This window comes from Apiospora aurea (genome assembly GCF_038362705.1).
Source record: "Apiospora aurea strain CBS 24483 chromosome Unknown utg000008l_segment0_segment0, whole genome shotgun sequence".
Lineage (NCBI taxonomy): Eukaryota > Fungi > Ascomycota > Sordariomycetes > Amphisphaeriales > Apiosporaceae > Apiospora > Apiospora aurea.
Genome location: NW_027117395.1, coordinates 273,218 through 510,036, shown reverse-complemented (window position 1 = coordinate 510,036; position 236,819 = coordinate 273,218). Strand labels below are relative to the sequence as shown.

The 236,819-nt window shown below is 52.8% G+C and overlaps 84 protein-coding genes across 84 annotated transcripts; 44 read left to right on the top strand and 40 right to left on the bottom strand.

Moving 5' to 3' along the window:
- Positions 1-9,452: 9,452 nt before the first annotated feature.
- On the bottom strand, positions 9,453-10,276 carry PG986_011647 (ankyrin repeat-containing protein; the record flags this gene model as incomplete). Its single annotated transcript, XM_066847869.1, has 2 exons — positions 9,453-9,485; positions 9,752-10,276. The coding sequence occupies 2 exons, from the start codon at positions 10,274-10,276 to the stop codon at positions 9,453-9,455; spliced, it is 558 nt and encodes a 185-aa protein (XP_066694565.1).
- A 1,470-nt stretch (positions 10,277-11,746) lies between these two features.
- Positions 11,747-12,094, top strand: PG986_011646 (uncharacterized protein; the record flags this gene model as incomplete). The annotated part of the gene is made up of 1 exon (XM_066847868.1): positions 11,747-12,094. The coding sequence occupies one exon, from the start codon at positions 11,747-11,749 to the stop codon at positions 12,092-12,094; it is 348 nt and encodes a 115-aa protein (XP_066694564.1).
- A 904-nt stretch (positions 12,095-12,998) lies between these two features.
- On the top strand, positions 12,999-13,547 carry PG986_011645 (uncharacterized protein; the record flags this gene model as incomplete). The annotated part of the gene is made up of 1 exon (XM_066847867.1): positions 12,999-13,547. The coding sequence occupies one exon, from the start codon at positions 12,999-13,001 to the stop codon at positions 13,545-13,547; it is 549 nt and encodes a 182-aa protein (XP_066694563.1).
- A 2,312-nt stretch (positions 13,548-15,859) lies between these two features.
- On the bottom strand, positions 15,860-17,537 carry PG986_011644 (uncharacterized protein; the record flags this gene model as incomplete). The annotated part of the gene is made up of 4 exons (XM_066847866.1): positions 15,860-16,050; positions 16,096-16,250; positions 16,865-17,205; positions 17,277-17,537. 4 exons carry the CDS (start codon positions 17,535-17,537, stop codon positions 15,860-15,862), a joined length of 948 nt encoding a protein of 315 aa, XP_066694562.1.
- A 291-nt stretch (positions 17,538-17,828) lies between these two features.
- PG986_011643 (uncharacterized protein) lies at positions 17,829-19,906 on the top strand (the record flags this gene model as incomplete). The annotated part of the gene is made up of 3 exons (XM_066847865.1): positions 17,829-17,989; positions 18,146-18,496; positions 18,550-19,906. The coding sequence occupies 3 exons, from the start codon at positions 17,829-17,831 to the stop codon at positions 19,904-19,906; spliced, it is 1,869 nt and encodes a 622-aa protein (XP_066694561.1).
- Positions 19,907-20,569: 663 nt separating this feature from the next.
- Positions 20,570-21,676, top strand: PG986_011642 (uncharacterized protein; the record flags this gene model as incomplete). The annotated part of the gene is made up of 3 exons (XM_066847864.1): positions 20,570-21,038; positions 21,082-21,186; positions 21,249-21,676. The coding sequence occupies 3 exons, from the start codon at positions 20,570-20,572 to the stop codon at positions 21,674-21,676; spliced, it is 1,002 nt and encodes a 333-aa protein (XP_066694560.1).
- Positions 21,677-22,108: 432 nt separating this feature from the next.
- Positions 22,109-23,561, bottom strand: PG986_011641 (uncharacterized protein; the record flags this gene model as incomplete). The annotated part of the gene is made up of 4 exons (XM_066847863.1): positions 22,109-22,976; positions 23,038-23,101; positions 23,139-23,358; positions 23,406-23,561. The coding sequence occupies 4 exons, from the start codon at positions 23,559-23,561 to the stop codon at positions 22,109-22,111; spliced, it is 1,308 nt and encodes a 435-aa protein (XP_066694559.1).
- A 1,260-nt stretch (positions 23,562-24,821) lies between these two features.
- On the bottom strand, positions 24,822-25,190 carry PG986_011640 (uncharacterized protein; the record flags this gene model as incomplete). Its single annotated transcript, XM_066847862.1, has 1 exon — positions 24,822-25,190. One exon carries the CDS (start codon positions 25,188-25,190, stop codon positions 24,822-24,824), a length of 369 nt encoding a protein of 122 aa, XP_066694558.1.
- A 1,244-nt stretch (positions 25,191-26,434) lies between these two features.
- PG986_011639 (pyruvate decarboxylase) lies at positions 26,435-27,785 on the top strand (the record flags this gene model as incomplete). The annotated part of the gene is made up of 2 exons (XM_066847861.1): positions 26,435-26,837; positions 27,775-27,785. The coding sequence occupies 2 exons, from the start codon at positions 26,435-26,437 to the stop codon at positions 27,783-27,785; spliced, it is 414 nt and encodes a 137-aa protein (XP_066694557.1).
- A 1,040-nt stretch (positions 27,786-28,825) lies between these two features.
- On the top strand, positions 28,826-29,875 carry PG986_011638 (uncharacterized protein; the record flags this gene model as incomplete). Its single annotated transcript, XM_066847860.1, has 2 exons — positions 28,826-29,258; positions 29,430-29,875. 2 exons carry the CDS (start codon positions 28,826-28,828, stop codon positions 29,873-29,875), a joined length of 879 nt encoding a protein of 292 aa, XP_066694556.1.
- A 587-nt stretch (positions 29,876-30,462) lies between these two features.
- Positions 30,463-32,937, bottom strand: PG986_011637 (uncharacterized protein; the record flags this gene model as incomplete). Its single annotated transcript, XM_066847859.1, has 7 exons — positions 30,463-31,160; positions 31,209-31,613; positions 31,669-31,711; positions 31,773-31,833; positions 31,883-32,003; positions 32,054-32,663; positions 32,752-32,937. The coding sequence occupies 7 exons, from the start codon at positions 32,935-32,937 to the stop codon at positions 30,463-30,465; spliced, it is 2,124 nt and encodes a 707-aa protein (XP_066694555.1).
- A 2,175-nt stretch (positions 32,938-35,112) lies between these two features.
- Positions 35,113-36,021, top strand: PG986_011636 (uncharacterized protein; the record flags this gene model as incomplete). The annotated part of the gene is given in 2 exon segments (XM_066847858.1): positions 35,113-35,403; positions 35,419-36,021. 2 exon segments carry the CDS (start codon positions 35,113-35,115, stop codon positions 36,019-36,021), a joined length of 894 nt encoding a protein of 297 aa, XP_066694554.1.
- Positions 36,022-36,145: 124 nt separating this feature from the next.
- PG986_011635 (uncharacterized protein) lies at positions 36,146-37,072 on the bottom strand (the record flags this gene model as incomplete). The annotated part of the gene is made up of 1 exon (XM_066847857.1): positions 36,146-37,072. One exon carries the CDS (start codon positions 37,070-37,072, stop codon positions 36,146-36,148), a length of 927 nt encoding a protein of 308 aa, XP_066694553.1.
- A 258-nt stretch (positions 37,073-37,330) lies between these two features.
- Positions 37,331-39,207, bottom strand: PG986_011634 (HET-domain-containing protein; the record flags this gene model as incomplete). The annotated part of the gene is made up of 2 exons (XM_066847856.1): positions 37,331-38,019; positions 38,091-39,207. The coding sequence occupies 2 exons, from the start codon at positions 39,205-39,207 to the stop codon at positions 37,331-37,333; spliced, it is 1,806 nt and encodes a 601-aa protein (XP_066694552.1).
- Positions 39,208-40,026: 819 nt separating this feature from the next.
- On the top strand, positions 40,027-40,686 carry PG986_011633 (uncharacterized protein; the record flags this gene model as incomplete). The annotated part of the gene is made up of 1 exon (XM_066847855.1): positions 40,027-40,686. One exon carries the CDS (start codon positions 40,027-40,029, stop codon positions 40,684-40,686), a length of 660 nt encoding a protein of 219 aa, XP_066694551.1.
- Positions 40,687-41,479: 793 nt separating this feature from the next.
- On the bottom strand, positions 41,480-43,593 carry PG986_011632 (uncharacterized protein; the record flags this gene model as incomplete). Its single annotated transcript, XM_066847854.1, has 3 exons — positions 41,480-42,420; positions 42,646-43,128; positions 43,320-43,593. 3 exons carry the CDS (start codon positions 43,591-43,593, stop codon positions 41,480-41,482), a joined length of 1,698 nt encoding a protein of 565 aa, XP_066694550.1.
- Positions 43,594-43,982: 389 nt separating this feature from the next.
- On the bottom strand, positions 43,983-45,473 carry PG986_011631 (glycosyltransferase family 31; the record flags this gene model as incomplete). Its single annotated transcript, XM_066847853.1, has 2 exons — positions 43,983-44,825; positions 44,892-45,473. 2 exons carry the CDS (start codon positions 45,471-45,473, stop codon positions 43,983-43,985), a joined length of 1,425 nt encoding a protein of 474 aa, XP_066694549.1.
- Positions 45,474-47,627: 2,154 nt separating this feature from the next.
- On the top strand, positions 47,628-49,528 carry PG986_011630 (cytochrome P450; the record flags this gene model as incomplete). Its single annotated transcript, XM_066847852.1, has 4 exons — positions 47,628-47,783; positions 47,870-48,375; positions 48,429-48,460; positions 48,582-49,528. The coding sequence occupies 4 exons, from the start codon at positions 47,628-47,630 to the stop codon at positions 49,526-49,528; spliced, it is 1,641 nt and encodes a 546-aa protein (XP_066694548.1).
- Positions 49,529-50,054: 526 nt separating this feature from the next.
- On the top strand, positions 50,055-51,104 carry PG986_011629 (zinc-binding dehydrogenase; the record flags this gene model as incomplete). Its single annotated transcript, XM_066847851.1, has 1 exon — positions 50,055-51,104. The coding sequence occupies one exon, from the start codon at positions 50,055-50,057 to the stop codon at positions 51,102-51,104; it is 1,050 nt and encodes a 349-aa protein (XP_066694547.1).
- Positions 51,105-52,037: 933 nt separating this feature from the next.
- On the top strand, positions 52,038-53,436 carry PG986_011628 (uncharacterized protein; the record flags this gene model as incomplete). The annotated part of the gene is made up of 3 exons (XM_066847850.1): positions 52,038-52,730; positions 52,792-52,893; positions 52,957-53,436. 3 exons carry the CDS (start codon positions 52,038-52,040, stop codon positions 53,434-53,436), a joined length of 1,275 nt encoding a protein of 424 aa, XP_066694546.1.
- Positions 53,437-54,724: 1,288 nt separating this feature from the next.
- On the top strand, positions 54,725-57,076 carry PG986_011627 (alpha-L-arabinofuranosidase; the record flags this gene model as incomplete). Its single annotated transcript, XM_066847849.1, has 6 exons — positions 54,725-54,853; positions 54,916-55,404; positions 55,471-55,777; positions 55,847-56,427; positions 56,498-56,605; positions 56,675-57,076. 6 exons carry the CDS (start codon positions 54,725-54,727, stop codon positions 57,074-57,076), a joined length of 2,016 nt encoding a protein of 671 aa, XP_066694545.1.
- A 319-nt stretch (positions 57,077-57,395) lies between these two features.
- On the bottom strand, positions 57,396-62,863 carry PG986_011626 (uncharacterized protein; the record flags this gene model as incomplete). Its single annotated transcript, XM_066847848.1, has 12 exons — positions 57,396-57,799; positions 57,861-58,712; positions 58,790-59,243; positions 59,311-59,667; positions 60,183-60,473; positions 60,678-60,794; positions 60,898-60,949; positions 61,072-61,118; positions 61,193-61,359; positions 61,489-61,713; positions 61,805-62,261; positions 62,375-62,863. The coding sequence occupies 12 exons, from the start codon at positions 62,861-62,863 to the stop codon at positions 57,396-57,398; spliced, it is 3,912 nt and encodes a 1,303-aa protein (XP_066694544.1).
- A 354-nt stretch (positions 62,864-63,217) lies between these two features.
- PG986_011625 (alcohol oxidase) lies at positions 63,218-65,152 on the bottom strand (the record flags this gene model as incomplete). The annotated part of the gene is made up of 1 exon (XM_066847847.1): positions 63,218-65,152. One exon carries the CDS (start codon positions 65,150-65,152, stop codon positions 63,218-63,220), a length of 1,935 nt encoding a protein of 644 aa, XP_066694543.1.
- A 1,636-nt stretch (positions 65,153-66,788) lies between these two features.
- On the bottom strand, positions 66,789-68,109 carry PG986_011624 (uncharacterized protein; the record flags this gene model as incomplete). Its single annotated transcript, XM_066847846.1, has 2 exons — positions 66,789-67,170; positions 67,316-68,109. 2 exons carry the CDS (start codon positions 68,107-68,109, stop codon positions 66,789-66,791), a joined length of 1,176 nt encoding a protein of 391 aa, XP_066694542.1.
- A 584-nt stretch (positions 68,110-68,693) lies between these two features.
- PG986_011623 (uncharacterized protein) lies at positions 68,694-70,101 on the bottom strand (the record flags this gene model as incomplete). The annotated part of the gene is made up of 3 exons (XM_066847845.1): positions 68,694-69,061; positions 69,103-69,676; positions 69,766-70,101. The coding sequence occupies 3 exons, from the start codon at positions 70,099-70,101 to the stop codon at positions 68,694-68,696; spliced, it is 1,278 nt and encodes a 425-aa protein (XP_066694541.1).
- Positions 70,102-70,702: 601 nt separating this feature from the next.
- PG986_011622 (uncharacterized protein) lies at positions 70,703-72,942 on the bottom strand (the record flags this gene model as incomplete). The annotated part of the gene is made up of 10 exons (XM_066847844.1): positions 70,703-70,842; positions 71,040-71,210; positions 71,273-71,400; positions 71,462-71,573; positions 71,659-71,888; positions 71,982-72,062; positions 72,119-72,189; positions 72,241-72,314; positions 72,376-72,452; positions 72,509-72,942. 10 exons carry the CDS (start codon positions 72,940-72,942, stop codon positions 70,703-70,705), a joined length of 1,518 nt encoding a protein of 505 aa, XP_066694540.1.
- Positions 72,943-74,189: 1,247 nt separating this feature from the next.
- On the top strand, positions 74,190-74,777 carry PG986_011621 (uncharacterized protein; the record flags this gene model as incomplete). Its single annotated transcript, XM_066847843.1, has 1 exon — positions 74,190-74,777. One exon carries the CDS (start codon positions 74,190-74,192, stop codon positions 74,775-74,777), a length of 588 nt encoding a protein of 195 aa, XP_066694539.1.
- Positions 74,778-75,741: 964 nt separating this feature from the next.
- Positions 75,742-76,273, bottom strand: PG986_011620 (uncharacterized protein; the record flags this gene model as incomplete). The annotated part of the gene is made up of 3 exons (XM_066847842.1): positions 75,742-75,881; positions 75,946-76,041; positions 76,207-76,273. The coding sequence occupies 3 exons, from the start codon at positions 76,271-76,273 to the stop codon at positions 75,742-75,744; spliced, it is 303 nt and encodes a 100-aa protein (XP_066694538.1).
- Positions 76,274-81,342: 5,069 nt separating this feature from the next.
- PG986_011619 (centromere protein H (CENP-H)-domain-containing protein) lies at positions 81,343-82,189 on the bottom strand (the record flags this gene model as incomplete). Its single annotated transcript, XM_066847841.1, has 3 exons — positions 81,343-81,724; positions 81,794-81,950; positions 82,012-82,189. 3 exons carry the CDS (start codon positions 82,187-82,189, stop codon positions 81,343-81,345), a joined length of 717 nt encoding a protein of 238 aa, XP_066694537.1.
- Positions 82,190-83,165: 976 nt separating this feature from the next.
- PG986_011618 (uncharacterized protein) lies at positions 83,166-87,860 on the top strand (the record flags this gene model as incomplete). The annotated part of the gene is made up of 3 exons (XM_066847840.1): positions 83,166-83,239; positions 83,355-87,358; positions 87,571-87,860. 3 exons carry the CDS (start codon positions 83,166-83,168, stop codon positions 87,858-87,860), a joined length of 4,368 nt encoding a protein of 1,455 aa, XP_066694536.1.
- Positions 87,861-88,768: 908 nt separating this feature from the next.
- Positions 88,769-89,813, bottom strand: PG986_011617 (uncharacterized protein; the record flags this gene model as incomplete). Its single annotated transcript, XM_066847839.1, has 2 exons — positions 88,769-89,200; positions 89,247-89,813. 2 exons carry the CDS (start codon positions 89,811-89,813, stop codon positions 88,769-88,771), a joined length of 999 nt encoding a protein of 332 aa, XP_066694535.1.
- Positions 89,814-93,654: 3,841 nt separating this feature from the next.
- Positions 93,655-94,187, top strand: PG986_011616 (uncharacterized protein; the record flags this gene model as incomplete). Its single annotated transcript, XM_066847838.1, has 2 exons — positions 93,655-93,744; positions 93,825-94,187. 2 exons carry the CDS (start codon positions 93,655-93,657, stop codon positions 94,185-94,187), a joined length of 453 nt encoding a protein of 150 aa, XP_066694534.1.
- Positions 94,188-94,527: 340 nt separating this feature from the next.
- On the bottom strand, positions 94,528-95,049 carry PG986_011615 (uncharacterized protein; the record flags this gene model as incomplete). Its single annotated transcript, XM_066847837.1, has 3 exons — positions 94,528-94,674; positions 94,733-94,868; positions 95,036-95,049. The coding sequence occupies 3 exons, from the start codon at positions 95,047-95,049 to the stop codon at positions 94,528-94,530; spliced, it is 297 nt and encodes a 98-aa protein (XP_066694533.1).
- A 38-nt stretch (positions 95,050-95,087) lies between these two features.
- On the bottom strand, positions 95,088-95,553 carry PG986_011614 (Clavaminate synthase-like protein; the record flags this gene model as incomplete). The annotated part of the gene is made up of 2 exons (XM_066847836.1): positions 95,088-95,422; positions 95,466-95,553. The coding sequence occupies 2 exons, from the start codon at positions 95,551-95,553 to the stop codon at positions 95,088-95,090; spliced, it is 423 nt and encodes a 140-aa protein (XP_066694532.1).
- A 565-nt stretch (positions 95,554-96,118) lies between these two features.
- PG986_011613 (oxidoreductase YjmC) lies at positions 96,119-97,756 on the bottom strand (the record flags this gene model as incomplete). The annotated part of the gene is made up of 1 exon (XM_066847835.1): positions 96,119-97,756. The coding sequence occupies one exon, from the start codon at positions 97,754-97,756 to the stop codon at positions 96,119-96,121; it is 1,638 nt and encodes a 545-aa protein (XP_066694531.1).
- A 427-nt stretch (positions 97,757-98,183) lies between these two features.
- PG986_011612 (carbohydrate esterase family 1 protein) lies at positions 98,184-98,856 on the top strand (the record flags this gene model as incomplete). Its single annotated transcript, XM_066847834.1, has 2 exons — positions 98,184-98,206; positions 98,259-98,856. 2 exons carry the CDS (start codon positions 98,184-98,186, stop codon positions 98,854-98,856), a joined length of 621 nt encoding a protein of 206 aa, XP_066694530.1.
- A 555-nt stretch (positions 98,857-99,411) lies between these two features.
- On the top strand, positions 99,412-99,901 carry PG986_011611 (uncharacterized protein; the record flags this gene model as incomplete). The annotated part of the gene is made up of 2 exons (XM_066847833.1): positions 99,412-99,473; positions 99,559-99,901. 2 exons carry the CDS (start codon positions 99,412-99,414, stop codon positions 99,899-99,901), a joined length of 405 nt encoding a protein of 134 aa, XP_066694529.1.
- An 855-nt stretch (positions 99,902-100,756) lies between these two features.
- On the bottom strand, positions 100,757-101,629 carry PG986_011610 (uncharacterized protein; the record flags this gene model as incomplete). The annotated part of the gene is made up of 1 exon (XM_066847832.1): positions 100,757-101,629. The coding sequence occupies one exon, from the start codon at positions 101,627-101,629 to the stop codon at positions 100,757-100,759; it is 873 nt and encodes a 290-aa protein (XP_066694528.1).
- Positions 101,630-102,475: 846 nt separating this feature from the next.
- PG986_011609 (uncharacterized protein) lies at positions 102,476-104,858 on the bottom strand (the record flags this gene model as incomplete). The annotated part of the gene is made up of 4 exons (XM_066847831.1): positions 102,476-102,490; positions 102,519-103,992; positions 104,044-104,793; positions 104,845-104,858. 4 exons carry the CDS (start codon positions 104,856-104,858, stop codon positions 102,476-102,478), a joined length of 2,253 nt encoding a protein of 750 aa, XP_066694527.1.
- A 1,025-nt stretch (positions 104,859-105,883) lies between these two features.
- PG986_011608 (uncharacterized protein) lies at positions 105,884-106,300 on the bottom strand (the record flags this gene model as incomplete). The annotated part of the gene is made up of 1 exon (XM_066847830.1): positions 105,884-106,300. One exon carries the CDS (start codon positions 106,298-106,300, stop codon positions 105,884-105,886), a length of 417 nt encoding a protein of 138 aa, XP_066694526.1.
- A 2,824-nt stretch (positions 106,301-109,124) lies between these two features.
- On the bottom strand, positions 109,125-110,756 carry PG986_011607 (uncharacterized protein; the record flags this gene model as incomplete). Its single annotated transcript, XM_066847829.1, has 1 exon — positions 109,125-110,756. One exon carries the CDS (start codon positions 110,754-110,756, stop codon positions 109,125-109,127), a length of 1,632 nt encoding a protein of 543 aa, XP_066694525.1.
- A 2,243-nt stretch (positions 110,757-112,999) lies between these two features.
- On the top strand, positions 113,000-113,651 carry PG986_011606 (uncharacterized protein; the record flags this gene model as incomplete). The annotated part of the gene is made up of 2 exons (XM_066847828.1): positions 113,000-113,044; positions 113,124-113,651. The coding sequence occupies 2 exons, from the start codon at positions 113,000-113,002 to the stop codon at positions 113,649-113,651; spliced, it is 573 nt and encodes a 190-aa protein (XP_066694524.1).
- Positions 113,652-114,317: 666 nt separating this feature from the next.
- PG986_011605 (endoglucanase) lies at positions 114,318-115,691 on the bottom strand (the record flags this gene model as incomplete). Its single annotated transcript, XM_066847827.1, has 2 exons — positions 114,318-115,560; positions 115,618-115,691. The coding sequence occupies 2 exons, from the start codon at positions 115,689-115,691 to the stop codon at positions 114,318-114,320; spliced, it is 1,317 nt and encodes a 438-aa protein (XP_066694523.1).
- A 1,881-nt stretch (positions 115,692-117,572) lies between these two features.
- Positions 117,573-118,553, top strand: PG986_011604 (replication factor c subunit 1; the record flags this gene model as incomplete). Its single annotated transcript, XM_066847826.1, has 1 exon — positions 117,573-118,553. One exon carries the CDS (start codon positions 117,573-117,575, stop codon positions 118,551-118,553), a length of 981 nt encoding a protein of 326 aa, XP_066694522.1.
- Positions 118,554-120,122: 1,569 nt separating this feature from the next.
- PG986_011603 (uncharacterized protein) lies at positions 120,123-120,946 on the top strand (the record flags this gene model as incomplete). The annotated part of the gene is made up of 2 exons (XM_066847825.1): positions 120,123-120,435; positions 120,540-120,946. The coding sequence occupies 2 exons, from the start codon at positions 120,123-120,125 to the stop codon at positions 120,944-120,946; spliced, it is 720 nt and encodes a 239-aa protein (XP_066694521.1).
- A 452-nt stretch (positions 120,947-121,398) lies between these two features.
- Positions 121,399-123,201, bottom strand: PG986_011602 (uncharacterized protein; the record flags this gene model as incomplete). The annotated part of the gene is made up of 5 exons (XM_066847824.1): positions 121,399-121,538; positions 121,604-121,708; positions 121,798-122,444; positions 122,519-122,902; positions 122,951-123,201. 5 exons carry the CDS (start codon positions 123,199-123,201, stop codon positions 121,399-121,401), a joined length of 1,527 nt encoding a protein of 508 aa, XP_066694520.1.
- Positions 123,202-124,434: 1,233 nt separating this feature from the next.
- On the top strand, positions 124,435-125,814 carry PG986_011601 (mitochondrial chaperone BCS1; the record flags this gene model as incomplete). Its single annotated transcript, XM_066847823.1, has 1 exon — positions 124,435-125,814. One exon carries the CDS (start codon positions 124,435-124,437, stop codon positions 125,812-125,814), a length of 1,380 nt encoding a protein of 459 aa, XP_066694519.1.
- A 174-nt stretch (positions 125,815-125,988) lies between these two features.
- On the bottom strand, positions 125,989-126,840 carry PG986_011600 (uncharacterized protein; the record flags this gene model as incomplete). Its single annotated transcript, XM_066847822.1, has 2 exons — positions 125,989-126,215; positions 126,267-126,840. The coding sequence occupies 2 exons, from the start codon at positions 126,838-126,840 to the stop codon at positions 125,989-125,991; spliced, it is 801 nt and encodes a 266-aa protein (XP_066694518.1).
- A 334-nt stretch (positions 126,841-127,174) lies between these two features.
- On the top strand, positions 127,175-128,075 carry PG986_011599 (uncharacterized protein; the record flags this gene model as incomplete). Its single annotated transcript, XM_066847821.1, has 2 exons — positions 127,175-127,306; positions 127,446-128,075. The coding sequence occupies 2 exons, from the start codon at positions 127,175-127,177 to the stop codon at positions 128,073-128,075; spliced, it is 762 nt and encodes a 253-aa protein (XP_066694517.1).
- An 84-nt stretch (positions 128,076-128,159) lies between these two features.
- On the bottom strand, positions 128,160-129,373 carry PG986_011598 (zinc-binding dehydrogenase; the record flags this gene model as incomplete). The annotated part of the gene is made up of 3 exons (XM_066847820.1): positions 128,160-128,475; positions 128,535-129,108; positions 129,178-129,373. 3 exons carry the CDS (start codon positions 129,371-129,373, stop codon positions 128,160-128,162), a joined length of 1,086 nt encoding a protein of 361 aa, XP_066694516.1.
- A 764-nt stretch (positions 129,374-130,137) lies between these two features.
- Positions 130,138-130,626, top strand: PG986_011597 (uncharacterized protein; the record flags this gene model as incomplete). The annotated part of the gene is made up of 1 exon (XM_066847819.1): positions 130,138-130,626. One exon carries the CDS (start codon positions 130,138-130,140, stop codon positions 130,624-130,626), a length of 489 nt encoding a protein of 162 aa, XP_066694515.1.
- Positions 130,627-131,516: 890 nt separating this feature from the next.
- Positions 131,517-131,840, top strand: PG986_011596 (uncharacterized protein; the record flags this gene model as incomplete). The annotated part of the gene is made up of 1 exon (XM_066847818.1): positions 131,517-131,840. One exon carries the CDS (start codon positions 131,517-131,519, stop codon positions 131,838-131,840), a length of 324 nt encoding a protein of 107 aa, XP_066694514.1.
- A 57-nt stretch (positions 131,841-131,897) lies between these two features.
- Positions 131,898-133,398, top strand: PG986_011595 (uncharacterized protein; the record flags this gene model as incomplete). Its single annotated transcript, XM_066847817.1, has 3 exons — positions 131,898-132,156; positions 132,231-132,998; positions 133,064-133,398. The coding sequence occupies 3 exons, from the start codon at positions 131,898-131,900 to the stop codon at positions 133,396-133,398; spliced, it is 1,362 nt and encodes a 453-aa protein (XP_066694513.1).
- A 556-nt stretch (positions 133,399-133,954) lies between these two features.
- PG986_011594 (uncharacterized protein) lies at positions 133,955-134,791 on the top strand (the record flags this gene model as incomplete). The annotated part of the gene is made up of 1 exon (XM_066847816.1): positions 133,955-134,791. The coding sequence occupies one exon, from the start codon at positions 133,955-133,957 to the stop codon at positions 134,789-134,791; it is 837 nt and encodes a 278-aa protein (XP_066694512.1).
- A 155-nt stretch (positions 134,792-134,946) lies between these two features.
- Positions 134,947-136,185, bottom strand: PG986_011593 (uncharacterized protein; the record flags this gene model as incomplete). Its single annotated transcript, XM_066847815.1, has 6 exons — positions 134,947-135,114; positions 135,145-135,152; positions 135,235-135,299; positions 135,366-135,483; positions 135,567-135,930; positions 136,036-136,185. 6 exons carry the CDS (start codon positions 136,183-136,185, stop codon positions 134,947-134,949), a joined length of 873 nt encoding a protein of 290 aa, XP_066694511.1.
- Positions 136,186-137,344: 1,159 nt separating this feature from the next.
- Positions 137,345-139,191, top strand: PG986_011592 (Cytochrome P450 monooxygenase vrtE; the record flags this gene model as incomplete). Its single annotated transcript, XM_066847814.1, has 5 exons — positions 137,345-137,498; positions 137,568-137,740; positions 137,798-138,044; positions 138,110-138,218; positions 138,294-139,191. 5 exons carry the CDS (start codon positions 137,345-137,347, stop codon positions 139,189-139,191), a joined length of 1,581 nt encoding a protein of 526 aa, XP_066694510.1.
- A 974-nt stretch (positions 139,192-140,165) lies between these two features.
- On the top strand, positions 140,166-141,939 carry PG986_011591 (uncharacterized protein; the record flags this gene model as incomplete). Its single annotated transcript, XM_066847813.1, has 2 exons — positions 140,166-140,797; positions 140,826-141,939. The coding sequence occupies 2 exons, from the start codon at positions 140,166-140,168 to the stop codon at positions 141,937-141,939; spliced, it is 1,746 nt and encodes a 581-aa protein (XP_066694509.1).
- A 1,230-nt stretch (positions 141,940-143,169) lies between these two features.
- PG986_011590 (uncharacterized protein) lies at positions 143,170-144,640 on the top strand (the record flags this gene model as incomplete). The annotated part of the gene is made up of 5 exons (XM_066847812.1): positions 143,170-143,346; positions 143,435-143,564; positions 143,624-143,747; positions 143,818-144,257; positions 144,327-144,640. 5 exons carry the CDS (start codon positions 143,170-143,172, stop codon positions 144,638-144,640), a joined length of 1,185 nt encoding a protein of 394 aa, XP_066694508.1.
- A 3,079-nt stretch (positions 144,641-147,719) lies between these two features.
- PG986_011589 (polyketide synthase) lies at positions 147,720-148,154 on the top strand (the record flags this gene model as incomplete). The annotated part of the gene is made up of 1 exon (XM_066847811.1): positions 147,720-148,154. One exon carries the CDS (start codon positions 147,720-147,722, stop codon positions 148,152-148,154), a length of 435 nt encoding a protein of 144 aa, XP_066694507.1.
- Positions 148,155-148,168: 14 nt separating this feature from the next.
- Positions 148,169-154,991, top strand: PG986_011588 (polyketide synthase; the record flags this gene model as incomplete). The annotated part of the gene is made up of 8 exons (XM_066847810.1): positions 148,169-149,320; positions 149,428-150,727; positions 150,798-151,213; positions 151,268-151,304; positions 151,342-151,691; positions 151,764-153,215; positions 153,362-154,861; positions 154,950-154,991. 8 exons carry the CDS (start codon positions 148,169-148,171, stop codon positions 154,989-154,991), a joined length of 6,249 nt encoding a protein of 2,082 aa, XP_066694506.1.
- A 264-nt stretch (positions 154,992-155,255) lies between these two features.
- PG986_011587 (uncharacterized protein) lies at positions 155,256-156,521 on the bottom strand (the record flags this gene model as incomplete). Its single annotated transcript, XM_066847809.1, has 5 exons — positions 155,256-155,739; positions 155,803-156,009; positions 156,102-156,165; positions 156,236-156,388; positions 156,491-156,521. 5 exons carry the CDS (start codon positions 156,519-156,521, stop codon positions 155,256-155,258), a joined length of 939 nt encoding a protein of 312 aa, XP_066694505.1.
- A 1,175-nt stretch (positions 156,522-157,696) lies between these two features.
- PG986_011586 (uncharacterized protein) lies at positions 157,697-158,002 on the bottom strand (the record flags this gene model as incomplete). Its single annotated transcript, XM_066847808.1, has 1 exon — positions 157,697-158,002. One exon carries the CDS (start codon positions 158,000-158,002, stop codon positions 157,697-157,699), a length of 306 nt encoding a protein of 101 aa, XP_066694504.1.
- A 2,513-nt stretch (positions 158,003-160,515) lies between these two features.
- On the bottom strand, positions 160,516-163,232 carry PG986_011585 (uncharacterized protein; the record flags this gene model as incomplete). The annotated part of the gene is made up of 4 exons (XM_066847807.1): positions 160,516-161,120; positions 161,165-161,449; positions 161,506-161,716; positions 161,784-163,232. 4 exons carry the CDS (start codon positions 163,230-163,232, stop codon positions 160,516-160,518), a joined length of 2,550 nt encoding a protein of 849 aa, XP_066694503.1.
- A 3,435-nt stretch (positions 163,233-166,667) lies between these two features.
- Positions 166,668-167,669, top strand: PG986_011584 (sterol desaturase family protein; the record flags this gene model as incomplete). The annotated part of the gene is made up of 1 exon (XM_066847806.1): positions 166,668-167,669. One exon carries the CDS (start codon positions 166,668-166,670, stop codon positions 167,667-167,669), a length of 1,002 nt encoding a protein of 333 aa, XP_066694502.1.
- A 1,442-nt stretch (positions 167,670-169,111) lies between these two features.
- Positions 169,112-170,897, top strand: PG986_011583 (molybdopterin binding oxidoreductase; the record flags this gene model as incomplete). The annotated part of the gene is made up of 4 exons (XM_066847805.1): positions 169,112-169,273; positions 169,328-169,543; positions 169,602-170,593; positions 170,684-170,897. 4 exons carry the CDS (start codon positions 169,112-169,114, stop codon positions 170,895-170,897), a joined length of 1,584 nt encoding a protein of 527 aa, XP_066694501.1.
- A 425-nt stretch (positions 170,898-171,322) lies between these two features.
- Positions 171,323-172,462, top strand: PG986_011582 (uncharacterized protein; the record flags this gene model as incomplete). The annotated part of the gene is made up of 1 exon (XM_066847804.1): positions 171,323-172,462. One exon carries the CDS (start codon positions 171,323-171,325, stop codon positions 172,460-172,462), a length of 1,140 nt encoding a protein of 379 aa, XP_066694500.1.
- Positions 172,463-173,258: 796 nt separating this feature from the next.
- PG986_011581 (uncharacterized protein) lies at positions 173,259-175,079 on the top strand (the record flags this gene model as incomplete). The annotated part of the gene is made up of 4 exons (XM_066847803.1): positions 173,259-173,807; positions 173,866-174,719; positions 174,760-174,925; positions 174,984-175,079. The coding sequence occupies 4 exons, from the start codon at positions 173,259-173,261 to the stop codon at positions 175,077-175,079; spliced, it is 1,665 nt and encodes a 554-aa protein (XP_066694499.1).
- Positions 175,080-176,495: 1,416 nt separating this feature from the next.
- On the top strand, positions 176,496-176,960 carry PG986_011580 (uncharacterized protein; the record flags this gene model as incomplete). Its single annotated transcript, XM_066847802.1, has 1 exon — positions 176,496-176,960. One exon carries the CDS (start codon positions 176,496-176,498, stop codon positions 176,958-176,960), a length of 465 nt encoding a protein of 154 aa, XP_066694498.1.
- Positions 176,961-178,074: 1,114 nt separating this feature from the next.
- Positions 178,075-178,473, top strand: PG986_011579 (uncharacterized protein; the record flags this gene model as incomplete). Its single annotated transcript, XM_066847801.1, has 1 exon — positions 178,075-178,473. The coding sequence occupies one exon, from the start codon at positions 178,075-178,077 to the stop codon at positions 178,471-178,473; it is 399 nt and encodes a 132-aa protein (XP_066694497.1).
- A 3,799-nt stretch (positions 178,474-182,272) lies between these two features.
- Positions 182,273-183,327, bottom strand: PG986_011578 (uncharacterized protein; the record flags this gene model as incomplete). The annotated part of the gene is made up of 2 exons (XM_066847800.1): positions 182,273-183,006; positions 183,066-183,327. The coding sequence occupies 2 exons, from the start codon at positions 183,325-183,327 to the stop codon at positions 182,273-182,275; spliced, it is 996 nt and encodes a 331-aa protein (XP_066694496.1).
- Positions 183,328-185,162: 1,835 nt separating this feature from the next.
- Positions 185,163-186,890, bottom strand: PG986_011577 (zinc/iron transporter protein; the record flags this gene model as incomplete). The annotated part of the gene is made up of 3 exons (XM_066847799.1): positions 185,163-185,863; positions 185,919-186,544; positions 186,658-186,890. The coding sequence occupies 3 exons, from the start codon at positions 186,888-186,890 to the stop codon at positions 185,163-185,165; spliced, it is 1,560 nt and encodes a 519-aa protein (XP_066694495.1).
- Positions 186,891-187,589: 699 nt separating this feature from the next.
- PG986_011576 (carnosine N-methyltransferase) lies at positions 187,590-189,347 on the top strand (the record flags this gene model as incomplete). Its single annotated transcript, XM_066847798.1, has 4 exons — positions 187,590-187,701; positions 187,776-188,083; positions 188,217-188,610; positions 188,710-189,347. The coding sequence occupies 4 exons, from the start codon at positions 187,590-187,592 to the stop codon at positions 189,345-189,347; spliced, it is 1,452 nt and encodes a 483-aa protein (XP_066694494.1).
- A 946-nt stretch (positions 189,348-190,293) lies between these two features.
- Positions 190,294-191,547, bottom strand: PG986_011575 (uncharacterized protein; the record flags this gene model as incomplete). The annotated part of the gene is made up of 3 exons (XM_066847797.1): positions 190,294-190,416; positions 190,556-191,455; positions 191,545-191,547. The coding sequence occupies 3 exons, from the start codon at positions 191,545-191,547 to the stop codon at positions 190,294-190,296; spliced, it is 1,026 nt and encodes a 341-aa protein (XP_066694493.1).
- Positions 191,548-192,961: 1,414 nt separating this feature from the next.
- Positions 192,962-194,048, bottom strand: PG986_011574 (histone-lysine N-methyltransferase; the record flags this gene model as incomplete). Its single annotated transcript, XM_066847796.1, has 2 exons — positions 192,962-193,918; positions 194,004-194,048. 2 exons carry the CDS (start codon positions 194,046-194,048, stop codon positions 192,962-192,964), a joined length of 1,002 nt encoding a protein of 333 aa, XP_066694492.1.
- Positions 194,049-195,465: 1,417 nt separating this feature from the next.
- PG986_011573 (uncharacterized protein) lies at positions 195,466-198,008 on the top strand (the record flags this gene model as incomplete). The annotated part of the gene is made up of 3 exons (XM_066847795.1): positions 195,466-196,037; positions 196,103-196,676; positions 196,737-198,008. 3 exons carry the CDS (start codon positions 195,466-195,468, stop codon positions 198,006-198,008), a joined length of 2,418 nt encoding a protein of 805 aa, XP_066694491.1.
- A 919-nt stretch (positions 198,009-198,927) lies between these two features.
- Positions 198,928-199,980, top strand: PG986_011572 (NAD/NADP octopine/nopaline dehydrogenase; the record flags this gene model as incomplete). Its single annotated transcript, XM_066847794.1, has 1 exon — positions 198,928-199,980. The coding sequence occupies one exon, from the start codon at positions 198,928-198,930 to the stop codon at positions 199,978-199,980; it is 1,053 nt and encodes a 350-aa protein (XP_066694490.1).
- Positions 199,981-200,147: 167 nt separating this feature from the next.
- On the bottom strand, positions 200,148-201,671 carry PG986_011571 (uncharacterized protein; the record flags this gene model as incomplete). The annotated part of the gene is made up of 2 exons (XM_066847793.1): positions 200,148-201,423; positions 201,493-201,671. 2 exons carry the CDS (start codon positions 201,669-201,671, stop codon positions 200,148-200,150), a joined length of 1,455 nt encoding a protein of 484 aa, XP_066694489.1.
- Positions 201,672-202,692: 1,021 nt separating this feature from the next.
- On the bottom strand, positions 202,693-203,481 carry PG986_011570 (uncharacterized protein; the record flags this gene model as incomplete). Its single annotated transcript, XM_066847792.1, has 1 exon — positions 202,693-203,481. One exon carries the CDS (start codon positions 203,479-203,481, stop codon positions 202,693-202,695), a length of 789 nt encoding a protein of 262 aa, XP_066694488.1.
- Positions 203,482-204,328: 847 nt separating this feature from the next.
- On the top strand, positions 204,329-206,060 carry PG986_011569 (Bcaba2; the record flags this gene model as incomplete). The annotated part of the gene is made up of 4 exons (XM_066847791.1): positions 204,329-204,379; positions 204,453-204,692; positions 204,758-205,004; positions 205,060-206,060. The coding sequence occupies 4 exons, from the start codon at positions 204,329-204,331 to the stop codon at positions 206,058-206,060; spliced, it is 1,539 nt and encodes a 512-aa protein (XP_066694487.1).
- A 50-nt stretch (positions 206,061-206,110) lies between these two features.
- On the bottom strand, positions 206,111-207,577 carry PG986_011568 (uncharacterized protein; the record flags this gene model as incomplete). The annotated part of the gene is made up of 5 exons (XM_066847790.1): positions 206,111-206,559; positions 206,627-206,691; positions 206,767-206,993; positions 207,062-207,322; positions 207,416-207,577. The coding sequence occupies 5 exons, from the start codon at positions 207,575-207,577 to the stop codon at positions 206,111-206,113; spliced, it is 1,164 nt and encodes a 387-aa protein (XP_066694486.1).
- A 1,385-nt stretch (positions 207,578-208,962) lies between these two features.
- Positions 208,963-209,775, bottom strand: PG986_011567 (uncharacterized protein; the record flags this gene model as incomplete). Its single annotated transcript, XM_066847789.1, has 1 exon — positions 208,963-209,775. The coding sequence occupies one exon, from the start codon at positions 209,773-209,775 to the stop codon at positions 208,963-208,965; it is 813 nt and encodes a 270-aa protein (XP_066694485.1).
- Positions 209,776-209,913: 138 nt separating this feature from the next.
- PG986_011566 (uncharacterized protein) lies at positions 209,914-211,621 on the top strand (the record flags this gene model as incomplete). The annotated part of the gene is made up of 4 exons (XM_066847788.1): positions 209,914-209,932; positions 209,992-210,124; positions 210,233-210,815; positions 210,869-211,621. 4 exons carry the CDS (start codon positions 209,914-209,916, stop codon positions 211,619-211,621), a joined length of 1,488 nt encoding a protein of 495 aa, XP_066694484.1.
- A 9,245-nt stretch (positions 211,622-220,866) lies between these two features.
- On the top strand, positions 220,867-222,804 carry PG986_011565 (uncharacterized protein; the record flags this gene model as incomplete). The annotated part of the gene is made up of 3 exons (XM_066847787.1): positions 220,867-221,345; positions 221,407-221,704; positions 221,758-222,804. 3 exons carry the CDS (start codon positions 220,867-220,869, stop codon positions 222,802-222,804), a joined length of 1,824 nt encoding a protein of 607 aa, XP_066694483.1.
- A 1,536-nt stretch (positions 222,805-224,340) lies between these two features.
- On the top strand, positions 224,341-224,817 carry PG986_011564 (uncharacterized protein; the record flags this gene model as incomplete). Its single annotated transcript, XM_066847786.1, has 2 exons — positions 224,341-224,464; positions 224,510-224,817. 2 exons carry the CDS (start codon positions 224,341-224,343, stop codon positions 224,815-224,817), a joined length of 432 nt encoding a protein of 143 aa, XP_066694482.1.
- Between the last annotated feature and the right edge of the window lie 12,002 nt (positions 224,818-236,819).

Here is a 236,819-nt window from a genome sequence, read left to right as displayed (position 1 = left end):
TACTATATAAAACCTAGTATATTTTAAAGCTTATTAAGGGCAGCGAATCGCAGCTAAAGAACTTTATATAAAAGCTTACGACGGACTCGAACTACTTTTTAATTTATAAAATATCGTTATTTAATACTTTTATAATACTATATTTTATTTAAAGAGATCGAATAATAAGTTAAGTAATTACTCCTATACTTTTAAAACTTTAATATATTAATTTTTAGAAATAAATTTAATCTTACCGTTTACGTATAATTAAAATAAGTAAGATAAGTATAAGTTACGTTAGTTTAATTTAAAGCGATTTATTATAAAGCTTCGAAAATAGCTATTAAAAAGTAATAGATAGAAATATATCGATTACTAGCTGAATTTTTACGATTAGGCGAGCCTAAGGGGAGTTATAACGAATATATTATAAATAAACAGTAAAAATAAGCGAGAACGAAAAATCGAAGCGTTAGTTTAAAAGAGATACGTTCCGGGGCTTAAGAGTAAAATTAACGTATCCGCGTATTCTTATTTATCGCGGGTTTTAAGTTAACTTAATATAAACTTTTATATAAGTAACGTCCTAATTTAAATAGCCTCTTTTTAATCCCCTATTAACTTAGTATATTATATTATAAATTATTCTACCGAAGTTTTAAATTTAAACTATATATCGTAGATAATTTATATATAATTTCGAAAGTAGTTAAGATTATTTAGCTTAACACTTTTTTCTACGTATATAAAATACTCGTAAAAAATAAGTTTATTATACTTAAGGTTTCTAATCTCCTTAATATATACGCGCTTAAAATAATCGTTTATTACCGTTAGTCGACTATATTTAAAGGTTCGCTTTTAATATAAAAGGCGACTATTTTTAATACACCGTAAATATTATATTTTTAATATAAATAATAGGAAAATATAAGATCGAGAGGAGTTATATTAGTTATATTCGGTTAAACCTATACTCGTTTATATATACGAGTATATTTAAGCATTTCCCGTTTTTAGTAGAGTCGGAATATAATATCGATAACGTAAATATATAATTCTAGTATATCCTTAAAAATAAGCACTTCCGATTAAAAAAAGAACGCCTTAGCTAGCTCTATACGTTCGGGGATTTAAAAGTCGATTTTTTAGCTGCTAGGCTTCCTTTAATTCTATTAATTTTTCTTTTTTTACGGCCTACTTCTCGATATCCCACGTAAGCTTATTATAAAAGAAATATTACCGGTATTACTTCTCGACGTTATTTACGCGTTAAACTTATTTCGTTTTAATGCTCCTTAACAGGACTCGGATTTCCTCTTTATTTTCTTATTCTTTATATCGATACCGGCTATCTTTAAAAATTTCTCGTCGTTATTTTAATGCTTTAATTTCGAGATCCGGCGGTAAAGACTTTTAAACTTATTTAAGGACTATTTTTTTTTCGAGTCCGTGGGTTACGCGTTATTTCGATATAAATAAATAAATTAATTAAAGCGTTTTTTATTAGCTCGTTTAAAAAGGCGTTTTATATATTAAATTCGATATTCTCGTTAATATATATACTATTAAACGTAGCCTATTTAAGATTATAGTATAGCGCTTAATCTCGTATAGCGTTAAGGGCTTTTTTTATTTAATTTTAGTATAAATAGTAAATAAATATTAAATTAAGACTTACTATTTATAACGTTAATATTACTTCTTCGGAAAGCCTTTAATATAATAGGTTTTTTATTCCCTATATTAAAACTTTATCGTTTTAAGTTATTACGAAGCTTATAATACCGAATAACATTATTTCTTACACGAAAAACCGGCCGCTTTAGCCACTTTTTTTATATTAAAAGGCTATATATTTAACCGAGCCCGTGTTTTTAACTTAAAAGACCCGCCGGATAGTCGTTAAGTTTAAGGCACTAAAAGCGTTATTATAAAGGGCTAAGTAAATAATTATTATAATAAAATTAAATATTAATTTACGCGTTATAATAAACTAAACAATCGTATTAAATAAAACAGTAAATTTAATTCCGAAATTATCGTAATAATTAATACTCACGGCTTCGGGTTATTATTTATTCTTTTATAGTATATAAATTTTTTAGTTATAAAGAATATATCTTAGCCGATCTTTAAATAGCGTATTATTATAAATCGAATATTTTTATAGTATAACGCTTTTAAGCGACCACGATTAATAGTTTTACGGGTTAAAATATTATCGAGTAGTTAAAACTCGTTTAATGTATAATTATTATCTTTATTCGAGCTAGTTAAGTATTTAAAGATAAATAAGTCTTTTAAGATCTATTCGATAGCTTAGGTATCTCGTTATTTACGAGCTTATTAGGTCGTGCTCTTATACATATTAAAGTTTAATATATATTAAAGAAATTAATATATTAACGCTTATTTACGAAAGTATTATTATTGTAAGCGATATTAAAGATTAGAAAAGCGAAAACATTATTAAAATTCATAATTAATTTACTATTAATATTTAAAAAACGGAGCTTAAAAAAGGGTACTAGGGTAACGTTATATTATTACGAAATTATTAATAATTAAAAGTATTTATTTATAATTTATATATTTTAAAAATTTCTTTATTATTATTTATATTAATATAGCGGCTATTAACGTTAATATAAAACTATTTATACTAACGATAATACTCTTAAGATATACCCTATAATTTAATCCGGTAAGTCTTATATATATATAATAGAAAGTTTATTACGATTATTTAATTAATTTATTTAAAAACGGCTTTTTATAGCTTATTTACGATAGCGCGATAAAAACTATTTTATTAATTAACGCTATATAGTTAATTAAGGTAAAAGACGAGTTTTATATTTTTTATTTCCGTAAAATTTTTGCTATATTAATTTTAATTTTATTAATCTATACCGGCTTTAAAAAACGGACCTTTTATAATTACTTTCGAAATACTATATACTGCGTTACTGTTAAAGATTTTAAGCTTTTCGAAACTCGATTCTATTATTTTTAATAAATAAATTCATTTATAAAACCTTAGTAAAAGCTTTATAAAACGAGTCGAGAACGAGTTAACGCTATTTTTAAACGTAATAATTTATTAGTAAATAATTAGCTTAGGCTTAATAGCTTAAAATATATACTCTCGGCTCGTTTTTATAATTTAATTAAGAGAAAGTAAATAATAAAAATAGGATTACTCGAATTTATTAATAAAGTAAGTAGGGTATAAATTAAACGGCTACGCTTATTTAATTAGCCTAGGCTTTATAAAGTAGGGCTATATACTTAATATATAAAAGTAACCACTAATTATTTATTACCTCGCTATTATACTATTATAAAATAAAATCCTACGCTTATTAAATTAAGGCCTTAAAATAGCGCTTTCTCTTTTTAACGTATATATAATATATAATTACTTTTTAATATCTACTGTATAATTTAATGGCCCGAGTTAATTACTAAGGCTTAAACTAGCCGTTCTTTATACTACGTCTCTAGGTATATTTAAAAATACCCCACGTTTACTCGAAGTACCTTTTAACGTTAAGATAAGACTAAGCTAGTTTTTAAAGGAGACCTTACCCTGAAAAAGCGAAACTATTTCGAATTCTATTATATTTTTTTAAAGTACGCGTATATTTATAATGTATATTAAATTAAGTTAATTAAAAAAAATTAAAATAGTTTCTAATTTTATAATAATAATTTTTAGATCCCGATTCCTAATTTTAAATTATAAATCGTAGTTTTTAAATTATAGTTCTTAGATTATAATAGTAATAAACTTATAATAGTAGCAAAGCCCCTTACTTATAAAACCCGACTCTTAATAATAGATATTAGAGAATGCCGAGATACCGTTACTACGAAGCTATACTATAAAAATATTAACTTTTATATAAAAAGGATAAGTAGAAGTCTTTACTACCTATTATAGCTATAAATAGAGGAATTTAAGCTTATATTATAAGGATAAATAGCTTATACTTTTATTATAATATAAGGCGCTAATAGTGTAGCGATAAGAAAAAGGAGATATTTTATATAGCGTTAAGTGTGTAAAGGAAAGAAATTAAATAATATTTTAAACAATTAAGATTTAAATAATAAATCTTTCGCCTTATTAAACTACTCTTTATATTTACGTAGTAACCGTTTATTAATTAATTTCTTAGCTACCTATCCTTTTTCCTTAGAAGGACGATCTTTTTAATATAGCTTATATTGTTTCTTCGTTCTCTTTCTACGTACTTTTAAAATATTTACGCCTTTATAAATATCATTATAGCCTGCTTTAAATTCACGGACTATTCTTTTTATTAATATTCGCACGGAAGACTTAATCGCGGGTATTATTTATTCATTTAAAAAGGAATACGGCGTAACGGCCTAAACGTTAGCGTGCGATTAAATAATTAACTTTATTAATAATAACGGATTTAGCTTTTCGAAATTAATCGATATTCCCGAGGAGATATTTTATAGGATTAATATATACTTTTATTAGTTTTATTAAGCGAATATTATAATTTTTACGACTTTTTAATCTAATAATATTACCTAATTAAAGCTTTATAATTAGGAATATATTAAGAATAATATATTATACCCTAAAGTTTATCCGTAATAAACTAGATTTAATATATTTATTATCCGTTTATTATTATATATTTTAAAATACTATTAAAGATTAATATTTCCTTATAAAACGTAGCGTTTAAAAAAGAGATAATATTCGAAAATACCGGATAAAATACCGGTAACGCTTCAGCTAATCGTTTAATAGGGTTGTCGCGGTAAAGGGGCTGATTTATTAGTAAATTTAATCGTTAAACCTAATCGAACCTCTTTTAACGCTTATAAATAAGCAATACTTTTACCGTTATTACTTAGTCTTAAGAACTCGTTTAGTTATTACTTATATTATTATAAAAATCAAAGAGGTTACCGTTATTTAATATAAATAATTTTTCCCGGCTTTTATATTTTATATCGATAATTATCGAGTTTCGCGAGTCGGTGTTACTAGTAAAATTTAATTAGGTTTTCGAGGTAAAATTAATCGTGTTTTTATTAAGGACTTTAAAAAACTCGGCGTTTTTTTATTTATTAATTAAGCGCTACTAGTAATAATAATAAAACCCTTTAAAGGTTAATTATCCTTATTTTAAGATAAACGAGGAATGCTTTATATTAACACTTCCCGCGCTTTACGGCGTTGCGTAACCGCTTTTATTTAAGGTAAATTTTTAAAGTCTTTCCTTATTATCTCGAGGAATAAAGAATCCACGGGTTTAAAGGTTTTAATAGTAAAGAGGGACCTCGATTTTACCTTTAATGGCTATATTTCGAAGGTAATCGAGTGGTTTAATTTAATTAGGGGCTTATTAATAAAAGAAACGCTCTCCGGACCTTAAAGCTTAGTAATAAGTTAATTAAAAGTAAAAATAGCAGGCGAAAAACTTAGAGTCGCGGTTTATTTAAAGCTAGTAGGCATTTTTCTTTAATAGTTATTGCCGCTTCTTTAAGGCGGAATCGGCGTAGGGTTTCGAAATTCGTTATTTTTAATAAACGAGATCGAATTTTAAAAATAGGTTCCTTTTCCGTTATTAAATAATGCTTTTAGCTTTATTAGAAATTTTATAACGAAGGTGAGTATAAGATTTACCTTATAATTATTAATTATATAAGCATTATTACCGCTTAGCTTTTCTCCGTAGGGAATTATATTAAGCTTAAATAACGGTATATTAAAGGTTAAAAGATATAATATAGCCTCTTATAAAAAATATAGTGTAATTATAGCTATTTAAATAAATTATAAAAGGGATATTAAACTCAAAGTTTAATATATTAAATATATTCTATAAAAAGAGGGATTTAGCTCGATTAATAAATATTTATATATAAAGTAATCGGCGTATTATATTCTTAGGAATTTTCCCTTAATTTTTATTAATTATTTTCTATTACCACCTTAAATTTATAGCTTATTAAGATTTCGTATAATTTATATTATACTTAACGTATTCGGGCGTTAACTTTAATAATTAAGAGTGTAATATAGCGATTAATAAACTAATAAAGTATATACTAAAGACGTTAATTATATATACTATTCTTAGTTTCGGTTAATCCCTCCCGATAAATATACTCGGAGAAATTAATAAAATCGAATTAACCGTAAATTAATTATAATATTATATATAACGTGGTTTACTACTACGCGACGTATATTACTTAGCGACGCACTTTAATTTAATTCTAATACAATTAAACTTTAATGCGTAATACCTTTATAACTATAATACCTAATTAATCTTAAAAAATCGGATAGTTTTAATAATTTAAACGATACGAAACGGACCGAATTAAATAAGCTAAAAAGTAGTAATAAAAGCTTATAATATATCCGAATTAATTTTATATTATCGAATTTACGGCCGAACTTTAAAACGCGAAATTTAACCGAAACGATGTAAAATAAATCTAATTAAAAAAGAGGTACTTTGTAAATATATAATTAATCTAGATATTCGAAGGATACCTCCCGATTTCGTTAATGTAAAAAATATAGCTAATTTTTTTATCGCGTCGCGCGGCGGCGACCGCGTTAATAAATACTAGGTTAAGTATTTTATTAACCGTAATCTAGATTTAAAGACTAAAATAAATTGTCGGTATAATTATTAAAAGGCTCTTTACGAAAATTTTAAAGTTATTTCTACTTAGTTTAGGTTAATCGTAAATATAAAGGCGAAATATAGGATTATCGACGAAAATATTTAGAATTTCAACGAAACCGGCTTTATAATAAGTATAATCGGGTTACTACTCGTTATAATACGCGCCGAGCGGCGTAAAAAAGCGAAGTCGGTTTAGTTTAATAATTAAAAATAAATAACAGCGATTAAATATATTAATTCGTAAAATTAATATATTCCACCGTTTTTAATCGTTTAAAACTAATATTACCTTGCGAATTAATCCCGTAAAACCGATTTACTAAGCGATTAAGTAATTAAGCCGACTTTTAATAATTAAACTAATAACGAAATAAACCTAAATTAAATTAAACATTTCGATAAATATATTAAATCGTAAACGAAAGGTCGTTACCGCCTTTTAATTCTCGACGGCTACGAAAGTTATATTTCGGCCGAATTCGAGGTATATTGCTAAAATAACGATATTATTATTATTAATATATCTCCTTATTTATTATATTTACTTTAACTTTTCGATATAGCACTTTATTCGCTTTTAAAGCGTACTTATTCGAAAAAATCGAGTTATTTATTAAAGCTTTTATAAACTATATTATTAAGCTCGAGTTTTTTATCGCTTTTAAAGCCGCGTATTTTACTATTTTTACGGAAATCAATATTAAATTTAAATTCAGCGTATTTAGTTTAATACCTTATAATTTTAACGAGGTAATTAATAAACTAAATATACGTTTCTAGACGCTTATACTTAATTTATCCCGTTTAGGGACGGCTAGTATTTACGACCTTTAAACGCCGTTTAACCCTTAATAAATAATTAAGCACTTTATTTATATTAAAAAGAGGGTGTTTACTTATTAAGGAAGCTCTTCGACGCCGATTTTAAATGCGGTAAACTAAATAACGAAAAGTATAACTAAAATAGCTTATAAAATAACCCTTATACGCGATAAAATATATATATTAAAAAAGGCTAATTTAATACTTTTTAAGCGCCGGAGAGCTAAAAAATCGCGAGTCCAGCTTAAAAAAGCTCTTATTATTAAAAAACTTTAACAGCTATAGAACAAAAAAGTAAAAAGGAAGCGTTTAACGCCTAATAAAAGTAAAAATAGGGGTTCGTCGAAGCGGAGGGCGACCGGTAAAAAGCGTTATAATATTTACGGCGAAACAGGTTATAATACGCGAATATATAAAAAAAGATATAGAATTAAGCGAGGAATCGAATAACGAGTAGTTTTAATTAATTTTAAGCGTTATAATTAAATTAATTTATATAAATAAATCGAGAAGTGAAAAAGGTGCGTCGCTAAGTAATATACGTCGCGTAGTAGTAAACTACGTTAACCTATTAATATTTAATAATTAATTAATAAAGTTTAAAACGAAGCGCCTTTTATTTAAAACTAAAGTAATTAATTAGTCCTTTAAAAATAATATAAAAATATAACTTTTTTAGTTTAAAATAAAAGTTAATAATATAATTATAATATTAACGTAGTTTCGTTATTATATATAAATAATTAAAAGAGACGAGTCTCGGAACGTTTTATATTCGAAATTAAAGCAGCTATATAGCCGCGATAACGCGATAATAGTAATTTTTTTTAGAAATAAAACGATAATAAAGCGTTTTATTATTCGAGGCCGTATAATTAAAAGTAATATTAATATAGCCTCGCCGAAAAAGGGGAGATAAATAAAAGAGGCGAGTCGCGAAACGTTTTATATTCGAAATTAAGGTAGCTTAGTAGTCTTTTAAAAATAAAGCGAGAATAGGACTTTCTTTATTTAAAACGAAAACTAATAATATAGCTTAAATATTAACGTAATCTCGTTATTATATATAAATAATTAAAAAAAATAATCCCGGAACGTTATATATTTAAAATAAAGGTAATAACGCAGTAACGATATTAATATAGCTTCGAATAGGCGAACGCTATTAGAATAAGAGTAGCCCTTAAGAAATAAAGGAAGCTTTTATAACTATAAAAGGTTTATTAATAGCTAATCTTTAGAAAAAACTTAGAATAATAATAAAGTAAATATTATTTTTAGCGTGATTTATATAAAAATTAATGTATAGTATAAAAAGTAGGTAGTAGCAGTAATAATAAAAAAGTTTAATTAAGTCGAAACGTAAATAAAATTAAAAATATTAAATTAAACTCGTAATTATAAATAGATATAATAAACGCCGTGGTCGATTTTATAGTAAAAAAAAAGAAAAAAAAAAGTTAAGTATATATCGAGGAAACTTTATAAAAAGGCAGTTTTATATATATATTTAAGTAAAGATAGGGGTATATAACCGCGCAATACCGAATCGGGAAAGGAGGTTAAACCTGGAAGGTGCGACAGCGCTTTCTCGACTACAAAAGCTCTTGTAAAATCGACCCGTCGTCGTCGTCAATGCACAGCGCGGCTTCTAAAAGGCACGTTCGCTCCCTAGGAAGCAGTGCGTTAGACCGGCAGTTGACATTTGCTCCTGACTCGATCAAGAATACCACCAGCTGCCTCAATTCTTCTATCAACTTGGCATCTATCCAATATCTTGGCAGGCAAGTTACTAGTAGCGCCGTTGCTTGGCTTTCCCTGTCATCATTGGGGGCTGGACGGCTGAGGTCAACACGCATGGATGGGTCCTGGATCATCTCCATAACCTCAATATCACCGAAGTGAGATTCTATGAAGTTTTCTATGCCAATGAAAATGTCTTCCCCCATCTCAGCCAAACAACGAAGTGATGTCCTGCTTGATCTGGAATTTGCAGCATGTCGGATAGTGGAATCCGTCGGACCGGCATAACCGCTCTGGACGAGATGTTTGATGACGTCCACGTGGCCATAAGTCACAGCGACGTCAAGGATTGCTTGTTTGTACTGCCTGGATGGGCCATCAAAGGCACTGGGCTCGGCAGCCAATAGGCGGCGGCTTGTCTCGAGATGGCCTGCACATACAGCTATCCATAATGGGGTGCATGGTCCACGCCTCGGCTCGACTGTTCTCAGCAAGGTTGGTCTGACCTTAAGGTAAGGCGTGAACTTGTCTTCTTTTGATGCACCATGAATCTTGCACAGCGCTCCCCTGGTGATGAGCCATTGCACCGCATCCGAATGTCCTCCAGCGGCAGCCCAGTGGAGCGGGGCGAAAGCGTTTCCCAGTTTGAAGGGCGATGAGCCTGAGTTAGACGGTGAGCCTTTCGTGAATCTTTGATCCGTGCGTGATGTGAACTCCACTCGGTTCAGTGCTGGTAAGCCTTCCTTCATGGTCTTGGCCACGCGCTCGAGATGCTCAAAGGCTGCCACTTCACCATTGCGCGCAATCTTGAACAAAGCACTGCCTTCGTCGTGGCGGATGTTGCGCTCGTACAAGAGGACTCGGTAGACTCCATAAAGCACCTTGAAAGTTCTCAACAAGGCAAAGATTACTTCATCGGAGTCGCATTCCATTGCAATGGCAACATGCATCTCGGGAGGTAGCCGGACCAATGGGGATGCCGTTTGCGGGTGGATGCCCTTGTCTGGGTCGAAAGAGATGATGTTCTGCATCTTCCCAGTTCTCCGTCGTCAGGTAGGTGAGGTTTAGTTGTGTTGGTTGCATCAGTTTGGGGGTGCTCAATCTGTGAAGAGGAAATCAACAAACAGTAAGTCTGATGAGAGTGAGGTAACAGTTAAGTTTGCCAAACATGGGCTCGCCATCCATAGGAAGAGCATCCATGAGAGTGCTTAGCGGAATGCGGGAGGTAATGGAAGATTGTGGATGAATTGCTTACCAACTTCCTGTTTCGTGGGGTTTGGAGTGGCAATTGGGCTGTGGTGATGTCCCAAGAGGTGATGGGTTGTTGGTCGAAAGGAAGGGGCACTCCAGTTCATTGGGAAGAAGGCAAGCACGGAACCAAATGTTTTCCGAAGTCCAGAGCTCATGCCTAAAAATGGAATTTTTGCCAGTCAAGCAGCAAAGCTCAAATAAAGTGGACGTTTGCCAGGTAGAAAGGACAAATAAAATGCAGGAGAGGAGCCCCCAGTTGCCAGCTCGCCGAGCAAATCACCTCCAGGCAACCCAGTCAGTCCGAACAACCTTTCAGTCTCAATCAGGCAATGAATGTTTATCAGCCGAATGCTATAAATTACCCACTTAACAGGCTGGACATTGATGACTCTCCTACCTTCACTTGGTGACATGCAACCCTGTCCGGCCAGATGCCACTTTACTATGCACTATCGTGGGAATTCCAAGAAGCAACATCAAAGAGAGCATCTACGATGGCCTCAAAGCGAAGCGGGAAGCCTAACATCTTGCAAAGGAATTATCTATATCTGCTGAAGATACTGAAGCGCCAACAGTCGTAGAGGCAACTCCTTGAGTTTAATTAGCAAGGCTGTGAGCCCTCTAGATGTGTCATTAGCTGAAGTATGACATAGGTGCATAGCATAAGCATCCCTAGAAGAGAGGTTACAGTATAAATATTCTTTAAATCACAAAAAATCTGTGGCAGCATGTCCTGTCTCATCCGAAGGCTCCCTTGTCCATCCCGGTTCTTCTATTATCAATCTACCGGGGCTATCCTTTGGGCTTTAAATAACATTAGGGCTGATCTTTAACGTGGAAGGGTCGACGCCAACCATCACAACGCGAGCTCAGGGGGTGCGCCGAGGACCAGGAGGATGGGATGATATCAAGCCTGGTACAGCCGCTCGGTGTCATGATCAAAGCGCTGGTATCAGGGTGGTGTCCATGGAGGGAGTCGCTTTGATGTGCAAGTTATTCCGATCCGGAAATTCTACTGTGTACCTACCATTCTTGCCGCTAGGAAGATTCTCTAGGCGAGTACCTGCAAAGCTCTAGGTGTTCATGCACAGCAGCATCCTCTGCAACACATTGGACGTGCTGGCCTCTTTGTTACAACGCGCCCCAGACAAGCATCTTCGTCCACACATCATTTTCCTTCGTCACCAGCAATAACTGCAACCACACATCGCTTAAAGTCCAAGCTACCACTCTACGCGTTTCCCCCGCCCATGGTGCTCACAACCGAATCGGCCAAAGCCAGACGCCGAGAGATCTCGAAGATTGCCATGAAAGAATGCCATGGGCAAGGCGAGACCGCAGGCTGTATCAAGCGCACAGTGCTGCCTTTGGTAATCGAGATGTTCCCGGAGCCTGAGAAATACCAACGCCCATGGACCAACTGGTTTCGCGAGGCTGCGGAAGCTGCGCAGAGAGCTCCGGCCGAATCGCTGGAGAGCCTCAAGGCTGAGTCGGACCGTCTCGAGGACGAGCTTTACGTCAAACAGGCTGAGATCGATCAGCTGAAGACCGAGATGGAGAAGGAATTGGTCGTCCAATTTGGTGACTACTCGGAATAATCATCCATTGGACCTCTTGTCATTGGCCGGGACAGTTGCAGTTCGTTATGGGTGGATGGTACACTGGCTAAAGGTCAGATGCGTGGATGGACCCGTGGATAGGTCAATGAGAACCCATTAAGTAGAAACGATATATCTACTAGGCAATTCTCCCACGCTGCCTTAATGGAAATTACTCAATTCTACATTTTCTATGATCACATAGGTAACATCTGTGAAGAAAAGGGAATACTGCTAGTACACCAGTGTGACTTGGCCATATGAATCCTGGTATGGCTGACTGCTCCAGTAGCCTTTCATCCTTGGTTGGCTACGGCTACCAAGTAGTTGAGGGGAGGCAGTCCATGGATGCAGCGAGATTTGCATAATAGTGCTTAAGTAGGTTAGGTACCTAGGCGAATGAAAATTCAAGCGGTTGCCATTGTCCTCCCAAGAAATCCCTTTTTCTGAAGTGGGAGACATAAAGCCCCTCCACCATTTTGTTTCTCAATCTGTTTGGTTTCAACCCTCCCTCTATCCTACCACATCTCTCTCGACTCCCTCGACTTTTTTCTTCCTCTACTTATTCCACCAACAACATCTTCGGCTTCTCTTTTGGACTTCGTTGCAAGGTAAGTGCTCATCTCACGTTCTTCCACTCATGCCGCCGCTTTAGAAGCAAAGCACCATCGCAAGTTGCCTCATGCAGTCATGCTCTGCATCCGGATCAACTTCTTCGTGTTTTCCCATCACACTTTGCGTCAGCGTTGTCATTGTGTGACATCCCAATCTTCACAAAACATTTATCTCATTTCGTCAACCAGTACTTCTAGCCTCTTCAACACCCACCAACCATATTGCACCACGTGATTGTAGATCGCAGCTGACTGATGAACCGTCGAAACAGACCAAAATAAAATACAAGATGGCACCTCCAATGATCCTCACATTAGATTCGGCTAAGGCCAGGCGGCAGGATACCCTCGATGCCGCCAAGCAGGAATATACTCGCCGCGGCATAGCCGCTGAGTGGACTGCTCAAGTCGGGCTCAAAGATCTCGTCACCAGGGCCGAGGCAGATGTTTTCGCCTGGCTGCTGAACTTAGCTGATACTGACGATCGTCGTGCCTTGGCACTGACTGGCTGCATTTTAAAAGATTATGTTGCCTGGCAGGTCGATGCTCTCATATGGGACATGCTTCACTTCGGCCAGGGCTTCGACATGGGCAATGTCCGTGCCGAATTCACTAAGAAACACCCCGTGCCCAATCAAGAGAAAAACATTTTCAAACCGACGACCAGCTGGGCCAGCGACGTCGTGAAGGCTACGCAGGCTGCCAAGGAAACCGCCATTGAAGCCCTGAAGGCGGATGAAGCCCGCCTCGAAGCGGATCTACGTGCAAAGCAAGCCGAGATCGCCCAGGCGAAGGAAGAGTTGGAGAAGGGGCCAGCAAGCTGGTTTTCTTCTCTATAATTCTTCCAGGCTTACTTATAGTGGGCTGAATGGCTGCTCTGCAGCCACCAATGTCTGGACAAGCAGGATCTAAATTTGGTTCTGAGACATGGAGACCAATGCGTCTCGCCCACTAGACCCCAGTCAGTTTGGCTGGTGGTCCGTTTTTCTGTGCATCGGGTCTTCAAATGAAGAGCCTCTTGCCAACAGCGGCTCCAGCAGCCTTACCGTCAATTGCAATGCATGTGGCGATGTACATCAACAACTTTGAGTTTTTCAGACACAATATCTAGTACATAATAGATCATCGTGTTTGTTTCTCACTTTCCTGTCGCGACCTGTCTCTTGTGTGAAATTTCGTGTGATGCTCTGTGTAGAAACTTCAATTTCTCACGATACCAATTAAACCCTGCAGCCCAAACCAAATGACCTCCAAATGAATATGTCCTTTTGAAACTGTGACTGCTTAACCTGGGTGTTGGACTCGGATCCTGGTAGGCTTGTCGTCAATTTAGGATCCAGAGACTTGGAGACTATGCAACGCACGACCGGGGTCCGGGGTCAAGAGTTAGCCAATTACACCACAAGGTAGCTAGCTGGGTGGCCTCCACTCGTCGGATGTCGATCGCCCAGTAACTGACGAGCGCCACGCATTGGGATTACTGGTACATGTTGTTTGGCAGACGGATCAATTCATGCATCACCATATGTGGCATCCCTTGAGAAGAATGTCAACTGTGAAATCTGCATGGTATTATTCGGGTTGGCTAGTAAGGGAGCCTTGGTGGGATGATAAGCTTGCGTTGCGGACGGTTAAACTCTGCAGAATACCTAGCTACGCTGAGTTCTACAACTTGAACCTTGCAGCGTTTTGGGGGATGATAGTGCCCGTTTGGTAGCCCCCTCGGTTTACGTGCCTGCGCCAAACAGAGCTCGTAACTGTCAATCAGAGCGGAAAACAGGCCCCGCCTTGCATTTCCACGCAACCTTTCCCATTGTTCTCGATTTGCCAAAGCAAACCTGCCCTGCCTCTTTCTACATTTGTCCACTCCAGCATTTGGTTTGTCAACAACAGAGCATTTCCGTTCTGCGCAGTCGCATTTGTTTTTTATCTTCACCAGGAAATATTTGACCACAACGAAAGATTCTACAAGTGTACCATACCATCTTAGGACTTTGCAGTGGAACGTATCGCACGGCAGAGAGCGTCCGATGGTATATTGAGTGCTAAAGTGCTGTCTAAAGGAAAGAAAGAAAGGACAAAAGAGAAAGGTGCTACCGTGCTAATAAATACACAAATGAAATGTCTAGCGTAGCGCGCTAGGCGCGTCAAGGGGCGACCCCCTGTCTCCATCCTACTGCGACAGAACGCAAACGAAATTCACGCGTCAGCACGCGCCGAAGACTTTACAGGCAGCGCAGATGGCGCAGACGCGCCGGAGCTAGGCAATTAGTCTCGTACAGCAATGCTGGCACGAGCGCTTCGCGACGGACTCAGCAACGCAGAAGTCCGACGCTGGAAATTCGGCAGCCACCCTCGACGGTATCTTCTATCGCCCGCGAGAACCGACTCGCACTTGAGCGGGCGCTGGCACCTGTGTCTCTTCCACGGCCAAACCCTTCTCCTTCTAGGGAATTTCTTTCAGTAAAGACTCCTAGGCGTCTTCCAAGACAGGACCTCACTTCTCCGGATAAGGCGTCAGACTCAGAGTTCCGCAGACGGATTGGAGGGCGCAGGCTTTCAATAGATCTCGACAATGTTCATGGATGGGAGCATTTCTACTCGCACATGGATGAACGAGGAAATTATGTATTCCAACCCATCGAGAGATGGAATAGAGTTGGGCCTTCTATTATGCCCAAGGGTAGAACGCACCTTCCACCACGCAGTCTTTCACTAGAGAGTCCTTCTCCAGAGTCCGTCACCAGAGAGAAGGAATAGCCAGACTGCCAGACAAACTGTACCTCCACCTGAGAGGGATGTCTGCCGGATTTGCGAGATTGAGCGGCATTCGCCGCTGCGATGTATGCTAACCGATGGGGAGACGGGTATGACCAAGGTCTGTCCCATTCACCCAAATCAAGCAGATCATGGCTTGGATGATTGCTATGAGCTCCTGGTGTACCTCACTAGCCGTGACCTGCGTGAGACGCTTTTTCACCGGATGGGGCCTGACCGCAGGGGGATGCCGCCCATATACACGAAACTCATTGATGTCAATGAGTTGGCGCACTACCATGCAGCAAACTTTGACTTGATGCCATGGAGTGTTGAACATTCTGTCGCCTAGTGGTGTGACAAGGGGCAAATGCTCATGGAGCATTTACAGTATTCATACAGGCCAGATCTCCCAGAGACCTGCACGGAGAAGGACCGACAAAATGTCAATAGCTTCCAGACCGTAGGCGGTCAGCGTCCGACGCACGGCGATCTCGACTCCCTCGTGGCTCAACTGAAGACCGCAGGGAGCCTCCTCGACTCCGTCGAGGCCTTCATGAAAGCTCAGAGGAATCTGCTCCAGAGCTGACTACTGGGTTCGTCCCAGCTGTTACACTGCGGACGAGCAACGGGCATCCACATAGAGCTCGTCTTGCCCGTTGGCTGGCACCTTATGACCATTGAAATCAGACTCAAACGAGGCTGCGAAACATCTCCCGCAAGGCCCCAGTGAAACCACTAGCGGCCCATGTGCCTGAGCATCACGTCTTCTAATGAACGCATTGCTGCCAGAAAGGAGTCGAGCAACCTAACAGCCCACATGCAAAGCTGCGCGACGTATTCCTTTAATAGTCTGAGCTGCATCGACACCTTACGTATAGAATATCAATACTGATTTCTCTCATATCTTGCTTTTCTTTGATTATTCTTAGCTTTTCTTCGTCCTTAATCCTCGTGCCTAAGACTGACTAAACCTTGCCGTGTGTAGCTGATTTTCCTAGTGAATGAGACCATTTGAAACTTTAGTTACTCGTGCTGGAGGCCTTGTGTCTTTCGCCCTTTTCCTCGGACTGGTACTCGCCTAGCTGCCAACCTAGAAAGCATTATGAATAACCCTGCTGGCCACCCCCCCCAAGCTCCCAAGTGATCGAGGCATCAATTCATCTTTTTCGCAGATTATTCATTACTGGCTCCCGGACCGAAGGAAAAGACTCATTGCATCGCTATGCGTTCCGTCGAGCAACATCGTCATACATCTGCTGACGGTTTTTTAGGACTTCTATTGCGCGCACCGACACCAGGGCCAACGCATAGAGCAACGCGACAAAAAACAAAAAAACCCCAAACCAAAGCCCGCCCTGCTTGAGACCCCAATCGAATGCAACGACAATCAGCGAACCAGCAAGCACCGCCCCGACGGACGCTCTCGGATTCATAGCAGACAGCAACGTCTCCTCCATCTCCGCCGAGCCAAGCGTCATCAGCAAGCTTTTGCCGACCGCGACGAGCCCGTTCCCAAGCGCGGAGACGACGAGTGACGATACGATGAGCCCGATCCGATTCGCAACAAACAGAAGCAGCATGCCCGCTGTGATCATGTCGGCGCTCGTGCTCAAAAGAAGGAGGTCCTAACGGTTTGTCGCGACCCTGAACCTCTAGAGCAAGATCTTTGTTACTAATGGGACGATGACCAAGATCACGGCGAGGGTAACGGACGGTCGGGCCGTCAGTATGTGGTGCCTACGGTTGAGGCAAAGAAGCTGAACATGAGGGGAGCGACATTCGTGATCCCGAAGAGACGAATGACTGACTGCCAAAAGACCGTCAACAGGTGATGCTATCCGTTTTTGCAAGCCTCCAAGATCCCAAAGACCAGACGCGGATGCATGCTGGGTGTCGTCAGGTGCACCTTCAATGGCTTGTTGTTCGGGTAGGGTTTCCGGTATGAATGCCAGAGTGCCGTCGTACCGGCTAGGGAGATTGCGAAGCCTAGCAGGATTGGTATCCAGGAGCTCTTCAACACGAGAGGTCGACCCAAGAAGAAGTGCGAAGATTTCGCAGATGATGACCATCGACGATCTTCTTTGGCTGTGTGATTCACCGCGAAATATGTGAGGGGAGGACATTTATGAATGCAATCGAGAAATAGTTGCTCGATATGAACCAACTGGTTACCGTTTGCTTCGTCAGAGGTAATAGATCACTGCCAAGGACGTGGCAGGGGTACTATATAAGGAGGACTTTCATTTTGATTGCCAACACGAAATCGATTTCAAAAACCTATTAAATCCAAAGGCAGTTTTGGTGATACGCAAGGGAGAGATACATTGTTACAAAATAACCAAAGACGCTCGAATCCAACCATGCCAATAATTTACTTCACATACGAGGGTAAAAGCTTCACCTGCCTTTGGGACTGGTCGCCGAAAAACAAGCCTGATGCTGATTTTCAGTTGATGGACCTGGTAGTCCGAGAGGGCATTCCTGACGACGATCAAGAGAGTGGCAGCACGAATAAGAAACGGTATCCCTCCAGTGACGACTACATGTGGACTTTCTATATACTTGCCGACGCCGCACAAGACGTCGGCAAGGAAGGCCAACCTAGCAACATCATTGGCACGGCGGTTGTCGTCACTTGACCTGGCTTCGTCATCCGCAGAAACCTTCTACACTACAGGTTCCGCGCGTCTCCCCCTCTTCGCTCAGAGTTCGGAGCTTTATCGACTCGAGAACCTCTCCAGGGGCTATCCTCCGCCAAGTGTGATGAGCATCTGAAAGATAGCTTCTACACAGACTGTGGGGACTGTTTTCTTAGGATCATGAAGAATGTGTCCCATGTCATTCTACCCCGACCTGAAGACCTGCCCGGGCATGGGACTGTTGCTGCCAAGAAGCAGCGTTTTGACGAAAATCTTGTCAGCAGACTATGCGTGCCCATGGCACTGCCCTCTGAGATCAAAAACACCCGGCTCGCGGTTGTAGGTCGTTTCTCTCCCACGGAATGCGCAGAGATGACCCCAGTACTCCGGTCCGCTTACTTTCTCGGTATCCGTGTCACGGTCTTTGCGACCCATCAGAGAGATCCGGAAGATCAACTAGACAAGTCGCGGCGCGCGATTACCAAGGGCTGGTTCCGCCTCCCCCCCAGCTTCCGGGGGTATCGCGCGCCCAAAGCATCGTGACGGCACTTTCTGCAAAAGGGCCCTTTGATGGCATCATCACCCTGGAGGAGCACTGGCTGGACGACACGGCCAAGGCCGCGGCCGAACTGGGCCTCCGTTCCATGTCGCACAACCTGATCGAGAGAATCTCCGACAGGTATACCGTTCGGCTCCTGTCCGACCCCTCTCAGAAGCTCGTGCGCGTGGCCCCGGGAGAATACGACCAGGACGCGCTGAAGCGTTTCGAGGCGTTCTGCGAGACGTCGGGCCGCCTGCCCGAGTTCCCCGTCACGCTCACGCCCTGCACCAGGCACGAAGAGGCCTCGTATGGCTACCGCGCTGCGGCCAACACCCAAGAGCTGGTACAGGCCTTTGCCGAAGCGTGCACCCACGGAGCTGGAGGGCCTGGTACCACCCTGCTCATCGGCCACCACGAGGACGGACCCAAGGTCGACACCAATCCCGTGATGCAGGACGGGGAGATTCTCTTCTTCGAGCTCGTCGACAGCTTCCCCACCTCGGGTGACCGGTTCGTAAAGAGAAATGAAAGGGAGGAGGACGGTTCTGGTGTGGCACAGGCCAGCTTTCTCGAAACAAACTTGGTGTGGCCGTCCCAGCATCCGCAAAAGGAGCAGGATCTCGTTCGCGACGCGGTGCACAAGGTCCTCCTGGAGTTGGGGGCCCGCGATGGCGTTTTCCACGCCGAGGCGCGGATCCGCAACTCGGCCGTCCACTACGCGTCGGTCCAAGAAGAAGTAGAGGGTGGCAAGAAGCGCGGCCGGCAGCTAATAGACCTGGTCCCCCGACCGGCACCGCCAGCGGAGGAGCCGTCAGTCGCACTGCTCGAGATCAAGCCAATGCCTCCGTCGTACGGGGGTCTATGGGGCACCCGGCTTACTTATGGCGCAGACTATAGCGCTCTATATATGATGTGTGCCCTAGGGGAGCGGGAAAGGTTCAGGGCACTGTCCCAGCCGTTCCCAGCCGCCAGTAACATGGAGCGTGACTGGGTGAACTGCGTGTACTTCAATCTTGAAGCGGGCCGTGCTGATATGGGTTTCAACATCATGGCCTACGTGGACGAAAAGCTGCCGCATTTAAAAAGCCGTCTCTACTTTGGTAAGTTTAGTTACGGGTTTGGGAACATGTACTGGGAAGAAAGACTAGCAGTACTCGGGGTGGTTTCGACCGAGTCCAGAGGAAGGGCATTGGAGATGGCAAATCAGATACGTGACGCTGTCGAGTCCAAAATAGCAGAGCTCAACTCCCAACGTTGAAACAGTCGCGATAGGGGCATTGGGTAAGTAAGTAGTCGATTCATTTTGGAATGAAAGCAACGATATTCTATGTCATGTACACACTTACAGTATTACTATCTTGGTGTGATGTCCCTTTGAGTCACTGTCCAAATGCTCTATAGGTAGTAAAATACTGATGGTTAGCAACTATGCGGTACCGCCATTGTGTGGAGTTTAATTATCGTGAGATTCTCAGGCAGTGGTTTAGGGAGGCTTCCAAAACCATAGGGCTTCACAGGGCTGTATGAAATTGCAATAATCGCCTTCTGGCCAAATCTTGCCTTCAGGCAACTCGCTCCAGGTGCCGAGAAGTCCCTAAAGCTCAGGAGTAGCCTCGATACAGCCTACCTGCCTGCTTCCAAGCTGAGCTGCATTGCTTCCAATTGCTTCCGGTCGCCCTGGGCGATAAACACGACAGCTTCACTTGCTAGTGACTGACGACGACTGTTGTAACATGCATCCCACCATCGCAATACGTTCTCGCTCGCACCTCTCTTCCATCACAACAGTTCAATAGAGCTGGTCTTTCATCATCGCACTGAACGCACCTTGTGCGCATGCCTACCACCACAACATCAACAAACCACCCATCGTGATTCACCTTGTCTCTCATCGTTCGGTCTGAACACTACCACCACCACCATGTCTTCCGCCACCCCCAACTCCCACCCCGCCCCCCCAGCCTGGAACCGCCCCCGCCGCGCCCGCGTCGTCGCCGAAATCCGCACCCACCTCGTCTCCCAACCCGGCCGCGACCGCGACGACAACGACCCCGCCGCCCTCGACCGCGAAATTGCCGCCCGCCTCGCGGACGCCTACAACACCATGGCCTACACCTTCGTCCTCAGCCCCGCCGCCGACGCGCTCCGGCGGCGCGTCCTCGACGAGGGCCGCGTCTCCGCCAACTACGTCGCCTGGGGCGTCGAGATGATCGCCTGGGCCGCCGCGTTCGCCGAGGAGGGGGACGGGCCCGTCGAGACGCGGCTGCGCCGCCTCGGGTTCCGGACGCGGTTCGAGCAGCCCGCGCCGGACCGGGCCCCGTGGGACGGGGATTTTCCCGCGGCGGCGCGGGCTTGCTTGAGGAGGGAGGAGGCTGCGCGGTCTCAGGCTGGTAAGGTTTCCTCTTTCCTATGGAGATTTGAACGATGGTAAAGCTGACAAGAACACACCAGCAACTCGGGAATCCGAGGAGGCAATGGAGTCAGCGTCTCCTGCTCCCGTCTTAGCCCAGAACGGAAACCCAGCCGATAGTGATCAAGGTACCCCAGCCACCCAGGAGACAGCATTGATGGCATCAGTCTATCCAACACCGGCCATCCAGAAGACACCATCAATATCAACATCCCATCCCCTACCAGCCCCACGAGCGCCGGGCCCAGCACCTGCCCCGCGCCCGATCAGAAAGAGAAAGCTTCTCGAGGAGGAAACCGCACCGACATTCCCTCCCCCAAGGCAGCGAAGACGGGATTCGACAACGCACATACGAAGCAGCAGCAGCTCCCAGAGGACGAGACCAAAGCCGAGGCCGAGGCCAAGGCCAAGGTCAGAGCCGAGCAGGCCAGGGCGAGGTCCGAAGCCGAGGCCGACGCGAAGGACTCCGCGCTCGCCGTCCTCACGGAACTCGAAAACGTCATCGGCCTGTGCCGCATGTATGGCAAGTCGTGGCAGGAGATCGGCGAGTGGACTGCATCCATCGACAGCATGCTCGAAGAGAAACGGGCCGAGCTCCTCAAAATCCGTCTACACTAGAAAGGAGCGTCTGAGCTGCAAGGGGCCAGAAAACACACGTTGGAAACGTCCATTGCCTTGCTATGGATACTCGGATGAGACATCGATGCGACCAGCTGCTCCTGATGCAGCGCTTCAACAGTCAGGCGATGGTACTGTTTAAGGTGGAGCGTGCTGCAGTCCTGTATATTAGGTTGTATAAGTAGATAGGTCGTACGATACATGACTTCAGATGTATGTATGCCAGGTCAATCAAGTCGTTGCCCCTGTCACGTCTTGTCAGCAGCGGTCGACTAGAGAGTTTCATATGTAAGGGATCTTTCGCACACAAGAAGCCAAAGATTAGTCAATTAAAACAATGCCAACTAGTCTGTCTGTCCTGCTTGTATGGCGTCCGCGTTACCTCCTCGGTGGTGGGGCCAAAACATGCTCATTCCCAGCCACATAAATCCATTATTTCTCCTGTCCCAGCAGCTCGGATGCGACCTTATCCTTGTCGGCCTGGGTCAGGTCCTGCTTGTTCGCCTTGTCGGCCATGGTCTGGTCGAACCTCCAGAGTCCTCCGGTCTTGTCCGAGTCACCGTTGGGTGTGAGGCCGACGTTCTTGGCGAGGCTTTGCAGAGCCGCGTCATTCTCGACAGCCTTGAAGTAGCGCCTCTCCCATTCGCGGCCTTCGGACTGCTCCTTCTTGCGCATGTTTCGCTGCGCGTTCTCGATCTTGGACTTCTCCTTTCCAACGGAATCCATGTCTCCGCGCTGGATGCCTTCGGCGACCTTGGACCAGGCGCGGCGGGACTCGAGAGGATGTTGTTGCTCGATGGGGGCGACGACTAGCTTGGTCAAGGGGTTGGAAGAAGGGTCCCACGACTCGATCAGGTTACTGCTCGAGTTGTGCTTGGCGGCACCGGTGTGGATCTCGAAAGCCTTGGTCCACTGGCCCGAGATGTTGTAGAGCACCTCCTTTTCCTTGCCCGTGGGGTGAAGAACCGCGGTGAACGAGTTCTTCTTCCCGCTGAGCCAGCCCTTGCCGCTGTAGTCAACCTTGGCGGTGAAGCCGGTTGATGAGGTGATGTATGACGCGCCATCGAGCTCGATGAAAGGCGATCCGAACAGCAGGCCTTCGACGTGGAGGGAGGGCAGGGTGATAACGTAGGTGTCCTTTTGCGCCGGGTTGGTCGGGTCGGGGACGGTCAGCACGGCGTGGCCGATCTGCTTGATGTTGATCGTCTTCGAGAAGGAGGCCTTCTGGGCGTTGTAGCCCTCGAGATGGACGTTGGACTGCTTGTTGGTGATGCTATACGCGGTCGCGGGAGGGTGGTGGCTGCGCAAGGATTAGTCATCGCGCCGCCGCTGACGGGAAGAGGGGTAGGAAGATGGCGTACTTGACCTGCTCGCTAATCAACTCGGTGGTGCCGGCGGCGTCCTCCCACTTGCCGAGGAAGAGCTCTCCCAGGAAGGGGGTTCAGCGGCTTCTTCTCGTTGCCATACTGCTCGCTCCGGCTGGCGTACTGCTGCTTCAGTGTCGTCAAGAACCACTTGAGCACGAGGAGCGCTCTTTTGGCGGGATCCTTCTCGTTGGCCGGGGCGGCGAAAACGGTCGGGTGTTCGCACCAGTAGGAGCTGAACTCGGTAAGACTCGTGGAGGAGAGGATGAAGGGCGGTGCGGTCAAGGACGAGAGGTCTCCGTTGAAGGACGCAATAGACTACAAGCAGACCCAGAAGTTAGAAAGACAGCTTTACCCAAACTGACCCATTCCACAGCGACCGTCATACGACCGTCACTGGCACACAGGTGCCGTGCCGCTGCCTGCATGGTGTCGGTGAAGTGCACACATACCTTGATAAACGACGTCCAACTGGCACCGTTGGCCTGGGGATTTTGAACGGGGGTCTCGCCGTCTGCCATATTTCGTGAAGGGCCTGGAGGTAACTTGGGAACTGTTTGCGACGGAAGCTGGTGACTTGTCGAGGTGAATTATTTTATGGTCGTAGGGGAGGATGCGTTGCAAAGATCCCCACTGAAATAGTGGGCTGGGGGGGAATGAGCCGTTGATATCGGGTTTGGTTGATAGCTGGCTGGCTGGATAGGGTAGCTGAACTGCACAGGGATACGTCTTCTTTACGGAAGAGTTGGAGAAGGAGACGGGCGGTTCCACAGTGGGAAACTAGGAAAATGGAAGCAGGGAAGAGGTCCCAGATATTTCAAAGGGTTTTTAGGCCGGGATCTGGAGAAGGGGGGATCAAACCAATTTGCGGCGAGGACCAGCAGAGGACCCTGACGACTTGGGCGGCTTGGACAAAAAGCAGGGCCAAGTGAACCTACTGTAGAGGATGCACCCCCTATCTCGACTATTTACTTCCCGATCGAGGCCGTCGCGGCGCGTGGCGCAGAGATCAGACGAGGAATCTGACGTACCATCTCATGACGTAAAGATCTTGCCCGGGTAGCTGCCCAGCTGCACGCGACTGCGGGGCATTCAGACCAGACGCATTCCTCCGTGAGACCTCAGTGTGCAAATTGCCCACCAGCCACAACACCAAACAAGCACAGCCCGGTGTGGCTGGGACGGGCGACGGGGCCGTCGGGACGGACTTGGCTGGGGTCTTCTGTTAGCGCTCGCCTCACTGTCAGACTGGGGGGCTAGCTCAGGGGCATCGTCATCCCAGTCTCACTGATCAATTGCACAAGTAAGTGCACATGATGCGACACGACAACAGAGCACGTTCGTACGATGGCCACGCCCGAGATCAACGAAAACACCATGTTACAAGGTGCCTCTTCGACGTTATCCATCTGGTGGTATTTCGGCAAGGGGAGTTCGGTGTTTACGGGGTTGCACAGACCGCACCAGACAACCGGGATTTGCAGGATCACGGGTAAATGACATGCATGTAGTGGTGGTCTTTCTTGACATTATGGATCCGCAGCTGACCCATCAACCAATTTATCCTCCCATTCTTCTGACCTTATCGCCAAGATCATCCGAGTATGCCGAATGCGACACTATTGAGATTCTGTTGAGACATCGTTAGACAACGGCGATATTAGGTGCCTGGACAGAAGACTTACCAGCTGTATTGCGACTCGTCACTTGTAAGGTTCCAGATGACCCGGGTCTTGTTGCGCGAGGCAGGCAATAGCCCGTAGAGTATCGGCTGGCGACGACTACTTCTTGGATGCAACATCAGCAAACGAGGCGGGAGGCGATGACGGCGACTTTTGCTGCTCCTTCTCGTTGCCCTTAGCCGCCCGCTGCTGCTTCTCCTTCTCCTTTGCAGAGCGCTCCTGCATGATGCCCTCGTACTTCTCCCAGACGCCGCTGGGCTTCTCGACCTTGTAGTTGACCCGCATGGAAGGCATCGGGCCCAGGATCTCAGCGAGCACGGCCATCGAGACGTTGGGCTGGGGGCGGGCCTCGGCGTAGCGGAACAAGACCTGGTCCACGAGCCAGCAGAAGCGATCTTCGGGCATCTTGCCGCGATGGTGCAACTCCCACAGGAAACGGCACACGTGGTGCTCGGCGATGACGAGCATCTTGATCTTGCCCTCTCAGTCACGGATCTTGGCGCATTGTCGTAGCATTTCCTCGCGGCGGCGGCGGGCCTTGGTTGACGAGATGGGCAGCGAGAGATCCCATTTCTCGACGTAGGTGATGGGATCCATCCTGGCTGGTTCTGTAGCTGTATTTTCAGGGCAATGGGGAGGGTAGCTGGGTTCTCTTGGTGATGCGAAGCCGTAAGCAGTTGGTCTGGGTGGCTTTGGAGGTTGCGCGTTGTTAGATACTTGGTTGCACCAGTAGTAGTGGGAAATTCAACCCACAGTCAGAACGTCTCAACTAAAAATTCATTTGTTTGCCAGATAGAAGCTGTGCATATAGCAGTGGCAGATAATGCGTGCCTTGATAGCAGAAGAAACTTTTGACCTTGTAAGTACACAGTCGATTTTAAGATCCCTAAGGCATCCTAGGCGACTTGTATGACACAAAACGTTCACTTATGGATAGTGGGAGACTGACTTGCACTTCCCAAATCCAGCCCCTTTGGTATGTAGAAAGTGAAATGGAAGATGCAAAACTGACACCTCCAACCCGTTTGCCTATCTACCGTGATTTCCAACGAGCCCTTTAGCAAAGAAACGACTTTGTTTGTTGTGTGTTGCCTTGTTGTGTGATTATAGCTCACTTTCTTTTCCCTGCCTTTCGCTTTTCGACTCATCACTGGTGAGCTATCCCATCTGTAACCAGCTGAGCTGTTGCCGGTTCTTATGTTGTCGGCTATCTCTTTCTTGGTGTTCCCACGAATGGCCCAGCAGCAAGCCAATGGACTTTGGGGCTTCCTCTACTAGCACTGCATCTTATTAATCATTTGGAAATTTATACCTCTGTTGGTTGGGCCTCTCTTGGCTAAACTCCAGTTCAATTCCATCTTGATCTGCACATTTTTTGAATCAATTACCCTCTCACTGGTTTTGCTTCGGATTCCCTTGTGCTGGCTCCAGGTTGACAAAAAAGCCGTACTTCGCTTTTTTCCGAGCATTGGTGGTAGTGTCGTTTATACAGCCTCGATGCCAAACCAATCGAATGTCCAGGCTCCATATGTACGTCTGTAGGCTTTCATGCAGGCTGACCAGGTTGGGCGTTGGTCAGGCTGTGCGCCCGCCACCTTACCCCGCGAGCTTTCATCCGTTTCTCGAGGTTCAAAAGGAACTCCACAATCTTCACTCTCAGGCCTACGTTAGGCGACTGTTGCGAAGTCCACCATCGTCACTCCCATCCTGCCATGGCAGAGCCCCTTTCCTTGGCTGCTTCGATGGCTGGCCTCATCTCGCTCGGCCTCCAGGTCACAGGCGGCATTGCCAAGTATCTTGACGCCGTGAAGTGTCGCAACGAGGAACTCAGCGCAGTCAGGCAACAGAACGCCCTTCTCACAGACACACTTGCCACTATCGAGAAGACGACCGGAAAGCTGATCCACTTATCTCCTGAGGTAGCAGATGTAACAAAACGAAACTTCGATTCCTTCAAAGACAGCGTGAATGCCTTGGAAGGCTTCGCCGCCCAGCTGGCAAGCTGCAACGTCGTCACCTGGAGGTCCCGGCTCCAAGACAAAACTGCGAAACTACGTTATGCCTTCGATCGCCCCAAGCTCGAGCAGCTATGTGCGCGTGTGAAACAAGCACAATGTACGTTGCAGCTCGCGGTTGATGGAATCGGATTATCCATTACGGCGGCTACTCATGAATCAATGACCGAGGTTCAACAGCGCATTCCTGAAATGCAATCAAGAATAGGGTCGGTACACAGTCGACTCGACACCCACTTGCAAGCCCTTATGAGTCAAGGACTGCCAGGCACCCAAATTCTATCTGAAAAGATCGACCATGCCGGGGAGAAGTCCCAGATATCGTTCGATATCCAGCAAGAATACCTTGAACGGATTCAGGGACAGGGCTCAGACATTGTCGGCAGAGTGGCTGGCATTGAACAGACTCTTCAAACACTTCTCATAACAACCCGTTCGGTAAAAGACCGACCAGATGACAACGTATGCGTGCCAATCCTTGATTCAAGCTCATAGCTTCGCTAACCATAATTGGCTCTAGGTATCTCTAGCAATCACTCGTCTAGCTGCGAAACCAGCAGTCTGCCCATTGCTGTCTTCTCGCTGAATTATATCAGCCGCTTTTGCAGCTTTCAGAAGGAACGGCAAACATGGCAATAGATTAAGTGATGCAGCAAAATGCAACGGGGTAAGTCCAAAGGAATCAACCTCCTCTATTGAGGTCGGGCTCCTCTCTAGGAGTGACTGAGCAAGATGTGCGTCTTTTGCCAATATTGCCATGATGAGCGGGCCACAGCCGCATGCTATTGGTGATCAGTTGAGTTGCAATGACAACACGCCGGCTTCACGTACCCTCTGCCAAGAAAGGTGACTGTGCCAGCTCTTTGTGATAGGTTGAACCATGAGATACTCTGGATAGCTCAGAACTCAATGTCATTGGCATTATTCCGCCTTCAGCTTCGGCGATAAGTGCGAGACTCTCCTCCAACTTGGCGGATAATGGAAAGTCTCCGATGTGACGAATTGCGTAGAATCCCGGTGCCCTATCCATTGATCAGTCGGGGAATAGTGGCCCCAGCCACGTTTCACGGCTTTACCTACTCTCCCCAGATATCATATGATAAAGGTGACACCCCATAAAGCATCAAGGTCTGCACGATGTCCGGCATAATAGCGGTCGCCTTCAGACTAGTGCTTTGAAGTTAGCTTGGAGTAGTAGATGACGAGACCATCGACAACAAGATAAGGAAAGCACTCACTCGTAGAAACGTAACGCTCGGTGCATAAGAGATTGGTTGTAGTCATTTACTGCAAGTGGTGACGTCTTTCCGCGAGCAAATAGCGGGGCTATTTTGGCTAACGCTTTCTCTTGGAAGATACTGAAAGTCCCTTTACCATTGACGAAATGACAGGCATCGAATACCAGCCTGATAACCCGAAAAACCGGATCTCTTTCCCCATCGACTGTTGGATAGTAAGTGAAGTTCGGGCCCAGGCTCCATCCTCCTGCTCCCGAGCTCATTGCGAACGAGAGCCCAACTGCCCTGTTGATGACTCGTGCCAGGCCAGTGTACCTGAAACCATACTGCCGCTTGACATTGGAAGAGACTGTCCTCGACATGGGACAGTATGGCAAATGGCCCTCGGTATCCATATCGCTGTATAAGTACCAGGGACCGAATTGGAAGTATTTGCGGCGCATCTTCCTTCGACGACCGCATACACACGGGTTTCTGAGTTTGGATGTCACGTCGCAGCATTCTCGTAAGACTCCCCTATACACAGCCTTGATATTCTCCACAGAATTATGCGGAACCGCCGACCGCACATCGGAGTGTAGCCAATGCAGTTGTTGCAACTCGTTGGTGATGCTTCTGGAGGCTGGGGCGATTGTACGCGGTTCAGATCTGGACCGACTCATGATATCTTGCACTTCACCATCTTTGCGGGGATGGAGGCATTTCATCGGCCAATTGAAAGTGCAACGCGAAAAGCTCAAAGCAGTCGCCCTCCGCAACACTTGGGCAGTCGAGAAGTACATGGGCATACTGCAGTCAGACCATGTTCTGGATTTGCATGCTAAGGCTGTGTACATGAGCCTCCGAGAACATGGAATTAAAGTCCCAAGAGGGTCGGACCCTACCCAACATTCGAGAGAAGGGTTTTGTCAGGTGGCGTACGGTTTTCGATCGTATCTCTCCAGAAAGTCTCTCGATGCGCAATTTAGCCTTTCAGCTGGGGTTCCGAGACATTGATTTTGACCCTCATTGCGGATGCTTCCCTCCATTGTGTTCAAGCGGCAACCTCGATTACGTCAATTGGCTCCTTCAACATGGTGCCGATCTGAAGCGGCTGATCTGGTCTTCAGGCGACAGACAGTCACAAGCCAATGGACTCACGAGCGCACATTACTTGCTATACCGCATTTTTCGGTACCCTATCGATTTTCTACAGCCTTCAAGACACCAGACTCCAGACTACGTCTTCTGTCAGATGCTTCAGATCACGACCGAGGCTCTGTCTGTTGGCTTGGCTGACGTCTGTAGGTGTGCATGCTCTATGGAAGGATGTACGCCATTTGTGTACTTTCTGAAGGGTTATCATATAAAGCAAAAAGAAAAGCTCATGGCTAATTTGCGTCTCGCTGAGATCCTGAACGGCTTCCCAGTTGAGACTATGAGATCTTTTTACCTAGCTGCTATGAGGTTTTTAGGTTTTGACGCTCTTGGCCTAACCCATACTTGTTGCGATGCGAGGAGAATTGTCGAATATCAGCACTGTTATCAAACTAAGGATCGAGATGAAGTCGACGAGATTCAACAGGAAGAATCAGTATTCATCGAGGTGCTGGACGACATGGTGGCCGAGTTCGAGGACGTGACTTCGCACATTTCCGACGACACGACGCAGTCACAGTTTCAAGAATGCTGGGAGGGTTACTGGGTCAATCGCGTACCTGAGATTCTGCAAGAGCTGGAAGATAGCCGAATGACGGAGGCTGAGCGACAAGGGGCAGAGATGATTGGTGTGGTGTGGGAAAGCGAGAGCGAAAGCGATGATCCAACAGAACAGGCAGAAGTCATCACGGGCAACCCATATTATTTCGGGGATATCAACTACTGGTATTACGTATTGGACTCGATTGCGGGAGACATCTAGACTAAATCTTTATATGGCCATTTCTTTTTCATCTACCAGAGGAGGCCACGAGTTGAAGGATCATAGCCATACGCACCCTCCTGGATCAAGAGATTAACCCGTTTTTATTTTTTGCTATAAATATTTAGTTAATCGCAGTCGAATTGTGAAAAGAGTTCCCTCGTAGCGCTTTGTTTTTGTTTTCATTCTACTTGTTTTTACCCGATCAACGGCATCTTGTTCTGATCAAGCGTTTTCACTCAGTGCAAACCCGTACTGTTGCAGTAAGGGGCAGCCCAGTCAGTCTGATATGCCGATGGATCACCAAACTTCATATCTTGACTTGACTAGGGGTATACCAGAACCCATCCTGTCAAGATCTCTAAGGATACAAAAGTGTATATTCAGAATGAAATCGCTCATCAAAAGACATGCAAGGAGTGAAAGAAAATCAATTACATTAAATAGTCTCACTACCAGGATATCATAAACAAGACTATCTATCCGAAAGAACACGACCCAAACACCCAATATGTAGCGAATCCCATCCCATGACTCCTGAAATGAGCAGACCAACCAGAAAACCACTTACTCAGAAAAAAGACCCCTCAACACAACCGCATCAGAGCCGGCACAGTCTCCCACCCACTCGGCCGCATACTCCCCACGAAATGATTCGACGACGACACGCTCTCCGCCGCATGCACCAGAAACGCCCCGCCGCTCGACACGTCGGGCCACTGCGACGGCGTCGCCGGGATCCCGATCTTGGCCAGGTCCCACTGGAACAGGTTCCGGCTGCCCGGGTTCCACTCCATCCGCTCTTCCGGCGGCGCCGCGGCGAAATCAACACCGACAACACCGCTCGGGTGGGCGTGCCAGGGTTGGCTTCCCAGGTTGTTGTTATAGTCGGGTCTTTCGTCCGACTGCGAATCGGCAAAGGGCCGGCACAGCAGGTCGAGGAGTTTGTAGGCGTGGCGGTGGAAGCTGAGATCGCCCAATGGTGGGATCGAGAAGTACTTGGCTATCGAGTCGGAACTCGGGGAGGTTGCCGTAGTAGTTTGTGTTGCACCCGGGTAGAATGGCGAGGCGCCCCTGGGGTTCTCTTGTGTGGGCGTCGTCATACCCGCGGTAATCAGGGCCTCGTAGCAGCTGCTCAGTGTCTGATGGAACTGGCGGGCCACGTGGTCCAGTGAACCGCACCAGTCCAGTATTTCGAGGCATTGCCTGGCCTTCTCCAGGTCCGCGTGCTGCGTATCCTCCTGCGCACCATCAACGTGATGCTGTACCGCGGAGAATAAGAGGACTAGGCATGTGGTGTATGCTTGGTGGATAACCAGCCAACATCTCTTACAAAATGCTCCCTCGACGTAACACATGTATAGGAGGGTGGCCGAATTCCTTGCGGCATCGCGGCCCTCCGCGATGTACCTCAGCAGTTCCTCTTGTTGCTGTTGAAGTGGTATGGACTGTTCGTCGCGACTGAGACGCACGATGTGAGATGCCACACGTCGGTAGAGAAGCATCAAGGCACATAGATGGAGCAGATGTACATTGTATATCATCTTTCGGGCGTAGTCAGGTAAGCCGTCCTGAGAAAGTCGCGCGAGTGACATCATCTCCGGCAGGTCGCTATACCAGGAATTCAAGTCCGCCCTCGTGGAGGCTACTGATAGTACAGAATGCTCGCCGAAGGCTTCCTGCATGCGAATGATTCGGAGTTCCAAAAGCGAGATTTTGACCAGTTCATTCTGGACGACTTTGAGGGTTGTTAGATGGCTGAAAGATCGGGGTTGGGAGACATGCTGACTGACCTTGGGTAATATCCGAGGGATTCTCTAGCTCGAACTCTGACAGCTTGTAGCTAGTTAGCACCGAGTAAGGAATAGGGGATGGGGATGAGATTGAGTATACTTACCGGTATGGCGCGAACTAGGGTGTCATCCCCTGACACATAACCTAGTGAAGAAGCAAGCCAACTGAGGAAGGGTTAGCTCCGATGACGCAGGTTTATCATTGCAGACATACCCCGAAAAGAAAAGGAGCGTTCGCCATGTTCTTCTGTATTCGGACCATTGCTCGTGTTCTCCTTGATACGAGCTCGCTGGCTTGTCGATGCCGAATTGGTGGCAGAGGCTCAAGCCAACCTCTATATCTCGGTTAGAGTGTCCTGGCAAGCAGCCGGCGATGACCACTAACCGATATAGGCCAGAGCCACGGTGGCTCTGGCAAAGATGTTGTAAAGTACAAAAAGTGCGCAAACTTTCATCGCTTCCAAGGGGTTGAACTCCAAAAGGAAGTCGTAATAATGCCGAGCGATGGCGTATAGAGATTGCTCGGCCAATGCGTTCGTGTCGTCCGGCAGATATTGTAGACCCACCGCGGCCACCGCCGAAACGACGCAGGTCGCATAGTTCCTAGACTTCTCCGTCGTCCCCGAGAGCCGTTGGTAGTGGTAATCGGAAATCTGCTCCTCCGTGAAGACGTGGAAGAGCTTGCCGCTGTGGCGGAAAAAGCTCTCGATCCCTTTCTCCACTGCATCAGGGCCCGGCGAGCCGGCAGCAAGGGCCGTAAAAGTGGATGTTGTGGTAGTTATTGACGCTACCGGCTCGGCACGTTGGCCATGGAGCAGTTCCCGGATATCACTTATACCGGTCAGCTCATGGAATCCTCTGGGGGCCGCAATCTGGAGCGTGCTGACATGAGACTCTAGCCCGCCCAAACATGGTTGAACGGATTCTTGCCTAGCAGTGTAGGCATGCCCGACTACTTGGACGTTCGAGTATGGTGCTGGCGGGGGCGATCCGGCCTTGATGACATGAATGTAGGTGTCAGCAAGGCGTAGGGGTAGCAGCAGAGGAGCACCAAGCTTGACTCGATGCAATTGGCTTGCTTACCATGGAAGCCCATTGAACATGTGTCGCCTGTATCAGGACCTGCTGTTCCTTGGATGCCGTGCGAAAACGCTGGCCCATGCTGCGTAGCCCCGCCAGGGCGAGCTGGACGGCTTCTTCCGAGCCTGCCACAGTGGGTTGTGCAAATTGAGCAGCCCTCTGGGTCACGTCGGGTTTACGAGAAGCCATGGTCGGTGGTGAAGGAACAGCCTCTTAGCGATCGTACTAGGCAACAAGTCGCAGGCAGTCACAGTTGAAGGATAAGGAAGACATGACGACTCCTCCCCACGAGAAGTACCCAAGCCGGACGGAGGAACTTATATCTTTTTCCCTTGGGGGAATGCGAGCACTTCGGCGGAGATAACTCCGGGGACGGTCTAGCCTTTTAGACTTTGCACCCTCAATTGTGACACGAGGGTCGGAGGGGGAGAGACATGCATGGAGTGGGGCCCAGAACTTTGGCTGGAACCGTAACTGCAGGCTGGAAAGCCCTGCATTTGGGCGCTGGAGCGCTGGGGGTGCAAAAGGTCCGGATGAGCGGGGCCGACTTTAGGGAGACCCTGCCACCTGCCCCCAGTGATTAGGTCCCTTGGTCCCCTAACTTCCAAGACATGTTGGTACTACTTCGTACTAGTATGCCTTACCTCCTGGGGGTGAGGAGGGTAGTAGTACTGAGGAGGGGGCCTCGGCAGGGCTTAGCCGCTGCAATTGGTGCTCGATGTGCAGTGTAGTTCAACAAACAAGCGATCGAAAGGAATTTGCCGTCGCTCGCATGCAGCGCTACCCTTGCTGCTTGCCTGCACACCCCAAGAAGCAACTCAATATCGTACGTGTGGGTGGGTAAATGTATGCAACTTAGCCCAGCGGTTCACTGCAGAGCCGATGATCCCAATATCGGGCCTTCGATTGCGGTACAGATGGAAACCATGGCCATGGGCCATTATAAGAAACCGGTCTTTCAGTCGAGCGTTTGCATGCTGCATGGTGTCGGGATTCTGGGTTGGTGATTTCAGGGACCTAGGGTCCTTTCCAGAAACCCGACTCCGACCCGACAGCCAAGCTGCGCCCGCACGTGGGGATTGGTTTTGCTGGCTGGTGGGCCCGTCCCGACGACCGCAAAACCGCCAATACAGTACCACTCTCTCCAAGATTCCTGGTTGCTGCTCACCCACTTTCTAATCGCCGACGCATGGAAGAAAGCGGTAATGATCTTCTCCTCTTTGCCAGAGAGCATTCAGCGTCCGGGTTGGTTGGTGTTCTAGAAGACCTCGTCCATCGAAGCACCTGAGTAAGTAGTAAGATGTACACATACTGTATACATGTACCTACTAACCTAACCTACATGTGTCATGTGCTCGAATTCACACCCCCAAGCGTCAGCACTACCGAGCCAACCCCCAACACGCCGGACGCTTCTTTCCGCTCACGTTACACGCGATGTTCTGGATCGGGGCCTTCGTAGCTTGTTGCGGTCAATATATGTCCGCAGTTGGCTCTGCCAGAACCTCCACTCCATCCAAACATGAAACTGGTTGCCAAGAATGCATAGTCTGCTTAGCTACAGGTAGTCTTACAACGGAGGTGAAATTCCCGCCGAGCTACGAGCTACGAGCTATCGGGGCACAATCACCGGCGTGGCGTGTAAAGCGCAGCCGACTGTCGACAGCCTCCCAATCCAGGACCAACCATGGCCAAATGGTCGCGTGCAGTAGACAGCGACGGTGCCATTTGGACGCCGGGAAAACTGATGGTGTCTCTTTGGTGTTTATTAATCGCTGCTCGATGAATCATCAAGACTGCGAATGGGGAAATGGCATGGGCCCCGTTTTCCAGTCTAACGGCAGCACGAACCCACCCCTTCTCGATTCTCGTATTGGAGATCTGATAGGAGAAGGCGGCATACAGTCTGGGGGCGTTGGCGAGTTGCGACAGGCGAATGCTTGCCGCGGCTGGCAGCTTGGGTGTTGATAAATGGCTGGCTGAAGTGCCACCAGACCCGTGCTCAATGCATCACCATCACATACCCGAACCAAGCACCACATACCAGAATCAAGCATCACTTACTAGAACCAGCACTTACATGAATGAAACGGAAGCTCGGCATCATATAGCAACCCACCGCCGACAAGAGCAAGCGCCTAAGCAGCGTTGGTAGGCGCTGGCTGGCAATGTATTACATGCAATTGGTCGCATCGTCCAATGTTACGGGGCGGCCGCACGTGATGTTTACGCCGGCTGCCTGCTAGATCCCTAAGTTGACTAACGTAGGCCCGTCCCTCGGATAACCTAGGTACCCAAGCCCGGAAGATCTCACTTCGTAAATCCGAACATGAGAAAGCGTCAACCATCGCCAAGGAAGTCGAAATGAGTTCTTCGGCACCGCGCCTAACTAGGTCGCGAGTCAAAGCACTGGCGGCACAAATCGTACCACTCGGCCAGGTTACTGCCACCCCGAGTGAGACACCGCAGCCCACAACGACGGAACCAGGCACGGGGTCGATCACACAGCTGCCCCAGGATCTGACAAGAAGCCACACGGGGCTCGGCAAGCCCGACCACGCCCTGCTGCTCAAGAAGCAGGCCTGGCTGGCCCGGAACGCCGTCTCCGTCCCGCAAGGCTTCGCGCGGCACAGCGCCGCGGTGGAGGCGACGCTAGTCTTCGGGCAATAGGAAGCGGGCACGGCCGTGTGTCTCGCGAGCGACGGGCTCTTGTTGACGTGCTCCCACTGCTGCGTGGACGAGGAGGGCAACCGACCCGGCCGATCCAAGGTCCACTGGTTGATCTTCTCCACCGGGACGGTCGTCGGCGCCAAGTGCATTGCCTGGGATGGCAAACGTGATCTGGCACTTCTTCGCATCGCGAAGGCCCAACCGCACGACGACGATGTTGGCCGGTTCCCCTCCGTGAAAGCTGCGACAGGGCCCATTACAGTGGGCTCGAGAATGATGTGCATCGGACACCCAGGCAGCGAAGATCTCGAGACGGAGGAAGCTGGTGTGAAAACGGACTACGACGTCCTGCACGCAAGCACAGGTCGCTTCCGCGGCCATGCCGAGGGCCAGGATGTCCAGGACAACTCCGAGATAGGGACGTTGATGCACGACTGCTGGACGTACTGGGGGCATAGCGGCGCCCCCTTACTGGCTTGGTCCACAGGCCAACTGGTCGGGCTGCATTCGTCGTGGGACGACGAGACGGCCATGAGGCGGGGTGTGGCATTGGAGGCTATAGGGGAGTTTCTCCAGGAACACGGGTTTGCACATTTGATCTAAAAACGCCATGTCATTTCGCTGAATACAGTACTTACCAATCCATGCATGTTCGCTTTATTCTTGCTATACCTACTATGGGAACTGATGGTGTTAGTTCGAACACGCACTTATTGCTGAGGAGCGCTTAGGCAAGGTCGTCGATGGCAAGCTTGGCCTGCATCAGAGCGAGCTCCGTCACATCCACTACTCTGTCATTCTGAGCGTCCTCATCCCCATCCAACATATTGATCACCAAGGTATTCAAGGTACACACAAGCACCTCGAATAACCGTTCCAAGACATCGAGCGCTTCCCCTATCCTCGGGATATCGGCCGTGCGCCGCCGCAGCTTCTCCGGCACCTCAACCCGTCGTTCAAAGGCTCTGTTGCAGATCGCCCCTTTCACGCGGGCCTGGAAAGTCTCGAGCTCTCGGTCGTGGAGGGCCCAAGAGTCGAGGGCCTCTTTCAATGGAGCTATTAGGGCACCAGATACGTCCCCGATGGACTCGGAATGATGATGATGATGCGGACCAGAGCTGGAACCTTCTTCCCCGCCGAGTTTGGTCTCGGGCACATCTATTGCTTTCATAAGCTTCACGAATCTCAACCACGTGGAGAAGGCTTCCCGGGAACGCGACAACAGAGTCTCGGTCTCAGTTCTGGCGGCCTCCAGTCGACGGTATAGTTGCGCCAGCTCCTCCTCGCCCGTCCATGCCTGCGACTCGCCGCCGCCCGGCTTGCTCAATTGGAACGTCGCGCAACGCTTATATTCCTTCTGCTTGGCGCATCGACGCCTGTAACCCGTGACCTTGCATCTTTTCTGAGAGTTCTGGAAGTCTCCGCGAGCTGTTGAAGCGTCGGTGCCTTTGCTGGAGTGGCCGTGGTTACCGTCGTCGTCGTCGTCAATCAGCTTGCGCTTTCTGCTGCGCGGGAGAGGATGCCGCTGCTTCTCAGCCTCGGGAGGCTGTCTCTTACCTTGATCTTCTAGATGTTCTTGGTCCGCGCCATTGTCGGGAGCTTCTTCCTCGTTGGCATTGCTAAAGATCGCGGGATCGGAGTCTGGAATAGTCATGTTGGGCAATATTTTCAGATCACGCGTGTCTGGCTTGAGTTCCTATGATGGCTGCGCAACCAACGAAACGAGAAAAGGGTAAAAGACCCTTCCATCCTTATACTCGCTATGTACTCAATGACATCTGTTTTCCAAGTTAAAGCGACAATGCATTGTTCATTACGCTGTTAGCCCCAAGTCGGCAGATAGAACGAATAAGCAAGGTCCCGACTTGGTCTTTGTCCCAGTAAGAAAGCCAACACGCTTCTCCTAAACCCCTCACCGAATCACTCGCTCTTCGTAGCTTATTGTGTGATACAGGTCCACTCGTCCTGCTTCGGTCTTTGTTCCTCGCTCTACGTAGCAGGTTCCCAATAACAGTACCGCCTCAGGCCCGTCACTACTCGCAAACTCCGGCCTGACAACAAAGGGCGCATCCAAGCCCTTAATGATCATGACTTGATCTCCAATACGGGCCGCCTCGGGCGCAAGTCCCAGGCACCCTGCGTCCGTCACGAAGAGCCTCTGCCGATGGCAGGCATGAAATAGGCGCTCCGCCTGCCGCTGGAAGCTGGGCAGCGCCGATTGGAATATATCCATTAGCGCAGTCTCTTGTGCGGTGCCCTTGAAGATCCAGTCCAAAGAATGGGATGATGGCTTAGGTGAAGGGTCCCCGGACTTGTCATGGTTGTACCTCTTGACCGCCGCGACGGCCTGAATTGCAGCACTCTCGTTGAAGGTATCACCCTTGAACAAGACGTCAATGAATCGCGAGAGATCCCTTTGGTCAAGCTCACATTCTAGATGGGCCGGCTCGCAGAGAGCTTCCCACTGCTCTAGAGGCAAGTAGTCAGTATGCATGTCGCACACGTCTCCGAGTTTCGCAATCGTGCCCCCGCTTGCGGCTTCGACGCGTAGCTGGGTCCCAGTTTCTCCTGCGAGGCCGTATAGTCTGAGAAATGCCACGTCTGGGGCGTTTCAGTAGCGTGATTGAAGGAAAAGTGATTGACTGGTGAAAGATCGACTTCGGGCCTGTCACGATATACCTGGGGGTTGTTATAGCTCCAGTCCGGGGCCCAGGAAGGCAGCCCTGGTATAGCTGCAGGCGTCGCGGCGCAGTAGAGGACGCGAAGGCCAATACCGTTGATGAGCTCTCGAGCAAGGTCCGTAAAGATCTCGGCTGGCGAAAGTCCGTAGTAGTCAAACTCCGTAGTCTCGCAGTCTGCCCGACCACTCTCCTTGGGAGCAGCAGCCGGGTAGGCCTCGCGATACCGCCAGATCTCCCATTCCAACAAAGGTATAACAGCGAACAGCTTATCCCTCGGATCCGTGGCGCCCAGATCTCGTGTATGCACCAACTTATGCAGAAGTTGCGCATGGTATGAAGGCAGCCAGGAGAGGACCGAAACTGGGCCATCCGACACCAGAGACTGGACAGTGTACGGTAGATCCCAGAACCGATGCCGTCCCTCGTACACCCTACGGTTCGCCACCCAGTCCCTTAGTTCCCGGAACGCGTCCCAGGAGACTTCCCTATCTCCACACACCACGATCGCCTCTCGAGCCAGCCGAACCTCTTGCAGGACCCATACGCGCGTGAACCAGCGTCGACCCAAGAATTCACGGATCACGTTCAGGTCTGGCGGAGGTAGGTGGCCTGAGGAGTCGGACGGCTCATGGATCTCACGCAGCCAGTCCATCACGGCGTCGCTACTGTCGGCGCCGTTACTCTCTCCCAGGTATATGACGACGCGGGAGGCGCCGCTGTATATGCGCGGCATGAGCAGCAGCTGGTGATTTCGTTCCGGCACGCGGGTTTGGTTGATGCAGATGGCGTCGACCCATAAACTCCGAGGCGCCTTGCGACAGCGCAGGCGACGTAAGGCATCCGCACAGCTAATTGTCACAGAAAGAGGGGCGCTCGGGTTATCGCCGTTGTCTAAGGTAGTCGTGACGACTTCGATCGACTCGGTTTGCGTTAGGTCACCCCAGGCATACGAGAGAGCTTCGTAGGGCGCGCAGTCTTGTAAGTTTGTAGTAACAAGGCGGACATTGATGGGCGCGTTCCGTTCTCCTGGCTGTATCTCGATGACCCGGAATGAATCCTCCTGGTTCAGCTGTCCTCCTGGGTAGCTTTCGGCAGCTGTGGCCTCCATACTACGAAAGCCGTTTGGCCACTTTTGTAACGATGCAGGCGAGCACCTACTAATTAAGCGACATATTGAAGGTATCCCATGAATTGAACCAAATCAACAGGTTTTGCGCATGCCTACGTTCCGTCCACGAGGCAATCATCTAGGCAATTGCTTTTTCGTGGCAGGGTTGATTTGGTTCGCCTCTGCTGACTGCAGACAGCTGGCTAGTCGACGCCTTGCAGAACATCTGAAGGATTTGGGGTTGTACAGTCCCGTCCATTCTTGAGGAGACAGGGCAACCGCGGCGAAACACAGCATAGCCGCAAGGAAGAATATAGGTCTTGATATGAGCCAATAATTCGTGCTATTTGGGCCGGTTCACGACAATATGTGTGGCGGGTTGCCCGACTTTGTCAATGGACGCCCACGGGACGAGGTGGTTAAAAGTACCCCGCCAATTCCTTTGATAAAGATCACAGTGTTACCAAACCCACCTAGGGGCATCTTCAGGGCCAACCTGAGGGATAAAAAGACATTGTAGACAGATAATAGAAATCCTGGTATTCACATCTGTAATGGATTTGTGAAGCAGGCTTTCAATGTGTTGGTTGAGTTGTTGATTGCAGAGAAGATCCGCTCGATTTGTTCATCCAAAGAGGTTCCTGGGACCAAGGCAGTAAAGTCCACTGAAACAAAGGGCTGTTTTTAGCGCCTTACGCACTGGAATTGACAGGCTGTCCGCTTTTTTCTGACCTGCATCTCGACACTCTGTATATCAAGTAACCTTAGCACTCTCACAAGTTAACCAGCAGCACCCTGACTCAACAAGCAACAAGCACCATGGACCATCATCACTTAATGGGCGGCGACAGCGCCGGCGATTGCCACGGCGGCGCCGGCATGCACCAAGGCCATCACCACGCCGCCGCACCCATGGACCCCCACTCCCACCACGGCCACAGCCATCATCATCACCACCATGATCACGGGTCCTCCTCTATGGGCATGTGCAGCATGAACATGTACCTCAACGCCGACGTCACCGACGTCTGCATCCTCCACGAGCGCTGGCACGCCACCGACGCCCGCTCCTTCGCCGGCTCCCTGCTCCTCTGCGCCCTGCTCGTGGGCCTATACGAGCGCTTCGCGGCCTGGCGGCGCCGGTACGCCGGGCGGGCCGCCAGACAAGCTAAAGCTGCAGCCCGCAAGAAGGAGCTGCCTTCATCGTCCTTGTCCTCGGAGAAGGATACGGCACCTGCGTGTTGCACAGCAGAATCCGCCACGGACCGGTCCCGCCGCCGCCGCGCCGCCGCCATCAACGCGGCCCTGTACGGCGTCGGCTACCTCTGGGGCATGACCAACATGCTGATCTTCATGACCTTCAACGTCTGGGTCATGCTTGCCTGCGGTGTCGGGGCCGCGGTGGGCAAGTTCCTATCCGATGATGACGACAATGAGGGAGTGTCTGGGGAGGAAGAGAAGGAAGCCTCGTGTCACTAATCCCCAGCCCAACCTCCTTACTTGGAGCTGGACCAAAGACAGCCTTATAATAAAGTGAACGCAGAAAAGCAGAGTCACGCTCGTCTACCGACGGTGGTATATAACTAACTAATAGCCTACGTCTTTTCGTCGTAATAGCTATTGCTCTGCATGGCCTCCCCATGTGACGTTACCCGCTCTCCAGACTGTCCAGCAAGACCGTGCGCCGACCCCTGGTGTTTGGTTCCCATTAACCGGCATATGCCCATCTGGTCGCGTTTCCGAACTTCTGGTGCCATCTGATCAAAATGCTCAGACTTTCCTCATAATACGCCCGGCTTCTACAATGTCCAGCGATATGATGTATCAATGCCAATAGCGCAAGATTCTCGAGCCTCAGTTCCGCCCCTTCCATCGCGTGTGCCTCTCGCGGGGCCCTATGAATACTCATCCGCCTCTCGAACGCCTCTTCGGACCTCCAGTCTGCTTCGCGAGATTCCTTGCCTTTCGGAGGGACGTGCATCAAGACCGAGCCAGATGATGCAGAATACGTCGGGCCCTCAAAAGAAGAAAAAGAAGAAGAAGAAGACTACGATTCCTCTTCCTCGTCTGGGCTGTGAGGCGGATCCGCATCCATCCATTTCTATCGACGGCATTGGCACGTCTTCGGGGTGCGACGCCATCCATTCCTCCAAAATCTCAGGCAAATCCACTAGCACACTTCCCTCCTCCATGGTATCGGCCGCAAGGCTCGGTATACCATCATCTTGCAAAACGGGGTGGTCGTCGGAGGCACCGGCGCTGTCCTACATATTCATCGCCCCCTCCGCTCCCCCGAGCGTCGGCGGCACCGGCGCGTGAGGAAGAAGGATCTGGACCGACGGGTTCTGCAGGTACGTAGCCTCGCGCGCGGCGGCGGCGGCGCTGTTGGTGTTGGCGTCCCCGAGACGGTGCACTCGTCGATGCCGAAGCCATCGCACGTCGTGCACCGCGGCCGGACGGGGTGCGTGTCGGTGTGCGCCGTCACGTCCCGGCCGCCGTTGCCGTTGCCGTCCAGCCGGGACCGGAAGCTCGGGTGGCACTGCCCGCCCTTGCCCGTCTGGGCCTTCAGCCAGACGCAGAAGTCGCACGGCTGGTAGAACCTGGGGATGGTGTTCTGCCCGCCCGGGCGGGTCAGCCAGGTCGTGTCGGGCGGCGGTGCCGTGCCGCCCATGACCGTGTCCTCGCTTGCGAGAAATTCGCTGGGGAAGTAATCGTTGTCCATTTCCGGAAACCAAAATTCGGCAACTTCGGCGTTGGCAGCGTCTCTGTCGTGCTGGCCGGTGCCATCGATGGGAGGCGGTCCAGCTGTTTGATGGACGGCGAGCTGCGTCGGTTGCTGCTGTTGCTGCTGTAGCTGATGCTGGTGATGCTTCTGAGACTCATTATGATACTGCAGTTGAGCATGCTGCTGCGGCTGCATCGATGGCTTGCGCTGCTGCAGCGGCGGTGGATTAGAGACTGGACAACCCGGTCCTGGAACCCGTGGTGCCGCTCGACCCTTAGTTTGCTGTGGCGGTGGCGGATTAGAGGCTGGGCGAGCCGGCCCCGGGACCTGTGGTGCCGCTGGACCCTGAGGTGGCCGTTGAGAGAGGAGATCAGAAGGGTTAATCGTTCCTGGTGGCGCGACCGCCGGAGAGCGGCGTTGTTGGGGAGGTGGTCGAAATGGGGGCGGAGTCTGTGTAGACTGTGGCCGTTTGCTCGGTAGGCTGCTCGCTGGTGCATAATGATACAGCGGCGGCGGCCGTTGCTGCTGCTGCTGCTGTCGCTGTCGCTGATGCTGCTGATGTTGAGGATGCTGGGGATGATGATGGTGCTGATGCTGATGCTGTTGTTGCGGGAGCGCCGGAGGGTACGCCCCTGGGCACTGTTGTTGTTGATGCGGAGGACCGTTAGGCATCGTCGAGTCCGGACGACCTGGTACCGGCGGCGGTGGCATACCTGGTGGTGGAGGACCCCTGACGACCGCCGACGTCTGCGGGAAACGACGCGGCTCGAACTGGACCGGCGGGTGAGGATAAGGAGGAGGCTGCGGTGGCGACGATGAACGCGACGGAGGCATCGTTGCTACGAAAGGGCCGCTGCCGCTGTAGTGGCCAAAGGGCGTGCTATGTCGGATGGTCTGCGGCGGCTGGCTATGTGGCCTAGTAAGAGGAGGAGGCGGAGGATATCCGGTCGTCGCGATCAGCTGTTGCTTAGGCGGCGGTAGCTCTTGTTGAGAAAAAAGTCCAGGTGCGGGAGGAGGAAGGCCATGGGCGGCGGGCGCTTTTGATTGTTCGCGCGAGTGCGAGTTTTCCTCCATGCTTCGTGCTCCTTTTGGTTCGATGGGGGTTTCCTTCTCAACTCTCTCAACCTTAACCTCCCTCTCCACCCCTCTATCTGCCTCTCTTCCGTCTTCCTCGAGACTATTGGATGCTATGTCGCCTGTGAGTGGAGAGCGATGTTCTCTGGAACTGCCTCGTGAGTTGAGAATGGGCTGCCTCTGTCCTAATCAGTAGTCTCGCTCTGCCTTGGCGGTGGTGTCTGGTCCATAGGGGTGAGCGAAGGCAATTCCAGACAGACCTGCGGATGATGTTTGCTGGGAGGCGCAGATCAGGAAAACAACAGCAACATACAGCAATCCGCAAACTCGAGATGGGCTCCGTCCGTCTGCTGCGGTCGCAGGCCGCATACAATAATGGAAATTATATACGGGTATCGATGTCGTCGGTGCGAATACCTGAAGAGATAGCGAATGCTGTTCGTAGTTTGAAAGAGAACGGTTCTGAAGCAGACAGCGCAGCCCCAGCCTTTGTACTGGTAGTCTGCCTGAAGCCATGTGATGCTCCCCGGTGCGGCTTCTCCTTTGTCCCCTGGTGCGCTGGTCGCGATGGAAGGAACAATGGGCATTTGCTACAGCAACACTCCACAGCGTAGGGAGTTCCTTCCATGTCATGTTTACCATGCGAGCACTGGCTCACCACGAAACCGAATGTTACCGCGCTTTACACACAACTCACCCAGGTAAGTAAATCGCAATGGATTAGATTTTTCATAAGTAGATCCAGCAGAACCTCCCCCATTAGGATGATTACAGTACAGACCTCTCCTAGGGTATCATTCCATTACTTCATGAGTCCATTTCCACCTCGAGATCTCAGCAGGTCGAGACAAACCAATTGCCTGCATCCTGCGCCACGGTCGTGTGCGCCAAGAGCTTTTCTAGGCGTGTCGCTGTAGACGTATATATAATAGCAAATTCGAGTAAACAAGAAAAAACAAAACCGCAATCCAACCAACTATGCTGTTGCTTTGGATCCTTTCCCAGGCGCTGGCGGGGAGTGGCAGTGACTTGCTAGCTTCGTGGCCACGGGTCCATTGACACCCGAGAACACACCATCCTGGAAATTTCCGATGATGGTCCAGGGCGCAACGTAGCACTCCTTCCGGCCCTGGTCCCAAGTCCATGCCAGGCACTCGCCCCCTCGAGATAGACAATGGTGGAGGCAGTCCTCGACCGTGTTGGTGTTCTTGATCGTCGTCGTGTGCTCGTCCAGACGGCCGACAAAGTTTTGGCTGACCCGGATGGGCTCCTTCAAGAAGGTATCCCATTCTGCCGCTCCGTAGATCTTGGCCAGCTGGCGCCAGAAAACGGGCTCTTTGATCTTCTTGAAGGTATTGCCAACCCTCTCCATGGCATCGCCCGAGCCCAGGCCGTGGAAAGAGACCAGAGGCACACAGAATCGGTCTCCCCAGATGCGCGTCGAGTGAGGCTCCTCGCCATTGAAGAGCCGGTTGTAGGCTTCGTCGAGGTAGATGCCCAATTTCATAAGGGTCGTGCTCAAAAGCTTATCTCCGTAAATGGCAGTCGGCGACTCGAGATGGGCCTCGGCAGCAACCTTGGGGTTGTCCTCGAACAGCTTCTTCATCGCAGCTCCCGATATGATGGCGGACGAGCCTCCGTGGGCAAATCGACCCTTGTAATCTCCGACGGCGTTTCCAAGGTAGTGGGGCTTCGCGTAGTCGAGGTGGCCGAGTAGGAGGTTCATGGATTCCTTGAGCACGTAGGTGTCGTCGTCAACCATGAGATACCACTTCTTCTTCGGCATGGTCTGCCAGGCGTATTGGAGTCCAGAAATAAACTAGAGAGATAAGATCAGCATAGTTCGGTCTCGTCACCTCCCATCCTTACACGCAGCAGCACCTACTTTCATAGCATCCAATTCCCATCCAATGTCTTTGCTCAGCTCCTCGGAAAGGAACAATTCCTCACCCTCGATGGCTTCGGCCAAATGCTTGTACTTGCTGACGCGTTCGAAGTTCTCCTTACCAGCCAGCATCTTGTTCTCCAGCATCCAGCCGATAATATCCAGGTTGGGGACGCTCTTCCCGTTCGGCAGGGTGTAGTTCTGTTTGTTGTCCACGGGGTAGTCCTGCACAATAACCATGTCGCCAGTGAACTTTTCCTTGAAATAGGCGGCGAGCACATTGGGCACACGCCGCCTCGTGCCGTAGCCGGTCTTGATCACAATGCCTACATCCTGGATAGGATCAATGGGGTATTTCGGGGGCCCTAGTAGCCATTTGTCGCTGGGGTATTTGTGCTGGATGTAGTCGGCTACTATCGTGTGCTGGAACCGAAGTGCCGATCGAACGGGGCTGTCGTAGGGTGTGAGAAGGTAGAAGACGAATAGGATAGCGAAGGCCGCGAGAATGTGAAGACGCGACTTGGAGAGTCGGGTGGTGACGAAGTTCCGCATGTTGGCACCCCCTTCGGTCCGGAGCCCCATATTGTTTCGATTTTCGTTGTCAAATGCCAAGCGATCGAAACGCGGATGATCGCCCAAAGGTCAGACAAGGGCGGAACGGTCGGTCGGTTCGTATTTCAACGCGCAGACTCTTTCTTCGAGCTGGTACAGGGTTTGAGAAGCAAAATTTCGGTTGCAACTTGGACCCAGCAAGAAGCGAGAGAAGTGACGAGAGAGAAGTGATGACGATGGCCGCCGAGGACTAGTGCGTCGTGGTTCGAGTGACGGATAGGTACTAAAATTAGCGAATGGGTAGAAATGCCGATACCAGGGAGATGGTAGGTTAGGTATGTAACGGCAAAAAGTAATCGAGGGTGGATTTGAAACCAGGGGAAAACGAGTGACAATTGCAAAAATCCCGCCCGGCGCAAAGCAGACTCTGGGTCGAAGGGGGTGAGAAGTGGTTTGTAAACCCAGATATGTCTCGGGAGTTGGTGTAAAAGGCTGGAAAGGAGCTGAGGAGATGGGCATCGATTTCAAGGCGGCGTTGAACCATGCATGTGCACTGCTACCGAGATTCCTCCTCGACACCCCCCGGCCGCTTTGCCAATTGCTGACCTCCCTCCCCTACAGGATACATCCCTTCCCTGATTTACCCGCCGCTGCCCGCTGACGCGCGTGTTTATGTGTCGGTCGCCAAGGAACGGCTACCACTCGCTATGGCGCAGGACCACTAACCTCCCGCTGCATGCTAACCCCCTGGACGCCCACGTCCTCCAAGGCGCCCAAGCATCAACACGCCACGCTATGCGCTGACGTCCACGAAGAAAGCAAAACAATACCTAGCCAGCGTAAAGCAGTTTAAGGGCCCTGGACCATCGATTGCGCGAGGCCCACCAAGTGGGATGCTTGGCTGCACAGCCTATCGGACCACTAAACTGACGAATGCCGACTCGGTGGGGCATGACAGTAGCCTGGGCTTGCCTGGGCTTTTGCTGGGATTGTCATGGAGAAATACCTGCCAGCCTGCACCCCTATTTTCTTATTAGCTGCCAAGGTCTGCTATCTTGGAGACTTGGACGTCTGGGTGCTTGCAAGTCCAGCACTGGTCCAGCAAGAGCACCGTCTGTCTGTACGAATCTAGAATCCCACCCCTGCGATGCAGCTTAATCTACCGAAATTGCGAAGAAAATTTCAATCCTGCTGCGCATGTCAGGTACGCTGCACACATCTGCAACCGACAGGCTGACAAGACGCGACTTTGAGGACGGAAACAGACACGCACACAGAACGCAGGAAGCAAGGAGGCATTAACTCAGGTGGTGGTCACCTAACCGAACCTAGGCTCCTATGTAGGCTGTACTGTACCCGTCGCGCCCGTCAAAATGTCAGAGTCCCCGTTCCATATCGGAGCTACCAGCTGACAAGCTCCACCGGGCGCGATCTGAAGCTTTGGGTTGCGCGAACGATCACGATGATCTTCAAACGACTACTCCGTAGAGTCCCTGATTTGCATGAACCTCTCCCCGAGGCCCCATTGCCAAGCACTTTGTCCTTCAATGGGCGCGGGTGATATAAGCGGCGCATGGGGCTACAGGCGCCCGCATTCGTAACGAAACGGCCGACTCTGCCTGTGAAGGACGCCGTCAATGCATCGCTAACCGTAGTAGGCCACTCGCTGCGAGATCGCAAAAAAAAAAAAAAAAAAAGAGAGAGAGATTGACTGCTATATCGTATTGCTTATTATGGCCTATAGGCAGGTAGGTAGACATTATGGCTGCTTACCACCGCCGGCAAACAAGACCATTCCGCTCACCTCACCGTTGGCCATGACCCCTCCTTGCTTGCCACATCTCCACTGATCCGCAGGTCCCCCACACCCACCACCCGTTGGATCTTCCCAAGCCCGTGATGTGATGGCTGTGGCCGATCCCCTGGATCCTATTTGACCAGTTCCTGCTGCCTGCTGCCAATAGCCGAACAGCAATCAATGATGACCCATAGATTGGATATGACCAGTCTAGTCTCCCTCACGTTGCAAGGGCCAACCAGAGAAAGCAGTCATCATGGCTACTGTACCTATATAGTCGATTGAGCACTTGCACATCAAATCAACGTCGCACACACCTTTTTGAATTCATGTGTGCTTTTGCCGTCCCCATTGACCACCTCTTGTATCGCCAAAGTCGCATCGGTATGGCAGAGGACTCAGGCTTACGGGGCTACCAGGCCTACTATGCCTTTGCTATCAAAACTGTCGGCTACCTCGCGCTGTTCGGCCTCGCTTGGTTTTTCTACTGCCTCTATCAAGTCAGGACGAAGGTGCGACAGGCAGCGAAGGTACCCGGAGTCGTAAGTTAAATACCACCCTCCTCGGCAGGGTAACAGTAGACTTGTCTGCGAGGAAACGTTGGAAGATTATGCTGAGGCCAATCCAGTTTTTCATGCCTCACTCGTTCTTGCTCGGCCACTTGGGTGTCATTACCAAGCTCGCCATCAAGCTTAAATCGCCTCCGACGCTACACGGGCAGATGATGCCCTTGCTGCTAGCTCGCGAATACCCCGAGGTGATGGAGGCCGGCGCGGTGTACATGGACATCTGGCCCGTCTCGCCGCCCTTGCTCGCCGTGTTTCGTCCCGATATGATGGCGCAGTTCACGCAGGACCAGAGTCAGCCGAAGCATCCCTTCGTGGTCCGCGAGATGATGCCGTTCACAGGGGCCATGGATCTGGCCTCTGCCGAAGGCCAGGAGTGGAAGGTTGGCAGGTCCATGTTCAATCCTGGTTTCTCGGTGAAGAATCTGCTGTCTCTCGTGCCGGCTTTTGTTGAGGAGGCGATGGTGTTTCGCAAACGGCTGGGGGAGCTCGCGGATAAGAAAGAGACGTTCAAAATGGAGAACTACACGACTGATTTGACCGTCGACATCATCGGCAGAGCGGTCTTGTAAGTCTCAGATATCCAGATTCACACATAGTTTTGGCTAACATCAAGCTCAGGGGTGCACGTATAGAGGCACAGAAGAAGCCAGGTAAGCCAATCCATCAGGTCTACGTTCTTCTCAATTATATACTGCGTCATCTACCTCTGCGGGACTCAATGCTATGTCCGATCCTCTTACGCCTATTGGTCGTACTGACATCTGATCACAGTCAAATTCATGGATGCGATGGTCGGCCAAGTAGCCATGCTTTACTTCAACAACGACCTCCACAAGATGCTAAACCCACTCATCCCCATCCGGCACTGGTTCTACAACCGGACCTTCCATAACGAGATGATGCCCTACATCCAGGACACCGCCCGAAACTACGAGAAAATGGAGGGGCCCAAAACCATCCTCGCCCTGGCGCTCAAGTCCTACGTGACCGAAGTCGACGCCTCGGCCCGCGGGAACATCCCGCCCGCCTTCCTGAACCGCGTCGTCAACCACATCAAGATGTTCCTGTTCGCGGGCCACGACACCACCGCGACCACGCTCGCCTACGCCTACTACGAGCTCTCGCGCAACCCGGCCCAGCTCGCGCTCCTGCGCGCCGAGCTCGACGACGTCCTCGGCACAGATCCCGAGCAGGCGGCGAGCCGCATCGCGGCCGACCCCGCGCTCCTGAACCAGCTGCCGTACACGCTCGGCGTGGTCAAGGAGACGCTCCGGCTCTGGCCCGTGGTCGGCACCGTGCGCAACGGGTCGGCCGGGTTCACGCTGCTGCAGCCCGAGACGGGCGCGCGGTACCTCACCGACGGCTGGGTCCTGTTCGGCTGCTCCAAGGCGGCGCACGCGAACCCCCACTTTTGGCCCGAGCCCGACGCGTTCCGGCCCGAGCGGTTCACGACGCGCGACGAGGGCGACCCGCTGCACCCCGTCAAGAACGCGTTCCGGCCCTGGGAGATGGGGCCGCGGAACTGCATCGGGCAGGAGCTCGCCAGCCTGGAGCTGCGGCTGGTGCTCGCGTTGACGGTCCGCGAGTTCGATATGGAACCTGCGTACTCGGAATCTTCGGAAGATTTCCAGGGCGAGAAGGCGTTTCAGGTTCAGCTGAAGGAGATGATAACAGCGCATCCCAACGAGGGCATGCCGATGACCATTAGGCGGACTTGAATTGTATATAAGCGGCGATTGCCGCCATACTCGTAGTACATAAACAAGGGCTTACGGTGGCAGGGGTCGTCCATTGGATATTCGGGATATTTCCAGATGCAACAACGAATCTGGATTACCAATCTCCCATCTTACATGTCTCACATCAAGTCAATTCGGCTACAGCCTCAGATTCTTTGAGTACCCCTTTGACACCCGTAACGTCAAGGTTCGCTCACATGCAATGTTCCTTCGCCAGGGCTATTATTGTGCCGGCCCCACATGCCTCCTCTTTATTACCTAAGTACATGGATTAGCTGTGGTGGTATGTAAACGTCACTGAAGACAGGTCAACAACCCCATTGCAAGAGCAGTATTTGTAATCCGGATATACAAAGAACCAGACAGTATTTAATCATCTCTACGTCAAGCATCTCGGCATAACACTGTCTACCAAGTCTCAACAGAAACCACGAGAACACAGTACTTACTATTATCTCCAACCCAACTCACTCTAGCAAAGGACCCCCACTCCCCGATTCACACGATGACGAACATGAAAGCGCTCGTGACGGCCGAGGGCGGCAAGGTCGCCGTCCAGGAGATCCCCGTCCCCACGCCCGGCGAGGGCGAGATCCTGGTCAAGGTGCACTACGCCGCCCAGAACCCCACGGACTGGAAGTCGGCCGGCGCCGCCAAGGAGCCGGGCCGCGTGGTCGGCTGCGACTTCGCCGGCACCGTCGCCGCGAGCAACGGCTCCTCCTGGCGCGACGGCCAGCGCGTCGCCGGCTGGGTCCACGGCTGCTCCCCCAGCCCCCCGCGCGGCGCCTTCGCCGAGTACCTCGTGACGGAAGCCTCGCTCGTCTACCCGATCCCGGAGTCGGTCTCGTTCCAGGACGCCGCCGTGGTGCCCCTCGCGTTCGCGACCGCCGTGCAGGCCCTGTTCCAGCGCCTCCAGCTGCCCGAGCCCAGCAAGCCGGCCAAGTCGGCCTTCCCCATCCTCATCAACGGCGGCACGTCTTCTGTCGGCAAGTACGCCGTGCAGCTCGCCAAGATGGCCGGGCTTTTCGTCGTGGCCACGGCCTCGAAGCGCAACCACGACCTCCTAAAGGAGTACGGCGCCGACGCCACCGTCGACTACCGGGACGCCGACTGGGTGGACCAGGTGCGCAAGGTGACGCACGACAACCTCGAGTACGCCTTCGACTGCATCTCGGAGAAGGAGACGACGCCCGCGGTGGCGCAGTGCATGTCGCCGACCAAGGGCGGCCACATCATGTGCATCCTGCCGCGCAAGACGGCCGAGCTGCCCGAGGCGCTCCAGGCCAAGGTCCGCGTCGAGTCGACCATCGCGTACAGCGTCTTCGGGCGCCCGCTCAAGTACGGCGACTTCGACAACTACGGCGGCGAGACGCCCGCGGACAAGGCGTTCTGGGAGAAGTACCTCGCCCTGCTGCCCGGGTACCTCGAGTCCGGCCGGGTCCAGCCGAACAAGGTCAAGGAGTTTGGCGGGCTCGAGGATATCCCCAAGGGCTTCGAGATCCACGCCGAGGGCAAGGTGAGCGCCGAGAAGCTCGTGTACAAGATTGCCTCCTAGGTCCGCGGTCCTTGGCTCATCGTCAACATTGCGGAGTGTGTGGGAAGTTTGCGAGGCCCATGGCTGTAGCTTCGCATCTTCACATTAATAGAGGATTATGGGTGTCAAGTTGAGGTTAAATAGACAGGCAGATGCCGGTATAAGTAATAGGAACCGAATAATGAACCTGACTAAGTGGCTATGCAATGTTATATGATGACCCATTCGGTTGATGCACCTGGCGATAGAGACCATTTCGTTCCGTATTGTTTCATTGTCGGATATATCCACGTGCGCTTCTAGCTTCGGGCAGATGTCTCACTGTTGCTAGCTGGTCATGGCACAAGTGTAGCGTATAGAAACTCAAAACTCGGGCGCGATACCGGTTCGAGGTCGATCCGCAGCCAGTGCACGACCTGACACCCCACGGGCATCGGGATTATTGCACCGCTGGCGACCGCCGTCTGGAAAGGCCAATTTCGGATCAATATTTTATGGCTGTGCAAACGCCAAATGCAAGAGGGACGACCAAATCAGATTGCAGATTGGAGATGAGCACCTCCTTCGAGTTGGTGTGCCAGTGCAACCAACGCCCTTCCTCGTCACGTTGCAGCCGGGAGAAATGGTTTCGGCCGCCCGCGCATCCCGGCTCATTTCATCTTAGGGTAACCCGCCCACAAACATCCCACCTCGTTCAGCGAGATTAGGAGAGACGGCTCAATTTTCCGGGCGGCCGTCGTGTTTCTTTCATGTTTTGGCCGCATTGTCGCGTTATCTTCAGACGATTGAACCTGTTCAAACAACTCTCAAGACTCTTTCTTCCGCTTTCAATCTTGACCGGAGGCTTTCGTTGTTGGGTGCAAGCAGCAGTAGCAGCAGCAGCTAGCAGCAGCATCACATAACTGCAGATAGACAGACGGGCAGCAAAAGAAAAGCCACCACTATCTCGTGGAGATGGACTTCTCTAATTCGTCCGGCGCCATACAAGATGGCCTGGTCATCAAGACATTCCGGCAGGGCCGGCAGCGCAAGACCTCAAAGAACAGCAAGCGGCTGCATCTGGCCAAGTCGGGCCACCGGTTCATTCGCAAGCACACCTGGGCGCTGCCGCTAATGATGCTCATCGGCATCGCTGCCCTGTACGCCATCAACCCCACCGAGTCCAACCTCATCCACCACTTCATCTTCCTCTCGTACCCGCTGCCGCCCTCGTCCGAGCACGGCGGGCATGCGCGGGCGCCGACGCAGTACGGCAAGGGCCTCTGGGACGTCGCCTTCGTGGCCTTCTACACCGTCGTCCTGACCTTCACGCGCGAGTTCATCATGCAGGAGCTCCTGCGCCCGCTGTCGCGGTCCCGCTTCTGCGGCATCGCGTCCCGCGGCAAGCAGCTGCGCTTCATGGAGCAGATGTACACGGCCGTCTACTTTGGCGTCATGGGGCCCTTCGGCCTCTACGTCATGCGCCAGACGCCCGTCTGGTACTTCGACACCCGGGCCATGTACGAGACGTACCCCAACCGAACGCACGAGGCCGCGTTCAAGTTCTACTACCTCTTCGAGGCGGCGTACTGGGCGCAGCAGGCCCTGGTCATGCTCCTGGGGCTGGAGAAGAGGCGCAAGGACTTCAAGGAGCTGGTCGGACACCATGTCAGTCTTTTGGTTCTGAACATACGTTGCGATGCACACGGGCCTGGCTGACCATTTGCAGATCGTGACTCTATCCTTGATATCTTTGAGCTATCGTTATCATTTTACCTACGCTGGCATCGCGGTTTATATAACCCATGACATCAGCGACTTTTTCCTCGCAGTAAGTCGCATCCTGCACGTCGCCAAATTCCACATGGAATATCGTTACTGACTTCACTTCCAGGTTTCCAAGTCCCTTCATTACATCGACAGCGCCATCGTGGGGCCATTCTTTGCCACCAATGTCGGCGTCTGGATCTACATGCGACACTACCTGAACATCCGCATCTTGATATCTATCCTCACCGAGTTCAAGACCGTCGGGCCCTACGAGCTCGACTGGCAGGCGGAGCAGTACAAGTGCTGGATCTCCAACGTCATTGTGCTGGTGCTCCTGTCGTTCCTGCAGTCGCTCAACCTCTTCTGGCTCTGGTGCCTGCTCCGCAGCGGGTTCCGTTACGTTGTCTATAACATCAAGAAGGACGACAGATCCGAAGGGGAGGAGTCTGCGAACGAAGGGGACGAGAAATCCAACAACCCTGCCAGAAAAGGGTCGCCTGAGCCTCCGATAATCATCATCAGCGCTGCGGACGATGAAGAGGAAACGGCGGCCATGGCTACCGGTTTGGCCACGGACTCCGGCTCTGCCAGGATGAGAGGATGAAGGCGTTATTGACTTTACGACCGGGAAAATGACTAAGGAAGACCACCGACGATTGGTAGATTCTCAAAGCAACATACAACAGTTCCCAGGCTGGACTCAAGGAGCTAGAAAGATACCCTTAACGATTGCAAATTCTTTCAAAGGATTCTGCACCTAATATCTAATCTTAGTAATTAATGTTAATACCTGCGCATCGCAATACGAAAGTTGGTGGTGACTCGTCGCCAGTCATGCAGTCGGGGGCATTGTTGGGCAATTTCGGTTAGCTCTCACTGCCGGTTGTTACCAATGAGCAGCTCATACACGCCCATTGCGACTGACCAGCAAGAAGGGACCAGCGAACGAGCGAGCGACATTTGATAATATAATGATAGATTGACCATGTTTCCCTTAGACCATTGGCAATGTCAAATACCCTTTACATTATCACTCATTGTTCAGCAAGCACTTCGACAACGACAACGACTTTAGCGCAAGCATTTGAGCGATTGCGCGCTGGGCAGCTTCACAGAGGGTTCCATCTCCGTGGCCAAGACGGACTTACTCCCCGCACGCCAAGCTGATTCCCCCGCAACCAGGGGTATGGACCGTACAGTATGCTTACCCAACACCGCCATGCGAGACTGCGGGGAAACTACCCTGCTACCCATTCGCGAGAGGACCTAATCCTGCAAATGGCTCTCTAGCGCTGCCACAACGTTGCAGTCGGCAGCAAAGCAGTTCACAATCCCGAGAAGTGGCTCGTAATCCGGGGCTGGGCTGCTGGGCTGTCGTCAACGTAGCACACACATGGGACGATGGTCCAGTGACCACGAACCCGTCTTCCCGGGTCGCTATTTGCCCTTCCTCTCTTCTCCCCACTGACGAGCAGGCCTGGCAGACTGGTCAGTCCTCCTATAGGAGCGCCTAGGGGACGGGGACTTGCAGGTGATGCGCGCCCGAGTCAAAAAACCCGCTCTTTCCAAGGCTGTGGACTTTAGCCGGAATGCTCTCAATCGAGAACCAGGTCCTCTTGGCTGGGCTGGGGGCCATGGCACCATGACATTCAGTTGTCTACTGCGTCTTTGGTTGCTTTTCCCCAAAACTTGCGATCCCCAATTTCTCCGCATGGCTCGGCGGTGTATTCTTTTTTCACGATGCCCTTGCCGTAGGGAAGGTATATAAAGCCGAGCCGCCGGCTGCTCGGGGATGTCGTTCCTTTCCAGAACGAGACACCGATTCACCGGCGGCTCGTGTTGTGCTCTATAACGGGTCACTCTCTGTCTTTCTCTGTGTATTCTGAGTTACTATGGTTCGCGTCAGTCTGGCCGCTCTGGCCACTGCGGCAGCCATTCCTCTGGTCTCTGCTGTGGTCATCTCCGTCAAGGCCACTGGGGGTAACGCTACGAGCCCTCATCAGTATGGCTTCCTGCACGAGGTAAATACGCATGTTGACTTATTTCCCATGGGAGCGTCTGGCTAACGCGCCGTTGGGCATAGGATATCAACAACTCCGGCGACGGCGGTCTGTACGCCGAACTGATCCGCAACCGCGCCTTCCAGTCAAGCAGCATTTTCAACTCGACTTTGGAGGGCTGGACACCAATCAACGGCGCCGCCCTGTCCCTCAAGGACCTCGACGAACCTCTGTCCAAAGCCCTGAAGACGTCCATGAACGTCGCCGTGAGCTCTTCATCTGTATCGAAGCGCAACGGCAGCAGCAGCCAGGTCGTCGGCTTCGCCAACGACGGCTACTGGGGCATGGACGTCAAGATCCAGCCCTACACCGGCTCGTTCTGGGTGAGAGGCGAGTACGAGGGCAGCTTCACCGCGTCGCTGCAGTCCAACTTGACCAGCGAGGTGTTTGGCAGTACCGAGATCGAGGCGAAGACGTCGAGCTCCGAGTGGGTCGAGCACGAGTTCGAATTGACGCCCACCAAGGATGCGCCGAATTCCAATAACACCTTCTCTCTGACCTTTGACGCTGCTGTAAGTGATCCCGGGCGCTGGCAAGGACCGGACGTGACGGTTGATTAACTGATGATGGTACCACAGGGCGTGAAAGACGGCTCGCTCGACTTCAACTTGATCAGTCTCTTCCCGCCTACCTACAAGGGCCGCAAGAATGGTCTGCGCATCGACCTCGCCGAGGCCATCGAGGGCTTCTACCCCACCCTGCTCCGCATCCCCGGCGGCAACATGCTCGAGGGCAACAACAGTAACGCCTGGTGGGACTGGAAGGACACTCTCGGTCCCCTGAAGGACCGCCCCGGCTTCTCGGGTGTGTGGGGATACCAGCAGAGCAACGGCCTCGGGCTGATGGAGTACCTCTGGCTTGCTGAAGATATGGACCTCGAGATTGGTAAGACTTGTCCAGATCTGTCTAACCTAAGTGCCAAGCTCTCATCACTAACTATATCTTTCCCCACAGTCCTCGGAGTCTACAACGGCCTCTCCCTCAACGGCGACATCATCCCCAAAGACCAGCTCCAGTCCTTCGTCGACGACGCCCTCGACCAGATCGAGTTCGTCAGCGGCGACGCCGCGACGACCAAATGGGGCGCTGTCCGCGCCGAGCTGGGCCACCCGGCGCCCTTCAAGCTGCAGTACGTCGAGGTCGGCAACGAGGACTGGCTGGCGGGCGGGGACGAGGGCTGGGAGACCTTCAAGGAGTACCGGTTCCCCATGTTCCTCGAGGCCATCAACGCGAAGTACCCGCACATCACCGTCATCTCGTCCGGGTCCGTGTTTGACGGGTACGAGATCCCCGCGCCGGGGGCCGGGGATTATCATATCTATGGCACGCCTGATAGCTTGGTCGATCAGTTCGATCTGTTTGACAATGTCACGATCCCTCATATCATCGGTGAGGCTGCTGCCGTTCATCCTAATGGCGGCCTCGGCTGGGATGCGGGGCTGCTCGAGTACCCCTGGTGGAGCGGCACGATCGGCGAGGCCGTGTCCATGATCGGCTATGAGAGGAATGCCGACCGAATCATCGGTGCAGCTTACGTATGTTTTACCAGAGGCCCTTGTGACTTCTTACAACTTGTGGATGAACCCGCTAACTTGACCCTCGTAGGCTCCCATCATCCGAAGCTTAGACCGCTGGCAGTGGGCTGCCGTCATGATCCAGTTCGCCGCTGATCCCGCGAAGACCACGCTCTCCACCAGTTGGTACCTGTGGGAGGTGAGTTGAAACCCCTTATCAGCACTTTACTCATGTATCGCATCAACTGACTCCTCCCGCCCTACATAGCTCTTCGCCGGCCACCTCATGACCCACACCCTCCCCGCCTCGTCGGACTTCAACCCCCTGTACTACGTCACCGGCAAGAACGAGGACAAGGGCACCTACCTCTTCAAGGGCGCCGTCTTCAACGCCACCACGGACGAGGTCCCCGTCTCCCTAGCCTTCGAGGGCTTGCGGCCGGGCACTGAGGCCGAGCTGACGATCCTGACGGGGCCCGAGGACCCCTACGGCTTCAACGACCCCTTCACCGGCGTCAACGTCGTCAAGACGGTCAAGGAGAAGGTCGTCTCGGACGAGGAGGGCAGGTTCGCGTTCAGCATGCCGGACCTGAGCATCGCGGTGCTGGAGACGAAGTCCGCAAAGTGCGGCAAGAAGCAGAGGGATATGGAGCAGGGGCTCCGTCACTGACGAAGGCAAAGGGGGCAGGTAGAATACCATTAGAAAGTAGGCATCGTGCGCTGATGGCATAATACAAGTACCTACCATTACTACTACATTATCCTACTACTCTGGTCCTATTTCTCCATCGTCTAAACGGTGCTCCTACTAGAACATTTGACCATCCACCGTATTTATGCTATTAGTAAGCCAACAAAGCGCCATACAGCAGACACCATTTTTCAACTGACTCCGCATTCCCCAAACGAAGACACTTACTCCGGAAACAGTAAATGTGGTCTACGTCTACGCCGACACGCACCCTTTAGCATATTCTCAGCTGGCGCTGTCAAGGGGTAGATGCCGAACCGCTGCTCTCCGACCGCAGCGCCCGGTACCCATGCAACTCCAAATCATCCCACACCATCTGATCCTGATCATCGTCGTCCGCCCCGCTATGCACGCAAGGCTGCCAATCGTCGTCGTCCTCGGGCCATTCGTGCTCCCCCGGGTACGCCTCCCGCGCCGCCGCGTCGCGCTCGTCCCATTTGCCCCGCGGAGGCAAGGGCGGCAGCCGATCCAGCTTGCGCAGCGCGTACTTGCGCGCCGTCTCGTGGTTGGTTCCCACGATGAAGAACCGGGGGCCCGCGAAGTCGGTCACGAGGTGCTCGAGGCCGCTGCCGCGGATTAGGGCGACGGAGCCGGATTGGTAGGGGAGTTTGAGATTGAGTTGGGGGAGGCAAAGGTTGCCGCCTAGGTATGACCGTATTAGCCCATCATTTACGGATTAGGAAAGGAAGAAAAGGGTGCTTACCAGAGTAGTCCCCAACCGTCAACAGTCCCGCCAATCCGCCCTTGATATCTCCCTGGTCCATGTGTCGCTGCGTGTGGCCGTTAATGCCCAGCGCAAACATACTACAAAAGTCCTTCTCCTCCTCTTCTCCCTCTTCTCTAGTCCGGACCTTGACGTCATTGTCGGGCAGCTGCTCAAAGATCTCGACACAATGCGCATAATAATCCGGATCAAGCTTCTGCATGAGGAACCGGAAGACGTCCGAAGCCTTTCCGAACACGGCCTTGTAGAACTGCAGCGGCAAGTCATATGCCACGTCGTTGCGCGCGGTGGCGCGGGCATTGCGTGTGTCGGCGGTTCGGCGTATCTTCCTCCCGTGAGGGTCGCCCTTGAACGCCCAGCAGCCGTAGTGGCCGACACACATCTTGGCGTTGGGCAGCCGGTCCACCGTTGCCAGGGAAGGCTCGAGCTCGCGGTGTATGTCGCGGATGTAGCTGTCGACGACGTGGCGCACGGACTCGGGCTTCGGGATGCCCACGAAGAAGGAGAAGAGGTCGATGGCGCGGATCAGCCGGTCCTCGACGTGGACGGACTGCTTCTTGTCGGTGGGCTCGCCGTACAGGGTCTGCACCAGTTTCTCGAAGTGGACGAATACGAGCTGCCGGTTCTTGTCGGTGACGAGGACGATGTCTTCGTGCACCATCTCCCACGCGGATTCGGCGGCGAGAGTGTCGACGAGGTAGTTTCGGTAGTAGTCCGGGTCCCGCGCCCCATTATTCCAGCGCTTTTGCCAGTTGGTCTTGATGATACCGAAGCCAGGCTCGAACTCGGGATCTATCTCTCCCTTTTCACGATATTGCGCATGGCCTCCCGCTGTGCCGCGTTCATGTGGAGCCAGAAGTGCTCGCGTGCGATGTTGCGCAAGGTGGTGAGGAGCTCGAGCGTCTGACGGTCCTGGGAATTGGTCGAAGTGTCGCTTTGAGGATCGCGGCTTAACGGCAAGAGGGGGATTCTAGGAAGCTCTAATCTCTTTTCGATCCGGAGTTTCGCCATCAGGTATTGTTGTTCCATGGCCGACATGGCGGGCTCCGTGAACAGCTGTCTGGTTCTCTCGGCGGATGACCGCGCTCTTTTGGTTTTGGCGTAGGACTTGTCATCGTCCTTGTCAATGTCCTTTGCCCACATGAATCGACAGGTTCTCTTGTCGATAGAAAAGGTAACGACTAGCTCTTCTGGAGTATTCTGGAGGATCTTATATTGCCGGCCATCCGCAAATTCCTCAACTAGGGCAAGGGCGTCCGTGGTTGTGACTTTGGAGAGGAAAGATGCGAGGCGCGTCAGGTCGTCGTTTTCGGCGAAGGCAGCAGCATTGAGCTCATCGAAGATAGGTCCCAGGATGTCGTACTGTGCGGCTCGCCCGTTAGTATGAGTACGGAAAGCAGAAACGGCCTTCGCCTGCTTGTACACTTACCATACGCTCATCCCGGGGATGAGAAATGTTGCCCGCCCAAGAGGACCAGAAGCCATATGGATCTCCCTGGATCCGCTCCGTCCATGTGCCCAGCTGAACCAGGTTCTTTCTTGCTCGTTCCTCTTCACTCAGCTCTTGGAAGGTTTTGGTCTTGCGCACACGCTTATTGTGATCGCTGTATTTCTGGCCCAGCAGCGACTCGATTGTCTCGTTGTCCGGGATGTGAGGCGGGGCCTCAACCCGTAGATAGGGCATCCCGTTCTTTCGAGCAAAAGAATGACTGGTTGGTTGCTTGCAGCAAGGGTAGAACCGGGCCGTGAGCAAAGCTGCCTCGTAGCAATTTGTGATGATGGTGGGCTGAAGGAAAAGTAAATCGCATAGGCTACATCTGCGTTGCAAAAAGTACGTTTAGCAGAAAAGCGAAGGCGAGATGTGGCGTGGTTTGGTACTTTTGTCGTCTACGGGAAGTATGAGAAGGTGAAAAGGTAAGGTCGGTTTGGAGGTGAAGAATTGAGTGCAAACAGAAATCGGTTTGCAGGCACACTTCCACCCTCGTTTCCTGAGCAAGGCACAGCTTGACACATTAAACCTAGCAACTGAAATCAGAGCCATCTTAGGTACATGTAGTAGGTAGCTACCTACTTCTGAGTAAAAGATTCCAGTCCTCTCTTTATGACCACAAAATTCTTGTAATTTGGCAACAATAGCCGTTCGTTTTATTAGAGCTTATTCCCCCTCAACTCAGGGACCCGCGAGTATTTAGTCCAAGTACGAAGCCTCCCATCAAGTAGATTCACCACTACTCCTGTGGAATCACCACCCCCCGCTACTGCCCACCCAGCCCCCTATCTACCTACGCATCATAAACAAACTTCTGCACCCAGGCCCGGACCTGCTGTTCGGAAAGGTCGTTGCGCCGCCGCCTGTTCATCGCTCTTAGCGCCTGGTCCAGGAGCTCGTCCAGCCCGGGCCGCTCTCGGGGGTCGTGCTTCAAGCACCGGCAGACGGTCCGCCTCAGCTCCAGGTCCACGTTGTTGAGCGAGGGGTTGTCGAGCAGAATGCCGTACGAGTCGTCGATGGCCCGGCCCCCCCCTTTGTTGGAACATGTTGCCCAGCCTTGGCGGGGATGGTGTGTTGAGACGAGTGATGAGCTGCCACATGGACTACAAGTTCCGTCCTGTCAGCCATCGTATATCATATCGCCTTCACGTTGGATTGAGAGACTGGTCAAGAATTGGCTTTCTCCTGTCCTCAATCCCACCGTCGCCTCCGAGCAGAAACCCCCACCACCTAAAACAAAGAAAAAAGGAAAAAAAAAAAAAAGACCGCTGGTTAAAAATAAAGATCAGCTACAGAGCAGAACTTACAAGACCCATTTGCCAGACATTGGTGTGCCAGTCAAAGCTGCCCGCCACGGGCTCCTGGCTGATCTCCTTTCCGTCTCGAGTCAATGGCACGAAGTCCCAGTCCGGACTGAATTGCTCCTACCACGACATCATGTTAGATGTTGTCTGTGGTTTGAACAGGAGGCGGCAACGCACTCCTGGCCGGTTGCGGGAGGGAGGAGTGTCGATGGATTGGACTTACTGGTGTGTAGAAACCCCATTTGCCGCTTGCCCGCTGTTCCAGGTAATATGCACTTGAAACAGTACGTTAGCTACAAGTAAACAGCCATTTACCTGATTGCATTGCTCTCGGCTCGGTTGATATACTGTTGATGGCCTTTTGGGCCAAAATGGATAGATAGGGGCCGGCACTTACTTCCTTTTTCCCGTCTTCAGGATGTGTGATAAGCCAAAGTCGCCAAGCTAGGTGCATACGTTATTGTCAGAAAAGAGTCTCCGTGCATCAGCCTCTATGTATTGGTGGTATGAATTCTCACCTTGAGTATGGGGATCTGGTCATGTTCGTTGGAATCGTCGGGAAGTGGGTTAATAGTTTCCATCTGGATGTCGATTGGCGGCGGGATCTGGTTATTTATGGCAGCATTGTTAACATTGACTGCCGGATTTCTCCGCTGGTATGGGTGTAAAGCTGGCCCCAAAAACACTGCTCCATGGTTAGCCATCACCGGTGGGAGCACACGAAGTGAAAAAGAAAAGAAGAAAAAAAGACTACCCCTTCCCGCATCCCCCACTGGAAAGGGGAAAAAAAAAAGTAATCGGCCATACTACTCACTGTTACTCGGGTCGATGTCGAAGTGGACCATCCGCTTTCTCTGCTCTCTTCTTCTGTTCGTAGTAGGTATCTCTTCGAGCAGCAGCCTGTTCGGATCGAAGGTCGAAGTGACATCGATTGCGTTTCGAGCTCGATCCATCCCGACACGCTTCCCTCCCGCCTGTCTCATCCTGTCTGGATGGAACTTGCGAGGGGGGTAGGCCATGCCGATGCACGCGCGGACCACTAAATTTCGAAGGGGAAAAGGAACCTCGGTTAGCTCAGGCGGTATGCTTTGCTTTTGTGCCAAACTCGCAACACGGGTTTGGGAACTTACTGCAGAGCCAGAATGACCAGAGTACTACATTCGGGATCGTTTGGTCGTCGTTATCATCCGCAAACCGGAACAGCACCTCCTCCAGAGTGCCGAGCTCCATGTACTCCATGAAGATGAAATCGTGCCGGTCGGGCTGGAGCACGGCGTCGGGGTATTCGAGATTCTGACTGGGTCTCGGCCGCCCGGCGCCGGCGGCGGCGGCGATAGTCCTCATGCGAAAGTTCCGCGCCTGCCGATGACGCTGGACTCGGGCCCGCCTCTGAGCGTGAGCCCTGACCTTTGCCAGTGGGGTCACGACCGGCCGCGGCGGCCGCGGCTGATAGGCCGGATCCTCTTCGTCTCCGCTGCTGGGCTCGTCCGGGTCGTCGCTCGAGTCGTACGGGTCCGGGTCCTCGAAGTTGCTGAATTTCCCCGACGAGTGGAGGATCTGGACGCAGTGGGCGGAGCGCTGGACTTTCTGCTCGGGAATAAAATCAGTACAAGTGCGTAAAGGCACGGTGGCAGAATATCAAGAAAATGAAAACAAAAATCAGAAAAAGAGAGAAAAGAGTGCAGAGGGCGCCATCTTACCTCCATCATCCGGGCTTCATGTCGGATTGCGTCATGCACCTCGTCCGCGCCAGCAGTCTTGAGGACAAAATTGATTTCCTCGTTATTGACTGGGCTGCGGTATGTCATCTTGAAGGCGGTTCCCTGGCCTCCCCGACCGAGCACCCGACGGTAGAGGTAGCGAGGGGCCCTCTCGAAGTAGGCTCTTGTCGAGCCTTCTACCTGAGCTCGTCTTGCTACTTCCTGAGCATCGGGATTGCTCGGCGCATATCTTCCCATAACATCAGTACCAAAACCGTCGGTGCCTCGGGTAATGCCTTGCGTCACGGGTGCTTGCGTGCTTGGGGTCCTAGCAAAGGGCGTTCCGTAAGCCCGAACCCTAGCCTCTCTCCCGGTTGTAGGTCGCAGCCCGCCCCCTGTGTCCCGATAGCGGGACCACCTATAGTTTTCATTTCTTGCTAACGCTGCGTAGTCTCGTATCTGGTTTGCTGACTGTGGAAGCAGAGACATGGCGAGTTCGATATTGGATATCACGCCGCTTCGAGGGGAAAGAGAGCCTGGCTCCTGTAACGGATAGATGAATTACGGAAAAAGGGAAACGCAGCGACCATTCAAATAGGTGGACAGCTTGGGGTGGATTGGCATGCGATGGCGAACAAAGCGCTCTTCTGTTTTCGCTCGTTATGCTATTTGAGACATAAGTGGGTGTAACAAAGAAAAGGGGTCTCTGTCAGACTAGTAACGGATCGGAAAGAAGAATTCATCCGATTGACTCAAATTCTATTGTGCAGCAACAAGATGCAATACAAGTTGCAAAACAAGATTAAATAATTTAGAGAGAAACTCATTTAGGAACGCAAATTACTACTCCAACCCCCTGATGATGGCGTCCGAAATCTTCTCGGCGAGGGCGTACACCACACTCTGCGGGTGCCCCGGCGGCAGCAGCGCAAACGCGCTGGCGTCGACGACGCGCACGCCGCTAACGCCAATCACGCGGGCGAGGCTGTCGACGACGGCAGTGGGGTCGTCGCGGCGGCCCATACGGTTCGTGCACGACGCGTGGTAGACGGCCATGAGCGTCTTGTGCACGTGGGCGAGGATCTGCTCGTCCGTCTGCACCTCGTCCAGGCCGGGCCAGTACTCGATGGCGTTGGCGCGGACCGACTTGATGGCCTCGGTCTCGTAGAGGCCGCGGATGCGCCGGTAGATGGTCACGGCGAGCTCCTGGTCGGCCTTGTGCGTCATCCAGTTGGGGTTGACCTTGGGCGCGTCGTTGGGGCTCGAGCTGGCCAGCGACACGTTGCCGCGGGACAAGGGCGCGACGAGGGCGCCGAGGACGGAGCTGTACATCTTGCCGTCCTTGGGCTGGTCCATCCACGGGATGTTGAAAGGGCCAATGAAGCCGGCGGCGGAGAAGTACTCAATGTGTGGCCAACCGGGCGCTATGCTGTTTAGCGCATCTTGGGTGGCTCGAGACATGTTGGCCGACACGAACTCAGGTAGCCGCTCCCACGCAAGGAACTCGGCCACGTTGGTTGTCAAAGGGCCCGTCTGCGACAAGGCGTACTCGGCAATGGCAGCTGCGAGGACGACGGGGTTTCCGATGACCTTGTTCAGTGTATCGATCTTCACCTGGTAGGAGGGACCGAAGAGAACGTGGTCAGTGAAGTTCTGGCCGACACCAGGACGGTCGGCAATGACCTTGATGCCATGCTGCGTAAGGTGTTCAGCCGGTCCGATACCCGACAGCATGAGCAGCTGCGGGGAGTGGATAGCCCCGGCCGACACGATGACCTCCTTTTTGGCCTTAATGACGTAGGAGGGCAGCAAGTCCATGCCCACCTCGACTCCAGTAGCCTTCTTGTTAGCATCGAAGATGATCTTCTTGCCGCGGGTGGCCAGGTAGACGCTCAGCTTTCCCTTGGTGCCCTTTTCTTTGGCGTGGTAGAGGAAGTCGGCAGAAGTCGATCGAACCTGGTCCTTTGGCTTGGTGGTAAGTTGAGAGTAGTGGTATCCCGAAAGAGTACCCTGGTTGAAGGCGCCGGTGAGCTTGATGCCAAGGGCCTCGAAACCCTTGGCAGCCCAACTCGACCAAGAAGGCGACCAGTTGGCGTACGAGACTTGCAGCGGCGCGTTCTCTTGCTTCGCAGTGAAGTCGGACTCGTAGTAGACGGGCGTGGCATTAGCCGGGCGGACGTTGTTGTTGGGAGGCGTGAAGGTGATACTCTTCTCGAAGTAGGGCAATAGCGCGTCAAACTCGTAGCTTTCGTCGCCTACAGCAACGGCCCAGGTCTTCATCGACCCCTTGTCTGGCCTGTGATAGATGAGGAAGTTGAGTGCAGACGAGCCACCGAGACATTTGCCCTGGGTGTAGTGGATTTTCCGGCCGTCGCCTCCAGCTTGCGGCTCCGTGACCAGGCCATAGTCGACAGTGGGGATGGAGTCGAGAGGGTTGCTGCCGACACCGATAATGTCTCCAAGGGGCGCTGCGCCAACGATAGGCTTGCCGACCTCATAAGACAGGCCGCGCTCGATGACGGCGACGGAGAAGCCGGCTTCGGCCAGGCGGTAAGCGATGGTGTTGCCGCCCGTTCCACCTCCTACCACGACATAGTCGAAGGATTCCTGCTCGCCCAGTGTTCCTTTCAGTTCACCGATCGTCGCCTCAATCAAGCCGCTGGTGGCCGTCTCCAGAGATCCCGTGAGCGGGTTGAGGAGCGATCCTAGCAGAGGAGAGGCCGAGACACAGCCCAAAGACAGGGCGTTGAGGATCAACAGCCGCGTGGAGGCGTACATTTTTGCTTGATAGGCTGCACTCGGATGTTCGCATACGAAGAGATCAGCGAGCAACCCACAAAGCCGGGAACAGCGGTTTAAAGGCAATATATGATGTGGATTGGCCAGGCTTCTTAATTCTGCTGCCGCAAGACCCGGCAAACCGATCCCCAGTCGTCTCCATCGACAGACAGTATGGTATGTGCCGTAAAGTTAGATTGCGCAAAAAGAAATCACGACCCTCCAGAAGCGTCCTAGGTACTCCGTTTTTCCATCCGCGATAGCCCAGGGATCTGGCGGCAGGGTAGGGCTGTCCGATTTAGTCGACCAAGATGTGCCCCCATACCCGAATCGTCAGTTCTCGATACGGCCCGCATCGGATTGTAACCCGCTTTGAGCGTTGGGTGTTCATTGTGATCAACACTGCGATGGGTGACCCTGCAGGTTGCAGGGCGGTGGCATCAGTGGAACCCGCGTTCGATTTGGCTGACTCGTCAATCGGGCGACCCTACCCTAGCAGCCTAGAAGACTTGCTCCGTTCTCGATCTCGCGGGTGGCACGTGGGAATGATTGGTTGACGGGCTGTCTGTGCCTTGCAGCTGAAAACGAAAGATTCGGCCTTCCGTCTAGAAAACTGTCGGCAATACACCGTAGTAAGGCGTCCCTGCCCGCTTTTGGCACCTGGAGTTGAGACGAGTCTGCCGTGAAGCCGTACATCGATCGTGTGGCAATTGATCGGAGTCGTGCGTTCAGTTCAGTTCAGCTGTATGCAAGGGAAAAGTACTTAAGATTAGGGAGGTTGGAGAGAAATGAAACGCGCCAACTGGAAACCAATTGCCCAAATCCACCCTGGTCTCCCTTGCATGGGCAACTGCGAGCTGCATGCTGCATGCTGTAACAATCACGGCAAATCCCACCACTTCACGATAAGACGGGCTCTTGGCGCTCCTTGGCTGTAAATGGGCAGGCACCTCGGCATTGGCTATGAACGGCCGATGTTCTTTTCGGCAAATTGGCAGTTGTTGGACGCGATAAACTCTCAAGTATATCAGAAATTTGGAAGTATTGTCGGAAGCCCATGGTCGTCACTGTTGGCCGCCCATGCAAGTGCGGTCCGATAAGGCTGATAACACTTTTAGTTATGCTGCACCAACACCCTCGCCCACTTTCTCAATTGACTGATGCAATTCAGATCTTGTGACGGAGAAAAGGATAAGAGTCGGAGACTTAGCAAGCCGCACCCAAGATAAGCTCAACTGAGCTTGACCCCGAAAAGGAAGAAAAAGCGCTGGCTGGCTGGCTGGCCAAGCTGACTCTTGCTTGACCCCCGCACATGGCCTCTTCCCCATGGGCCCCTGGCAACATCTGCGGCCCCTGCTCTGGCCCCGCGATATCGCGATTACCTCTCTAGGATTTTTTTTCTTCTTCTTCTTTTCCTCCCCGCGGCTTATCTCATAGGGGGAGCCCGGAAGTCTGTACTCAGTCCTGTACTACTTCGTAAGATTGGTTTGATAGATGCGTTCGATCACAGGGTCGTGTCGATAACTCGCGATGATACGTCGACGCCAAGGATGCATGAAAACACCATGCGCATTAGGCTAATTACTTAACTGTTATTGAGTCTCTTTATAATGCTATGTGCTCGTGATAATGATTACTACTCTTCCCGCCCGAGACCCTGCAGTAAACTGCGAAGGCCCGACTTGGATTTCTCGTCCAGGCGGATCTTCGGCTTCTGCGGGTCCGGGAATGACTTCTTGTCCTCCTCCTCCTCATCCGACTGCTGAGGGCAAACACCCTTCTTCTTCCTTCTCGGCCGGCTCGGAAGCGCAGCGGTGGCCTCCTCCTCCTCGCTTTCCGCCGTCTTCTCCACCCGGATCAGGGTCACCAACGGGCTTGCCGGAAGACAGTACCAGACGCTTGCCCGGAGGGTGATGACACGGGTTCCATCCACGTCCTCGCCAGTCTGCGAAGACGGTCTGATGCGAGGAGGCCCCCCTTCCCCTATTCCCCTGACGCCGAGCGAAGGCGTCTGCGAGCTGGCCGCCGCGAGACACGGAGAAGGTGACTTCCACACCGACCCCCGGCCCATCCGCGTCCATAGCCTGCCACCGCCTCTCGAGCTTCGGGTCCCGTTGGGACCGCCTCCGCGCATCGATCGGCGCCAGGGAAATCGGCTCGTACCTGGTGCCGCCGCCAACGGCAGCACCAATCCTTCTAATGGGAGGCGAGGAGAGCGTGCTGGCCAGTCGGGCGAAGAGGAGCGGCGTGTTCAGGACCCGCCGGTCCCGCGCGGCGCGTCGGATGTGGTGCACCAGGTGCGTGGTGAACTCGAACGCGGGCGTCCACAGGGCGGAGCCGGCGGCGATGAGTTCCTTGTTGGCGCTCGTTGCGGAGGCGGATGGGCCGTCGTAGGGGCAACCCAGGAGGGCGAGGACCTGGGATTCGCCCATGTCTGTCGTGGCGCGCGAGACGCTGGAGTAGTTTACCGAGGGCAGACTCGCGGGATCTTGGTCAGGCTGGCCCACTGGGCGTAAGAGGCATGATCCGTCGCTCGCCGTCTCGGCGAACCCGAGATAGATAAAAATGAACAGGTTGACCTCTTCGGGCTTGTGCAGGTATCTATGCATGCCCTCCAAGCACCGGCAGGGCATCATGGGGTCAGGAGACGTGTCGTAGAGGAGCGGCAAGAACCGCGACATGAGAGTAAGCTGGTTCTTGGAGCTCGACTTCGCCTGTTCGAGTTCGTGGACCTCGGTTGAGAAACCATACTGGTGCTCAAATGTCTTTTGAAGGGCATGGATGCCTGAGTCGATCTCGGGGTAGGTCTCAGCATCAGAATCCCAGTGGCAGAGAAAAACAGAGATGGTTCGGCTTGGGGACTCGATCTTTGGTTGCAGTTGAGATGCTAGTGCAGTATCTAGCAAATCTTCGACTGCATGGCCAAGAGCGTCCTGCCGATGTTCGTAAGGTTCCATACTCGATAGGTTTTAATTAACGAGGAGGGGTTTGATATTGGTCGTGTGCAAGGTGCTTCTGATATCGTGAAAAGGTGTGCTTTTTGGTTACTTATGCTGTAATACGACGAATGGATCTGCGCAAGTACATTGATGTATTTATAAGGATGATAGCAGAATGATACTGAGGTATCTCCGAACACGTCTGCTGCTTGTCTGCCTGTTGGATGAGACAAATAAAGGGGAGGGGAAGCGTCGAAGCAACCAGGTGGGATCAAAACCTAAAATTTACCTGGGCTGAGCTCAGGTTCCCACATGAAGCTTAATATTACCCAGATTAATAACGTCCATCGGCCAACTTAGGCTGTCTCGCTGAATCGGGATCACCTTCTCGCTGGTTAACGTAAGTAATGGCCGGGAGCTGCCTAGACTTCAGACTCCATTAATACCTATACCCCCTAGGATAAAAGCATTCTAATTACTTTATTTACTAGTATTCTGGCGACCGTGGTCTAGTGTTTATCCGAATAAATCTAAAGAATAGAAACCAATGCTTATTTTATTATTTATTCTACAACATGTAATTATTCCACTTGAATAGTAACCTAAGGTCGAATATTCTCCAAACCTCCCAAACTATGACGTTTCTCAGCAGGCCATTGTGGGATATTGACGTTGCTCCCTAGCACACGGGGAGGAATGATGATGTCTTTGACAGCTCCAAGTATCGCAATTGTCTTGAGGCCGGGGTGGTCACAAAGATTGGCCCATACGCTGACGGGGATTGTGAAGGTAACCAATGCTGAGCCAGAAGGCTCGACACTCTCGATCTTGATACGTTTGACGCAAGGTGGGCGAGACTTCGTAGCCCAAGTCTTGAGTGAGTCCATGGTTTTGGAGGAACCATCTGAGATATAGGCAACCATGCGAACCTTGATGCAATCCGGGTCATCGGTCAGCTCGTCTGGCCTGGCTGATTGCCAGGGTCTCTTAAGTTTCTGCTCCATGGTGTACAGGGTCGGCAAGTAGATCGGCATTCTGGGGCATCGGAAGGAAGGATGTGGATGGGAACACGTCGCAGCATTCTGTAGCCTCCAGGGTTCCACCGAGTCATCCCCACGAGTCGAGCATAAAGCTGAGATGTGGTCATGATCTGATGGCAGTCTGCAAAATGTTGCAGTTGTTGTATGAGACATGAAGTGAAAGAGTAATAGCAGGCGCCTGGGGTTTCTTCGTCGATGTTGTATGCCGCCAATAGCTCTTTTCCACTACCGACGGATGCAGAGCCTGAGTAGCAACAGTCCAGAATCATGAAGACGTCTGGCTTCACATTGTCAATATGACCTCTGCGTGCTGCCTCAAAGTCCACTGCGGGTGGTACTTCAGTTTCTGGACATGTCGGGAGCCAGTAGCGGCAGGAATTCTTGTCGTTTGCACCGTGACCTCCATAGTAGACGATGAACAGTTCGTCAGCTGGGGCTCTCTTCAGCAACTTGTCAAGGGCGTTCTGAAGGATAGATTGGTTGTGCTTGGCCCTCTTTTTGCTTCCAACATTAGAGGAGGCGCAATGGTGTACCCATACGTTGCGCTGAACACGTTTCTCAGGCGGTCGAACTCAGAACGAAGTCGCAGTCCCTTGTGCATGTCGTAATCCCACCCAATGAGTTGCACCGTTACCTTCTTATAGACCTTGAAGTCGGAGTTTGGGGATTGGGAGTAGAAGCCTCTCATCGCTCTCTCGAGTACCGTCTGGAACTCAGCTTCTGTCATCCTTGAAGGTGTCCATATGTCGTGGGGTCTGGAGTTCCCATGGACATTGGTTCGGGGTTGTTGAACGGGAACTGGCCCATCTGGGCCTCCACCTGCTCTAGCGAAGGTACTGGGACCGAGCGGTTCATGATACAGCCTGTTAGTGGAAGGAGGCGGGTCGAACTTGAAGGCGATTGTCTGAGTACTGGTACCCGAGAATGTGATGATTTGGGGCAAGCTGCTGCCAGGATTTTGTGCCTCCATATTGGGCGAGTGGTGTGAAAGGTTTAGAATCGTGAGCTATCAGAGGATGCTGGGAAGGGTTTATATACCCAGAGGATTTACAACTGGCAACGACGACCCTCGCGACTTCCTCTTTATACAACACGTCTTTATGACAAAAATGCAAGATGTTACGGATATTACCACCCACTTGGTATGTAGTCCACGCAATCTTCTCTGCATTCAATTGACGAACGGACCAGTCTCACCGGCTGCTTCTATTCGATGGTATCCCCTTAATGGCGACAACGCTGCCCCCACCATATCGTGTCGTCCTGTTCGGACTAGGGAATAATCAATGCCGTGGTATAATGTTTATCCAAATCTATTTAGTGGTATAAGCATTGGTTTTTACTCTTTAGATCCATTCGGATAAACACTAGACCACGGTCGCCAGAATACCAGTAAATAAAGTAATCAGAATGCTTTTGTCCTGGGGGGTATCATGCAGTCTGCCTCGTCGTAAAATAAACGTAACTTCGTACAATGTGTCGTGCAACTTCGTGTGTGCCAATAGCATAAGGGGTCATCAGGATCGTGAGTTCGTAGTCTCGTGAAGAAGAAAAGCGCTGTCTAAGTAAAATCAAGTGGGGATGGGTGGTGTCGGGTTGTTGAGTCGAGCGTGCGTTGATACCAAGTAAGCAGGTGGTAAGTGAGAAGCGAGAAAGATGAAGCCGAAGGCAATAGGTGCAAAAAGGTGCAAAAGGCCCAGATGACCCTTAACTTCAATCGAGGAGAGAAAAGGGACACCGAATATCAAGGCGCGTGATCAAGATTCGCCGGACGATTTAGTATCATGGTCCGATGATGTGGCCGAGGGTGGTGCTTGTTCCTCGAACAGTTCTTTGAATCGTTTGGCCCCTTTTCGAAGAGAATGTCAACATGGTCTACTACCTCTGACGCTCCAATCATGGACCTACCTGTAGTCTGTGTAAACTCCAGCTCGAGTGCGTGGAATTTACTCTGGCGCGGGTCCGTGGTATTGGCCCGGTAGTTGTTGCAGAAGACATAGGGGCTGACATCCCGAACCGCGACGACATGAGATGTCTTTCGTAGCAGCCAGCTCCGTAGAGGTCCCTTCTTTTCGGGAACTAGTCGTTTCGTCAGGACCTTTGAGGTAGTGATCAAGTTCATGGGATTCACTTGTACTTACGGAATGCAGTCCAGACGGGACAGCCCTTCAGGTCACCTTCCCAGACAGAGGCATGGAGACGACGCCGCTTGGTCAGTATGTCTTCATACACCTTGAGGCAGTGGTAGAAACCGTCATCGAAGATTTGCCTAATGTGCTCTTCTTAGCATGCGGCGAACCTACAAGAAGATAGACGCAATGTTGACTTACGCTTGAAAGAGCTTGGTCTCTTTGCGAATCTCGTACTCCTCCTCGCGGATGTTGATGAACATCGGGCTGCGCACCTTGAGGCAGACAAACGTACAGTAGAATAGAACCATTTCTGTGACGGGGTCAGAACGCTGACTGCATGGATCAGGCAGTTCTAGCTTGGATCCCGCCGCGTTGCTTGGCAGACAGATACTTACCTTCCCACGTGATGAAGGTGAGTTGCGCCCATGGCTTGATCCGGCGCTCGGTGACGCTCCATCGGGTGAACGTCAGTCTCGAGTCGAAGTCGCGCTTGATGCACAGCTCGTGGGCACCTTTGATGGCAGCCCAGGGCTCGCCACTGTGGATTTGCCGAACCATGAGGGTGGGGATCTCTTCCAGGCCCTGAAGGAAGAAAGTGACGGAGACGGTGTCGTCGTCGAACGTTCTGAGATCAAATGTCAGCTGGATCGGATGTCGTAGAAGGTAGGAAGTATGCACGACAGGGGAGTAGAGGATGGACCAAGTTTCCCATCATTACCTTTTGGCGAGGGTCTTGACGTCGGACAGCATGTCGATAGCACCCAAGCGGCGGAATGGACCGTAGGCTCGAGAGAAGAAGCTGGGGGGTGTGAGCTCATCTGGTATCTATTGCGGGTGGACTACGGCAGAACTTACCGATTGCTCCTCTTGAACTCCGTGCGAGAAGGGAGTGGCCGAGTGAAGATATCCTCGGCCCAATGCGTGTTCTGGCATATAACTTAGTACTAAATCACCAGCCGGGGTGCATGTGCACCTACCGTCTCTTGTTCCCAGAATGCCATTGCTTTCTGTTGGCGAACGATTTGGTCCTGGTGGATGGGACTCGGAGGTGCTAGGCCCAGAGGTCAATTAGTCAGGCAGGCAGTCCGTTCGGCATCAGAATGGGCACTCACGTATGCCTCTGGCTTCGCGAAGCTGGAAGATGCGTAAACGGAGAACCTCGAGCCCGTTCAAATCGAACTCGGGTGACCTATCTCCAAGTGAGCAAGGGGGCACATCGAATGCAAGCCAAGTGGAGTATCGTACTTGGTCAGGAGGTGCTTCAACATATCTAGGAATGCATAGTACAGGGCGAATCGGGCCGGCAGCGGTGTGCCGGGGAGCTCTTCGCCCATGGCATGGTACATCTTCCGCCATCGGTGCTCCTTATCGAGTGAGCGGTTGTTCACGTAGTCCGTGATGTCCCTTAGGCTCCTGGAGAAGCATGGGAGTATGACGTTGAGGTAATCGGTGACCACAGGGACGCGTGTAATGTGAAGCTGGGACAGATCTGCTATCGTGAGCAGCATCTGGCTGCACAATTGGATTTGTTGGATCAGGCCCCTCAGATGCGCATGGAACTTCTCTGGCAGGGTGAGGCAAAGCCCGTCGAGGGATAGCCCCACGAGCCGGGCCCGTTCGGCTTCGTGGCAGCATCCATTGAGCAAAGAGGACCCGACGTCTCTCGTAATCATATCCATGGTCGTCAGGTCGTCAGCGATCGGTTTTCCGGCAGGGCTTCGGAGGCGTGGGATGTGCTCAAAAGGGTCCCATGGTGCGGCTCCGCGATGATCGTATTCATTATCTATGTCTTGGACCGGACAAATCGGGGTAGGTGTTTGCGTATGCCGCAAACAAGAAATCAGAAGCCGGTAGGGAAAACAAAGGAAAGAGGGGGATCACAGCCTGAGACCTATACGCACGGGAGAATGCGAGTGAAGAAATAAATAAATAAGAAGCTACAATTCGGGCAATGGCAAGGTAGGTAAGCAGCAGCGGCAGGCTCTCTCCCTGTTCCGCAGTAGGCCGGCCAAGTGGCCGTGTGGGGAAATTGGAAAGCCGGCTTCAGTGATACGCGCGCGAAAGTGCATGGGAATGACCGCTCTGTCTTGGATGTGAGATAGACGAGGGGGAAGACGATAGGGTGTTCCCAGGATGAGCAACAATGCAACCAATGGTACCCAACGCTGCTGGGTTCCGGGTGCCGACGGCAAGAAGTCTATCTATCGTACGAGAAGCACCAGGTGCTTGGTTGTGCTGAGCGAAGGCGTGGATGAATGCATTGTATCAGCGTTTAATGACGGAAAGGAAACAGAGAAAATGAAAGACACAAAGTTGATGATGCCCAAAACTGACACTTTGGGCTGGAACACCCGAGGCACCTGGGCCTGATGATGGCAGGCGGCATAACAACATTGGCAATCGCTACCAATCGACTTGGACGAAGGCCAACATCGAGCGCACCCGGGCCTGTATCGGTATGCCATTGACTTCGAATTGCTGCCGGAGGCGGAGAGGCGTGGGCAGCAGAGTTTAACAGCATGTCGAGCATGTTCAGTCAGCGACTGCCACGAATTCCCACGCCCACCCTCGTAAAGTACGATGCAATGCGGATTGGTCGAGCCGGTTGCAAGCCGTGTCATGCGTAGGGTGGTTCGCTACTCCGACGCGAGCAACCTGCATAAGCCGCCTGCGGAGAGGGGGATTTGGACCAGTCCCGGCCGACTCTGTGGCATATCGCAATATCACCGCGGCGACTCACATCAGAGCGACATCAAACCCCCTCTGCCACCCAGAGCCAGCTTTGGCCTGGAGGCTTGCCATAGCCGGTGCTACGTGTCTCCGATCGTTGACATGGCACTCCCTGAATTTCAACAACAGAGCAACAGCAAGCATATATGCCAATTGACTGAATGAATGACTGACTCATTGACAACGAGGAAATCAAATGTCTCGGCAGTCGAAGCAAACAACAAACCGCATTGTTTTCGGAAGGGGCTCCTTTCCTCGATCGATCGGTGGCTGGATGCTCGAGGTGGTGCTGAGCGAGGATTTCGTGCCACATGGTTTCGGTATGCTGCAGCTGGCGATAAGCAACTTGAGCGGGAGCTACCCCGGAAAGCCAAGGTTCAATCAATATCGAAGCTTGCCAGAAGAAGTACATGGCATGGTACATTCCGGATACCGGACCCATCGGCGGTCTGGCACCCCGGCTTCTGCACAGGATGCTGCTGTAACCGTAGTAGCTGTGTTCTGTGTGCATGCTGACAGTGCTCGAAAGGACCAGACGTGCTGCAGCATCATCCGCAACCCAACATGTGTTTTCGAGTCTTCCATCAAGCTTGACCAGGCTGGAAATCTGTTCGTGTCCAAATACCGAGATGCGAGCGAAATTGCCATGACCGTCAGTATTGTCCCGATCGCACGACCGAAAGAAGCCGGGGTGTCTGGAGTTTTGCCGCCGCAATCTGCGGGATGTCGTCCCTCAGAACGGACCCGAGATCTTCCAGGACGAGGAAGCGACCGCGGTAGCTGAAAGATCAGAGATCGGGGCGGAGTCACCCCGGGTCGACCTGCTGCCAAAAGCAATTGAGGCTCAAGCTGTCAGATCCTCGGATCCTGGGGATTTAGGCAACCATCAACGAGGCTTTTGTAACGTAAAGCCTCCCCTTTCGAACACACCTGGCCATCCAGGAGCCAACCAGGTCGTGGCTCCTTCACACTGCCCACCACCATACCACACCACCGCTGCAGCCGGAAGGAGTCAGCCCTAGGAGTGGACCATGGCGATGAGCTAGATGGATGGGATGCAGAATCTCGTTACACGGACCCCTTATGTTAGGCCCTTAAGCTGAGCACCCAAGTTATGGGGATCAGATAGATAGAATCAACATCAACCCGGTCGGTACTCGACTTGTAGCAAGAAGCAGACTTGTACTCGATATCGTGGGACATCTACTTCAAGAGGATGCGAACTTCATTTCTTTCAAAGTATACGAAGCATGCTACCGCACCTGCGTAATCTCCAAGCACTTCTCATGTAACTGATGGTCCATCAAATGATACGTCAAGGTGCGGGGGCAATGCCCACGGTTCATGATGGGAATAGTGTACAATTGTTTCCGATGGCTATGGTATCTGAGAACGTTTACGACAACTTCATCGCCCTTAAAACTTATCATCAAGAGTGGTCAAACTCAAATCATTATTGACTGAAAAGCAAAGCAAAACCTAAGGCGCGACGGCCTGTTCCTGTGCGACAACACCGTTCCGAGATCCATATTACAGTCAGAAAATAGAAAAAACCTGGGCCATGCACATTGTGCCCAAGATTTCCCAGCAGAAGACGACCAAGCGTGAAGTCATCTCTCATGAGGTTAGGCTCTCGTGGACGGAAGCGTGAAAACGAGAAAAAGCAGGGACATGAAGCAGTTTACTCCTCGTCGTCATCATCGCCGGCCTAATCTCTATCAGACGAACGTCTTTGGAGTGATTATTCATCATGTCGAGAGACCTACTTGGTAAGCTTGCTTCTCGTCTTCGTATCGCTTCTTGTCTGTAGCAGCCTTGGCCTCGTAGGGACCACGCTGCTTATCGTTCAGAGCCTTCCAGCGCTCACCAAGGATCTTGCCAACCTGGCCTGTGGGGAAGGGAGGTGGTTAGTCAAAGGGGGATCGGGACGATCTGCAGCAGGAGGTGCTTACCGAAAGAGATACCAGGGTTCTCCTCACGGACGTTCTCGCGCTGCTCATTGGCAAAGAACATGTATGCAGAGAGACCACGCTTGGGTGCGTTGGGGTCTGATGGAGAGCTAGTTAGCAAGGTGTTTTCGGATACAGTCATGGGGTGCGGCTGGTCTGTTGGGGGCTGGCCGAGGCAATTGTCGACAGAGAAAAGACCGCACCGTAAGGGGCGGTCTTGATCTGGTGAATGTGCAGTGCAGTATGGGGGAGATTTCGACTTACCCTTCTTGCCCTTTCTCTTCTCGACCTTGCCGGTCTTACCGCGCTTGGTAGTAGCTTCCTTAGGCATCTTTGCGTAATGTTAGTCTGACCGTTCTTCAAGTGTATGCCAGAGGTGTGCTGGGCGTGTTGAATTGAGGGTTTGCGTAGTGCATGGAGATGTGCGGATCGAGGAGCGACAGCGCCAGTAAGACGCGTCGCGGGGCAGAGTGGGCGACAACGCGTGGCATGAGCGTAGGCGTAGGTGATGGTGCACTTGGGTCGCAAATGCAATTGCACATCCCAACGCGCGGCAATTGGGAATTGAAGCTTGGAATCGGATCGTGTAGGGTATGCCACATACCTTGAAGTGTTTGTGCTAGGCGACAAATGTGTGTGTGGTTGTTGTTGAAGCTGTGATGCGAAACCGTTGTTAGCGAATTGATCGCACTTAGACACGAAAGGTGGTGGTGATGTGGTGATGCGTGCGCTGGCTGTTGGCTCGAGAGTCCCGGGCCAAACCAAACCAAACGAACGGTTGAGTGAAATGCGATGGCAAAGCTTGGATGGGTCGAGAGAAAACAGCTCGCGCGTTTGGTGACGGATGCACAGCAACCAGAAGTCGAAAAACCCGGCCAATGGCGATTGTGAGAGCCAGAGCAGATTTGCGAACGATTGACTTGGGAATAGAGTGGATGGTCGCGAGTGACTTGTGTTTGGGAGGGAAGTGTCATAGAAGGGGAAGTACTCACTGGTTGATGCTCGCCTTGAGTGAGTTGGCAAGCGGTTGTAGGTGAAGACACGATTTTGGGTGGGAGATTTTGTATGAGAGGAAATGGGTGAGAGAAGAAGGGGGAATTTGTATGGGGGAAAGTGGTAGACAGCCTTTTTTACTATGGGCTGGGTCTGGCTGGGTGATTGCGCGGGCAGAGGGGGTGAGAGACCAGAGGGACCAGACCAGCCAGGCTTGAACTTGGACTTGACTGCAAAGTGTCTGGTGTGAGTGAATGGTGTGTGCGCAGGCGCAGGAGGGGAAAAAAGAGGGAGGGGGGCCCGGCTTCTGAGGGGGGAGTCCAACAGGAACCCAGCCCAGACAGACATGGACCCAGACAGACATCACACACAATAACACACTACTACACTACCTTCGCTGCTGCTGCTAGCAGGCCAGGCAGCCAGGCCTACTGTACAGGACAGTATGTACATCCACACCGGCACTCACTCGCACACTCACGTACACGCACTATCACTCACCCATCGACTCGCCCGCCCTGTCGCTTCGTCTCGCTGCACCCGCGCCGTTCATTGGCCTTCCCTGCACTCACCTCACTCACACGACTGTAACCCGCCCGCACCGCACCACTTCTGCCTGCCTGCCTGCCTGCCCTCCTGCCCTGCCCTGCCTCGTTCCCAGTCGTTGCTTTAGGGAGACGGCAGTTCTGGTTCACTGAGACTGGGCATAATTCTGGGAACGGAGCCTGGCACGCCTGTTCACTTGCATACTTGCACACTTGCAACGATCCGGGTGGGTTCCTCGCTCTTGTTTTTTTCTTTCCTTCTTTCCTTCCATGCTCCTGATTGTCGTGTCGCGTGTCTGGCTGAACTTGTGCTAGCCTGCCTCCTCCTGCCTGTCCACTGCAGAGGCGAGAAAGCGAAAGCGTCAATCCATACTCGCGCTGCTTTATGCACGTGTGTGCGAATTGCGTTCAGTACCACCTAACCACTCATTGAATTTATCCAATCCAATCCAGGCCGATAGGCAGGCCGACAGGCAAGCAGGCTACCAGTTTCTGTTTGTCTGGACGAGGCTTTGAGGTCTCTGTGCCTGTCTGGTTCAGTTGCAGAGCCTGCATTTTTCTTTTCTTTCTTCTCTTTTGTCTTGATCACAATCGCCACCAAACATTTGCACCGCACTCGACAGGATCACCCAAATCACACCTTTGATTACCAGTGGTTGCATGCATTAAAACAAAATCAAAAGTGGCATAGCAGTAGGGGCATGAGTGAGAGTGATGCAGACGCCAGACGCTTGCCTTGTCGGACCAGTTGGGGCATGTTTATCAATCAATCAGAGAAATTGGCTGCTTCTGCCTGCCTCCCTGCTCATGTCACTCACCTGCAAGCGATGTACTGCAACTGCGCGGCCTTGTAGCGCGTCCGGCACGGGTCCAGCTACAGTACTGTGTACTTGGAGCGCGAGCCATGGGTGCTGCTGGTCTCATCTGGGCGTCGTTGGCGAGGGCCCTTCCAAACCATCCGGCCGTCTTGTTCAATTGACACACATCACTCTCCGTCGCCTACCCCCATCCATTATTGAGCATAAACCCTCCCATGCCCACGTTTCCTTCAATCAGCGCGCGCCCTGCACCCACTGACTTTGCCTACGCCTTTACCTGCACCCTCCCAGGGCCATCGGTTTGTCACACACCTACGGCTGAGCGAACCTCGCCGCCCGGTAGCAGGCCATGTACCTCGCGGTCCCTTGTTAGCGTGCGTGGTACATTGGCCTATCTACTGTTCCATGACGAACAAAGTGGGTGCGATGCTTTTGGGAAGCTGGTGCTTTTTGTCGCGCAGCAGCTGATTTCCGTGACACACCATTTCGCTGGGAGTTTCGACGGCCCCCCAATTTGCTGCCTGCGCACTTTTCCCTCTCTTCTTGCCTTTCCTTGCTGCTCCTTGGACACGGACGACACAGTTTTCTTGGAGTCGCCTTTGCTTGGCCAACCAATGGCCTCTGCCTCTGCTTCCTCCTCCTTTCTTCCTGCCTCCCCTTTCCCTTCCCTCCTCCCAAACCAAGCTGACACAACACACTCTCGCCAACATGCCATAGGCCCTCTCACTAGTCTTTTATTAGTCAACCTATCAGCGCTCCGTCTCAATCCCAATCCCGTGCTCATGGGTTAGGGATCATGTCGGTAGCATGTCTGCATGCCGGGCTGAAGCAATACCCTCATGCCTATCAGTATTGCTTATTGACTGATTTTGATTTCGACTGACACTTACCATCATCTATCACCATGAACATGTCCATCTAGCTAGTTCCCGAGCCACCGAGATTCCTCACTGTAGGTAGCTTGCAGCACTATGTAACCAATGCCCAACATATGGATATCATCACTTCAGAGGCGAGAGCTCAAGGCGCATAGTTCCTTAGGTTAACACTGCATAGCCAAGTATGTTGCAACGGCCAGCGGCGCAGATACTTGATCTGGTTCTTCTCATAAGACACGAGATTGGTTTCTATTCAGTGCGTAACCTCGTGGCACCAAACCTCTGCAGTGAGCCTCCTTCCCATAGGCAAAAGGAATTGCGTTCCTTGATATTGGCTCACCTGCCTGCCCGGTCAATGGGTCGCACGTATTCTGAAGAAGTGCGACCATACTCGATTCCACTGCAAGTCAGCCTTTGCTTTCGGGTAGCAGGAAAGCTACTGATGGCAACTGCAACGATCGATACATAGACATATTGACGCGAGGCTTGTCCTCCAAGATTGATAGTGAACCTGTCATGCCAGTCCAAGACAACCTCAGCTATCTATCATGAGTGGGTACCACGCACCTCGTCTTCTCGGGAGTTGCCAACCACCCAAGTCTACCACTATCTCGCTCGTAGTGCTAAATGGGAGAATGGCTAATCCGACTACACTCCAACCAGACCCAAGTCATCTATTAGCCCAGACCAGACTGACCCGGAACAAGGGGCAACGACGCGATGTCATGTCTTATTGCCTTGAACGCATCCCAACGCTAGCAACCAACGTCCAAAGCAACGGACAATGGCAAGCATTGGATGTCTCGCTAGCCCTAATGCAGAGGCAAAATCAGTGCTGAGAACAATGTACCCGGTCTCCAAAGGAGTACACTGTACAGGCTATGCCAGGTTTTCTCGCGGGCTTCCAGGCGTGCGCCGCACCAATCCGCACTGTCGATATTCCGACGGTCCTCCACTACGACGCCTACTCCAAGCCCAGGCCGGAAAGGCCAGTCCACTCGGCAAAGCATAATCGCCCATAATAAGAACAAAGCAATCACCTGGGACAGTTCGGAGACCAGACAGGAATAGGAACAATAAGCAAACCATCCACACGCCCAGGTCTGCCTGCCTGCCTGTTTGGCTGGGAAGGAAAGTGACGGGCGGCTGATTTCACACCATTGTAACCTTGACATCACGTGGATGTCCTATGCAATCCATTCCCACATGCGGTAGCTGAAGCCATCCTGCTCCAGTATTGTCAATAATTCCATCATCGCCAGCTTGGGCCCGAGGGCGCTGATGTGCTTTGCTGATCAGCGGACGACCGACCTCAAGTCGAAAAGAGACGATAGAGACGGGGTTTTCCTTTCTTCTCCCAAACCAAACCAAACAATCAAATGGACTTGAAACGAGCAGACGACATGGACCCCAGACAAACCAATGCGACCTTGACTGCAACCACGCTAATCCTCTTTCTTCCATTCAGGCACAGCTGCTCCCAGATTGGCCCGCCGCCCAGCTTTTTTATTTCCCTGAGAGTCCGGGCAGACCAGTCCAGCCAGCGTGCCAGCGCACGCGGCCAGCCTGTGGTGATCGCGAATGGCGCATGCATATGCCCGTTCCGCGTCCCCCTTCTTTTTAAACCCAGATCTCTCGCCCAAATCCACTATCCCCCCGCCATCTAGGAGGACCCTACTTACTTACATATGCACTCCACGAGCTCTCTGCGATACCCGCAAAGTCTCGACCGCCGCATGCTTGTCCGAACATGGCGGTGTTGCTTCGGCAAGCGCTGCAAATCTGGCTCTATTCCCAGGCATTTTTGGGATGGATGTACCTGGTAGATTGACTGACGCGAGTGAGAGCAAAAGTCCAACAACAGCTGAATCGCGAGTTCGTTTGCGGGCCGCTCCCGGCTGGGTGCAGTAGACTACACGACCCATGTAGGCATGCCTGGCCACTTGATTACTTGATGGGAACTTGGATATTCATCCTCTTAAGTTTACATACCAGGAAGCACTCCACGTAGAGAAGATGCCAAATCGCTGGGGGCTTCATTGAGTTATGCTTTGTTTGACGACACAAGAGTCCGTTTACAGGCTGATATCCCAAGTATATTAGGGCTTTCATAACAGAAGCAGTGAACAAGACCCTACCCAACTGGACCACTTCCTGTCGAATCTCCTAGACTCCATCCTCATCCTCATCCAGTACCATTTTCCTCAGACCCTCGTCCTGCGCCCAGTCGACTCCGCTTCCAGCCACGATGGCACTCGCCGTGCCCTTCATTACCCGCCAGCGCCGGTGACTAGCTCGGATCTCCGCCTCGAGCCGGGCAATCTCCTCGCGGTGGGCCGGATCCGAAATGAGCGCCTCGTCGCGCTGGCGCTTCTCCTGCGCGGCCAGCTCCAGCACCTGCGTCGCGAGATCCGCGTTCTCTCGGCTCAGGCGGAGCACCTTGGCTTCCGTCTCGGTGAGGTCGTCCAGAGTGGTGCGGAGCTCGGTAGATTGCTGGGCCAGGGTCGTGGAGGCTGCATCTCTTTCTTGCACGACGGGGAGCAGATCACTGGTACGAACCCGTCAGTTACGTGTAGAAAATGCTTAGTCAGATATATGTCCATTCCCAGGTACCTACCGTTCGATAGGAGATGCCCTGCTTCCCGCATGGACTGCTTGCAAGACGGGCTTCACGGACAACACGCTCTCTGCGACATCGTTGCGCAGGACGTATCTCGCTCTCGTTTCAAGCAGATCCTCCTGCGCGGCTTCCAAAGACTGCGGTTCCTGTTGACCTAAAGTGCAGTGTCAACAACAGCTGTCCAACATGGTCAGTCATGACAAGCGGCCACTCACCCGGGACATGGCTGTTATGTGCATTGATCAACGCTATCTCGAGTTGCAGTTGCTGCAGCTGGTCATAGAGCTCCAGGACACGCTTCTCTTGGTCTGACAGCAGCAGCTCGCTTGACTCATGATTTTCACCTGCGTTGGCAGCTGAGGCAGCGGTCGGTTTTCGTGGCAAGCGGTCCATCCTCAATCGTTGTCATGGTGTGCCCGCTTGAAAAAAGAAGGGGACTGTATTATCCGACCGAGCGTCCAACAGCTTGGATCGCTCGCCTCCTGTAGATACCACCCGTACCCTTGCTTCCAACCAAACGCGTTCTTGTGGTGTTTAGTGTGGCTGGTGCCCGCTCTTGGTGGGGCTGACAATTGTGGCGGTGTATCCCAGTGTTGATGCTTTGATGGTACCGTCCACCAAGGTCCGGCCGAACTTTGAGGAGGAAATATCTGCAATCGGCAGCTAAAATCCCAAATTGTTGGATGATCTTCGTATTCCATCCGACTCCCTCGATATGCCTACGTAATTATTCCCCATATACGCACCTCCAACCACCTATACTTTTGGAACATCGGCCTACCTACACGATAAGAGACCTCTCATCCAGCAGGTCGCCAGATCAGCAGGCGGACATCACCATACCCCACTAGCCACAACGATAACGCCTAGCACGGGTCAGGTTGCCAGGGTCTCCGCCAGGGTCTCTCTAGCGGCACCGGTCGGGCAACTACACACTCTGTGACCGCGAGTGACGATTCCTGATTCGATGCGCGCGGCCCAGGGAAGCCTTATGCCATTGTTTGCGTGTGCTGCTTGGTCGGACTTTAGCATCGTTGCCTCCCAATAAGCACCAATTTAGAGAGTGTGAGAGAAAGATACGATACTGGTGCCTGGTAATTAATAAAAATCAACTGCCTATCCTCACCTTGGCTTATCAAACATTCTGGTCAACAGGGAAACAAAGGGAAAAAAAGGAAGAACCGCCTAAACCACCCATGCGACAGCCAAAGACAAGGCGGATGACTCGATAAGGCACCCGCCCTCTCCCGTCCTAAGAATATCTACATACCTAAACCCCGATTCCCTGAACTTCCGAGGTTTCGGTTTCACTTCCTCTCCCTCATCCCGTTTGCTCCTGTTGCCTTGCCAGGGAGGAAATGCATGCGCCATGGCGACCAGGACGCAGGTGTTGATAGCCCATACGGGCCAGCGCCTGCAGGTTGACATCTCGCAGTTCGCGACGTACGTTCCCGTCCCTTCCTGATTGCACCTGGCCCCTGCAGGGCGACCCTGTTGGTCCGGCATTCGGTGTTTGTTGCGGTGATGATGATGGTAGCTGACTCAATAATTGCTGCAGCCTCGATGACTTCAAGTCCTGGGTGGCTCGACAGAGCGCCATTCCGGTCCAAAACATCGTCACTCTTTCGCCCCAGGGCAAGACAGCCAAACTCCAAACAATACAAACGCAGAACGAGGTCTATATCTACGACATCCGCATAATACAGGCATCGACGTCAGGCACGCCGGCATCGCTCGTATCGCAAGAACCGCTCCCGAAACGCTACAGCATCTCCGCCGCTCCCAATTCCCTAACCGACACTCGCTCCCTGCAATCATGGCAAGAACTGTTCAAGAGTCGGCGCGACTGGGCGCTGACGGTCGTCAAGGACTGCGCCGTCATGGCCGAAGCCGCCCAAGCACGCCACAGTGAGATGGACGTCATGGTCAAGTGTCTTGATGCTGCCGTCGCCAACTTGGACACCGCCGTCCGCCCGGTCGAGCCCAAGTACAAAGAGCTGAAGGACTGGGTGACGCCCACGCAGGAGGACTACAACTCGCTCGCCGACAACTGGGAACGTCTGCTGGAGGTCGCACGCAGTGTCACCATCTCGCCCGCCATGGTGCGCTTCATGACGGGCAGGGAAACGCGGAAGTCCCGGCAGTCGACGCTGGAGGATCTGATCGACCTCGATACGACCCGCAAGGCTGGAAAGCTGGCAAACACGTCGTTGCGAAAGTTCAACAGCAAGGTTTCGGAACTGGACAAGACAGCCGCCAAGATGTTTGATGGGTGTGACGACCTCTTCCAGGAATTCGAGAAGCTCATGTCTCGCTCGGCACTGCAACGCGGCAACGAAAGTGTGCAGCTGCTGGAGGACATTGAGGCGGTGGCCAAGAAGATCGATACCGACTACGAGACCACCCTTGGTTACTCTTCGTCTACGAGAGATTTGCTCCAGGCCTCCAAGACCGCAGCGAACCATACCGAACGCCTTTTGCCCAGCATACGTACGCGGGCCCAAGAGATGGACGAGATGCTTCGCTATGCCACCGAAGCTCGCAACGATATGGCATCGGGTTCGCTGGTCTTCATGCGTACTATCGCTGAAATAACCACATTACACTCCAACGTCAAGACCCAGATGACTTTGCTCAACCAAGGAGAGGAGGAGATGACTACCTTTGATTATCTTCGATTAATACAACAGTTACCCTTCATGTACGCATCGTTTGTGGCCGAGGCTGTCCGAAGACGTGAGTGGCAGGACAAGGTCAAAACAGATTCGTCCACCCTGGCCAACGAGATGGCGCTGTTCCAGGACGAGGAGCTCAAGCGCCGGCGGAAGTTCCAGAAAGTCGTCGGCAACACATATGGCCCCGATAAGAATGATGCTGTGCTAGGTCTCGAAGTGAACCTTCTAGGCGACGAAGATACCTGGCCAGCCGTGACGAAGCGCGACCTCGAGGACTTCATGATCGAAGTCCAGCAGCAAGGAGTCGACGATAACATGGTCGAAGAGGTGGCCAAGATTGTCAAGGAGCTGAGTTCCCCGACGAAGCAGCAAACCAAACGAATGAAGGCGTTCAAGAACGGAAGCGTTCACGAGGCGGCGCTTGGTCGTAGTGGGCTCATGATCCGCGGCGATGACGATTTGTTCCGAACCCTGCAGGAAGACAAGGTGAAGGTAGAGAACAAACTCAAGACGGCGGAGAGTCGTGTTCGTCGCCTTGAAGGGTTGCTGCACCGGCAGAGCACCGAGTCTAGGCCGGGTATGGGCAGTCTTTTCCAGCCAGGCGGCCAGAACGAGCGCAACGACTCTGCTGTTTCTCTCAAATCGCCAGGAGCGTCCGGAAGTCGAAGGGGCTCAGCCGCCTCGGAAGCGAATGGGGCTCTGCTTAATCGCATAGCCCAATTAGAAAACGAACTCAAGGCGGAGCAGGGGCAGTCAGCTATGTTCAAAGAAGCCGCTGCCCGCGCCAAGGAGATCGAGGGGCAGATGGATGAGGTCAACTCGACCAAGAAGGATCTCCTGGGCAATATGGAAGCCTTGAAGCGAGAGTTCATGGAAGAGCGAAAGTCTTTGGAGGATGAGATCAAGACGCTCAAAGCCCGCCTCGAAGAAACCGAAGACGAGATCGAACACTTTGGTGAATCTAGGGAGAATGAAAAGGTCACCTACGACGACAAACTGCGATCACTCGAGAATGAGGTGGAACGTTTGAACCAGGAGAAGCAGGATGAGGCTCTGAAAACACAAGGTCAGATCGAATACTTGCGCAACGAGGCTCGGATACAGATCCAGCGCAACGAGGACCTCGAGAGGCAGCTACAGGAAGCCAGGGAGAGTGTCAAGAGCCTGACAGGCCGCGCGGAAACATCTGAGCAGAGCTCTCAGCTTCACGCTCGCACACTTAGGGATCTGCACGGGCAGATGTCGCCACGAGAACGAGTGCCCGAGGATGTCAATGATCTGATGGAGGCAGTCACCAGTAAATCCAGCGAAGTTCTTACCAAGTTCAAGTCACTGGAAGAGGACATGTCCATCCTGAAGTCGGAGTTGGAGGTGGCACAGCATACCATCCATAACACCAAGGCCGAGCTCTCGACTACCAAGGGCACCTTGTCCACAGAGGAGAACACTCGGATGAAGCTACGCGAAGCTTTAGACGAGGAGAAGGCCAAGAGCACTGCTTTGGAAGGAGAGCTGAAGCAGACTCGAGAGGAGCTCAGCGATCTTCGGAAGAAGATGACAGATGGCGAATCTGGGTCAGAGACGCTACGAACAGAGCTGGAAAACGCAGAGAAGCGAGTCGCCGAGTTGACAGAAACATTAGCAGCAAGACAGTCGCAGGTGGGCAGCCTCGAGGAAGAAGCTCGGATGTACCAAGAAAGGCTCAAGGCTTCCGAGGCCCGGCTTACTGGCCTCAACCAGCGCTTCGAAGGCCGCACTGACCGGACCAAGGACATCACGCAGCGACTGTACACCAACAACGAACGACTTTGCCGACTCCTTGAGAGGTTGGGCTTCTCCGTGACGCGGAAGGACGAGGAGTTTACCATCCAGAAGATCCCGCGCTCTGAGCGTACCGCTCGAGATCCCAACGATTCGTCCGACCCCAGCAGTTCGATCCGTCGCTCGGTGTCTTGGGCTGCAGCACCGATGGCCAGTAGTACTGACCTGAAGCTTCTGTTCTGGATGAACGCCGATGACGGTGATATGGAGGCTACGCAATACCAGTCGTTTGTCAAGGGACCAGGCTTCTTCGACATTGATGTCTTTGCGAATACACTCTACCGACGTGTGAAGGAGGCCGAACATACCGCCCGCAAGATGACTCGAGACGCCCGCTCTTACAAGGAACGAGCCCATGCTGCAGTCAAAGACGCGCACGATAAGATTGCCTTCAGGCACTTTAAGGAGGGCGACTTGGCGTTGTTCTTGCCCACTCGCAACCAGACCACCGGCGCTTGGGCGGCTTTCAACGTTGGCTGCCCACACTTCTTCCTGCGGGAACAAGAGAGCCACCGTTTACGCCAGCGAGAATGGCTAGTAGCGCGGATCACGCGGATCCAGGAACGTGTTGTTGATTTGTCTAAGAGTCTCTCCTCAACGGCGGCCCAGCTTCCGCCTTCGGAGACCGACTCCGTTAATACCGGAGACGAGTTTGACAACCCGTTCGATCTGTCGGATGGTCTGCGCTGGTGGCTTATTGATGCCATCGAGGACAAGGCCGGCGCTCCTTCTACTCCAGGCCTGGGCAAGAGCACGGTAGCTACGAATAACGTCGAGGCTCGGGCCGACATGCACAGCCATCAGTCGCGCTCGGGTGCTAGCAAACTTCTGTCGGCTGGCGGCGACAATGCCAAGATGAAGGCCGTGAGCAAGACTCTTAGCGAGAGCTTGAAGACTCGACGCAGCAGCTCCGGCAGTTCGACTAGGAAGAACCTGCCCTTCGCGGGAGGCGCTGGTGCCGGTGCCGCCAAGAGCATCGCCCTGGCTTCGGAGACGAACAGCCTGCGGGCAGTCCCCATTGCTGGAGGACAGAGTTCCGAAGGAGGTCAAGCCGCACCCGTGGGAAGTCCCTCCAAGGCGCGCCACGATGGCGGATCGAGCAAGACGTCGTTGTTGTCCAATGCGCAAGCACCGGAGGCGGAGGCGAGCAATGCTGCTGACGGTCAAGGAGGCACAGGCACTGGAAACGAGGTACGACATCACGATGTGGATGCCCTGCTCGGTCCTTGAACACATAAGTGAAATGAATTGGTTGGGGGGTTAATACGTCTATTAGAGGTGTTCTACTCACTAATCATTTCGAGGACCAGCAGCGATTGTCGTTGTCTCCGCGACGCCGCCATCGTCAACAGCCTCCTGCTCCTGCCGCTGCTCCTGCTGTCCGCAATGCTTACTTCCGCCCGCATTATCCCTGGGAACGCAGTAGCAACCCGCAGAAGGCGACGGAACCGCCGCCGCAGTTTCGCCGCGACATGAGCAATGCTAGCAGCACCAATGTTGATGGCCACGATCAGAGCGTTGTCTGGGATGAGCTTTGGAGTCTGGATGTCAGCTATCCTGGCCAGTGATCTTTCTGTCATTAGAGCGTATCGATACTTGAGTACAGGATTTGATAGTGTGGAATTGGAAACATTCATGGCATACATCAATTTGGGGAGTTCTCGGTGGCCTGACTTGTTCGCTTCTTGTTTCTTTTGTGCCCTCCTTTGTCTTTTGGGGGGATACATTCGTCATTGGGTTTGGATGGGCTTCGGTTCGGTATGAGAAGTGCGAAGGAGGGCGTTTTTCTTTTCTGCATTCTTGTTCTGGTTGGCCACACTCGCACCTAGGCCTAAATGGATTCGTCTTCTGCTGCTTTCACACTGCCCTCTCTCTTGGAAGGCAATGGCGCTTGGCATAGAGTATGTTTTGTCTTGCTTATCTTAGAAAGAAGATTGTATGTTTGGTTTTTTGCACACTTTGTCCATGATACGAAACAAGCGAAGGAGGGGGGAACGGTTGTTGAGTTTGTAGTATACCCAAATATCATTATAGACGGCATCCCTCAAGAGACAAGCGTTTGGTGACCAGCTAGTTCTATCCCGAGTAGCGAGATAGGGGGGCTTTCCAATGTATGTACAGATACATATCAAGTTCTATGCGGTTTATTTTCACATCCGAGTCCCCGCTGTCGGCTCGTACATGGACGGCAGCTTGTCCATGGTAAATGTGTATGGTACATGTGCATATACCACATCGGCACTTCTGTCGAACTAGTGTACAGTCAACGCCTCCCATGCCCTTCCTATCTGCGCGACGCTGCATGGTACAAACAAGTAAAAGTAGGCCAGCCTAGATGGCGGGTTCTCCGCCTCTTTCCTTCTCTCCCCCGAGGCAGGCTTTCGTGCGGCTGAGTTACACCTGTTCCCCTTGGAGGGGAGGAGAACTGGGAGGGGGTTTCAAACTTGGGGAGGGGCGCGTCTCTTCTTGATTTCATTTATGCCTCGCCTTCGGGCACGACCTCGATCACCCTCCGCAGAGGCGGGACCCCGTCGCCGCCCGCGCGGATTTCGACCTCGAAGCGGCCGAGGCGCTTGATGCGGTCCTCGCCGGCCTCGAGGCCGAGGATGACGATGTCGCGGGCCTGGAGGGCGCCGCTGGAGACGGCGCCGGGCCGGACGGACTGGGCGCCCGCGATGGCGATCTCGAGGATGTCGTGCGCGGTCACGGAGCCGAAGATGGCGGTCACGGCCGCTGCCGTTGTCGAGGGCTCGGGCTGGCCCGAGGAGGCCGAGGTCACGGCGTTGGCGGCCAGGGCGGGGGAGCGGGGGATGGCGGGCTCGGCGGGCTCGGGGGTCGAGATGGGTTTGCGGGCGAAGGTGAGGACTTCGGGGATGATTTGGTCGAAGATGGCGCGGGTTTCCTCGGGCTGTTTTGGTTCCACGTTAGCAATTATGATAGATTCGAAGAAATACCGGCTGGAAAGGAGTTAGGTGTGCGGGCTGCCTTACCGATTGGGTCCTGGTGCCCTCAAGCATGGCATTGTTCCTCTTGCTCTGGCTGCTGCCGCTACCGCTGCCAGGCTTGGAGGCAGCAGCAGTCTCGGCCGACTCGTCTTCGATGAGCATCTGGGTGCCAAAGGTGCGGTCGCGGACGCCGATGGCGGCCTCGGTGACGCCGAGCTCCTGGAAGCGCTGCTTGGTCATGTACTCGGCGAGGCCCTTGTGGTGCCAGACGTTGCGCATGCGGCCGGGCTTGACGCGGATGATGGCGTGCCGGCGGCCGAAGCCGACAATGTCGCGCAGCAGGCGCACGGGGATGCCCTGCAGGTCCTCCTCCTCGGCCTTGGTCATGGTGCGCGCGTACCGGACCTGCTGCTGGTGCTGGTGCAGCAGCTGCTGCTGCGACTGAAAGAGGGAAGAGAGTAGTGGGCTGCGGCATGTCGCTGCTGTCGATGTGGAGGTGGAGGAGCTGCTGCAGCCCGCGGCGAAGGCGGTCGCCCTCGCGGCCGGTCGGGCCAGAGGTTGTATTCGGAAGGCCATTGCGTCCGTGTGCCTGTGTGATCGGTCGGTCGTGGGCGGGCCAATTGGTCGTCGTCGTCGTCGTCGTCGTCGTGGGGTGAATTGGAGGGGGGTGACGTTTGACCACCTTCGCGAACTTTTTGATGGAGCTTCTTCGTGCGAGGGTTGAGAAGGCTTGCTCTTGCTGGAGCTTGGGCGGAAAACGGCTAGACAGCTTTCCGGCGTAGTGGGGCCGATGTTGTCCCATGAATGGCCACTACCTACACATGACCCGGGAACAGAACATCTTTAGATGCAGCGACTTACACCAAAGAGGGATAATTTGTTGTTCTGATGATCTAATCCTTCCTCTTACCTTCGGGATTTCGAAGCGGCAATGCCAGCTTGACTTCAACTAAGTAGAACTGTTGTGTCAATTGAGGCTCTGGCGTGAGGCTGGCTGGACGCAGCTGCTTACAGTTACAGCATCCTGTCCCTGTCCCAAGCAGCGTGAGTACTGGCGACTTGTGCTATTCATACAAACACCACGGGATGCCGCTCAACCGATTGAGTGTTGGGCGATTTCTACGATGGGCGCTCGCCTAACGACCATGTCCATCATTGCATACATGCAGGCTTTGCGTAGCACCGCGCTGGTATATGAGCAGCCGACAGTGGTGGTTGGACCGAGGTGGAGCTGGCGGACGGGCATGATACGGACTGTATGGGTTTTCCTCATAGCTTGCTGTAGCACCCTGAGGCCTGCTTTTTCTCGCCGGCTTGCTATTGCTCTTACTCGCTTGCAGCCTGCGTACGGCTAACCTGACTTCCCCTGACATGTTTGACCTCTTATTGCGCTCTTCTCAACGACCGCAGGCTAATCGCCAAAGGGTTCAGCGACGATAGACCAACACCCAACCCAGCTCCAAGTCCGACCTGAAGATTGGCTTGCTGCACACATCGCTATAGTTGATAGTCGACGACAATGCCGGTTCTTTTCTCCTTGTAGTATTGGCGTTGGTATGCATGACGTTGCTGACATCGGTCGACCGGTGGCAGCCAACGAATCTCGGACTAAAAAAAAGAAATAAGGGACCAAGCAGTTCGTCACATCCAAGTTGTCGGCATAGGTCAATTCGCCGAACCTGCCATTACACTGGCACAAGAACGCCACCCCATCTCCCTGAGCGGCAAAGGCACCACCGTTTAGCCAGATGAATCTGATCTTAGGAACATAATAGAGCTTAGTATGTGGTATACGACACCAAATCGGAGCCGGGCTAGGGGTGAACCCAGCGGGCTGGACATGGTGTTCGCGGTCTTGTTTGTGAAGGATGTGAGATCTTGAGTTCACTTGAAAAAGTAACCCCCAACACGGTGTACAAATGAAGGCCTGCCTTCTGTTGACAGCAGAGTATGTTGGCAGTGCTTTGCCTATAACACTCACTCGGCCTCAAGGAGGACGCAAAGGATAGCATCTGAAAAAGCACTAGGGCGGTGACAAATACTGGGCCTAGGACAAATAGGGGCCATAATTACTGTTCCTACTGCGGCAGTGCCCTGTCTAACCGGGGTATAACATGGCAGTGATCTACTTATCTACTTACGTGATATCTATTTATGCACCGCAATATCCATTGGCTGTATCGGGTGGCCCAAGGATATTGGCAAAAGCGAGCTAGATGTCTTTGTATGACTAAACCTGAAGTCTTTTATATTTGTTCGAGATAGCTGGAACCCGATGCGATACCGTTCGATTTCGGAATGTGGTGGCCGCGTATGATCACCGGTCCTGTCTTGTATTAGCTTAGCAACAAAGTCGCGGCACGATGAAGACCAACATGAGAAGCGAACCACCGCGAGGCTCACCTACTTGGTTGTGTAGCAACAGAGAAACCGACCACGGGGAAACCCCTTATTCTGAAGCTTTTCCGTACAATTTTAATCAACCATGTAGAGCAGAGCTGATCTGTAACATCCAGATTAACCTCTTGCTGTGCCACTTAAACGACAAACCGCAAGGGAAGGAATAAGCGTGATAAGTGAGTGGGCAACTGTACCCTCCATGTGATGATCAGTACAAAGAACGAACCATAAATTTGAGTGAATGAGAGATTCATGTCGTTATATTCCGAAGCCCTCCAAGACGTTGCTGTTGATTGCATATAACCGTTTGGCATCTCAAGGCGGGTTCCGGCTCCGGTTTGACGGTCGATTGAGTCAAGAAGGCCAGGGCAACATGACCGAGTCCGTGCCAGACTTGAAGACCTGTCCTTTGATTGCGTAGAACCGACTGATCCGGACTTGTGCTAGACGATTGCTTGGGGGTCAGCTTCACTGCCTGTAGTTACAACAAATATCCCAAACTTTATTAATTACGTAGGCAGGTGTATGAGTATAAGCTATCCAGATTCTGTAGAAGCCAAAGGGGGCATCTCTGAAAGCCATCCCATCCACCCACCCCCTATCATCGATTTAATGTGGTGGGTGAAATGTGGAAGAAAAAAAAAGGTCTGGGGATGAGAGGAAAGTTGTGTTTGGGATGTGTAAGGCTGCAACATTGAATCCGTCAACCAGTCTCAGACTGTAACAAGTGGTCGAGTGGTTGGTCATGCACGGCGTGTTTGGTATCTCATGGTTGTTTGATTTTGCCCAACATCGGGTTCGAAGAAAGTGACGAGCACTGCTTTCTTCGGGCTGCGTCTTTGCGTCGGTATCTCAAGATTACTTGATTTTCCCCTTCGCCAAACAATGATGTAGTATGATCAACCACAACAAATCCACCACCCAATTTTTTTCTTCTTTTTCCCCCCTTGGCTCTTGAAACCAATTTCGGGGACATGGGTTTCGCGTGATGAATATGTGCGGCCATATTCCACCCGACGACGACGACGACGACGACGGACTGCTGCACTCAGACAAACTTGCTGGCAATTCCCCCCTCTTCTCTTGTTCCTTGTCCGCCCGTCCACACTGGTAAACAGAAACCAATGGCAATGGCTCGCCAAACCCGGGGATTGGAGTTGGTCCTGCTCTGCTCGATGGTGATGGTTGATTCTTCCGCCATGGCATGACCAGATCCGGCCTAGTGAAAGTTCCCGCGCCGCCCAGCAATCTATTCTTGGCAACAGCTCCTTTCTTTTGGTAGTTTTACGGGATCTGATCCCGAAACCGAGTACATTATCCTCCCGCTTTCTCCTCATCCTTTCACCTTGGTCCGATGAGGGGAAATGTCCCAAGGAAAATTAACTACGCGAGGCCGGGCTGAGGGTAGCGAGCTGGCTAAAACGCAAGGAGAGCCCGTGTCAATAGCGCGAACGCGCATGCAATGCAGTCATCCTGGGCCTCAGCTAGGCCGGAACAAGGAGGAGGGTTGCAGGGGTGCGCCGGACGGCATGACGTTCTATTGGTTCCCGATATGCGCAACCTGCCTTCTTTTGGGACCGATAGCTCACATCTTTAACCCGACCAATATGACAGTCTAGGCCGGCTCGCCTAGGTAGCCAGGATCCTGGGCCCAGCCCCCAGCTTCGGCATCCCGGGAAAGAGAGAGAGAGAGAGAGAGAGAGAGAGAGAGGGTAACCAACGTTCGCTGCACCTGGTAGTGGGAACATATACGTCGTGTATTGATTAGGAAGGCCGTAGACCTTTGCAAGAGTCCGATATGCTGCACGGCTTGGCTGCATGCCCTATCGTCCCCCCCCCAGTTGCATTTCCCCGGACCAACCATTCTACTGAGGCAAGATATAAACGTCAGAGAGCCGCCCTCCTCTTGCCCCAACTTGCTGACCTTCCGTTCCGGGCTTGTCAGATTGGTCAGAAATCCTCACCTGCAAACAGTATTCCCCGGCGGTCTCACCTTGAAGGGTACTCCTCCGGAACAATGAAGTCGGTCCTCATCACCGCAGCTCTGCTGCCTCTCGCCCTGGCCGGCGCCGTCTTCGAGCCCCGCAACAACAACGGGTGCAACGCCGTAAGTGCCGTCCGCAGCACTTCTCCAACTAAACAACTCTCATCCCACCTATATATACTAACATGCTTCCCCCCACAAAGGACAACTGCGCCCGCGCCGTGACCGGCACCCGCCGCGGCCCCGAGTCCATGTCCTCGTTCCGGCAGGACTGCACGTCCTTCCTGTCCACCACCGTGACGCCGCCCATGTCGACCGTCATCGTGACCACGACGGCCGACAGCTGCGACGAGGAAGAGGACGTCGCCCCGCAGACACTGCTCAAACGAGTACAAGAGAAACGCGCCGAGGGCGCCGTCACCGTCGTCCCCACCGCCGTCCCTGCTTACGCCAGCGCCTGTTCCGGCGCGGCCCGCTATAGCTCCACCTGCTCTTGCTGGGGCGTCACGGCCGCTGTCACGACGGCGCCGACGCCGGTTATTACTGTTACCATCACTGTCTACTAAGCTTTCGTCCCTGTGTGATGTACCCCTATACACACTGGAGCAGTAAGCGGGAAGGAGGCCCTGGTATGATAGACGTCGCCTAGTATACAGGTTTAAACGAACTTCATGCCTCTTGATATACACAGCGCAGAATCAAGACGTAATATATATGAGCTTTGTGTACACCATGAACTACCTGAAAATTGGAACATGAGCTTTTGCTATTGTTCGCTTGCTTCGTTTATGATAGCCCGGAACCCCTTCCCGTATAGTACGTGCTTCAAGACCCCCTTTTTTAATTGCCCATGGGCAACACACCACCATATCCCGGACAGCCGAGTCGACTGCCCTACTCCCCATCTCACTCCCCACCCAACCGATGCAACCTCCCAAGCTCATACAGCGGCGCCGCCGGCACATGGACCAACCACGCCTCCGCCACGACGTCCCGCAGCCGCGCGATCTGCAGCGACCGGTACCGCTCCCACACCACCCCCTCGGGCACCGTCTGCCCGACGCTCGTGCGCGGCATCCCCGCACCCCCCCCCCCCCGGCCGAAACCGCACCTTGAGCTGGTGCGCCGGCCGCCGCGCGATCTCCTGGAACTTGGCGTAGGCAGGGCGGCCCATCACCATCGGGGCGCGCGACAGGTACGGATACAGGTCGGGCGCCTCGCGGCGCAGGGTCTCGAGGACGGCGAGGCTGGAGACGAAGGTGGTGTGGCTTTCGCCTTCCAGGCAGTACAGGCCTTGGATCTGAGCCGGGTGCTAATATTCGTGGAAAGCTGAGATTTGGCGAGCACGATATAACGAGGAGCCGGGGTCGGGGCAGGGACGGATATAAAAAAGAAGAAGAAGAAGAAAACTTACGTCACAGTGGGCATGGTCAGAATGCGGAAGCAGCACCTCCTCCGTCCGATAATTATGCAGCTCCGCCCCCCCCGAAGCTTGTCGGCGCCGTAATCCGTCGTGATATTGAACGCCCCGTCCGCTGGGCGAAGACGCTGCCGAACAGCTGCTTGAGGACCTTGGTGACGATGGTGTTGGCACGGTTCCGCTCGGACGCCACGTCGGCCGGCGGCGTGTTCACGATTTTGACCAGCCCGCCCTTGCCCTCGTGGAAGAGCATGTCGACTACCCGGAGGGTGGTTTGGTTCCTTTGCCGCTCTGTCGGCTCCTCCGTCGGGAATATGGAATAGTAATCCACTTCCGGGATCTCCAGGGTGTCTGTCGTCCGGCCAGTCCGCCCATCATGGCCTGAGAAAGAAAGGCGGTGCGTGCGACCAACTTCCTCAGCGACCAGCGGCGCGAAGACGCGCAGCCAAGCCGCGGGGAAGCGGGTGCTGGTGCCATTTGCCCAGGCCACCACGAACGCCCAAGAGCTCCATGGTAGGTATCAGATGCCTGGTGCAACTTGCTGGCAATATGGCTATGGAGGCAATGTCCGAGCAAATAGATAGCTGGGACACACAGGCTGGGATCTCCTGCTACTTATAAATCGCCAGGAGATTGCAGAACCTGCGGCCCGCTCCCCTCGAGAACTCGCGTTTTCTTGCCCAAGGACTGCAATCAGCCTGATTGGTTTCTGGCAACGCAATTGGGAAATACAACCCAACCGGAGGGTCGACCAAAGACAGGTGTTGTTTGGCATCAATGTAACAACAGGGTAAACCTGAATGAGGAAGCTGACTCCTACCTGTGCAGCAGCAGCAAGAGTCGGCGAAGAGGCTAAAATGGAGAGTCGGCCCTTTGTTGATACTACGGGGAAGCTCTCTGCGGTCAAGATGCGTATCAGGTAGACAGTCAAAGGTCGAATGATGCTTTATGCGGACTGGCTGCGAGTTGGTATCCGAGGCAGGTTACACGGCGTCGCTGCAGTTGCCGTATAGAGCAGAACAATTTATAGGGGCTCGACTCGACCTAAGAGATAACTTGACCGAAGTAACTCGGACCTCACTCAATGTTGCCAACCTCCCGATCCCACCAAGCCTTCCACTCAATCACCTTCTCCCCCGTCCGCGCCTCCTCCGCCGCAAACACCATGGCATGGCTGCGCACGGCCTCCTCCAGCGTGCAGCCGATATACTCCGCCTGCGCCCTCTCGGCGGACCAGCCGTGATTCTTGACGCGGTCCACCGCGAGAATAAACTGCCGCGTCAGCCCCACGTCGCCGCCGCCGTGGCCCAGGCTCTCGAGCTGCGGCCTGTGCGACGTCGTCTCGCCCGTCCGGAAGTTCTCAATCGTGATGACGCGCGAGTCGGCGTAGATCTCGCCCTCGGTGCCGTAGACGTACGAGTAGCGCTCGCACTGCTTCTTGGTCTGCGCAATCATGTGGAAGGTCGCCTGCTTCGAGCCGCGGCCCTGCAGCGACTCGGCGTCCGCCGCGCCGCCGGGCGTCAGCGGCTCCTCCTCCCAGTTCATCGTCACGACCTGCTCGTCGCACACGTCGTTGTCGGACTCGAAGACGCACCGGCCGAACCAGTTGCGCCTGTCGACCGCCTCCTTCGGCGTCGTCTCGTCGTAGTCCTCGGCCAGGGCGGAGAGCAGCGCGTCTTTCCGCTTGTCCTCGGCGAAGCTCTCGATGTCGGGCATCACGATGCTGATGGGCCAGCGGGTGTTGCCCGTCTCCAGGCCCATATGTCGGGGACCCACGTAGATGCTCTTGCTCGAGTACATGCAGTCCTTTTCGATGGGGCAACTCAGGCAGTTGGTCGCGTTTCCTGCAGCCTTCGGTTTCCTGCTTCGCTTGTAGAACTGTAAGGAACCAGAGGACGATACCGTAGATGGGAGATGGGGTGGGAGATCTGAGCCCGGGGCGGGAGAGCACATGAGCCAGAGGAGAATATCGATATCATGACAACTCTTAGTCAGCAGCGACGGCGCCGTCGTCGACTCCTTCCGCCAGTTGCCCCGGACGTAGCTGTGCGAGAAGTGCCACCAGCCCACGGGCTCGGTGTGAACGACGCTCAGGATGTCGCCAATGGCCCTGTCCTCGAGCAGCAGCTTGCGCAGCAGGATGTTGTGCGGGCTGTACCGCAGCACGTGGCCGACGGAGAAGACCTTCTCGTGCTGGTGCGGCGCGAGGGCGCGGTACATGCCGACGCAGTCGGACAGCGTCGTGGCCAGCGGCTTCTCGCACATGATGTGCAGGCCGAGCGGGGCGAGGCCGACGACGACGTCGTGGTGCATCTCGTCGAGGACGCAGACGAAGACGGCGTCGACGCCCTCGGAGACGTCGGGCTCGCCCGCCTTCTCGCGCTCGCGCCGCGTCATCTCCCAGTCGAGGAAGTCGTGCCAGTCGGCGAAGAGCGAGCCCTCGGGCGCGGGCTCGTCGGGGTTGCAGCGGCAGATGAAGTTGCGGGCGAACTGCTCGCGCTTGTACTGGTCGGGCTCCGCCACGGCGACCACAATACCGTTGCTGGACGAGATGGCCGAGCGGGCGTAGGTGCGGCCACGCGAGCCGGCGCCGATGACCAGGATGCGGGGAGGGCTGGCGGACATGGGCGGTGGAGGGGGTGGCAGGACCTCGCTGTTGTCCGGCTTGAGCGACAGGTCCACGGGCCCCTCCTCCGGGAGAGCTTGGTCTGCCATGGCGGTGAACTGTCAAGTGTTTAGGATTATTAGGTATATCACATATGAGTTTCCAGCGGCTTCACTGTTGGTTGACTTGAAGGCTGCCCTGTTATTGATATTGTAGCCGGGCCGACTGCCGTTTGCTGAGTTATGTGCCGGGCATGATTTGGTCGTCGTCGCACAGAAGCGGGGCAGTGGACTCTGGACTGGCTCTCACCGCGGGTCCAGCGCGGGTCCAGCGCAGGTCGGATCTCGCTGGCGCAACGTTAAAATCCCCGGCAGGTGCTACCCGTCAAGTCAGGGAACGTCTTATCGTCTTGGCCCCTGGCTACTTATGTAGTAAAGAACCAGTTTCCCACTACAAGGAGAACCCTGTTCCCAAACATGTGGTGGGTGGCATTGCTGAGCCAAACTTCTGATTGGTCCAGGCAAGTATTGATTGAAGATGACGCAGCGGTCTATTCCCTCGTCAGTCTTCCCCTGCAGCATGCTGCTAACTCTTTACTTCCACATCGCCCAGCCTTGGGATCGCGAGTATGGTGCGCTGGACTCTGGATAAGTACGGCGGGGACCGGGACCGCGTCTTCGTTACGGGCGTCTCGTCGGGGGCGATGATGACGAACGTGCTGGTCGGTGTTTACCCGGACATGTTCGCCGCTGGCTCTGCGTTCGCGGGCGTGCCCTTTGGCTGCTTTGCGGGCGAGGGGTACGGGACTTGGAGCGATGCGTGTGCAACCGGGAAGGTCGCGCATACCGGCGGGGAGTGGGCCAACATGGTTAGAGACGCATATCCGGGCTATGATGGATGGCGGCCCAAGATGCAGGTCTTTCACGGGACGGCCGACGAGGTGCTGAACTATGTCAACTTCGGAGAGGAGGTGAAGCAGTGGACCTCGGTTTTGGGCTTGAGCGAGACGCCGGTCAGCACCACGGCGGACACCCCGGTATCGGGTTGGACCAAGTACGTCTACGGCTCGACTGGCTGGTTCGAGGCGTACAGTGCGGCGGGCGTCTCGCATAACATCCAGAACCAAGAGGCCGAGGTCGTGAAGTGGTTCGATCTTACATGCACTACTGGGGATTGCTTCAAATGGAGGGACGGGTCGCCTCGCGGGTGATTGGGATAGAAGCTCGCAGAAGTAGAGTCCAAGAGAAGCTGCTGCAGTCCGACCAAGCCTTACCGGAGTCAAAATGACCATGTGAAGATGGAAAAGGGGTTACGTGCAAAGGGGAGGCAATTGCCGGTGAAGGTACTGGGGCATGCCCAAAGTGCTGCCTATGATGCCTTCTCATCGACCGAAGTTTCAAACCACTGTGCGAACATTGTCTCGTTCAGGATGCCAGGCCAAAGAATGATTGCCCATGGCGTATTCAGGACCATCGCTAGATGAAGGACCCAACCGGTCGCACTGCACGTCTGGCCCCAGCTTCTAGTTATTCCTGTCGAGGAAGTAGACACTAGAACTTTCACTCAGGACATCTAGCTCTCCATTGGGCAGAATGGCCTGTCTAAGCCCCGACAGACCCGAGCGAAGGAGAATGGTCCAACTCCGGTATCTAAGCGGCCTCCCCAACCAAAACACCCCAACCAACTCCCCCCTCCCCGCCCCCGACGAGCTACCCAAGGCATTTGAAGGATAGATCCTCACTCGCGCCGAAGCCAACGAGAGAGAATGCTCAACACCCTGCGCACCCCGAAGAACCGCACGATCTGCACCGAGATCATGAGCCGCCTGTCGGACCTTTGCGGTGCTCCACCGCGTGATCCAGGTCAATACCTTCTTCCGCGACGTCTTCCAAACCGACGAGGAGGGCACCAGGCTGGAGATCGTCATCAACCGGACGGACCTCTGGGCCTTCGGCTACGTAGTCGTCGCGCCCAAGTGCATGGAACATGGCCACCTACGACGAGGACGAGACGCGGCGGTTTCATGGAGTTGCTACATGCTACCGATGCCCGTGGGACGAGGTTGCGTACCGCCTTCGCCCCCCGAAGCAGAGCGCCTCACCTTGAGCGCAGGTCGCCAAGTACGACGCGCAGGTCCCTGGTACGTTGCGGCGGGAAGGGCTTCCGCTACGTCGAGCATCTCGCCCTGGGGGGGTTGGGTCCAGGCCCGCGAGGACCACGCCAAGGTCGCGGAATCGTACGCCGACTACCGCTGAACGGATCACGGGGTTATCAGTATCAGCACCTACTTTGATGATGACGGCGGCAACGGTGAATTTGCCGGTTTGTTCTTTTCCTTTTTTTTCTTTCTTCTTTTCTTCTTTTTCTTTTTTTTCTTTCTTCTTTTTTCCCTTCTTTTCTTTAAAATAAAAACGTACTGCCAGATATCGAGATGAGTCCTGGAATGTGCCGGAAGCTCGACAATTACTGGCAGCTACTGGATGCCATGGAAAGCCATGACACAGACGGTGAATCGAAAGTTGCCTTGGATACATGTTCCTGGCTATGTAGATGAGGTGTTGGTGTAGCAACCCCGGAATCTAGGGGCTTCCAAGATGAAGAAGCCGCTCGATTGGAGGACCACTACAGCGACAAGGAGAAACAGGGCTCACTAGTTCATGCATTCATCAGCGATGAATCGGAAGATGACATGGCTAATCAAATTGGGCTATAGTTCATATTATCATCTCTTTAATAATCCCTAGCTCTAATGCCCAGGGCCTCTTCCTGGCAGAGAGAAATGCTACTACTCGGTAGATAATCCGAATAGGAACATAAGGAACATTCCAAATCTCGATATTCTCTAGCAAGGCATTGCCTTCTTCTCTTGACTCATACCTAAACAGTACGATGCCTGACAGTGAGGTGGGATGACCAAAGACGCATCGACTCTAGGAACGCCCAACGCAATGCAAATAGCCCATGCACGAAACCACACCCCCGGTTTCGCAACAACGTAACAAGCACTCCCTTCTAGCAGCTGTCGTACACCATGAAGAAGACCTAAAGTTGGGGCAGCGAGAAACAGGCGCCCTCGACAGCCACAGTCATGTCCGTCTCCCCCCCTCCCCTCAGTGCTCCAACACCACCGGCTTCCCCTTCTCCCACGCATCGATACTCTCCCGAATATTAACCCAATACCGCAACCGCACCGCCTCCCTCTCCGCCCCCTCGAGATCCCCCCGCGCGAAGCACTCCCCCAGCCCCCGCTCGCTCTCCCTCTCCCGCCTGACATTCTCCTCCCGCAGCGGCTCCAGCGCCTCCTCCGTCTCCGCCTCCTCAATCATTTCCCGCGCCTCCAGCACCTCCATCAGCAGCTCCGGGTCCTCCACCTTCGCGCTCTCGTCCGTCCCCGCGTTGTCGGCCCGGCCCGCCAGCTCGAGCAGGTACTGGGCCCGCAGCAGCGGGTGCGCCAGCGTCTTGAACGCCTCGTTGATGCGCGCCGACGCGGCCTCGGCCCGGTTCTTGGACGTTTGGGGGTGCATGTCCGGGTGCGCTTTGGCTTGCAGTCTCAAAAACTCGCGGCGCAGGGCCGGGACGTCGACGGCGAAGGGGCCGTGGGGCGGGGGGCCTTGCGGGAAGGTCTCGGGGAAGAGCTCGTAGTGGGTCGGGGGCACGACGGCCTGCTTGGTGCTGGCGTTGGAAGACGGCTGTCGTGGCTCCTGCTGCTGCGAGGACCCGGGTTCGGCGGGCTTGCGAGACGCGGCTTCGGCTCCCCGGGCGCTTTGTGTGCAGGAGAAGAAGGCTCGGTTCGAAACCAGCGAGGCGGTCGGGGCCTGGGAGCGTCGCGGTGTCGAGGCGGAAGAGGTGCATGGTGATGGCGAGGGCTTGCTGAAAAGGCCGATCGATCTGTTGGTCGAGCTGGACAGTTCGCGCCGCTGCTGTTGGCAGGCGTCGCAGATGCGCTCCAGAGGGCGCCGCCGAGGGAGTAATGAGGATCGCATGGTAGTTGTTGGGCTTTCCTCACAAGGAAGTAGTGCTCCAGTGGGAATTTTGATCGCTGATGTAGTGTTTCGAGGCTGGGGTCAAAATGAAGACCAATTCACCAAGTTCAAGGCAGTAGTTGTGTTGGGTTGGTTTGGCAATGTTGGTTTGGCAGTTACCGTTTTGGTTCGCGCATTAACCGCCACCACGTTTTTTTTCAATGACGGCCAAAACAAAAAAAAAAGCTATGACGTTCACTGTAATTTCTGCGTCGGCGCAAAAGAAAAGAGGCCCCCGACCATCGGAGCCGAGCCGGAACCAGACCCGACAAAACACGTATCGCCGAATTGCTTTTGACAACAACTTCGCAGTGGTTCATTCTGTCACGGAGATACATGGCGAATAAGCAAGCATGGGTAAGTAGATATAGATGCTTCACTTTTAGAGCAGTTTGATTATCCACATTGGGGTATCATTCAATGCTATGTAGTATTACATTTTGTCGTAAGTATGCGAAAGAGCACATAGACCTACCTACCTTGTCTTGTTCCAAGGAGTATCCTCTACCTAAACTGTGCGCCCTGATCCTGATCCTGACCCAAATACCCGAAATCCCCTCCCCAAAAAACCCGGCGTGTTGTTCGTTACCCCAAAGAAACCCAAGTATACCGTCGCTGTCTTTATCGTGTAGAGATCATTAGTATGTGTTGTTCGCATTTTCCTCCCACACCTCATCATCATGTGCCCCCCTCTCTCTCTCCCCTCATGCCACCCCCCCTCCCCCTCAAGCCAAGCCAACCCGCCTCCACCGCCCCCGTTCCGTATGCCACCACCTCTCCCGATCCCGCTTGTCAGCACTACTCGTCTCATTCGCGTTCCACCTGCCCGAGCACCCCTCCCGCTCCCCACCGCCCCCAAGCTCTCCCCGTTGTCCGCCAGCACGTCCGCCATGTCCACCAGCCCCCCGTCCTCGTCCGTCGCCCCGGGGTCGGGGAGCAGCTGGTACCGGATCCGCGACTCGACCTGCCCCATGTACCCCGACATCCCGTACTTCTCCACCACGGACCCGTCCTCGTCGATCACGTTGACGAAGTACCGCGGCCGCGACCGCGCCGCCTCGATCCGGTTCTGCGCCGCGAGGCGCGCGTGGTGCAGGTTCCGGCTCGACGGCGCGCCGGGCTTTTCCATCGAAGCAGCGGCCGCCGCTGCCGCCGCCGCTTGGTGCGAAGTCGCCGTGGGCGAGGTCGGGCCGCTGCGCTGTTGGCTATTGGTTAGGCCGCGTCCGTGGAACCGGTCGCTCGCCAGCTCGATCTTCTCGACCGGCATGCAGAGCGCCTGGAACATGCCGTCCCGATCGCTCGGCGCGCGGAGCGAGCGCAGCGCCGGGAAGCCGCCCGCCGCAATGCTCTTGGCCAGGATGGGGTCGGCCGGGTTCGCGTTCGCGCCGCCGCCGACGGCGGGGATGTCCCAATGCAGGGTCCGGAGCGACTTGGAGGCGAGGTAGGGAAAGAGCCAGATCATCTCGTCCGCGGGCAGGACGGGCGCCCGGTTCTGCACAAAGGCGAACTTCTCGAGCGAGACCAGGTTCGAGAAGACGCGCACGAGGGCCGGGAGCGAGTCGATGTGGAGGTCCTTCAGGGTCAGCGCCTTGAGGCCCTGCGCGCTCTGGCGCGTCGCGAACTTGGACAGGCCCGCGCTGGAGATGCCGGGGAGGTTCGAGAGCCAGAGCGTCTTGAGCGACGGCAGCGCCAGCAGGCTCGAGTCGTCGAAGGAGGTCAGCGGTAAGTTCGAGAGGTAGAGGTGCTCGATGTTGGGCATGTGGGCGAGTATCGATTCCACGAGCGACAGGGGCGTCAAAGTGGCGCCCGGCAGGCAGTGGATGGACAGCGTCTGGAGGCGGCCCCAGTTGGTGTTGAAGTCGAGGAAGGCCAGGCTCTGCTGCGGTTGCAGATCGCCGGGGGGTGCGTGCAGCGGCTGTGGGTTGCGGGATTGGGCCATCATCCGTGCGGCGGTCGAGCTCGATCGGATCCGGCGCTGGCGCTGGTACGGGGACGGCCCGACCACCCAGTTCATCTCCCTGAGCTTCCACCGCGTGGACAGGGCGTGGTGGAGCCGGTTCCAGGTGTGGTCGTAGGTTACGATGGGGCCGACGAGCTGCTCGAAGTTGGGGCAGGCCATGATGACCGACGCCACCAGGTTCTGGTATTCCTCCACGGCGACGCCCGCGGGGGCGGTAGGCACCTTCAGGGTGTGCACCATGGCGCTGACCGAAGGGTTCGCTCTGAGTGTGCGTCTTAGTAAAACGAGCCGTGTACCGGCATTGAGCTTGTAGCGTTTCTTTTGCACAGCCGAATCGTTTCCCACCAGCACAATGTTCCCGTAGCTGCCTAGTTGTTAGCCAATAAATTAAACACACCATCAAAAGGCTCCTTACAGTGCCGTTCTCGCATGGAACAAGAGCTTCCTAGCCGAGAGAGCAACCGAGCAAAAGTCCCGCATCATGCACGTCGCACAGCTGGTACTGCTCGGCTCCAGATGCAAATCGCTAAGGTGGTCGAGGATCAGCTGCATGACCTCGCCCGGCAGCGCCGCGAAGAGCTCGCCGGGGGCCCTGCGCCGATACTGCTTGATCGGGGCGGGCCGCTGCCAGGACGGCGAAAAGTCCCCCTTGCGCGGGCTCATCGACGAGTCCCACGACTCGAAGCTCGTGCGGCTGCTCGCGGGGCTGCGCATCAGGCTCTCCCGCGTCATGACGGTGCTCGCGCTGGCGCTCGAGCTGCTGCTGGACGGCCGCTGCCACGTGAGCGGCGGCGACGGGCGGTTGTCGAACTGGGCGTAGGAGCCGGGGGCGATGGGCGGCGGCGTCGGCCTCGTGGAAGAGCGCGGTTGTTGAGGAAAGTAGGAAGAAGGAGAAGAGGCGGCATTGTAGGCGCCGAAGGAGCTTTGTCGGTCCATGTTGGGCCTGCCTCCCTTCGTACCACCACAACCTGCAGCGGTGACGGGAACAAAGGCAGGGCCGGGGTCGGCTGTGGCCGCAACCATCTTGTTGGTGTTGGGGCTTCTCCTGGGGGCGAGCGCGTTGGAGGGCTTCAGCAGGTTGTTGTCGTACCGGGGCGTGTACACGACAGCAGAAGCAGAGCGAGCTCGTGTGTGGTGGTGGGATGGTGGTCTCGCAGCAGCAAATCTGTAAGTGGCAGGACGTGAGGGTCAGAGTCAGTTATGTTTACCGTCTTACGGGCCCCCAGACATATGGACGGGGATGGCAAGTTAAAGCGATCGGCAGGTTGCCGTGGGGCTCTCAAGGGATTAAAATGATTGGCGTGCTAGGGTCAGGGAGTATCGCAATACAACTCAACGCGCGGCGATCCAACAGCCCACGTGTGCGTACTTGTAGGCGTGTGTGAGTGGTCGGTCTGAAGTTTTTAAAAGGGGGGGACGAGGAACGACAGGCAAGAGGAGAGCATTTTCCTGGCGCTCTCTCGCTCTCGCTCCTCTGTCTCTTTGTTTCCCCTCCAAAGCCCATTTCACTTGAAAAAGTGTCTGCCCATTTTGCAGGAGGATGCGCGCTACGTCTAGACCGTTCTAGGATACTGCCCAGAAGGAGGCTACAAGCCAGCCACTGGGCCTGGGAATAGTACGAGGCTGTCGCTGAAGAGGTTAAAGCTGCGCCAGCGACAGTTGTGTGGAAATGATGGTGCTTTTTTTTTCGGCGTAGCGCTAACCACGAACATGTGCAAGGGTGGTCTTGCAGGTCTTGGACTCTTTTGGTGGTGTGGTGGCAGGGTACCTAGTTCTCGCAGCCAGCGCGCCAGGCACAGGGTGGGGGGAGAATAAGATCATCAGGGGTGGAACCTGCATGAAATACATGTTTAAGTGTGCTGCTCACTGAGCCGCTCATGGTAAACTCTGGGTCGATTCTAACGAAACATGGGGAAAGATGTCTTGCCGATCGGCTTGGGCGAGCAGCTCGCAGCCTTTCGCATAAGAGGTGCCGCGCCGGGCCAAAACGCGCAAATTGCCTACCGGCGTTTGGATGCAGGCGAAAACCACTTTAAAAAAGGGGGACACTGGTAAAGATCAAAGACATCCGACAACCAAGCAAGCCTGGCAGTCTGGGGTGGGAGTGAACATGGACCGACCGGTCCACCAGACCAAGGTGCATCAAGGATGGTAGCACCAACTCCGGTGGTTCAAGACACAAATAGGCGGCTGGTGGTTCTGCCACCTTGGGGGAAAGAGGAAATTGACCTATACAGTTTCAATGCAAGGGTCGCTTACTCGTTGATTGTGCTTGCCGTGGTATTTACGACCGCATCAACTGACCGGCCCCGGTCCTGGCCCCGGCGCCCGTCTTGGCTGGTGCTGTTGCTGCTACTGATGATGCGCTGGTCCAGCGACGACGGAATGGGAGTGGGCTGATATGGTGCGTAGTATTGGTACTGTTGGTATTGCGGCTCGTTTGTTTTGACGGCAGATAGCGAGCCGTGCTTCCGCCTCGTAGGGACCGCGGGTGACGATCCCAAGTTGTCAAAGGAAACCGGGGGTGGTTTCTGCTGCTGCTGCTGCTGCTGCTTGGCCACGGAGGGATAGCTGTGCATCGAAACTGGCGGTGGCTTCTTGCGCAGCGTGTTGGGGCGTGGCCTCGGCTGTAAGGCCACCGGCGTCGGCTTCTGCAGCCTGGTGCCCGCCATCTTTGCTCGTGTTTGATGAGGGACGGATGCAGGGGAAAAGTCGCAGGTATTGCGAGGTAATTGCCGATCAACTCGCCGGGAGATGATGAGAACCTACTGACAAGCTCTACTTCTGGCTACCGCTGCTTGCTGCTGCATGTAACCTCCAAAGCTGTAACGGCAGTCAAGTTAAGGTTGCTTGCACTTGTCTGTGCCGCTCAACCTGCAACCTGCAAGCGAAACACAAGAGGCCGGGGGGAGCAAGCAAGCGAGGTCGAACAGGATACGGGGCCAAGACAGACAGCAAAGTATGGGAAATGGGGTCACATAATAATAATAATAGACCAGGGAGGAACTCTGGGAAGAGAGCGTTATATGTCTCGTCTCATATGCACCGATGCTGGGCAAACTTGGTCGACGCGGGATGTCTCGCCTTGCTTTCTTGACTTTCTTTCTTGCTTTCTTGTTGCGCCAGGGAACCGCTTTGATGGGATGGGAGGGGGAGGCCCGAGAGCAAGGTACCGGGAACTAATAGCTAGGAAATAAGCGATTCTTTTTTCTTTTTTTTCTTCTTTGCTCTGTTCGATGCCTTCGACTTTTTTTAGTAGTCTTCTCCAGTGCCCATAGCCGCCCTGGCAATTGGCATGGGCATTGGCGATAATATGTACTTCAATCCAAGCTATCTACATAATCTACCTGGGGTGTCCGAATGCCTCGACCGCGTGGTGGCGCGTCCATGATCTATCTTTGAAACCCGAGACCCGGCCAGCATGTGGCACTTGACGGACTCATTGGAGCTCGCTCGCCGACTCTTTCTGCAGCGGAGGCACACTAACCAGCACACCACGCGTCGCCAGGAGGCAGGAGGCAGGAGGCAGGGAGGGTCTTGTGTCTTGTGCTCTGCATCTGCCAGCCCGGACCATGGGCCAATGAGCACGGCCAGGCGTGCCAAGCCCGAAAATGCGATTCCGCAACCTTCTGCTTTTTCCTTCCTCTGCTTCATCCAGATCCTCCTCCCTCTTCTCGGGACTGGGACTGCACTGCTGGCCTGAGCCCGGCGGGGGTTATGTTGCTGCGCCAGTCTGAGGAATCTTGAATCTTGAATCTTGGTCCTTTTTCCGCAGCATGGCGGCTGGCGTCCCCCTCGCGAAGGAACTAGCGGCTTTCGCGTACCACCCACGGTACACTAGGTAGGATGCTGTAGCTCTCTCTCTCTCTCTCTCTCGTTGCTACATACATAACCTTTCTTCGCATGAGTCGCGTAACACCAGCAACAACCATATGCAAATGGCGGGAAACCTACCAAGTAATCAAGGAAAAAGTCGGCTACCTCGAATAATCTACATACGTATGGCACCCGGCGGTGCGAAACCATATACCGTTGCCTCCTCCTACCTACTTGACTAAGTACCTAACCTACACATGCCGGTACGACGACGTGACGTGTGGCTTGCAGCCCAGCTCGCCAATAGTGGCGATCGGCTGGCTGGGCTGTCGAGATCGTGGGCGTGACATTGAAGAAGGCCAGCAGCGTCAAAAAGAACCAAGGTGCAGCCCCCGACGTATCGTAGGCAGACGTGTGTGTGGCTCGGCGGTGCCTTTTCTTTTCCCCTCCCTCCACCCATCCATCGCCGCCAATATTAACTCAGCTCGATGACATGTTTACAAATCAGGGTGCCTGCGATCCGATCCATGACGGTCTGACGAATCTTTTTTCTTTTCTTTTTTTCTTCTCATTAATATTCGGGTTTTCCCTTTTCCCCATCTTCGACTCTTCGCGCGCATTGTGCATAGCGAGGCCGAGCCAGGTTCAAAGATTAGATATTGCAACCTAAGCATCGAGCCCTCGCCTGGACGTTCAGCTCCGTCTCCGTGGTGCGCACCGACCTGTCTGCTGCCGTAGCTGGCTTTCGCCTTAGCGGCGTGCCGTTTTTTCCCTCCCTCTGTAAAGTTACAGGGGTGACCAGCCAACCAACAAAAAGAAGAAAGGCTCCGAACTCCAGTGTCAGCCCCATAGCTATCATGTGGCCCCCCATCCATCGTCATTCACCTTGGCCCTCCTGCAAATATCAGCAGAGGAAAAACTGGGAAAGACTGGAGGCAGGCGGTTGCCAAGAGATCGGAGCCCAGGAACAAGAGAGGCACATCTTAAGATGAAACAAGTGGCCCTGTCCCTGGAGGAGCTGTGGGCGTGCCTGGTGCAGAGCTTCTCTCTGTCTCTTGTTGTCGCTGGCGGCTAGCACTGGCGCAGAGGCTTAAGTGCCCCTCATTCGCTCGTCCCTCAGCAAGGACCAAAAAGGACCAAGGAAACTCTCTGCCCCTGGCCCCTACCCCTCTAACCTTGGCAACTCTTTTTTGCATCTCGGTCGCCTGTGCCGAATCCCATTACAGGGGTTCCGAAATCCCATTCGCTCAGGCCCGTTCATCCCGAACAGTAAATCCCAGCTGCCAGGCTTGATATCCTCTTCAGTCCCATTATTTTAGGCCACATTTTTCCTTCTGCTTCTGGAAAAAAAAAATGCCCCTGGTCTTCGATGACACCCATGTCCTGGACAGATGTTGATGATGCCTCACTTTTCGGACGGAGGGGGTTTGGACCGAGTCAAATTGTGCAGTTGGGCAGCTCTTCCGTAATCACCTGGGTAAACTCTGGGGACATAGCTACCTACAACCAGCTACCTCCTCACAGTAAGCAGTTTCGTAGACTCCGTAAATCCGAACGAGGCTTGCAAAACACCCGCCGCCGCACTACTGCTTACGTACATGCTGATCTCCGGAATATCGCCATGGTGCTCGCGCGCCCATGGATGCATGCATCTTAGCACGCCGCTTGCACGCCTGCGGACTATGAAGAAGCTATGTAAATCTCGCCGTACCGGGGCCTCTGCATGCACCCAGAGACCCGCTTGGGCCACTGCACTTCCTCGTCGAACCCCCACGAGATCTCTTCTCGGTTGTAACCCAGGTTACCTGCTCGCGAAAACCGCACCCAGTCGTGGTCGGACACGATCCGGTCGTCGCTGTAGTTGTCGTAGATGCCAAAGTCCATGCCGGCCTCTTCTGCCTGCTGCTTCAGCCTTTTCAGTTCCACCTCGTGCTCCTCAAAATACGGGCGCGACATGTCCAGCAGCAACTGGGACAGCTGTGGCAATCGGCCTTCGGCTTTGGCATTCATGACCAGTTGCACCCCTTCCATCGTTTCCTCGTCTTCGTCTGCGTGCGTCACGTGAACCGCTTCGATCTGCTCTGGCAGCGCCCGAACCAGCCGGCTCACGTCCAGGTTGTCCGTCCAGACGAAGCCGAAGATGTAGGTGCCCGCGATGCGCAGGCGCTTCAGGGCCGTAAAGTTACGGAACGAGCCTATGGGCCTCGTCTCGTCGGTCGAGAGCTCGTCGAAGAGGTAGTCGTGAGGGTAGTCGACCCATATGGACTCCAGGCTGTCCTTCTGGCTTTCCAGCGCCAGTCGGATCGACCTGTAGCTGATGTTCTGTCGCCTCTGGTAGGTGGTGCGTGGCTCTCCGACTTCGTAGATGAAAGACTTCAAACTCTTGGCGGATTTGACGATGTTGTTGAGTTCGGGTGGCGACAGCCGGCAGTCTCGCAATTCCAAGTGCTTCATGGGGAGCGTGTAAGGTTCGCCCAAGAACGCCATGGAAGCTCCACTGGTGACACGGTGTAGGTAGACGGAGGTCAAGCCGGGAAACGAGAAGGTGCCGTCGCAAAGCAAGCCCCGGGCAGGTACGGACGAATAGCCGAAGCAGATCTTCTCAATGTTGGGAAGCCTGGCAGATATCGCGCGCTCATTGAACCGGAGAATCATGTCGAAGATCTCGCCACAGTATGCAGGCTGTGAGAACTCAAGATCCAGTGTCACGAGCTTCTGAAGCCGGGTCAACAGGATGACGAGAATGACCCAGCGTTGAACTTCGGTAGCCTTCTGCGACAGTTTTCCGCTCATATCCTCGTTGGATGCCTCCTCATCACCGCCTTCAATCTCCTCCTCACTTTCGTCGGTGGTGCTCCAGACGCTCCCGGCATCCAGATCCTCTTCATCCTCATCGGTGTCATCGGAAGCCCCCGGAATGGTCTCAGTTGGTTGGGTCTCCAAGCTGGGCCGTGGCTTCTCGTTGGACGGGAAGATGCCATCTAGCCGCCGGATGAACTCTTGAATCTCAGGCGCGCGCACAGTCGACTCTTCCCGCGGCGCCCTGCTGTCGGGCATGCGGATGGCCAGGTGTCGCACATGCGAGGCAACTTCCGCGTGACTGAGAAACAGCGAGACGAGGGTGTCCAGATGCTTGTCCATATCACCCGTCGGCGTCGAGAGCAGGTCGATGCGACGGTACAAATGTGGGGTGGCGGCGGCGCACAACTGCCGCGAGCATCTGGACAGGTGCACGAGGGTCTGCTTGCGGTCTACAAAGTAGCAGACCCGGTCCAGAAGCTCGGGAGGGAGGTCAGACAATTTTGCGACCATCATTTCCGCTCTTGGTTTGTCGTTTCTCCGTCGCACACGAGGCTGGTGAAGGGTGGTGCAGGTGATGATGGGTTGCAATTGACATCACTGCCGGCAGGCCATGGTGGGGTTGACGCCGGCCCTGGGTGGGAACTTGGGTTGCAGGCTTCAAAATTAGTGGGCTTTTCGGGCTCTTGGGTCTTCCATTGGCAGTCTAGAAGGTGCCCGGCATTACTCTTTTCCGCTTCACACCCAATGGACCAACATCATCCTTGTTCGACACATCAAGGTCCTACTATGGCCATCCCAGGATTCGAGGGATGATTCCAGAAGGTTGTTGCCCTGTGCTTAAAGCTTGATTCGGCTCAAAACGTACCTGTTGGCTTTGATAGATCCAAGTCCAATTCAAATATCCATCTCGGAAGCCCAATGCTTTCCATGTGCCACCAGGAAGTTCCATGGGATCCAGCCATCCAAGAAGCGACGCACAATATGGGCCATCCAGGGTTGGAAACTGCTCCTGGCTGTTGTGTGTGCTTCCAAATGAAATCCTTTGTTCTCACGTGCAAATCTGGACTAACAAGCTTCATGTTGTTCAGAGCAAGATGCTCAGGCCATATGGAACACGGGTGCTGATCCAGCTTGAATAAGAGACTAATAAACACTTCCGACCACTAAACTCCCAACCGCCTCTTGGCCACTCCTACTCTCCTGCTTCTGATTCTTATATCTTGTCTAGAAGTTATCATGTGCTGCATATATCGTGCTGCAGCCTGTATCGGGTAGAACACAAACGACATGACCTAATGAACGAAATGGACTAGGGGTTCCAGCGGTCAAAGGGCTGGTGTACTTGGGATCGACCTCGCAGAATGCCACCTGGCAGCTTGCTGATTTTGAGTAAATTAGCCTAGGGAGGTTGAGTCTCGTCCTAACACATGTATTCCAGATACTGAAAATGTCTGTCACTTGGTATCCCCTTAAGTGCTAAAGCCCTGCTCTCCACCAAATGGTTGGGTACTGTACGGATCAGGGACAATCTAGTACGATCGACTTGACGTTTTAAACGTCCGCCACGCTTGGTGTGATATTTAATTGGTCAAATTGCCCTTGTTACGGCATTCGCGGCTGTGTTAATCATTTGTTGAAAGTATTGTACGGAAAGCAGCGCTTCAGCACTTAAGGGAACACTTGCTTAATTTTGTTGACCCTCGTCTCCATCTGAAAAGAAAGCGCTGTCTGTCCCCTCCGGAGGTGGCGGTTCTGCCCCTGAACCCCAACTCCGGAGGAAACGTATTTGAAGTCCGGCTAAGTCTGCCCCGGATCCGTTTGATGATCCCACCTCCGGGCCTGTCACTCAGTGGAGACTGGACCGCCCAGAAGGCTACCCCGTATCAAGTATATACTCTGAACGAGCCCCTGAATTTCTCATACAGAATATAGCTAATGTGTCTCATGTCCTTCCCTGCAATGACACCACCAGGGCCATATCTGTCTACACGGGGCCAGCTTCGTACACTTTGGCTTATCATAGCTTACAGTGACCCCATGCCCCAGCGGACCATGGCGTCGCCGATGTCACCAACCCGAGAGCGAAAATATCAGCCGCGACGCTGAAGCTGGGGCAGTCGAGCCGCGAATAGTGCGGCTGACCCACGAGAAATGATTAATTATTTTCCCAGTGAATGGCCCTTTGGATTCTGGAAGCATTTTGATTTCTTGTCGTGCTTTCCTCCCACAAAGTCTTCTCCTGCAAACTGCCAACATCTCGCTTTCATTTCCTTGTGGCACAATTTCTCCTGTCCCCGTCGCAACCCTTGGACGAGTCCTTTGCTGCATCTACGATACGCATATCTGGGAATCCAGATTATTCCTTTCAGATCCAGGTATGTCGCATCAAACTTATTACCTTGGCCGTTGTTTATCCCAACATCAGCTAGTTCCCTGCTTTTGCATCAATGTTCCCACGAATAACCATTAGACAAATAGCGTGAAGACCTTTCCCTGCCCAAGTCCGGGAGAAACGCTTGAACGCTAGTCATCCCCAACCCACGGTAAGTTCTCTTTTTCTCTACCCACCCCATAGTTCATTTCCCCATATTATCGATATCTTTTCTCAAAGAGACTGCTGACACAGGGCCGGAGTTGAGGTGGCTAGACTGGGAATTCGTTGGTGATCCTGGAATCTCTTTGCCATGGCCCCAAACAAGGACGAATCTTCCTATGAAGAGCCTGTTGCTAGACTCGTTTGCTTGGCTGCTATCATGTTCCCTCTCTGGTTTATTATTCTTCTGATTGCCCAGGCGATGGTGAGACCCCAACTCCTTAAGAAGCCGGATTTTCAGCGAAGAAAGCATCGAGTTCCTAACCAACCAAACATTCATCTAGGCTAGCAACGAGGCCGCTCCCGAGGAGCTGAACTCTGCCCCCTCCGGCAGCCCCACCGGCCACCTCCCCAGCGCCGCCCCATCCACCCGGAAGAACCAGAACCAAGACGAGCAGCAGCGCAAGGTCACCCCTCCCGAGATCCAGCGCTACATCTACGAGCATCTTGGCCACTACGCCCCCAAAGCCCCTAAGCACGATCCTGGAGGCCAGGCTCCTCTCACCCGCAGCAGTGATGGTGTTGGTGCCCGTGCCGCTGCTCTCGTTGCTAGCTGTGGCGCCGTGATCGTCCCTGCCACTCCCAACCGGTCTAACGGCGTATTTTATCTCTGCCTCATGCCCCCGATCCAAGGCGGTGATAGACTCGATCTCAGTGCCCACCGCCAGATGCAACATGGCAACGCCGGGCTCGGACTGGCCGGTCAAGCCTCTCGCCAGGAGCAGCAGGGGCAGGAGGAGGAGGAGGAGGAGGAGGAGGAGGAGGAGGAGGAGGAGGGCGAGAGCGAGGAGGACAATGATCCCACTCGCTGAATGCGATTTGGACGTGATTCGACCACACGGCCAGCAAGGCTCAATGAACCAGGGCTTCAACAACTCGCAGGTTCAAGCCGGGCGGACCTGGCCTTTTCCCCTAACCCTTACCCGGCTCGTCAAGCTGAGATCTGCCTTGGAGCAGCGACTCGCAATGGTGTTTGCCTCCGTGATATCGCTACGGCGTTGGTGAGGATTTCGTCTTTTTCTTCACTTTTGGCTTCTGCACTTGGGCTCGAGTGAACCTGCTTGCTGGAGAGGGAAAGCTTGGGAGAAAGGCTCTTGTTCTTGCCGGGAAGTCACAATGGCCATACACAAATAGGCACCATGTAGTACACAATAGTAATTAATCGTACTACCCACTCACGGGAAAGCCATGTTCTTGGCGTATAGGATACGCAGCCTATCTATCTCTTTGAAGAAAACCCTCGCCTCCTTACAAACATTGCGAGTACCTGCGGTTCTATTAGCATATTGACGTTTGTCATAGGACTTGGAGTTGTCTTACCATTCGTTAGAGACCTTGCAAGTGTACGGGCTAGCACAAGTCTTGGGCCCTGTGTAGCCAGTACCTCCACATTGTCCACTACAGTAATTAAACATCATCAGTAAATCTCTGTCAGATCTCAAACAACCCTTAAAGATCATGGGGATGAGCAAAACTTACTAATGTGTCTGCACGGGCCCAGCAGCCGTAGTCGTGCTCGCCTTCGTAGTCGTCGTGAGCGTAGGCTTCGCAGTAGTAGTAGTAGTCCCCGGCTGCGGCTGCGGCGCACCCGCACCGCTCTCGAAAGTCGAGCCGATATCGCCCCAGCGTATGTTCGAGAAGACGACGTGGGTTTCCGGGTGGTTCTTCTGGATCAGGGCCGGGTCGCCCTCGGTCGCGCTGCAGGGCCCGTTGACGCCGCTGTCGAGCCAGTTCATGAACCCGCTGGCGTCGTTCCAGATGGCGAACGTCAGCACCATGCCGCGGCCCAGGGCGTTGCCCATGCCCGGGAGGCCGCCGAATTGGGCGGCGCCGGGGCTGGCGGCGACGCAGCCGTCGGCGGTGATGGTGTCGCCGCCCGAAACGGCGCTGGCCACCATCTTGCCGTTCTGGATGTACTTGCGCGTGATCTGGCTCAGGGTCCCGCTCGTGGTGCCGTCGTTGGTGATGAACTGGGTGATCACCGTGAAGGGCTTGGAGGTGTCGACTGTGCCGCCGGGGCCCCAGTAGTCCTTGTGGCCTTGCGAGTAGGGGTTGAAGCCGCAGCCGCCCTTGTCGCAGTCGGTGTCGGTGCATGGGTGCGGGGTGAAGGCGTTGGCTCTCGAGTTGCCCTCGAGGATATCCATCTCGTTGCAGCAGTAGCCAGCACCGGACGTGTTGAGCGTCCCGTTCCTCCAGGTTTGCACTGGGCACTGGGCGTCGCAGTATCCAGAGCCGTACTTGGCGCCGCCAGTGTTGTAAGGGTTCCTTCCACCAGTGGCGTCCATCTCGGAGAGGTACAATGCACCGTTCTCTCCGCAGGGCAGAGTTGACAGATCGACAGTGAAAGTCAACTCTTGACCCAAGAGCTTGGTTAACACATAGTTGCCATCGGCGCCCAGGAGATAGACTCGCGGAGAAGCGCCCTGAAGCCCGTTCGCACCATAGACGAACTGGTTCATGGTCATGGTATCTCCAGTCGTGGCCACACCGTTTGCGGTGTAGTTGGAGTCTCCTTGGACCTGGCAGTTCTTGGCGCATGTTGCCTGATCTGGACAGAGGGCTGAGTCGACTCCATTGGAGGTGGTGCAAGACAGCCAGTCGCTGGTATGGAACCAATGGTAGTTCCAGTCAATGACGACCGATGTGTCCTGCGAGACGCAGCCGCCTGCCGTAGTACACTTGTAGGTGGTCAACTTGGGAGAGGCCTCGGCGGTGTCGTCCCTACAAGATGTCAGATGATGACTTGACCTGAGCGCCCTGAACGAAAGAATGACTTACGGGTTCTGGGCATTGGCTTGAAGACCCGCGAGGGCGGCCACAAGGCCGAAGGCGATTGCCGCTCTAGAAGCCATTGCAGCTAGTCTAGGTGAGCGTGGACAAAAGCGGTGACGATAGCAAGTGGCGTGGAGAAGAAGTCTTGGGAGATGGGAGCCCTTCCTGGGTGGAAGCGATGGTTATATCATCGTGAGAAGGGTATGCATGCGGTTGGACAGACATCTGCCCAAGGTAAGGTTCACACGGGGTTCGAAAGCAGACAATATCTCCGCGAATCAGGGGCTCGCAGGCGCCTGGATCCAATCTTCGGGCCGCCAACCCTAGATTCGAATGCCAACGCCAAGCCCGTTCCGGTCGACGGAGGGACAAGCCCGGCCCCGGGGTGGCAATCCCACAGTTGTTGCAGTCCATAATCGAACGCCACCGATGAGAATTATTCCGTGAGACCTCAATCTGACCATACCACGTGCAGCTGGTCGCAAAACCGCCCCATCGTGAGAAAGTCTGGCCCGGGCCTCATGTTATCGATCCCCGCACAGACAGACGCTGACGGGGACATGGACATGTAGAGCCGGGCAGCCCTGAGTCTGGCACGATGCGTGACGAGAACAGGCAATCGGACATTAAGAATCAATAAATACACCACGTATACGGCTAGGCGACACAGCGTGACATTGAATACAGGGGTTCGTCGAGGGGCACTCGAGGTGTTATTTGATCGGGGGGGATTGAACGACGGAATCTAGCACCGTACGATAGATATCATGGGGTTGCAGCCCACTAACCCGCCGAGCTAGTGATGCAGGTTGCCCGTAACCAGCCAGTGGCGAGGCCGAAGCAAGATGTAGGAAACGCGGTGGTATGATCCGATAACAGAGCGATGTGATTCCAGTGAGAACCAAACGATGGGAATACCTGGTCGTTGACCATCTAGTCCGATTCGGAAGAAAGTGGAAGGATTAAGGGGAGGGTTGGGAGGTGCGCGCGGCTACCGACCTGGAGAGGCCACCCGAAGCTGCATGCATACAATTGCAGCAGCTGCTCATGCAGTTGACCTCGACTCGTAGAGCACCTTTGAGCCAAGATCTAGCATAAATGCAACATCATTAAACATCATGGACCCAGAGCGAGCGCTCTCCAAAGCGCATGGACGGGTTTGGAAGGAAACACAGGCGAAGCCGAAAACCCAAGAGCGTCAAGAGCTTGAAGATGCAAGATGGACAGAGGCTATGACGACCCAAGGCGCATATATCCATCCATCAAAACCCATCAATTGCGTTTCTGCGGCGACTGTGGACAATAGAGGGTGCGTTTGCCATGGAATGACAGCTCGAAACACACCATACGCTGGGTTGTCACTTGTTGCAGTCACCGTCACCAGCGGCGGTTGCTGTTTGCAGCAGTGCCTTTTTGCCGTAGGTTAGTGCTTTTAACATCAAAGACTCCGGGGCACCAAGATCTGGCACAAAGCCACGAACTATACCTGCCCCGGTCCCGCCAACCCCCGAATATCAATCGAGACATTGTCAAATTTAGTTGAAGGCTGGAATTATGAGTCTATCAGCTCAGAATCTTGTCAATATCATTTCAGCTGTTTGGACTGAAAACAACATTGGACCTGGTAATTTTTGTTTGGTTTTCCTTGGTGGGGCGTACCTTCACCTGCGTTTGCAGCGTAGACAACTTACTGAAGCAACAATTACGGCGCAGTGCAGTGCAGCGACGGCTTACTACAGACCCCTACCGCAGCTGCCTAGAGACCCCCGGGGAGAGAAAAAAAAAAACGCGACGCGCCAATCCAAACAACCAACACTGACTGGCCGACGACTGCACTGCTTGCTTACTTTCAACGTTCACCATCACCCACGTACATTCACTCTGCGAACATAATAACATCAGCTCGTCTTTGAGGTGGCAAGCATACAGCAACATAAATTAAACAAGCAGTCGGTACAGTCATGTCTTCAGCTGAAGGCGCTGCGGCGCCGCCACTCTACATTGTCACCTCCTTCATCTGGGACAATGAGAAGATGGTCGAGAGCCTCCAGCAACCAGAGGTCTACCACGGCCTCGACACAGCCAATGAGGCCGCCAAAGCCATGATGAAGCGGTACTCGGACAAGCTCAAGCTGCCCAAGGGCTTGAAGAAGTGGGATTTCAATCACCACAACGGGGCCGATGGCTCCTACTTCGGCATCCTCGCTGGCGGCTCCAATGGCCACATCGGCGCCCGGGTCAAGGTCTTCAAGACGGCCCAGCCGGGCGACTCTCTCCCTGAAGATGGCAATGAAGCGGTCATGAAGGGCGAGGACGAGGATGAAGCGGTTAAGGACGAAGATGAGTCCGACACTAAGATTGAAGCCGAGGACGGCGAGGAGACCAAGATCGAAGGCGACGACGATGTCGCGGAGGCCAAGGAAAACGAGGATCCAGCCAAGGTAGAGGGCGACATTGAGGAGGAGGAAGAGGAAGAGAAGAAACCCGTGACCAGACGGCCCAAGATGAAGAAGACGGCCGTCATCCCCTCCACGCACCGCAAGAAGATCCCCGCCGGCAAGCTTAACTGTCTCGAGGGCCTCAAGCTGCTTTTCACGGGTACCTTCGAGACCATGGACCGCAAGACCTCCGTCGCCACCGCCATCAAGTACGGCGCCGACATCATCACCAAGCTGGAGGACACCGACTACATTGTTCTTGGTACTCGAGCCGGCCCCAAGAAGCTCCAGGAGATCAATGAGAAGGAGCTCGAGACCATCAACGAGGAGGAGTTCTTCCAGATCCTGGAGAACGGCGTCCCGCAGGAGAAGCGGGACCGCATGGCTGCCCGCCAGGCCGCTGACGACGAGGAGGGCCCTGGGGAGGAGGAAGAGGAGAAGCCCGTGCCGAAGCGAAAGGGAGCGGCTGCTTCTGCTAGCGCCAGAAAGCGGGCCAAGAAATGATCGCCTCGTCTCATTGACGACTCGTATGTTTGTCTGTATGATATCTCAGGACGCAGCGTGTTTGTTTTGCTATGGGTAGACTTTGTATTGACTCACGGAAGTTATCTTATCAATGACCCTTAAAGGGAAGGGCAATCATAGTTGCTTACCCCTTGATTACTCATTGGGGAATCACTGTTTGACAGACAGATTAATTACTGTAGCGAATCTGAATCAGCACTTTTGATTTCCACTGCTGTGGTTGCATCTTTGTGGAGGTTGTTCCAACTAGTAGCTGTTCACCGATAAGATGAGAATGCCCGCCCGTGGAATTCTCCCTTACCAAGGAGTCACTTCTGATAATATTAGACAAAGAGTGTCTTGGCTCTCAGAAGACTTGTCGAGAAGGAGGAATTCATGTAGTGTGGTTTTGATTTACTCGGGTGTCGCCTTCTCTAGAATGGCATAGATAGGAGCTTCGAGGCAGCGCTTGAGCACCTCAAGCCCGGGCCTGGTGCTGGCCACATCGCTGCATTGTTTCTGCTTCAGCCCGTGGTGCCCGGATTCAGGACAATCTTCATTCCCAGATATCCTACATTTACACCCCAGCCAGGACAGAAGTCATCCAGCCTTTCTTCACCCCGCTTCCAGACAGCTACACCTGATATTCATAGCTCATTGTTAGATCACACACTGGCAAAGGATTGGGATTCACCAAAATCCGGCTTCAATAGCTCCCTGGGGTGGTCAGCCAGAAGGATTGTGTATACCTACAGAAATAATCCCCCATGCAACTCGCTGCCTGGACAATCACTGCCAGTAGCCTCAGTTATTGCCGAATTTGCCTAGTTCCTGATAAAACAACACTTCTCTGCTCTTCCGAACTCTCACGATTATTCTGTTTACTACTATACGCTGGTTGTGCCTCTGAGCTGTCGTCCCTATCACGAAGCAAGCCGATTCAGGGGGCGATAGTTGCCCCGTTCAGAGTTTCACGTCGTTCATATCTAACTGCCCGGAAGTGATACGCGTTTCTCGCATTTAATTTGGCGGCTGTTTACCTTATGTATATCCATTAAGCCAAGCAGCTCTTGGTCACTAGAGTGCCTCATATCCGCCTAGGGAGACTGGACTCTTTGTTGATTGTTCACTCTCAAGCTGCCCCGTACGCAATAGAGCACTCCCTGTACGCCTTGTTAAATATAGGTTAGGTAGTAACCACGCGATGTATACGAGCATCTCACCTACGACTCACGCGTGCAAGTCCCTTGTATTCACGGGAGTCGCCTGGAACCCCTATCGGACGATTGTCCACCCAGCGACCAATAAACGGAGAGCACATTGTATTCACGGGCTTTCTGCATTTAAGACCTCGTTTCTATTCAATACGGACCTTGTATTCACATCTGCCAACACCCTATTTAAGTCTCCCGAATTCCGCACGTCGCCGACTTCCCATCTCCCCCTTCGACCTTCATCCACACACACCTACACCCACCCACGACGACATCTCACCGACATCGACCTCATCGACGGCCTTCTTCTGCCCTTTTTGCGTTCTTCTTGCGGTACTGAATCGCGTTATTCGCCATGTCTAACAACAACAACAATAACAACACGTCCAAGCCGTCGAGCTCGCCCCCCGTCGGCGCCCCGACCGCCCCTCGTGCGATGCGCGAGCGAAATGCTCGCCGAGCCGCCTACCCTCCCTTGACTGTCCGACGCATCGCTCCTTCTCCCGGCCTGTTCCAGCCTCCCACCGGTAACCCCTATAACGCCCGATCGGACGCCAATGCCTCTCGCCGAATCTCCTCCGATGGTTCTATGTACTCCCAGCCCTCCGGTGACCCCAGACTTTCGGCGAGACCGCCCATCCTGCCCGGCCGCCCCACTCGCTCCGAGTGTAAGTACCGTCCCCCGAACAACGGATTGTTCCTTGTCCCGGTTGTCCGCACGGCACATTCGTGTCGCCGAAGCGTAGTTACTGACCTTTCACAAACCAAACAGTGTCCATGGAACAGGTCATTGCCAGCCGTGAGCCCACCGCCCGCAAGATCGAGCAGCGTCGCGCCGAGCAAGCCGCGTTGGAGGCCCAGCAGCGTCAGGCTGCCGCCGCCCAGCAAGCCGCCGCCCAGCAGGCCCCCACGGTCCAGCAGCAGTCGCGCGGAGCTCAGCAGCCCACGGCCAATCCTCAGCAGCAGTACCAGGCCCCGGTCCGCCCTCACCAGGCTGCGGCTGCGCGCGCACAGCAGGCCCCGGCTCCGGCCCCCAAGCCTGAGACCAAGGAGGAGAAGGAGGAGCGGGAGAAGAAGGAGCGGATTGAGGCCGCTCGTAAGCGCTTTGAGGAGGGTCGCGGATTCGACGATGACGATGAGTTTTGTCCTGGTCATCGCCGAAGTGCCGGCAGCATTTAAAGAGGTATGTTCGGCGAGCGGTATCATGGATATTGTCGGCGATTCATGGGAGGATATATGCTAACTAAAGCGTTATTGCAGATGTTGCCGACACAGAAGGTTGAAGCACGTGTAGGATAGGGATACGACTGGCGGTTCCCAGCCGCTATGGCCGACGAATGGCTTATACGAACGAACGCCCGAGAACGAAGTTAACGATATGAATGCGGCACGGAGGACGGATTTTACAATACGACTTCACGACTAGAACGAATTTCAGCGCGTTGCAATTTTATTTCCTTTCTCTATGTACTATACTGCGTTGTCTTTCTGCGTTTTATTGTTTCCACGCGTGATTTTGCTGACCCCTTTCTCCTGCTTGTTTTGTGTCCCTTTGTCTCTTTGTCTTGCGTTCGACCCCATCGTTTTCCGTGCTGTTCACGTGTTGCGCACCATTTGGGATCGAACAGCTGCTAATAACTCGCAGTCTCGTATTTGCTCATGGCCCGAACCTTCTTGCCATACCTGAACAGCAGCCAGGGGCCGGGCAGTAGTATCAGGGCGATCAAGGCGAGGACGCTGGTCGCCCAACCAGTTCCCAGTCGACGATACACTAACACCATGTTATTGTATTAACTCACGGGTTTGTTTCGCTCTATAACGGGAATGAACACTTACTCTGCAGTCCGAAGAGGGGGAACACGGTGCCGAATATGTACCGCATAAGCGCATTGGCGCTTGCAGCGCTGGCGACGTTGGAGCGGTGGTATACATCGCCAATATCTGACAGTTTCAATCAGCAAGGAGTTTCCAAAGCCACAAAACATATGTTGTGCATTTATGAGGCAGATGAATCTGATTGGGCCACTTACACTGCATGGAACTGATGAACAGCGACACATTGCCACATGCAAACAAAGCGATGGCGATGACGGGCACCGCCGGATTCACCCCGGGCCTCGCCGACCACCCAAACCAAAGCAGCGCCGTCGGGAGCAGCAGCGTCCCGAACATAGCCGAATAAAGCCGATGCTCCGGCGGGATCTGGTTCGGCGGGAAGTGTTTGACTTTGGACCGGTACAGGAACCGATCGCACAGGTACACCATCCCCGTCCCCAGCACGCAGCCGAACGCGACGGCGAGGAAGACGAGGCCCGACTGCACGAGCGTGAAGCCGTAGGTGCCCTGGAACACGAGGAAGAAGGCGCCGAAGAAGAGGTACAGGGTCCCGAACTCGCACGCGATGTAGAGGCCGAGGATCCCGACGATGGGCTCGGTGAGGATCATGTGGAGCGGGCGGACGAGGCCGATGGTCAGGAATTGCGAGACGACAGACGCGAAGGGCGGCTGTTTGGGCGGCACGAGGTGGAGCTGCGCCATGCGGCGGCGGATGAGGAGCGGGTGGTAGGTCTCGGGGGTCAAGAGGACCCAGATGAGGGTGAAGACGGACAGGAAGACGACGGTGAACTGGGTCCAGGGCCAGCCTTTTCTGTCGACCAGGAATACACCCACGACCGGCCTGTTGGTAATGATATCATGTCAGTCTCAGTTCATATCCTCGAGTGAGGATTGATTGATCTAGACGAAACATACCCCAGTCCTGGCCCAAGAAAGGGGCTCAAGATGAAAAGTGCCAACGGTAAACCCCTTTCCGCGGGGTAGTAGATCTCGTTGAGGACACCGGAGCCGACGGCGAGGCTGGGCGCGTAGAAAAAGCCGGCGAGGAATCTCATGATGCAGAGGCCTACGAAGCTGCGGGTGAAGCCGCAGGCTAGCGAGAAGATGCCGCCGAGGGTGGGCGCGATCAGGTACACGATGCGTCGCCCGGCCACTTCGGACAGTGGTCCACCGAGGACGGGACCGAGCCCGAGGGACAGGACGTAGAGCGATAGGGGCAGGAAGGCCACGGTGCTCGAGACGCCAAATTGGGCCATGAACTCGCCGTGGGCAGGGCTCACGATTGACGTCGCGAGGGATCTGGCATGTTGTTAGTTCTGACCAAGTTTGGGTAGTGACTTCGCTCACCCTGAAAAAGCAGTGATGGCGATCATGGCAAGCTGGACGTTCTTCTTCCACTTGGGCCAGTTGTAGGGATTGGCCGGGTCGTCTCGCCATTCCCATGCCGGCGTTTGACTGTCGTCTGTTGTCGATCCGTTCAGGGGTCCTGCTCCAGTATCTCCTCCATTGCCCCCTTCATTAGCTGAGTTGGTATTTGACTGCTTTTCCACGTCGGGCGTGTCCTGATTAGCAGGAGGCGGAGTCGGGACTTCCGCCATGATTCGCTGCGTCTTTCTATTTCTCGAGGTGGGTAAGGTGTACCAGGAGTTGCTAACGGGTTTAAACGAAAGGAAGGGGGGGAGGGAGCTAACAGATGCCCAAGCTGCTTGTTTGCAACGCTCACAGTGACATTCTGGAAACGGGCTCACGTTTGCACGCCGACACGCATACTTGCTCAAGACTCTAGCCTCGTGGCGTACCCTAAGCAGCAAACTATCTGTCCTGGCACTGCGTGATGGCAGCTCGCTTAAGTAGGTACCTACTCATAGCATGCGATTACTGCTTCCTGCAGGTAATTAATCTACGGAAGATGGATTCGATATTGACATCAGCAGGGATCGGCTTAGAAATCGGATCAGGATTGGGGACCCGACACGGGAGCGGATGCAGACGGGAGTGTCTGCAGACCGTCTATTCGTAATGCAGTGCCTTAGTGTAACGACAGGCCTCGGCAGTGCATGGTCGACCGTGGGCATCGTGGCATGCGTGGCCGTTGATTAGTGAACATTGGAAATTACCACTGGCGAAGATCGTTCGTCGGGCCCGACTGCTGATAACCAGTCATCCAAGACTGGCATCCGTCTAGCTAGATGTTTGCAAGCGGCCTCGGTTATCGGGAGCCTGTATCAAGGATGTATATACGGAAAAAGCAATGGCCTGATCAAACGTCATTGGACGTGGCTGGCAACTAGCAAACATAAGTAAAGGATAACCACAGTATCCGTATCATGTACCTAGTGTCCCGGTTCAAACGGGGTGGTCATCAAATAGGCGAGGCTAGCTGCACGTTCTGACATGGCTCTTCCGGATAGGCAGGCAGATGGTATGCCTGGTCTTAGATGTTGTGGTGTGAAGCTATTGTGGTGATACCCGATGCAATGTTATGTGACCTAACCTTGCCTACCGGCCAAATATTCCGCTACAACCAATCATGCCATCGCCTGCTTTTCCGCTCCTGATTATTTCAGTCCCGGCCCGGTAGCGGAACAACATGACGTATATGGTCGTTTTCTTTGTGTTGCTCTGTCCAGTGTCTTACGGCATTGAAGTAGCACTGGCATGCAGTCGTAGGCGGAATTGAGCGCTGCATGTCTCAGTGAGGGGCACAAATTTAGCGCCCCACTACTCCCCACGACAGAAAGCTCAATTGCGAGCCGCGACCAGATTTTGAGCTCGATCCACGATTCCCCAACCCAACTTTCGAACCACAGCCGGATGAAAGGGACGCCGCCATGTCGTCGCCAGATACGGGACAGTCCCTCTTGGACTTCAACCACCTCTTCGACAACCCCGTCTTCGCCGGCGGCTTCGGCCTCGCTTCCCTCGGCGCCGTCCTGACCTTTGCGCGCCGCGGCGCCATCTCCGCCGCGGGCCTGATGCGCCGCCGCCTGCTCGTCCACGTCGAGATCAGCCGCCAGGACGCCGCCTACCCCTGGATCCTCGCCTGGCTGTCCGAGCCGCGCGCCCACTCCTCCTTCCTCGCGCGGCGCCTCACCCGCATCAACACGCTGTCCGTCAGCACCGTCAACAGCAACCCGAACCCGAGCAACGGCGGCGGCGGCCCCACGAACGCGAGCTTCTTCCTCCAGCCCGGTTACGGCCGCCACATCGTCAAGTACAAGTACGCCTACATCGCCGTCGAGCGGTTGAAGCAGTCGACCGCCAACATGAACACGGGCGAGCCCCATGAGACCATGGCCCTCACCACCCTCTACTCGAACCGACACATCTTCGAGGACATCTTCACCGAGGCGCACGCCAAGGCCCGCGAAGCCATTGCGGGGAAGACGGTCGTATACATGGTGCGCAACTTCAATTGGGAGCCCCTGGGCGAGGCGCGCTGGAAGAGGCCGCTGGGCAGCGTCGTGCTGGCCGAGGGTCTCAAGGAGAGCATAGTGGCCGACGTCAAGGCCTTCCTCAACCGGCGGCAGTGGTACGTCGAGCGCGGAATCCCTTACCGGAGAGGGTACCTGTTCCACGGACCTCCCGGTACGGGCAAGTCGTCTTTCATCCTCGCGCTGGCTGGCGAGCTGGATTATAACGTGGCCATGGTCAACCTGAGCGAAGTCGGCGTGACGGACGACAAGCTCTCCCTCCTGTTCTCCAAACTGCCCCCGCGAACCATACTTTTGCTCGAAGATGTGGACTCGGCCTTTATCAACCGAACGAAGCGAGGCTCGGACGGCTACAGCGGACCGACCGTCACCTACTCCGGACTGCTGAACGCGCTGGACGGCGTGTCGGCGAGCGACAACCGACTCGCCTTCCTCACCACCAACCACATCGAGCTGCTAGACCCCGCGCTCATCCGCCCCGGCCGTGTCGACATGATGGTCCGCATCGGCGAGGCGACGAGGTACCAGACGGAGGTGATGTGGGACAAGTTCTACGGCGACGTCGACGCGGACGGCAAGGGCAAGGCGCGGTTCCTCGCCCGGCTGCACGAGCTGGGCCTCTTCGCCGAGCCCCAGGACGGGGAGACGGCCCCGTCTATTCGCACCAGCACCGCCGCTCTCCAGGGCCTGTTCTTGTTCCACAAGGACGATATGGAGGGCGCCATTGCCATGGCCGATGCCCTGATCACGCCTCCGCCGAAAGGAGAATCCCAGTAGGCTCCGGAAGGAATTTACTTGTACATTTCCTGTATTTTACGATGTACCATACGAATCGATACCCCTCAAATAGACATTAACACGCCATAGTGGTAAGGAGTAATATGGAGTAGCCTATGACGACAATATCGTCGAGATATTTCACTACAACTTGGTTGGATGATTCGAGTAGCATTAACGCAGCCTGCTTGACACACTCCCTGCTACTTCATGGAGGTTTCCGCATGCCTCCTGTGCTTCATTCTTGTCTAGTTCTGCTCGCGTACGGATCCCGTCATAATCAATCTCTTGCCGGCTATGTATCATGCGCGTCTTGAGCGTCTCGACGACCCCGTCACGTACGGTCTTCTCCACCCGCCGCAAAGTCCTGTTGGCCGTCGCTGGTCCACGGGTAAGTAATACTGTCGCATACGCGTATTTTAAAAGAATTCACCACGACGGCAACGTCTCACCTACTGCATCTTTGATCTGCTCATTATTGGCAAATCTCTGCGATATCTCCTTTTGTTTGGTGGCGTCGTGCGACCCCTTCCCGATCTTCTGGTAGGATTTCAACACCCTGCACGCCATGCAGAGGACTTTGTCCAACTTCAGCGCCGCGCCGCTCAGCTTCAACCCGTGGAGCCGGCTCGTCTTCAAACCGCCGCGTCGACTCAGCAAGGAGGTGCCGCGCGGCGCGATCTCGAACAGGATCAGCCGCGCCTCGCGGAAGTTGGCGCAGATCTGCAAGAGCACGTCAAGGACCATCATCGGGGGAGGCTGCATGCTGATTTGCGGCGCTGGTAGGCTGGAATATTTGATGTACGTCGGCAGGCTTACTTTACCGTCCATGGCCACTGACAGGAAGTAGCTGCTGGTCACGGTCGCTTCGTCGTCCGATTCCGCCTCCGCGTTCTCGTCGTCGTCATTGCCGGTGTCTGCGGGTCGTGCGGTTGTCGGTACAATACGTTTGCATCGCAGGGCAACGTATGGCAGCCTGTAGGGCTGCTTGAACCACTGTTTCATTTTGCTGGACTTGGACGCCATGTTGGCCGCGCCAGCAGTAGAGTTGGAATCGAACTTGGGCTCATATCAGACCAGAATCGTCTGTGATTGTTGCAGTCCTTGTGGAAGAGGAGGGGAATTCAGGTTCGACTGGAATGGTGAACTCACGCTGTCAGCACCATAGCCTCAACGAAGAACGCTCTAAAACATCCTCTGTGTAACATGGGCGTCCCGCTTCTTAAGCTTTGGGTTGCCTGCACGGGAGATGATGCCCTTCTGCCTAATGCGAGCTTGAGGAAAGCACGAACACCTTTTGCGACGAAAGACGAAAGCCCCTGGGCAGCAGTCGATGAAACAAGTTATCTATTCGCCCATTATGGATACGCCCCGACCAACCCCCATCACGGAGGACATGTCCTATAAGCAGCGCCCCTTACAACATACCATCAACACGGGGAACCTGGAGCCACATTTTATGACCTTTCGCGGGCTACAGCGGCTCAACATCGTCCGCCTGCAGAATGACATCGCGCAGATCAAGACAACGGCCTCGGACAAGAAACAGATATCCGGAGCGCAAAGCGAGGAGCTGACCAAGTTGCTACACGACTAGAGTAAACACCCTTACTTGCCTTGGAAACCTGCAGGCACGCTGGCTTATAGATGATGATGTAGCAAACGCTATCAAGGACTACGACTACCTGAACAAGCTGGTCCCCGTCACGGGCTCCGTCGCTAAGCGCCAGCGTTTGGACCTCGAGCAGGCCTTCGAGGAAGTCGGCACCTTACACGATGACCCGGGCGGGTACCGCCGCCTGCCCGACACTTCTTTACTACCGACGGACCCGATGCGCGATGCACTCAAGCGCCGGCTGCGCAAGTCGCTCACCTACACGAAGCGCGAGATGGGCCGGCGCACGACCGAGTACCTGCTGGGCCGCGAGCCGCCCGAGGAGGTCTCGCCCTTCGTGGACAAGCTGGCACGGTTCATCGTGGCATTCATCGGCGGGACGGCGCTCGTGGTTCCTATGCTGATTATGCGGTTGCCGGATGTCAGCTTGACGAAGAGCTTGGTTACCGTCTCGGTCGCGGTCTTGCTCTTTGCGGCGGCGCTGTCGGTTGGGCTTATGGCGTCGAATATGGAGACGATGGTGTCGACAGCTACGTATGCGGCTGTCTTGGCCGTCTTCGTGGGGACTACATCCCAGGTGATGCTCTTGAATCCTAGCGCCGATTGTAACATGATATCTGACGCTTCACGAAAGACCATCGCCTGACTTCTATTCTGCTCGCTCTTCTAAGTAGGATCTTTTTGACCCGCGCCCTACCCGATCAACATCCCAGCCCTGCTCATCCCGCTCTCACCAAACCATGATCGGTTTCACCACAGTCCCTTTTATCATCGACGCGATCGCAGCCTCCCAATCGTCAAAGCTAAAGGACTGCACCAGCGTCTCAAAGGGGAAATCGCCGTCCTTCCACCACCGGATCATCCGCGGGATGTACTCAGCCGTATCGGCGTGCCCCATCACCGCCCCAAAGTACTGCTTCCCCGTATCCATCCAAGCCTGCATGGGCAGATGCACCACCGCGTCCGGCATCCCCGCGCCGACCTGGATGATCTTGCCCATGTACCGCGTCGCCTCCACCGCCGCCATCACCAGCGGCTGGTGCCCGCTCGCATCGATCGCGACCGTCGGCCCCAGCCCGCCCGCCGCATCCCGTATCGCCCCCACGAGGTCCCCGTCGTCGCCGCCACCTCCGTCGTGTCGACGACGTGCGTCGCCCCCAGCTCCCGCGCGAGCGCCAGCCGCGCGGGGACCCGGTCCACCCCGACGATGTGCGCGCACCCGCTGTTCTTGGCCGCCATGACGGCGGCCAGCCCGACGCCGCCCAGGCCCATGACGGCGACGGCGTCGTCGGGCCCCGCCTTGGCGACGTTGACGACGGTGCCGCTGCCCGTGAGGAGGCCGCAGCCGAAGGGGGCGAGGAGCTTCAGGTCGTCGCGCGTCAGGCCCAGGCCAGCGACGTTGACGACGGATTTGGCGCTCGCGATGGTGTGCTGCGCGAAGCTCGACTGGCCGAAGAAGAGGCCGCCGAGGGTTGAGGCCTTGTCGTCGGAAGCCGAAGCAGATTGCGGGGTGAAGACGGGACCGCCCAGGAAGTTGATCTGGAAGAAGGAGGTGCAGTGCGAGACCGGGCCGGTCTTGCAGACGTGGCAGTTCCCGCAGTACGTGGAGGACAGCAGGACCGGGTCGCCGGGTTGGACGTGTGTTACGGCGCTCCCGACTTTCTGCACGTAGCCCGAACCTGTTGCCGTGACATTTGTCAGACTTCTGAGCTACACCGCAAAGAGGGTTGGAAGGGATCACAGCATACCTTCGTGTCCCAGGACCCTCGGGTAGTAAACACCGGGTACGCCCTTATCGTCTGGCGTGTCGCCGCAGTGCAGGTCTGTATGGCAAAGTCCTGAGGCCACCATCTCCACGAGGACCTCGTCCTCCATGGCCCATTTTCCCTCGGAGAAAGGCCCCCGCGCCACCAAGGCGCGGGACTTGACGGGACTGCTGTCCATGATCCCTTGGTTCAAGTGGCGCCTGCGATAAGAAGATGCGGTAGCTATTTGCTAAAGAGAGTTACGCAGGTCGTGATACAAACGATGCAAGGGCGGAATGAGAGTTGTTAAGACATGCAGCTCGCGAAACCAACGTGGGAAACATGTTGACTTTTAGATCTCCTATCACCTGGCTAGCGCGGCATGGGTACTCCCGTCGTTGGTTCATGAGCGGGGAATTTTGTTATCAACCTTCAGGTTCAGGCGAGGGAGCACGAGTCAGCCATCCAACCACAGCCCAGCCGCATCTCCAATCAACTGCCGCACGTCGCGATTCCCACTCCCGTCCATGTCCACCCAGTTTTACTCCGCATTTGCTTCCCCAGTGTTTACCCCGGCCTCGGGTCGGGTCTTCGGAAGCGGGGAAGGCCAAGTCACGATCGTCAATTCCGGTAGTTCTGCTCGGCGGGGTTCAGTTCGACCACCAAATCTATGACAAACAAATGGCATTGCCGCGCATATCAAAGAGCATTCTCTTGAATTTTTTTGGGGACTCTTATCCACGAATGGCTTTGTCTCCAAGATAATCAACAATGGCATATCATGCGTTTGTCAAGAACAATGTCCTTTGTGAGATGTGTTACGTATTTAATAGTCTGCTCAAGCGCTCGATCCCTGTGTTTGTTTAATTCCTCAAGACTCTGACCATCACGACATCAAACTCGCTCCAGGCAGGCATTCCATCGCATTTAAAACCCCAGCACATCTCTCTCTCTTTTGACAAGATGTGCGTCCAGCAATACACGACCCTGACCTGCCCTGGCTGTGGGTACCACTACCCCTACCGCCTCGACATCCCCATCCACTGCCCCGAGTCCCTCATGGGCTCTGAGCCCGGCTTCGGCACCTGCCTCGACGGCGTCAAGCAGACGTACCTGTGGCCCCCGCACAAAGACAAAGGCCCGCCTCAGCTGGCGGGCCCGGCCGCGTACGGCAAGAGCCAGGAGCGGGTAAGACGTCTATTTGAGCAGGTCTGGAGCCAGAGACAGAGGAGGACCTGGTATCATCCCGCCCTGCGCGAGTATGCACTTACCTGCCTTTTCAACCCCAACGAGTTGATGGAGGGGGCGTTCGATCCGCGGGCGGCGGCGCGGTCGGGCGGCGGACACTACGAGGAGATTCGGGATGCTCCCATTGTTCGTGAGGGCGGATATATTTATGAGACGCAGCTGAAGAATTTGGGCGAGATGATCCTTTTCCACGACTGCTGCTGATGTCTGCTCATCCTGAAAACAGCCCCGGATCGATCAGCCACTAAGTGGTCGGGCTTTTCTGTCAGCCAATGTAACGATGGTGCAGACAAAGGTAAGTGCAGTAGCTATATGGCGTGGACATCAGATTTTTCTAGCGAAATATCTACAAATAAGGGAGCCTACATTCTGATAAATCCTGAATAGTGTATAAACCAAATCAAAATATCCACCCGACTTTGGGAATAACAATGTGCAATACGCAGGGAGTAGTATGTTACAGGAACACCACATGACCGATCGAACCCCCTGATTGTTGGCTGCAAGTAAAAATCGGCAAATTACAAAATATCTTCTTGGAAGTTGACAGACCCATTTGACACGCCCCAAGCGAGATCGTGCCTGACGCGAGCAGGTGAAAATAATAGTTTCCTGCCAGTCCAACCAATGCCGAACGAAGCCTTCGGGACCACCATGTACGACGCCGCCCCAGGGTTATGCATCTAGTTATATAAGTTGTCACTTTGGAGATCATGATGCATCTGATTGGTAGTTCCGGTAGTCTGGTAGCTCCTTTGGCAACATGGGAAAGTCTAACAATCTGATACTGCCCTAGACCCCCATCTGCCGACTACATACGGGCTAGTAGGTCTAAGGCCTTACTTGCGAGCCGCCGTGCATGGTGGCGCAAACTAATTTTCTCGCTCAAAATCACACTCAGGTGTGTTATTTAAAACGCACGCTCCTAGTCTCACAAAGTCTGCAATGACTGGATACAAACTTCAATATCTGAGCTGAAAAGAGCAGCAGGTTTCCGGTTCGGGCGCGAAATATTGCGCTTCTTTCTGTCTTTCGTTTTGCGTGTTTCGTTTCACCCCTGTCTGAATACATAATTGTCCGTTTGAAAATCCATCATGACCATGACTTACTTCCTCCTCGGCAAACAGATCGCTAAGCCGGTCGGCAAGCGTCGTCGAATCGTTGTCGCTGGGAGACAAGAAGTCTCGGAACAAGTCGGCAACCGTTTGTCTTGGCGATCCAACTCGCTGACGACAACGCCAAGAAACTACAGGATCCCCTTACCCACAAGTCCGGGTCTCGGCAGTGTCGAGCCTGTGGGCTTTTCTACGACCAACAAGACTGTTTACACGGAGCTCTCGTCCGTACAACAACAGCATATTGCATGGGTTTCGGGTTCGGGTTCGAGTGACGAGGAGCCCGAGGTGAGGAGGATTTAGCAATTGAGCATCACCAACACTCGTTTTATCACTGCGCGTCGCGTCACAACGGGAACGATGGGGCTTCCAACTTCAGAGTCCGAGAAATCGGGCCAATGGACGATTCAAGCACGACGCGATCTCAGAGATGGGGTCCAGACTCACTATACCTACCCCCAACACGGGTTGGGTGCTAGCCATGCTGAGACTGGTGGCAAGCTATGGACCCCCGAACGGGCTTCATGGGCAACGTGGCTCTTGTCAAGTTTCGCCATGTCCGTTGTGTTGAGCCTTTTGCTGGACGGCCGGCCGCTAGACCTTCTGTCGGGGTCCGGGCGTCGGCTCGAAGGCGAGACAGAGACCATTCCTAATAACACGACAAAAGCAATACCGCACACGCCACTGCTTGAGAGACGCGGAACGTGCCAGTCCGGCGGCTCCGACGTCGCGACCTACAACCTCCCCTGCGCGTCGGCGCCCTCTTCATCATCCTCGCCGTCTCCTCGGCGGCCTGCGCCTTCCCCATCCTCGTGACCCGGCTTCCGGGGTTGCGGATCCCGGACAACTTCTTCTTCGCGGTCCGGCACTTCGGCACGGGCGTGCTGATCGCCACGGCGTTCGTGCACCTGCTGCCCACCGCCTTCACGCTGCTGGGGGACCCCTGCCTGGGCAAGTTCTGGACCGAGGACTTCGAGGCGATGCCCGGCGCCATCGCGCTGGTGGGGATCTTTGTCGTTACGGTTATTGAGATGCTGCTGCATCCTGCGAGGCGGACGGCGGTACCGGATGGGGACGAGGATGAGAAGAAGAAGTCGGCAGCGGCGGCTCCGGCTTCCGAGGTGCGGGCGAAGAGGCCTGTCGTTGGTCGCTCGGAGAGCATTGGGCGCACTTTGTCGAATATCACCAGTCGGCCCAGCACCGATGTCATCCGAGCATCCGGGAGGACGGATGAAAATACTGTGCCAAAAGAGACACCAGAAGACGCGGAGGATGCGGAGGCCGGGTTGCCTGTTGGTCCACCGGTTCTCACCGAGACCCAGAAGCACCGGAAAGACATCATGCAGATCGTCTTGCTCGAAATGGGCATCTTGTTCCATAGCGTCTTCATCGGGATGGCGCTGAGTGTCTCGATTGGCGGCAACGAGTTCGTCGTTCTGCTCATCGCCATCGCCTTTCATCGTAAGCACACATCCCATCATCCTTATTCCGAGGCTGGTACAGAAGAAGCTAACCTCCGCAAACAGAGACTTTCGAAGGCCTTGCCCTCGGTGCAAGGATCGCCGCCATCGAGTGGCCCGAGAAGAGCCTCCAACCGATCTTCATGGCCGTTGCGTACGGCTGCACTACACCCATTGGCCAAGCCATCGGTCTCGCCGCCCGGTCGGCGTACAGCCCGGAGTCCGAGTTTGGGCTCATCCTCGTCGGCGTCATGAACGCGATATCCGCCGGTTTGTTGACCTTTGCTTCGTTAGTGGAGCTGCTGTCTGAGGATCTTCTGTCCGACGAGAGCTGGAGGATACTGCGAGGTCGGCGTCGGGTGTGTGCTTTTTGTTGGTCGTGGCGGGGGCGTTCCTCATGAGTCTTGTTGGTGCTTGGGCTTAGGTTCCCGATGTGTTCGGGCAATTGAGAGAGCGCTGGTGTAAATCAACTCCCTACATGGATCTCAATACCAAATTTGTGTTCTTGATTTGTGGCTAAATCTGTATGGTAACTGGACGTGTTAAGAGAGTTCAAAAGTATCTATCCGAAAAGGGGCAGCTTCAATTTGAGCCACGATACAACGACATCCAAACCACGACTACTCGGTTCCCATTGTTTGTTGTTCTAGCCTGTAACATAGATTTATGTCTCCTTTGTCAGATAGTCTCTCATTGTGAATACTCTCCGGGATTTCCTTGAATGCATGCTTTCAAAATGCCGTCAACAACGCAGTAGTCACTAGTTTCTGTAACAATTCATTATCGGCGAGGCCTCCTAGCATCATTGCATTGAATACAAATACCGGATTACCTTCCTCTCCCACGTCTGATGCTGAGATGCATCACACACCAGAGCAACCAACATCCTCGTACCAACATAAATCCTTTACCACACACACACACACACCCAAGTCCCCAATCGTCTCAGTTCTCGCCATGGCCGGCAACGACAACATCGTCCTCCACAACGCAAAGGCCTACGCCCAACAGGCCAAGGAGAGCCTCGCCTTCAGCCGCTTCGTCCTCCTCGCCAAAATGGCTCAAGACGCCAGCCTCTGCGCCCAAGACATCCGCTTCGTCCTCAGCAAGTACCACCAGTGGCTCGAGCCCGCCGGCCGCGCCAACCTGGCCAGGTTCGCAGGCAACCACATCAACTACGTGTCGCGAAACGTGGGCGCGATCCCGACGTCCCTGTACGAGGTCAAGGAGGGCGGGCGCGACTACGAGCTGCGCAAGGCGATTTTGCAGGGCGCCGTCGACGAGGTCGTGCGCGACCCGCTCGCGCTCTACGGTGAGAAGGGCTGGTTCCTCGATTTCGTCTGCTGGCTCAAGTGGGGCGAGCCGCTCGAGCTGGCCGTGTTGGATCCGGCCCTGTACGCCGTCCTCATGGCGCAGCAGCTGCTGGCGAACCCGGGCCTCGTGCTGCCCGAGCCGGTCATGGGCCGCGTCAAGCAGGCGTGGTGGTCGACCTTCAACATCAGGTCGAAGGCGCAGCTCGAGGCCTGCACGTGCGGACCCGTCGTGGACGAGGAGCGCGGGAGGGCTGTCTACCCTAATCACGGCGAGAAGATGCAGACGCTCACCGACCTCATGGATGACGTCTTTGCGCGTCTCAGTCCCCCGCTCGACCGCCAGAAGCTGTGTGATCAGCCTTGGGAGAAGAAGCCGAAGCCGGTCAATGATCTCGGGTTCAACAAGCGTTGGACCGACCTGCTGCATCTCCTGCAGGCGTTGGGTGTGAAGAACAGGATCGTGGCTCAGGAGGCTGCCTAGGCCTCGCGGGTGGAGATACGTAGCTAGGTGTGGCATGAGACAACCACTGCCCCGATCAATAAAAATCAACCAATCAACCTGAAAAGTGATTCCGTTTTATCAACAATGACTGATGTGACTATGAATTAAGACGCAGCTAATAATTTGAACGTAGTCTATCTAAATGCTATAGCACAAGCATCTTTTAGCCACTGATCACCCACGGCTTTTAGTCTGGCTAGTCGCTTCGTATTCCTCCGATCGCTCGAGGCCAACTGGGTCAGGAAGCGCTTGTACAGGGGTCGGCAGACGGGTATGCCGATGCAGATCATCGTGACGGCGATCTCGGCCGCGGATCAGACTATGAGACCGACCGTATCCTCTGTTGCATGATTAGTACACATACACTTCAGATATACCAAATTGACGGTAGGAAAGAAAAGAAAGTTCGTGCGCCAAACTACTGGAATAATTGTGGCTAGATAGCTCCGGCACTTCGAGTGTCCGTTTGATCCCGCAAGCTCCTGCACTGTACCAGGGACGGTCAGCATCGTGCGTACAGGGGGGGTTATTTAGCGGAGATATCTGTACGTACATGGCTCCCAGGCTCATGCTGACGAGGATGACAGTCTTCTCCCTTAGCTCCATGTTCAGTTTCCATATGAACAGCCAAGGGAACAAGGCGAAGAAGAACTCGACGAGGACGCATATGACTTTTAAACTCGTCTGGTCAGCATAAGTCCGTGATTGTGTTGACACACGAGCCGACGCAGTAGGTGTCATGTGGTGTACGTACTGCATAACGCCATTGAAGCCGGGGTCGAATCCACGTGGCAGGATCCGGCGATGCGACGATCCCACAGGTAGGCCGGCGGCGTGCACTGCAGCCAAAAGACGAAGCAAACTGATGCCGAGGCCGCCATGAGTGCCGACATGGCGATCCAGATGGCCCATTTGTGCGACTCCTCCAGCACGATGCGCAGAAGAAAGATGCCGAGGGACCATTTCGCTATGGCCATGCCCGTCACGGCAAAGGTTTGGCCAATGGCTTCGAAGAGCACCGCGCGGACCCGGTCGTCGGGGTCGAGGTCGTACATGTTTTGTCCGAATCCGTATCTGGCCGAGATCGCGGCGAATGCTGTGTAGCATACGAGAAATACCTGCAGTTTAGGAATCGCCAGGAGAGGTCAGCAAAAAGTGAATGGGTCCCAGAAAAGGAAAGGAAGTCACAAGCCGCCATACGTCGTCGCATCAGACTAACTCACAAAGGCCAATAGGTAGACTCCCTCGTCTATGCCAAAAGACTTGACGACCACCACGCGAGTGTATATCCTGAGAAGGACGAATATAAAGGTCGCGGCGGTCAGGGCCCACATGACAGTGATGGCCCACGGCCCGTCTCCTCCCATTGCCATCGTCCGCAGCCGTCAATAGGGCGGCTTGGGCAATCTGGTTGGAATGTGCGTACGTTGCAGGAAAAGAAAACAAAAAGTACGGGAGTCAATCCAATAACTCGAAGATCCAACGTTAAAAAGGGTTTTCACCCCCATGGGCAAACCACCGCCCCCTTTATGTACGACCGATGATCTATGCAGTCCACAATGAGATCGGCAAACCAGCAAGTTTCCAGGTTAATGCAGAAAATCAGGGGCATGATCGGCTGTGACACATGGCCAGAAACAACAAGCCGTCAAATTCCTGGTTGACGAAACAAGGATCGTGCTCTCGCCCCAGGTGATTTGGTTGATACTAAACTTGAACATTAGTAGCATCTGGTATACGGGGATGGAGGAAGATTAGCTGTTGCTGAATAACTGCAGCAGCCTATCGCGGACTCCGGAGCCCCGCTGACATCATACGATTGCTCCCTGTCGCAGCTCTCGGCCTGCACGATCGTCGCCATGCAAAGCCGCCATGCAAACTATGCCAAAACCTTGGGGGCCCGGGGGCCCGGCCTGGCCCGGCCCCTTGCTGTCAAACATCCCGACGAATCGGCACGCTAAACCCACAGCCCCACCGCGGGTGCAACGGTGAGTCAGAATTACCAAACTTCAGGCGAAGCTTGTGTCTTTAGAGTTTGATGAGGTCCCGAGCATCTTCGGACGACCGTTGCTACAACGGTTCTCGCTTGCGGCCAGACTTTCCGCGCTAAGTAAGTGTGAGCCTCATGAATGGGAGTTTCCTGCTGCTACTTATGTAGACAAAACCCAGGCTATCCCTTTGAACATGGGGCTTGAAGGAACCCGGAATTCAGATAGTGGCACAGTGGAGCGACTCGACGACGACTGAGCAAGGATACACCAGACGGCGATCCCTGCATCGGAATGCTATCCGACGTTACATCGAACCACCCCCGAAAGCGGCATCCGTAAACCCAAGTAGAACTGATCGGCCGGGGGCTCATCATCTCGTTTCCTGTCTGCGCTGCTGCCAGTCTGCCTGGGTCTGCGTTGGAACGAGTAATCAAGAGCGCTAAAGAGCTGAGTGAAATACCTCCCTTTTCCCCTCTTCTTCGTCTCTTCGTGTCTTCCTCTCCATACACCAATTCGTATTGGGGTCAGTAGTTCGTCAGAGATGTCAACCACGGAGGAAATCCGGTTTCTAGCCTCGGACTGGAGGTCGGCTCTCGTAGCCTTGCTCGTGGTGCCGTGTCTGACCACGGCTGTCTGGTGGACCATCTCCTACATCGTTTCCCCGTTGCGGCAATACCCCGGCCCCTTCCTTGCTGGTCAGAAGCAACACCTTTCCTACCCCGGGAGATTCTCCAGGTTCACCTGCTAAAACTCCATCTCCACAGGATGGACGAACTGGTGGCGATTCTTCCTCGTCCGCACAGGTTCCTACCATATCGGCATCAAGAGGCTCCACGACAAGCACGGGCCGGTCGTGCGAATCGGCCCCAATACGCTGGACATTGACTACCCGGAGCTGATCAAGAAGTTTTACGGCACCGATGGGAAATGGGAAAAGGTACGTCGCCAAAAGGTCACATGAAGCCGGAAGGTTTGACCAACCATGAACATATAGACCGAGTTCTACCAGAACAACAGTGCCATCGTCGATGGGAAAATCACGTATCATCTCTTCAGTGAGACGAACCAGAAACATCATGCCCGGATGAAGCGGCCAATCGTACAGTACTATTCCGCGAGTAGTGTACAGTCGCTGGAGCCCCTGATGGACAAGGTCATCGCCGACTTCTGTGGACACTTGGAAACGCGATTCGCGGGCGACAATGGCAAGGCGTTTGACTTGGGAGAGTGGATTGCTTTCTGTGAGTACAAGACCCTCGTGTGGCAGTTATTAGTACAAACGTCATCATGCTCATGAAAATACCAGGTTCGTGGGATATCAACGGTGCGGCCTCTTTCAGCAAGCGGTTTGGCTATATGGACAAGGGCTGTGATTACGACGAAACCATTTCCATTGCCGACAAGTCACTGGACTAGTAAGTACCTCCAAAGTTTGCCCTCGGATGATGTTCCCTTATTCTGACTGTTATTCCTTTTTTTTTCCTTTTTAGCTTCGCGGCTGTCGGGCAAATTCCCATCCTAGACTTCTTCCTGGACAAGAACCCCGTTATGAGGGTCGGGCCGCCCAATCTCGGCAACATCACCGGCATCTCTCTGCAGCACCTCATCGCCCGCCTGCAAGGCAAGGACGCCAACTTCGATCCCAACGTGCCCGACTTCCTGCAGCACTTCATCGACACCAAGCAGACCAACCCGGACCTGGTAGACGACGGCATCATCATGGGCTACCTCCTGGTCAACCTCCTCGCCGGCGCCGACACCACCGCCATCACCATACGTGCTATCTTCTACTACGCGCTGCACGAGCCCCGCGCCTACCGCAAACTGGAAGAGGAGATCCTCGCAGCCGATCTCGGAAACACCGAAGATAAAGTAGCGCCGTTTGCTGCTTGTTGCAAGCTGCCGTACCTCGAGGCCGTGGTCCGCGAGGCCATGCGGATGCACCCGGGCGTCTGCATGCTGCTGGAGCGCTACGTCCCCGCCGAAGGCCTCACCCTGCCCGACGGGCGCTTCGTTCCCGCGGGGACGGCGGTGGGCGTCAACCCGTACGTCGCGGGCCGCAACCCCGGCGTCTGGGGCGCGGACGCGGACACGTACCGGCCCGAGCGGTGGCTGCGCGGCCACGCGCCGGGAACGCCGGACGAGACCGACGACGAGTACATGCTGCGGATGCGGCGCTTCAACGCGTCCGACCTGACGTTTGGCGGGGGCAGCCACGTCTGCATCGGACGGCACCTGGCGCAGCTCGAGGTTTACAAAATCGTCGCCACCGTCGTGAGGCGGTACCACGTGGAGCTCGAGGATCCGGCGAAGGAGTGGGAGGTTACGGGGAGCTGGTTTACGAGGCAGAAGGGTTTGGTGTGCCGCTTACGTCTGCGCGCTGGCTAGATAACGAAAAGTGCGTGACGATGACAACATGCATCGAAATTCGTGATAGTAGACATCGCCACATGCCTTAGCTCACAACAGCGGACGTTTTTCCCTTTCGAGACAGCGCCGGCAATCATTACTTAGTGTCTACGTTGTTCGCGACATGTTCTAGCTCGTTTCGATTGATGAGCTGGCCCAGAACTGCGGCTACTGGATGGGTACCGGAACGAATGTCCGGTTCCTTGTTGTGGGCGCAGATTGGGGTTTTATAGATCACAGATTCCGGGTCAAACCCCCAACACTCAGGGATAGCACGGCAAGGTCGGCCTGGCCGATCTAACATGGCACGAGAATAGGAACTTTTTAATTACAGGAGTTTATTCGTAGGGCTGAATTGATGCTGTTAGCGGTTACAGGTGCGATAGTCTCGGCTGACGCCGGGCGCTACGGGATAGTGTCCCCCTTAATAGTGCCTGGGGTGGATACTTCCATTTTTATCTCAGGCACCAGACCGAGACGGACTAGTGGTAGATCCCCCGGCTTCGCATTGTGACATGGAGTGAGTCTCTACTACGGAACCGCGGGCCCTTCCCATACTCCGGGACTCTGGTACATGATCGGCAAATGATGACGCTACACGAATATGCCAGTGTGGCAGTGTCATGTGATGCCCAGAATAACACCTCCGAGCCCATGGTTTCGCACTCTAGCTTGTGAATGCGACTAGACACCTTTCACATTTGACAAGAGAAAGCCTGTTTCACCTCCGATCCCATACCCATGTTTTGGCCACCGCGGTCCCCGTGTTCTGGTCCGATAGTGGACGCGTGGGGGTTAAGGCAACAGAAAATAAAGCCGAAGCAGACATCTGTATTTATCTCGACATGTCTCGCACTTGATTCTTCGCTCTTTTCACTACACACGAAACGTTGAACGTCTCTTTGGCTTTTTCCTATTTACCTAACGCGACACACACACACACACGAGTCAAGATGCCGGCATCACTATCAGACCACTCCACGAGGACGAGCAATCCCGTGGAACGAACCATAACGGAACGATCCACGATACACCCCACGAACTCCATTGACGAACACGACAACTTTTTGAACATCAGCAGAGCCAAGACGCCCCGGGCCCACCGGTTCGGCCCCGGCAGCCGCACCCGCTCACATACCAACAACAACGGCCACGAGTCCGACTTTGACCAGCGGGACAGCGGCTCCTACTTCGAGGGCGCGACCCTGAACAACGTCGCGGCGGCGCCCGGCTCGCCCCTGCCGTCGCAGTTCGCGTCGCCCTCGCGGCGGACCATGTCCTTCTACGAGATGCAGGAGCAGGCCAAGCAGGCCAAGAAGGACGCCAAGCTGCAGGCGAAAAAGGCGCGGCGCCAGTCCCTCATGCTCCAGCGCGCCTCGTGGCGCAGCGGAGAGATGCCGTACAACTACGCCGACATGATCGGCGGCAACCGCCACGACTACAACCCGCCCACCATGGGCCGCCCCCCAGCCGCGCGACATGATGCGCGACAACCGCCACAGCGCGGGGACCTGGACCATGACGGGCGGCGGCGGCGGCGGCGGCGGCGGCAGTGGCAGGGACACGCCGGATCCCTTCTCCATGCGTTTGCCTTTAACCATGTGGATGCACAGCGAGGCCAAGAACCTCTTCGTGGCGGCGCTCGGCGAGTGGGTTGGCACCACCATGTTTCTCTTCTTCGCCTTCGCCGGCACGCAGGTGGCCAACGCCGGCAGCAAGACCCCCGCCGCCGCCACGACGACCAACGCGACGGCCGGTTTCGACCCCGTCGTCATGCTCTACATCGCCGTGTCCTTCGGTTTCAGCCTCATGGTCAACGTCTGGGTCTTCTTCCGCATCTCGGGCGGCCTCTTCAACCCGGCCGTCACGCTGGCCCTCTGGGCCGTCCGCGCCGTCAGCGCGAAGCGCGCCATCGTCCTGTTCCTGAGCCAGATCGTCGGCAGCATCACGGCGTCGGCGCTGGTCCTGGCGCTGTTCCCGACGCGGTTCAACGTGCGGACGACGCTGAGCGAGGGCACGTCGCTGCCGCAGGGCGTGTTTATTGAGGCCTTCATGACGGCGCAGCTGGTCTTCACGATCCTGATGCTCGCGAAGGAGAAGCACAAGTCCACCTTCATTGCGCCCGTCGGTATCGGCCTGGCCCTCTTCGTCGCCGAGCTCGTGGGGGTCTACTATACCGGCGGTTCCCTGAACCCGGCGCGCAGTCTCGGCCCCTGCATCGTGACCGGCCAGTTCGACCCGGAGCACTGGGTGTACTGGGTCGGGCCAGGGATCGGCGCCCTTATCGCTATTGGGTTTTACCAGTTCATTAAGATGCTCGAGTACGAGATGGCGAACCCAGGCCAGGACGGCGACGACGAGAACGACCCGACCAAGAACCCGAACCACGAGCTGCGCGAGAAGCAGCGCGAGGCCACCATGCGCATCCTGTCGTCGCTCGGCATCGACCAGCAGCCGCCGCCACCGCAGCAGCAAGGACCGGGCACGCAGTACAGCAGCAGCGCGACCCGATCTGCCGAGGAAGGGACGCATTACCACCCGTCGCCCATCACCAGCATGGACGACAGCGACCACGAGCGGCGGCACAACCCGGGCGTGGCGCTGTCGACGGTGCAGTCCATGAGCGACCACGTCGCTAGTCCGACCACGGCCATCCACCACGACCTTCCGTCGGGGAGGAACTCGCCGCAGAAACACAGTGACCGGTCGTCTCGATCGGCGTCTTGATTTGGGTAGCTTTGGTTGCATTTGCATTTGTTCAGGTGGCGTTTACATAGTTGAAGCGATGGCTTTAGACCCAGGCATCTTTTTGTACATAGCATTGATTTTTTAACGTTGTATCATGGTTCATGTTAATCATACTTCATCCAAGGGCGAAGCTGTTTCTCCTATCCGTGCCATACCACATCAACCGTAAAATACATTCCATAAAATGACAACAACGTCTAGATAAACCGGGCTTTCTAGTATGGAGAGTTCGGAAGTCTTTTGGAAATTGCCAACGCCCGCACGTTTTGATTACCGGGGCGGTCTGACAGTGGTGCCTCCTGAGAATACCGAGCTTTGACGGGAGATCCAAAGGACCCTAGAAATGTTTCTACCACCGTTTTCGGACCCGAGTATACGACGCCCTGTGGGTATGGTTCTTCAGCGTGATGTTTGAAAACTGCAGTAAGATAGTTGGTGGGAATAGTCTCCGTGAACTGCATATAGATAAGGAGGGTCGATCAAGAACAACGATTGTCGTCTCTTTAAACATACGACGGAATGCGGCCAGGTAGCAACTACACCTGATTGGCTGGTTTTCGTCCGAACCTGCTACCTATCATGCTCCCCTCGCAACATAGCACCTCATCCCACGTCCCTTTATACATATGCAAACACGGGAGCTTACGTGTCACACTAATGCGACGCACGCCAAACCCGTCAAAGTTGCCCAACGTGCGATCAAGCCCGCCTGTCAAATTAGCATTGCATCAATTCTGTCTAGAAGTGCAGCTGTAAGATATTACTCAGGTCTTTTATGATGTCATGTCCGGGAAGATACGGAGAAAGGTGACAGAGCCCTGTTTAGTTCTCACACCATCTCCAAACATACATCGCATTGGCTAAATTGATGATTTATCCGACAGGTAAATGCATTTGCGGGATGTGATTCTTGCATCTTGCATGCGATTTTGCATTGGTACTTTGGTACACGAGCCCTCTTGGGGTGAAATACCCCTATCGGGAGTGAGGTGGCCGTCGATGAAGACATCATGACAAAATGGCGGAAGCGCCGGCGCTGCAGATCCAGCATCCACTCTCTGATCGCAAGACATATATAAATACCTTGGCGCCAAGGGGCCGTGAATTCGCATGGTATATACGAACGCCACAGAAAATTACGTTTTACCTCTTCCATTGAGTCATCAACCCAGATTCGCGATATACCTGACCACCATCATACCACCCAACATGGCTGCCAACCAATCGTCCTGCTCCTCAGACAAGGTCCCCCAGGCCCTGGACTCGATCAGCGCTGACAGCTTTGCCTCTGAAGGAGACCGGAGTAGGGTCTTGCTAGCCGCTCATCATCTAGTGGCCCGCCTCGAGACCCCGTGGGAGACCGTCTCAAGACTATGCATGAACCAGGCAAGTCCATAAAATCGTTCCACCCCAACTATGTAGTGTGCTTTACCTTTCGATACAGATGATAACAAGTGGGACGGACATCTTATAGCCCGCTGTGGGGGCGAGTCTCAAGGTCGCCAAGGATCTACAGCTGTTCGAGAAATGGCACGAGCGAGGAGGCCTTGCTGAGAGCGCCACCGACCTGGCGGCTTTGGTAAACTGCGACCCGCAACTCTTGGGTCAGTCCAAACCTGTGGTCTTATTTCTATAGGCAAGACTTACTCATCGTTTTGAACAGCCCGTCTTCTTCGTCACCTGGCATCCAACCAGATGCTCGAAGAAGTATCATGCGAGGTCTACAGGCCCAGCCCTTTCTCCACGTCCCTACTCCAGCCCGCTTTTGGGGAGTGGATTAACTTCTTGTACGTAGTTTCGCCTAGTTACCCCCCGGAGAAATGAGCTAAAGTCTCACTCACATTTCCCCCCTCGCAGATACGACGTCAGCCTCCCGTGCTTCTACAAGATGCCCGAGTACCTCCAGAAGACGGGCTACCAGGAGCCCGCCGACCCGCGCGACGGCATCCACCAGTACACCTGGGGCCACCGGACCGACCTCTGGCAATACCACACCGACCACCCGCGCGAGGGGCAGTCCTTCAACCGCGCCCTGGGCGGCAAGATGGCGCACCAGGCGGGCTGGCCCGACATCGTGCCCCTGTCGCCCCTGCTGGACGGCGCCGAGGCGGACGGGCCGCTGCTGGTGGACGTTGGGGGCAACATCGGCCACGACCTCAACAGGTTCCGGGCCGTCTACCCGGACGTGGACGCGCGGCTGTATCTTCAGGATGTTCCGGCCGTGATCAAGGGCGCCAAGGTCCCTGATACGGTCAATAAGATGGCCCATGATTTCTTCCAGCCGCAACCCATCAAAGGTCAGATACCCTTTCCAGCCAGTGATTGTGATTGGTAGTGACATACTAAACTTATTCCCCCGTCCGCAGGGGCCCGAATATACTACATGCACGGCATCCTGCACGACTGGTCCGACGAACCGTCGCGCCAGATCCTGACCGCCCTCCGGGGCGCCCTGCGGCCGGGCTACAGCAAGCTGCTGATCCACGACCACGTGCTGCCCGAGACGGGCGCGCAGCCGCTGGCCACGTCGTTCGACCTGATGATGATGACCTGCGTGTCCGGTAAGGAGCGCTCCGAGGGGCAGTGGCGCGACCTGCTCGGCTCGGCGGGGTTCAAGATTGTGAAGTTCTGGCGGTCCTCTCAGGCGATCCAGGGTGTTGTGGAGGCTGAGCTGGCCTGAGAAAGGAGACTGGAGGAGAGGAAAAGGAGAGGGTCTACCATTATCAGATTGACTTCCAATTGACGTTTGGATGTATCTTATCGTCCAATACTATCACTCATTGAACTGCTCTCGATCTTTAGTCTCTTTCTGCCTTCCTAATCGGCTCCCACAACATAAAACGGTCATGCAGATGTTTCAAACCATATGATGTGAGAGATTACTTGTCTACTAGTCATAACTTGCATCGTGTTTGACAGGGATGAAGAAGCCGGCATCCAAGCTGACGTCAACCAAAGCTGTCTCGGAGAATTAGGTCGACTGGAAGCCGCGTAAAAGTCAGCAGGGCCGCCAGGGCCAGGTACGTGCTGGCGAGTTCGTCAGCCTAGTGTATCGAAACCGACTGTTAGTAGTGCCAAAGCGCCCAAACTCGAGGCGCTGGAAACGCAGAGAGGAAGATAAACAGAGGCAGAGAAGTGTTGCTCACTGCACCCACCAATTATACTATGCTGCCCTTGCTAAATGGCATCAGGCTGCTTCCCGTCCGGTGGCGTTGGATCGCGGTCGCGCCTCCAGTCACCGGCCGGGATCGGAAGGCGTTGAACTCGGGGCACACGTTCTCGTTGTGATGGTCGATACGATTGGACACGCCCAGGGTCATACCGGTCGGGATGTTTCAGCAAACCGGATACCGCCGGAGCTGGCCGCTGTACGACAGCGTCTCGTGGGGTGGCGCGATTTGGGGGCGTCCCCGCCGCGCCACCATACGGGAGCCGCAGAGCCTCGTGGATGACAGCGTACGGGTATGGCGGCTCCTCCCAGCGCGGGATAGTAACATGTGGTAACTCAATGTACACGTCGCAAGAACCGTCCTGTTTCCAGACTCCATTCGACAACCTCTTTTTTATTTTGCTCCCAATGGAGTAATCTACTACACCATCTTCGGTACTGATCGCCGCCGTTGGTTGATCTACGCCTCAGGTGAGCTTGGTTTGACGACGGCCACGTATACGCCGTACCGCGGCGGTGACTCAATCAGAAGATCAACCAAGTACTGCTACCCGCAATGCCTCTGCCACCAATCCCAAGAGTCTATCGTGCTACCCCTGCAGTCTGTAAGCAGTTTTGGTGTTCTCTGTCTGAAAAGGTCAATTGATGACAAGCCATGCATACCCAGTCGGGGTTGCTGCATGCAAGATGGTGACAATCATTGACAGGTCTGGAATAAGTACGGGATAATAATGTCTGACAGGCGGACGTCGCCCGAGACCACCACCGCGAAGTGCTTCCCCGGCAATTGCCAAAATACTAAGGATACCCATTCAAGTCTAGTGCTTAGTTAAGAAGTATGAAGTGTTGGCAGAACGCTTACCTAAGCTTGCATGTGATGCTAGTCAGTAGTTATGTGCATAACAGGACCAGAGTATGATATATCACTTTGGGTCCCCATTCACCTTTCTGAGTCGGGTATCAAGATAAGAGAAAGTTCAAAAGCTGCGATCGGGGATGGTGACCCAGCCCGTCAGCCTGTCGGCAGCGGCATTCATAGGAAATATTTGAAACAGTGCTTGTTTACTGGGAGTTGCGATTCCTGGCTCCTTGGTGTGACATTGAATGCAGCTCACCGTTACTGGCGACTTGTTCATCTAATTCTGCATATCTCGAAAACTATGCCGTCATACCTGAGGTGAAGAAACTCCTCCCTCGATCAAGAGCGACGGCGTGACTCGTGTCCGATCATCTGTCTCAGTGATATGTGGGCAATACGATTAAGTTTTAATGTGTCCGGAGTATTTCACGGTGGAGATAAGGTTCTTCTTCAAGCAACGGGCGCTTTACTACACGATGCATGCATCCATACTAAGGGGAGTTTCGGAGTGTAAACGTGGGGTTTTAGGGGCTCACCCGCTGACTTGTGCCTACTCGGCTGTCGACTCGTACGCACAGTAAGGGCCTCCCAGCCCAAGTAAGTATTCGGTGCTCGGACCGAGTGTGGTTACACTTATTTTACAAGCTCCCTTGGCAGGTATCTTGTGGGAGATCGTGATGTTTCGGTCAGGGAGTCGGCTCGGGTCGGAACGAAACGCCGAGCTCAAAGGCCGAGACTGTTTGGGCCCTGCCTCGCTGAGTGAGCTCTGTCTGGAGTATTACGTGATGTCATCCGGTAGATGCCCAAATTTCCCGAGACGCGTGCCGATCTGCTTGGCAATGTCGCCGCATGTCTCTCATCACGGTTTCATGGGGGGAGGGCGATATCGGACAATCCATGTTGGTAGATAAGAGTCTATACGGCCCGGACCTCCTTTATAGGCTTGTATAGACGGGGGTTTCTCATAGTCTGGATAAGCTGCCAAGCGTGGGCAAAATGTGCCTTTCGGATATATGGCACGACGTTGGAGCTTGTCCGAACTTGTTCAGGGATCGAATGTCTCGTGAGCGACGACCGATTGCCAACTGACAGCTACCTGCACTCTGAATTTCATCACACCGCCCTTCTAGGTTCGCGTCACCCTACTCAGTGCCTAAGCACTGCCCCCTTAACTGCTTGGGGCCGACCAAGGAGTGGGCACATATCTATTACATCTCATTAGCGGGCAGATACCGCACAGCGACAAGTTTGGACGCTATCCCGTGGCGTGTACGCAGCTTGATTGGTTGAAAAATGAACCTCCAGTTTGTCTGCGGCTCTTAGCAGTCAAAGCGACACAGGCGCCACCTCCGCGCATGTTATATCGTGGACCCGACTTCGCATGACGGGCACCAAAGCACCAAATGCGGTGTGTGATGATGCAAGTCGAAGCTATTTTGGAAGCCGCGTAGATGTCGCCTTCTACATTTCCGGTAAACAGACCTCTAGTAATCGGCCCATCTTGTATGTTTCGTACGTAGCCTTGCATCAGGCCTTAGATAGATCCGTACGTATGATTAGAGAGTATGCGACAGAATTGGTATGTGAAGGCGCTGCGTAGCCCGATGTCATCATGATTATTCATACTCTAGGCCCCCTATATATATGTCGAGCCTTCGCTCTACTAAGCCCGGAGCGTAGGAGAGAACACAAGAGACACAGCAACAACAGGGAATCATCAAATACTTAGCCATGCATGATCTTGGACTTGTCAGCCGTGTCAGCTGGACACCTGCCTCGCAATCCGAGGACCAAGTGAACTTTGATAAAGTGGTGTTCCTGGTCCCAGAGGATGACGAGACCTACAACAGCGAGGCCGTCTCGGCCTACCAGGCCCAGCTCGCAGACGAGAAATACGCGACCACCGTCGTTAGTCACATTACCGAGCAAGATACTCTTCTCGCATTGCCTGGTTCCATCATTATACATATTCCCAACGACCCCAGCACGAAGGACGGTATCTACGAAGCTGTTCATAAGTCTTGTGCGAGGCTGGTCGAAGCCGCCCAAGTGTTAAACAAACGCCAACACCAACAACCCGACAAATCCCCAACTCCCAAGCTGTTTTCTCTCGCTCCTCAGCATCCCGACAGCGATGGTCTCGCGTACGCCCCCTTTCTGGGGTAGCGCGTGTATTAAAGATGGAGATCCCGGGCATCTTTGGAGGCCTGTTCGAGGTGGACCGGCCCTCCTTTCCCACATCAGCCATCAAAACCGCGCAAGGATTCGACGTCGTCCGGGTCTGCGACGGCACTGCGCACTCGGCCTCACTTGAGCCCATTCCAGACGAATCCAACAACGAGAGCATACAATCGCGGCTTCGGCTAGGCCCCGAGAACACTTACTTGGTCACCGGCGGGACCCGGGGCATGGGGCTCGAGATCGCAACCTGGTTGGTTGAGCGCGGTGCTCGCAACCTGATCTTGCTCTCGCGCCAAGGCATGCCAGTGACGGAGAAAGGTTCCAAGCCGGACGCCGGCGCGGAAAAGTTCCTCTCGCAAAAGTCTGCACTCGAGGCCAAGGGCGTTGCGGTCCACGTCCTTGCCATCGACATGGGCAAGCCCGAAGCCGGTCCCCAACTGCGCGACGCCATTGCCCGCCTGGGCCTGCCACCGGTCAAGGGCGTCGTGCACGCCGCCGGCCTCGCAGCCTACCACACCCTAGACCGCTGCACCCCCGCCGGCATGGCCGAGGTCCTCGCCCCCAAAGTCCTGGGCGGCCTGGCGCTCGACGCCCTCTTCCCGCCCCGCACCCTCGACTTCTTCGCCCTCATGTCCTCGATGGGCCAGCTCGTCGGGTTCGAGGGCCAGCTGGCCTACGCGCCCGCCAACGCGTTCCTGGACGGCCTGGCGGCGCGCCGGCGGCGGCAGGGCGACAACTGCACCGCCATCCTGTGGTCGACGTGGCGCGGCGTCGGCATGGCGGCGCAGAGCAAGTCGGCGACGCGCATGATCGATCGGGGGATGCGGGACAGGGGGTTTGCGGCCATTAGCGCCGAGGAGGCGTTTACGGCGTGGGACCGCATCGCGAGTCTCGATACCGATCATGCTGTCGTGGTACGCGCCTTGGAGGCGACTACCGATGGGTCGCGACCACATCCCATGCTCAAACACATTACGCCAAGCGAGTTGGCTCTTCGGGGAGAGCGAGGCACGCGGGACAGTGCTCAGTGGAAGCAAACCGCCATCGAGTACCCCGACGATGCCGTAGCGGTGGTGGGCATGGCTTGCCAGACGGCCGCCGGAGAGACTGCGGAGGACCTATGGCACGTCCTCCTCGAGGGCAAAAGCATGGTGCGCAACTTGGCGCTAGACCGGTTCCCCGAAATGGCCGGGAAGCCACCGATGTCGGCCAACCTGATGTCGAACATTGAGAATTTCGACCACCAATTCTTCAAAAGACCCGGCGCGAGGCGGCCGCGCTCGACCCGCACCAGCGTCTGCTGCTGCAAACCACCTATCACGCCCTCGAGTCAGCGGGCTGGGTCGGCGGGGACCAACAGGAGCCCGAAACCCACAAGACCCCCGGCCCGACGACGTCGACGGGCTGCTTCATCGGCATGAACGCGCCCGACTGGCCGCTCAACCTCGCCAGCCACCCCGCCTCGCCCTACACGGGCACGGGCATGCTCCGCTCCTTCGCCGCGGGCCGGCTCAGCCACCACTTCGGCTGGACGGGCCCCTCCCAGACCGTCGACACGGCCTGCTCGTCGGCCATGGTCGCCGTGCACCAGGCCTGCCGCGCCCTGCGGCTGGGCGAGTGCACGCGCGCCGTCGCGGGCGGGGCCAACCTGCTGACCAACCCGGCGCTGTCCGAGGCCCTGCGCGCGGGCGGCTTCCTCAGCGCCACCGACGGGCCGTGCAAGCCGTTCGACGCGCGCGGGGACGGGTACTGCCGCGGCGAGGCGGTCGGGGTCGTGGTGCTGAAGCCGCTGAGCGCGGCGCGGCGCGACGGCGATGATGTGCTGGGCGTGCTGCTCGCGACAGGGAATAACCAGAATGTGAACTCGACCAGCATCACCAACCCGGTCCTCGAGAGCCAGGCGGCCTTGTATCGAGATGTCCTGGGCCGGGCGGGCGTTCGCCCGCAGGATATCTCGTACGTCGAGGCCCACGGCACGGGGACCAAGGCCGGCGACCCTGTGGAAATGGGCGGCATACGACAGGTACTGGGTGGCAAAGACCGTGCTTCCACTCTTCATATCGGCGCAGTCAAGGCGAATGTCGGTCATGCCGAGGCGGCCGCGGGCGTCGTCTCGTTGATAAAGGTCCTGCTGATGATGCGATACGGGAAGATCACGCCACAGGCGCAGTTCAAGTCGCTGAACCCTAACATACAGCCACTCGAGAACGACGGGCTGGCCATCGCCACCTCTCTGAGGGGTTGGAACGATGGCATGCGGTTGGCCTTGGTGAACAGCTTCGGGGCTTCTGGAAACAACGCCGCTGCTATCGTTGCGCCGCCACCGTTGAAAGAGGCAGAACCAGCAGTCTCGTCAACAAACAGTGAATCCACCTCCGCCTCCTTCCCCATCATCATCTCCGCATCTTCTACCACGAGCCTGTCATCCTACTGCGAGAAGCTCAAGGCCCAAATTGAGGATCTCTCGTTCGCTCCTACGTTACCTGATCTGGCCTTCGCGTTGGCGACCAGGCGAAGCCGCCAGCACCAGCAACTGTTTTGTACGACCACAAAGTCCCGTGAGTTGGCCCTTTTCACTTGAGTTCCCAGATTCTTCTTGCTACTGACGAATATACGCCGTCAACGCAGTGGGTGAGCTTCAGACCCAGCTCTCCAGCCCGGAGAAATTCACCTCAGTCGCCCAACGGCCCCGCCCCGTCGTGCTGCTCTTCAGCGGCCAAAACGGCAACACCGTCCCGCCCGCCCGGCCTCTCTACGACAGCTCCGCGCTCTTCCAGAAACACCTGCACCAGTGCGACGAGGCGCTCAAGTTGCTCGGGTTCCCCAGCCTCTTCCCCGCGGTCCTCGAGGGGTTCCAGGGCGACAGCGACATCGTCCTCCGCCACGCCGCCATGTTCGCGATCCAGTACTCGAGCGGCATGTCGTGGCTCGACTCGGGCCTGCAGTCCCAGGCCGTCTGCGGTCACTCGTTTGGTGAGTGGGCGGCGGCGACGGTGTCGGGCGTCATGACGCTGGATGCGGGGATGAGACTTGTTACTGGGTATGTATCGTAGCATCCTGTTCTTCTTTGAGCCGAAAGCTAACTTCCTCGCAGTTAGTGGATTACTCTTATGGCCAAAGCCAAGAAGGCGATGCGTAAGTATATGAGCATGAGGTTGCTAACATGAGATAGGCCGCGCGTCCATCATTCAGAAGCTATGGGGTGATGATACCGGTTCCATGATCGCCATCGAAGCCGAGCTGGTCAAGAAGGACATCACGCCGGAGAAGCACCTGGAGCCGTTCCTCAAGCAACACCCCGAGACCAAGGCCAGCGTCGCCTGTTACAACGGACCCAACCACTACGTTGCAGCGGGCCCGACTCCGGACATCGAGCTGCTCGAAGCGTATATGAAGGACAGGAAGTCGAGTGGTGAAGCGATGCGGTTCAAGGTCCTGAAGGGGATGCATGCGTATCATTGCGCCGTGGCTGACCCGATAGTTGAGGAGAGCGGCAAGTTGTCGAGTACAATCCCGTACCAGGTGCGTGTTCATCTCCCTACCCTCTTCATGCTAGAAGCACAACGACCAATCGATCCCTAACTCCCGCGACAGGAGCCCACATTGCCATTTGAACCCTGCAACCCAGACACCTGGACCGGTCCAGCTTCAAACGTAATAGCCAGCAACACCCGAGGCCCCGTCTACTTCACGCAAACCATCGCCCGCGTCGTCGATCGCCTCGGCCCTTCCACCTTCCTGGAGTCAGGCTTCGGCGGCCCCATCGTCGCCATGGCCCGCAACGCGCTGTCGCAGACCCAGTCCCAGCACACCTTCGTCGCCATCGACGGCAAGAAGCCGGCGCAGTCGCTCGCCGACGCCACCGCCACGCTGTGGAAGAACGGGCAGCCCGAGGTCCAATACTGGCCCTTCCACAAGAGCCAGCGGGGCAGCTACACGGCCGCGGTCTTGCCGCCGTACCAGTTTGAGAAGAATAGGCACTGGCTGGATTATGTCCCCCGGCTGGAGGGCGACAATGCTGCCAAGAAGCCGGTCGGCCAAGAAGCGTTGGCGCCGCTGGGGCAGTGTCCTCACTGCCTGAAGCACGCGAGCGACGTCCCTTACATCGTGCAGGATAAATCCAGCTCCCGTGCGAACGCCGATACGTCTGTGTTCAAGGTCGACGCGCGCAGCCGGCGCTACCAGGAGCTCATTGGGGGGCACGTCGTGGTGGGGACGCCCATATGTCCTGCGTCCATGTACATGGAGCTAGCGACGCTCGCCGTCACCTCGCTGAAGCCGACGGCCATGAACTCCGAGATCACGGTCGACTCCCTGGCGATCAAGGCGCCCTTGAGCCTGGACACGCAACGGGCCATCAGTCTGGCCGTGACGAAGAGGTCGGAGACGGCGTGGGAGTTTGAAGTATCTTCCACGAAGGGAAGTGAGAGGCTTACCTCGCACGCTACCGGAACTGTCAACCTCGGGGGCAACAGCAGCAGCATCCTCAACGACGACCAGAGCGATGACTGGGACAAATGGGCCCGCATGGGCCGGTTGCTGGAGAAGGATACCGACACGGACGCCCTGCGCGGCGCCATGGTGTACAAGGTCTTCTCCGCCATGGCCCAGTACTCCCCCGTCTACAAAGGCCTCAAGCACCTGGTCGGCAAGGGCGCCGAGGCGGCGGGCGACATTTCGATGCCCGCTCTTGACTTGGATCCCGCCGCCCGTGCGCCCAACGACAGCATCGCCGACACTGTAGTCGTGGACAACTTCCTGCAGGTTCCGGGCGCGTTCGTCCACTCACTCCGCCGCGGCGCCGCCGGGGAGGGGGGCGAGGAAGACGGCGGCATGTCTTTTATTTGTACGGGCATGGGCTCCGCTGGTCCTCTAAACTGGCAGAGTCCAAGCCATGGGGGATTCAGGGTCTATACCAAGGCCATCGCGGAGAGCAGCAACAAGGTGACGCTCAACATGTTTGCGCTTGACAAGGCGACCCAGAAGACCGTTTGGTCGGCCAAGGGCCTCCAATTCTCCAAGGTGCCTCGTTCTTCGTTGGCCAAGGTATTGGCTGGAGCCAATCCCGATAAAGAGCTGAGCCGGCTGCACGTCGTTGTCCCGCCGACGACGGCACCTTCCCCCTTCCAGTACAGCAGAAGACTGAGAGTCGACTCCAAGTCCGGTGGGCTCCTAGCCCTGCTCCAGTGCAGGCCGTCATGGCCTCTGAAATCAAGCCCGATCTCGTACTAAGTGGCGTCCGAGAAATTCTCGCCAAATCCCTCGATGTGCCGATGGACGAAATCGCCAAGCAAGCCACTCTAGAAGATCTCGGCGCAGACTCGCTAGTCAGTCCGGAGATCCTGGCTAGCATCTCCAGCAAATTTGGCATCGATATCACGAGCGACGAGTTCGCCTCGGCTACCAATGTCGCGCTTTTGTGTGCTCTTGTTTCCTCTACAATTGGTGGTTCCGGAAAAGACAGTGAAGAAGGCCAAGAACCCGAGATGGTTCCTCCGGCTGTTCACATTGAGACTGCTACAGTGTGCCAGGATGCGGTTTCCAAGAGCCTCGGAGACTCCCTGGATGTGCCCGTTGAGGAAATCCAAATGGACTCGAAACTGGAGGACCTCGGCGTGGACTCTCTCATCTCGGGGGAGATCATCAGTCGCCTGAACGAGGCGTTGAATGTGGACATCACGTCGTCCGAGCTCGCATCCGCGACCGACGTGGCCTCACTCTGTCAACTGATCACCGAGTCTCTAGATAGTGGTTCATCCGTCACACCCCAGAGTCAGTCAACTGTAAGCACGACCAGCACTCGGCCAGGCACCCCGCCTCCTGGTGTCGAGACCCCCCTGACCGAAAACGAGAAGCCGAGCGCGACGAAGCGCACCAGCCCTGCCAAGGCCACCTCGATGCTCCTGCACCGCGGCTCGGCCTCTGCCGCGAAGACGCGCAGCCTCTTCTTGGTCCCCGACGGGTTCGGATCCGGCGCCGTCTTCGGCCCTCTTGCACCCCTACTCGCCCGCGTCACCGACGTGTCCGTCTACGCGCTCAACAGCCCCTACCTCACCCGAGACAACCAGCCCGCAGACCTGGATCTGGACCTGCCACCCACCCTCGAGCAGCTAGCCGCCCTGTACGTAGCCGAGCTCCGGCGCCGACAGCCCGAGGGCCCGTACCTCCTCGGCGGCTACTCGGTCGGCGGCCTCGTAGCCTACGAGATGGCGCGCCAGCTGCTCGAGGACGGCTGCGCCGTCGAGAAAGTCTTCCTGATCGACACCGTCTGTCCCACGCTCGCCACTTCCCTGCCGGACACCCTGGTCGATTTCTTCGAGTCGATCGGCTCGCACCTCGGCGTCGCCAACGAGGACGAGGTCCGCGCCAAGAACGGCGGCCGGCTGCTCACGAGCCGCCACTTCACCCTGGCGCGGCACCAGCTGGCCCGCTACCAGGTAAAGAGCGGGCTGCCAGGAGGCCAGAAGGAGAGGCCGCAGTTCGTGCTCTTCTCGGCGCGGGAGGGCCTTGATAAGCAGAGCGCCATTGCCCGGCCCACCCTCTCGGTCGAAGGAGAGAGGAAGATGGCAGAGTGGTTCCTCGATGACCGGTCCGAAATCAGCGGGGCCCTTGGGTGGGAGGAGTTTTTGGGGAGTCCCGTGCGTGTCGAGCGGGCGGATGGGAATCACTTCTCCATGATGACGCCGCAGATGGTAAGCAAAAACGCCTGCCTGGCTTTTTTTTCTCATCGTCGCCCCCTCCGTGGTTTTAGTAGTGATACTGACTTATATGCGTGTCCAGGTCAGCGGTTGGGGATCGAAGCTTGCTGAGTTGCTTGAGTGAAGCGCAGGGGGATAGTATTGTGTGAACAGGCACCTGGGGGACGATATTGAGAGATGGTACTGTTTTCTGAAATTTAATCTACATAGAGCTTTATGATACACATCATGTCAATCTGAGTACGGTTCTTAGAATCAGGTACACTTTATCAAGGGAGGAGTACGAAAGAGATCCTCAGAGCCAATGACTACTCCACTTTAGGTAGTAACAAGATCCCTGTCCCTTCACCTACCCCCGTTTGCCTGTTCCCGTTTGCCTCTTGAGCATTCACTTAAAAAGCTTAAAGTCACCCGGGCAAGCTGTCTGAAACAATCCATCAGGGTCGTACTTCTTGCTAGCCGCCTGCAGCTTTCTTACATTCTCCTCGCCATAGGAGCGAAGGGCCTCCTGGCCAGAGAAGGCGTAGTTCCAGTAGATGAACGGGACCAACTGGCCCCTCTCATCCACATTGCGCTCGATCCGCTTCAGCGCCTTCTGCATGAAGCTGATCACCCGTGCGTCGTCCTTCTTGTCGGTCCAGTACGACAGCAGGAGCACATTGACCACGGGGCCGTTGTTTGAGTCGAGATCCAAGACGTTGCCACCATTCTCGCTCGTCTTTTGGAGCTGGGGCAAGGGGTACGGCTGTAGGGTGTACGAACACATGAGACCGGCTGCGTCTTTGACCGGCTCCAGCTCTTCGCACCAGATGTCGCCGCCCGTGATGAGTGTGTCTACATCATCCTTGACGCAGAGGTTCATGTAAAGACATCTAGGAACGCCTTGTGTTAGCTTTACAAGGAGTCCGTCTAACACAAAGGGTTGTGAGACATACCTGATCATACTCTGCCCAGCGCCAGATTGTTCCGTCGCGGCCTCGACCAGCGTCTGGATCTTCATGGTGTTCATCTCAGACCTCTGGGGTTGAACGTGGACAAAGGGAGCCAGAACGGGAGGGTCCTTGACCGGCTGGGTGTAATAGCAGAGCTGATTGAGACAGATGACATCATTTCCATTGCCGAAGACCTGGGCGTAGGCGATGCTGAGCATGAGTGTGTTTCAACACTGGCATTCGCCGATTTGAGCTCCTTTACCAGGGCTGTCAGCTAGTCCGGGAAGCTTTGCTTGAAGTACCACACCATGCCGGCGTACATGGGCCCTTGCTTGAATGTGCGGAAGTCGAAACGGGTGACGATACCTAGTATAAGCGGTAAGTCAAGGTAGCCAGCCTACTTACGACCTTACGAGGTCATGTGAATGCTACGTACCAAGATTGTTACCACGACCATGTAGGGCGACCCAAAGGTCTGCGTTCTCATGGGTGTTGGCATTGAGGATGTCGCCCGAGGCGACGACAACCTCGAAGTTGATGACGTTGTCGCAGATGAAGCCTTCGCGTCTCGAATAGAATGAAAGGCCACCTAGCCACGGTTAGAGCAAGAACATCTCTGCTCTTATAGTACGTACGTGCCTTGTGTTGCCAGCCCCCCAATACCACACGTCGTCGATTTGCCTCCAGGAACGCCCAGGCCGTGGGGCTATGCTGGAACTCATCTCGAGGGACTTATCAGTGAGGAGAGCAAGGACAACGGGTGAGGTCGCAAAAGCGACTTGCGCAATCTCTTTTTGACCGTCAAACAGCAGAAAGTATCAACCTGAAATGGTTTGCAGGTGATGAAAAAATGAAATCGAGACCGACGGGACCTCGGGATCTCACCATCTCAAGGATACATGTAAGGGGTGATTAGGAGGGATATGTCCCGACTGATATCACCCAACCGCATGCGGGGAGTTGGTGACGCCCTGACCGATGAGGCACTAGCACTTTAGATATCTCGGCGATCAAGAAATTCCAGGTTTTGGAGGTCCAGATGTGAGAAACGATAGACCAGATATAGCGTATCTAGACTCTTCCAACTATTAGGTATACGATCCTCCTGCTGAGTTCACGTATTTGTAGGTTATTTGCTCTGTCTTGAGTCATTCGCTTCAGCGGGCCTGCCGGCGTGAGTCGAAAGGGCGACGAACAGATCATAAAAAGGAAAAAAAGGAAAAAAAAAAAAAAAAAAAAAGCTGTGGGGAGAAAAAGACGTATATTAGTATGCAACCCATCTCGAATATAGCCAAGATGTCGCAGAGCGGCCTGAGAACTTCTGCCAAAAGTAATTTACCTGGCTGAGTTGGTATTCCAGACATCTTAAAGCGGGTCCTGTGAACCCCTTTTGCAAGTTCCCCTTTTCTTAGTCATTGCGACTTAAAACCAAGGCTGCCTGCCATTCGTTTGAAATATCAACTACTGGTAAAAGCAAAACCAAAAGCAAGACTGGTCAAGGTTGCATCAGATAAAAGAATCAGAAGTTGAGTTGAAATATTATGTGTTGAATTATTTGTTAATTCTATCAAAGTCGCGACGGTCCCCCTCTCTCGCTGTCCTATCCCAGCGATCTGCTATTCCCCTAGTGTCTTTTTTATTATCCCCAACGCCCTACATAGCAAATCGCCATTGTATCCAAGTGTATCCCATCCGACCAAGTATTATTTTCCACCATGTTGGACCGTCCGTCTCTGTCCGTATCGGGTATCATTGCAAGAATGTCAAGTAGAATTATGCCATCGCCTCTCTACTAAAGAGAGAGAGTGTGTGCGTGTGGCGGGTGTGCTTGAGCAGAAGTGTGTGAGAGAGATAGAGAGCCAGCTGCCCCTCTTTGTTTCGTCTACTGCTTGCCGCCTTAGCGGGCGTTGCTGGCGCCGTACAGGCCCCAGACGGAGGCGTTGAGGCTCTCGTGGTGGGCCCGGGTGCGCTTCTTGTGCTCCGAGGAGGAGCGGGGCGAGGCGTGCGGGGAGGCGGCCTGCGAGGTCGCGGGCGAGGCGGCGGCGGAGCTGGCGCGGCTGCTGCTCGGGCTGGTCATGCCGGCGGTGCCCATGCCGTAGAAGGTGGAGTAGGCCGTGTTGACGGACTGGTGGTGCTCCTTAGCGGCGCGCTTGATGGTCGACCAGAGGCCCTTGCTGGGGGAGGTCTTGGTGGTGTTGGCCATGATGGTGGAAGGCATTGTGAGTGGTTGGTCGTTTGGTTGAGTGATAAGAGAAGTGGTGTGATGTTGCGTGTAAGTCGAGAGAAGATCGGAGAGCTGTGATTGGCTGACTTGGATCTAGTTGGCTTGGCTTTGAGCAAGGTGATAGATAAGGAAGATGGAACTTCGGAGATATAGAGCTGATGATGAAGATGCTAGTGTGTATGCTTGAGTAGATGCGATGATCTGAGATGGTTGTTTGATGCTGGATGCTGATTCGGACCTTCTAAAACCTCATTATCCCCAATGGCGATCCCCCATCTTATATATCTCCTTTTTTCCATTGTCAGGAGGCATGTATACAAAGTACATCGTGACTTCTGGACATACCACCTGTCGTATTGTTCTTAGGAAAAATTTGCGTGGAATTAGGTAAACGGGTTTGGGCCGTCGTCAGCTGCCTGGGCCCTTACGTAAAATGTGGCACGACATGGTGACCATTGAGTCGCCGGCGGGATAAAAAAGGACATGGAAACCTGTATGGGAAAGGGGAGCCGTTGGTTTGACAGAGGTTGTCTCGGGTTTGCACGGTCGCTACACCCCTTTCGGGACCTGTGTACCTTGTAATGGCAGCCAATCAACGACTGCACGACCCTGAAGATCCCGCAGGAGAAAGGGAGAAAAAACTTCTTGGTACGGCGGATGGGGCGTACCGTACAGCAGGCCCAGCAGCGGGAAGCTGCTGGTCACAGGGCTGAAAATACTTCAGTCTTGGTTCCCGTCTTGTATCGATCCTCCCGCTCGCACTCCTGATGAGAACTGGAGCCCGCTAGAATCGAGCTGGAATGGAGTCGAACCCACCCCTAATAACTAGAACCTCTGAGTTTTTTCGACGTGTTCCAAGGCATACGACCAATCGCAGGTGGTCTCTCGACGCCACGGACCTCAATCCGGGCTAGCTGTGACAGCTGTGACTGAGCCATCCATGGTTTCGAGATTTTCCACGGGGGGCGTCTGACTGTTTGACGTAAACTCGAAGAAAACTTCGTGACTGGAGTTGTGGGGACTTCTTCGGCTTAGTCCTTTTTTGCTGTCCTTTTGCTGACAAAAAAGGGCGCGGCTCTCGACGGCTTAATCATCGAGCCCACCTTCTGTTACCCGAACCCACCATTCGCGATGCAACTAGACTTCTACACGGGAGCCAGCGACGAGGATGCAAGAGTCTGGACTCTGGACCTGTGTTTCCCATAGGCGGGTGACAAGAAAAGCTTCATGGTTTCGGATTAAAATACTCACTACTACTACTCTACCGAGCTCTACCACCATAACCTAAACTTTTAGAAATTCCTAAAAAAAAATAACGCACATAGACTTCATTGGAAATTGTATACGCTATTTGTGTTTCTATTAATTTAAAAACAATCTCGTTACTGCTGTCCGGAAACAATAGCCCAACTCATGTGGTGACTTCATTTCTTGTCACCCGCCGGCCCCAACCGAACTGGTACCTGAAAACGGGCTGCCAGCAAAGAGAAACAAACCCACGGGTGCGGGCCGAGCGTTTAGATTGGCTCCTCTCGACTCTCGACTCTCGACTCTCGACTTGACTGACGACTTCGTTTCGCGGCTAATGGAGGCTCTGTCGCATACAGTTCCCTCAAGGGGCGTGGCGTAATGGATACCACCCGGTCCCATACCATAATCAACGACATTCGATCGCGAGTCCTTCCACCGTTCGTTCGGTGCTTCCCGCTCTTCTTCACATCGTGAATCGTGATGGAACGGCCGCCCGCCCCATACCTTGCCTGGCCCGATCCAATCTAGCATCTACGTGCTGGATCTGGCTTTTCCCTGGTTGTTGTCTCAGGAGTCATCAGGAGGCTGGAATTTTTTTTTTCTTTGACTCTTTTCCCCCTTTGAACCCGCCCAAAGCCGCGCAAAAGTACGTACTCACGAGAAACCAAGCCGCGTACAGCCGCACCAACCATTGACCACTTTCACTTCACCCCTTTTTTGTCCCGTCCGGCGCTCTAAGGCTGCTTACTAGTCAACAACACACAGTACACTTGACACCTCACGTTACACGCCGCACGCGAGAAGAAGACTTGTTTGTTTGAAACGGTATTACTACATTAACAATACGGGTACGTAGCTCGCGGGCGGCCACGTTAGTTACTTCCTTCGACATGCTCCCTCAATACGTACAACAAAAGGGCTCCGGCTGCGTACAAGATCGGATATCATCAACAGAGCGGGTACCACAGACGGCAATATGGCTCACCGCAAAAGCTACAGTTGCTTTGCCTGAACAGCAGCAATACAATAGCCACACATGAAAAAGCTCTACATGGCAGGATGTTTCCCTCTCCTCCCCATGTGTACAATATATCAGACAGATCCACCTGGCGTCTGCCGGTTCAACAACTCTCTTTGCCGTGAGGGCCAGGCCACTCAAGCAGATGTGGGATAGGACCTTCCCAAGAACACATCTCTCGAGGCTTAGCTCATTTCATAACCCGTGCGAAGCATGGCCCCTATTACCTCGCCCCCACGCGCGAGCTCCTCCCCCGCTCCTTCTCCCCCTCCCGCTTCGCCGTCCCCGTGACCCGTAACCAATCCTCCCACTCCTTCGAAATCTCCATGAGCACCGTCCCCATCACGTTGGCGCTCGCCATCAGCCCGTGGCCCTCGCCCTCGAGCACGCGCACCTCGCACCGCTTCATCATCTTGCCAAGCCACTTGACGTTCTCGACCGGCACCCGCGTGTCCCGGCTCCCGTGGTGGATCACCACGGGGCGCGTGATGTCGACGTACCGGAACCCGACCGTGTGCCGCCGCTCCAGGCACACCAGCAGGTCGACCGCCGGGTTCGCCCCCGTCGTCGCCAGGTCCCAGATCGCGTGCGTCAGTCGCGTGTCGTAGTTCACCTGGCGCTCCTTGTCGGCCAGGGCGTCGGCTGCGGCCTCCAGGATGGCGTTCTCGGGCGAGTTGAACTCGGGGTTCGGCCGGTAATGGTCCATGTTTTCGGTCGCGAGGGGCGGTGACGATTTCCCGTCGGGCAGGTACAGGTCCGTATGCATGTTTTCTTTGTCCAGTGCGGGCGTCAAGTCACGCTTTCCTGTGGCCGCGGATTTCCGCTTGTCTTTTTCCGAGGAGTCTTCGGTAGCGAGCTGGTGATGGAGCTACTCGTAGCCGACATGAAAGAACTGTTGGCAGCCTTCAAGAACGGAGTAGGTAATGCCCGTAAGATGCGCTGCGATGTCGGTATGGCGTTGGTAGGAGGCATGGCTTGCGAGGCGCCAAACACGTTCATTTGCGATGGCGGTATCCAAGGAGCCAAGAGGTGAATCCGACCTCGAATGTGTTGCGGCATGCGAAGCGCCGTAGCCAGAGCGTAAATGGCGCCTGCCGAGTGCGCCAGGATCGAAAACTTCGTGATCTTCAAAGCCTGACAAATCGCATACACATCATCTATCTCGAGTTAGTTGGAGTGACTACAAGATGATGTTGTTTAATGTAGTACTTACCGGGCCAACTCAACGGCGTTGCAGTGCCATCGTTGTAAGCCTCGCTGTCTCCCACACCAGGACGATCCGGCGTGATCAAGCGTAACTTCAGTGTCAGCGCCAGCTCATCGTAGAATGCCGTAATGTAACGCGTCAGTCCCATGCCCACACAGCAGAACACGGCCGAGCCCTCCGCGTCTCCGACCTCGGAAAACGAGATCACCCGGCCGGTCTGCGGATGTTTAATCTTTTGTGACAGCCTCGGGGGAACACAGATAGGATTCGACCGCCTCGTCTACTGAATCGGCACTCTCTGGCCTTTCGTAGGTGACGTGCGGGTCGGGTGTCGTCGCACGGCGATCGCCTGGCTCGGGGGATTTGTTGCCAGACAGCCGCTTCAATCGGGAGCTGCTCCGCTTTGGCTTTAGGGCTTCGCTGGGTTCGGGTGTGCTGCGCCCCGATTTCCGCCTCTCGGTGCTACGTGTGCTGCGTCGTCGACTCGAGTATACTGCGGGGAACGGCGCTCCATCTTCGAAAGCGTCGTCGTGTGACAACGCGTGAGGCGAATGGGTATAATTGACTTCTTGGGGGTGGCGGCCCCCCGCCGTGGTCGACCGGCTCGGCATTTCTGGGCGTAGGTATTCGTCCCTTCTCCTCGCCTCGCCTTCAAAGTCTGGAAAGGACTGGTGACGTCGAGCGATTGGTGGTGGTACCGAAGCGTCACGCGACCTGCCGTGATGTTCCTCCTCGGGGATGCTGTCGTTGACTCCAGTGTCGCTCTCGCGTTTCGGTCGCCGGTTCGATGCCTTTCTCACATTGGACCCGGTCTTTCGGAGGGAGGAATCGCGGTGCGGGATCAGGGAAGGGAAGCCGTTATGGTAGTTGTCGAGTGAGGAGCTGCGAGCTGGATGGGAGGATGTGTCGTAGAACGTTGGCTCCTCCCGGATCGGGAGCTCGGCCAAGAACGGATCTGGCCTGCTGACTGTTGGCGATAGGGCGCCAGAGCTGCTGCCGCCGACAGCGACAGTGGCGCGCTTACGCTCTGCTGAACTGGCTCGCAGGCGTTCCCTGGAGCTCATATACATTACACTTGAGTGGTTCCGGCCAGTACTGCGACCCCAGCTGTCCTGCGATGCTCGCCTGTGTAATTCGGGTGTCTGGCCTCGCTCGACAGACAGATTTCCTATACTTCGCGTATCATCATGCGACACTTCAGAGCCACGAGACGACGGCCGCGATGATCGCAGTAGTGATCTGAGACCACCCGACACCTCGCGATTCGGCGATCTGGGAGATTTGGGGGCGGTCAATGCCGAGAGGCCGGATGGAGGCTTGGATGTACGGATGATCGGTGGTGAGGCGGCGAGATCGTCGAGAGATACCCCTTCTTCTAGTTTGCCCAGGGGTGGGGAAGGAAAGGCGCCGTATTCGACACCGAAGCTACCGTCGCTTGGCGATATGGACGTAGGGAGGATGGGTGGGCCGTCGAAGAGGCTGTTCGCGGGCTTGGAGATGACCGAGAGGCTGGTGATCAAGGAAGAGATGACCTCTGGGGACGCTGGCTGTACGTTTACGCGGTTGCTGTTGTCGGCAGAACTGCTATTGCCGCGGAGCTGGGTGTAGAAGGACGACGGATCGAGCGATAGGTTGTTGCGGCGGGATTGGTGGCGGGCCTGACTGTGACTGTGACTGCGACTGCTGTTGCTGTATCGAGGGATAGGGGCGCTTGACTGTGATATCGAGTCCATGTCCGGACAGCCGACCGACCGACTGGGCGGCAGGATACGAAAGTAGACTGGACTGAAAGCTGCTGACAGTACTACCTACAGTAGGGTACGGTACCAAAGTCACTCCAGCGCAGGGCAAGCCGAAGGCAAGGCGGTGCCAAACAAAGCGACGGTACGGTTTCGGTCGTCTGCAAGCAGTAGTACGTCGAACAGGTTTTGCCTAATTGGAACTTGGAGGGCGGGCAAGGCCTGGCTGCCAGGGAGTACCTGCGACTTGTTTTTCTTTCGATGGAGCACCCTGTTTCCCCTTTGTCACAGGTTGCGAAGGGTTCGCGCGCAATAAGCAGCTGCGGGCGGAATTAATTGAAAATAGATCGACCTGCAGATGGTGTGTGTTTGGGGGCCTTGGGGGATGTGCCAGACTGCGACTTTGTTTCGGTTCGGGCGAATCGCCCAAGATCTAAATCCAGGCACGAGGCACCAACAGGCAGACTACCAATTCGGGCTGCTTATAGATCGCAGCCGGCGCCGGAATGGTTCGGTTTTTTTTTTTTTTTTTTTTTTTTTCTTCGAATTGCGAGTGGGGGCTCTAGAACACAGAGACGACGGGTGACAAGAGCGCGAGGGCGCGACACAGACAGGCGAGAGTGCGTGATTACTGAGATGGATGTATGTAGGTAGCAACGGTGTTATGTTGGAAACCTGGATGTTCCTCAAACAGCACCCGGGCGGTAATCGTAATGTAGGGCAGCAGCATGCATGTACGTCTCTTCTGGCCGTCGGAAGTTGGTTTTGGTTTGAGCGCACTCAAAGTCAGTTCATCGGCAGTAACATCAAAGGTACACCTCTGTCAAGCTTTATTAGGTTAGGTTAGGTAGAATAGGAAAGTACCTATGGCATGACTCTTTGCGCGCGCACTCTAACCTAAGGGAAGCAGTGGGATGGATGGATGGTTGCCGTGGGAAGCAGAGAAGACGGTGTGTCGTGTCTCTGTCCGTCCGTCTGTCAATCTGTCACAAGTCCCCTTTGGTCTGTGTCTGTCTGGGCTGGTCTTACTACGGACATACTTCGAAATGGCTGGGCGCGACGGAGCGATAGGCAGCGGGAGAAAAAGAAAGGATGGTGATGCGAGCTGTGATTTGCCCCAGTCCAATCTCTTGCGCACCAAATCACAGAGCAGCAGCTCCAGCAATTTGAGGGTGGTGACATCGGCCCCGTCGGCGCAGGTGGACATGGCTGCCGTAGTGCGATGCACGCAGATCTTATTCCCTCGCTGCTTAAAATTTGGGGGCTCCGTGCGACGTCTGCAGTTGGCCTACATGGTCTTGCGTCTTGCTGTGCAGGCGCCCGTCCCTTAAATGAGATTGTAGGTAACCACAGCAATTCGCAGACAGACAGGCGACCGGAGAATTGTGGCTGCTCACAGGTTTTCCTCTACTTCAGTACAGTACAGCACATTTACTGCAAGTAACAAAGAATGCTCAAGAAAAGCGATCAGGCAACACGCACGTTTCGCCAAGTCTCGCATTGCATAAGGAACGTTGAATCCGCGAAACACAACTCGCCTGTTGAACCTTGGGGGCTTAATGAATAGGTACTACTAGGTCCCTTATCAGCGATGGACGGGGTCTCGGGCCCTCCCCAGACCCTGGCGATGGTACCTGAATAGGCGAGCCAACCAGCCAACGGGGGGATCGCACTGGAGCCCAGGTGGGATGGTGGGTGGGCCAGCGATGCAGCGATCCCCCTGGGAGCAGTTCACGCAGTTCGCGCTGCAAGTAACTCCCCTGCATGACCGTCCATGCCATGACCATTGATACATGAGCATCCCCCACTTGCACTGACAGATGCGAGTTCGTCTCTGTTTTGGGAGGAGGCCTTTCCTTTATCACGCAGCATTATTGAAACGTACACCGCATTGCGCATTGTCATATCTATCATGATGTTTTCGTTCTGTTGCATGACTGTTGCCATATGTTCTCTTTTCGCTTGTCTAGCCCACACGTAAAAAATAAAAATAAAAAAATAAAAAATAAAATTCAATTGGCTTCCCTCGTCACAGAACACACAATGCCTTCCTTGCATGCGAAACGTTACCCGAGGCAAGTATTGTCGGTCGGTCGCTGTCTAAAACGGTCAAGACTTCCAAGACTCGCAGGCGATGCCTCCTGTGTGTACGCCCCAAACAGTTCCCACGAGTCACCAGTCCTCCTCGAGTTGCTCGGACAGCTAGCTACCCCATGTTTCGGGGTCGAACCATGTCCAAAAGCAGCACCTCGAAAATCTGACGTTTTTCAAGGCCGCTTTCTTTTCTTATTCGCCGATCACTAAGACCCCTGCGGAACAAACTGCTGGAAGAAAGACATGCATCACGGACAAATTAATAAAAGCCTAAGCTCCACCCACCTCGAGAGCGCATGATTCTGATCCTGCGTGATTGCTGGGACAACTCGGTCCGGGGTTCGGCCTTGGGATATGCGCAATGTGCAATGGCCATTGCAACTCGCCATTTGAATGTGATATCGATGTTCGCAGCTGCCGACCAGTCGACTGACTGCATTTAATATATTTCGAGTGGATAAGCCCTTCCTGCGCAACCAGACTGACGGGGCGATGGTTCGGTACCGTTGCCGCCCGCGGGCCAGTTGGTAGGAGCTCCAAATATAGCCCGTGGTTCCTGCTATAGCCAAACGATGACTTGGGAGACAAGAGAGGGGGCGGACCATCTGCTGCCAGCGGCAATGGAGGGGTGACAGCACCACCGAACCCACCTGGCACCTGAGAGAAGTACTTGTAGTTGACTCGTTCGTCGCTTGTGCTCACAATGGCAGATGATTGTCTCAACAACATAAAGGAGAGACGAACAATTCATACACACGTTGGAACGTTTCTGATCTACGCAGGGGCATTGCGCGAGGCGCAATGCCTGTTACGCGCCATCACGGCTTGGTTGTTGGCTCACGACATCGCAATAATTTGAATGGTCCCTGTCCGGCAGGGTCTAGGGTTACTTTTTTCTACGAAAGTGAAGACTGCTCATATCATGCGTTCATGCATACTTCTAAAAATCAAGTGATATGGAATTCAAACACCCTTTTGCCTTTCCCCCAAGGTCAAACCTCACCATTTGTCCGTATTGAGATGCTGTCTTCACCAAGGGCTGAAGATATCACGAAGCAGAGCTTGATCCGAGTTAGTATACCCACGGCAGGGGTGTGAGTAAGCAAGCACATTCCCCATCGCCAGCTGTGACAGTGAAATCGCTACGTCATACTGCGGCCAGGCTGAGGAATTCACGAGAAACAGGGCAGCGCCGCGGGGCGTCTGCTGAGTAAATGAAGATGCCAAGTCATACTTCATGTTTGTGCAATTGACCACCTATTCAGACAGGCAATACCACCTGGTTTCGTTTAATTCGAAGTCAATTCGGACGAAACATCAAACTGCTTATTCACAATGGACGTCATCCTCTCCCTCCCGATCATGTCGTACTTCGCGGCGCCCATGCTGACGTCCTGGTCGACCTCGATGAACCTGCTGTTCTTCTACATGACCTGGACGACGCTGGTGCTCTCGCACTCGCCCCTGAAGATCGAGCTCGTCGGGACCCTGGCCGTCCGGCTAGTCTTCTGGCTGCTCCCGTCCCTGCTGTTCCTCCTCTTCGACGCGGGCGTGCCGAGCCTGTCGGAATCCATCAAGTTCTACGGCGCCAAGTCCCTCCCCCGCCGCGACGCCGCCGCCCTCGCCAAGCAGGCCGCCCTGGCGGCCGCGAACCTGCTCGTCGTCACCGCGGTCCAGGCGGGGCTGTCGATGGGCGCCACCGTCCTGCTCAAAAAGCCCCTGTTCCGGACCTCGACCACGCTGCCGCTGCCCTGGCACATCATCAAGCACGTCGCGACCCTGTACGCGGCGCGCGAGGTCCTCACCTACTACATCCACCGCGACCTGCTGCACTCGCGCCGGCTCGGCGGGGCCGCGGCATCGCTGCATAACCGGTACGCGCACGCCTCGCACCGGGGCGCCCCCTACGCCCTCATGGCGTACGCGGACCACCCGCTGCCGCTGGTCCTGCACCGCGTCATCCCCGTCTACCTGCCCGCGCTGCTGGTGCGCCCCCACCTGCTGACGTACTTCCTCTTCACGCTGCTCACGACCGTCGAGGAGACGCTCGCCATGTCGGGCTACAGCGCGGTGCCCGGCATCGTCATGGGCGGCGTGGCGCGGCGGACGGCGACGCACTACGCGAGCGGGGGGCGGGGCAACTTCAGCGCCATGGGCCTCCTGGACTGGATCCACGGCACCAGCGTCGGCAAGGACGTGATGGAGGACATCCAGGACGAGGCGGACAAGCACCGCGTCAAGGAGCGGAGCCGGCGGAAGGCGAGCGAGGGGAAGGGGATGGTGCAGGATGGGATCGACAGCTGGAAGAGGAACCGCAAGGGCGGGAAGAAGAACTGAGGGGGGGGGTTGGTCTAAGTGTATGGTCTGACGTGTTTCGCTGTGGCTGTTGGTTGGTTGGTTGGTTGGTTGGTTTCTCTTGCGCGCCGATACCCCAGGTGTCAGCACCTCTACCCTGATACCCCGAACTGTTGAGACTGCGGTTTGCTGCGTTTTCGCGCGTTGGGAAAGTATTTTAACGATGAATGACGAAGTCCTGATGAGTTATGCTATATACATGTGTATTACCATACAGTTCGATCCTCCAAACGAAATCTCCGCATTGAACAGTGGTTCATTACCACGAGCGGCAGTCAACTTGCAAACCCGTACTCACTATTTCTGGGGTGATTGTCCAACAAGCCTACCTTGTCGGTTCACCTCTTGAGCGTGACTTCACGTATGAGGACGTACAACACCTTTCTCAAGCTTTAAGATGGTGTATTTATCATTCCCCAAATGCATGAGAAGTGCATCTTGTGCCGTCGAATCGAGTTCGGCGGGTTTTCTTCTTCGAGGCGGTTTTCCACCAGTCACGCGCGACAAGTCGGTGCACCAGCTGATCACCTTCCTATCGTCCTGCCGCACGTAGCCCATCGAATTTTTCAATCCTTTTCCTTGAAGCTTTCCGAGTTCCAGGTCATCTAACCAAAGCGATGCACGCAGGAGCCGAAACCCATTCGTGCCCATCAGCTGACAGGAAGAGCGTGCGCCCCAACTACTGATAGATTGTAAGCAGTTGGAATCCCGCGGCGCCATCTCTGCTCAGCGGGAGAAACTGCGACCGGTGCCCAAACCCCAATCGCGCCGGTTCTGATACGCAAGCTTTTATTGGAATGCCGAGAGACTGCCGAAACTTCCCCGAGATTAGGTAGGTATTGGCGACGGCGACCGGACTTCCAGCGTGATAGTTCGTTGATTGATCTTATCGTGTCACATAAGCTTCCCAGATCTCAACGTTGGAAAGTTTGGCCATCGAATCAACTGCCGAATTCCCCACCCGTAGGCCTTATCAGGCCGGACCCCATCAGAAGTATGGCGGCCGAATCTTCGTTTTCCTGGCACACTAACCTAGCACCCAACAACCACAAGATTCATCCAAGTTCCGTGGCTTTGAAGAACTTACGCCAATAAAAACGGGGATCCAGCGAAGCCTGGAACGCATCAAGTGGAGGGGTCGGTTTTGTTGGCAAGTGTCAACTACACCGAACGATTTCCACTTTGGGAGTGTAGACGTCATGATGGTGTATATTCGACCAGGGGAAAGAAAGATGGGGCAGAGATCTCTTGTGTGGGTTTCGTTGGCGGAATGCCATGAACGGTGCGGCCGCTCGAGGATGTGATTCTACTGAAATCCGGTTGAGCTCTCCTGGGAATACCTAGATTGCGTCTTGCGAGGTATTCTCAATATTGTTATTAGACCAAGCCCAATCGGTATCTACACGACTGAGACTGGAAGTAAGATGGCACCTGCGGAACCGAACGCGCTGGCCTTCAGGCCCAAGGGCGAGCCGCCCGTATTCGAAGAGGAACGGAAGGGGTGGAAGGGATACATTGAGTGGGAGAAGTATCCCGAGAAGAAGAAGCAGGCGGCCGAGATCTTGAAGAAATATGACTTCCCCGTCGTCAGTGCACTCCTTCTTGATGATGTAGTCTCAGTACATGATGCTGATGTTTAGCGTCACCAGCCGCCCGAGTTCCAACTGCAGCCGCTGCCCAAGACGAACCCCATCCTCACTGGCGAGCGGTGGAAGCAGTATCACTATGCCATGGGGCCCAACCTGGAGAAGCTGCCCGATAAGAGCTGGGAGTACGTGAAAAGGAGAAGTCCGAGGACATTGTCCACGTGCTCCAGTTCCCTTATAACGGTGAACCGCCGCGGGTATGTCTCCCATGTTCGAAGCCACTTGCCAGCGGCCAAACGAGGAATTGTTGCTGACCTAGAAAAACCAGAAACGCCTTGTTGAGTCGGAGATTACCCCCAACAAGGACCACTTCGTCCGCAACCATGGCGGCATCCCCGAGATCGACCCCCAGGAGTACACCCTGGACATCTCCGGCCTGGTCAAGAACCCCAAGCGCCTCACGCTGGCCGACCTGCAGAACGAGGACCTCTTCCCGCGCCAGACCAACACGGTGACGCTGCAGTGCTCGGGCACGCGGCGCATGGAGCAGATCGCCGTCTACCCGGGCGACGGCGACGAGCTGATCAACGCGCCGTGGGCCGAGGGCGCCATCGGCAACGCGCGCTGGACGGGCGTGAGCCTGAAGAAGGTGATCAAGCACTGTGGGGGCCTGGTCGACGGCGCCGACAACCTTGAGTTCTACGGCGCCGACACGTACTTCAAGAAGGGCCAGGCGTACAACTACGTCGTCAGCGTGCCGTGGCGCAAGGTCAAGGCCAACGAGGTCCTGCTCGCCTGGGAGATGAACGGCGAGCCGCTGCCCAAGATCCACGGGTTCCCCCTGCGGACCGTCGTGTTCGGGTACATTGGCGCGCGCAGCTGCAAGTGGCTGTACGAGATCAAGGGCATAAAGGGCCCGAGCCAGGCGCCCGTCCAGAAGAAGGAGTACCTCTACTACACGCCCCAGGTCGGCAAGCAGAACGCCATGTACAGCAACGGGTTCAGCATCCAGGACATGCCCGTCTCGTCGGCCATCATGTCGCCTACCGACATGGACCAGATCGTGCACGACGGATCTGTCAAACTCAAGGGCTGGGCGTACAGCGGCGGCGGCCGCTGGCCCGTCCGCGTCGAGGTCTCGGGCGACGGCGGCTCCGTCTGGTACGAGGTCTCGCCCGAGAACATGTCGACCAAGTACTTCCACGGCTGGCGCCTCTGGGAGATCGAGATGCCCGTCGACGCCGAGGGCTGGCTCGAGTTCTGCGTGCGGTGCTGGGACAACGCGCTCAACACGCAGCCGACGTTTGTCCGATCCGCTTGGTAAGTTACATCCTGATTGAAGACTCTGATCCTGACATGAGAAACACGCCCCCCCCAAAAGAATACTTGCTGATGCGTGCTTAATAACAGGAACTGGGATCTCCATGTGACGTCGTCCTGCCACCGCGTCAAGATCTACAGCATGAACCGCTCGAGGCCTCAAACCGCGGCGCGGCTTAAGCTGCTCGAGGAGAAGGGCATGTCCATCTTGCCCATTACACAGCCCCTCGAGATCGACCTGGAGACGGACGAACACTACGACGAGGCGATGGAAGCGATGGGCGGTAGAGACCCGAAGGAGTGATTCGGCCTCTTCGGCGTTTTATGGGTTTTCGATGCATGTAGTTATGTAGTACGAACTGACTTACTGAAGTTCATTTCCACCTAGCAAAGTAATGTTGGTGTGCTCTTGACCCGTTTGCGTAGAATGTGCACGTGCGATATATTTGGTCTCGTCTGCCATGTTCGTTGGAGGCATTGGGACTTAAAAACGTATTGCCTTTGCATTTTGCGCCTGCTGTCGGTCCATTTTAAGGGCGGCTTGTGGTGCTTGCATTGAGGTCATCAAGTACGTTTGCTCCTACCCTCCAAGTTGGATCCAGATCTCACATATCAATCTTGCCCTTCTGGCAAGTAAGCCTAAATACATCATATCCATGATCATCTTCCAAGTAACATTGATAGCTTCATTTGATCTTGTTATCTCATCCAGTGGAGGAAGGACCAAAAATGCCAGGCCATCAAGAGCGGTACTTCGCCAACCCCACCACCGGCGCCCTGCGAACCCCCGCGCCGCATGACGAGCTCCTTGCCAGTCTCGAGCGGATCAACGCCTTCAACCCACCGGTTCACACCTGCTCGACCGGCTGGAGTTTCCATGGGTTCTACACGGGACCCACCTCCATTGCGTACCTCTTCTATCGCCTCTCCCAGCTGTATCCCGACCTAGACTTCAAGCAGCAGCCTCTGGTTGAATGGGCGCAGGAATATCTGAGACTCGGGGCCCCGAGCCACCGAAAGGCACCCACCCCTTCCAACTGCGGCATTGGCAACGAGACGCTCGCCCATCTGACCATGACAGCTCTCTTGACAGAGGATGCAAGCGTGGTAACGGAGCTCTGCTCTTATGAGCGGACCATCAACGACAAGGCGGACGATGGGTCAAACGAGTGGCTCTACGGACGTGCCGGCTACTTGTATTATCTCAGACTATGCAAGACGTCACTAAGCCACGTCAATCACGAAAACATCGACAAGACAATTGAGAAGACTATCCGTCGCATGCTCAAAGTGCCACAACCCTGGGTCTGGCACGGAAAACAGTACCTGGGCGCAGCACACGGCACCATCGGCATCATCTGCCAGATGGTCCTGTCGATGCCGGAGATGGCTCCGCAGCTGCAAGAGCTGCTTATATCTGTGCTAGATGAGCAGCTCGACAGCGGCAACTTCCCCTCATCCTTGCCGGCGGCTGGCCCCGATAAGCTCGTGCAGTTCTGCCACGGCGGGCCGGGGTTCGTGCTGTCCCTTCGCTCGCTGCGACCATACTACCCGGAGCTGGAGGCGAAGATGGACGAGGCAGTCCGCCGGGCCCAGGCGGATATATGGCGGCGCGGGCTGCTCACGAAGACGCCGTGTTTGTGTCATGGCATCGCTGGCAACGCCTTGGCGCTAGATGATCAGGCGCAGTTCTTGCATCTCCTGTCGTTTATGGGCTCGGATGCGATGGAGAAGGCGGGTTGGCTGCACGATATTGGACGGGGTCATGATATGGCTAGCCTCTACACAGGTGAGGCTGGGCGAGCTTGGTCCTGGGCTGTGGCCGATAAGGATCTCCCGAAGACATGCATTGGGTATTCTGATGTGTAGTAGCATGAGATGCCGCCCAGTCGTTGAATTCCACCAACAGCACCAGCGACGGATTGAACGGTTTCGACATCCATTCTGCACTAGCAAGCGGGTAGTTCTGTCAGAGCAGAAAGTCTCATAACGCCCACGCTGCCTTGAAAGCTCCGACACCTGGAAAACAGATGCATGCTTAAGTAGTACAATGAGAAACAGCAACACTGACCCGGGCTTCATTTCCATGCATCTGTCCCATGATGAGATTGTTCGGTGCTCCAAGTCTAAGTGCCCATGTTGAATGTACTCTGGTACTTGGGTGCTTCTCCAGAGATGACAGCTACGCCACAGCCCCCCAGCCACCATTCCCCACGTGATTAGCGGCCAGATCCAAGCTCGCACGCTCGGTCGCGACGCAAGGAGCCTCTTGAGTCTTGACTGGTGTTTGGTCTGGCTTGCTGGGAAATTTTGGCTGCAGCCAGACGCGCTTCTCCAAGTCACCCTGGGCCATCCAATCCTCCATCCATTCAATTGAACTAACGTTCCGTTTTTCGACGCAAGAGCTTCGACGTGACCCAGCCCAATCGTTGCAAGTCGCCCTTTTAATTCCCGCGACGTCGTACCCTCTCAGCTGCAGCATTCAGCATACGCACTTTTGTACCCTCGACTTCTCGACTGCTCGCCCCGACTCGACGTGCAATCCCCCAGTAGCGGAGCTGCCAACGTCAGTCCGGCTTGGAGCTTGCGTGTGTTTTCATGCTTATGCGACATGAGTATGACATGAGATAGCTTTCTATTCTTTCAGCCATCCACCACCGTCGCCATGGGAACTCGATCGGCGCCCCAGGCGTTCCTCTCCAGCTACGCGCCGCGATTGCGCACCTACAACAACGCCCTCCTCACCCCCGTCGCCCACCCGACCCAGGCCGTCGGCCCCCAATCGCGAACCACCAAGCGCGGCACCACCGTCATCAACTACGCCGAAGACGGCTACGACTATGACGACGACGAAACCGACGGAGATAGGCGACGCCCGACCGGCCTTCGCAGCCTCCGCCGCGAGGACAGCACCTCGAGGCTCGATGCGAGCGACAAGGTCGGCAAGGATACCATTGCGCCCGTAGACCTGCAGGGCATCTGGCGAAACTGGATGCTTAAGAGTAGGACCCGGTCCGACCTGAATGCCCAGGCGCAGGCTGCCATGCCCGTCACCCTCATCCCCATCCGTATCGACGTCGACATCCCCGCCTTCATGCCAGCCGCGCCGTTTCCCCTACCCCCCGGGCGTGACCCAGCCGACACCACAGATGGATCCCTCCCTCTACCGAGCCGGCGAGATGACAGTACCATACAAGCTCAGGGATATCTTTTTGTGGAATTTACACGAGACCGTCATCACCACGGATCAGTTTGCTATGGCATTGGTGCAGGATCTCGACCTTCCCAACCAAGTCCCCATCGCGAACGAGATCAGCAAGCAGATACGGACACAGCTCGAGGAATACGCTGGCGTTGCGCTCCATCCGCTTTTCCATTCCGAGGATGCGACGGCCGTGGCTAATGGCAATGTGGCCGCTGCAGCCGCTGCTCTACGATCAGTACACGATACTCCGGCTACGCCCGGGACTCCTCTACAGCAATCGTCGTCGTCTTTTGTCGGGGGCTCGAATACGCCGATGCTCAGCGCTGTCGACACCCCTTCCAAGGGACCCACCGCCTCTGCTCTCCAAGTCACGGCCACGGCCAGCCCTATTGCTGCCGATGCCGATGACTACAGCCCCGACGACACGTATCGCTGCATAGTGTCACTTAGTCTCAATCTCTCTAGCAGCGTGTATTCTGACAAGTTCGAATGGTCTTTACTCCATCCACCGGGCACGGCGGAGGCATTCGCGAAAATCACTTGCACGGACCTGGGCTTGGCCGGAGAGTGGGTACCTGCCCTTACACACGCGATTTACGAAGCCGTGCTGCGTCTAAAGAAGGAGGCTTGCGAGTCTGGAGGTCTAGTGGCGGGCTGGGGTGCCATGGGCGCAGAGCTGCCAAATGACGCGGCGCACGGAGCGGATGCCGGCTGGCGTTACGACCCCGAGCACCTTGCCGAAGACTGGGAGCCCAAGATCGAGTTCTTGTCTAAGGAAGAGATTGAGAAGCGCGAAGGCGATCGCGAGAGAGAGGTTCGCCGTCTCCCGCCGCGAAACTGCGCGGTTCAGCAGCAATACCGGCATGCTGGGCGGCATGCCATTGGGCACCGTGGAAGTGGAAGAGGAGCGAATGGGACGTGGTGAGCGCTCCAAGAAGAAGCGCAGGTTTAGAAGTCTCAGCCCTTTAGGCCGCTCTGGCACCCCTGGGAGGGGTACACCAGACGTTGGTGGTTATGGCGGCGGAGGTTCATTGAGCGACCAGGAGCGATTCAACTGGCGATGTCTGCATTGTCGCGTCTGGGGCACCAGCGTCTGGGCAGTCCGCAAGGGCCCCTTTGGCGATCGGGTAAGTATTTGCTGTCCTAAGCCGCTATACCGAGTTCCATTACTGACTATACATCCAGACACTCTGTGCCAACTGTGGCAGCGTATGGGAGCAAACGAAACAGCTGCCCCGGTGGTCGCTAAACTTGCACGCAATGGACCCGCGTCCCATTTAATAGTGCTGAATCTGAGATGATCTTGCGCACTATCAAGGACTTGGAAAGAAAAGCGAAGCTTCCATGATAACACGATGTAAGACTAGGCGTTTCGGATGAATTTGAGAGAAAGGGGATACCATGCACGCATGTACCTGCTTTGTTGCGATTCCGCACGCGGATTTTGCGGGCTCGGGGCGATGCGACCAAGAAAAGCCATTTCGAGGAAAACGACATGGCTTTGGGTACGGGAATTAGATGGGCCTCCTCTCGTTGCTGCTGCTGCTGCTGCTGCTGAAAGAGGCGCGGGCTGTTAGCCCACCAGCTCCGTATACTGAAGAGATTGTCCCACAATGCCTCCCCAGGCCTGGTTCTGCCACCGAGCACGTCCGGGGCTTTCCAGAACCGGGCTGCTTTTGGTCAACTTGGATGAGACAAGCCCTGCGTTGCCTGCTTTTTAATGGATTTGGCCTACGAGATGGTAGACATTAGGAGAGTTAATACACTGATAAAGGCCATCTATTGATACTGCAGCGTTACACTCGGTCGGGTTGGGTCGAACAATTGCAACCTATGGACTGGGGCAAGTGAAGCCCTTCGTGGTACTGTATGTACCGCAGTCATGGGGGGGTGCTCGTACAAATTGGCAGCTCGATTTCGGGGATTGCTAATAAGGGATGGGTTGATTATCTCCAGACTGCATCTGACGACATGGAAAAGGGAAATTAGTGCGATGTGACTCATGCGGCTTAAGTTGTGTTCGGGAAACAAAGCGAAATTACGCATCGCGATTTCTGCCAACGGCCAACGGCTAACACCCGGACCAATATTGGATCGGCAGTTAGCAAAGCGGCACAGCGCTTTTCTTTCCCCAGGGAGATGGGCATCGCGCAAATCGTGCAACCGCACACAACCTGACAAGACCCCCAGCTTTACTACCCCTACAACCTGCCAGCCTTACAGCTCCGGTGACCAATCGCAGTTCGACGACGGTGGCCGTAGGGTAGGATTGATATGCAAATATTATCATGCAGGCGGGACAAATTGCGAACGCAAGGAAGGAGGCTGTTGCTGCTCGGATTGGGAAGGGATGGGTTGGGATGCACAAGGTTTTGCGGTTGCCGAGAGCAATATCCGCGGGCCCCCAACAACGAGCGGAAAATGGTAATTGGAGAAGACCATCTCCGACGCGATGTTCTTCTAACAATATATACATACATAGCCCTCCCTCGGTGAGGTCTAGAAGAGAGGAGTTGTCGTCCAGCCTGATCTTTCTTTGTTGCAAAGATTCGCTCTCATCAGTCGCTTTAACCTGACCAAAGTCCTTCACTCTCGTTTATACCATACCGACGAAACAGACATCGCATACGCTATTCATTGTTCCTCTGTCTACCTAGTTCTAATCCTAATATTGTTAATACACCAATACCACACACAATGAAGTCCGTCGCACCCCTCTTCTTCTCCCTGCTCGCCGCGGCCCTGACCACGATCGCGGCCCCGGCCCCGGCCCCGGCGCTTGAGGTCCACCAGGCCCACGACCAGGACCGCCCCGTCATCACCACCCCCGACACCATCGTCCCCCTCCGGCTCCTCGACCGCGCCGGCAACTACACGAAGACAATAGAGCCGAGGGCCGTTGCCACCGGCGGCGAAGATCGGGCCCAACAACAGCAGTTCACCTTCTCCAGCGGCGACAAGGACGCCCCGTACATGGTCTGCTCCCGGATCCCCCCGCGCCCATGCCGGGTGCGTGGTCCGGGTCTGGTTCGACAGCCACCACGCCGAGGAGGAAGGCCGTCCCGACGACGGGGTCTACTCCGAGCCCAGCGATATCGTCTTCGAGCCCGAGGTGGACGAGGAGGACCAGTCGGAGCCGTGTGTGGCGCTGGGGGTGGATAGTGGTGACGGGAGGGGCGAGCAGGGGTTGCTGGTCCGGAAGATTGACGTTAATTGCCCCTAAGCTATTGGTTGATTGTTAGGGGGTCTTCGAGGTGGGAAGGAGGATACTGGATCTTGCTTTGCCTGTCTGTCTTCCTTTCTTGCCTTCTTGACGACCACGCTTCGGACGCGAAGAGGGCCGGAGGTAGTTCGCGCTGCAAGCTCGCGGCGGCGCCAAGCATTGATGGATTCTGGCAGCACACCTGAATGCTATCCATTGTGGGCACTTATATCATGTGTGCTAGGAATGACTCGGCTCATTTAGCTGGCCCAGTCGAAGGGAGCTTATTAATCTGGTCCGACAATGGGCAGATGCCAGGACCGGGTGTGGTTTCTCGTTGCTTTCATCGCCTAGTTTGTCGTTACGTTACTACTCTCGGGCCTGCTTGGCAGTGTCTAGCATATCTCGTCAATAACGAAGGACCTAGGCAGAGCCCTTGCCTGCAGCGCATTCTCCCGATCCCGTTAGCATGCCTAACTGTTCACCAATGGAAGCCATGCCATTCATGAAGTAGTTGTAATGATGCTCGAGATGTTCGGTTACGTTTGGCGAGGCCGCGCTACGGGCACTGGTGGCCAAGATGATATATGCCGTAGCGAAAGGTGTGCATGGCTATTCGCGAATAGTCGCATATATCCCATTGGGTACCGACCACTCCGCGTGCATATCATCATATTTCCTTCGTCAGTGTCATAATGCAAGATGAAGCCAACTAGATAGCAAGGGAGGCGGCGTGGTAGACTGTGAACTAGGGACAGCCAACTCCAACGGCGTAATCTCCCACGAGATGCGGTGTTTGTATCCAACAGTAATTCCTTTCTTGCTTCGATCGCCTGGGGTGCAGTGCGTGAACACTCTGAGATCCGGATACAAATAGCCGCTGACGGGAACGGAAGATATGATATCGTAACTTCACCGTCCAGCAGGGTCATCCGCAGTTTTCCTGACCCCCAAGTCAATCGTTCTCTTGTACAAGCACACGAACACACACGTGCAGTCACCCGTTTCACGCATATACACATACTTGCCAACTGTCAAGTCGCTCCTGGACTTACATCACGGATCAATAACCCAATGCTCAACGTGAAGTCCGACGCGACCATCCTCTCCCCTGCTCGCCGCGACAGCTACCGCGACCCCGCTGCACCTCTCGGCGCGCCAGCAGAGCAGCAACAGCATCGCCACGATCCAGATCTACCCAGACTGGCCCGAGCGGCGGAACGTCCTGCAGACCATCGAAGCCCCAGCCGAGTCGCGCGTCACCGAGCTGGGCCCGCCCGCGGTCGGCGTGTGCGCCAAAGTGCACGACCGCGAGCGCGGGTGCCAGTTCCTGGCGTGGTTCGACCGCGAGACCGACGACCCGAGCGCGGGCGTCGACGACAGGGCCGAGGATCTCAGCCCGGCGGGCGAGTTCCCGCCGAACAGCTCGGTCGAGGTCTGCGTCGGGCACGCGACGGAGAGGGATGGAGTTAAGGTGCAGATGCCGCTTCGCCGTATTGAGGTTGTCTGTCCATAGGAGAGTATACTACACCGACCGGCACTGGGGAGAGGAAGAAGGGATGGATGGGACATGGTTGGGCGAGGAAGTTGTCTGGTCTACTTATCCGATTCTCAACCGCCAGGAAGGGCGGGAGCATCGCATTGGAAGTGTTTGTCGGCCTCAGGTGCTGAGGGGTGTTGCTCAGATTCGTGCCGACCACGTGGGGCAAGAGGAAAACGTCCTGGTCAATTGAGACCCAATCGGATATCTGTTCATCACTGCAGTATCATGTCAATAATTCAAATATTGATTGAGCCGGCCTCGAACATGTTGTAAGCCTGGTCGCGGCATGATCTGAGCAGCTTCGGGGACAAAACGACTTGGTGCTTGACAGATGCAGAAGTGGGGTCGCAAGCGAGACGAGCTGCTGTTGTGGTCCTTGGTTCACTTTTGCCATTGACAAGATGTATTCAGTATCCCGGATCAATACACAACATGCACCCCGTTGCTGCACCGCATCGTACCAAGCATGGATGAATTGATGCAAAGTTATTTGATGCCAGCAACTTAATCTCAGTAGTCTGCAGCCATTAAGCATGAGTAGTAGTCGCTCTCGCCGCCTGTTCATTCTCATCGCTACGGTCGCAACGGAGAACAAAACGCTGGTTTGCTTCTTACGCCATGCGATTGGACAGCAAATGCAAGGTCCCCGCCGCCTCAAAGTGAACGACACCACGGCGGGCCGGTTAAGCAAACATCGTGTGCACATTGATGGGACTCACACTAAATCGTCAGGGTGCCGACCGGCGACGACAGTATGTATGGCCAGTGGTACTGTGGTGGCCGGGTTACATGGCGGCGTGACTGGATTGAAAGAAAGAGGAGAAAAAAGAATAGACAAAGAGGAAGAAGAAAACCAAAACCACGCGTTGGCATATTATTGTGTATCGAAGTGAAATGACCGCCGATGAGGGCATAGCGTACACCATTTGAAAGCTGCCGATGCGCTCGTTCGAATGCACCTACTCACACAGAATGGTATGGGTTGTGTGGAGAAAGTTGAGATAGGTAACAGGTTGTATATAAGGGTTATTAAATGCTCTCCTCCCAACAACCACAACACCAAACGGACTGGTGGCGCAATGGTAGCGCGTTGCTTTCCGGTTTATCTGCGCGATTAGCAAAGGCTGTGGGTTCGAGTCCCGCCTGGTCCTGTTATTTTTTTGCGTTTTCGGTGAGATTTCCCCACATTTTGGCCTTTTTCGGTCGGCGACGACAAGTGGTCACCACTTCAACTACCCGTATTCACTGATGCTGGGCCAGTGTACCCAATGCCCAACATCTTAATCAATAGCTTTGGTAAATAACATCGCAAGGGCCTTTGGGTTTTCGTATTCATCGAATTTTTCGAACCCCCAAGTTTTGAGTATCTTGGCTTACGGCGTAGTACAGCGTAAGCTGGGCCGCCATCGTAGACCAAAACTGCTTATGCAACCTTCCATTGCCGCACAACGACGGGGCCCATACTCATAGATTTGCACTTTTGCACTCCTGTTCAACTTAAGGGTGGAAGAGGAAATAGACGGTCGAAGACATCCGTATCGGAGTTCACGGCCATGACTACATAAGCACCACCGAAGAATCTGCGCCGGGGAGTCCCAGCGCACCAGCATTTCCCCGAGTGTCGTCAGGTCCCTCATACGACGAACTCGAGAAGCAGACAACGTTGGTGCATGTGAATCACCTCCATAACCATTCCGAGACAACTCGTGGCACCAAGACTACTCTCGACTATCGACTTGGAAGAAGGGTGGAATAAACAGTATATTTGACGGGCATCGTGTGTACTGGGAGATGCTGTTACTGGTTTTGTATTATTGACCCATTGTGAATTTTTTGCCTACTCTACTGATGCGTAGCCTGGGGGTGTCCCGGTCTCTGTTGTGACTGATAGCGATGTGAGTTTTCTTTTCCGCTTATCATTTGCGGTTCCGAGGCGTTCATCAATGAGACTAGTCAGAAGACATCGTTGCTCGGATGGATGAAAGGGTATAATACTTGTGGCATCATCAGGGCATGGCAAAGTAAAGTATTTAAGGTCCGGTTTGGCTTCTCGAAAATCTCACCTGTCGAGCATTTAACTATAGAACCCCCAAAATCAAGCAACAACGAAAGCATCATCGCCATAACTACAACCCAAGGAGCCAAAGACCAGAGCTAAGAAGCCAGCTACACATCACAGTAACGAGCGAGACTTTTGCAAACATGTCAAACTTCTACTATCCTTCCGGAGACTACCAGCCTCGCGGCGTCCAAGATTTCTACACCACCAACCAGCTCTAGACGCCGATGAACCTCCAGGGCAGCGCCCATTACTCCAACAGCCACGCGTACAACCCGGCATTTGGCTGGCCGGTCCAGTACAACCAAGGCTACCCCGGACCGGAGATGCAACTGCCTTTTCGACATCAAGGGTACGAACAATGGAGCCTGGAGGACCGCGGGGTGCCCCAGTACCCGTGCGTTAACCGTGGGATCTGGTAAGGCCTAGATAGGTATGCGGGTCTACTGGCAACGGAAGAAGACAGCCTAGGACGTGAGTAATAGCTAGGGGTTAAAGGTAAGATATTAAATACCTTAATGATAGCAATCGGAAAGTATTTCTGAATTGATATGCATGCCCCTTGATGATATCTGCACGATGTAAACCCCAATTATTTATTCCCCTTGACCATCCTGTCTTTAATTGTGTACGCTAACCTAGAGGCCCGTGAATAATTTACCAATACCCCTGATCACAAGTTCCTCACCGCCTAGTCTCGGAGTTAAAAGCCAAGTGGCCTCGAGGAGGTGACTTGGACTATCGTCGAGGTGGTTACCGGGCTTTTCTTACATAGGCAGACGTGCCATGGCGGAAAAGGTACCTCTTTCTCTTGTAACATGAGAATTAGCCACGACTGCTAAGGGAGATATCCGCCAACCAAGAAGAGCAGAGAGAAAGAGAAATCGAGGAAGAATATACAGGGGCCGACTTCAGAAATGGGTGTTAGGAAGTGCCTCGATATTAATATGACTTTGATGAGGTCTTGGGTTAGTAGCAAGGCCGGTGTGGTTGCTACCACATCTCATAAGTTAAAGTAACCATCCAGATGCCAAGTATCCAAGCATCGGGCTGAAATTGTGCCTGGAAAGCACATCTAGGGGAGCATCGGACCGAGTCAAGGAGCTTGGCCCTCTACCAACGCACAAAGGCACCAGGGTGGGGGTAATGATAAACAGCACAGGCTCCCTTCCCTGCTATGCCTCGCTTGCACTGCCTCCAAGACTTGAAAGTTGTGCATGAGTATATGGTGCATCTTCGCAGCGATTCGATCTTGTCCACTGGTGTATGCCTCTGCCATTGTTGAACATCGGTGGGACCTGTATTGTGGCAGGTGGGAGAAATGGTTTGCTGAACTCGACCTCGAGGATAGCGATATTTGTACACAACGTCACGTGGATAAACATGCTCACCGAGGGACGGCGACAGCAAGGTACCCAGCGCGGGCGCTCACGTGCATCACGCGCACCAGAAAGCACCCTGATGGACTTCCGACACTACTACCGGGGACAGAGCACCATCGCGGGGTTTTCGAGCTTCTTTTTTACAGGTCTCAAAACGAGACAGCAAGCAAGCATTGCATCAACATTATAAAGCTGAGCTATGTAGAGGGCGGGTATATCAAGTTCACTCGGATCCTCGTGAGTGAGACGGTTCAAAACAGAACAAAGAATTAAAAAAGTTGGTCGACCTCACCCCAACTCGGCCGCTCGGGGGTAATACCCCAACCTCGTCTCGGAGATCGTCACTTGACGATGATGGCCCTTGGTCGAAAGGGTAGAGGGGTAATCCTCCTTCAACTGGTAAAACTGCGGAGACTCAAACCCTCCTCCTCCGTCCCCTCCACCCCCAACAACCCTCGGAAGCGTCGGCAGATCCTTCAGCGTGCTCAACCGCATGGCACTGTCCCGCTTCCTCGCCCGCCGGAACGTCAGCAGGACGCCCCCGACGACCAGGACCACGCCGCCGACACCGGCCCCGACGCCGATCCCGATTTTGGCACCCGTGGAGAGCGGCTCCGGCGTCGCGGCGGTGCTGCTGCTGCTGGCGCCGGCGATGATGTAGGTGGCGTGGAGTGCTGCGCCTTGTGACGGGACCCGGGACGGCGGCGGCGGGGCCGTGTCTAGGGTCAGGGCGGTGTAGGACGGTGGGATGGTCGGGTTGGTTTGGTCTACCTCTGTTGCAGTTACGGCTCTCGGAAGGACCGACGGTGGTCGTGTCGATGGCGGCGACGACGATGACGACGATGACGATATCGTAATGTTGAAATGGCACGACCTCATCGACGGGGCGTCGGTCGCGCCTGGTTTCGTCGTTCCCGTGCCGGGACGGAGCCGTAGGAAGAAGACGTTCGAGTCGGAGAGGTCGAAGTCAAAGATCTGCGGTACCCAGTCGTATTGGGTAAAGCTGATCGCCGCCCGGCTTTCTGGAAAGAGAGTTGTTAGGGGTGCCACATGTGCTGTGGATTGCTTCAGTGCAACGTACGGAAGATTGTGGGACCTTGCAATGCAGAGTCGCTCTCATCGATATTCTGCTGCCAGAGGCTGATGGTATAATCATTGTAGGTTGTGGCCCATCGTATCCTTTGGACTTCCCCGACCGTCCATACGGGGTTGGCCGAGAAGTCGGAGGCTGCGACGGCGTTTTCGGGGTTCAAAGATGCTTCGGCCGCCAGTGGCTGCTGCTGCTGCTGGCACCATCCGAGTCCAGCACCAATTACGATTACAATAGAGAACAAGCCAATCATGGCGTTGGCGGGCGAGTCGGAGACATTAAAGCACTGGAGGCTGATGGTATCTTGGCGGGTGCGACGGAAGCGACAGCCTGATGCAAAGGATTATGTCCAACAAGAAAAGGGACGAGGGCAGTAGCATTTTCCTCTTGGGATGCGTGGGCTTCATGACCTGATATCAGTCAGTTCGCACCCTACCTTGAGCCATCCATTCCGGCAGGCAGACCAAGGGAGGGCATTGTGCATTCGAGAGATCACAGCTGCGAGCTTCGATCGCACCCACCCATCGTTCAATCAAACAACCGACTACCATCTGCCGACCATGCACGCACATACAAAAGGAAGTAATGTAACCGCCCAGGGACGCAATCGAATGATCCAAGATGGCAAGGGCCGTGGCTTGGGGTCCAAATTGGGCCGTTCTGGAACCAATCCATCCATGTCGGCTCGAGCAAATATTGGAAAGCCACCATTGGCGGGCTGCCAAGCCCCTCCCGGTGCGCCGGACAAGGGGATTGGCTCCCTATCGCTTGCGGCAGGCTGGGGCTGGCTGAGGTTGGTTCTTGGCCATGATCTGATGCATCGATTACGAATCACATCGTCTCTTGGAAGCCACCATGTTGCATTTCAGTTGAGGAACGCAGGTGGTGTTGTTTGCTACTGCAGAGGTTACTGCTGACACATCGTTTTTTGGGTTTCTGGCTGGCCAAGTAAACGCCTGGGTGTTCTGGCAATGGAGCGCCCAACCACATGCTGCCGTAAGCAAGGGGATGTGACGCTGCAAGGGCACCATTGACTAATTCCCAAGAGTCGGCTCAAAAGACAATAAGTTCTTCTTGAAGCTGCACTCTGTCTCATGGCTCAATCAGGTTGCTTTGGGTACTTACAGTTACTTAAAGTACCCCCCTGGGAAATGTCATCTCGTTGGTTGGTGCTGGATACGGGTTCGAGACAAAGAAGCCATCAAAAGCCACCCTTCATGCCACGACCAATGATATGATATGGCGACGCAATAGGACAGCCATGCATGCTTCCGGGTTAGTCTCGGATCTTCAGAGGTGATCCGAACTAAACGCCTAGGAAGCAAGTGTACGCGCCGCAGGGGACGTACGCCAGGCAACAACAGGCTGTTCCTAGCCAGATGATAGTTACCCTTCGAGCGGTACTATCAAGGTTCGCTACATACTTACGAAGCAACGTTCAAAGTTTTCCCAAGAATGTTAACCTTACTTGAGCAGTTGAGCCCCCCAACATGGCTTGGAAATGAAAACGCCACGGCTCCGATTACGGGCTGTCCGCGCGGCCGATTTATATGCCCTCCATGGCATGCGCACCGATACCGCTGTCATGGAATACATGTGCGTTTTTATAGTGCCCTCTGGCTTACGAAGACTTACATCGAACTAATATGGGCTCCCAGGACCTCTGGCGCGGACACAGAGCTCGACGCGGAGAAGTCGCACAGCGTGGTCAGAATGCAGATGATGATGAAGCCCGGCAAGTTCGCCTTTGCAGTAACATTTGGAGCAGCAGATGATGAGCCGGCCATCGGCTTCATCGGTATCACGAGGCCGCCCGAAGCCTTCTTCATCTTCAGCAGGATCAGTTGGGGCAAAGGGTACGCCCCGAAGCCCTGGAGGCGTTTTTGACTACGTACTGGTCAATGTTTCCCAACGGGCTTCCACAAATGCGCCACGAACACAAAGACCTCTTGCAAGCTTACGTGGTCGAAGAAAATGCTGGCAGCTCCCGGGTGCTGGAGAAAGTCGGGTTCAAGCAAATCGGCACGGCCGTAGGCCAAATCGGGGACAAACCAGATGTGTGGGAAAGAGTGTATGAAATTCGAAGATCTATCGGCTAGAAGCGAGTGCGGTGTTGTGTAAGGACTGAGTTAGAACGTGAATCGGCTGCCCTTGAGGTGCCCACGATACCAGATACACAGGCACCAGGCAAGAATAATGCGTAACCAATACTTGGTTTTGTATGCAGAACTCTACGCCCACTTTCCCAGGAGACCCATCAGACCCATCCCGGAGGCAAGTCCCAGCAACCCCAGCCCCGTCCTGGCGCTGCTCTGGTTCGCCATCTCGCCGCCCTTCAGCCAATCCCTTGGCCCACATCTCCACAACCCCGGTCCAGACGAGGATACCAGCCGAGAAAGCATCGAGCGAGCCGAGTGCGATGATGGTGAACGGATCGTTTCCGTTGAATCGGTGGAGGACGGCCATGCCGAGTATCATGCCCAGTGGCGTAATGAATGCGAACCCGGATGCGATAGCAAACTTCTTTCTGGCTGACACTGCTGCGCCTGTTGTTGTTGGTGCTTGGGACCCGCTCCCCAGCAAAGGCGCCTCTTCTTCTGCGCTTGCCACGGTTCCATACGAGGGTCCTGTATTAACATGAACCTGGACCATGTTACGTACGGTGGCCAGTCCCAGCTCGGCGATCCGGCTTCCCAAGGCGATGCCCTCGAACAGCTGGTGGAACCCAATGACCACCGCCAGCGTTACGAAGAAGCTATCACCCGTCACGACGAGAGTGACGCCAATCACTGTGTCCACGAATTAATGAGGTCCGAGACGCAGGAGGTTTCGGATGCAAGTTACAGAGCGAGTGGAACATGATCCCGGATTCAAGGACAAAGATGTTGACGAGCTCACTATTGGCTTGTTGCTGTTCGTCGGCCTGGCGCCAGGAGAAGAATCGATGAGAGAAGAAATCCACGGCAAAGGAGACGAAAACGCCGGCCAGCAAGATCGCGGCTGGTGTGGCTTCATAGTCTATTTCGCCCAAGCATCTGTTTTGAAACATCAAGCTCGCGTGAGTAAAGAGCTGGATGGAGCCTCTCCCTGTCAACAAGCTGCATCGAAACCGCTTATGATATCTCATGATTAGTTGGGCTAGGAAAGGTATTTGGCTTACATGTATGAAAGCTGTGGAGATGACCACACCCGTGCCGAACTGTTTGATGAATGCGAGTAAGGCATTACTGGTTGATGCCGTATTGACTCTCATTATGATGGGGCTATATACACCTGGTATTCGGGTCAGCATTGAAGAGCCGCTCCCCTCTCTTGGTGTAGCATCAGCGTGGCCAAATCCGGAAGCCTTACCGATTGCACTCGCAACGAGAACCGCGGCTACCATTCCCCATCTCAGCGGTATGTTGTAATGGCGCTTGACAAGTTCGCAGTCGAGCGGGCCACCGGTTTCTTGTTCATCCTCGCAGTGTCTTGTTTTGGGTAGTTAGCAAGACCAAGCTGGGCCGTTTGGGTTGCCCAATGTTGCACGCCAACGACTCGGTTCGTCTTTGGTACTCCATTGGCGTCAGAGCTCGTCTCTTACTCAACACCGGCATGGAAATGGCAATGCCTCTCTTTGCCGACACCAAACTCGCCTCCCAGTCCAGACAGATTGATGGAAGGAGTGCTGAAGTCGGCAGCAACCCTGCTCTGGATCGTCCTCTCTAGAACGGTATCTACCTCGACCGACTTGGGGTTGAGTGGGCTCTGATATGCGAATGATACCAGCAGCCCTAGTATAGCGAGTACGTCGTATAGGCAGAGTCCTCGGGCCATTTTGGGTTTTATGTAACGGAATAAAATGATTGGATAACGGGGTCCTTGATTATGAACTAGGAGTTTGCGGGTTTACTTAGTCTATTGGATGACGGCTTATATATGTAGGCGTCTCTTTGCTACCGGTTTAAGCCTTTTGTAGTAGCCTCCCGGGTGAAACAGAGCTTTGCAGCATGCTGTCGTAAGGCGACGATCATGATTTGCGTGGAGGGACACCCCTTTGGATATACAGGGTCCATGTCTATGAACCAGCTTGGACGGCCAATAAGCTGACGCAGTTTTAATTGTGCGCATGCGGATACCCTTTTGTTTCTGATTTCCAAGCCACGGGAGCAACCTTGATGGCCTAATATCTGCGGCCGCACACGCATATCCACATCATTTATGGTATCACATTACTGGGGTACGCGGCCGGCAACTGTTGGGAAGTGGTCACATAGCACCGACGAAGACGATAGAACCTCAAACTGGGGATATGCTAAATGTGGATGCGGCGGTCTCGGCGGTCTCGGCGTAAGGCCATCAAGGTTGTTTCTCATCAAACTTCTCTTCTTTTTTTCTCCCTTGTTTCTTCCCTTACAAACCCACGTGGTACCGCCTCTGCAACCGGTACACCCTGCTGAGACATTGATTCTGACAGCCGGAACCGATAAAAGTCAATACTGGTGTCACCTAGCCCTCCTAAACGTTCTAGGCAAAATGGTGCAGTCCTTCCCCAGCTTATTACTCATCAGTATACTCTGCCTCCTAAGCCGCACTCCCTTGGTGGCCACGGGCGACGCAGAACCTGCTCAGTTAGAAGCTTCACTACGTGAGCCACCTCCTCCCCATTCTTCCCAACGGACAATTCCTGTACAGAAAAAAGCGCAAACTGAGACCCTTCAGTAAACGAGCACGACGACCATGCGGGAGCCCCTGAGCGAGTCGTTATCAGCGGCCTGACCGATGCGACAGCCATCGCTGTTACTGCTGCCTGTGAAGGGCCGGTAGAAGGGTGTAGCCTCCGCCACAAGGAGGAGAAGGAAAGGCTGTTGGCAAGGATCGACCCAAATCGGGGGGCCTGGAACGAGAATCACCCCAGATGGCGCCTCCTGAAAGCCATCGATGGCTTTCGATCCTATCGGGACGCGAACAAGGCCGAGGTCGATCGGTGGAGGGACGCCTACCGCCACGTCGGGAAAGGCCAGAAGAAAGTAAGCCGGTCCGGGCCATCATGCTCCCTCCTTATCCTTCTCAGACGAGACAGCGCCGGCATACTGTGAAGGCAGACATGCACGCAGGCAGACAGGCTGACGCGACGGTGTACTCAACCCGGTCGAAACACAGCTCCTCGAGTCCGCCGTGAACTACAAGCAGAAGCTCAACGACCTCGACCACCTCCACGACCGCAACGCCCTCCTCTGCGACGCCATCGCGCAGCATGCCCTGGCCTACTACGGCATCCCGGAGCCGGAGCTGGCGCGCTTCGTCCGCGACGAGGAAAAGGCCGGCCGGAAGCCCGAGCGCGTCAGCGTCGTCCAGGCCCTCAAGCACTACGTCCGGGACTGGGCCGCCGAGGGCGGGGCCCGGGAGCGCGGACCGACGTTTCCGTGTCTGCTGCGGACGCTTGCGGGGTTATATCCGGAGCGCGGCGGGAACAATGCGAGCGCGCCTCGGCCGCGGGTGTTGGTGCCGGGGGCGGGGCTGGGCCGGTTGGGGTTTGAGGTCGCGGAGATGGGCGGTACGTTATTGACCTCTTAACCTCTCCCCTGCTCCCCTTGCATCCAACGACAGTGTTCGAGGCTTGAAATCAAGTGACTGACATCTCCCGATGACGAAGGGTTCGAGGTGACCACCAACGAATGGTCCACGTACATGATCGCCGCCTACCGCTACCTAGAAGCCCACCCCACGCCAGAGAGCCACACCTTCCACCCCTTCCTCGACAGCCTCTCGCACCACGCCAGCACCGCCGACCTAAAACGCCAAGTCACCTTCCCCGAGCCCGACACCGCGCTGAACGACCCGTCCAACGTCCTCCTCGTCGAAGGCGACTTCACCACCGTTTTCTCCAACGACGGAGAAAAGTACGACGTCATCATCACCTACTTCTTCCTCGACACCGCGCGGAACCTGCTCAACTACCTCGAGACCATCCACCGCCTGCTGCGCCCCGGCGGGCACTGGCTGAACCTGGGCCCGCTGCTGTACGGGACGGGGCCCTGGGTGCAGCTGTCGCTGGACGAGATCGTGCGCGTGGCCGAGGCCCTGGGGTTCGAGTTCCGGGACGACCTGGACCCGGCGGTCTGCGGCGAGCGGACGTTCCCTCCCGGAGACGACGAGGAGGCCGGCGCGAAAGGAAAGGGCGGTGGGCTGCGCACGGTTCGGGGGAAAGAGGCCGTGTATGGCTCGAATGCTCGCGGGTTGACGACGAGTAGTTATATGGCTCAGTCCTGGGTTGCGAGGAAGCCTGAATGAAGGCAATAGACGACCCGGCCGTCCCAGATTGGCAGATACTCAATTCAACGAATGAATACGTCCGCACTATCCAACGTGGCTGGGGTTCCCCTTTTCGAAGTCGGCATTCATTGCCCACAAGCACGGGATTGAGTAGTTGCTTTCGCTTAACCAGGTTGTTCCCACGTCTAACATGCTGCACCTGGCAGGAATCTTTCAAAGACTCGGATCAGGTCCAGAGCATCATGCAACGGGGTACATCGTGTTCTAGAGGCAACCGGAGCTCTAGCTAGGGACGGTGGCTCTACAATCACGTCAGCTGTCCACACAACCTTGCTGATTGCCAACAACCCATCAACATATCAAGTACTCCAGGTTCAATGCAAAGATGAAAGGCGGGAGGAAATATATTTATGTGGACGGCTCTCTCGATGAATCTAGCTGCTTGCATCAAACAAATATCAATTTAGCCTCCTTCTTCATGGGGCAATGCATGCTTGCTATAGTGGACAATGTAAGTAGCGCCCCATGACAGGGGACCGACTATGTAGCTCGATGAAAAAAAGAAGAAGAGAAATATCAGATCTGTCCCATCCAACGCCTCACCTAACTCCTGTAGGTCGGCCTTGGCAGGGGATAATGCTGCTCGTCATCCTGGCCGAAAGCAAACACCGGGGGTATTATCCGGGAAAACAGCATGCAGGTATAACAAACAGCAAGAGGGGGCAAGAAAACAACAAGAAACCGGGTTTTAGTAGTGCGTGAAAAATGACGTATAATCCATGTCGGTCATCCAGTCATCGCTGGGAGAGATCAAAACCATATACCAGAAGAACCGCAAAATCGTGTCGCCAAGATCTGGTGAGCATGTATCCCCTTGATGGCGAGAGCCTTGCTTTCCGTACAATATGGCGGGGGCAGCAACTTTGCCATCAGAGAGATACGTAAAGTGTGTATCGTGCCATATCTATCGTGTGTAGATGAAGGCGTTGACGACGTGACCCTTCTGAAAACCTTGGTCAAACAGGGAGCTGGCCTCTTTGAGTATCCTGCCCATGTACGACAGTCTGACGCCTTTGTTCGGGGATAACTATCGGGGGAAAGAGGTTAGCGACTGATTGTGCAACGCTCAACGCGGGAATGCGCAGGTTGGACGAGCGAGGGTTCGGGGTTTGTCATCGCTTGCGACAACCCGCCTGTGGGGAGAGAGAAGAAATCCAAAGACTTACGTTTGCTTCTTCCTTGATTTTCCGTATCACGCTGCGGACGCTCTCGTTGGTGCCAATAGTAAGTATGATATCCCGGCTGTTCTCGCTGAGCCGCGTCCGGATCTTAATCAGGTCGCGGACGTCGGCGACCGCCTTGCCCTTCTCCTCGCGCCTCCGCATGGCCTCCTCTTCGTCCACGTCGTCGTCGGCCGTCTCCTCGCCGCCCGTCAGGTCCGCCTCGTCGTCGTCGGCCTTGGGGTCCTTGGGGTCTTCGTCGTCGTCATCGTCGACCACGTTGACGGGATCACAGACGATCCACTCGGGGACCGCGTAGTAGGTGCCCAGGGCGTCGTACACGCCGTTGGCGAGGTTGCCGGTGGGGAGGGTGACCTCGGCCGCTTTGAGGATGCTCTGGGCAGTAGCCAGGGCGGTATTATCGTCCACGGTGCTTTGGTGGGGCTCACCACCACCGTCCTCCTCGTTCTCGGTCGTGGCAGCAGTAGTGGCAGCGTTCGATCGTTTTCGCGCAGCGGCGTCGGCCTCCCACAGGACGTCGAGGGCGGCGCGGATGGTCTGCCAAACCTCGGGCCTTCCCGTCACGCGGGTGTCGAAGAAGTCGGCGCGCTCGCGGACGAGCTGGCGGCGGGTCCAGGTGCGGTTCTTGGCGACCCAGGTGTGGCGGCGCAGCGGCTTGTCGATGTGCTGGGAGAGCGGCTGCTGGTGGGTGGCGGTTCGGCGGTTATGGCGGCGGGAGACGGAGCGCATGTCCTCGCCCGAGTGCGGGGACCGGGGGCTGCGCACGGCTTCCTCGAGGGTGTTGGCGGCGAGGCGAGGCGAGTTGATGGCGCGGGCCGAGCTGGAGGAGGGCGCGCCTCCAGGGTATGGGGCATTGGGCCCATTGGGCGTTGAGAAGCAGCAGCCCTATAGACATAGCAAGACCTTGAGGTTAGTAAGTCTGGAGAACAGAAGAGCAATCCAAATTGTGTGCGGGCTTGGATTTTCAGACGTACCATGGTTGCGCCGATCAAGAGATTATGCGATCGGGTTTAGACTCTATAAAATCATTGCGCACGGCAAGCTTTGTAACGTCTTTTCTGGATCAATGTTATGTTCGGATCTGCCTGTGGTGCCTGTGGTCGAGAAAGCTAGGACTTTCCTCAAACTCGAGCGGCGGGTTCGATTGAGGTCGAAAAAGGCCGGGCCGACTGACTTGACTGGTTGACTGACTTGACAGGAATTGACGGCCAGAGGGTCAAGCGAATGAACAGAGTAAAGAAAAGATGCCAAGCATCCCCGGGTTTTTTTCCTGTTCAAGTATGTACAATCAGACGTTCCTTCAGCTTCTTCCCTTGGCCGTCCCTCTTGTTCGCATCTGGATCAACGGGTTTCCAAGGCAGAAAAAGGACGTTCCCAGATTCAAGTTCGTGGGTAGGTGCGTCAAAGAGGTACATGTATGTAGGTTAGCAGGTCGGCAGCGGAGCCCCGCCTTGGGATGTCTACTTTAGTTGCTGTAGGGCCCCGAAATTGGAGTAGCAGGAAGAGCGGCTTGGCGATGCCAGGGCGCTAGGTTAACCGCTAACCAGCTTGCCAGCAGGAACATTTGTCACCCAGACAGAGCTGCCATCCGTTATTCCAAAACTAGCAGATGTAATGGCAGCCTCAGTGGCCCGTTGATGTCTGCATTTATTTGAGTGTTTGTTCAAAGATCTATTTACTGCTATTCGAGTGCTGGACGATCGTTGGCAACGTGTGTCTGTCCATACCGGCCTAGCATCTAACCTAGGTACTTGTATCTAAAGTACCTACGTAGCTGGAATGAGAAATGAGACCGGTTAGTCCGGGCTTCAATCACTTGCAGGCGTGGTGATGCACATCTGCGCTAACCTTAACCACAGGGTCCAGGTTCCATCCACCAAAAAGCTTCCGAGGGGCCTAAGAATAGCCTACACCACAAGCCAATCCATTCTGTATCTTGATTGGCATACTTTTGAGCACAAATGTCGCATGAAAAGCAATCTCCGTTCAATACTCATGTCGTCATTCGCTCTCTGGTGATGAATGATTATCAATATATAGCCGCTTACATCCCACCCCCCTCTATCATCATACGAGTCACGGCGCCGACACCATGAATCATTGTATTAAATCCCGCTCAGCTTCCCAGCTTCCCAGACATATCCCGACTCACTCGACAAGGACCCCAAGTCCACAGTCATCACATGCCAACCACGTGGATTTTCGAATCCGGGAGGAAGAAAAGACAGAAAGAGTATCTAATAAGCCATGACCGAAGAATCCCGACAACCTTCCGTCACCTCATCGTGATGCTTTTCCTTTTCACTACCCAAAACCTTGAGCCGATTTTAGGCGCAGGGCCAAACTCTCCCGCGAGCTGACTTTCTTTGCATGGTATGTTGCATCGAGCTGTTACCATAGGAATCCCCGGCAGTTCTTGCTCCCACAGAGACACGGAGTCATATCCTTCTTCTTGGCCGGATCCAGCGCGTCGACCTCGGAATCGTCCACGCCGTCGACGTAGTCGAACGTCAGCTCCGTGCCCTTAGGTATGTCCTCGATAGCGAAGAGCGCCAAGTCGTGGATGTGCTTGTCAGCGTGGTCGCCGACGCGCGCGAAGATGCGTAAGTTCGGATCGCACGAGTGGTTAATAAACCGTGTCGGCCCCGACATAAACTCGCCGTCCACCTCGAGCGGCGGCCCTCGTAGTCGTTCGTCGGGCGATTCCGGGTCCGAAAACTTATCGAGCGCGAACAGGTAAACGTCTTTCCGCTGCGCGATATCCGACTTGGCGCGCCGGCGGTCCGCTTCTTTCGGCGTAATGATTTCGCCCAAATACTTATCGATGAACTGCCCCTTCTTGATGTCTACGGGGCTCTTGACGCCCCAGCCGCGGTCGGCCGTCCGGAAGACTTGGAGAGGGAGCTTCCTGCCTCGTTCCACGACCCGGTTGGGGCACTCGGGTCCGCAGGCGCATCCTTCGTGGCACTCGTAGATGGGCTCGCGCGATTCGAGGATCCGGGTTCGCAGGAGGCCGGCTTTGGCGCCGTGCGAGTGGTAAGCGTAGCTCTTTCGACGATATATTATACCATCCTCGTCATCCGGCTCTTCCTCGCTCTCCTCCAGCTCCTGTAGGCAGTGGCAGGAGGAGTACTGGCAATCCTCGCCATCCTGGCAGTCGCAGCCGCTTCGGAATTCGCCCTTAGCCGGTTGGACGCCGCGGCCGAGCTGTGAATTCTGGACGAAGCGAAACCCGGGTTCGAGAACTTGCTCGTCGGCGTCGTTTGTTATCGTGACGGGATATTCGGTATGGGTCGTGAAGGACCGGATCTGGCAGAGGTGGCATTTGTCTTTCTCGGCTACGCGGCCCTGGGAAGGTACAATCAAGGTATTAGCACATGCAACGCGAAACGAGCAGAATATGCAGTAGGCATGAACCAAGATGAAAACTCACGGGTCTCCCATGGACGAAGAAGTGCTGTTTGGTAGCTGCTTCCATCCTGCTCGCTTCTCCCCGCAATCACCTTCCAGTTTCTGAGTCGACTTTCCACTGGGGCGCTCGAGCCATTCCAAATATCGACTTGGGTGATATATAGCGGTTTCCGATGTCGGGTTCGCAGTGGAATTTAGGCCGGCATAATGGAAAGCTAAGTAGGTATCCTCGCTAGGAATATCTGTATCCGTATCTTCCAGTGTTGTGGCGAGCTGAGAAGTTGCGACGCGCTTTGCAAAGTGGACGCGTAGAGTGCCTTACCCCCCACTATACAAGACTTGAGGTACCTGAAGCCAAGCGCCGGGGACCTCACGCCAGGCGCTTGCGCACGACATTTAGTGGGCCAATACCTACCTTCTGGGGCCGACATCCACTACTTCTCTCAATGCCGAATCGAATTCAGAGAATACCATCAATGCCCCGATCCATCATCAGTACCTACTGACAGTACCAACAAATGCCAATATGCATACTCCTCCGCGTCCCAAGATGCCCGCGTCATGACATTGATGTCGTATTCTTCCATCAAAGGTATGCCTGTAAAACTCAATACAGTACTGAGCATATATGATGTCGTACAGAGCTGGCCAGTCGGTCTTCTTTATCTACCACGTGCATGTTTGAGTAAAGATAGAAACTTACAAGGGACCTAGCGACAGGTAAGAGTGTAGGTTATCGAGACTCATGCCAAGCACAACTGCATTCATGTGTGGGAGTGAGCTGCTCAGGGGTTACCCCAGAATTCCCGGAGCGATCCCCCAAACGATGCCTTCGCCCGGGAAGTCCGGCATCCAACAGCTTGTCGCCCATGGCGGTTCATAGGGTCCCAAGACGTGCTTCCAATATATTTCGCATAACACTATGACAGAACAGTTCGGGCGAGGTCGTGCCGGTTACTCCTTTTAGCCGTCTCCGTGCCGGGTCATAAAAAAACCAGCTCAAATCCACTCCTCCCATGTCGACCACCGACACAACCCGACGACCCCCGTACGTAAGAAAAGGAGATGTAACCACAACCCGTCGGAAAAATAAATGAGAACCTCCGCGTGACGTCTGGTCCAATTGCCGTGATGCGGTTCCATGGTGTCAGGCATGGATCACTTACCAGGTCGCCTTTAGGAGGCAGATATTAGCCGGCGACACCATGTAACCTACAAGTGAACATGGAACGGTGGAACACCAAAGACGTTGGTGTCCTACCGGAGTTACCTTGTCGCAAGCTCCCTGAACGTCTAACGTTGCGAGGGTGATACGAGAACAACCGACATCTCATCTTCAGTGGTCTCGATCAACTTGAGCAGACAAAGACAAAACACAGTTTGAAGCATCAGACCAAACCCGTAAATTTCCATCACTAATAAGAGTAATTGGGGTACACCAAACTTGCTAGTTCTTCTCATTTGGTGCCACATCATAACTCACGATGTACGAATCCGGTTTCTTCACAGTCCTTGCGTGGGCGCTACTGCCGCTCCCACCGCCTGCCTCTGGATTCCAACATGGCATCGTCGGCTTCGGAATCGACCTCTACCAAGACCTCTGCTGCCAGGCCTGTCACGATGCTCTCTCGACCCTTTTCCTGAGCTGCACAGCCTTCATGGACCAGCCTGAAGGCGGTGGCGGCTCCGACGGTGGGATGTCTAGTACGGGTGGTATGGGGATGGATATGGACATGCCCATGGGCATGACGAGCGACGAGTGCCGCGCGACCAACCAGCCCTGGCTCCAGACCATGGCGCACTGCATCCGATCCCGATGCAACGACGACGGGTATCCGTTCGAGAAGCAGCTACAGTGCTTCGGCAAACACGCCGTCGCGGGTGCCTTGCAACCCACCTTCCAGGAGAGCCTGCCGCCTGCCGCTCCCACGCTCGAGCTTCCCGCGGACGCCATGTGGCTCAATGCCACCAGCTTGGTGAACGGAGACGGCTACTACTCCATACACGGCACACTCGGAGAATTCGCGAGGGAGGAATACCTCCACAGCAGATACGCGTGAGTCCGTTTTCAGGTCACAAAAGCGTCCCCCGGGCATCTAGAAGTAACACACAACCCTACAGCGTCGTAATCTGCCTCCTCACAATCGGCACCGTCCTCGCCTGCGGCCTCTTCAGCCAGATAACAGGCCGCTTCCCAAGTTTCCAGAAACACCTCCAGGCCTCCAAGCTCCGGTCCAAACTCCGCCAATCCCTCCTGCTCCCCGCGCTCGCCGGCCCCCGGCACCTAGAGCCGCTCCCGGGCAAAGTTGGCTACGTCCCCAACCGTGCCCTGAGCCTCTTCATCGCCGTCTACGTCGCGCTCAACGTTGTGCTCTCGGCCGTCTCGTTCCGCAGCTTCCAGCCCAACATCTACTGGTTCTCGTCCGGCTTCGAGCTGTGCGAGTACGTCGGGAACCGCACCGGCATCCTCAGTCTGGTCAACGTGAGCATCGCCGTCTTGTTCGCGGGGCGGAACAGCTTGCTTCTTGCTGTGACGGGCTGGAGCCAGACCACCTCCCTCACATTCCATCGCTGGGCTGCTCGGGTAGCTACTGTGCAGGCTGTCGTGCATTCGATCGTGTATACGCTGGCCTACTTCGAGCCTGGCTATGGTGGGGCCAAAGAGTACGCTGCCAAAGCGGCCGAGCCCTATTTCGTAAGCTATCACCTATCCCTGTGACTGGACTAACGACTACATGCTAACAATGGGGCAAAGTACTGGGGAATCATCGCCACGATAGCCATGTGCCTGGCAGTAGCCTTCGCCATCCTGCCCTTCCGCATCCGGTTCTACGAAGCCTTCCTGATCACGCACATCGCTCTGATCATTCTGACCCTCGCGGCCACTTGGTACCACCTCGTCCCCCACTTCGGTTTCGACTACGGCTACCAAGTCTGGCTCTACATCGCCTTCGCCTTCTGGGGGGCGGATCGATTGGCGCGCGTGGCTCGCCTCCTCTACTACAACAGTATCGGGAGCTCCCCTCGCGCCGTCGTCGAGGCTATCCCGGACTGTAATATTCTGCAAATCACCGTCTTCCCTCGGACTACCGCGGGGTTCGGCCCCGGGCAGCATAGCTTCCTGTACTTTCCGGGATTAGGGAAGTTCTGGGAAAGCCACCCGTTTAGTGTCGCGGGCTGGACATCTGGTAACTCGATGCTACCCACCTCGTCTGGCCCAGATTCCATGTCGAATGGAAAAGAAGAAGCAGGGGCAGCAACAGCAGCATCAGTAGCATCAAGGAACGGAGAAACCAAGCGGGTGCCAAAAGTGTGCACAAACGCGCACGAAACCCATATAACAAAGCGTCCCTCAATACGATTCCTGACCCGCGTGCACGCCGGGGCAACTGCTTCTCTCCAGCGTCGAGTCCTCTCGTCGTCCGCGCCCCGGCTAGAGATGACGGTCTTCAATGAGGGGCCCTATGCCGGCCACGCGGTAGCTCACCAGGTTCTGCTAGCGACCGACACCGTCGTCTGTGTCATCGGCGGGATTGGAATTACGAACGCGCTAGGGTTTGTGCAGGCCTATCATCACGCCTTGCGAGTCCGAGGCAGTGATGCCGGGGAAGAAGAAGGCCTCCGCGGCACAGGCGGCCGGGGCATTATGCGAAAGACGAACCGGTTCATCCTCGCGTGGTCAGCCCGGGAGGTGCCTCTCATCGAGCACGTCAAACGCAACTTCTTACATGGCGTCGAGCGGGTTGAGTACATGTTCTGGTGCACAGGCTCTTCTCTCCCTTCCGCCCAATCATCCGAGCCCAAGGACGAAGGGGTCGCATTGGAGCCGACACCCACCCCAGCGGCGATCCAGGAAGGACGGATGGATACTGGGAAAGTGATCCGATCCGCAGTCGAGGCCGGCCGCCATACGACGGTCATCTCATGCGGGCCAGGCGCCATGACGGACGAAGTGCGAGGGCACGTGGTCACTTGCGTGAAAGACGGGTTCAAAGTAGATCTGATTGAGGAGGCGTACGCTTGGTGAAGGACGGACTGGTTGAAGCATGCCGCCTGAGGACTGTAGACGCTTCCCTTGTCTCACGATGCTTACGTCTTTTGTTGGTGGTGTTTATAGTTCTCTCTACCTGTCTCAAAAAAGACCGACATGCCGATGTCAACTGTTGAACCATCGTCTATAGAGTTTTCGTCCCGTGGACATCGGGCGCATGGCTGAAACAAACCTGGGGCAACCCTCCGTTGATGGGCTTCTCGGGCAAGGGTTGCAACGGTGCATCTCTACAGGGACATCATCAAACGCCAAACCCAGTGAGTGAGATGGGACATGTAGATGATTATCCCGTCTTGTCCCGACAGTCTCCCAGAATGAAACATTGCATCTCACTGGCGCTGAGAGGAGAAGCAGGGATAGGGATGGATGGCCGGTTGCAGCACGTGGAGACCCGAGCCGGGGGAGAGGGATCGACACGGTCGCATTTCGATTTAGCCAGAGGAGCCGGAGACAAATAGAGCAAACTTGCTCAAGTGGGACAACGGTTGCATGCGACTCGCTTAATTGCATACACTGCTGCATATGCATTCAGTGAAGGATTGGTCACATCAGCGCCAGCTCTTGCGCGTCTCATCAGCTGTGCCCCCAGGGCTGGAACGACCTAAAAGAGTGATCCGAACTTCCTACGTAAGTAGGCAGAGAGTCTAGACGTGCGCTGATTCGAGTGCTGGGGCTGTAGGTGTAACTTTGTGTCAAGCAAGGATGCCGCTTTGGATATAATTCGGGCAAAGGGCACCAGCACGTTTCCTCGTTGCTTCGCGAGACGACCTCCTTGTGCCAAGAGTGAACTGAACAGTGTGACACCCCTAAGTTTGTTCCGAATCCGACGACACCCTTTTCATAATACCTCATCTTTGTCGAAGAAGCTCGGATCGATCGCTTGGCAGTAGGCAGCATGGAGTTCCAACAGTACGTCTCCATCATCGGCGCCGGCCCGGCCGGGTTCGCACTGGCGGCGGACCTCCTGAGCCACGGCAAGAGCGTCCTGCTGTACTCCCACCCGACGCACCTGCGGCACGCCAACAGCGTGCGGGAGACGGGCTGCCTCAAAGCCTGCGGAGTCATGGAGGGCTTCGCCAACATCCCCATCACCACCGACATGGCCGAAGTCATTGCCTTCTCCCAAGTCATCTTCCTCACCGTGCCGTCCACCGGCCAAGACACCATCCTCCAAGAGATGAAAGCCTACGACCTAAGCCAACACATCCTCATCGCCGTCCCCGGCAACCTTTTGTCGTTAATCAAAGACGCCGGTATGGAAGTCGGCAACATCCTCGAGACCAACCTATCGCCCTACTCCTGCCGCATGGACGAAGGCCAGCTCCTCGTCCTGGGCCGGAAGAAGCGCATCATGATCGCCGCCCTCCGCAACTACGACCTGAACCCGGGCTTCTACGACGCGGTTCAGGATCTGTTTCCGGGTGTCCGGCTGCGTTGGTGCAGCAGCGCCGTCGAGGTCTGCCTGTCCAACATCAACGGCGTGTTTCACCCGCTCATGATGCTCATGAACGCGGGCCGCATCGAGAGCACGGGCGGCGATTTCTTGCTGTACAGCGATGGCCTGACGCCCGCCGTCGCCAACGCTATGCTGGGAGTCGACAAGGTGCGCATGGACATCGGTGCGGCTCTGGGCCTATGCCTCCAGAGCACCATTGAAGTTTCGAACGAGTGCTACGATCAGTCCTTTACGAGTCTAGTCACCCTGGCGCAGAAATCACCGCCGCATAACCGGTTAAAGGCCCCGTCCGACTTCGGGAACCGCAACATCTCCGAGGACGTGCCGGACCTGCTGGTGCCCTGGTGCGGGCTGGCCGAGGTGCTGGGCATCGACGCGTCGCCCGTCGCGGCCGTGATCGTGCTGGCGGAGATGACGACGGGGAGAGTTTCATGGAGACGGGTCGGAATATGCGAAGGTTACACCTGGATACGATCTCGAGGAGAGAGCTAGTGGCACGTTTCGGTCTACCAACGACGCAGTATGAGAGTCGGCTGTAACAGGCCTGGGTAAATAGTTAATTGTACTTGGTGAAGCAGGCGTAGTAGCGAGCGAATCACAGAACAAGCCCTTTTGATCCTTGACATATATAGTCTCGTGAACATCACAACTCTATCTTATTACTCTTCAACCCCCGTATCCGCGCCCCCCGCGCCCCCAGCACCCAAAGCACCGGCGCGAACCCCAGCGCCACGAGCCCGAGCAGGCTGTTCCCCCACCCCCCACCCCAGCCTCTCGTACAAGCCCAGCCCGCCGAGCGGGATGAGCGCGCCCGCGAGGCCCCGGAGCACCGCGTTGGCCCCCACGACGCTCGCGGAGTGCCCCTCGAACGCGTCGATCAGGTACGTCTGCACCGCGACGAAGACGAGGATGGACCCGAACCCCGTCACCGCCGTCCCGAGCTGCGGCACGAGCCAGTGCGCGCGCGCCTCGGCGCTCCAGCCGTACACAAACAGGCCCAGGGGGAAGGTCAGGGCACCGGGCACCGTGATGATGGGCGGGAGGCGGGCTTCGGGGGTGACCGGCTTTCCGGCCGCGGCGCAGGCTTTGATGTTCCGGTCGCTGAAGTTGGCGATGTAGCCTAGGCCAGCTAGAGTGCCGAAGCCGCCCGCGAGGAAGACGAGACCGGCCGCGGTGGTGGAGAAGCTGTAGACTTCCTTGAAGACGAAGGAGTAGGTCGAGAAGAGAAGGTAGAGCGTCCCGTAGAGGATGGCGACATACGTGCACATGACGGTCACGATGGGGCAGCAGAGCAGCATCTTGGTCGGCCGCAAGATGCTCCTCGCAAACAGCTGCCCCGGGGTGAGATCCAGCGCCAGCTTCGATCTGTACTTGGGGTTCCCCGTCTCCTTTCTGAGCTTCGCGGCTTTCCGCTCGAGCAGCACGGGGGCATATGTCTCCTCGAGCACAAAGTACGCGAAGACGGTCACCACACCGACCACGGTCGCCATGATCCAGAACAACCACCGCCACCCGAGGGCATCAGCCACATACCCCCCACTGATCGGCCCAACCATGGGCCCCAAAATCGTCCCCACCGACCACACCGAAACCGCCCGCCCGCGGCGCTCGCGCGGCATCACGTCCGCGATGGTGCCGGACCCGATAGTGATGGTCGCGACGCCCGCGAAGCCCGACAGGAACCGGAACGCCAGTAGCGTCGCCTCGCCCTTGGCGAGCGCGCACGCGACGGTGAAGGCGCAGAAGAGCACGTTGGTGCAGTGGTACACCACGACGCGCCCGTACAGCTCGCTCAGGGGCGCGAGGAGCAGGGGCCCGCACGCGAAGCCGAGCACGAAGATGGAGACGACGAAGGTGGCGAACCGATGCGAGGCGGTGCCAAAGTCGTCCATGACGGACTGCACGGCTGGGGCCAGCATGGACGATACCAGGGGACTGGAAAGGGGGAGAGCGGTGTCAGTCAACTCCAATATCTCGTGTCAGGTTGCTGGTGCTTGTACTTACACGAGAAAGCTGATCACCGATATGGTCAGTATGTTCGTCCATTTCTTGCGCGACGGCCAGTTCAAGGGATTTGCAGGATCATGCCCCTCCGGGTCGGACCACCCGACCTCGATGGTAGCCGCTGCATCGACGATAGTCTCGGCGGAGGAGTCCGACAGGTTCGCGCCCTTTGGTTCCATGGATGCGGCAGATACTAGTCACACCGGTGCCGTATGAAGGTATGCAATGGCCGTGTATTCACTAGGTGCCGGCGAGACGGGAAGACTTTAGTGCCGGATGGGTTTGGGAACGAAAGGGGTATTGGTTTGCGAGATTACGGTTCGTCCCAAAACCTCGGCGCACTAATAACAACCTCGCCGAGGATGTTACAGCTGTACGCTGCTGCACCTACCTAGTCTACCAGCCCCCCTTTTCCCCGTACCGCACCTGCAAAGCAGTTTCTTTGAAGCGAAGGAACGCGCGTAGTCACGAGGGTCGCATTTCCGGTTGCCCCTGCATGCTTGAAATGATTTACATGCTCAACTACGTGTCATGCCCTCCATACTAGCGCTCGATGCAGGTGGTATCCAGTGTCACGTCACCATAAGGGGCGCACCGATGCAAGTAACCGATACAACGATATTGTCCTTAAGTGGTGGGAACCCAAAACCCAAGAACCAAGAGGTGGGGACCGACCGGGGGGACGTTGCCAAGGAATAATGTGCTCAAAGAAGCTCAACCCCAAACTTATAGGCTCCGGGCTAGCATCCGAAGCTAGTGCGCGCATCTTTCCTAGGAAGTAACTTGTAACAAATCCAATTCCGGTGAGAGAGGTCCGATACGGACAGTCATTGGCTCTAGACCCATCAGCTGGGAGGTCCGAGATGTTTACGTCGCCGATCTCCCGCAAAGCGTCCGTAGTGCGACATTGGCGGATGGGGAGCTTGCGTGGTATCTTGCACATATAAGTCTAGATTCTCAGGGGGTCCGTCCGAGTTTGGACACTAGAGATGCTCTTGGGTCACCATCTGGAACCGAGTGCCAACGAGCTCGCATGAAGGACGTAGGTAATGTTGATGATGTAATTACTAATTCGTCTCTGACTTCTCCATAACAACGAAACATACACCGACAAGTGGCTGAGTACACAATAAGAGATGTTGTTATACAAGGCATGATAATTAGGATACTCAATGATCAAATGATCAAAAGCTCATGCGTCTATGCTTTGGTAGCCACAGTAACCAGTAAATCCAACTCCATCGTAAGCCCGTCCTTTGTCATTTTATCCCATTCCGCAATCATCTCCTCCCGCACCCGCGGCCGCATATCGACCGGGACACCACCGTACGTCTTCCCCGACGAGCTCGACGCCAACCAATCCACCATCTCCGCCCCATCCTTAGTCGACTTGGAGATTTTGTTAATCGTAAACGTACGTCCCCCAAAGCCCGCCGCATCCAGCAGCGCGCCCATCTCCTGCTGCTTCAGGAAACGCGGCTCCCCCGCGACATCGTGGTCGTAGTCCCGGTACGGCGCCCGCGCCAGCACTTCGTCCTTGATCCGCTGGTGCGCGGCCACGAAGTCGCCCGACTGGCCCGAGACTCCCAAGCGGCCCCCGGTCTTCAGCACGCGCCCGAACTCGCGGAGCGCGCCCGGCTGGTCCGCGACCCAGTGCAGCGTCGAGTTGCAGTACAGGATATCGAAGCTGGCGTCGGGGAACCGGCTCAGATCCTCAGCGCTGCCGGCGTGGAAGGTGAGGTTCTTCCGTGACCTGATGGTCTCCTGGGCCAGGGCGATGCGCTCCGCGCTGGGGTCGATGCCGACCACTTCCCCGCGCTCGCCGACCAAGTTGGCGAGGTGGGCGGTGATGTTGCCCGGGCCGCAGCCGACGTCTAGGACGCGCATGCCCGGTTCCAGGGCGAGGCGGTCGAGGAGGAAGAGACCAGCGTCATATTGGGTGTTGTTGACCACGGTGTAGGTCTGGGCGAGCTGCTTGGTATCACCCATTGCTGTGTGGTGGTTTTCGATAATGTGTGTGGTAGAAGTTGGCCGAGTTGAATAAGTCAGCAAAAATGAGGAACACAAGAGCAATGCGCCTTTGCGAGAGCTGTGCGGAAAGCTCAACAGCCGAACAACGACGTTGTTAAGCGAGGGGCGTGCAATGTCGACTTGTTCACATTCCACGCGCCGTTAGCCGGCAACGTCCCCATCCCGGTTACTGGTGGGCTGTAATACGGTTGGGATCGTACAGTTCGCACCTAGTTTCATACCAAGACCACGTGGGGCCCGGGACCCCGTTAGTTGAATACGCAAGGTAAGCAAGCGGCCGGAGCGTGCATTGGAGATCTGCATCCTTCTCCGCGATGCGAGCTTTTGAGCACGTTTTCGGGGTTGCAGTGGATCGTCCTACTGGCTACCGCTACCGGACTTTTCAAATCTAGTATGCCCGTGGCCCCGCAATTCGAGCACTCCCTTACCCAGGGGCTCGGTCACGGGTGCACGCTATCATCGGCAAGCCCCGTATGGCGGTTTGGCAATATGCAGGCCTGAAGTAACCGTAGGACTGTGAATTAGTTGGGGCGAGTCGGTGATGCAACTGCTACGTAGCGTGTGGGTTTACTCATTCCTCTTCATGGGCCCCTATCGTACACCACATTTCGAGAGAGCAGACAGAGGGCGCACACTCCACAGGGTGATCAGGACGTGTGCTGCTGTGCAAGATACCATTGTTCACATTCAATCAGACTTTTAGGTGTATTTGGGCCATCATTCCTCACTTGGATCCTGGTGCCATCCGTCTGCTGAATTCTGTAATACCCGCTCGGCATACTCTTGTCCAACAGTCTCAGCAAACATGCTCGACATTGCGTCTGCGACAGAGATGCTGGAGAAGCTCCCGGTGGCTGTAACTCTCGCAGTAGTAGTAACTACTCCGCGCTCCTTGCTTGTCATCATGAAGCTATACTGATTCTGCATAGGCCGCTCTCGCGCTCATTGCGCAGACACTCTGGAGGAGGCGCTTTCACCCCCTTCGCAGTATACCCGGACCCTGGGTCAACAGCATATCCGAAATACCCGCTGCCCTGGCCTTGGTGAAGGGCGACCAGCACGTCTACTACCAGACTTTGCATGAGAAATATGGGCCAGTGGTGCGAGTCTCACCAAACGAGCTGAGCTTCCTCAGCACCGAGGCCCGGGAAGAGATCTATGGCCTTCGTGTAAGTCAGCCCAAAGTCGTTGCATTTTCCACGCTGGAATCGGTGATAATGATGGTTTTGAACAGAAAGGCGGTTTGAACATGGAGAAAAGTCCCATTTTCCTCGGGGCAGTAGGCAAGGTGGACGGCGCGACCGGCATGAGCCTGGCTCTGAACGCCGACCATGCTCGTCAGCGCCGGGCATTGGGGTACTTGTTCACGAACAGCGCGCTGCGGCGATTCGAGCCCCTCATGAAGCTGCAGGTACAGAAGTTCATCGAGGCGATGAAAGAAAGAACGTCGCAAGGGAAAGCCGTGAACGTTGCCAGCTGGTGTGAGCTTCTGACCCTCCCCCCTCATCAGCCGAGCCACTTCTAACCCGGATAAAGACACCTATCTCGCGTTCGACATCATGGGCGACCTCTGCTTCGCCGAGCCCTTCGGCTGCCTGGACCAAGCCGCGAACACGGAGTGGTCCACCTCGGTCATCAACGTCTTCGTGGCCGCGACGTGGACGCAGGGGATCCGCCGGCTCTCCGGGACGGGGACGTGGCTCGAGTCCCTGATGACGCGGGTGTTTGTACCTGCGAAGGCGGCCGAGTGGCGGAATACGCATCTCAACAACTCGCGCGAGAGGACGCTGCGCCGACTCGCGAATTCGGACCAGGACCACGCGGACTTCATATATCATCTCCTAAACAGCGAGTCGAAGAGCTCGCTGAGCCACGGCGAGATTATACTGAATGTGGCGCTATTTATCAGTGCGGGCACTGACACCACTGCCACAGCGCTTACGGGATGGACCTATTTTGTTTCTACCCACCCCGAAGTGTACCGCCGTCTAGTCGAAGAAGTCAGGGGCAACGTAGCCACTGAAAGCGACATCCGCTGGGAAAACGTACGACACCTCCGCTACCTCGAAGCCACCATCCACGAGGCCCTGAGGCTGTTCCCGCCCTCCCCCGCAAGCCAGCAGCGCGTCGTCCCGCGCGGCGGCGCCACCATCGACGGCCACTACGTCCCCGCCGGCACGACCGTCGCCGTCCCGCCCTGGGTCTCGACCCACGCCGCCGCGCACTTCCGCGAGCCCGACGCGTTCCGGCCGGAGCGCTGGCTCGGCGGGGACGAGCGGTACGCGGAGGACCACCTCAACGCCTCGCTGCCGTTCGGCACGGGCCCGCGGGTCTGCGTCGGGAGATACTTGGCGTACATGGAGATGCGGCTGATTACGGCGAACTTGTTGTGGAATTTCGATATCGAGTTGGACAAGGGGGAATGCGCGAAGGAGAACTCGGTTTGGGGTCTGGATGGGAACATGAAGCGCATGAAAGTCTTTCACTCCATGACGAAACCGGATCTTTGGGTCAAATTGGGAAAGGTCCAACGGTAGATGTAATATTAGACATTAACGCTAACTCGGGTACGGTTGAGTCATAACATTCATACGGACGTCCTCCTGGGGTCGAGGCTCATCGTCTTGCTCAGCTGTTCGTCGAACAGCGTCCGCGGACTCAGGTTCACGGGGTCGAGGACCCAATTGCTGTGCCTTTTGGCGTCCGAGTACTCAATCATGGTGGTCTTCTCCAGCATCCCTTCCAGGGGCCCATTTGCCTGCGACGAAAGTCGCGACTTCATCAACCGGGCTTTCGGGCCGCCGGGACCGGTGTTGGCCGTTATAGTCCGTTGAGCCGAGCCCTGGGTGTTGATGCTGTGGTTGCTGTGGCTGTGGCTGCCGCCGCCATGAGAATGAGAGCGCAAGGTGTTGCCGTACCGTAGCGTGCCAGCATGCGCTACGTCGCGGACCAGCACTCGGAGGACGGGGATGCAGGCGGCAATGATAGTCACGGCGATTTCGGCGGTGCCGAAGACGATTACGGGCGCGATGTCGTCTTTTGTATCCACAGAGTCAGCAAATACACCAATTGGGTTGCCACCGAATAAAGTTGGGTTACTCACAGGTTGGATCAGTGCTGCTCAGATTAATGAGGGTGCTGGCTTTGATGAACGACGACGCACCGGCACTGAAAGACAACGCGTTAGTACCACGTAAAGTTGGGGTTCGCCACTCGGATGGAACAGAGGGCCTCGTCACTTACAACGCCATGAAGCTCAAGGCGATGGCCACACCCAGCTTCTCTCTTTTATTCATCTGGAGGCCCAAGATGACGGGCAACGGAAGTATGGCGAGGATGATATCCATGACTCCGGACCAGATGGCAGCCCCGATGGCAAACTTGGCCACGATGTCCGGGTCCCAGCACGTGCCAGGGAGTTGGAAGTTCCAGTGCTTTTGGATGGGGACGCATTGAATGCACGTAAGGACCTAGTTTCTTGTAAGTAAAGGATACACAATGAGGACAAAGGGGAACCGTCTGTCAACTGGAGACTCACTATGATGGCACTCATGAGCATCCCAATGGACGTGATGATGAAGATCGTCAAAACCCGTTGCCACCTAAAGGGTAGGAGACGGAGTAGGGATACTCCCGCCGACGCCTTGGAGAACGCGACAGCCAGCACGGATGGCGCGGTGGTGATATCCTGTAACATGAGCAGCGCTTCTGAAAGGGCTGGATCTATGTTCCAGATATGTTCTCCCGAGCCCAACCGTACGCTGTAAACCGACAATATTGTTTGACTCAGAAGCAGTATCTAGAGAACTGTCAGCGAATCAGGCGTCTCGGCTACAGTATGTATGTGTAAAGGTTTGTTTGCGACGCCTTCTCTAGGCGAATTTTGACGTACCCAGGCTATCAGTAAGATCCAGTCATCAGCAGGAAAGGTGTGACCCCGGAATATGCGACAGTAGAATCGCAAAAGCACGAAGAAACTTCCCACGGCAGTCAAGGCCCATGTGGAAGTGACTATCCATGGTCCGTTGGAGTTTTGGGGCAAAGCGGTCGCCATTACGGGATCGATAGGCGCCATGAGGTCATTGGGTCTGATATGAGGTGACGGGCGCAGTCATAGTACGACTACATACTAGTTGTTCTTCGAAGAGATTAAGGATGACGACAGATTTACCGCAGAGAGTTGTGTTGGTAAGGGGCGTCCGGTAGATGAGATGAATTTCAAATAGAGTAGGGCGGGCTCTAAGCTTTAATATCGGGCGACGACCCCGACTCTTCCCTCAAACGAGGGAATGATTCAAGACGAAACGCGGGCACTTGGGAAAACCACTGAACTTTACGGATTGGTTTCCGAATAAAGGCATTGACATGACTGCAACAAAGGCCGGAATGCTGCTAACGCTAACGTGCCCGAGATTTGTCAGTAACGCCGCCACATGGTAAATTTTGGTGCGGCCGCTTTTCATTGTCGCCCGTCCGATGATTGATCAAAGGGCGACAACAAAGATCTGGCGGCGATGACCATCCGTCTTATGTAAAACCGTCATGACTGCCTATCATCCAAGTTCAGCCAGCCGCAACGTCTCTGTGACATGTCCGTCGTCGCATGAAGTTGAAACACGCCTTTGGCTAGGATACCCCTATTCCAGGAATGCGTGCCAAGGGGACCAATACTCGGCCCAACAGGGCTGGCCAGGATTTGCGGGGGTTAACCAAGAGTATATGAGCACGGAGAACTAGCACATGTGTCAGCATGACACAATCCAAGAAGTGCAACTTCATGCCTGGAAAAGGTATCACCCTACTCTGATCTGCGACGCGGCGACGGCTTGCGGCTTCGGCAACCAAACCCTGACGGTTCTCCCAGTCGCACAAGTCTTCTAGGCTGGGTTGTATGAGGCGACTATGTTCCACAATTGGGACTTCTTTGACACTGTGGTTCATCAACCGGTTCATAGATCTGCAATCCTATTCCCAGCCTGAAAGGGGGGGGGTCACTACCTGAAAGATCGTGTGTGGCTTGACGTGTGGCTGGGATGATAGTTGATTGGATTAAGTTTTCTGACCATTTCATAGTGGAAACGAATCTACTATATCTGTGGCTCTGCCCCTGAAAACGTTCTATTTCTAGTGGCTGGATGATGGGATACCTATCCTATACTCGAGTCACGTGCGGGGCACTTTCCCCACGTATTGTAGTCACAATTGCACTTGAAAGGCCGCGGGATCTGCAACTGACATGAGGAGTAATTAGTGGTTGAAACTCACTTCCTCATTGGACTTCCAGTGACCCGACACGCTGTGGGTGGACCGGAAAAACCCACTTTGGGGATCTCCAGCTCTATCAATCGGTCAGCTGAAGGCAGCGCTGAGCTTCTTGGCGTTGATGTTTGGCTTTTGAAACAATCATGGAAAGCCATTCGCCTTATAACAACCAATGGGCTATTGATATTGCTTAAACAATGAACCGGAATGTCTACCATGTGGGCCAGGACCTATATGTACCCCAACCCGACGAGAATAGTATAAGCGGCGAACATAACAGGCCGGGATGGTGGCCCAGCCGAGCGCGTTGAAGAGTTGGAAGGGCAGTAGCATGATGTAGACCCAGGTGATCTGGGATATGGCGATGGAGTAGGCGAGTGGCAGCGGGGTGCTCACGATCCGATTGGTGCCGGTCTGGATGTCGTGCAGCAGCGCGATGGTGTTCATGGCCGAGGTCTGGTACGGCACGCGAGGGAACGTGTTGTTGTCGATGACCCGCTTGACGTACGCCGAGCAGTGCGCCAGCAGCTCCAGCGGCACATTGCCCAGGGGCCGCTGCGCCGTCTTGACGAACCGCCGCGGGTTCGGCTCCGCCATGTTCAAGCCCATGACCCAGCCCATGACCTTCCAAACCGACGGGCGCGGCGCCTCGACCACGGGGGCCTCGTGGGCCGTGAGCGGGAGGTGCCGGACCAAGGGGTCGACGTCCTCGTAGCACGTGAAGGGCTCGAACCGGAGCTGGTGTTTCAGCGCCATCGAAAAGGCGACGAGCATGTTGCAGAACGCGACCTTGTCGAGCATGTCCTCCTTCTCGTGGCCCTCGCGCTCGTCGACGTGGACCCAGATGAGGCGCGCCAGGCTCGACGTGGACGAGGAGAGCTGGGCCCAGAGTTTTCGGCCTTCGTTGTATCTGTCGTACGCGGTGGAGCTCCGGAAGGAGAGGGACAAACCGACGACGAAACCGAGAACTGTTAGCAGAACCGGATTCATAGCAACTAGAGACGTGGGTCAGCTTTCGGGCGCGACTGAAGACACAGTAGAATGGAAGATGGGGTAGACAGACTGTTACGGAAATTCCCATAACCAAGGGCTGGTTAAGTTCGGTGATTCGACACTTTGAGAAACACGATGATGTTTTCCGACCAAAGTTTTTGGAGGGGCTGGTTATCATCGGCACTTCGCGAGCAGAATTGATGTTCCACCCAGGTGACTGCTTTCTGCTCGGGTCTACGACGAAGACCAAATGGATCTATATCACGCCGAGCGACAGCCATGTCAACAAGCTGAAGCCGGGCCCCCACTATCTCCACCGCGGTCTTCTTCGGCCTGTATGCCGGTTGTACGACGATGCGCAATATTGTTTCTTGACGACGTTGAAACTGCCAACTGCTGCAGAGTAATGCACCACCGCCTTCACATGACAACAGTTGAGACTAACATGATGCAGCAGAAACTTTATGCAGCTGCACGTTGCTGGGACACGGTATCAGACCCTAGGTGTGGCGGTACCATCACGGCTACCGGCGTGCGACGATGGAAACAAGTATGGCCTGTCTCAGATACGAATCGCGGTCAAAGACTTCTTCCACCTCCGAGGTTTGAAAACGTCACTATGCAACGCGGACTACTACCGCCTTTATTCGCCCGCTCAGACGACGGCGACAGTTGTCCAGCGGCTGGCCGACGCTGGTGGTCAGATCCTGGGCTTGACCAAGTTGAGTTCCATGATTGCCAGAGAAGAGCCGCTCGAGGCTGTGGATTTCCAAACACCCTTTAACCCAAGAGGTGATGGGTACCAATCCCCGGCTGGGAGCAGCAGCGGCAGCGCGGCGGCCGTAGCATCCTATCACTGGATCGACTGCGCTATCGGCTCGGATACGAGTGGCAGTGGGCGACGGCCCGCATTGGTGAACGGCGTCTATCAGTTTCGACCGACGCACTCTGCTGTTAGCCTTGATGGTATGGTCCAAACCTTCCTCCGATTCGATACCCCATGTGTCTTCGCACGAAACCTGAATGTGTTGGAGTCAGTTCTCAGGGCATAGATTCCGCCCGTAGAAACACCCGTGTTTTCGTTCGACAGGCCATTCAAGGTGATCTTTCCTCTGGACTACTTCCTGCCGAGAACCCGGACCAAACGCGACAGGTAAAGGGGTTTCTGGAAGATATGTCAACGTTTATCGGTGCTCAGGTTGAGGAAGTTTCTATCCAGGAAACTTGGCAAAGGTCACCGCCCGACGGAGTTTCGGGAGGGTTATCGGCCTATCTCGAGGATGTCATTACGCGCACCTACTTCCACAGCTTCTACCATTCGACGGACGCATTCAGGGACGAATTCGCGCAGGAATACGGTCGTGCTCCTTACGTCATTCCGTTTGTCCGTGACAGATGGAACACTGGTGCTGCTGTTAGTGACGAGCAACACACGGAAGGCTTGCACAAGCTCGATATCTATCGAAGGTGGCTCCTTCAACACTTCTTTGGCTCCAAGAGAACGGTCTTGGTGCTGCCGATTGCAAACGTGGAGCCGAATTATCGCGACGTCGTGAATAAGTCGCCTCCCGCCCTTGCTGATACTGATCAGCTGTACCTGCCGCCCATACTAGGATCACCGGACATTGTTCTGCCGATTGGAGAGCTGAAGTATCAGTCAAATATTACGAGGCGAGGCGAATACCTGCCGGTAGCGATTAATCTTGTCGCGGCACCTGACGAGGACTTTTGGCTGTTGAATGTAGCGCGGGAAACCTTGAGAAGAAGTGGGCGACAGGAGGATATCTGCACGGGATCTCGTATTTTCCCGACAGCGTCTATTGATCGTACGACGTCTGCTTAAGGTTGAGGCTCGCCGGGTAATTAATACTTGGGACGGAAACTTGTTTTGCCTACTGATAAGGGATGGATGGGCAATCAAGGAAAAGGGGTTGGGGTTCGTTTTGTGTGCCGCTGACCAATTGACTTGGCACTAAAGTTAAAGTTAAATCTATATAATGTAATCCACGGTCTAATTGAATACACGGTCTAATTGAACACTTTCTAAGGCCTCGTATAACGAAATATAAATTAATTTCACCACAACGTATTTAATATATTAAAATTAATCGGAATCCTCCTTTTTAAATATTTTTATATTATTTTAATAAGTGCGCGTATTATGCCCGGGCTCCCCGTAAATTTTATAGCGTCGCGAGCGCGTTTTAAGCTTTTTTATACGACTATTATTTCGGCGCGATTTATCCTGTAATTATTTATTAACGTCCTTTTAAGACTATAAGTTTTCTCTAATTTATATACGAAGTAATCCTTTATTTTATAACTGTTTTTTTTCGTACGGCGGCGCCGGCTAAGTATTTTATTTACTTTTCGTAGTACGATTACTTTACTTTTTAAAAGAGCGAGCCGGTGTATTATTTACGTTATACCTTTCGTAATTTAGTTAAATCTAATTAAAATCGACGTCGAAGAGCTATTTTAATGCCGTATAATACGGTTTTAAACGTATTCGGTTTAAGATTAAGCCTTAATCGGGTTATTTAAAGTCTTTAATTTTTAAAAAATAGGTAGGCCGGAAAACGTCTTTAAAAGTATTAAAGTACGTAACTTTATATTTAACTATAAAATAATATATTCCGGATCGTACGAAACGAGTCCGGTTCCTCGAAAACCTCTTTATATATTTAAAACGGTGAAAATCGCTTAAAACGTTTTTAAAAACGTTGGTAAAAAGTCCTCCTTTAAAATATAGGTAATATACGCCCGTATAAAACCTTTAATTTTTTTCCCGTACGCTTTTTTTAACGTATAAAAATAGCCGATATTAAAAGGTTAAAGCTTATACAACGAATAAAAAAGTATATAAAGTATAATAATCGAGTTTTTTTATAATAAAACTCGAAAGTTATCGAATAATAGTTTTTATAACCGTAGTCACGTAATCAGGTCTTTATAAGGCGGGGCTGTAAATAAGTCCTGAAATAAATAGAATTTGCGACGAAGAAGAAAGGAAAGAGAAAATCGAGCTAGGGCCGATGCGGCAGATCGGTTTTAATAATAGGGTAGTGGGGCTAGTGTAAGGTTTCTATATTAATTAGCGCATAAATTAACGTACTATATTACTACCCCCTTCGTAAAAAAGCGGCGCCTCGACGGCTTTAAAAGGGATTTAAACGAAAGTGTTTTTTAATTAAAACAGGGATTTTTTATTATAATTTATTTAATTCTTTACCTCGCTAATCGGCGGATTTCTTTCGATATTAATAACTCGTCGTTTAGGTAATTTTTATCGAAGCGGTTTTTTTCGGCCGCGAGTTTTTATTACGTTAATCGTATCGGGGGGCCGGCTTTATCGGGGTTTTAGCGATAAAAATCTTTTAATTTATCCGGAGTATTTTTAAAGTTAAAAGCCGGGTATTAAGTGTCGTTATTCTCTTAATTAACTTAATCCGCTTTATATTATAATTTACAGTAATAGGTTTAAGATACTTTAATTTTAAGTATTTTATACTCCGGGCTTTTAAGTTTATTAAGGTTTACGATTTTACTAGCCGGGCGCCCCGGAGCTTATCCGGGTAACGGGCTATCGGGGTTTTTAAAAAGTCGATTAATATAATAAATCTTATTTCTTTATAAATTAAAAATATTTAGTTTATAAGTATAATTATCGCGGGATAAAATACGAAAAAACTATTAAGTATAAAAAAAGTTAATTTATCGCCGAATTAATCCGTTCTTAAGCCGGCGATCCTTTTAATATAAACCCGGTCGCTTACGTTAAAGTCCGGTTCTTTTCGATATTTATTTACTTATTCTTTTATCTTTTTTTAAGAGGCTAATATCGCCCGCCGCGTAGTCTTAACGTACTCCTTAATAATTTATACGTTTTATTAGGCTTAAATTCGATTTAGTTTTTCGTTAAAAGAAAATCCTTTTAAGTTTTAAGTTCTTTTTTTTAATCGAAATAGCTTTAAGGCTTAAAACCCCGTTTTACTTCGAAAGGGGATATTTTTTAAGGGAGTTATGCGAGATCGTGGCCTAAACGTAATTTAAAGCGGGTAACGTATTAACCTAATTATTTTAATAATAAGTTAAAAATAGTCGTAACCGTTAGTTTATATATTTATTTATAATTTTTATTTAGCCGATTATATCGTAATATACCGTGGAGGCGAACGTTTATTTAATGCTTAATATTTAACAGATCTCTTTTATAAAGGAAACCGTGAACTAGGTGCCCTTATCGTTAACTACGGTTTATAATAATCCGAATACTCGGAACGGCCTTTAATAATAAAGCTAGGCGGCCTTTTTTACGTTTACGTTCTTATTATAAAAGAAAGTTTAACTGCGTTTCGTTAAACGGTTAACGACTATTATTATTATATCGTAGCCCGTTTTTTTATTCGGGGGGTTTATAACTTTAAAATTTACTATTACGTCCTGCTACGATTAATTAAATACCGAAAGTAATTAAAGCTTCTTTAGTATTTTTATACGTAGGATTTTAACTAGCTTATATATATAATTAATAACGAACACGTCGTAATTATTTATTAATCTTAACTATTAATAGCTTTAAAAAACTAGTTTTTTAATTTTAATTATTTCTAAGTAAGTAATCGTTATTCGGTAATAAATATCCTCGATAATCCTCGTTTAAAAATTATTTTTTAATAAAACCGCTAATTTTTTTTATAAAGTAATAGTTTATTAGTTAATATAAAATCCTCGTAATTTATACGCGTTTTTTTACGTAAAACCTCGAGGTTTTTCGATTATTAATTAACGTCAAGTAGGGTATTTAAAAAGGATATCCCTAATAAATTAAGGGGCGAAATATTATTCCTTAACAATATAACTTTAATATCGGCGGCTTTAAAGCTAAATTTTAATAACGGGCTTAAACATTTAAAAATAGCTTAGTGTTTTTCGCTTTTTTTCTTAGCTTTAAGGGTTTTTAATTCCTCCGCTTTTTAAAATAACGCGTCCGCGACGGTGTTATTTTTTCCGGGCTAATAAATAATAATAAAGTTATACTAAATTAAAATCTCGGTTTAACGGATTTATTAAGAATTAAAATATTATTTAATATCGAAATATTCGAGCGCGCAATAATTAATAATAATAATAAACGGCTTAAAACGTTAAAACTCGATTAACTTCGCGCGCTAATAATATAAACTTCGAATTATAACGAGTAATTTCTTATCGTAAATAAAGTAATTAAGCTTTAGTCTTTAAAGGAATTCCGAGAAATACCCGACTAAGTATTATTCTTTATCGTCCTATTTCTAGGAAAAAACGCTAGTAATAATATAATCGAACGAGTCGGTTTCGAGCTTCGTTTTTTTTTCGTGGTCGAAATATAAAAAAATTAGTATTTATAGTAAAACGTTTTTTAATTTGTTAAAGGTAGTTTATTGCTTAGTTCTTTAAATTTATAGCTAGTTCGATTTCGTTAACGTCGTTAACGGTTTAACGATTTTATTATAATCCTTAACGAATTTATAATAGAAATTATAGAATTCGAGGAACGATTATACCGCTTTTACGTTCATTAATAAAGATTAATTTTTTACCGCGGAAATCTTATTAGGGTTTACGGCGACGCTATTGGTCTTAATAATAAAACCGAGGTATTTAATTTTTATTACGTTAAATTCGTACTTTTTAAGGTCGGCTTAAAGGCCGGCTTTTAATAGTTTTTAGAAAACCTTTTTTACGTGCTCTTTATATTAAAGAAAATCTTTAAAATAAATAAGGATATTATCAATATAGGCATAATAAAAATTATCGAAATATTCCCGTAATAGGTCGTTAATAAACCTTTAAAAGGTAAATGGTCCGTTAATTAGCCCGAATAGGAGAACCTTATATTTATACGCTTCGTATCGGGTTTAAAAAATCGTTAAGTCTTCGTTTTTTTTTAAACGGACTTTATAAAAGGCTTGCCGGATATTAATCTTAGTATAAATTTTTACCTTGGCTATTTTATCGAGGGTTTCTTCAATTAATAGCAGCGGATATCGGTCTTTTCGCGTGATAACGTTTAATTTCCGGAAATTCACGTAAAAGCGAAGTCCGCCGTTATTTTTAAAGGTTATAAATACCGGAGCCGCTTAAAGGGCGTCGTTTAATATAAAAAGCTTTTTTAAAGGTTTTCCGAGATATACTTTCGGGCTGCGATAAGCTTTTTTAAAAACATTTTATAGAGTAGGTTATAATTTAGGTCGTTTAGTTTTATACCGTCCGTTAATTCGATCTTATAGTTTATCGATTCGCGGTGTTTAATTAATTTATCGAACTATGTCTTACTAAATATATAATAAAAATCTTTATATACTTTAAGTATTATTTCTTTTACTTTTCGGCGCAGTTTATTTTCGTTCTCGAGTAGGGAGTTATTTTAAAAAGTCTCCTTTTTTTAAATAAACTTATCGATTTAGTAAAGGGTAACTTTATAAATCTAGCACGAATCGTCTTTTTTTATACTCTAATAAAAGTTTAAAGCGTTTAAAATTATTATATCGGGCGCTCGTTAATAGTACTAGTTTATAACGTCGCGGGCGAAGCGATAAGGTCCGCGTTTATTCTCCTAATCGTAGTAAAGCGCACGTTCTAGCGTTTATTCGTAATTATTACCGAATTACTCTAATTCCCGTAGTTTATCGTTAAAATTACGCTGTATTTTAATTACTCTTTTATTTAACCGGTAAGTAATACGCGAACGAATTTTCGGGATTTAAATTTTTTCTTTTATAACGGGGGGATTAAGAGTACTAAGTAACCGCGTACCTTCCCTTTACGCAAAGCGGGCTTTTAATTAAAAAAAATTAGCCGTTTCGTTCCCGTTTATCTTTTTTAATTTGGGCTTTTAAAGCTTTATTCCTAGTATCCGTATTTTTTTAGTAATTCGAATATCGTAGTAATATACCTACCTCGTTTACCGGTATATCCGTGTTTTTAATAAGGTTTTAATTATTAAAATAGTCTAGGTAACGAGTTTTTAAGCGGATAACGACGTCGTGTTCCTCGAACCATTTCCGTTTAATAATAAGGTTATATTTTATATTAATTATTACGAAAAAGACTAGCCCGGTATTTTAGTGGTAAATTCGTAAATTAGCGAATATTATTACGTTAAAGAGCTGAGAAAGTTTATCGTTAAAACCCTTAATCTTATAGGGTCGAAAAGCGGTTACTCGCTTTATACTTAATTATTTAATTACTTTACCCGCGAAGTTTACGTTTATAAATAAGTAACTGAATACTCCCGTATTAACGAGCGTTACGATAATAAATAACGATAATCTATTACTATTTATAGTATATTTAAAAGTTAAAAAAAGTTTTTTAATTAGTTTCTATAAAAAGTCGAATAGTATTATTATTAAATTATCCTTAATAGTGATTAACACTTATCTTAAAAAAGAGTCTTTATTCCCTAGGATTAATTTTTTAATCCCTTCGGCTTAGCGAAAGCCTAATTAAATTTACGGTTATTAAAAGGGAGGTTAAGCGACGCTCCTCTATACTTCCGATAAATCTCGTTAATATCGGCAGGTTTACGTCTTTCGGTATTATATTACTCTAAGGGGTAATTAGTTTTCCGATAGCTAGTCTAGTAATAATTAAAGTATCGTTTTTTTTACCAGTTTCTAAGTCTCTTTAACGGTAATAAAAAGAGGGTAAATCTTAATTAAAGAAATGCCTGCTTACGGGGTAAGCTTAATAAAAACAGGGGTTTTTAAAAATACTAGCCTTATCGTTCTCACTACGGGAATTATTCTTACCCGTTTACGAAAAAGAGGGCTTATCGAATCGCTTTTTTTTTTCGTCCGCGTTTACGAAGCTTTAAACTATTTGCTTACAGTATTTAACGTAAGCGTTAAAGTCGATAGTTTCGTCGAAATATACCGTAACGGTAATAATTATAACGCGGAATATAAGTTTATCGTAAAAACTCTCTTTTAAAAAACACGGGGGAGTTTTTTCTCTCCGGCTAATTTAACGAAATCAGAAAAGAACTTTTAATAACCGGCTAAAAAAGTTATTTCTAATTAATCGTACTCCTTTTTTACTTTCTCACGAAAAGTGTAATCGAAATATCACTCTTAAAAATAATCGAGGAGCTCGTCGATAATAATAACACAATTAAAATAGTAATCCCGGAGGAAAAACAAAAGCTTACGAATAGTATCGCTTTTTATATAATTATAAATAACGTTAAATACTTAGCTATTAGAAAAAAATGGTTAGCATTTTTAATTCGTATATCTTTAATTTAATAAAACTAGACCTCGAAAAGAACTTTATCCTTATTTTTATCGTTATAAAAATCGTCGACCTTAACCTTACGATTTTTTTATAACGAATACCTCTATTACTAATAATTATAAAAAAAATACCATTACGTTTATTTATAATTAATTAAGTAACGGCGGCCTGGGCGTTATATAATTATTTTAATCGGTCCGCCGATTCGATATTAGCTTTTATAAGGTCGGTGGTTAAATCGTTTATAATTACCTCTATTTATTCCCGGGCAATAACGGCCTCGTTATAAGCCTTAGTTAACTTCTTTAAAATAGTCTTTAACGAGTCGAGTTTACCGTTTAATCTATTAATTTTAAGCTGCTTTTTTATTAAGTTTTCGCCTTTATAAATATTATAATAATCGAAAAAAAGGAGCGAAGCTAAATATTTAACCTAAATAGCGATTAATTTTAACTAAAAATCTACCCGGCGGGCTTTAACGTAAAGGTCGAATACTTATACCGTACGAGCATAACTTAATAAAAATATAAAGCGTACTTTTTAAAACAGCTTATTCGAGTTATTACATATTTTTTTAAACTCGTTAAAAGCGATAAGTTCGCTTTTAAAAAACTATTTAGCTTTTCCGATTTTAATTTACAAAGCGAAAAAGAAAGTAGCTTTATTACCGTTACGGGTATATCGATTAAACAAAGCGTTTAACCGAGCCTAAAAATCGTCGCCGTTTAAATCGTTAATTATAATATTATATTATAAAAACTAAGCCTCTTTTTATAGTCGTTCGAAATCAGCGAGGGTGTAAAAACCCTGTTCGTCTCTTATATTATCGGGGTTATTTTAAGCGGTCTATATTTATTTAACCTCTAGGTTAATTAATAAGCTATATCGGTTTAAAGATTAACGAGAAAAGTAAATTAACTTCTTATTAAATTCCTTAGGTTTATTAATAAGCTTTACGAAAACGCCTTAATTAAAACGTATATATTATTTAGCTTCCGCTTAAAAGGCGCGGTTATTCTCGTTACACGCCATAGCGCGTTTATATTAAGGTAGGTCGTCGGGTATTAAGAGGTTTAACGTTAATTAGTTAATGCTTATTCCTTATTATAAAGCGGCGAGAGTAGTATTAATTAATTCGAATAATTAAGTAAAATATCGTACTATTAAATAATAAAAAGGGCGGTCGCAAATAATCACGCAATTAAATCTTTATAAAACGGGGCTATAAATAAGTCTTAAAATAAATAGAATTTACGATAAAAAAAAAGAAAGAGAAAATCGAGCTAGGGCCGATGCGGCAGATCGGTTTTAATAACAAGGTGGTGGGGCTAGTGTAGGGTCTCTACACTAATTAGCGCACAGGTTAACGCACTATATTACTACCGTTAAGGATTAATAAACGGTAAGTACCCTTTATACGAAACTTCGTATATTTATCGAAATATCGAATTTAATCCTCGCTTTTTTTATTCGTAATCTAATTATTTTTAATAATTACGATTACTTAGTTTTTTAATAATAAGCTATTTTCGTACTAAAAAAAAAAGTACGTTTTCCCGGTAAAAATAATATATAAAAAGGATAACGTAACTGTATAATCCGACGCTCTATATTATTATAACCTATTCCCGGTTCCTTTACTATATTACCTTAGGCTTTCCGCGTTAATCGAAAATAGTTACGATTATTTCGAACGAGATTTAACCTATAAAAAACCCGGTTTCGTCGAAATTATATATATCCTTTTTTTAAATTTTATATTTATTAATTATATTCCGTATAAAAATAAACTACGCGCGATACGCGTCGAAATTTTCGTAAAAAAATTTCTAATAATCGATTTTTCGGTTAAAACGCGTCCGGAGATTTAATTATTATCGTACGAAATTAAAGGCCTAATTAACGTTAACGCGTCTCGCGTCGCGTAGATTAAATAATTAATTCGCTATATTTTTAATACTATTTATTCGAGGCGGAAACGATCGCGAATTTAAATTAATCATATATTATACGATTAATTATTCTTCGAAATTCGTAAGTTTTTACGTTAACGATTACGTATTTCGTCGTAAAATATTACCGCGACGCCGATAACGTAAAATTATATAAGGGATATTATATATTCGTATTACGGCTCGTACGCGTAATTTAAAGTTTTTTTAAAGCGTTTAAAACGCTAATTATATATCGTTCTTTTTTTATTAATTTATTATTATAAATAGTAAAAGTATAAAGCATAAAATATAAGTTATACGGAATTAAAAGAAAGTGTTCAATTAGACCGTGTGTTCAATTGGACCGTGGATTACGTTAAGTAACAAAAGGGGCAAACGGGCAAAGTCGGTGGTGGGGTGCCCCGGACTCCGATTCTTTTTGGGGATACCAAATGCAGCGTCTGTCAATCAGCACGACTAAGGCCAGTCGATTTTCAACAAATCAGATTTGTCACGTATGTGGCCTATGCGAGTCTTTCGCTGTCTAGAACTCCTGTCCTCAGATCAATCTTAGAGGTATTTCCTCGCTTTAGGTGCACACACTGTTTGCCCAGTGGGATACGGGGATGTGGATCTTGCCAAAAATGCGGGTGCCCCCACCCCAGATCTCGCATTCATCTTGATCTCAGATGTCTCGTGCCTGCAGCCCAGCCATCCACTGTCGTGCACGAGTCGCTCAACAAAGTCGTGTTCCACGTCAGTAGCCATTGTGTCCGCACAACCTCTGTTTGCCCTTCATGCTTGACTCTGTCGTCCAAACAACTCGAGACTCTGCATTGGTTCATTGGTTGAACCTAGCAAGTCCACGGAGGAAATGCCGAACTACAATACGCTACCGGGCCAAGATTATGACGACGCCGTTTCTGAAAGTACGCCTTCGCTCACCAACGCTGCAACCGAGGATGTGCAGGAAGGCGTGCCAACCCACATTCAATATCACATCGTCCACGACTTGGTCAAACAACACGGGTTATTGGAGTATACTGATCTATTTGAGAGATCCGCCATCTCTCTACAGGGCGACGCGCCCGTAGATCAGATCCCCGGCATTACAGCTGCAGAGCTTCGTGCTCTCGAGCTCGAAACTGGCCGGAAATGGAGGCAACCCAAGACGCTCTACTTCACCATACTGGTGTGCTCGATTGGCGCGATTGAGCAAGGATGGGCCCAAGCTTCCATGAATGGCGCCAACCTCTACTTTCCCAAGGAGTTCGGGATTGAGTCCCAGGATTTCAGAGACACTTTGCTCGTCGGCCTCATCAACAGCGCCATATATCTGAGCACTGCATTTCTGTAAGGAGATTCATCCAAGCTAATCTGGTCGGCAATGTTGCTGACATATCATCGCCCACAGTGGTGCATGGCTTTCCGAGCCTCTCAACTACCGGTTTGGCCGACGTGGTGCTGTCTTTACAGGCGCCTTGCTGTGCCTTTTCTCCAACGTCGCGTCCTCGCTGAGTCGGAGCTGGCCCCAGCTCTTGCTCTTCCGTGTCATGGTTGGTATCGGCCTGGGTATCGGAGCCAGTACCGTCTCCATCTTCGCCGCTGAGTGTGCTCCGCCCTCCATCCGAGGTGGGCTAGCCGTCTCATGGCAGATGTGGGTCGCCTTTGGTGTCTTTGCAGGCTTTCTGGCAAATGTGGCATTCTTCAACGTGAGTAAGCCCCTACCGCAGTTTGATTCCAAGTGTTAATCAGGAATGAGTAGTTCGGGGAAATGACATGGAGACTACAACTCGTGGCACCCGCCCTGCCGGTCATACCTCTTGCGAGTCTAGTCTTCCATTGCCCGGAGTCCCCAGCCTGGCTGATGAAGAAGTTGCGGTACGCAGAGGCGTTTGGGTCACTCTGCCGACTTCGCAATACCGAGCTTCAAGCCGCCAGAGAAGTCTACGCCGCCTACGCCCTGGCCAGGACAAGTAGCAACGAACCCACGTCAAAGCCATCCATTAGCAGACAGTTCATGGAGCTCTACTCCATCCCACGCATCCGGCGGGCAACACTGGCATCCTTTTCGGCCATGATATCGCAGCAGCTCTGTGGCATCAACATCATTTCGTTTTATTCGTCGTCCATTTTCCTGGATGCAGGCTTCTCGATGTTTGGGGCCCTCCTCGCCTCTGTTCTGTTTGGGCTCGTCAACTTTCTGGGCGCTTTCCCTGCCATCTGGTCAATGGACACCCTGGGAAGGAGATCTCTACTGCTTCTAACTCTACCAATCATGGCACTCACCATGTTCTGCGCAGGTATGACCTTCAGCATACCTGCGGATAATCTTGCACACTTTGGCCTCTTGGCAGTCCTGATTTACGTCTTCTGCGCTCTGTACTCACCTGGGATGGGACCGGTGCCGAACTCCTATTCGGCCGAAGTGTTTCCGCTCTCCCATAGAGAGCTCGGCATGGCTCTCGCTGTGGCCACGACGAACTTCTGGGCAGCAGTCCTATCTTTGACCTTTCCCAGACTCGAGACAGCTTTGGGGACGCAAGGAGCTTTCATCCTCTACGCGTTCCTCAATCTCGTGGCCTTCGTCTTGGTCTTCCTGTTCGTCCCCGAGACCCGACAGAGAGGGCTGGACGAACTGGACGAGGTGTTCTCGGTCCGCACGCGGGACTTTGCGCGATACCAAGCAGTGGAGTACTTGCCTTGGTGGTTGAGGCGCTACGTTCTACGCCAGGATGTAGAAGAGCCAAAGCCGCTGCACCACGAGGTTCAATACAGAAGTGTGCTTCAGGGCGAGCAGGAGGAGTCTTAAGATAGTAAGGGGCGAAGTCCATTCTTACACAACCTTATCTGTGCTTCATCATCGGTGTATGCTCTTTCAAGCCTATGGGGCGAAGAAGGAAGCAGTGCTATCCAGGCGTACATGTCAAATGCAACCTCAACATCAATACAGCGCCATTACCTTCCATTTTCGAGGTTGTTTAGTTGCACTCACATGTAACAGGGGTAACACAACCAAATAAGGGCTCCCTGCTTAGTCATCTATTATTTTCCCCTTCATTGCACCCACCGAATAGTTGCGGTAGAAGTATCGGGCAGCTATTCACTTGCTCCCAGTTGCATCATCATCTTGGCTCATCTAGAATTTTCAAAGCTACGGACATTACTATTCAAGTACCTGATGGCGCTACAAAGCACTGAGGCTAGCCCCTGAGTGGACGGATGATATATCATCTTTCTTCGCCAACTACTTGGCACCCGCGGCCACCTTTTACACTGCTCCTGGAGTGTCCTTGATGGAGACGTTGACTGCCAATGCTACAGCATTCTTTGCGCCGAGGTTTGGCATTCAAGGCGTTGAAACGATATTGAACAAATCGAATTGTTCTACACGTATGGCGTCTCCAAGGCGCTCACCAGCCGCACGCATGGATCTAGCCCATCTTCACTCTGTACCACCTGCGCGGCACGCAGGTCGACAGCTAGGGCTACGTCGCTATGTCCCTGGTCAAACTCACGGCCGGCGGTCTTTTGCCCAAGTACCAGACCATGTCGTGGGCGTGATGTTCGATGAATCCCGGGCGAACCGGAGCACGGTGGGCTTGGCCATATAAAATTTGGGGTCTGTCTGCGGCTGGGCTGAGGTATGAAGCCAACTTCAGGCAAGGCTAATCTCCACCCTGTCGCGCGCGCGGTCTTGCGGGACGCCAACCTGAACTGCGTCGTGGAGCAACCAGCCTGCAGTTTCGGAGCAGAGAATCTGCGGTCGGTGATGAACGCGTATTGGAGAGGGCAGCGAGTGCATGCGCAAGACGTCGCAGAAGCCAAGACGCTTTATGAATGTGCTTGGAATATCTATGCCGGGAAAGATATCGCTCGCCACAGTGAACGAACGATGGAAAGGACGCAGCCTCACGCAGGAACCAATGGACGCTAAGGATATACGTAAGGATAATTGGGCCTGGGTCTATGTGACCGTCCCTCCCTTCGCGCCTTGGGAGAAAACCCCTTCCAAAATATACCTCTCCCAAAACTTGTAGTGGCATTACTGGATACGCCCGGCAGTCGTTCGGGATTCGGACGTCGTCTTTAGCTATGGCTGGACTCTTTTCAACAGGAATGTGTCGTCGAGTAGTAGACTCGGCGTTCAAACATTAGTGGCTTGAGCCCGGACAATTGAAATGCGCCGCGTGTAACATGGTAACTCCGAAATGTGAAATGTCCGAGAATTGGGATAAGCAGTACGAGATATCCATAAGGAGCATGCCCCCTCTCACGCTCAGTTCTTCCGCCAGGCTGCAGTAGTAACTCAACCTGCTTTCCACGACGACTACTTACGACAAACAAAATGACTGCTGACTCCAACGCATACCACGCCCCTTACTTGGTCTTGCTGGATGGGGCGTGCATGATCGTCGGCTCGCTCCTGATATTCTCCGGCGTTCTTGGCACCTTTATCAGCGTCCCCAAACGTAGGTTTTGACACCCTTGAATAAAATCTCTGCATATTCATAAAGTCCTGTTCATTGATGTTCTTGAAGTGGCAGATATTTATGGACTTGGCACTGCGCATCCGGAGACGTGGGTCCTCATGCCCGCCGCGGCCGGAAGAAACCTCGGGGCCGGGATCTTTGTCTGGACCATGTCGCTACTGGGTGAGAGGAGATCGTTGGGCATCTTCCTACTCTGCTGGACCTGGGCGGGCATTGCCGACACGAAAGTGCTGTATGACCACCCGAAGGGGACGAAGTTGGGGGTTCATGCCCGCAATATCGTGATCCTTACCATATTAGGCCCACTTCTGATTGTATCCGCCTCTCCGTGAGGCATCATGCGTGAGATAGCAATGGCGGAATACTGTTGAGCTCCACTGGGGTCTTACGGCTGTCGCAGTAGGATATGATGAGGTTGGGCTAAAAAGTGACCTCGCGCCCACGACGGATGTGAAGCACATGCTCTTATCTCGGCGCGGGCTGGTTGGAATCGGTCTGTATGTCTGGCGTCATCTTGGTTAGAGTTGCTTATCGCTGTGAGATCTCGGTCGTCGTGGAGGGCCAGAGCGAGCTGATGTGAATTTGTTGATTTGGCTTCAGCAGGCCGACCTAGCGCATATTTCAACAGGCCGGGTGTATCATGATGATGCAAAAACACATCTGTTTCGTGTGCATGTAAAGGACGCGGCGATTGATGATTAAATGGCATATGTAATTTGAAACGAAATGCGCCGAGTCTTTCTTCCGCATTCTAAATTCAAACGACAGAAGCAATGAGCCACAAGGCAAGTGGTATCCTAATTTATCTCCATCCGAGTTGCCTTTGCACCCCATTCCATTCACATATCGAACGATAGGTAGCGGTTGGATGGCGCACACCTGTGTTGCGTAAGAATCTGTGCTAGGGTTGTGGATGGGTCAAGAATATGTGACGGGCGTGTTTACTTGCTCCAGATGGAGGTCGGTATCGAATGCAATGTGTACCTTGGGTAAGGACGGAACGGGAGTTGGCACCTTCTTAAGCTTCTTAAATTCAGAAACCACTGACAATGACTCACGCGGCAAGCAACATATTAACCTTTCAATAAACGGAGAAATTATTGATAACTTGGTCGAATTATCGAATAATCGAAAATAAACCTTATTATTTAAATCTACGAGGTCGAATTAATTTAACCGAACCTTTATTAAGAGAACGTAGTTAAAGCGCTACGGTATAAATAATCCGATGAATAATCCGATAGTTATTAATACCGGTCGCGCCGAACTCGCGTAAAGCTAGCACTACCCGCGAAGTAATATCGCGGCGTATAATTAAAGATTTTAAACGCTTTAAACGCGTTTTAAATGCGAAAATAGCTCGAAAAGAGGTATCGAAGAAAGATTAAAGTATTTAAAAAAACTAATTGCTAATTTAATAGCCTTTAATAATAAACGTAAAGAAATTTTTTAAATAATTAGGGAATTTCGTACCGAAACGACTAAATTACGACCGTATTTCGATAACGATAATAACGCGCCGGTAATCCGCGGGGAATTACGAAAAATAATCGGAGAAACTATCGCTTAAACTACGTAAAATTTTAAAGTTATATAAATTAAATTTTAAGTTTAAATTATATTTACGCCGCGTAATAGCGATTTTATTGCTTAATAACTAAAAATTATCGTTTTAATCCGCCGAAACCGCGAAGTAATAATTAAAAACGTAAATTAATTTAACGATATTTAAAAAAAAAAGCTAGTAAATATCGTATAAAACGTTAATACGGTAATTAGGTATAACGAAACTATCGCAGCGAGAAAACTATTTAGCGGCGATATCGTTTTTATTTTTAAAAACGAAGCGAAAAAATATATAAAAAATAATAGATAAGTTTTAAACGCTTTCGGAATTAACGCGTAGTTTATTTATAAAAAACTCGTAGTTATTACGAAAAAGGTTTTAATAAAAAAATTACGGAATACTTATAATAAAGCTGCGTTACTACGTAATTTACTTGTAAATAAATATAACCCGAGAAAAATTTCGAAATATAAACGTAGCTTATTAAAGAATCTCGAAATACGCTACGCTTCCTTTATTTTATATACGAACTTCGTTTAAACTACGAAGGATTTATATAATAACGGTTTAATATAAAATTCCGAAATTTTTAATTACGAACTATATAACGCCAGCCTTCGCATTTAATAGTATTACCGTTATTATAATTACGGTTACATAGCTAAATATTATCGAAAACAGTAGCGATATAGTGTTACGACCTGGCCCAACCATGCGGCCCAGAACCCACCCTACGGCACGGCCCTACGATACCCCGAAACCCTGCACAAAGACCCAGCAACATTCCAAGCCACACCAGTCAGCGAAGCCCCACCAGTCAGCAAAGCCCTACTAGTCATCGCGACCCTACTAGTTAACAGGGACCTGCGACGATTAAGCTACGACGATGACCAACACTAACGACGACAGGCAGCACCCGACGCAGCCACCCTAGGACAGTACGAGTTGGACAGTACGAGTTGGATAGCACGGACTGGACAGCTAGGGAAGGACAGCAGGATAACACTGGTTACGTGAAAATAAAATAGGGATATATTAGATCGCGGATATCCAGTACGAACCAGGATAAGATATGTTGGATCGCGGATATCCAATAAGACCTAAAGGAATCAGTAAAAGAGAGATTGGATATATAACGATGGACGCTCCCCATATATTTTAAATAGACACTCTCTACTTTAGTAATTAATTTAAGCATTAATCTAACCCATTAGTGAGGCAAACAGCCTTAACGACTCTATTGTGAATCCCCTCAAGTCTACGCACCTCAATCACCTTTTATTCCTACGGCTATTACATATTGTATCGATAAGAGTAGACTTCTATCGCACGTTCAAATACTCTCTCGTATTGCTAAACATAAACCCCAGTACGTCTTACTAGGTTTCCTTTGGAACCCAGATAGCGTTCGTTACATATAGCTACTATTTTATAGTAATACACCCTAAGGGAAATTAAAAGTACTCTTAAAAAGGACTACGAAACAGAAAACGTTACGTTAATTACGGCAGGGAATATACGATATAAAATCGCGGCTGCCCCGTAACGATTTAATAGAGAAAACGCGTAAGAAAAGTTTATACCTACCGGTTTCATTAATTTAAAATCCGTAGCACCGGCGACAGCTCGGTAAAAACAAAGCGTTTATTATTATCGATAACGCTTTTTATTAATAATAAAAAAAATATATAGTAATTTCGCGGAAAAAAGGCCGCCCGCGATTCGATTCAATAACGAACAGCTAAAGTAAAAAAATACGCTCGTAAAGCCGGCGCGGTATCGTCGCTTTTTTATTAGCGTAAAATACTATTATAATTTTATAATTATAAATTTACGAATAATATATTAAAACGTCGCAATATTAAAAATAATAATGGTACTTATTTTAATTAATTAAAAAGAGTACGATATATTAATACTATAAAAAATATAAACAAACCCCCGTACGTAAATCGCGTATTACTTAAAAATAATTAAGTATTAAGTAATTTACGGCGAGGGCCGAGCGGTTATTTATATATATAAACGCTTTGATATTATTAAATTAAAAATTAAAGCAGGCTCCGATTAAGCTGCCGTTACGATACCGAGGGAAAAAGTGGCCGCTTTACCGTATAGTTTATATATTCGCTAATTTAAAAAACTTTTCGGTAACGAAGCCCTTTAAGTAATTTCGATACGACCTCGTACCCCGGGCGATACTTGCTCGTCGGAAACTTTAATATATACTACCCGTTTTAAAACGTATATAGTAAAAAATCGTACGGAGTAAATAACTTTTTTACTTTTACGGACTAATAAAATTTAAAGCTAACTACGCTATATAAAAAAATTACGAAACGACGCCACGAATAAAGAGATTTTACGTTAAATTTAATTTAAGTAATACGAAGAACGATAATTTTATATAAAAGAGACCTTAGCTTAAAAGGTTTCGACTATAAAACGTAGGTTATCCGCGTCGAATTAAAAGTTAATTCGTTACGAGGTAGTAAAACGAAAATAAAAAAATAAAACTAAACGATATTAAATAAAGGGCTAGTATAAACGGAAACCGGAGTACGTTTAATCGATATCGCCGAGTTAATAAACTTAGAAAAACTAAATTAAGCTATCGATAATTTTATAAGCGACCTATAAAAAATTACCGATATAATAGCCTTAAAAAAAACCCTTTATATTAATAAAAGTACGCCTTAATAGTTACCGGAAGTTTAAAAAACGTAGACTATAACGAAATAACGATACCGAGTTTATTTCGCGGTACCCTCGTAATATATTTAAAATTAATATACCGAGTCGAAAACGGATTTAGAGTAAATCGTTTAAAAAGCGAAAACGAAAAGCTGGCGCTACGTAATCGCCGTTACCTCCTACGATTTTAAAATACTTTAATCGTTTAAATAATAGGCTCGATTACGGAACTAAACGCTATTATAAATAGCGGGAATCCTAGAATTACGACGTAGTGAAAGAGTTATTATTAAAGCGCGAAGCTACGACGAGAAAGCTACGTTTTTTTCGAAAAGGTTTTTTTTTTAACCTAGAAACCGACTTTACGAATTTAAATACCGTACCGAATTACGCCTTTAGCCTTACCTCTATCGAGATAGAAATAACGGTTAAGGAAATAAAAAACATTATTAAATAGATAGGACCTTAAAAGGCTTTAAGGGAAAACTTTTTACTTACTGTAACGAACGCTATCTGGGTTCCAAAGGAAACCTAGTAAAACGTACTTGGGGTTTATGCTTAGCAATACGAGAGAGTATTTAAACGTGCGATAGAAGTCTATTTTTATCGATATAATATGCAATAGCCGTAGGAATAAAGATGACTGAGGTGCGTAGATTTAAGGGTATTCATAATAGAGTTATTAAGGCTATTTGCTTTACTAATGAGTTAAATTAATGCTTAGATTGATTATTAAAGTAGAGAGTGTCTATATAAAATATATAGGGAACGTTTATCGTTATATATTTAATCCCTTTTTTACTGATCGCGCCTGGTTAGCGATTATTATTAATTACGCTTGGTGTTGCTTAATGATTACTATTAATTATACTTAGTATTACTTAGTAATTCTTCTTGAGCTACTACCACGTAATCCTTTTGTTTATCTATTCCTATCTGCTTATTCCTGTTTATTTATTCCTATCTATTTATTTCTGCTTGTCTATTTCTACCTGTCCTGGAGTGGCTGTATCGAGTGCTGCTTATTGTCGTAGTGTTAGTTATCGTCGTAGCTTAGTCGTCGTAGGTTTTATTGACTAGTGGGGTTGTAATAATTAGTGGGGCTTTGCTAACTAGTAGAGTTCCGTTAACGGGTGTGGCTTAGAGTTATGCTGGGTTTCTTGTATAGAGGTTCGGGGTATTATAAGGCCGTGCCGTAAGGTGGGTCCTGGGCCGCATGGTTGGGCCAGGTCGTAACACTATTCCCTCCCTCTTGTTTTGTTTTGTCCTTAAAGTAGTTTAGTTACTATAAGTACCCACGGGTCTGCCGTTTGTGTTGGTATTTTTCGTAAATTCTTCTTTTTTGTTTTTATTATAATGTATATTTATTATGTTAGGTCGTATTAAGAAATCGCGACCTAAGTCTGTTCGTTCTTTTACCGCTCGTCGCGTAGATCTTATCGAGGCCTTCGATAAATTTAGTTTTAACGTTATGCTTTGCAGCCGTTGTTTCTCGAAGGGGTGGTTTTGTATTATAATGAAAGGTGTTAATAAATGTAAAGAATGCATTCGGGCTGATTACGCGTGTAATAGTATTGGGGTCCCGTTGTTTTCCCTTCGTCGGGTGCAAAAGGAGTATAAGCGTTTTTCCCGCGAAGAATCGGCGGTAGAGGCGCACTTTCTCGAACTGTAACGGTAAACTAACGAAGCCGTGGCCCGCTTGATTCGTTTTCGGAAACAAAAGGAGATGGCTCGCACCTAAGGTGTGAAGCTGGTGCAACGCGGCCTTCGTTCTCTAAACGAACTGGAGGAGCAGGAGCGCCAGGAGTTTGAGGCTGCTCTGTTCGTTCAAGGTTAGGGTAGTTTCGGCGTTATCGACTGGACCGCGACCGATTTTTCTTTCGAGCCGATGCCGGAGGTTGCTGCTTAAACGTCCGCAGCTCTTTAGCGGTATTCGCTAAGTGTTTCTTAGGTTCCTAGGTGTTATCTTCGGGTGGGTAACTCTTTTATTAGACGAAGTATTAAAATCCTTGTCCGATCTTTTTTTTACCGAGAATCTTCTCGATTTCGTACTCGTGCTGATCTGTTTCGGTTTCTAGCTGTGTGTCGATTTTCGTATTTTCGGGGGTTAGTTCGAATAATAAAATATGAAATATAGGGTGTATCCGCATTATTTTAGGTAGCGATAGTCGATAGTTAGTTTTTAAAATAACTTCTATAATTTTGAATGGTCCGATCTTCTTGAAGTCTAGTTTTTCGCTTGGTCGCTTAGTTTTAATGTTTCGTCGCAGGAGGTAAACTTTTCCTCTTTTTTCTAAGGTTGGTCCCTTTAACTTGGTTCGGTCGTGTTACGACCTGGCCCAGCCATGCGGCCCAGAACCCACCCTACGGTACGGCCCTACGATACCCCGAAACCTTTGCACAAAGACCCAGCGTAATCCGAAGCCCCACCAGTTAACGAAACCCCACCAGTTATCACGACCCTACTAGTCAGCAAGGCCAACTACGACGATAACTAATACTACGAATTAAACAGCACGAATTAGACAGCACGAACTGGACAGCACGAGTTAGACAGCACGAGTTGAACAGCACGAACTAAACAGCTAGGGAAGAATAAGCTACAGCAGAATAACACTAGTCACGTGGAAATAAGATACGCGCAACGACTCTCGGGATCGCGATAAGAGCCAGAAAGTCAGCTCGATAGGATTTCGCGAAAGCTGCGAAATCCCCGAGATCTAGGGAAATTAATAAAGGAGAAATTGGATATATAACGATGGATATTCCCCATGTATTTCATATAAACATTTTCTACTTTAGTAATTAATTTAAGCATCAATCTAACCCATTAGTAAGGCAAACAGCCTTAACGACCCTATTATAAATACCTTTAAGTCTACGCACCTCAGTCATCTTTATTCCTACGGCTATTGCATATTATATCGATAAAAGTGGACTTTTATCGCACGTTCAGATACTCTCTCGTATTGCCAAACATAAAACCCCAGTACGTTTTACTAGGTTTCCTTTGAAACCCAGATAGCGTTCGTTACAGGTCGGCGTACTGCTTTATTCGTTATTGGAGGAAGGTGAGGTTTTGCTGCAGTGCTGTCTATAGTTCTTTTAGTTTTTCGACTTGTATAGTCGCGATAGGTGCTAGCTCTCCTTTTAAGGGTGTTCTTATAATTTCTAGGTCGTACCCGTAGTTTGCCCGAAATAGTAATATGCGGGTGGCTTCGTTATCTGCGTTATTATAGGCGAACTGTGTTATAAGTAATAACTATACCCAGTTGTTTTGTTTATAGTTAACGTAGCAGCGCAAGTACTGTTCTAAGGTTTAGTTTATCCGTTCGGTCTGCCCGTTCGTTTAGGGGTGGTAGGCCGTGGATAGCTTATACTTTACGCCGAGTTGCGCCATAAGCGATTTTTAAAACTTGGCGGTGAATAGCTTGTTTCGGTCGGAGATAATCGTCTCAAGCAGCCTATACTAGTTAACGATTATTCGTAAAAACGTATAGGCTAAGTCGCTAGTATTACTGGATTCTTTATACGATAGGAAGTAGGTATACTTCGTAAGTTTATCCGTAATTACCAGGATACTATCGTAATTAACCTTGGTTAGGGGTTCCTCTAATAAGGGCAGCTTAACTATGAAATCAAGTGCGATTATCTTCCACGCCCTATCTAGCGGTGGAATTAGCTATATTTCTCCGTATGGTCGATATTGGGCGGCTTTGGCCTTATTATAGAGGTCGCACTCGCTAATTACCTTAGTTATAGTTAGCTTAAGGTTTTCGCAGTCGAATTGCCTGGTAATCCGTTTCCAGGTTTTAAATACTCCTTAGTGTTCGTGCGCGGGGTGCTCGTAAAATTCCTTAATAAAGCTCTTACGGTACTGCTCAGGGATATAGATTTTGTTTCGGTAAAAAACGAGGTTGTCTCGTTTTTCGAGGCGATCCCTGGTATAGTTAGTAAGATCCGGGGTTTAATTTAATTGTCGAAACTTAAAAACCTAATCGTCGTTATACTGTACGGAATTTATAGCACTTAGTTATCGTAACGGCGTAAGGTTACCGTCCTGGTTATAGGTTAAAATAGTCCGTGTCTTAAGTAGGACCTCCTCCTAGTGGTCTAGTCGTCGGCTTAGTGCGTCGGCGCGACCGTTCTCGCTACCCTTGCGGTAGATAATGGTAAGGTTGAATTTTAAGAGGAATTCAAACTATTATACTTATCGTTTGTTTAGCTCCTTTGTCGTAGTAAACGTTGTAAGGTTTTTGTAGTCGGTGTAAACCTTAACTGGTTTTACCGTTCCGCTGAAGTAATATCGCCATTCTTCGTAAGCCTTAATAATAGCTATCAGTTTTTTATCGTGGATTTAGTAATTAAGTTTTAGCCTATTAAGCTTCTTCGAAAAGAATGCGACAGGGTGCGACTTTCCGTTGTCGTCCCGTTAATTAAGTTGCCCTCCGATCGTATAATTTAATACGTCGGTCTCGATTTTAAAAGGTTTAGCAGGATTTGTTACGTAAAGCACTAGTTCGCTAAAGATTCGCTCCTTAATATCGTGGAAGGCTTAGTTTTCCTTCTCTATCTATCGGAATGGTTCGTCCTTTTTCGTCAGGTTCGTTAAAAGTGTCGCTAACCTGTTAAATCCGGGGACAAATATCCGGTAGTAATTAGCTAGTCTTAAGAAGGATTTAACCTCTGTAGCGCTTGTAGGCGTGGGCTATTTTCTGACTGCTGAAATTTTGGAAGGTTTTATCCGGATTTCTTTAGGGGATATTACGTATCCTACAAATATAACGGATCGTTAGTGGAACTCGCTCTTTTTTAAGTTAATTAATAGGTTAGCGTTCTATAGTTTCCGGAGTATTAATTTTACGTGTTCTCGGTGCTGCTTATTATCCTCGGAGTAAATTAGGATGTTATCGAGGTATACTATAATAAACTTATCGAGGTATTTTCGTAAAACGTAGTTAATTATTGCTTGAAAGCTGGCTGGTACGTTGGTTAAGCTAAACAGTATAGCTTAGTATTCGAAATATCCGTACTTGGTTCGAAACGCGGTTTTCTATTCCTCTCTTTCCTTGATACGGATTAGGTTATATACGTTAGGGAAATCAAGTACTGTGAAGATTTTGGCGTGTAGTAGCTTATTTCGCAAATCGCTAATTAAGGGTAAGGGGTATCGGTTTTTAATAGTGATTTCGTTAAGCTTCCGGTAGTCGATATATATACGCTACTTAGGTTTCCCGTTCCTACTTTTCTTCGGAACGAAAAGTATAGGGAAGCTTGCTGGCGACGTGGATAGTTATATAACTCTTTTCTCGAGATTTTCCGTGATATATTTCTTTAAGGCTTATTCGTGCTCTTAATTAAGTTTATATATAGGCATGAATAGGGGTTTTTTCTATTCTTAAGGGGTATTTTATAATTCCATCGTGTGTGAAGCGGTAAGCCTGTTTTTAATTTTTTACTAAAGAGAGCTTCGAATTGCCGGTACTTTTTTAGTATAGTCGTCGTGACGTTCGGTTTAGGCTCCTTGGTAATAACATATGCTTTAAGGACTTTAGGTTTACTGGGGGTCGCTTTTTAGACCGTTGCCCATCGATTAAACCTCTTTCTAGTGTATCCTATTAAAGTTAGCCTGTTCTTTAATTAACTCTAAGATTGCTTACCCGTAATTAGGGTATCCTTAAAATTATATCGTATCCTGCGACGTCCGTAATGTTATACGTAATTCGTTTATAACGTCCTTCGATATTAACTGAAAAGTTCGCGATTTCCCTTCGTACGTTTTTACCGTTATACGTTATAAATCCTCTATTAACGGTCCTAAGTCGGTATAGGGCGTCCTTTTCCTATTATTTTAAGGTTAAGCTATTAACGATTCGTAGTAAAATATAATTACTTTACGCTCCGCTATCTAGCAGCGCTCGGATAATAATTCCTTTAATTTCGACCATCAGTACGATGTGGTCGTGGATGTCCTGGTTATCCGTTGTTAAACACAGGGATCTATCGTGTCCCGTCGGGTGTCGTCCCTTTATAACCGGCGGAGGTCGTTTCCTGACCGTTATAGTAGGTTTCGTTCGTCGGCTATTCGTTGGTGGCGACGGATCTGTGCGTACGGCGTCTCGTGGTCGTACGGTGGTGGCGGTGTCTGGGATTCTGTTATTATGGTAGGTCCTTTAACCTGGGAGTCTTGGGTATCTTGGAAGTATCGTGCGCTTTTTTTGAGCGTTCGGTAGGCTCGTGACTTTTTTTAAGCGTGTTGTAAGTATTCGTCGTTAATGTAATCCCTCTAGTCTTGTTTCTTTAGGTGGCATTCTCGGGGTTACTGTAGAGTCCTTTCGATTAGTAGGTAAGCTCGTCGGGGGTCAAGTATGGTTATCTTAACTTTCCCGATAAGGTAGTCGAGGTGTGGTTGCCTAATTAAGTGCTTACCAATCTTTCGAGGGAACCATTCCTCTTCGAGCTTCTTTATTAAATACTCGGTGCAATTATCGTGGATACAGCCGATCTAAGCGAATAGAAAGTAATTATCATGTATTAACGAAATTCTAAGATCGTCGCCGACAACGTAATTTCCCTTTACTTCTTATTTAAGTCCGTATATAATAAGTACTTACCGCAGCTTTCGTAATTTAAAAAGTATAACTCCTAGGATCGCCAGCTATCCGTCGATATTTAAGTCTCGGGGTTTCGCTATTTTTACGGTAAGTTCGAGTACAGGTAGTTTAATAAGCCGTTTAGAATCCTCTAGTCGGCGCTCGTCGCGGATTAAGTTATTCCTCGGGTTTTCATCTTCGCTGCTGCCCTCGTTGCTTCCGTTATTATAAAGGGTTTGTCGTTATACCATTACGAGGGTGCGTATAGTACCTTGCCGTCTAGGGGCTTTAAGGAACTATCTCGTCCTTTCCTTATTTATTAAGTGGTCGTGGCAACCATCGTCGTAATAGGCTATCCAGGATAGGCTGCCGTGGGGTACGTTTATTATACTATTAGCGCTACTTTTTTTAATAGCTGTAAGGGTTAGTCGACCACTGGTAGCATTAACTTGTCGTCTATCCGGGACTCTTCGGAAGTCTTTTTTTAGGGATCGATAGTCTCGAGCGAAATATCCCTATTTTTAATAGTTATAGCAGGTAACGCCCTGCTTCTTATTATGCTTATCGTGTTTAATAGCGTCGAGGTTTATAGGTTTACTATAATAGCTATACGCCGTGCTTTTTTTTAGTGGTATGCTATTATAATAACGTAGTCGTCCTATATTAACTTAAACTCAATTAGTTTATCATTATTGTCCGCCCTGCTTTTCGCGGCGTTATTTATATATACGAGTATCGATCTTAATGATAAGCTTTATATACGAAAGGAAATTATTAGGGGTATTAAGCCGGCTAAGTTCGTTCTTAACATTTTTTTTAACCCCCGGTAGTATATTATGATTTTCGTGGTTTCAATATAGTTTAGTCGAGCTATAATACGTCGAAACTCGGCGGTATAGGAGGCGGCTGATTTTTTTGCTTAAGAGTTTCTAATTCTCTTTTTGTTTATCGTTTTTTGTCGGGGTCTTGGAAAAGTGACTTGAGAGTTTATTCGAAGCTATCGTAGTTTTCGAAAATTCGTTGTGCCTCTGCGCGGCATAGCTTAATTTGCTAGTCATTCTTTACTAGTTCGTCCAGGTAGGGTTTAAACCAGGCGAGTACTTTGCTTTTAAGAAACGAGGCGGCGTGGACAACTCGCTAAGTAACGTCTTAGAACGTTTTTTCATAAAACCGTTGATAGGCTTTGACTTAGATAAGGAATCCGCGGAGATTTCTACTTGTCCCGTCGAAGGCTGCTGGGGTGTTAATTTTTATGCCTCCTTTGGAAGCAATAGGGGTCTGGATGATGTTGGCGGCGGTACGGAGGAGGCGTACTTTTTCTCGTAGTTCGTCGATATCTAGTGTTTATCCTGGGGTGTTTTTAGCTAAGAGTTCGTTGCGTTTTTTTTCGAGCTTAACGTAATAGTGTTAATAGTTGGCGCTTTCCTGTTTAAGTTCCTTGATTCGTTTAGCTAACGTTTATCGGGTAGGGCTATCGTCG